This window comes from Aquarana catesbeiana, linkage group LG10 (assembly GCF_042186555.1).
Source record: "Aquarana catesbeiana isolate 2022-GZ linkage group LG10, ASM4218655v1, whole genome shotgun sequence".
NCBI classification, from domain to species: domain Eukaryota; kingdom Metazoa; phylum Chordata; class Amphibia; order Anura; family Ranidae; genus Aquarana; species Aquarana catesbeiana.
Window position 1 is genome coordinate 241,258,233 of NC_133333.1, and position 288,358 is coordinate 241,546,590.

The following is a 288,358-nucleotide window of genomic DNA, read 5'->3' on the forward strand; positions in this document are numbered from 1 at the left end:
ACAAGAAAATAACTATTGGGTCTTCAAGGCTGTCATCTATTTCCTTGTATCATTATTTAGTAATTCTCTGACCTTGAAGGGGCAAGTGTTGAGCCTGTGAACTTGGTCCAAGTCAGTGAGTTTATATGTAGTTCAGCAAGTAGACATGTGCAGTTCGTTTCGCTCCAAATTGAAATTCGGATGAATTTTAGTTTTTCGGAAATTGTATCCGAATTACAATAGTACCAAATTTAAACGAATCCGAAATAACTTTAAAAAAAAAAAATTGGTTGAAATTCAAATTCGAATAGTTTTCCAATATTTTTCGAATACTTTTCAAATTCAAATTCGAAATGTTTTTGAATTCAAATGGTTTTCCAATTTCCAAAGGGAATAAAATAGAACAGTAAATAAAGCAATAGAATACAAAAAATATTAGACTAGAAAAGAATAAAACAGAAAATAAAAGAATAGAATATAATAGAGTAAAACAGAACAAAGGAGAATATAAAATAAAAGAACAGAATAGACTAGAATATAATAGCAATGAATAGAATGGAATAACATAGAAAGAATATAACCATCTTTTGAAATTCGAATTTCAAATAGAATAAATTTGAATTTGAATGCATAAGAAAAAAATAGCATGGAGAAGAATAGAATAGAAAAAAAGAATAGACTATAATAGAATAGAAAAGAATAGAATTTAAAAAATAGAATAGATTAGAATAGAAAGAATATACGGTAACCATTTCCCAAAATTCAAATAGAATCAATTTGAATTTGAATAAAATAGAAAAGAATAGATTAGAATAGGAAGATGGATATATTCATTCTATTCTATTCTGTTGTTTTTTTCTATACTATTGTGTTATTTTCTATTCTATTCTACTCTATTCTTTTTTATTCTATTCAAATTCGAATTGATTCTATTTGAATTTTGGAAAATGGTTATATCCTATTTTGATCTGTTTTACTCTATTATATTATATTCTTTTATTTTCTGTTATATTATTTTCTATTCCATTCTATTTTTTTCTATTCTATTCCTTTATTTTCTATTCTACTTTATTCTCTTTGGAAATTGGAAAACTTTTCAAATTCGAATGAAACAAAACAAATAACTAAACTAATTTATGTAAATAACTAATCAAAATGAAACAAAACAAATTTTTTTCGTTCTGGCAGCAAGAATAAGAATGACAGCTGTAGAATCTGTACCATTTTCACCTTTTTTCACGCCTATACAGTCTGTTGCAATGTTTTGTGTGTTAGCACTGATGCACACCATATTCTTATAGACCTCCTTACAGAAAAAACGCGGTAAAGGCCATGTTTTTGCATGTACGTTTATGCACGTTCACCTGCTTGGCATTAATGCATTCTATAGAATAGAAAAACGCATATCCGAGAGTCTAAAGGTCTGCACACCCCAAATAATTGAAAAAAAATGGAATGGAAGGATTCCCCCAAGGGTTTTTTTTTAGCAGCTAGGTATTCTAATCAAGAAAGTTTATATAGTTTATAATATTGTAAAATCTTCATTGGACAAAATTAGTACAAGAATGGGAATAGGGTTTAAAATATGAGTTCTGGCTACAGGTGTGTACAATCATGTTCCATTGCTGTTGCCAATTATTACACAGTACAACTATCAATTGACAATACATTACAAGAATGATATATCCACATGAACACCCCAATGTGTTTATACATATTTGGTCATAGTCTTCTTCAGGGAGTTTTTTAGCTCTAAAAAGATATATAAAAACATCCATATGTTCAATACCTCATATTCTGTGAGCATTTGTGGATGTGATATATTTGGTAAGTTGATAATTACCGCTCAGGAAACAGAACTCTATAGCCACAAATTGTTTAAAAAGAGATCCCCGCGGTCCAAAAATCTCCACACGGCGTACCCACCTCCTAAGGATGAAGCCCGGGTCCAGAAGGCTTGCAAGGAGCCACACATGTGGACCCTCCTGGGATGGGGAAATGTACAGCACCTGTAATGTTTTACAATAATCTCAATGAATTAACCACTTCAGCCCCGGAAGATTTGGCTGCTCAATGACCAGGCCATTTTTTTTTGCGATACGGCACTGCGTCGCTTTAACTAACAATTGCGCAGTCGTGCGACATTGAACCCAAACAAAATTTACGTCCTTTTTTTCCCCACAAATAGAGCTTTCTTTTGGTGGTATTTGATCATGCGGTTTTTATTTTTTGCGCTATTTAAACAAAAATAGAGCGACAATTTTGAAAAAACATAATATTTTGTACTTTTTGCTATAATAAATATCCCCATTTTTTTTAAAAAAAGCTAATTTTTTCCTCAGTTTAGGCCGATATGTATTCTTCTACATAATTTTGGTAATAAAAATCGCAATAAGCGTATATTGATTGGTTTGCGCAAAAGCTATATCATCTACAAAATAGGGGAAAGATTTATGACATTTTTATTATGATTTTTTTTGGCACATTTTGGGAAAATTGGCATTTATACAGCGATCAGTGTTATAAAAATGCACTGTTTACTGTGTAAATGTCACTGGCAGGGAAGGGGTTAACACTAGGGGGCGATCAAGGGGTTAATTGTGTGTCCTAGGGAGTGATTCTAACTGTGGGGGGATGGGACTGCCTGAGTGAGGAGAATGATCGTTGTTCATACTTAGTATGGACAACAGATCGCTCTCCTTACCCCTGCCAGCACGGAGATCTGTCTGTTACATTGACAGATCTCCTCTCTGTTTCTGTGTGGAGCGATCACGGGTGCCCGGTGGTCATCGCGACAGCCGGGCTCGCGCATCGGCTCAGGCGTCACGCCCCCTAGTGGTCAAAGGGGGAACCGACGTAAGGTAACGTCGTTTCGCCCAGGGGAGCCAACCTGCCACAGTACACCTGCAGCAGCTGGTCGGGAAGGGGTTAATCAATGAAATGGTCAAAGCGTAGTAAAATAAAAATCACTTTGTCCATTTGCAGTACTAGTGGAACATGCTGAGTCTGTTAATGTCCATATATACTGGTTCATTTGGAATTATATATTGTTATTTATTTATAAGATACCATTTGGTTTTTGATTCAATATTAGTTATTTTTAAATAAGAATCAAATTGGATTTTTTTTATTAATTTTGATTAAGTACTATTGGAATTTCAAATATAAAATCCTAAATTAGTGTCTATTGTGATGGGGGTGGGGGGGGTGAAGGGTTAAGTGTATGGATTGGGTGTGGGGTGTCTCCTAGTGTGTGGGAAGTGTGTGTGAATGAAAAATTATGATTATGTAGGAGTGAAAATAAGTGCAATGAGAGGAATGATAAGTTTATATCTAAATGGATGCTAGTGTATAAAAAGTGAGTGAACAAAATATGTGTTCTATTTTGCCAACACCTCATTCAATAAGAACTAGAGTCCATTTATATTAGATACTATGGTAATATTATTTTTCATTACTACTTTTTAGAATTAATAGATGTGGCACTTTTCCCTGCAGGAGATTAAAATTGCAACATTTGTCTATACACATCCCTTAGCAGCCAAGGGAACTTTGAATATTTTTGTGCTTGGTTAGTTTTTATTTACACAGAATGGTTTACACTATTTTTTTCCACATATTTTGTTCACTGACTTTTTACACACTAGCATCCATTTAGTTATACATGGCACTTATGATTTCTTTCATTGCACTTTTTTTCACTCCTTCTACATAATCATCATTTTTCATTCACACACACTCCACACACTAGGTGACAACCCACACCCGATCCATACACTTAACCCTTCACCCCCCCCCCCCCCCAAATCACAATAGACACTAATTTAGGATTTTATATTTGAAATTCCAATAGTACTTAATCAAAAATAATAAAAAAAATTCCAATTTGATTCGTATTTAAAAACAACTAATACTTGAATCAAAAACCAAATAGTATCTTATAAATAAATAACAATATATAATTCCAAATGAACCAGTATATATGGACATTAACAGACTCAGCATGTTCCACTAGTACTGCAAATGGACAAAGTGATTTTTATTTTACTACACTTTTACCATTTCATTGATTAATTCATTGAGCTTATTGTAAAACATTACAGGTGCTGTACATTTCCCCATCCCAGGAGGGTCCACATGTGTGGCTCCCTGCAAGCCTTCTGGACCCGGGCTTCATCTTGAGGAGGTGGGAACGGCGTGTGGAGATTTTTGGACCGCTGGGATCTCTTTTTTAAACAATGTATGGCTATAGGGTAGAGTTTAGAGCTGCGTGATTAATCGTTAATGAGAATCGAAATCGCAATCTTTTTCTCTTCCCGATCTTCAAAACAGCATGTCACAATTCTTTCTAACAAGTGCAGAGAGTTCTCACAGCTGGGAAAAAAACATTAAAAAATCCAGGCAGCCTGCCAAGTTTTATCACAACATGCAAACAAGCAGAAAAAAAGTATCTTTTCATTCTTTCATCAAAGGAAAGAACTCCGGCATGTAAATGAGGGAGGTTTAACCATTTAAAGACCAAACCTTTTCTGACATGTGTTGCTTACAAGTAAAAATCATTATTTTCTGCTAGAAAATTACTTGGAAAACCCAAACATGATACATATATTTTTTTTTAGCAGAGACCCTAGAGAATAAAATGGTGGTTGTTGCAATATTTTATGTCACACCGTATTTGCGCAGCGGTCTTTCAAACGCATTTTTTAAAAAAAATACACTTTAATGAATAAAAAAAAAAACGAAACAGTAAAGTTAGCCCAATTTTTTTTTGTATAATGTGAAAGATTATGTTACACTGCAAGAATCGTGAGAGAATCGTGATCTTTATTCTAAGCAAAAAAAAATCCTGATTCTTATTTTAGCCAAAATCGTGCAGCTCTAGTAGAGTTCCATTTCCTGAGCGGTAATTATCAATTTACAAAATATATCACATGCACAAATGCTCACAGAATATGAGGTATTGAACATATGGATGTTTTGATATATCTTTTTAGAGCCAAAAAACCCCCTGAAGAAGACTATGACCGAATAAGTTGAAACGCGTTGGGGTGTTTGTGTGAATCATTCTTGTAATGTATATTCTTGTAATGTGCTGTCAATTGATAGTTCTAATAAGTGACAGCTATAATGGAACATGATTGTACACACCTGTAGCCAGAACACATATTTTAAACCCTATTCCCATTCATTAACATGCATTTATGCGCGTTTGTGCATTATTATTGCCCAAAAGCGCCTCTTCAGAATTCGCAAGTGATGTTTTTTTTTCTGCCTCTAAACATTCCCACTTCTAAACTCCTGTTAATCCCTATGTGTGTATGGACACATAGGCTAACATGGAGGGGTATTTAGAGGCAGAAAAAAAAACATCAAAGTAGGCATTTTTTTTTTTTTAGCTCAAGTGTGCATGAGGTCTAACGTTTTGTGTTGTGGTAAAATGTATTGTGACAGCGCAGTTATCTGGGATGGCGTATGTTGCCCAGGATTCTCAACAAGGCAGGTTGAGTGGCTCCAGAATGGCTGTGTAATTTGGAGGAAACTGTTTTTTTTTTTCATTTTCTCCGTGGTTGGTAGAACCTGGTTTGGGACCTGGATCCAGGAGATTTCATAGTGATCTGGGTAGGATGAAATCTCCAATCCTTGGACCAGGTTTTAGGACAAGCCAGCACACTGATTATGCAGCTGGGCTATTTGGAGAGACAGGACCAGGGTTCTGGGCTTCACCCTCCCGAGGAGTCTATGTGGGAACAAGGGAGCAACCAAGAGTGTGCATGTCTGTACGTTGCAGTCTAATAGAACAGACGGAGGGCCCAAGCCTAAGGGCCGGAGCAGCAGGGAGCTGGAAAAGGAGTGCTAACCAAGGTATAGTGTTGGTACATGAAAACGGGGACACTATTATATACTCAGGAGGACCGATGAATAAATCCTGAGCAGCGGTGCTGCTAAAGAGAGCCAGGAGGCTGAATCTTTCTTTGTTTTGCATTGATGGTGAATACCCCTGTGTAGGCAACTGTTTGTTTTGCTGGACATTTGTGTTCCCTTTAACCACTTGCCAACCAGCCGCCATACTTGTACTGTGGCAGGTCAGCTCTCCTGCGTGAACTGACGTACCCGTACCAGCAGTGCCAGAGAGCATGGGACATGTAGTGCTGTGCATGTTGGTTGCACAAACAGAAAACCCTTTGCAAGTATAATTTTATACAAGAGCTTTTGATGATTGATTAATTTCATTTAGCAGGCTGTCAATACACAGCAAAGGAAAGAAAACAAATGCTGCGTCTTTCTTTAATCAAACACAAAGTTTTCAAACACTCCGTATTTACTGGGAATAAAGCTGATTTGATTGGGAACTTCACATGAAATCAGCACAGCTGCAATGCATTTCATGCAATACATCCTATTACTAGCAGTGCCAAAGAAAGGTGGAGGCAATTTACATATAAAAGTGACAGCAGAAAAAAGACAGAGAGTAGTTTGAGTCTGCCTGTTTTGTTTTTTTCTTTTTAATACATGTTTTGTTTTTTTTCATTAACTTTTTTGTCTGAGTAAAGCTCTATGTTTGTCTCAAGCATGTTTGAAGCCATTTACTGTTGACCACGTTTTTTTTTTTAGAAGATGGGTGCAGGTACTCCCCACTTTTGAGTCACCCCTTGTCTCCACCCCCCCCACTCACCTCCGAGCACCGTCCTTTGGTTCCACCCCTACCTACCTCCCAGTACAGCTCCTTTTCTTTTAGAGAAAAGAGAACCAAATCTTTTTTGCAAGTAATTTTGTATGGAATCTGTTAATGATAACAGGAAAATCAGTAAAAACATATCCCCTGCAGCTAGCAACAATAGATCCCCTCCCCAGCAACAATAGATCCCCTCCCCAGCAACAATAGGACCCCTGCAACAAAACACCCCCCACCCCAGCAACAACAGATCACCCCCAGGCACAAGAGATCTCCAAGCAGCCACCATTAACAGACCCTCCAGCGGCTAGCAACAATAGACCCCTCCCTCAAAAGTAGATCCCTTCCAGCAACATAAGTCCACCCCCAGAAACAATAGATCCCCCAGTGACAAAAGATCTCCCAGCAGCCAGCATCAATGGACTCTCCAGCACACCCTGACACCCCTTTCCATTACATACATTTAGTGCTGGAGGTGCTGGAACTGCGTTCCCCCACGTTCCTTCTGACAAAAAAACTCTGCTGTTGACTGGTTCACTACTTTGGGGGGGGGAGAAGAATTTAGAGGCAGGTGAGCTGTAAGTTTTGTTCTGTATGGTGTAAATTGTGCGTTGTGGGGCGCAGGTCTGTCAGCACCTACTGTACCTGTGTGTTAGGGTTCCACTTTAAATGAATGGCACCGCAATGAACCAAGCACAGTGTGGTATGTTCATAGGTGTGCACAGGGGGCACACCCTAATCATCATATGCAGTGCCGATTTCCCCTGCTGCCCAGGCTTCCTCCCCTCGCCCCCCCCCCCCCCCCCCACATATGAACACGCAGCGGCTCACAGCAGGAATCCAGTGCATCCTCACTCACCATTGCAGGTCCGATTTCAGCCCGAATTTTTGGCTGAATTCGGTCCTGAAACGGACCAAAAGACGCACAGCGTTCCTGTGTAAATCTCACCGGAGCTGCTGCAGAGATATGTGAACCGGTCATAATCTCCTGCTATTGGGAATTGGATGCGGGGAATCCGCATTCAATTCGCACTTGTGTGAACCCAGACGGAGAGTGGGGGGAAGGGGCTAGTAAATATGTAATTTACCAGCCTCTTCCTTTTCTAAATAAACACAGTGAACACTCCCGTCATAACTGAAGCATAGTAAACTGTTTACTACGCTTTCGATTGTGAATGTACAGGAAGCCACTCATCACAGAGCACTTTCCATTCATTCCCTGTCCCGTACAGCTAAGGCTGCAGAGAAAGGCATGTGTGTTTGAGCTTTGGGGTGCGCACCCTAATGAAATAGGCTGCACACACCGATGGGTGTGTTATTGTTTTGCCACACATTACAGAAAAGCATTCCCTTTCCATTATGAGAAGTTGGATCTAGAAATTTCTCTCTACCAGCCAATCTGCCAAGGGGTCCATTCTCACGTATGCATTTTGACCATAGGAGTGTGCAGGGGGTGTGCCAGGTGTGCCTGGGCACACCCTAATAACTTTGGGCATTTCTGATTACCCCTACTTCCCAGCCCCACACTGCAGTGCTGTTGGCTTCCCTCCTCCCCCCGGCTGCTGCAGTGGATGTTTCAGGATGGAGAGCAGGGGAAGGGGCTAGTAAATAGTTACTTTTCTAAGTGAACACACTCGCTCACTCAGTCCATTCATAACTGAAGCATAGAAACTGTGTTCACTATGCTTCAGTTTGTGAATAAACAGGAAGCCACTCAGCGCTTCCCATTAATTGACTGTCCCATGCAGCTCGGGCTGCAGAGAAAGGAATGTGTGTTTGAGCTTTGGGTGCACACCCTAATGCAGTAGGCTGCGCACACCTATGATGTTGATGCATGTCAACGCAAGTAGCCATTGTTTTAAATAGCTCTAGTTCACTCTGTGCCATGTGTTGATGTGTATTTTTTGATGTACACAGAAAGGTGGAAGCCTCCGACACAATATACACCATAGAATGTGGACAGCTTCTTGAAAGGTCTTTCTTGTGGTCATCCCAACTCCCAGCTTGCAAGTTATTGACCTGATATAAGGGATATGAAATGGCATTGGAGGAATTATGCGGGTAAAAATCTATGCTACATTTCCTTCATCTTACATAAATCACCCCGGGGGAAACCGGAGCTGATCTCGTCAATTACGCAGCAGCTTGTTACTCAAATCTATTGTGCCGCCAATTTGGCCGATATAATAATGGCAGTACATTGTGCAACAGCTGCACCTGTGTTTACCTCCATATATAGCTTTATACATTTACTGGAATCCGTGTGCAGTAACTCTGCATCTCCCAGCAGAACACTATTGTTTTAATTAGGTATTTGACGTTCACCGGCTACAAGGACTGCAGGGGCCTCTTTATGTGATGTTGGTGTGTTTGTGAGGTGATAAATGTATTGACAGCTGCATTAGAGATTATGCAAATCAAATAAATGGAGTAAATGAGTTAATTGCATATTCGTAGGCGTGATGTACACTTCTATTAAATCCTCGGCACACAAACCAATCCCTATACACCAGCTATCACACGCTGAGCGTTATTGTGATTCTGTCATCATTTCAGACCTGTCACTGTGTAAAGTGTTATCACCTGCATGACATAAGGAATACACAATGGTAAATAACACTAACATACTCTTATTTATTCAAAAATTAAAAAAATATAAAAATAAATATTCTTATTTATTTACTGATTCAACTGCTTGACTGTGATAAGCATTGTGTGTATATCAAACATTAAATAAAACTGTTAGGCCTCATGCACACTGGACGTTATAATAACGTTATAAAAACGCCAGTAGCTTTGCAGTGAGTTTTTCAACAATTTTCAGTTTCGTTTTTGCAATAGCGTTTTTACGCTTTTTTTTTTTTTTCAATGGCATCAAGAACGTTAAACGCTGGTGAGACACGTTTTTGCGCATTTATCTGCGTTTTTGACGTTAGAACGTTTTTACAGCTGAAAAACTCCCCTCAGAACCCACTAGTTTTGGGGGTTTTTTTACAGCCAAAAACAGTTGATAACAGTCTATGTGTGCATAGACACATAGGATAACATGCTGGAGAGTTTATCGATTGTAGAAAAAAACATCCAAAGCCAAAAAACAGCAGCTGTAAAAAACATCCAGTGTGCATGAGGCCTAAGGGCTCATTTACACTTGTTTCGGCTTCAACATGCATTACCAGCTAGTTTACACTTGCTTCGAAACAAGGCTTCGGACAGGCTTTGTTAAAGCTCTCTGAACGTTAGTCAAAGCTCCTGTTACTAAATAAAATGGTTAGCTTACAGTCCCGTTTACACCTTGCTTTTGCTTTGCTTTGCTTCGGCTTCACTTGTAGCTTTAGTGGTGCTTCAAAGCATCTTCAAAGACTCCATAGAAGTCTATGGCAAAGCTCGCTTGAAGCCCCACCGAAGTCTCATTGAAGCCCCATAAAGCCTCACCAAAGCCTCATCGAAGCACCAAGCAAAAGCAAGGTGTAAACAGGACTGTAAGCTAACCATTTTATTTAGTGACAGGGGCTTTGACTGGCGTTCAGAGAGCTTTAACAAACCGTGTCCGAAGCCATGGTTTGAAGCAAGTGTTTTTTTTTTTTTTAGTAACTCTATCGACAGAAAGAAACATACCCTGAACAAGAGTAGTACTAATGCTTATCTGTCCTGCTGTGGGTGCCCCAGATATTCAATCTCTTGCAGAACTACAGCCACTGGCTGAAGTGTCAGATACTTCAGCACTGTAAAACAGCACAGATCTGAGGCACTGGTGGCAGGGAAGGTAAGTGTGAACACTGTACTTTTACAGGGTGTTTTTTTTCCCCCTTTAATCATAGGTTCATACATTCAGAGGGTAACTCCAGTCAAACAGCTCAATACACAGTTAAAACACACACTTTATATACAGTGGATATAAAACTAGTAAGAATCTGTGCTAGGACAATAAAACCATAGCTCCCAACTGTCCCTGATTTCAAGGGATTGTCCCTGATTGGAACAAAGTCCCTCTGTCCCTCTTTCCTCCTAATTTGTCCCCAATTTTGGTCTGATCTATATAGTTGTATGTAAAATGCACTTTTTATCTTTCAAAAAGTGTTTTCCAGTGCAAAACCTTTCCTCCAATTTCCAGATGGCTGCATTTGTAAATTTGTAAAGCCAGTATAAAGGAATAGCAATGGTAAAAAAAAAGGCACTTGTGGGTTTAACCGCTTCAGCCCCGGAAGAATTTACCCCCTTCCTGACCAGTGGGCTTTTTGCGATTCGGCACTGCGTTGCTTTAACTGCCAATTGCGCGGTCGTGCGACGTGGCTCCCAAACAAAATTGACATCCTTTTTTCCCACAAATAGAGCTTTCTTTTGGTGATACTTGATCACCTCTGCGGTTTTTATTTTTTGCGCTATAAACAAAAAAATAATGACAATTTTGAAAAAAATGCATTATTTTTTACTTTTTGCTATAATAAATATCCCCAAAAAATAATTTAAAATTTTTTTTCCTCAGTTTAGGCCAATACGTATTCTTCTACATATTTTTGGTAAAAAAATCGCAATAAGTGTGTACTGATTGGTTTGCGCAAAAGTTATAGCGTTTACAAAATAGGGGATAGTTTTATAGCATTTTTATTAATTTTTTTTTTTTTCTAGTAATGGCGGCGATCAGCGATTTTTATTGTGACTGCGACATTAGAATAATTTTTTTTTTTTTTTTATAATTCTCCTTTAAGGCAGAATCATATAGCTTTTTTAACAGACCGCTGGGCCCTAGGGAGACCCCTGGGGCATGGGTGCATCATCTCTATCTCTATCTCTATCTCTATCTCTATCTCTATCTCTATCTCTGAAATGTTCTTCTTGTCATAGCTGGGTTGCCACCACAGAAGGACTGGAAAGCGGTACAATAATGAATGTCTGCAGGAAACAGTGAAGCATTGGGGAGGCTCCTTGCAAGTTTGGAGCTGCATTTCTGCAAATTAAGTTGGAGATTTGTTCAGGATCAATGGTGTCCTCAATGCTGAGAAATATGATCAGATACAAGTGCACCTAGAAGAATTGATGCTGTTTTGAAGGCAAAGGGTGGTCACACCATATATTGATCTGATTGTGATTTTTCTTCTGTTCATTTACTTTCAATTTAGTTAATTGATAAAAATAAACTATTAACACTTCTATTTCTGAAAGCAGTCTTAGTTTACAGCATTTTTTCACAACTGCCTAAAATATTTGAACAGTAGTGTGGGTAACTCCTGCACTATATAGCTACAAAACATATAATGATAACCTTTTTTAGAGATGGCAGTTCAGCAAACACACCTACTCTGCCTGTCTGTTTTTGCACTACTAATAAAGAGCTGGAGCATCCACAAGGCAATCTAGGAGGGAGCCTAAAGCCAGGTGGATATCCAAGGGGCCTGGATACAACCTACATTCTTAGGGTCCTTTCACACGGGACGGATCCGTGATGATTCGCCCCGTGAACATCCGCCCCGCTGAGTCGGCGGATGACAGGGCGGTCCCTGCACAGTGTGCAGGGACCACCCTGTCAGCTCTCCGCTCTCCCCTATGGGGGGATCGGATGAACACGGACCGTCTGTCCTTGTTCATCCGATCCGCTCTGCAGACGGATAGAAAAATAGGATTTTCCTCCGTCTGCAGAATCGGACCATAGCGGGGACGGATGATATTGGGTGTCAGCGGATGTTCATCCGCTGACAACCGCTATCCCATAGGGATGCATGTATATCCGTATTTCATCCGAAAACAGATGGATGAAATACGGACATACTGTCCGGACGTGTGCAAGGGGCCAAATGCAGTAAACTAGGGGATAGCAAATTGGTAAAAGCTGTACATCTGCTCTCACACAAGGGAGGATGTGCTTCTAGGCAGCTGGTATCATGGTATCCATGCCAGTAAAGAAAATGCAAATGATGTGGATCATCTGTGCCTATAGCAGTCCTCAACTAGATCAATCAAAGGCATATGAGAGAGGACAAAGGTGCTACCTTGCCTAGGTCACACAATAGAAATCTCTCCTGCGCTCAGGTGTCTGGTTCCTCAATATGTGGTGTAACCAACTTCATACAGTAGTATCTGCGGTCTTGCAGCCCTCCTCCTCCAATGGGTATTCACAGGCTAAAGAAAAAAGGAGGGCACACCGACTTAGTGCATTACCACTGGTAAAGCTTTATAAAAGCATAAAACAGCAAAGTGTATACTCACAAATGAGCATGGATAACAGGCATTAGCAATGTTACAGGTTCGCAGTTCTGAACATCAACAAATCAGGACCTGACGTCAAATGGATATAGCGATGGCTGACACGTTTCAGGGGAGAACCCCCTTCCTCAGAGCCTGAGTGGCAATGGCTACTCACACGCATGGTCTCCTCTATATATTAGGTGCACAGACACACTCTCCCCTGAAACGCGTCAGCCATCGCTATATCCACTTGACGTCAGGTCCTGACTTGTTTATAAAGCTTTACCAGTGGTAATGCACTAGGTTGGTGCGCCCTCCTTTTTTTTTTTTTTTTTTACCGTGCCTAGGTCATCATTCTGCCTAAATCTCTCTCTGCTAATGAACATCACTGTTATGGTGTTTCCCACCTATAGCTTTCTTCCTCTGGTAAATGCCACCCACACCCAGAAGCTTATACAGCAGGCACTCCTGCTGCAAGACTAATTTAAGCTTTCACATATTATGTTAACTCAACATAAAAAAATATTCAAAATAATTAGGGGCTCATTTACACCAGATGCTGTTGCACAAATGCAGTACAAACACATATATGCAACAAAAAATAGTGTTTCCTGCTATTGCTGACCTCTTGAAAAAGGGGTTGCCTGGCTGTCTCTCGCCTCTATACATTCTGGGGTTATTTACTAAAGGCAAATAGGCTGTAATAGGCTGTGCACTTTTCAAAGTGCAATTGCTCCAGAGCTAAGTAAATGAGGTAAAGCTTTACTTTGAAAAGAATACCCAATCACATATGAGGAAAATAAAGAACAGCTTATTTGCTTGCACATGATTGGATAATAGAAGTCAGCAGAGCTTTTGCTCATTTACTAAGCCCTGGAGCAACTGCACTTTGCAAAGTGCTCAGTCTATTTGCCTTTAGTAAATCAACCCCTCTCAGTCACTGTTCAGAAAAAAAGCATGCAGATTGTGTGGAAGGGTAAAACTCCTGATCTGTGACTCAAAAAAGCATTAAAGCATTTGGGTCAGCATAACAGCCAAGAAAGTAGCATTTTCAAAAGGAGAGTTCAGTGATGGCAACTTCCTTATTTCCTCAGACCAGATTGCCTTCAATCATTTTGCCAGCTTCTAATAATCAAAGTGGATAAGAAAGAAATGACCTTGACCTGGAAGGAATTTTTTAAATAAATGGCTCTTCATCACATCACATCACAATCTATGACTCCATAAAAATTGATTTTGCATGCTGAATGCTGATTAATCTATTGATTATGTGTATGTTCTTGTTCTTCAGGGTTGGCCGAAACCCAGGAGCCAACATGCCTGAAGAATTACTGCTGGCCTCCAATCTTTAGGAATCCCATCTACAGACGCCACTGTGTGTACAGCTTTGCTTCCTAAAATAGCCTGCTGGTTCCCTGGTCTGTTTTATATTGAATCTGTCAGAACAGAAATATTGGAGCTGCCATATCTGACTGGTAATATATGCATGGTCCACAGCCACTGTCCTTATCCTTTTTTTATGACTTAGTGAGTCTGTGAGCTGGAACAAGCATGTGTATTGCAGGTGAGCATAGAAGCTGGTCCCCTGTCAGTGGCTCATTAAAGAAATAAAGAATCTTGATCTAACTATTCAAAAATAAATCTTTAAACAGGAGCTGCCATATTTCTAATCTTCCATCCTTGTAAATGAATCCTCATATGTATTTGTAATCAAGTGGTGTAAGTTTATTAGGATGCTTGATACAACTAAATTAACTGAAAATGCCCAGTTGAATGGATGTCTAATGCCCAGTTTTTAAGTGTATCTAAAGCTAAAACTTTTTTTTTTTTTTTTTAACTTTTTGATGGAGTGATGAAAGGCTAGCACCCCCTTCCTGGTTATTATTGCTACAGTGCCTTGAAAAAAGTATTCATACAAAAATGTATTTTTATTGGGATTTTATGTGATTGACCAACACAAAGTGGCACATAATTAAGAAGTGGAAGGAAAATGATAATGTTTTTCAAAATTCTTTAGAAATATGTGAAAAGTGTGGCGTGCATTTGTATTCAGCCCCCTTTACTCTGATACCCCTAACTAAAATCTAGTGGAACCAATTGCCTTCAGAAGTCACCTAATTAGTAAAAAGAGACCACCTGTGCGTAATTTAATCTCAGTATAAATCGGTGGCGGCCCGTTCATTAGGGGCGCATGGGTGCCGCCCCCTCTATCCCTCCGTCCGGCCCCCTGATCTACATAAAGGCCGCCAAACTATGGATTTAAAAAGGGTGGTGTGTCTTTTTGAAGCACGTGATTAGAGCCAGAGGCTCTAATAGGCTTCAAAAAGGGTGGGCTCAGGGCGCAGAGCACTGCTCCCTGATCCAACCCAGTTGTGTGACGATAGCAAATGAATATTGGCTGTTTAGACACTAAATCTCCTCCCCGCCAATCAGGAAGCAGGTCATGAGACCCGTTTCCCGATTGGCCAAAACATCAGGCAATTCTATTGGACGCCTAGCGCCTGGGAGGAGGAGAGAGGAGCCGCATGGAGGAAACCATCGTGCTGGAGGAGTGGACACTGGAGCCGTTGCCCGCAGCCCACCACCTAGTTGAGGTAAGTGCCAGACCGACTGGCAGACAGCAAGCAAGGGGGTAGTGGCACCGGCTGCCAGCTGCCGGGGGGGGTGGTTGTTTGCCCCCCCCCAAAAAAAACACCAGCCTCCACTGGTTTAAATACAACTGTACTGTGAAGCCCTCAGAGGTTTGTTAGAGAACCTTAGTGAACAAACCGCATCATGAAGGCCAAGAAACACACCAGACAGGTCAGGGATAAATTTGTGGAGATGTTTAAAGCAACGTTAGGTTATAAAAGCCAAGAGGCCCATGGTAACTTTCATGGGTTGCAGAGGACTAGCTCCGGTCTGGTTGTGATCTGCAGCTCCAGCTCGCTGGTGTCAGTCAGTGGCTGCTGCAGTGGAGAGGAGGCAGCACTGACAACAGCTTGGGATTTCAGAAGTAGTGACGTCACCCATAGGCTCCAATGTCCCAACCGTTGTCAATGCTCCCTCCTCTCCCCTGCAGCTGCAACTGACTGACTCAGGGGAACCAGAGCTGCAGATTATTTTACTGGACCAGAGTAGGCTGCAAATAGGTAAATGTATATATTTTTTTAAGTAAGCAAAAGGATAGCAGCAGAGGGGAGGGGGCAATTTTAAACATAGTGTGATAAAAATGATTCTGTTGGCTTGTAATTTGAACATAATTTTATAATTTTCAACATAAAAATAAATGTTAATTAATTTACTTTGATATTTTAAGTACCTTACTTAATTTTGATTAGTCCTTAAAACACACCTTTTACATTTACATATAATGTATAATATTGAGTAATCTAGACAAAACTTCTAAGGTACAGTATGTGCATTTCTATATTCTAAATGAGTTACATTTACTTAAAAAAATTATCTTTTAATTTGACTGAAATTGCGGGACGCATATGTTTGCCAAACGTGCAACCACATGAGTTTTGATGCTGTATATTTTAAAGAGTTTGACGTCTTTTGGAACTTTGAAAGTCTGCACAAGGCAGTTCCCATACGTTTGAGGCCCATCAGGAAAAAAGAGCGCCACCAGTGACAAGAATTTTTCCAAGTCACTACAAAGCCGTGCAATGCCATTGAAAGGTAAGAGTGAACACTGAACAAATTATCGTTCACGCTTTAAATGTTGCTTAACATACCATCCAAAATGTTTATTTTATTTGCAGATTAATATATTTATAATAAATGGACATACGTCCGTTGTATACACCTATTGAGATAACTCACTTGTGCGTACGCAAAGTTTGCGCTTGCTGCATGCGGCAGAACGCAACCAAGATGCAGGGTGAGGGACCGCCAGCTGTTAGGTTTAAAAACTATTTTGTGCCACAAAAATGAATGTTCGATTTTTGAGATATTGGAATTCAAATTCAGATTATGTAACATCAAGCCCTGCCCAATTTGCACCCAATGTTATTAAAATTTAAAAACAAAGCTAGAATTCGTTTGCACTGCATCTGTGGCAGTTTGTGCTGCAAAAACGAATGTATGTGCTGGTTTGGTTTCAGAGATATTGCGCATTATAGTTGATGAAACCTCTCCCACTTTGCACCACGTTATTACATTTTAAAAACAATTATACAATTTGTTTGTGCTGCATTGTGCTAATTTGTACCACGAAAAAAAAAAAATTCTGTTTGTTTGGTTTTTGAGATTTTGGACATTCAACATTAGATTATGTAACCTAAAGCCCCGCCCACTTAGCACTATGTTATTACATTTCAAAAACAAATATACCATTTCTTGTTAAAAAAAAACAAAACAAATATACCATATTTATGCTGCATTGGCAGGAAAAACAAGCATATGGTATAGTGTGTTTTTTTTCATATAGCACTCTCATCTTGTATCAGAAAGAATGATTATGGGACTCATTTATGCTTTTAGCCTGAGCTACCCTAAAAAACCTAAAATATACCTTTCAAGTTTTTCAGAAGATCTTTTTAGAGCTAGATGTGGGGAATCCATCTTCAAAAGTTCACACTTTAACCGCTTGCCAACCAGCCACCATCATTATACTGCGGCAGGTCGGCTCTCCTGCGCAAACTGCCGTAGGTGTACATTGGTCTTTGCACAGGAGATGGCGGGCATGCGCACCAGCTGCGTGCCATGGGAGCGTGCCCGCGGGTCTGGTAGACTCGATGTCCGCTGGCGACCCACGATCGTGGTATACAGAGGCAGAACAGGGATCTGCCTATGTAAACAAGGCGGTTCACCATTCTGCCAGATGACATGTCAAAGATTGTCTGTTCCCAGTGATTGGGAACAGCGATCTCTGTCATGTCCCTGGTAGCCCATCCCCCCTACAGTTAGAACACACCCAGGGAACACACTTAACCCCTTGATTGCCCCCTAGTGTTAACCCATTCCCTGCCAGTGACATTTATACATTGATCAGTGCATTTTTATAACACTGAGCAATGTAATAATGTCACTGGTCCCCAATAAGTGTGATTTGGGGTCAGATTTGTCTGCCGCAATGTCGCAGTCTCGCTTAAAATCACAGATCGCCGCCATTACCAGTAAAAACAATAAAAATAAATAAAAGTCCCTAAATCTATTCCATAGTTTGTAGACGCGATAACTTTTGCGCAAACCAATCAATATACGCCTAATACGATTTGCTTACCAAAAATATGTAGAAGAATATAAATCGGCCTAAACTGATGAATAAATTAGTTTTTTATATATTTGTTTTGGATATGTATTATAGCAGAAAGTAAAAAAAAAGGGTTTTTTTTTCAAAATTGTCAGTCTTTTTTTGTTTATAGTGCAAATAAAAGAAATTGCACTGGGAGTCGCTTTAACTGACAATTGCACGGTTGTGCGACGTTGTACCCAAACAGAATTGATGTCCTTTTTTTTCTCCACAAATAGAGCTTTCTTTTAGTGGTATTTGATCACCTCTGCGTTTTTTTTTTTTTTGTTTTTTTTTTGCGCTATAGACAAAAGGGGAGTGACAATTTTGGGAAAAAACACAATATTTTTTACTTTTTGCTATAATAAATATCCCAAATTCAAAAAAAAAATTCTTCATCAGTTTAGGCCAATATATATTCTTCTACATATATTTGGTAAAAAAAATTTAAATAAGCGTATATTGATTGGTTTGCGTAAAAGTTATAGGGGATAGATTTATGGCATTTTTATTATTTATTTATTTATTTATTTATTTTTTTAACTAGTAATGGCGGTGATCTGCGACCTTGCGGCGGGAAGATTGGACACTTTTGACACTTTTTTGTGACCATTGACATTTATACAGCGATCAGAGCTAAAAAGAGCCACTGATTACTGTATAAATGTCACTGGCAGGGAAGGGGTTAACACTAGGGGCGATCAAGGGGTTAAATGTGTTCCCTCAGTGTGTGTTCTAACTGTGGGGGGGATGGGACTGACTGGGGGAGGAGACCGATCGTTGTACCTAAGCATTAGGAACAACAGATCTGTCTCCTCACCCCTGACAGAATGGGGATTTGTGTGTTTACACACACAAATCCCCATTCTGGCTCTGTCAAGAGTGATCGCGGGTGCCTCCTATATCCCTTAAAGCGCCTGCCATATAGCTACAGCGATTCGCGCAGGGGAGGGGAGCCATTCTGCCGCCGTTTGATGGCGGGCAGTTGGCAAGCAGTTAATGTGGAAATTACTTTCCTAAAAGGCGTAAAAAAAATTTGATTTGTTATCTGAGAAAGAGGCATTTTTTTTCTTTTAAATGTTTACATTTAAAAGATATTACATTTGATATTACATTTGTAACACTTTATAAATAATAAATGTTAATCTGTTTTGAAACCCTGTTTCATGAGACTATTCCTTTAAAAAAAAAAAAAAAACATATTATTGTATTTTTATATAAAAACCTTCAAATACATTTGGAAACTTAGTTTTACCAACTTAAAAAAATTGAGTAAGTTACAAGTTAAAATCACTTGTAACTAAGTAATAGGGCAGCACAGTGGTGTAGTGATTAGCACTTTCGCCTAGCAGCAAAAGGGTCGCTGGTTTGAATCCCGACCACGACACTACCTGCCTTCAGCTCACACGCTCCCACACTTCAAAGACATGCTGGTAGGGAAATTGGCCCTAGTATGTGTAAATGGGAGTTAGGGATCTTAGATTGAAAGCTCCTTGAGGGTAGGGACTGATGTGAATGTACAATGTATGTGTAAAGTGCTCTGTAAATTGACAATGCTATATAAGTACTTGAAATAAGTTCCCAACTTAAACTTTTCCAGAAACTGAAAAAATTGAGTTGGCTTTACTTGAACCTATGGTCTATAAACTGGAAAAATTGAGTTGGCTTTACTTAAACCTATGGTCTATAAACTGGAAAAATTTAGTTGGCTTTACTTAAACCTATGGTCTATAAACTGGAAAAATTTAGTTGGCTTTACTTAAAACAACAAAGTTGAAAACATGAAAAGTCTAATGAGTCAGCCAATATAAGTTTAGTTGACAGTACTTAAAATGCTGATGCAAATAGTTGCCTCAATTTTTTTAAGTAGATCAAGCCCAATATTTTTTTACAGTGTAGGCATTCTAACTTGAATCATTTCCTACTCTGTATAAAATGAAAAAAAAAAAAAAATAGTTTGGGCTTTAGATAAACCTTAAAATCAACCAGGCCCATGTCCATTTGAATATCTGGTTGTACTGACAGTAGAGAGAAGGAAACAAGAGGTGAATATTGGTGTCTTCTCTTGTAGGAATTGTCTAGCTATCTCACACTGACTGCTACACACAGAGGAAGAAACCTGTCATCCTCAAGAGCACACACATGGAATGATTAGTCCTTGATTAGCATTGCGTGTTTTACTGGAAGTACCGTATCTGCCTTTCAGGGAACATCTGGGCTAGATGTTTATGAGAATGACACCTATTAATATGATGTCCTCATATGGTCTTAAATCCTGGCTCCAAATGCTCATAAGCAACGGTTTTGTTAAAGTGGATGCATACTTAATACAGAACTCTATTTAAAAAAAAAAAAAAAGCAGTATTGAAAATAAAGCCTTTGCTGCAATACTCAACTTTGAAAGGTCTGTTGGTATGTTGGCTACACTCAGGGTGGTAGAGGTTTATTTCAAGAACAACTTTCATAAAAATTTAGGCACTCTAAAGTTTTTTCCACTTTTACTGTCAAATTTGAGAAAACCCCACTATAGGCAGTCCCCGGGTTACAAACATGATAGGTTATGTAGGTTTGTTCATAAGTTGAATTTGTATGTAAGTTGGAACAGGTACATTTTTTTTAACCGCTTGCCAACCAGCCGCCATCGGTATACTGCGGCAGGTTGGCACGATCCCGCAAACCGTCGTAGCTGTATAAAGTCACGTGGTGTGACGCAACGCGTCAGGGTAGGAGAAGCCAGGTGCCGACGCTTCCCGGGGACGGCCGAACCCGGAAGCTTTCTCGTTTCTGCTGTTATTTTCGTTTTAAACTGTAAGTTACTACTTATGTGTTATTAAACTTTGATTGAATTACTTCACTATGGGAGCATCTCCTTCTTCCCTATTGTCATTTTTGGGGTCTGTGTGAGCGGTGGTGACTACTTTAGAAAGCCTGACCCACGCACACCCTCTGGAGGAGGTGAACAGCTTCTGGACCTTGCATATAAGCATTAACCATCTGCCTGACTTGGCTCATTGGGGGCCGCCAATTGAGGTGAGAGGCTGGGGGAAACACTTGTGTGTCGCACCAGTTTTGAAGTGAATAAATTCAGCACAAAGTCACCCTACTGGCACGTTACCATTGACTATTTGTATGGATATCAAGAGTCGCACTGCATGAAGCAACATTTATTTGGACTTGAACACAATATATGTCACAGTCTTTTATTTTTTAATTTTTTTTTTTTTTAACTTATATATATTTTTTACAATTTTTCAATTTCATAATAATTAAATTTTTGAGGTGGGAGGGGTGTTGAATTTTGGAACCATTTTTTCAGAATCGCATTCCTATATGCATGTATTTTCACGATTGTCACCTTGCTTTGCACTTGATTACTTATTGTTGTGGATTATTATGCACACTGTATAATTTATTATATGAATTGCTATTTATTTAATGTAATATTTTTTCACCATCAATACCCATTTTAAATTTGTGATCACATTTTCACATAGTGTGTTTTAGGAACATTATGCACATTGGTTTATTTATTCATAATTTTATCAGGAATGACCACTAGCATTCAACACTCTAGTATAGTTTTGCTGCTCCTCCACGAGAGAAGATAGGAGTGTTTACTGCAGTACAGTGTTCATGTGAACATAACATGCACACTGGTTCATATTTACCCTTTGCAAGTGTTTATCGTTTATAGGCAACACGTGTATTTTATATTAAGGTAGTATTGAGCTTTTTGCCACGTTGAATTTTTGTCCATCGTTGTGAGTGGTACACTTAGATTAGCGCCACATACTTTTACCATGATCCCGCAAACCGTCGTAGCTGTACGTCAGCTCCTTTAAGCGGGATGGCAGGCGCGCACACGCTGCACTGCGGGGGGCAATGCGCGTGGCCGGCGGTCGCGATCGCGGACACAAGAGCCAGAACAGGGACGTTTGTGTGTAAACACACAAACCCCTGTTCTGTGAGGAGAGGAGAGGCAGATTGTGAGTTCCTACTAGCTAGGAACAACAATCTGTCATCTCCTATAGTCAGTCCCCTTCCCCCACAGTTAGAACACAAACAGGGAACACAGTTAACCCCTTGATCGCCCCCTAGTATTAACCCCTTCCCTGCCAGTGACATTTACACAGTAATCAGTGCATTTTTATAGTTATATTATATGATATTATATTTTTAAATTGTCCGATCTGTCCGCCATGATGTTGCAGTCCCGATAAAAATCACAGATTGCCGCCATTACTAGTGAAAAAAAAAATACTAATAAAAATGCCATGAATCAATAACCTGTTTTGTAGACGCTATAACTTTAGCGCAAACCAATTAATATACGCCTATTGCGATTTTTATTACCAAAAATATGTAGAAGAATACATATCGGCCTAAACTGAGGAAAAAATTTGCTTTTAAAAAAAAAAAAAATGGGGATATTTATTATAGCAAAAGGTACAAAATATTGTGTTTTTTTTTTTTTTTTTTTTTTTTTTTCAAAATTGTCACCAAATAAATAATTTTCACATTTTTTGGATAGCATAGGGAAGAGTTAACACCCCTGTAACATTTGTTTTGTTGTCTGTGCTCTTATTCAGAAGATTTCACCTCACTTTCTGTCCCTGTGACAACTGGATTTTAAAAATGTTGGGTTGTCGTGGAAACAAGGATTGGTGATAAAGCTTTAGCGGAGAAACCTTTTTCCCCCTGATAACTCTTACAGAAGTGAATTTCCCTCTCTTACAGGAGTGAATTTCCCTTCCTAGGGGGAGATTTCCTCTCACTTCCTGTTGTTGGATGTTTGTAACTCGGGGACTGCCTGTAAATGTTTTTAAAAAAGTTTTTTTCTTACCTTTTAAATCAGAGGTGTCAAACTCAATTCCATTGCGGGGCGCATCACCATTATGGTTGCCCTCAAAGGGCCGGTTCTGCCTGTAAGACGATATAAATGTATTTTTTTATCATATTTATTAATTGCCTCTGCATTTCAATTTTACTGATTTTAGTAAAAACTTAAGACTTTAGCTGTGAAGGGCAGGTGCAGACCGGCACGGAGCCTACTCACACTCCTGTAGCAGATGGTGCAAATCTAAAAAGGAGGATCCTTACTCCGTTGGTATCATCCACAAGAAACTTTATTGGTTCTGCCATGGTATTCTCCAATAAAAGTTTCTTGTGGATGATATCAGCGGTGTGAGACCCCCCCCATTATCAGAAGTCACGTGTCCTCCACCCTCCCTTATACCACTGTGCACTCCTCTAACTTTCTGCTGCTGCTGGAAAGAAGCTGTGGGAAGACCTGGGGAGCAGAAAGTGCAAGGTCTGGAGAAGGACTAGAGGAGGGCTGGAGTCAGCTGCAAGAGTCTGCTGAATGCTGAGACCAGGGGAGGCAGAGGTGAGGGGGTGCTGCAGCTGCACAGAGAGGCGCATGATCCATGCGAGGAGTTTCGTCCTGCTCTTTGCTGCTGACTGCTGAGATGGGGAAGAGGGGCAGATAGAGACGAGACTCTTCGCAGCTGCATGAAGAAGCACAGGATCTGTTGGAGTTCTGTCCTCCTCTCTGCCGCCAACTGCTAAGGTGGGGACAGAGAGACGTGGTGGGTGCTGCAGTGGAGGTGTAAGGGCCACATGAAATGGCCTGGTGGGCTGGATTAGGTCCCTGGGAATTATGTTTGACACATGTGTTTTAGATCATTCTCAGGAGAAGGCTTCATGGCAGACTGCAAGCATTTCTGAACAGTGTATCAATCTGTCTCGAGGACAGACAAAATTACCCCCCATTACAATCCAATGCATGAGACCAGCTACTAAATCTTTAAAGTGGTATTAAACCCAAAACAAAAAAATGTAATATATTGTAGCTTACCAATCCTTAAATGTGCTATCTGCACAATTTTTTTTTGTAGTCTTTTTCCCTGTTTTCACCTTGTGGTTTGGCCAGTAACACACCTTCTGTATTAGAGCGCCCCCACTCTGGATAAAGGAGCACAGAGACATCTTTGGACAGCAGCATCGTCAGTCTGGGGGTAGGGGAGTGTTAGATGTACTAGCAGATTTAGATACACTAACACATAGAAGCCAAACTCCAGCCCACACTGCAGTTAGGCCCCTTTCACACTGGGGCTGGGGCGTTGTCGGCGGTACAGCGCCGCTATTGTAAGCGGCGCTTTACCGTCGGTATGCGGCCGCTAGCGGGGCAGTTTTACCCCCCCTGCTAGCGGCCGAGAAAGGGTTAAAACCACCGCCGGCGGTATAGCTGTGCCGTCCCATTGATTTCAATGGGCAGGAGCGGTAAAGGAGCGGTATATACTCTGCTCCTTCACCGCTCCGAAGATGCTGCTGGCAGGACTTTTTTTACCGTCCTGCCAGCGCATCGCTTCAGTGTGAAAGCCCTCTGGGCTTTCACACTGGAATGAAAGCAGCGGTACTTTCGGGTCGGTTGCAGGCGCTATTATTAGCGCAATAGCGCCTGCAAACCGCCCCAGTGTGGAAGGACCCTTACACAGTCAATTGCAGCAACAGTTTATTTTTCTTTTGAGATAAAGGTTTACATAAACAAATAAAAACTGATAAATGTAAGCACCCCCATGGTAAATAGTTTGTCCCAACACTCTCATTTGTAGGAGAGCTTGTTCTGTTGAAAAACTGGCTTTACTGACTGTAAAGGAAAGAAAGCATAAAAAGGAAAACTAATGCAGAGATCACATCTAATGTCCCGTACACACGGTCGGACTTTGTTCGGACATTCCGACAACAAAATCCTAGGATTTTTTCCGACGGATGTTGGCTCAAACTTGTCTTATATACACACGGTCACACAAAATTGTCGGAAAATCCGATCGTTCTAAACGCGGTGACGTAAAATACGTACGTCGGGACTATAAACGGGGCAGTGGCCAATAGCTTTCATCTCTTTATTTATTCTGAGCATGCGTGGCACTTTGTGCGTCGGATTTGTGTACACACGATCGGAATTTTCCGACAACGGATTTTGTTGTCGGAAAATTTTATATCCTGCCCTCAAACTTTGTGTGTCGGAAAATCCGATGGAAAATGTGTGATGGAGCCTACACACGGTCGGAATTTCCGACAACAAGGTCTTATCACACATTTTCCGTCTGAAAATCCGACCGTGTGTACGGGGCATTAGAATTGGTAAACTGCAATATAACAAATGTTTGCCTTTGGGTTTAATACTGCTTTAACCTTTTGTTAGGACAGTGTTCAAATCTGGTTTACAACTGATGAGATCTGCCAGCATAGTACAGATTAAGTGACTTATTATACCCCCCTCAGAAACAAAGAGAACCAAGTAGGATTTTTTCAATACTGGAGCTATCAGAAACGGGCATCTAAAATTGTAAGCATTTGTTTAAAATATTTTTGAAGCTATGCTATGTGAATAGTAACATGTAACAAATATAAAGTAGGTGTCCCAATCTGGCTGCAAAAGTGAAAATACACTTTAAAGCAGAACTGGAGTTCTTCTATAAAAAACACAAGCAGGCAGACTTTTATTGCAGAAGAGACATGTCTTTTCTGCAACAAAATGCCCTACCTGCCTGCTCGCTGTCTTCTCTGGTACTGTAAACCGACTTCGCATGTGCAGCTCAGCTTCTAGGGCCATGCCATTGGCTACTACTGCTGTTAATCAAATGCCTTGAAGAGGGATCGGGGGTGAGCCGTAAGGCAACCACAACGAATAGCGCTAATCGGGACAGTCTTGTATGGACACATTTTCAGAAAAATTCAATAGGATAAAATCATGTGTAAATTTATTGATACCATGTTGTAAATGAGTAAACTAAAATCTTCAACCGAATCCCCGGTGGTGGGTGGCGAGATGGCAAGGTAGTCGAGGAATGGAGAGGGGTCCAGGAGACAGCCGGAACAACCGTCGATGGAAGCCGAGGAGAACGGGGAGAGAGACTGGCTGTTGTCTTGACAATGCGTTTCAGGGCGTGGCCCTTCTTCAAGTCATCACCACTGCTCTCCTCAGCTTGCTCTCCACCATCCTGTGTTTCAAGCCTCGTTCTGGATCTGTGCTCCCCGAGTGTATGACGTCACGCTTGGGTGTTTCCGTCTGCTGGTTTCTATTGGCGGTTTTTTCCGGCTGTCTCCCGGCCCCCTCTCCGTTACACGGATCTTGCCATCTCGCCACCCACCACCGGGGATTCGGTTGAAGCTTCATACCTTTCATCTGGTCCTACACGAGCTGGGTCCCCCCCTTCTCAGTGGATTTCCCAGGGATGCATGAGGGTTTTTCCACCGGTTTTTACCCCGCAGCATTTCTTCACCAAGCCAGCCTACCTCTGACCACCTCCAAAAGGTATTATCACAGAGGTGAGCAAGTTTTACAGTGTTTCATCTATGCGAGGAGATTTTAATTGTATACTCATTTACAACATGGTATCAACATATTTTTTTATTTTAACCTACTGAATTTTTCCGAAAATTTGTCCATACAAGACTGTCCCGATTAGTGCTTTTCGTTGTGGTTGCCTTTGACTGTTTGCATTTGTACTACAACTTTCGGAGCAGCTTGCATTGACTTCTATACAGAAGTCGTCTTGCAAGCCATGCTGAAGTCACGCTGTAAGGGGCGGCTTCAGAGTCGGATGACTTTGAAGCCACCCCTGTGTGAACCGGCACTTACAGTCCAATCAGTGGATTCATTTTGTGCTGGAGATTGGATTACTGGTAAAGTGCATTCCTGAGAACTGAGTGATAAGAGTGTTGTATTGTATTTGAGCAGAGAAGAAGAGATATTGTCATTATGTGTGTTAATGGATTCAATAAACAAACAACTTTCCAATCTACGAATCGTTATCACGAATTTATATATATATATATATACATACATATAAAATCGAATTGATATTCATACAAAACGAATCAATTCGGTATAACGAATATCGACACTCTACAGAGATAACTAATTATCCAAAAACAAATTAACGTAACATAACGAATATAACAGAACTATATTATGTATTTTACGAATGAAAACAATTTTCCGTTGTGCTTAGATCTATTTTTTACAACTCTTCATAATGTAGAATATACAAATATTTATGGAATCCAGGTGAGGAACATGATTGTTATGGCCTTCTACAAGGAGAAGGAGACACAGCCTACTACAGACAAACCTCTATACTGAAGTTTCCAACAAGCCGGAAAATGATTCCATCTACCGGCGCCAAGCAGAAAAATTGAAGAGTCAGCTCTCAATGAAGTTGACCCTTATTATTCACTGTTATATTAAACTGCAAAGTCTTCAGGCTGACATGTCACCATTTTGTGATTGCCTCTAGGCAATTACAGCGCCTGCTGTAGATAATCTTTTACCTCTTCTAAGTGGCAACATGCCTAACAGCATAATGTGATCATTTCCTATTGGACATAATGGATTCCATTCATAAATAACCCATCCTTCTCATAGCCTTTCATCAAAGAAATAACATAAATCTCTACATATGAAGAAGCTTACAGTCACATAGCTGAATGTTGAAGTCTTGATACAGAAAAATAGTAGTATCTGAGAGGGGAAAAGCCTCCAGTTTTGATGATGGCCTACAGAAGCTGTGAAATGAGCTAATTTGTTGTCTCCACAGGGAGGAATGTGTGAGCCACAATTGGTTACTTTCGCTGTAGAGATAGAGGAACATTAGGCTGATCGAGTAGGGAACGTCACATACAGTCCCCTGTTAGCCAAAGACCTTTTCTTGCACATCCTGACCACTGCTGGGAAGTAATTGGTTTAGCTTCATACAGTAGAGAAGTGAAACAGTGTGGAATTAATGCAAAGAGAACATTTATTTGGAGAAATCTCGTCTTTTGAGCAGAGTATAAATAAATCACAGCTAAGATTGGCCTTCATGGGAGTGCAGGTTCACTCTAGCTTGACAGGAAAATTGTTGCTTCTCTGGTGGGGGGGAAAAGCTGCTAGTCGGGAGTCATGTTCTGCAATTGTGAGCTTTGAGGTGTACTTACAAATCTGAAGATAATGGATCTGCAAGAGAGACACCGATCCCAGGAAACCATGCAGGTGAACAGGAGGGGGGGGGGGTCCTCGTTCTTTTAGCTGACACCCTAATGAGCCAGCGTCTGTAGCAAGTATGTGCAAGATCTGTATGTTCATTATTATTACGAAAGTGGAACAGGGATTTTCAGGCTGTCATTTTTCATTAGGACTGGGCCTTTGCTCCAGGGACAGGAAAATAAAATCAGAACTGGTTGTGCAGTGCAAGGATGCTGCACAGAATTGCCAGAGGCTGGCAAACTTCATCACAGCCCAAGATCAACTTCCAAATAATGATGATGTTACGATAAAGGCCAGTGACATTATCCGAAAAAATTGGAGAGACTGCATATTAAAGTCAGCATGATAAGGGGAGAAGTGGGAGGATAGGATGGGTGAAGGGAATGATTTGAGACAGCAGGACAGAGAAGGAGAGAAGCTGACGATCTCTCGCTTTGGTCGCAGAGTAGCTGTGCCTATTCTGAGTAGTAGACGCCAAGTCCTCTTCTGTCAGAGGCGTAATGCAAAGAGACAAGCTCAATACTAGCTGTGTTCCCTGGGAGAGAGAAATTCTGCAATTCAATGTACTATTTTTCATTGATTTATGTTCTTTCACAGATCCAGTGAACCGTTTAAAGAAAGTGCTCTCAATTTAATCACTGCTGCACAGGCATTCAGAAAACAAAAATACACACCCAGACACATATAAATGAATGCACATTTAAAGAAATGAGGATAGCAATGCTCTCGGTGGTGCTAGCATATCAACCCATAAAAGAACTGCAAGTCAGTTATGTCTTATGAAGCAGGCGTGCCAGACTGCTGCTTTTTGGACTGTATGCTGTTCCTTCAATCTCTGCACCCCTCATTCTTTTTTTTTTTTAGGGACTGGAATTGAATAAGGTCATGGCTGTTCTCCAGTTGATAAAAGCTCCTTACATAATTTTACAGCTAAAAGAGGAACTGCAGTCTGCTCACATAATTTGTAATAAAAACATCTTTGCCATTCTGAAGCTTCCCTCCAACCACGTTGCATATTATTTTATATATACCGTGATTCTGTACATACAAATATGCTGCAGAAGTCTCCATCCACTGAGTCTGGCTGCATCCATTTTAACTGTGGGCAGCTGAAGCTGCTGCCTGTTAATTTCCTGGATTTACACAGAGGCACACCTCCAGCTCTGCAGCTCTCATTGGCTCTCTTATGAGTCATCCCCCCTCCCTTCCTGGCAAACTCTTACGAGAGTGAGAGAGATCTGTGCATGATGTCATAAGCCTAGCTATTTTACCAGACAAGAAACAGGAGTAGGCGGTATAAGGTATTTACTGGCAGAAAAAAAATGTTTTACTATCCAAACAACAAGTGCAGAAGATTTAATAACAGAACCATGAAAAAATTACCGAAGGTCCGCTTGAAGTTTACATCTGAAGTTTTCAGGGAATATTATTTAATTGTGCCTTTATCTGCAATACAATGTTGTAAATTTTAATTGTTGTTACATTATTGTTGAACTCAAAGCTCCACATATGAATCCAGCTAGGTGTTTATTAATTCTTAAGATAAGGCAGCACAAAAATAAGCAAATAAAGTCGAAAATGCAGTCCATAAATAGTAGATGACAGTGACAATTGTGAACAAAAAAATCAAATATCCAAGAGGTGATTCATAGAATTGTGAAAGTCAAATGATCTGAAGATAGAAATGGTCAAATTCACCACGTGATCCACCACCTAATTCAAGATATACTACGAACAGTTTGGGACTTTATATGAGACGCATGCACCCAAAAAAGGGGGAGGGTTTGGGACTTTAAATGAGAGATGTATACCAAAAAGCAGTCATTGCAAAGAACATTTTTACTGTACCTTATGAGGTCATTTACAGCATACTCAATGACAAAAAGTTCATACACAAAATTGCATAAATGCAAGGCATGCTAAAAACCACATATACATATTGACACCATGGTACTTTGGCATATCATGGGGTGAAGACAAGCACCCCACAACATAGGCCACTGGAAGGGCTAAATGGTATTTAAAAGTCTTGAGTGGAACAATGTAAAAAAAATATAAAATCATCTGTTTGGACATCATGCAGATATGTAGGACCAGCACGTTTCATTAGGGTATACCAACTCTTCAGGGGCGAATGCATTGGTGATCTATAAAGAGACATAACCAGATGGTATAGTATTGTAGCTAAATAATACGGGTAAGTAATTAGTATAAGGGACAGAATGGGCATCCCTATAAATGCTCAACTGCATAGATGTGAACAGAGGATCGGACCAGGTAGCGACACGTGGACAGGCCGGGAGCACTGTGGATTCCCCAAAGACAATGTTCAAGTATAGGTGACAGTGAGCTAACACTTCTGTGTAATAAAATCAGTAGTATATATTGAATGTCCTTCTAGATTGTAAGTTCTAACGAGCAGGGCCCTCTGATCCCTCCTGTATTGATTTGTATTGTAAGTGTACTGTCTGCCCTCATGTTGTAAAGTGCTGTGCAAACTGTTGGTGCTATATAAATCCTGTATAATAATACTGTACAATGTTATTGATGAGAAATTCGAAAAACCCTAATCGAAGATGGACTCTTACCAGAGTTATAGGACTCAATGGTAAAGAAGAGGGTGTGCGTCTTGGATATAAATAGAAAAAACATCCGCATAGTGTAAATACATAAAAAAAGGTGTTAATAAAGCTTTAAGGCTAGGTTCACATACATGCAGGTTGCAGTTGACACATTTTTTCAGCGCAGTTTGCGGTGCATTTTGCGTTTTTGAACACACGTTTTTGATGCTTTTGGCTAATAAGAAAGTACATGGAGTGCGACTTTGATGCATCTTTACACTCTCTGGCTTTACACTCAAGTAACATCAAAGTCGATAGGGTTAGGAGTAATCATTAGGGTTAGCGCTAATTGTTATTGGTAGCGTTCTAACCCTAACAATTACTGCTAAGCCGAACCCTAAAAATGACACCTAACCTTAACTCTAACCCTAACCTTAACATTCAACCCCAAACCCTGACATGCGATGTTGGACACATAAAGGTACCTGCACTGCTTTAATGTAACTTTGATGGTACTTGAGTGCCAGAGAGTGTAAAGTCACACCAAAGTCTCACGCTATGATCAAAACTACCATACTTTCCTATTAGCAAAAAAACCCTGCAAAACTCATCAAAAATGCATCAAAAGTGCAACACTTATGTTTTTGGTGTGGGTCCATTGAAATCTTTTACACCCAAAACACAATCTGCTGTGGAAAAAAAAGTCCCTGACCCTTTAAAAAAAATGCACCGGCTCAAAATGCACAGATGTGAACTAGAGCCATAGAAGACCATGTTAAATGGACTGCAGTGTGTTTCTGCAAAACGCAATAGAAAACACATAAGTGTGAACCAAGGGTAAAGCGTTATTAACGCATACTGTTAAGACAGGTTATTTGGTTGTCTGCGGGCTGGTGGTAAGTTAAGCTTGTTTTTTTCCTTGGATTTATCCTTGGGCTTGGGCTTGTTTGTACCTGTTGTTAGCCTTCTAATGTTTCTTACTGCGATAGCCAGCTATAGATGGGAGCGAGTGGCGTCTTTTTTTGTATCAATACGGGGGCAGAATGGCACCTCTGTGCGAAACCCCGTACAGGTACGGGGTTCCCTTTAAGAGCCACCAGAGGGTGCGCTCACACCGCCGGAGGCCCGCGCCCGCTGCACAGCGGGGAACCCGATACACATGGCCGCGATCGCCACTGGCCACGCGCGATCGCGTGCACGAGAGCCAAACACACAAATCCCTGTTCTGTCGGGGGAGACATGTCGTTTGTTACTACTAAGTATGAACAACAATATGTCTCCTCCCCTACTCAATCCTGTCCTCATACAGTTAGAACACACTGAGGGAACACACATTTAACCCCTTGATCGCCCCCTAGTGTTAACCCCTTCCCTGCCAGTGACATTTATACAGTAATCAGTGCATTTTTATAGCCCTGATCGCTGAATAAATGTCAATGGTCCCAAAAATGTGTCAAAAGTGTCTGATGTGTCCATCGCAATGTAGCAGTACTGCTAAAAATCGCAGATCACCGCCATTACTAGTAAAAAAAAAAAATAAAAAAAATGATAAAAAATGCCATAAATTTTCCCCATAGTATGTAGATCTTATAACTTTTGCCCAAACCAATCAATATACGCTTATTGCAATTTTTTTACCAAAAATATGTAGAAGAATACATATCGGCCTAAACTAATGAAGAAATTTGTTTTTTTTTTTAAATTGGGGGATATTTATTATAGCAAAAAGTTAAAAATATTGTTTTTTTTTCAAAATTGTCGCTCTTTTTTCATTTATATCGCAAAAAATAAAAACCGCAGAGGTGATAAAATACCACCAAAAGAAAGCTCTATTTGTGGGGAAAAAAAGGATGCAAATTTCAATTGGGTACAGCCTCGCACGACAGCGTAATTGTCAGTTAAGGCGACGCAGTGCCAAATTGTAAAAAGTGCTCTGGTCAGGAAGGGGATAAAATCTTCCAGGGCTGAAGTCCCAAAACCAAAAATGTAATATACTGCAGCTTACTAACCATTAGATGTGGCAACTGCATTTGTTTTCCTTTTATGAGCTTGACATGCCTGCTGTAGATTTATTCCTCATCCTGATTTATCTTTGAACCCATCAAAGTGCGTTTTAACATCTAGTTTATAGTTCAACTGTCGCTATGGCAACCTTTGTGTATCTGAGCAATCGTGTCCATTATAACAACCCAGGGGGCTCTGGAGGTAGGTTCCCAGTATGCCGAGTCATATGAGCTTAGTGGAGAACTGATTACATGCAAGAATGTTGAGTGCACGGTGTGTATTATTGTATAATGGAAAAGAGAATGGATGTGGGAAAAATGCTCTGGTCCTGAGCTTCAACTTTTACATATTGTGTATAAGTATTGATTTTAAGTTTACAACCACTAACTAGTAAAATATAACAACTGAACAGAGAGAATCCCAGCTGCCAAAATCTAGAACAGTAGAACACGTTTCACTGGAAAAAACATGTAAATATTTAAGAATGGTCTTTCACTTCAAGCTTTATATGCTCAGTAAATCTAAAACATTTTTTTTATTGTAGATTAATTAACTACTTGCTACCCAGGCCAATTCTAACACTTCGCTCCTACATGTAAATATGCAGCTGCAGGCATCATTCAGATATTATCACTCAAAGTCGACGACGTCATATAACGTCATTGGGCAGGAAGTGGTTAAAAAAGTAGTATGGTTAAAATAGCTGTCATGTTTATTTATGTGTTTGAGTCCCATTGGGGAGATTTTCCCTCATTTCCAATACATGGGACATAAAATCCACACACCTGTCTATATATATATATATATATATATATATATATATATATATATATATAGACCTTACAGCTCACAGTGCATGTCAGAGCAAATGAGAATCATGAGGTCAAAGGAACTGCCTGAAGAGCTCAGAGACAGAATTATGGCAAGGCACAGATCTGGCCAAGGTTACAAAAAAATTTCTGCTGCACTTAAGGTTCCTAAGAGCACAGTGGCCTCCATAATCCTTAAATGGAAGACGTTTGGGATGACCAGAACCCTTCCTAGAGCTGGCCGTCCGGCCAAACTGAGCTATCGGGGGAGAAGAGCCTTGGTGAGAGAGGTAAAGAAGAACCCAAAGATCACTGTGGCTGAGCTCCAGAGATGCAGTCGGGAGATGGGAGAAAGCCTCTCCTTAGTACAAGACACATGAAAGCCCGCATGCAGTTTGCTAAAAAAACACCCGAAGGACTCCAAGATGGTGAGAAATAAGATTCTTTGGTCTGATGAGACCAAGATAGAACTTTTTGGCCTTAAATCTAAGCGGTATGTGTGGAGAAAACCAGGCACTGCTCATCACCTGTCCAATACAGTCCCAACAGTGAAGCATGGTGGTGGGTGTTTTTCAGCTGCAAGGACAGGATGACTGGTTGCAATCGAGGGAAAGATGAATGCGGCCAAGTACAGGGATATCCTGGACGAAAACCTTCTTCAGAGTGCTCAGGACCTCAGACTGGGCCGAAGGTTTACCTTCCAACAAGACAATGACCCTAAGCACACAGCTAAAATAACGAAGGAGTGGCTTCACAACAACTCCGTGACTGTTCTTGAATGGCCCAGCCAGAGCCCTGACTTAAACCCAATTGAGCATCTCTGGAGAAAACTAAAAATGGCTGTCCCCAATGGCTTTACCATCCAACCTGACAGAACTGGAGAGGATCTGCAAGGAGGAATGGCAGAGGATCCCCAAATCCAGGTGTGAAAAACTTGTTGCATCTTTCCCAAAAAGACTCATGGCTGTATTAGATCAAAAGGGTGCTTCTACTAAATACTGAGCAAAGGGTCTGAATACTTAGGACCATGTGATATTTCAGTTTTTCTTTTTTAATAAATCTGCAAAAATGTCAACAATTCTGTGTTTTTCTGTCAATATGGGGTGCTGTGTGGAAAAAAATGAGGAAAAATTCATGAGGAAAAAAATGAACTTAAATGATTTTGGCAAATGGCTGCAATATAACAAAGAGTGAAAATTTTAAGGGGGTCTGAATACTTTCTGTCCCCACTATATGTACAAATTCTTTACTACAGTCTTTTTGATATGTGTTGTAAGGGCTCAGGCACACTGCAGCTCAAAGAAGCGGCTCCTACGGGCTTTTGAGCTTCTTTGAGGTCTCATTTTTTGTGCCTGGAAACCCCCCTCCATGTTAGCCAATGTGTCTATGCACACTATGGCTTTTTCAGGAGTTTACAGGCATATGCTCTTACAGGCAGAAAAAAAAAAATGACCAAATTTGTGTTTTTGAGAAGAGCTATTGAGCAGAATGCGCAATAATGTGTGAAAAAACACAAAAGAGCATTAAAAAGCACAAAAGAGGCCGCAAAAAAAATATGCTCATATAATGCAGTGCCATTCTCTGCAGCATTTTGCTTTGAGCCCAGGCCAGAGGATGTACACCCAGGGATCCAATTCTTGATGCCCCGGGCTCAATGGAAAGATGGCTTAATGACACAGGGCATTATTTAAGTCAAAGGTGGAAGAGCGCCACAGCAGTGGGTCCATGGGGAACAGACCGCTCAGAGGAGGTCAGTATCTGCAACTTTCATTAAGGCGTTTGTTATCCCAACACTTTCTATTCCTGATACTGTATGTGGCTGCTATACCATATACTTGTATGAGAAAGTCTCCTGTTCTCTTTGTATTTCTTCCTTTGTGTGAAATTGCTGGTGATCCTGCCAGTCCCTCTGCTTTTCTATTAAAAACTGACCATGCTATGCAGGATAACACATCGTCGTCAGTTCTCTAGCAATGCTGGGAACTCAGTGTACTCTCTTCCAATGATCAGACTTGTCTTGACACGCCCCCCCCCCCCCCGCTGCACAGCCATTCACTGGGAAAATTAGTGTGCTGCTGCTTCTCCTCCCCCTATCTCTTACGCAGCTGAGAACAGAGGGAATGTGATCACTTATAAAAAAGGGGAACAAAAGTATGTTTTTTTTTTTAATAGCTATACAAAAATGTTTTGTCTTTCATTTCTATTTTAAACAGAATGGGTTGTTTTATAAGGTGATCGTGTACAATCATTTTAAAATAACACCTGAATTCTGCCATGAAGGTCGTTGTTTAGGCCCATGTTATCACGTGACAAAGGTCAATCCCTGTCCCCCAATTTTACTCCTGTACTGTCACATGGGCTTCCTTTAAGACCACAAGTGGTCATACTGATGCTTAGTGCGTAGGCATGTTCTGCATTTGCCACCATCAGGACACCTGCCCAGAGGAAAGATGTGCAGCTGCAGTTGTGTAGGGCCATTGTGTATTTTGCACAGTGTATTGGCAAATAAATGCCATTCGGTTTGGGTTTACATCTATTTTAAATTCTGGACCTGTTCAGGAGTTTTTCAGAGCATCACTGCTGTTGAACTTAAAGTGTTACTAAACCCAGGAGCCTGCATTCACTATATCTGGTCTCCCACAGTACACAGAACATGGAAATTCAATAGTTTTAGTAAAAATAAACTGCTAATTACCATTTTTTTCATCAGCAGTTAGAGCAGTCTTATGACTTGTATCAGTGTCTGCATAAAGCTTGTAGGAGGAGTTTTCATTCTCCCCTGATCCTGTCTGGACAGTGCGGATTGGCCCTGTGCTGATCACATGCACGCTCCCAAGAAAAAAAAAAAAACCCACTAGCAATACACACCAAACTGAGCATGTGCAGCCTGACTCCTAATGCTCTGTTCTATTAGGAGATGGGATGGAGAAGAGGATCAGAGAGACATCACAATGCAGAGGATTAACCCCTTAGGTTCCACAGTGAGTATAACAAGCATGCTTTACTGCACATACAGACTGATTTTACTGTTGTGGGTTTAGTATCAATTTAACCACTTGCAGACCAGCCGCCGTCATTATACTGCGGCAAGGTGTCACAATCCCACAAATTGCCGTAGATGTACGTCGGCTCGGGAGCCCGCGATCATTCCCCACAGTGACAGAACAGGGATCTGCCTGTGTAAACAAGGCAGATCTCCGTTCTGACAGGGGAGATCAAACAGATCTTGTCTTTCTTCTAAGCAGGAAGATGGATCTGTGTGTTCCCCAGTCACACAGTCCTCCATACAGTTAGAAAACACACTAAGGGAACACATTTAACCCCTTGATTGCCCCTGATGTTAACCCCTTCCCTGCCAGTGTCATTGGTACAATTACTGTAATAAAGTCACTGGTTCCCAAAAAAAAGTGTAAAAAATGTCAGTTAGGTGTCCTATCTGCCCGTCACAATGTCGCAGTCCCGCTAAAAATCACTGATCGCCACTATTACTAGTGAAAGATAAATAAATAAATAATAAAAATGACATAAATCTATCCCCTATTTTGTAGATGCGATAACTTTTGCGCAAACCAATCAATATACGCTTATTGGGATTTTTTACCCAAAATATGTAGCAGAATACATATCGGCCTAAACTGATGAATACATTTGTTTTCTTACATTTTTTTTTTTTTTTTAAATGTTTTATAGCAGAAAGTAAAAAATATTGTTTTTTTTTTCAAAATTGTCTTTTTTTTTGTTTATAGCGCAAAAAATAAAAACCGCAGCTGTGATCAAATGCCACCAAAAGAAATCTCTATTTGTGGGAAAAAAAGGACATCAATTTTGTTTGGGTGATTCTCCTGGGGAAAACCCCCATCGTTTCCTGTATGACCACAGACAACAATAAAAAAAAATGTCATAAGTTTAAATCCTTTCCTGGTCAAATAAAAAGTGGTGCATTTTCTATGTCTCTATTAAGAGATTCTGCTCACATTCTGTCCTGGAGGCCACAAAGGAACTAAGGGTCCTCTCCTCAATGGAACACAGAGAGCAATGAAAACGTGACGTTCTACCCCTTCTCCATTCTATCTATTTACATTTTTGTTTTAGTAAATTATTGTAGAAATTGTCAGTAAACATGTCAGTAAAAATGATTTCATCACAATATTTGTAATAAAGCCTAAACAAGGTCGAAAGTCCAGAGACCAGCACATTTGTTTATGAATATGCAGGTGCCAGAGGGACAGTTACTGTACGTCTCATGATAGACAATTTGAGCCTTGGAGGGAGGAATAAATATAAAAAGCTCACGGAAGGAGCCGAATTCCCAAAGGATTTACATTCAAGTCAGTGGAATATATATGCATTGCATTATCATAAACCTGACAACTGAGATCTTCAGCTCCTACAGAATCCACTGACATCAGTGTTTCCCAATCACTGAATGTTATCAGAGTCCGGGTCTACCATTCATCCCTTGTAGAAGTTACATGCTGCCAGTAAACTGACAGATAATTCTGCATTATTAGTAATCTTTTCAAATCTAACAATATGCAGTACACCAGTGCATCAATTAACTCACTAAAGTTTTAATGACGCATACTGTAAGTGCAGCATCCAGTCTTTCCAACATGATGTCTCCCCAGCCATGCTTATTGGAGACAGCCATTTCATGGGTTAAAAATACAATAATCCACATAAATGAATAAAGTTTAACTCCACCCAAACAGGATCAGTTTAGGGTAGTTACTGATGGGTGGAATCATTCAATGACGTCTTATGTCCCAGCTGTAGTTTGTGTCTCTACCTTCCCCACAGGGCCATATAAACAAAATTACACTCTCTATTCCAGCTGGAATCCCAAACTGTTTGCTTATTGTACAGTATGAGGACTGCGTGAAGTTAGTGAAAGACTGTTATTTGCCTTTAAAAAGTCAGCTGGGAATTTTAGGGGGCTTCAGGGGAATAGCTAGCACCCAACCTCTCCTTTCTGAGGCCTATAAGAAGTCAGAATGCGATTCAACTGTCCAGCAGCCATGTAACATATCATATTTTGGGTGGAACTGACCTTTAGAAACTAAGACGGAAATTAACTCCTTCTACCAAGCAACTGCTTCCAAACACAACGGTTCAATATAACCTATTCCTATTTCTATCCAATGGCACCTTATAGACAAGCCACCAAACACCGGCGATGGCTCGGGTTTTCTCAGCTTTCTGCTCTGCCCCCCCCCCCCCCGCACTCACTAGAGAGCTGAGATGTGGAGGGGGTGGGGAGCGGCCGTCTCAGGCTCTCAGTGTCTCGCTCAGAGGCTGAGACAGGCATCAGTCCAGGCACCTGGCAGATCCAGACATTATTGTCATGATAACTTGGTGCCTGGACTGATTTGTCAGCAGAGAGCGGACTTCAGTCACAGGAGTGCAGAACGAATTGCACTCCTGTGACCCATAGGACAAGCCCAGCTAAACAAGCTCAGGTTGGACTTCTCCTTTTAATAGTAAGCTAAAAGGAAAAGTAAGTCTCAGGGAAAAAAAAAACACACAAAAAATATTACAGTTAAGACAGGCAGCCAATTCTTTAATTTTGGACAAAGGTTAAACCCACCAAAAAACGATATCACGGTGTTAAAAGTGCAATCTTCTGTTAGGCAGGCCATAAATGATGCGATTTTCCCATGGTTGCAGGAAAGAAAATCATTTGATTCCCCCATCAATGCAGTCTGTGTTGTTGGGGGAATCCCTCCCATGGAGCTATTGTGTTCTGCTTAAAGGGGGGGGGGGGTTGCGGGGAGCCATCCCTGCCAGGAGAACACAGTGATTATCGATAGCGGCTATAGCCGCTGGTAATAATCGCATGTAAAAATATTAGATGATGGTTTTGCCCAAGTCCATCGATGGATCGACTCGGTCCAAACAGCCTGCCCATAGATGGTTCAAATCTTGTCCAGTCCCTGCTGAACTGGCCGAAATTTGAACCATCTATGGCCGGTGTCTTGCTGAATAAGTTTCCTCGGCGGATAAGTTCCCCCCCTGTACTGCGCAGGCGCAGCGCCTGCGCAGTACGAACTCCTGACGGCCGCCGGAGATAGCCGAAGCTCAAGATCGACAATCAGCTGTACACGACGCCTGCGCCCTGGGTCCAGGTTCCTTCCCTACCATCCAAGTGGACCTAGAGGGGGAATCTAAAAGAGCCGAGCGAAGCGAGGCCGTGCCCCGAAGCGTGGCTAGCGAAGCGAGCCCGCGAGGGGCCCTCTTACAGGCGCCGTGTACAGCTGATTTTCAGCTATTCCGCTTCGGCTATTTCCGCCGGATCCTACTGCGCAGGCGCAGCGCCTGCGCAGTAGAGGGGGGAACTTATCAGCCGAGCGGAACTTTCTCGGCAGAACACCGGCTTTATTTAGATGTGACGGCATATTAGGGATTTTTCACACTAAAGTCCTTTTTTTTTACCCCTGCACATAATTTCTAACTGCTAAGTCATTTTAGATGATGTATGTAGACATGAAGACTTTTCACAGATATATCTTTATATTTATTTTATCTATTGGACAGCAGTAGCTGCTGGAAGTGTTTAATATTCATAGCTAAAAGCCGTTGTTTAGAAATATACAGGAAGATAGTAGATCCTCAGGCTCACCGAGACCATCAATTTACATAAGCCTTGGAATGCAAAAATATCTGCTGTAATCCAACAAAGCCTACCAATACAGTGAGACTCGCAAATAGAGTAATGCCGCGTACACACGAGCGGAATTTCCGTTGGAAAAATCTTGGATGGTTTTTCCGACGGAATTCCGCTCAAGCTTGGCTTGCATACACACGGTCACACAAAAGTCCTCTGAACTTTTTCTGTATGTACAGAAAAATATATTTTGATTTTGCCAGAGATGTAGGGTCCTTATAACCTCCTGTTGGCTGCACTATGATCTCAAACAATGTTATCTGCTTTACCAGCTATCTTCTGTAAACTGCACAAGACCTCCCCCATATGTAATGGAAATGAGGAAAGGGCAGGTGTTTGTAGTCCAAATTATTAGAGAAGCCTAGGGTGACAAAACTGCTCTTCCACAGATATCGTGTATTTAATGTCACCCTAGGACAGTAAGCATGTATCTGGCAGGTTAATTAGGTAAAAATAAGGTGCCCCTGATGACGTCAGATGTGACAAAATGCACAGGGCGGAGGCACGTACATACACGTCGTCCATCTTTGTTGTTGGAAAAAGTCCAATCTGTTGGAGTTCATCACGCTGGATTATGCCTAATGTTACCTTATGACATGTGAGTGCATCTTTGTTATTTATTAAAGTAATACTAGTTCTGGCAATGTTTCACTATTGGAGTGTTTTCATTCTATATTCGGTTTGGTACCGCTCTGGAACAGGTGTGTATGCTTTTATTGCCACTGCCCAGGCGCTGGAGTTGTTTGATCGCCACCCTTGAAGGGTGTTTGATCGCCACCCCTGCCTGTGAAATGCTGGATGTTAAAAAGAGTGCATGTTGACCACTCTTATCAGGGGGTCACAATCTTTTCGGTAAGCAGAGCATGAGAGTGAAGGGTGTCACCAGGCTTTCTTGGAGACTCTTACTTCCATCACGGCTGTGGGATCACTGAAATTTATGGGGTTTCCTTTTTGTTTTTCTGGACTCTTTTGGATCACTTATCCTGTTTTCGTCACGTTATGGACTATTGATGTGTCATTGCATGTACTATTTAAGTGTGAACAGTATTTGATTCTCTGTTGTATCGACAACACCAAAATAGTGAAACAAATAGTGGCACTAAAACTTATAAACCCCTACACAAAAATTGAAATTGAGTGAATGTCAAGTAAAAAACAAGGTGTATGTAATCTTAGAAAATATGATAATATAACATCAAGGTTAGTGACACCTAATAAAAAGTGAACCACTACTAGTGAAAAAACTGCTGGATAAATATACAGTAATTGGTGCTCTAGTGAAACTCTTTATAACCCTGCGGCAAGTGAACCAAAAGAAATGATGAAAAATTCCTTTAGAGTAAACAACCAAAATGTATAAATGTATGAAAAAAGTCCATAAAAAAACACAAAAAAGTGTATAGAATATTCTGTGACGTGACCACACCTCCGTGTCAGTGACTCCACTCCCCTTAAGAAACGCACTCACCAGCTCTCTTTGCCTCACACTCTCGTGTTTGGCTAAAATTGCCTTGACCCACACAAAAGGGGTGAATAATAACCTCCGAACTCCAACCGTATGCATCCAGCGTCTCTCCACTTGTATATAATCTCTCCACATGTAAATAATAAAAGGTGCTCCAATAGTGTGATATTGTACTTTAATCTGCTACTAGTGGGTGTGGAGTGTATGGGTGCACAGAATCTGCGCTGCAAACCCATTTTTTCGCTTGCTGCTGACAGTGGTGCATGCATGCACACTATGCTTAGTAATCTTATAGGGGTGTAGGGATATTGAGAGGATGAGGGTTGTGGTGAGATGTGTTATATGGGGTATCTATCTTTGGTCATCCATTGATGGCCCTTGCACCCTTGCACCTCTTTTTGTTTACATGTTTTTTATTTTTATTTTATTTTATTTATGCATTTAGACCAATGCACCCACTTTTCACTATATTGATGCATCTTTATTGGCTTAATGCCTAGTGGAAGCATAATTTTTATCTAGCGTTCCAACCATTAATTTAGGCAGTCAGGAGCATTCAGTTTAAATAGAGTCTACCTTACTTAGCATCAATAAATGCAGGCCGACACTGTGCAATATATGGCATGCTTGGAGAAAAGCTGTCATGTTATTTAGCAGATGACTAACAGTCAGTTAGATGCTAATGTATGGTTTTTAATTAGATCTGGTTTTATATTTTATATACTTTTTTGTGTTCACATGTACGCCACATTAAGATGTAATGTCTATGTATTGCGCGAGTGGGGACACAAGGAGTGCGCACACGCAAGGGAGTCAATTCCGCTCGTAATGAGAGTGGAGTGAATAAAGGGATGGATTGCTTAGCCGTACAGCCAATCCCATGATTAAGTCTGTGTGACGAAACATGTCGGGGCGTGGCTGTATGGCAATCATCTACGTGTGACGCGATACGCTGTGACGCAACATGCTGTGATGTGACACGCTGCACCAGGAAGTGGGGGCTCAATTCTGAGGAGCGGGTGAGGCTGTTACAAACTACCGCACACCTTGGGTCCACCGCGACCACAACACATCGTTTATACACTGCATGGATTGTTCTTGTTGTGACAGTTTTTTCTGCTTGAAGTGAATTTGAATAATGTTAGTGTAATAGTGGAAGAGTTTTTACATTTTATTAAATTGTAAGTACGATATCACACTTTTGGAGCACCTTTTATTATTTACATGTGGAGAGATTATATACATGTGGAGAAATCCTGGATGCATACGGTTGGAGTTCGGAGGTTATTATTCACCCCTTTTGTGTGGGTCAAGGCAATTTTAGCAGAACACGAGAGTGTGAGGCAAAGAGAGCTGGTGAGTGCGTTTCTTAAGGGGAGTGGAGTCACTGACAGGACTGGAGGTGTGGTGGAAGAATAATAAAGCAGGACTCTTTCTGAAATATATCACATCACAGAATATTCTATACACTTTTTTGTGTTTTTTTATGGACTTTTTTCATACATTTATACATTTTGGTTGTTTTTTCACTAGTAGTGGTTCACTATTTATTAGGTGTCACTAACCTTGATATCATATTTTCTAAGATTACATAAACTTTGTTTTTTACTTGAGATTCACTCAATTTCAATTTTTGTGTAGGGATTTATAAGTTTTAGCGCCACTATTTGTTTCACTGTTTTGGGGTTGTCGATACAACAGAGAATCAAATAATGTTCACACATTTGTTCATGCCAAGTGGCTGCTTTAATCCCCATACACACGATAGGACTTTGTACAAACTTTCCCTTGGATTTTTGTACAAAGGGCGTTGCCCAAACGTTTGTCTTGCATACAGACGACAGGACTTTTCCAGCCAACTTTCACCATATCACGTGATTTTTCAGCTCTTTACCACCACCCTTTGGTCAACTTCTGTATTGTTATCTGATATTGTGTGAATCTCGCCACTTTTATTGGCGAGATTGACACCTTGCGAACCGGGTTCACACTGGTGCGGGGATCCTAGTTGGATCCCCGCCAATGCCAGGCACTGTTTGGTATGAATCCTGAGGGGGAACGCCGCGCCAAATTTTAAATAAAAAACCGGCATGGGTTCCCCTCCAGGGGCATACCAGGCCCTTAGGTCTGGTATGGATATTAAGGGGAACCCCCTATGCCGAAAAAAACGGCGTGGGGGTCCCCCCCAAATCCATACCAGACCCTTATCCGAGCACGCAGCCCGGCCGGTCAGGAAAGGGGGTGGGGACGAGCGAGCGCCCCCCCCCCCTCCTGAGCCGTACCAGGCCGCATGCCCTCAACATGGGGGGGGGTGGGTGCTTTGGGGGAATGTCAACATTCCAGAGATGTTGACACGACGCTCTCTCCGGCTGTAATGCTGTCTGTGCGCTCAGCTGGAGAGATCGTCGTGTCAACATCGGAAGAAAAGAAGAGGGAAGAAGATGATCCAGAGGTCCGGGCCACCGCTAGCAAAAGAGCGGGAGAAGATAGCGGTGGAGCCGGCAGAAGATCCGGACAGTGGGAGAAGACGCCGGAGAGACCCCCGGAGTCGGAAGAAGACCCCCGAAGTCGGAAGAAGACCCTGGAGCTGCCTAATAAATTAATTTTAAAACCTGTGTAGTGTGTTTTATTATTGACACTTTATTCCCTAGGTGAATGGGTAGGGGTACGATGTACCCCACATTCATTCACAAAGGGTGGGGGGCCGGGATCTGGGGGCCCCCCTTATTAAAGGGGGCTCCCGGATTCCGATAAGCCCCTCGCTCGTCCCCACCCCCTTTCCTGACCGGCCGGGCTGCGTGCTCGGATAAGAGTCTGGTATGGATTGGGGGGGCCCCCACGCCGTTTTTTCGGCGTAGGGGGTTCCCCTTAAAATCCATACCAGACCGAAGGCCAGCGCGAGATGTACAGTACACTGTCGCCGAGAACCAGCACGATTGGATCGCGCTGGAAACATTCTCGTGGCTGCATACTGTAGTTTGTACAAAAGTCCGATGCTTTTGTGCACACACGATCGGACTTTGCTCCATCGGACTTTTGTTGCGGGAAAGATTGTCCGTTCGCACAGCCAACAAAAGTCCGATGGAAACAGAAAAAGTTTGTCCGATGGAGCGTACACACTGTCGGATGTTGCTCCAAAACAGCTAATTTGCATGTTTGTTGTCAAAAAGTCAGATCGTGTGTACGACCCTTTAGGTATTTAGATCTTGTCTTTCCAAGAGCGCAGTGTTGGTATTATAGGTGCGGGCGGGTTACCTGTTTACCATCAGTTTTGAATGTACTATTTAAGCACTGGAGCGCTGCACTGATGAGCTTCAATATATTACATTTTTGGTTTACATTTTTGGACATTCTGCTTTAAATTATCTCTATAAAAGCTTTAATGATGGAGCATTTAAAATCTATAAATATAATTGAGTTCATTTTTTTATTTTGTTTCCTGGTTTGGGAAGAATGGACAATATAATAATTAGCAGGTCTCTGACACCCTGCCAGGTCTGTGCTGTACTATCTATGTGTCAGGATGACTGACAGCAGCTCAGTGAAGCACAGCAGACATCAGGAGCGCTTGGTGGGTTGTGTGAAATTTCACATGGCCATTATCTCTGTTACAGAATGCATCTGCTAATATCTGAACAACCTTCAGCTGTTGCAGCTATAAAAGTGTCAGTCGGTTATTGCATTAGGTTCAGTGAGTTGGACCTAATTGTCAGTTCTGCAAATATGAATGTGTATCCAGAACATGGTTTCTAAATGATATCCATTCCTGAAATAAGACATTGGTTTGCTGGTTAATAGCTACATTAATGCGACTGTCACTCATGCATGTTACCGGTAAACTGTGGAGGACATATTGTTAGAAAGATACAATGGAAGGGAAAAGGTGTTGATAAATGGTGAAAGATTTCTGTAACCACTGCTGAACCACAATTGATAATGCTCTAACAACTGTTGAACTGGCACTGCTCATATCTAAAAGCAATCTCGGATCTGGGTGTGACAAGATTTTCCTTTGGCGGTAATCTAGCTCTAGCTTCTAGCTATGACAAGATTTTCCTTTGGCGGTATTCTAGCTGATACAATGGCATTTCAAACAATACAACAATGCCATTTTGCAATGTATATGTTATAAGGCAATTAAAATGCAAAATAAGATTTGCACAATCAGATTAAATTTGTAATGTGAGCTGCAGCCTTTAATATGTCTATTGCACCCTTTGGCATAAAATGTTGCAAAGCTATAAAACAGGAATTTTGACTTACCTGTAAACTGTACATTACACAGGGGTTTCAGGTGATTGGACGCTGACAAAAAATTTGCTAGGGCTGCACTGTGCCCTGTACTGTTCTCTAAGATAACAAATTTAAAGGTATGTTAAAATTTCTATAATCTTAATCGTACTATACAGGACCCAGGACTTGCATTCATAGCGAATGGGACTTCCCAAAACTATAAATTGAGGGGAGGGCAACAAGACAGAACACAAAACTGCCAACAGGCTTAACAAAAAACAAGAGTAAAGGAAAACAAAAAAACGTAGTTTGAAGCACCTTGCGGCTGAAGCTTGCATCAGCTGAGACCTGTGAATTCACTTGGTAAAACCTGGAGAATGTGTGAACAGAGGACAGCTATCGTGTACCTGGTAGCAGAACCTGAAATGATAAGGAAGGCCTCTCTTACACCTCCAACTTGGGTCCCTGATAGTTGTAGACAGGAGGCGCAGGAGTACAGAGTGGCTTGAGTGCCTGTAAGTCTTGCTAGCAGCAGGGCAGGTGTACACGTTGGGCAGCTAAAGTAGTTAGAAGGCTCCAGTAAGCAGGAGAGCTGGTAGGCATCAGACTGAGGCAGGCTGACACGGGTGACAGCGGGCAGCTGAGTTGGTTGCTGGTAGCAGATAGTAGGTCAGCTGGAACAGCAGGGTGGTAGGCGGGTACAGATGACAGCAGGCAGAGAGGCCGGGTCATACACAGGCAGGATGGATCGGGTACAGGGCACATGCAGGAGCATGGTCAGGAAACAAGCGGGGTCTGGAACCGTTCGGAGAAGCAGGAGCCAATGGAGCAGACAAAAGCCGAGGTCAGGGAACATGTTTTAGCCTGTGCACAGAAGTCCGTACAGAGGAGACATCTTGTCTATTGGCAAGCCTTTCCTTACAACAGCCTTGCAAATCTGTCTCTACTGTGCTTCAGTTTGTGAATAAAAGTAGCCTCTGTACAGATCGCCTTCTATTTATTCACTGTCTAGTGCAGCTGAGGCTGCAGAGATGGGGATGGAGGAATCTATGCCCTCCGTGTCTTTCTCTGTCTCAAAAGTGAGACCCCTGTGACAAACGTGGGTCAGACCACTGCCCTTTTCACTAACTTGTGACAAAGGACTGGTCGACCTCAAACTGCACTGTCACTGATATGTAACAATGACATCCTCAGCCTCACCATGCACAAAGATTTTCCAGCTTGCGGGATCACAATCTAGGTGCCGACAGACTGAGAGCAATTGTCACTGGGTTTAGTTAACTAAGCAACTTACCCTTTATCCCCAAACTGCCACCAAATAGCTTTGGACCTATCAACACTTCACAAAAATTACAATTATGAATCTAATAAATCTAATCTAATAAAAGTCTGTGCACACACTGTCACAACAGACAAGTAAATCCAGAGATTTACCATGTAGTAGCTCTCTTCAAGAGTTATTATTATTGTTTAATAATGAAAAGGTAAAAATTATGCAAATAAAATATTTACAGAAAAATGGTATTTCAAAGGAAACAAAGAGACCACATTGCAACAGCAAGGCAAAAGGGTGAAAAATGAAAACACTTGCAAGTCCTGGTTTAGCAAAGTCCAATAAATGATATATTGACTCTCAGATGACTTGACAGGCTCTCTGTTGTGAAATTCCTTGACCAATCATCCGGTCTATGGTGTGGCTGCTAGGATGTCACTGTGTTTATGACCATGTACCAGATACAGTTTTCTATAGCTATTAATATCTTTGAAAACCTACAGGTTACAGTCTGCTAACTTGCATATTATTGTCCAGCATTGAATTACCTTTGGAATGAATATAGATGACAGATTTTGGATGCCTAGTTTGCCTAGCAAAGGAATTGGCACAGCTCTGCTCCCGGTACTCCTAGGGTAGCAGTGTTTGGGCTCAAAATGCTCCAAATTAACCGAGGGAGGTAAATATGTCCTTAACCGCTCGGCAACTGTATAACATATATATACGGCGGTGAGCCGGCCCTGCTACACCAAATCACACAATAGTAAGTGATTCGGCACTCCTAGGTAGGAGGCACGCGCAGGCACTGCCAGCGACCCAGCTATGCTGTGATTAAACCAAATCCCAATTGTCCGGAAGACAGACAGGACAGGGCTCTGTCCATGATAACAAGGCAGAGCTCTGTCCTGTCAGTTGAAAAGCAATGGATTTTTTTCCCAGGGAATAAAATCTATTACTTCCCTTAGTAAAAGCAGCACACACTATACACATAAACACTGGCTAGGCACACATTTAACCGCTAGATCGCCCCAGATGTTTAACCCATTCCCAGCCAGTGTCATTAGTACAGTGACAGTGCATATATTTAGCACTAAATCTGTATTAGAGTCACTAGTTCCCACAAAGTGTCAAAAGTGTCAGAATGTCCACTGCAATATCGCAGTCCCACTATAAGTCGCTGATCTCTACCATTACTAGTATACAAAAAAAAATTCCAGTATATATACCTGTCACATACCTTTGAGTAGAGCCTGATGAGCAGAGGAAGGCCTCTCGTACAGCCCCGGTTCAAAGACCACTGAGGTTGCAACAGCAGCCACGAGAGCACAGTGAGGTAGGAGTGTCTGCGATGTTCTCTGTTAGCAGGGAAGCAGGAGAAGCAGATGGCAGCAGTAGTAGAGGCTGCTGGTTGGCTGCGGATGCAGGCACGTTGTGGATGCAGGGGCGCTGCGAATTCAGGCACTTCGCAGGTGCCGGCCCGGTGTACTGTAGACGCAGGTATGCAGCGGCTGGAGGAGGCTGAGAAGACTGGTGCAGACTCAGACAAGCCAGGTCATACACAGAAGATCAGATACATCAGAGACATCAACCAAAGAATGGTCAAAGTTCAGGCAGAGGTTTGGCAACAGAGAATCTAGCAGATGCAGGTAAATCAAGGTCAAGGCAAGCCAGGGTCAGGATAGGAGAGAATCAGGGTAGTCAGGAAGCAGGGTCAAAATTGTATCAAGGACTGGCACAGGAACAGGATACAGGGGAAAGCTGCAGATCAGACAGCAAAGCCCTAGTGCAGCTGCCATCCTTATATATGTCATTTTGGTGCCAGTGCTAATGGTCGCATACTCGAGCATGCGAAGGGTAATTGTGGAATTGTGCCCACGCTTGCATAATGGCCTCTGCCTTTGCACATCTGCTGCACTATGGCCAGCATGTCCCTGACATTGCCCCCTCCTTCCCAGCCTCTGGATTCCCAGTTGGTGCTCTCTCTGTGGGTGGCTACGGAAGAAGGCCTGTATCAACCCTCTTGCATGGATATTCCCTCTCGGGTTCCCAGAAGTTATCCTCTGGACCATAACCCTTCCATTTCATGAGATATTGCAGTTGGTCCCTCCTTTTCCTGCAGTTTTTGAATAGCATGAATACCATTACCAATACTGGTTCAGGTTGGCCAGAGAAAGGGTCCTGTACTTCAGGTTTAAGTAGTGATACATGGAATACTGGATGTATCTTAAATGAATCTGGCAAAGATAGTTCATACAATATCTGATTTAATTTCCTCTCTACTTGAAAAGGACCCACAAACCTGGGAGCAAGTTTCTTTGATGTGGAAGCCAGCCTGAGGTTTGCCATGGATAGCCATACTCAATTTCCTGGTTGGAGGCTCAGCAACCCTCTCCTCCTCTTGTCGAATGCCCTCTTGTTATCCGCTTGTGCCTTCGTCAGTGCTTCCTGTAGTATCCTGTTGTTGTGGCTGAGGAACTCCACGGTGCTCTGTACTGCTGGAACTGAGGACTCAGAAACAAAATCAGGCAAGAAAGACAAATGGAACCCATAATCCGCAAAAAACGTGGATTGTCCAATAGCAGAGTGACTGGCATTGTTATAGGCAAACTCTGCCAAAGGCAATAAAGACACCCAGTCGTTCTGAACGAAGTATGTGAAGCATTGGATGTACTGCTCGAGTGTCTGATTTGTCCTCTCTGTCTGTCCATTAGTGTGGGGGGTGATACGCTGAAGACAAGGACAGCTCAATCGTCAGGACTTCACATAATGCTCTCCAGAAGCTGGAGGTGAACTGCACTCCCCGGTCAGATACAATGTTCACCGGAACCCCATGTAGCCTCAAGATTTCCCTAATAAAGACCCTGGCTGTCTTCATAGCATTAGCAGATGAGGTATTCTTCAGTGGTAGGAAGTGGGGTATTCTTCAATGGCAGGAAGTGGGCCATCTTTGACAGCCTATCTACTACCACAAAGATTGCCGTGCATTCTTCTGATGGTGGGAGTTCTACGATAAAATCCATCAAAATAATTTTCCATGGTCTATCGGGGACAGGTAGTGGCTTCAATAACCCCCATGCTCTGTTTCTTGCGGTCTTGCTTCGATGGCAGATGGGACAAGAGTTCACATAACTCTTGCAGAATCCCTTTAGCTCTGGTCACCAGAAGGTACGCCGTACCACGTCCATAGTTGTAGTAATGCCAAAGTGGCCTGCTAGTGCGTGATCGTGAAGGAGTATAAAACCCCCTTCAGACCCCTTCTGGTATGAAGATCTGACTCTCTTGCCATATTAACCCATCTCTAGCCACCCAGGTAACTCTGGGGGGACTACTGACACCCATGGAAGCTTGCTTAATCTGTGACAGTAGATCAGGTTGCAAAAGCAAAAAGCTACCTGCGGGTAGGATGGTATCTGGTATGGCAAGTTCCTTGGGATCATCATACATCCATGATAGCGCATCTGATTTGACATTCTTGGTAGTGGGAGGACGAAGGTGGGCAGTATAATGCACTCTCCCTCATGTAGACAAAAAACCTTGCACCAGCCCTGGGTACGGTCTCCATAGTGTAACACTGATGGGTGCGGAACCAGTGGCGGCCCGTCTATAGAGGGTGCACGGGTGCCACCTCCCCTATCCATGTGTCCGGCCCCCTGATCTACATATCACTGCCGCCGGACCATGGATTCCAACGCGGCGGGGTGTTTTTTTGAAGCACCTGATTAGAGCTCTAATAGGCTTCAAGAAAAGGGTGAGCTCAGAGCGCAGAGCATTGCGCTCCAAGCCCACCAAGTTGTGTGACCATAGCAAATGAATTTTTACTATTAATACACAAAAGTCAGTCGGGATGGGCGTGACCGGAGGTTGAGGGGAAGGGGAGGGCGTTGCTGACCCGGACCAAGCTGCTCCTCTCTATGTTCACGCTGGAAGCATGAACGCCGGAGCGACACTTCCATGCCTGTGACGGCCTGATCCCGAGGAGATAAGGAGTCTTTTGCGGAGCGGAGCGGCACATCGAAAGATTCGACCGGCGCCTCGGTGTTCGTTATATGTATGCCCTATAGGATCCCTCTTCAGAGCGCCGGCTTAAAACAAACAGGAAGCAGCTGGAGGACGCTGCCGAGCAGAACAGCTGACTGAGTGGTGGGGGTAAGGAAGACTGTACAGGTATGCTTTATGCTATGCTCTATGTGCCCTGGGAATGCTTGTTTGAATAGCCCCCTGGATGAGACTTTCTGGAAAACTTCTCCTGAAGACACCCTTTGGCGAACTCCTAGTGGTGAAGAGTGGGGAGGAGGATATTGGGGGCTGGAAAGGTGGCTGTAAGGAGGGGTGCAAATTTATTGGTTAAACGCTCCACTGCAGGCTACAGTTTTTTTTTTTTTTTGAAAAGCGGTGCTCCTGTGGATCTATTAAACAGAATCTCAAATCACCTGGGGAGGAAACATAGCAGGACTGAAAAATTTTTTTTTTTTTTTCTTGATTCTCTAAATCCCAAGGGGTGAGGGAGGACAGGATGACCAAAAAAAAGGGGTCAGAGGAGACCGCAGCACAAGAAGGAGCTGGGGCACACAATTTACGCGGCCCCAAGGATAAAGCCAGTCAGGGGGCGGCAGCAAAGCTGGAACGCTTTGCGCATACACCAAATTGTACACCTAAAAAAAGTGGCCAGATGGGGGGTGCGCAACATCAAGGTGCGCAGGCCAATCACTCTGTGGGAAGGAAAAGTCAAGGCCCAGCCCAAGTTTGCGCACCTACAGTCACCATACCAGCGTCGCAGATGCACTTAAGTAGGGAGAGCGGTCTGGGCAATGAAACAATAGAAGGCAAGGGGACACCAGAGCAGGAACCATCTCTAAAGGAAATTCTCCTAGCAACCAATGCCTGTAAGACCGCGCTGTCGGATTTAGCGGATCAGCTCAGAGGCATTAGAGACAATTTAGCCACGCTTAAAAGGGATACGCAGGAGGTATGTGCTCGGACCACCGTTCTTGAGGAGAGACTCAGTCAGGTGGAAGATGATGTGAATCCACTGAGACAAGAGATTAAAAAGATGAAGGTACAACTAGACTCATGCCTAAGAAAAATGGAGGAATATGAGAACAGGGCACGCAGGAAGAACGTGAGGGTTCTGGGTCTCCCCGAAAGAAGCGAGGGCAACAATCCGGCAGAATTCATGGAGGGATGGTTTAGGGATATGTTTGGAAAAGACGCTTTTTCCAACCTGTTCGCTGTGGAACGAGCGCATAGAATCGCACCTAGGATGCCATCTTTAGGGGGACAGCCAAGGCCTCTTATAGTCAAAATTCTGTTTTTTAGAGATAAAATTACCATTCTTCAGAAAGCAAGGGAGATGAAGAATATTCTGTATAATGGTGCAAGAATATCCCTGTATCCAGATTTCTCCCCTGAGCTGCAGAGATAGAGGGCAAAATTTGCGGAGTGCAAGCGGAGTCTACAACAGCATAAAATAGGCTATGCGCTGTTATATCCAGCCCGCTTACGGGTAACAACAAATGGGGAGGTACAGTTTTTTAATGCCCCCGCGGAAGTGTTCTCATGGCTGGAGAAGAATGAGGGAAGATCTCGGTCGGGAGAAAGGCCTTAGAAGGAGAGAGAGGGGAAGGTGGAGGACAGAATCTGGGGCATTTTGCCCAGCGAGCGGATGCATATTTGGGGACGTGACTTTTTTTTTTTTTTTTAACTTATTGACATTTTTCTTGGTTCTCTTCCCTCCCCCCTTTTTCCTTTTTTCATGGTTACACTTGTAGAGGGGTGGGAATAGGGAGGTAGTGGCCAAAAATCCTTTACACGTTGGTTATGTTGGGGGTAATCCCCCTCTTATATATATAGGTTCGGGTTGCAATGCAAAAGGGGGAAGAAGGTGTATCCACAGTTTGTGGGTTAATACGGTCACTTTAGAAGCTCGGAGGGATGGGCCCAAGGTTGGGCTGGTGGGGGAGGGGGGAAGGGAGGATGGGGCGGGGGGAGGGAGGGAGGAAGGGGGGGATGGGATGGGGGAGGGAGGGGGGTTGGGGGGGATGGGGGAGGGAGATGGGTATATGGGGGCATGGGGGGAGGGAAGGGAGTAAGAGGGTAGAGTGGTGTGAAGTAGGAAGTATGGTAGAAGCACAAAAAGTGAAAACACTGAGATTTCAATCATTAATTTCGAAAGTTTTGGGAATAGAATATTATGTTGAGTTAAGACACAGAAATAGGTGCGAAGAAACACAAAAAGTAAAAGCACTAAGATCTCAATTATTAATCACAAAAATTTTGAGAATAGAATATTATGTTGAGTCAAGACTCAGGAATAGGTGAATGGTAGGCACTAAAATAGATAAGAGGGTGAATTTAGGTAAATCTAAATATATGAAGATATGTTCTTGGAATGTAAGGGGGGTGAAAGATGTATGTAAGAAACAAGCTATTTTTTCTATGGCCAGAACAAGGGATGTCAGGATACTCTGTCTCCAGGAGACCCACCTAGACAAAGATACAGTGAATACTCTGAGGAACAGGAACTATCAAGAGCAGTATCACTCAACTCATACCTCGTATTCAAGGGGAGTGAGTGTGCTGATAAATACTGGGTTGGTTTTCTCCTGCAGACAGAGTAAACTGGATAAGTACGGTCGATATGTTTTTCTCTACTGTAATATTGAGGGGCGGGATTGTGTTCTTGCAAGTGTGTATATTCCTCCACCATTCAAAAGAGAAATACTTAGCAAATTGATAAGCTTCATAGCGGACAAACCTGGGGTACCGGTTATAGTGACGGGGGACTTTAATACAGTTATGGACAACTGTGTAGACAGATTCCCGACAAAGGGGACCCCTGGAGGGTTATCTAAGGGCCCACTCTCCCAATTCTGTGAGGAAGTGGGATGGGTGGATACCTGGAGGAAGTGGCATCCGAGCGAGAGGCAATATTCATGCCACTCGAAGACGCATGCAACTTTATCCAGGATTGATTTAGTGCTCTGTAATGAGGAAGCCCTGAGGACAATGGGTGGGATAGATTACGAGCCAAGGGGGCTCTCAGACCACTCTCCACTGGTTTTTTCAGTCAGAATGGGGCTGAGCGCTGGAGGGGGGGAGTGGAGACTGAACCCCTTTTGGCTTGAAATAATTGAGGATGATGAGGCGATAGCCGGTTGTTTGGAAGAATTTATAAATATGAACTCAGGATCTACCTCGCTAGGTATAACCTGGGATGCCTTGAAGGCGTTCCTTAGAGGGGTCTTTATTCAGAAAATCTCCTATGCCAAAAAGAAAACACGAGCCAAGGAACATGGAATAAGAGAAAAGGTGAGGGTGGCAGAAGGGAGGTATCTAGAGGAGCCCACTACAGTTAGGTATGAGGCTTGGGTAGAAGGCCAGGAAGAATACAAGAAATTAGTACTAGAGAAAGAAGAAAGGAGTAGAATGTTTCAGAAACAGAAATTCTTTTGTGAAGGGGAATTAGTGGGTAGTACTTTGGCATTGATAGCTAGGGCAAATGGCCCCTCATCCACTATAGCAGAAATATGGGGTAAGGACGGGAACATCATTAGAACTACCCCTGGTATAGTGGAAGTGTTTAAAGATTACTATGAAGGTCTGTATGGGGCCCCACAGTCGGATGTAGAGGGGGAAATGTGGGAGTTCTTTGAGAAATTGAAAATAACCCCGTTATCCAGTGAGGAAAGAGATGCTCTGGAAGCTCCATTGACGCTGGTGGAGTTGCAGGGAGTGGTAAAGGAAATGGCGAATCAAAAATCGCCAGGACCAGACGTTTTGCCCATAGAAACTTATAAGAGATACGGGGATGTCTTGCTGCCAAAATTACTGGAAGTTTTGAACGGAGCCATTGTGGAGGGTGGACTGCCTATGTCTATGACAGAAGCCACTATTGTAATCTTGTTAAAGGAAGGGAAGAACCCGTTAGATGTAGCCTCATATAGACCTATCTCACTTCTATGCACAGACATTAAGATTCTGGCAAAAACCCTAGCAAACAGGTTAAAAAAGATAATTGCGAAAGTAATCCACCCAGACCAAACCGGCTTCATACCGGACAGATCGGTGAATATGAATATTAGAAGATTGTACAGTAATATACAAGTACCTACGGAGAAAGAAGGGAATAGAGCTATACTATCACTAGATGCGGTCAAGGCATTTGATTGCCTTGAGTGGCATTATCTGTGGAAAGTACTGGCAGAGTTCAAATTTGGTCCTAATTTTGTGAAATGGTTGAGTCTTTTATATGACAAACCAAGAGCCAGGGTTAGGGTTAATGGTGAGTGCTCCGGGTGGTTTCAGCTTGGGAGGGGGACGAGACAGGGGTGCCCACTGTCGCCCCTGCTCTTCGCCCTTGCATTGGAACCTCTGGCGGTCTCCCTAAGAATGTCGCAAGAAGTGCAGGGTTTTAAAAGAAAGGGCGCAGAGGAGAAAGTCGCAATGTATGCGGATGACATTCTGCTGTTCCTGGAAGATACACAAGCTTCCCTGCTAGGGGCTATGAAACTGATTAAAGAATTCGGGTGCTTTTCGGGTTTAAGAATTAACTGGGAAAAATCGGCTCTCTTACTGATAGACCCCCTGGTTAACCCGCTCCCAGGACAGGTGAATACCCTAAAAATCGTAAATCAAATGAGATACTTGGGGGTAAACATATCCAAAGACCCAGGGCAGTATATAGCTGGTAATGTGGTACCATTAATGGCAAAGTTAAAACAAAAGAGCCGGGTGTGGGGCAGCCTTCCTCTCTCGGTCGCCGGCAGATGCAATCTTATTAAAATGATATGGATGCCGCAAATTTTGTTTGTGTTACACAATTCTCCTGTCTGGATCCCGAGGCATTGGTTCGGGAGGCTGGATAGTGTGTTTAGGGAATTAATTTGGAAGAATGGAGTGGCAAGAATTGGTTTGAGAGCGCTGCGGCGGTCGAGAGAGGAGGGAGGCCTGGCGCTACTGGACCCCTGGAGCTACTTTCTGGCAGCCCAAATCCAGTTTATGAGAGGCAGCAATCTGGCGGAAGAAAGGGTAGGAAGAAAGAGTGTATGGTTGTACAATAGCAGTCATGATACAGAGGTGAAGGCAGTGGAGGCTGAACTTTTTGGATATAGCTGCCCAACAACTCAGCTAATGATTAAATGCTGGAAGTCGGTAAAGGCGGTACTGGGATATACAGGGTACTCCGAGTTTTCCCCGATATGGAATAATAAAAATCTGAAAGAGTTTAGGGTGATGGGGAGAATAGAAGAATGGGAGAGGAGGGGTATTCATTGTTTGATGCAACTGTACAGGGCAGGAAGGTTAAAAACGTTTCAAGAGATAAAAGAGGAATTTGCAGTGCCCAACAGATTATTTTTTAGTTACTTGCAAGTAAGGCACGCCCTTGAGGTACAATTCAGTGGCAAGATGATAGAGTGGAGCGAAATGCCCTTGCTAAGGAATCTGGTAAATACTAAAAGGTCTAAAGGGCTGATCTCACAAATGTACAAAAGTATAAACAAGGCGGGGCGAGAAGGGGGGGTGGAACCCAGGAAGAGAGCTAAATGGGAGGAAGAGGTTGGCACAATAACGGAGGAACAATGGAAATTTATTTTAGCATTGGGGCCAAGGATATCTCTATCACCGTCACAGGGAGTCTCTTATTTATTTTTGATCTACAGACTCTATTATACACCAGAGAAATTATTTAGGTTTGGTAAGAGGCAGGATGCGAAATGTCAGCGGTGCGGAGAGGAAAAAGGAGACCTCGTGCATATGTTTTGGCGATGTCCCAAGTTATATAGATATTGGGAAAAGCTAGTGGAGGAAATCAACGAAATATTTGGGTCCTCATTAGAAATGGAGGGCAGAATCTGTCTGTTGAGTTTGCTGGAGGAAAATGATATGCCGAGGGACACCCAGACCGCTATTATAAGATGCCTGTTTCAGGCAAGGAAAATTATAGCACGAAAGTGGCAGGCAAAAGAACCCCCAACAGTAGAAGAATGGAGAAAGGAGGTCAAGGACTTGGTTACGAAAGAGGAATATTGGTATAGAAAAAGAGGCACTTTAATGAAATATAAAAACATATGGAAGTTATGGCTCGAGCATGAATGGGTTGGATAGATGGAAGAATATGAGGTGGAATGGGTGGTGTGCGTATGGGATAAGAGGAGGGTGGAGGGGAATGGAGGGATGGGGGGGGGGGGGGGTATGAGGGGAAAATGGAGGTTTAAAAGGCTTGGGGATATTACTAAAAGATTGTATATTTATATATGGTCTTTATATGATCTGCTCGCTTGGAGGAAAATTGTGCTTTACTTTTAACTTTTATCTATGAAGTTTAGGTTTAAATAAAAATTAAACAATATATTAGCCACAATGATGTGAAAAAAATAGAGACGGGAAAAATTTTGATTTTCAAAGTTGATACGACTTCTCTTAAAACAAATTTCGCTGATGTGGCAAAAAAAACAAAAAAAAAAAAAAAAAAAGTTCCTCCCCGTCAATCAGGAGGCAGGTCTGTGAGACCTGTTTCCCGATTGGCCAAAGCGTCAGGCGATCCTATTGGATGCCTAGTGCTTTGGCAGAAGACACATGGTGGAGGAAGCTGGAGGAGCGGACACCGGAGCCGTCGCGGCACTGCCACGCTCCAGGAGAGGACACCACAGCCCCGCCACACGAGCGGGTAAGTGCCATGCCGGACCACCCACGGAAGTGGGGGGTGCTGTGCCAGGCTGCCGGGGGGTGTTGTTTGTTTGCCGCCCCTCCCCCCAAAGAAGAACCCACCAGCCGCCACTGTACAGAACCCGGAAACTGCTAGATAGCCCAGGACTGCTAGATTGCCTAGCAGTCAGATCTAGAAGTGTCAAAAGAAGAAAATAATGGTTAAGAGGGAAAAACTTCTCCTAGGGAGAAGTGGTCAATCATCTAAGGGCAGAGGCGGCTCTAGGCTTTGTGAGGCCTTAGGCGTAACTTAGACATAATGCCCCACTCACGCCCGTAATGGAAAAAATAATTAAAGCGATAAAAATTAACTGCATAAATTGCATATATTAAAGCAGGGTTTCACTGTCCCCAAAGTTTGTTTTTTTTGGCAAAATTACAAAGATTATGATATATAAATATAGAACTCACTTGTTCAGTTTTTAGTGATTAGTGCTGTCCGTTTTCTTATAATAAAAAAAGTTATAAATTTTAATCTTGCCAGTTGTCATCTTGCATGTGAAGCCCACAGGCATCCTCTTCCGGGATACGGTGCTGCTGATTGACCAGGATGCACCGCCCATTCTATCCCCGATCTCGCGCATGCACAGTAAACTCAAATCGGAGCGCCGTCAACAGCTCAGGTTGCCATCACAACGGGCGTCGTCGTATGAAGTCCCGCCCCGTTGTGATGGCAACGGAGATAAGCAAGACGTCACGTCAGTTGAAATCCCGCAAGATTTCACGGTGGCTCTCTGCACTGACTCCTGGGATGAATGACACGAGATCCCAGGAGACAGTGCGGCCAGGACAGGAAATGATGCTTATACCCGCAAAATCCCCGCCCACAGCCGCAGGGACCTAACACAGGAAAGATAGACCGGGCCACATATCTGAAGGTACGAACAAAAGAAAAAAAAAACGGTCCATTGAGCACTCTGTGCTATATTATGAACCCAGTGAGCTTAACTTGAAAAATTGTGTAAAGATACGTTTTAAGAGCCTTAAAGTGCTGGCGTCAGTGCACTCTTTCTCAGCACTGGTGTCAGCGTGTTCTTAGTGCTGGTGTCGGGGCACTTTTTCTCAGTGCACTCTGTCTCAGTGTTGGTGTCGACACTCTCTAGCTCAGTGCTGGTGTCAGCGCTTTTTAGCTCAGTGCTGGTGTCAGCACTCTCTAGCTCAGTGCTGGTGTCAGCGCTCTCTAGCTCAGTGCTGGTGTCAGCGATCTCTACTTCAGTGCTGGTGTCAGCGATCTCTAGCTCAGTGCTGGTGTCAGCGATCTCTAGCTCAGTGCTGGTGTCAGCGTTCTGTAGCTCAGTGCTGGTATCAGCGCTCTCTAGCTCAGTGCTGGTGTCAGCGCTCTCTAGCTCAGTGCTGGTGTCAGCGCTCTCTAGCTCAGTGCTGGTGTCAGCGCTCTCTAGCTCAGTGCTGGTGTCAGCACTCTCTAGCTCAGTGCTGGTATCAGTGTTCTGTCTCTATCAGTGCTGTACTCACATAGAGCTCCTTGAACTCAGCCTCATAGAAGAGAAGGGGCTGTGCGAGTTTCACCACCTCGGAGGTCCCATCATCCCCGTCGGGCAGCAGCAGGTCCTCCAGGACTCCTCGTAAGGGAACAGCTCCTGGTGGGAGACCATGAGCAGTGCCAGTGCAGAATGAAGAGTGCCTTGCCCGCCATGGCCATGGCTGAGGATCACGACTGGACTAAGCTGGGACCTCTCGACCACCGCAGAGGAGCACTGGGTGGCTGGGGATGAGGGTGGGATGGATAGAGGGGTCAGGGGGACCCGAGCTGTCAATCACAGGCGTGCACACTGGGACACTGGAAGAGGACTGAGCAGATCTGACTGTTTAGGATCTCCATATAAGCAGGAGGTGATCACTCTGAGATCTTTATACAGAGAACTGATATACACAGAGCATGGTGATGATTGCGCTGTGCTCTCCATCAGTATGACCTTTGTGAGCCCTGAAGTCCTGCCACTGGTATCAGTAGCTTTTTTATTTATTTTTTACAATTTTTTTGGAGCCCTATTGGCGGGCTTTGGTGAGATATCAGGGGTCTAAACAGACCTTTGATGTTCCACCTTTGAGACAGAGAAGCAGACTGACGACATACCCCTCAATATCCTTCTCTGCAACCTCAGCTACACAGAATGAATGGACAGGAATCGCTCTGTACAGAACTTCTGGTCCATTCCTAAACTCAAGCATAGAAAACACAGCTTATTAATGGACAGAGTCAGTGATCAATACAGATCACTGACTCAATTCAGAAAAAGAAGAGGAGGGTATATGTCACATTTACCGGCACATTTCCCATTCTCTGTCTTGACAGATCCCCCAGGGGGTCCAGGAAAGAGCACACGAGTTGGAGAGCACATGGGGGACAGTGGAAGAAAGCTGGATAGAAAGAGCGGCTGCATATAGAGGAATGGATCTCTCTATTTTCCTTCCTCCTGCAGCCACTGAATCAGCCCTCTCCTCCTTCTCTCCCTCCTGCAGACATGGAAAGGCATGCAGGAGGAAAATGGAGAGATTGATTGCTCTATATACAGCTGCCCCCACTGCTCCTGCAATGCAGGCAGTGCCAATGCAAGGATTTTTGCCTACACAGGCGAAAGTGCATTTTGCCCCTCTATCCTTCAGCCACCCAGTGCTGATACTACTGTACCCCCCCATCCTCCAGCCACCCTGCACTGGTACTGCTAGACCCTCCCTCTTTCCGCCACCCTGCTGTATCCCCTCCCTCCTGGCCTCCAGAAACCTCATGCTGGTACTACTGTACCCACCCCCATCTCCAGTGACCCCGTGCTGGTACTGCTGGACCCCCCATCCTCCCACACTGGTACTGCTAGACCCCTCTCTTTCCTCCAGCCTCCCCACACTGGTACTGCTGTACCCCCCCCGGCATCCAGCAACCCCCACTAGAACACCTACCCAAATCCCCAAGTGGCTGGGGATTTGGATTTTACTACCACTTCCCCCATCCTGGTACCCTAGGGTGGCTGATGCTAGCCCTGTCAATCAGCATGGTCTGGAGATGGGGTTCCTGTCCTTAGGGGAGATGGGGTCCCTAGATAAGATGAGGTCCCTGTCCCCATGGAAGATGATGGGGGTCCCTGTCCCCAGGTGAGATGATGGGGGTCCCTGTCCAAAGGTGAGATGATGGGGTCCCTGTCCCCAGGGGAGATGATGGGGGTCCCTGTCCCCAGGGGAGATGATGGGGGTTCCTGTCCCCAGGTGAGATGATGGGGGTCCCTGTCCCCAGGGGAGATGATGGGGGTCCCTGTCCCCAGGTGAGATGATGTGTGGGGGATATGGGGTCGTCTCACTCACAATGACCAAGTCTGCAGGGCACTCTTCCGTGGCCGCCTGGGCTCCCTTCAGCAGCAGCACAGACAGGGCGATCGGCATATCTCTGAGGCTAGGGAGATCTGTGTATAACAGGGGGAGAAGGGGAGGCTGGCAAACAAGCCTGTGGTGTCCTCCGGCTCTCATACAGCTGCACCTGTGTGCTTAAAGTTTGCACGGGAGACGTGTGCAGTGCTCAGGAATGGATGCAGTCGACTCAGGGGGGCGGAGCTCTGGCTGGGGAGGACTCTGGGCCGAGCGGCGCTGCATGGGGAAGGAGAGAGGAACACGGAGCAGCCGGTGACCGGCCGAACACACAAGTAGGGAATGTGACACAGAACAGCCAGTGCGGTAGAGGCGGGAGCTCTGCTACTCACCCCATCCTCCAGTCACCCAGATGCTGCTATTCCTACCCACCTCCAGCTCTTTAATTTAGCAAATTAGGTGGTTGCGAGGCCCCTGTGAGTGCGAGGCCTTAGGCGACTGCCTAATTTGCCTAATTAGAGAGCCGCCTAAGTCTCATGGAGTGAGTGAAGTTATATTATCATTAGGGACAGTCCTAGCAAGATTTTTGTCAGTGTCCTATCACCTTATGGTAACCTGCATATAACCCATGGTCTATGAATACAAGCTCTGTGTCCTGTATTGTACGATTACAATAAACAGTGTGTACTGAGCCTTAATACTACAACCAGATTGTTAGTTCAATTTTAAAGATTAAACCAACTTCCTTATTCAGAAAAACAGGTCCGTTTTTGCTGCACTTTTCATTGCTCATTTCCCACTTACCCACAGACTTCAACGTCTGAGGATTGGGAAGGCTGTAATTTTCAGTCATAAACAATGTAAACACAATGGTATGATTACAGTGTATTTGTAGCATGGAGACTGAAGGCATATCATTTTTAGTCATATTGTTCCCAACTGAAATGAAATAACACATTCACACACTCCCAAATACCTGTGAAGTATAAACAGTGGTTGGTACCCATCTAAGCTGTGCATATAGGGTTGCCACCTCATCCCTTTAAAACCGAACACATATTAATTACACAGGTTCTGTGGCTAATTAAGGTGGTAATTAAACCCACTTGGTGTCTTATCTGCATTAAATTGGCCTCATAACCTGTGTATTTCATATGTGTTCGGGTTTAAAGGGATGAGGTGGCAACCCTATGTGCATACCATGCAGTTGCTGCCACATGTTTAGGCAGCAATTGAAAGTCAGTAACATGTAACGTAATTGTTTTATAGCAGTGGCATGTGTATAAACTCTCCTCCTCCTAGTCCCGCTCGTACTTTCTATCATTTTGGATAGCAGAGAAAGAAGCTCTATACCTTCAAGCAAACATATACATACAGCGCTGTTTTGATTTTCAAGAGAGTGAGGAATAGATAAACAGTAGCAAACAATGATGACAGGTGATTTGTAGAACAGGGGTCAGAGACCCTTTTCACATTGTCAGTTTGTAAGCATTAGATTACAGGAGTGCTAGTTAGACCTTCACCCAATAAAATAACTTATTTCCATCCAGTTCACCCCATACTCATTCACATAGGGTGGGGGGCCGGGATCTGGGGGCCCCCTTATTAAAGGGGGCTTCTGGATTCTGATAAGCCCCCGCCCGCAGACCCCAACAACCAGGGTTGTTGGGAAGATGCCCCTTGTCCTCATCAACATGGGGACAAGGTGCTTTGGGGTGGGGGGGCCGCAGGGCGCCCTCCTCCCCCAAAGCACCCACCCCCCCATGTTGAGGGCATGCGGCCTGGTACGGCTCAGGAGGGGGGGGGGGGGCTCGCTTGTCCCCACCCCCTTTCCTGACTGGCCGGGCTGCATGCTCGGATAAGGGTCTGGTATTGGAATTTGTGGGGGACCCCCACGCTGTTTTTTCGGCGTAGGGGTTCCCCTTAAGATCCATACCAGACCTAAGGGCCTGGTATGCCCCTGGAGGGGAACCCATGCCGGTTTTTTATTTAAAATTTGGCGTGGAGTTCCCCCTCAAGATTCATACCAAACACTGCCTGGCATTGGCGGGGATCCAAGTCGGATCCCTGCACCAGTGTGAACCCGGCTCGCAAGGTGTCAATCTCGCCGATAGAAGCGGCGAGATTGACACAATATCAGACAACAATACAGAAGTTGACCAAAGGGTGGTGGTAAAGAGCTGAAAAACCACGTGATTTGGTGAAAGTTGGCTGGAAAAGTCCTGCCAGCTGTATGCAATACAAACTTATGGCCAACGCCCTTTGTACAAAAATCCACATGAAAGTTTGTACAAAGTCCTATCGTGTGTATGGGGCTTTAGAGTAAATAGGATTTTGTATCCAGCTTCCAGCCTTTTCATCTTGCTATTTTTGACTAAAGAGATCCTTGACACATGTGATGATGGATAATGATCATGGTAATGCAATTGATTCCAATTATGCTTTTTTATAAATGATGGGAAAGAATACTCAATTGTGATATGTTCCAATCTGAGGAAGGGCGCTAGCAATATAGCCCGAAACTGTAACTATATAATGGAATGTTTTTGATACATTTTTGAATGTTTTTTGTATATCTTGCATTTCAATAATTTTTTGCGCAGCAATCCTCTGAACTTTCCAACTCCTTTTCTCGCTCTCTCTCTCTCTCTCTCTCTATATATATATATAGAGAGAGAGAGATATCTCTATATATATCTCTCTCTCTCTATATATATAAATATAATATATATATAGATATATATCTATATATATCTATATATATAGATATATATCTATATATATATATACACAGCGGTTAAAATAAGTTGATGTCCAATGACGAAACTCGTAGGGCGGGGTCACGAACATCTTACGTCACCTCTGGTTAGACTAATCCAGTTTTCTGACGGCATCCATCCACCCATATTTTCATGCTTATACAATTTACACTAAAATGTGAGTACAACTTTTTTAAATTAATAAATAAAGTTTTAAAAACGGTTTTACTCTATGGGCATCCCTTCTCTTCCACATGATGAACATACAAAACGCTGCTAACAACATTTAAAGTACAGACCAGTACTGCCAGGGATTGCTATAGTGGTAGATATTGTGAGTCCGCAGTACCCCTGTGGGGGTGAGGCTATTTGGTGAGCACATGCACATTAGGAGCACGAATAAGGCGCACCATCACTAGCTGGCACTTGAACAAGAAGTTTTTCTCCCCTTTTTTTTTTCTTCATTTTTGAAAAAACAATACTGTTTCTCAGCAAACACTGGACATTTTTTTTAGAGCACAAGTCACTTTGCTAAATAGCTTACTTGTTAGCACTGGACATTCTTTGAGCACTAAGCACTTTTGAAATATGCACTTTTATTAAGATCTTTCAATGTTAATTATATTAATTGTGTAGAATACATTATCATTTAATTTGACCTTATTTATGATATTTATATCACATCATTGGTGAATAGTATAGGTCTCAGTTTGTACATATTTTTTTACTGATTGAACAGCCACGGGGGGTAACACATTTTGGACACTTTTCTCAATCACATAACCCACTTCGAAAATCAACTATAGGAGTAAGCTGGGCAAGCTGGGTTACCCTTTCTGGTTGCTGAGACCACATTGCCAACCAGCTGCCAGAGGGTGTAACACAATTTAGACAGATTTAATTTTATCTTCTAATTTTATTCATTCATATTACTTTATTTTTAGTATTAATTATTGGACAGTAGCTATTACCCCACACACTGGTTTTTATACAGAGGATTTAGTATTATTACAAGAAAGGCACTACTGGAGTTCTCTTCATGCATACTTACTGTACTCCCCTTTCTGTAATTTCAGACGTGGATATTAGAGGACAATTCACCTGTTTTTTTACAACATACCATTCACGCTCATATTTATATATTAATCCCTCTTTTGAGTTGAGTTTAGCCATTAGAGGATAACATACCTGCACATTGGTTTATGGTACCACACCCTGTTAGGAGTGCATACACACAGGTCGAAGCACCTGCTGAAAATTTAACATCTACATTCTTTGGCATTCTGTGTATTAATCCTCTCACCAATCACATTTTGCTTTGAAGCACTACAGAGGGTGTAACACAATAGTTTTTTCATAAAACACTTCCCTTTTTCAGAACAGCTCCATACCTCCACTCCCCTTTATATTCAAGTAATGAACATGTCACCATTTTTCTAGGTAATTATATTTCTAAAGGTGCTATTGGCATGAAAATATCACCACATGTCGGTAACAACCCATGCAATACATACATACAAAGACACAAATAAGATCAGAAATGAGGTTATGTGTAATAAAATGGAATGACACAGGGAAAAAGTATTGAACACGCTAACTGAAATGTATTTAATACTTCATACAAAATCATTTGTTGGTAATGACAGCCTTAAGACACCTCCTGTATGGAGAAACTAGTCGCAATCATTGCTCAAGGGTGATTTTGGCCCGTTCTTCCACACAGTCTTCAAATCCTGAAGATACCGTGGGCCTCTTCTATGTACTCTGAACTTTAGTTTTTTCTATAGTTTTTCTATTGCATTCAAGTCAGGTGATTGGCTGGGCCATTCTAGCAGCTTTATTTTGTTTCTTTGAAACCAATTGAGAGTTTCCTTGGCTTTGTGTTTGGGATCATTGCCTTGCTGAAATGTCCGCCCTCGTTTCATCTTCATCATCCTGGTAGATGGCAGCAGATTTTTATCAAAAATGTCTTGGTAGATTTTTCCATTCATCCTTCCTTCAATGACATAAAGTTTGCCAGTACCGTATGCTGAAAAACAGACCCACACCATGATGTTCCCACCTCCAAACTTCACTGTTGGTATGGGGGTGTTTTTGGGGTGATGTGCAGTGCCATTAAACCTCCAAACATGGTGTGTATTATGGTATCCAAAGAGTTCAATTTTAGTCTCATCTGATCAGACTACCATCTCCTAGTATTTCACAGGCTTGTCTAAATGTTATGCAGCAAACTTTAAACGAGCTTCAACATGCTTTTTCTTCAGCAATGGAGTCTTGCATGGTGAGCGTGCATACAGGCCATGGCGGTTGAGTGCATTACTTATTATTTTCTTTGAAACAATTGTACCTGCTAATTCCAGGCATTTCTGAAGCTCTCCATAAGTGGTCCTTGGCTCTTGGACAACCCTTCTGATAATTCTTGTCACTTTTCTGTCAGACATCTTGCGAGGAGCAAGGTTTGGAACAGGAAAATCTGGATGCCGCACACCGGATAAAGTTGAAAAATCTTCTTTATTGTAAAACTTGGATCATCAAAAATACAGGACAATCAGGCAGATAGTACAGACACAGCTGACGCGTTTCACACTCTAAATCGAGCGCTTACTCATAACTCATCTTGCGAGGAGCACCTGGTCTTGGCCGGTTTATGGTGAAATTATATTCTTTCCATTATGGCCCCAACAGTGCTCAGTGGAACATTCAGAAGTTTATAAATCCTTCTGTAACCAATGCCATCAGTATGTTTTACAACAATAAGGTTGCAAAAGTCTTCAGAGAGCTCTTTGCTTTTGCCCATTATGAGATGTTTCTTGTGTGACACCTTGGTAATGAGACACCTTTTTATAGGCCATCAGTTGAGACTGAACCAGCTGATATTAATTTGCTCTGACAAGGGGCAGGATTGCTTTCTAATTACTGATAGATTTCAGCTGGTGTCTTGGCTTTACATGCCTTTTTGCACCTCCATTTCTTCAATACTTTTTCTCTGTGTCATTCCATTTTATTACACATAACTTAAAGGGGTTGTAAAGATGTTTTTTTTTTTTTTTTAAAATAACAAACATGTTATACTTACCTTCACTGTGCAGCTCGTTCTGCACAGAGTGGCCCCGAACCTGGTCTTCTGGGGTCCCTCGGCGGCTGTTTCAGCTCCTCCCCGCAAGCATTTACCACCTTCATGCGAGCTCCCTCGCACGGTGGTGAGTGCTTGCGGGCGCGCTCCCGTGATACAGCCGGCGGCTATAGCCGCTCGCTGTATCACTCGGCCCCGCCCCCCGGCGCGCCGCGTCATCGGATGTGATTGACAGCAGCGCGAGCCAATGGCTGCGCTGCTTTCAATCCATCCACTGCAGCCAATCAGCGACCAGGCTGAGCTGCAATGAAGCTGACGAGGACGAGGAGCGAAGATTCGAGGCGTCAGGTAAGTAAAACGGGGGGGGCTGGGGCGGCGGTACTGTCAAAAGTTTTTTCACCTTAATGCATAGAATGCATTAAGGTGAAAAAATTTTTACCTTTACAACCCCTTTAACTTTGTTTTGGTGTCTTTGTATGTTTGGATTGCATGGGTTGTTACCGACATGTGGTGATATTTTCATGCCAATAGCACCTTTAGAAATATAATTACCCAGAAAAATGGTGACGTGTTCAACACCTATTTTACCTGCTGTATATATATATATATATACCCTGTTTCCCTGAAAATAAGACCTAGCGTGATTGTCAGTGATGGCTGCAATATAAGCCCTATCCCCCAAATAAGCCCTACCCTGTTTCCCCGAAAATAAGCCCTACCCTGAAAATAAGACCTACAAAGACTTTAACTATCACGCTAGGTCTTATTTTCGGGGAAACAGGGTATATATATATATATATATATATATATATATATATATATATATATATATATTGTGGCAGTGGGACCCTGTGCTACCTGGAAGAATGCTGATTTATTCCAGATTTTGGAGAGATAGGCACACTGATTGCACAGATGTGTGCTGGGCTATTTAGTTGTTACCTGACTATGGCTCAGGGCCCCACCCAACAGACAGGAGGTCTGTGTATGGGAGTCAGGTGGACTCCCATTCCTCTGCAGGAGTCAGAGGCTGCATGTCTGCGGGAGGCAGATGTAGTTTGTGACAGAGCAGCCAGGGGTTGATCGGAAGTAAGCTAGGAGAGAGCTTGACTCTAAGAAACTCTTTTGGTCTGAGGAGCAGACCTAAGGCTTAGGCTGGAGGCCTGAAGCAGCCGTGTGGCAAGAGAGTAAGACAGGAGGCTGAAGTATTTTGATTGTGCAAGATACAGTAATGGTGGAACACCCTGCGTGGGATATTGTTGTCTTTTGTGAACTTTTGCAAACTTTTCCAATCTTTTAAATAAAAGTGGGCTACCAGGCCCTTAAAAATACAGTTTTTGACTGGCGCACTCATTGAAAACGTACCTACCACTTGAGTCTGATCACCCCAATCTTACATATGGTGGAGGATGTGGGCAGAGTTGGAAGAGTTCCATATCCCTGCATACCAAAAACAGTGAGTAGCAAGAAACTGTGTGTTTTGCAGCAATGCTGTGAGGAGCAGCTAATGTGAACCCAGTGGAGTCTGCATGTGAAAGTGTGCTGCTTGCAAGTCTTAAAGAGACAGTACGCCAAATTTTCCTGTGTTAAAAGAAACTGTGTTAAAAAAAGTGTTGTGTGCCTGACTGCAGAGATGGGGTGGTTAAAACGCAAAAAGGAAGCAATTTTTGCTGAGATGAGAGACATAGCTCTATGGCTGGAAAGGTTGTTAGCGCCTGATCGAGCCCCATACATGCTTGAACAGAGTTTGCCAAGGAGAAAAGAGGGCTGCGGTTGTCCCTAGCAACACTGATGCAATGAGTGCACAGATGGTGGCTCTTGCCTATGCATTGCCCTAGCAATGCTGGTGCAAGGAGACCAGTTATGGAGATACAGAATTCCAAGCTTGCAAGAGGATGCAGTGTGGGAAGCCTGGACAAGACACTCAGGGAAGAGCGCTGTTTGCGGTGCAGTGGGGGCATGTGGTCTCCAAGTGCCCTTTGTCCCAGACTGCAGTGCAATGTTACCTAGCAAAGTAAAGGTCTGCATCTGTGTTTGGGAAGCCTGCTATGAGTGCCAGGAGTGAGCAACGGGCTTACCAGAAGTTTGAGAGGAGTGTGATTGCCTATAACAACGCCTGTGATGTCAGGTCTGTGGACTGTAAGACAAAGCTATTGCCTACAGAGGATTGTGACAAGTATAAAGCAACACTGCTCTCCCAAAGTCTACGTGTTGGGGAGAGCCAGCAAAGTGCAGCTGGGAGAGCACCGTTTCCGTTAGCAACAGGATAAAATGTGCCAATGTTAAGGAGGAGCTACAGCAGAGAATTGGCTCCGCTTTCCCTTAGAGATGGGAGTGAAGTTGTTCCATGCCTGGAATGTGGTCAAGTAGGGCATGGTATTTTTACTTGCCAGAGATTCTGGAATACAGCTGAGCATAATGATTTTGAGAAAAAGCCAGTACCTGCAATCCCAGGTTCCTGTTCCAAGGTGCTAGCTGTTGCTGCTGGCAACAGAGAAGCTGTTTTTCCTGCAGGGGATGTTGGAGTGTCCAAGAAGGCTGCAATGTTGCCCTGTGTCCATGTGGGGCATCAGCCTGTGAAAGCACAGCCAAGAAGGGACTATGCCCTCAATTGAAGTGTTCATCACCTGCCAAATGGAATGGTAAGGCTGTTCCGATTTCATGTGTGAAAGAGACTGAGTTTGTGTTTAATGCTGCTGAAGTAGTGGCAAGTACGGTGACAAGGAACACGCTATCAAAAAAAACTTGCTGCTTTGCAGGGGGGAAGCACAGATCAATGCTGAACCCACAGCAAGACTGAGAGCTGATAAGAACTTGTCTTTAGGCAGAGTATTGGGTAGCAGGAAGACAAGTGGTAAAAATTAATATAATGTGTTGCTCACTAATGAGATTAAAAATGCTGATGGTGAAAATGTGGTATTGCATCCAGATATGTCAGGGGTGACCACTGAGAAATGTGTGTCATTGCCCCTAGCAACTGTGACAGGTGCAACAGAGGTATCCCTGGAGACCATACAGGAGCTCATGGTGTCTGAGCTTGGGGTTTCCCAGGAAATTGTGTCGCCGCCCTGATTGGCGAGTGTGTTTCACATGAGGTGAAAAGTGATGTACTACATATCCTACAATCTCAAATTGCTAATGTGCTAACGCAGCCTATACAGGGCAGAAATGTGGATAATGGTGATGATATTGAAAAGTGTCATTCTGACAATGTTGATGGTTTGATGGTAACCACAGGCAGTGCTGCAGAGCTGTCCCTGAAAATCTCACGAGGACTCCCTTTGTTGGAGCTAGCGGGGGTCCAGGACAGCTCTGATACTGCTCAGGTGGAACACAATGGGAAAATAGCTCAAATGAGGGAGCATGAATTATCACAACCTGATGTGGTTGACGGTGACTGGTGCAGGATGCCTGCTGCTAAACCACTCTGTCCACCTGTGTCTCCTTGTGCAGAGGGAGCAGTGCTACGAAGTGCTGGTGATTGGAGCACAGACAGGATAGACTGCCATAGTCTGGCCATAAAGGTATTAGCGTGGTGGAAAGAAATTTCTGAAGGTAATAGTGAGGTGGACAATTTTGCTGCTGTGGCCAATGGAGAGACTGCAGAGTCAGTAGTGACAGGTGCATTGGCTGTTGCAGAAGTTAACCCCCTACAGTCAGAAGGATCAGATAAGGGCATGTACATAGCAGAGGTTTTGTCCACAGCAAAACAAATGAGTAATGTTGAGTGTCAGAATGATAGTGTAAGGGATAATGACTTGGAAAGACTCAATGTTGCTGAAAATGAGAGGATGATTATGACGCATGCGTTTGGCAGTGCTCAAGGGGAGCCGCAAGTTTTGTCAGTTACCTCCTGAGGTTTTTTTGTTCTGTTTTTTTTTTAGTAATTGAATTATCAAAAACTGTGAGTGTGTTTTTGTTTCTTTTTGACACTTTTTTTGGTGAATGAGTAGGGGTACAATGTACCCCATACTTACTTACATGGGGGGCCTCCTTGTTAAAGGGGTCTTCCTGATTCAGATAAGCCCCCTGCCAGACTCCCACAACCACCAGCCAGGGTTGTAGGGAAGAGTGTGGAGGCTGTCGGGGCCTTTGAGGAAGCTCCCCAGTCTGGGGGGGGGTGACCTTGGGCCTGGGCTCGGGTGCAGTCGGGACCACTTTCAAGAACCCATGGAGAGGTTCTGGACTGGAGGCAAAAGAGAGAGCAAGGTGAGGACAGCGGGAGAGAGCACTGCTAAAAGACTCCAGGGAGGACAACTGGTCGCAGTTGGGAGGAGTGGGGAGGCACGCAAGAGAGGACTGGGAGATAGCAGTCTGAGATGGGTGCAGAACCAGAAGTGTGGACTGTGGTGGAAGGTGCAGTGGAAAGAGGCAGCTGCAGCCAGAACAGTTGGCAGGGCCTGAAGAGGGCTTACTGGAATCAGTAGCCAATGTAGGGTACCTAGCACAAGGACCTTTTTTCTCTATTACACCATTAGGTAGGGTGACCAGACATCCCCGGTTTCTGGGGACAGTCCCTGGATTGAGGACACTGTCCCCGGACCAAGTCTGTCCCCAGTTTTGTCCCCGGATTGGACTTGAACAGGGGCTAGGGCAATTTCAAAGACAGCCCGTGCAGAATAAAAAGAAAAAATCTGAATTGCACCCCCCCCCTCCTCTGCCGCTCTTACTAGCTTATTTTTTCCCATTATCTGTGCCCCTTTCTGATGATCATGTGCTGGTCGGACGGAGGGACTATTTCTTCATTTTCGGCCTCATGCCCATTCAGCTCCACTCACATGTTCTTCTGCCTTGGCTCAAGTCCCGGCCAGCCGCCCGCCTGATTATCTCCTTGCCTTCCCTGGTGGAGTGATCTTCCTCTGCTCCCCACCCAGTAGTAGACGGGGCCCGAAGAGTAAAGCCCCATACACTGCTGTTTTTTGTCTTCAGATTTATCAAAACTATGTAGTGCAAGGGCCTGTCTGATTGCATACAAATTGAAAATCCTAAGGTTTGACCCCATATTATATGGTTTTGGTAAATCTGAAGGAAAAAAATCAGCAGAAAATCTGATAGTGTGTATGGGGCTTTAGACTTGACAGGCTGTGAGGTGGCCGGCGGCGGCGGAGACGGGCAAAGAGTCGTTGATTGCTGCCATTATTAGTAAAAAAAAATATTTTTATGTCCCTGGATTTCATTTTAAAAATCTGGTCACCTTACCATTAGGGCCTGTGGTCCCAGCCTGCAAAAGGCGTTTGCTGAGGCCTGACTGAGTCAGTGTCAGGCCAAATCAACAAATTGTGCTAGCTGTTCCTGTGGAACCAAGTGATGTGCTGAAGGTGACTAGGAGTAACAGTCTGCAGAAAGTGATGTGTTGGTGGGTGAGTAGTGAGGAGCTTCAAGCAAGTTTGTGCAGGACAAAGCTGAAGGAGTATGTAAAGGGAGTGTACATAGTTGTCCCAAGAACCGATTGCTGTTCTATCTATCTGTGTTGAGCATCCCATAGCTCCCATCCCCATCCAAGTTATACCCCTAAATAAAACCAAAAAAACAACACTAACTGCTTTATGTCTCAGAGTGCCTGAGAGTGAATGCAGGGCTGGACAGGGTGACAGACAGACTACAGTTCTTAGCAGCCCCTACAGGGGTACCACTAGACACCCTTAATATATTTTTAAATGCAAGCAGTATCAGTACGTGTAATTTGATGTGGTATCAGCCTCATCATGAAGTCCCTGTATAGCAGAGCTTAGACTGAGGGAGGTGGAAGCAGCACATGTTGCCATTTAGCTATGTTGCAGTACAAGCAGCATGCTGATAGGAGGTGAAAGCAGAATGACAGAAAGATTACTATCTATTTACAGGCTGGCGGAGCATCAAGATTTCTGAGTATTACTGAACAGCAGCAAAAGAAAATCAGGTCTCCTGTTCTGCCAGTTAGGGCTATGCTGGTGGGCAGAGCTGTGTAATTCTCAGGACTTGATAAGCAGAAACGCAGGTCCTTTGGCATGTAGCTGTTTGATTGGAGTTCAGCTTTAGGAAGATAGAAGTAAAGGGATCTGGGTAGAAAGTATGGCAGTGGGAACATAAGCCATGTGGAGATAATTTTTATAAAGGGAACTGAATTCTGCTGACCATTTTCTGTATCCACACATTGCAGTAAATGTCATTATGTGTGAAAAGGCTATGCATGAAAGTGACAATGTCGTATACATTGTGTGACAGGCCTCTTACCCTCCACAACATTCGATTTTACAATGTGATTTAGTCCTGGGGCTTTATTTTTACAGCAGAAGCTTTATTTTATTTAGTGTCACTTATTAAAGATACAGTGAATTATGCATTTACTGTCGCTGAAAACGAATACAACATAAGATGATCCCTGTTTGTATCCAGACAAAACAACACAAAATAAACAAACCTTTCTATGAAGATAAACACGCCGAACACTTACTGTAGACACATCTAGCAAAAATGCAGAAACTGGTACCTGTGTGTAGCCACTGTTCATTATGGCAGGACTGAACCAGGAAAAAAAAAGATACGTCCACATGATACCACTCAGCAGGCAGTATTAGAGGTCAGCCAACTGAAAAAAAAAAAAATTTCAGCCATTAGGGAAAGAACGAATGGAGGAAGGTAAAGTAAAAGTAACTTTATGCACAGGTACTATTTAGATGGGATAACAAGGATAGTTTGTATCAGCCGAGCTCTACAAGAAATATCATGATACTATATACTCAGGGCTTTTTTTTTCTCAGAGAATAGGTGCAGGAACTCCCCCCTTCTGAGTCATCCTTTACCTCTGCCCCCTACCCACCTCTGAGCACTGTCTCTTGGCTTCACCCCCTACCCACCCCCCAGCACCGCCCCTTTTAGAGAATACAGAACCAAGTATAATTTTGTGCTACTAAGTCATTTGTATGGAGTCTGATAGACCCCACCCCAGCAACAAAAGACCCCCACCACAGCAACAATGGACCCCCCCTCCCCGCAACAAAATACCACCCCATCAACAATAGACCCCCAGCAGCATTAACAGATCTCCCAGGAGCCAGCATCAATAGACCCTCCAGCAGCCAGCTACAATAGACCTCTCCCTCAACAGTAGATCCCTCCCAGCAACAATTGACTTTCCAGCAACATACTGTAAGTCCCCCCAGCCAACAACAATAGACCTACCCAGCAACATTAGACCCCTCCAAAAAAAAACAGATCCCCACCAGCGATAATGGATCCCCCAGCAGCCGGCATCAATAGACCCTCTAGCACAACTTGCCATAAGAATCATTCAGTGTTGGAGGTGCCAAAACTGTGTTCCCCTGCATTCCCGATGAAAAAAAAGCCCTGTGTATACTCTTCCCTACATTACTAGACACATTACACACTGCATATGACACTAAACAACTTCCTGCTACTTTGTATGACAGTACTATGATTGTAATTCCAATGCCAAACACAGATGTTACTAAACCAGACACCTACAGACAACCATCTTTACTAGATGCAGATACAAAACTGGTGGGGAAGGTCTTGGCCAACTGTCTTGCCAAGTTTACACATAAATAAACACACTGACATATCCAGATTTATCCCAGACCAATTTCAATTAATGTTAGAAGTGTCTTTCTTAATATGCAAATTCCCCTGACAAGGTAGGCAATAGAGCTTCGCTGCCATTAGAGATTGCTAAGGCATTCAACAGTGTTAAATGGCTCTATATTTGAAAGATCCTTCTCTGCTTTAGCATAAGCCACAATTTTGTATTCAACTCAAATCTCCCAAGACCTATTTTATGCCATCTGCCCAAGTGAGCATTAATGGCGAATGTTTTGCTCTGACAGGGGTTGGACAAAAAAATGGAAACACTACACGATTTGCAGGTGTGAAAGTGATGCTAGGTTTCATGTTGAAAGTGGAAGTATTGTAACATTTTATTGCTTCCGCTGTGTAATGAGACACGTAGCTAAGGTGGGAAGCCTCACTCTTACCATTCACTGCGTGCATTGCTACTAATATGGAGTCATATCAGAGCTTACAGAGTTTCAAAAAGGGCAAAGGCAGCTTAGTTGATGCCTCTAAGTAAAGTCCCCAATTTATTTGTGATGTCAGGAGGAACAGTATCCAAGGTTATGATGGCATGTACAGCTTCTGGGAAAACGTTGTCTGATAAGCATAAGCACGGTCGACATGGTCAACTGACTGAGACAAAAGGACATTGCGCAGGATTGTGAAATGGATTTTTGCATGAAGAGTGGTATCAGATTCCATTATCCACCATCCAAGACTTTTATATTTGTCAATTCCCAGGAGAATTCAGGCCGTCTTGGATGCCAAAGGCGGTCCAACACCAGATTAGGTGACAATTTCGTTATTTTACCATACTTGTTTCCATAATTTTGTCCAACCCCTTTATATGATAAAAATGTTTTTAAAATATTTTTTACATAGCTTTATTTGAAGTATTATACAAGCTCTTAAAAAGGGGGTTCCTTCTTTTAAAAACAAGATAACAAACTGGTTTGTCCAGGGTGCTGCTATCCTGGGCTTGAGATCTGCTTTTTTAGCCCAAACCATCCAACCACATGGATGTGTTTATATAAAGAATTTAGGACATCCAAGTCAATTGCACTAGATTTACACACCCGCTCACTGATAGAGGCACGCAACACCAGCTTTTACCTTTTTTAATAATTTGTTAATCATGGTGAGAAAATGTACTTTATATAGTCTTTGTGATGTGTTGAGATATTCATACCAAGGTAACAGAAAGTGGGTACTATCTGTGGTGTTTCAGCACAGATAGGGAGAGTTTCCAGGAAAGGATTTAAGAGATACAGTATTTCTGGTGAACAATGGAATCCCATTCTACAAAATATTCCCCTCTCCAACTCTAGAAGGCTTACTCAACTATTTATCCTACACAGGGTATATACAGTAGGACCCCGCAATGGCTTCATTGATTTTGTTATCAGGGATTTCCCCTCTTAGATGTCATAGTGAGATGGTCAATTTGGTACATATGCTTTGGCGTTCTGGTATTGGTAACCCACCATTGATTTCATCAATAAAATATTTGATATCTAGCTTAAAAATTCCCCAATAACTGATTTTCTGGGCCAGTTTGAACTCCCAGCTGGCAATCAACTCACGTTGTCTGTTATTGTGGATGTGGATTAAGAAAGTTAACTTCTACTTTAAGTTGGAAAAACGTATATATTACCAACACAACTGCCCCGGAGAGGGTCAGGCTGATATTATCCTGTCTAGACTGAAATGCATGTAGCCTCTTTTAATTACCTTTAATTCTATTTTAACAACTTAATAACTTATAACAACTTATAACTTTTATATTTATTCCTCAAACTTAACCCGAGGATCAAATTAATCTAATGATAATGAAAGGAGGACACAGTAGAGAAGAGAGTGGTATATCATTACTTTATTTTATTTTCAACACATAATCTTGGGAAACATTTTTCTTTTACCATGTTTTTATTCAAGATTTTCAAATAAAAATACAAAAATCTAGATAGGACATCATCCATTGTCTGTCAATATAAGGGTAAGAACATTGGTGCCTGACTTAACATAGTCAATGCAAACACTACAGGAAAAGTAAAACAGAGTGATAAGAACAATAAGTATGAGGAATTCTGTCATATACTGTTGATGTTGGTCGTGCCCCCAGGACATCCGGGCACCCCTTTTGGGAGCAAGCTGTGTCCAGGTGGGGGCAGGACTAGCCATCTCTCTCAAGTATTGATGAGTTTTCTTTCATTTAAATGTTATTATTTTTAAAAATTACAAGAACAATAGACAGTTGCATAGCCAAGAATACTATGCAAAAATATGAACAAGTGCAGGAAGAGTTTCTCTCCACCGATACGTAACATTAAACAATGATATAGAAATGAAGGACCATTGGTCCTGAACAATATAATTCTGTTAGATAATCAATTGTCAGAGCCCTGCCTGGAGATGCGATGTGCCTTGTTTTGATAAAAAGGCCTTTTGGCTAGGGGCTCTTGAACTAACAAGAGCAGTACAGTCGTCCATAGGACTAAACAAGGGAATTAATGCTTAGGCGGAGAGGGTCCGGAGAGAGGAATAAAAAAAGTAAGAGCTAAAGGGAGGAGAAGAGAAAGAACAAGGTGGGGGGGGGGGCATCTCTGTCCCGGAGGTTCATTATGGATATATTGACCCGTAGTTTTGGATTAGAGTTCTAGAAAGCACGTAGGTGGGAAATAATCTAACCAGGGCTGCCAAGTGCGTAAAACTTTATTGTGTGTATCAGATAGTATTGCCGTCAGTTTCTCAAACACCAGGGTACCCTGCACCCGACTTTTTACCTCGTCGAAGTTGAGAGTTGGCTTCTTCCTTGCTTTTGCAATCGTCTGCTTCATGGCCAAATATATATGGTTCACTATGGATATATTGACTGGATTACAGTTCTAGAAAGCGCGTAGGTGGTTGCGCTAGTGGGAAATAATCTAACCAGGGCTGCCAAGTGCGTAGAAATTTATCTTGTGTATCAGTTAGTATTGCCATCAGTTTCTCATTCACCAGGGTACCATTCACCCGACTTTTTACCTCGTCGAAGTTGAGAATCAGCTTCTTCCACGCTTTTGCAATCGTCTGTTTTGTGGCCGAAAATATACGGGTCACTAACATTTTTCAAAATGGTATTATACCAGAACAGATATTAGGATTATTAGCTTAGATTTATGCATGGTTGTTCAGGTTTTATTGGAATACATAACAAATAACTTCACTATCATGTGGAATATTTAAAAGGTGGTTACGTAGCAATTGTAGTTATATTGCATTATTGTTTAGATCCCTGTTTCCCCCTCCTCTAATGTAATACTAATTTTATGACTCCTGTATTCGCCATGCCTTTCACTCATTGTCACCTGTAAGAGTGTTTGCATGTGAAAAAGACACAAATTAAAAGGTATTAATTAAAAAAAACTTTTGTCAAGTAAAAACACATCTATGGAACATACAAACAGCTGCCCCTTCCATTTGACTGTAAAGAGATGGGGCAGCAAATTATTATTATTATACAGGATTTATATAGCGCCAACAGTTTGCGCAGTGCTTTACAACATGAGGGCAGACAGTACACTTACAATACAAATCAATACAGGAGGGATCAGAGGGCCCTGCTCGTTAGAGCTTACAATCTAGAAGTGAGGGTCAAGTGGAAACAAAAGGTAATAACTGTGGGGAATGAGCTGATGGAGAAAATGAAAATACAGTTGTTAGGTATGGGTAGGGTAGGCTTCTCTGAAGAGAAGGGTTTTCAGGGATCATCTAAAAGCTAATAAAGTAGGAGATAAGCGGACAGATTGGGGTAAGGCATTCCATAGGATTGGAGAGGCTTTGGAAAAGTCCTGGAGGCGAGCATGGGAGGAGGTGATGAGGGAGCTAGAGAGCAGGAGGTCTTGAGAGGAATGAAGAGAACGAGTAGGTTGGTATTTAGAGACTAAGCTAGTGATGTAGCTGGGGGCGAAATTGTGGATGGCTTTGTACGTAGTTGTTAGTATTTTGAATTCAATTCTTTGGCCGAGCGGAAGCCAGTGGAGGGATTGACAGAGAGGAGTGGCAGACACAGAGCGATTGGTAAGGTGGATGAGTCTGGCAGCAGCATTCATGATGGATTGAAGAGGTGATAGACTATGTAGAGGTAAGCCAATGAGAAGGCAAAAGTATAAAAGTATATAGATGAAATTTAGCAAAAGTTTGAACCCAAAATCTTGGATTGTGATAAAGAAATGTATATCAGTTGAAAAAAGGTGGAAAAATTTGGTGATGCCTCTTTTCCATGGAGACAAAAAATTATTTAAATACCTTTGAAGCAGCCTAAGCTTCTCATGCTGAGAGTACGTCCTTCTCTAAAAAGGATTAAATTGGGGTCCTTATGATATTATTTAATTCACAAAGATGTTTATTTATCCAATCATGTGCTAGCTTGTAATGCTGAAGCATTACAAGCAGCCTCATTAGCCAATAAGAAGAAAGAGTCGTGTGAAGTAATGTGCCTGAGATCCACCAGGAAGCTGAAGTAGCCAGTTGCACAACAGAGCACCCAGGTTTTATACACCCGAAAGCATTCTGAATGCAATATTAAGATGCGGGCAGGCACCTGGAGGTGTCTGTTTTTTAAATCAGGGGCCGTTTTTCAGGTGAAATCTCCCACAGGTGCACTGATGTGTAATGCAATATGCAAGTGCAGTGAAATAATATGCAGTAACGTATAGTGATTAAAGAATATGTAAACCCAACATTTCATATTCCTGATATGTGACTGCTGTACCATGTACTTGTATCAGAAAGTGTCCTGTTCTCTTCGTATTGCTTCCTTTGTGTGGAATCCATAGTTACATAGTAGGTGAGGTTGAAAAAAGACACAAGTCCATCAAGTCCAACCTATGTGTGTGATTATATGTCAGTATTACATTGTATATCCCTGTATGTTGCGGTCGTTCAGGTGCTTATCTAATAGTTTTTTGAAACTATTGATGCTCCCCACTGAGACCACAGCCTGTGGAAGGGAATTCCACATCCTTGCCGCTCTTATGCCGCGTACACACGCCCGGACTTTTCAGCATCAAAGGTCCGACGGAACGAATCTGTCAGACAATTCGATCGTGTGTGGGCTTCATCGGACCTTTTCAGTCTAAAAATCTGATGGACCTTAGAAATAGAACAAGTTTCAAATCTTTCCGACGGACTTGATTCCTATCGAAAAATCAGTTCGTCTGTATGCTAGTCCGACGGACCAAAAAGGACGCAAGGGCAGCTATTGGCTACTGGCTATGAACTTCCTTATTCTAGTCCGGTCGTACGTCATCACGTTCGAAAGGATTGGACTTTGTTGTGATCGTGTGTAGGCAAGTTCGTTTTGTCGGAACTCCCTCGAAAAGTCCTTCGGAGTTCAATCCGATGAAAAGTCCGCTCGTGTGTACACGGCATGACAGTAAAGAACCCTCTACACAGTTTAACCAGTTGCCGACCGCCTCACGACGATATACGTCGGCAGAATGGCACGGGCAGGCAAAATCACGTACCCGGTGCTCGAGGCAGTCGGCTTCTGCCCGGGAGCGATCAGAGATGAGGGGGAGGCCATCCATTCGTGCCCCCCCCTCGCGATCGCTCCCAGCCAATTAAATCCTTCCTCTGCTGCTGTATAGTAAACAGCGGCAGAGGAAGTGATGTCATCTCTCCTCGGCTCTGTATTTTCCGTTCCGGCGCCGAGGAGAGAAGACATCGTTGTGAGTGCACAAAACACTACACACACAGTAGAACACGCCAGGCACACATTACACCCCCCATCACCCCCTGATCACCCCCCAATCACCACCCCCCCCCCCCCCCGTCACAGTGACACCAAGCAGTTTTTTTTTTCTGATTACTGCATTGGTGTCAGTTAGTGTGGGGCAGTTAGGGTTAGCCCCCTTTGGGTCTAGGCTACCCCCCTAACCCCCCCTAATAAAGTTTTAACCCCTTGATCACCCCCCGTCGCCAGTGTCACTAAGCGATCATTTTTCTGATCGCTGTATTAGTGTCACTGGTGACGCTAGTTAGGGAGGTAAATATATAGGTTCGCCGTCAGTGTTTTATAGCGTCAGGGACCCTCATATGCTACCTAATAAATGTTTTAACCCCTTGATTGCCCCCTAGTTAACCCTTTCACCAGTGATCACCGTATAACTGTTACGGGTGACGCTGGTTAGTTAGTTTATTTTTTATAGTGTCAGGGCACCCGCCGTTTATTACCTAATAAAGGTTTAGCCCTCTGATCGCCCGGCGGTGATATAAGTTAGGTTTTAGGGTCAGATAGGGTCTGCGTCGCCCCAGGCAGCGTCAGGTTAGCGCCAGTACCGCTAACACCCACGCACGCACCATACACCTCCCTTAGTGGTATAGTATCTGAACGGATCGATATCTGATCCGATCAGATCTATACTAGCGTCCCCAGCAGTTTAGGGTTCCCAAAAACGCAGTGTTAGCGGGATCAGCCCAGATACCTGCTAGCACCTGCGTTTTGCCCCTCCGCCCGGCCCAATCCGGCCCAGCCCAGCCCACCCAAGTGCAGTATCGATCGATCACTGTCACTTACAAAACACTAAACGCATAACGGCAGTGTTCGCAAAGTCAGGCCTGATCCCTGCGATCGCTAACAGTTTTTTTGGTAGCGTTTTGGTGAACTGGCAAGCACCAGCCCCAGGTAGCGGCAGGTTAGCGCCAGTACCGCTAACACCCACGCACGCACCATACACCTCCCTTAGTGGTATAGTATCTGAACGGATCAATATCTGATCTGATCAGATCTATACTAGTGTCCCCAGCAGTTTAGGGTTCCCAAAAACGCAGTGTAAGTGGGATCAGCCCAGATACCTGCTAGCACCTGCGTTTTGCCCCTCCGCCCAGCCCACCCAAGTGCAGTATCGATCGATCACTGTCACTTACAAAACACTAAACGCATAACTGCAGCGTTCGCAGAGTCAGGCCTGATCCCTGCGATCGCTAACAGTTTTTTTGGTAGCGTTTTGGTGAACTGGCAAGCACCAGCGGCCTAGTACACCCCGGTCGTAGTCCAACCAGCACTGCAGTAACACTTGGTGACGTGGCGAGTCCCATAAGTGCAGTTCAAGCTGGTGAGGTGGCAAGCACAAGTAGCGTCCCGCTGCCACCAAGAAGAAGACAAACACAGGCCCGTCGTGCCCATAATGCCCTTCCTGCTGCATTCGCCAATCCTAATTGGGAACCCACAACTTCTACAGCACCCGTACTTCCCCCATTCACATCCCCAACCAAATGCAGTCGGCTGCATGAGAGGCATTTTCTTTATGTCCTCCCGAGTACCCCCACCCAACGAACCCCCCCAAAAAAGATGCCATGTCTGCAGCAAGCGCGGATATAGGCGTGACACCCACTATTATTGTCCCTCCTGTCCTGACAATCCTGGTCTTTGCATTGGTGAATGTTTTGAACGCTACCATACACTAGTTGAGTATTAGCGTACAGCACTGCACAGACTAGGCACACTTTCACAGGGTCTCCCAAGATGCCATCGCATTTTGAGAGACCCGAACCTGGAACCGGTTACAGTTACAAAAGTTACAGTTACAAAAAAAAGTGTAAAAAAAAAAAAAAAAAAAATATATAAAATTAAAAAAATAGTTGTCGTTTTATTGTTCTCGCTCTTCTCTCTCTATTGTTCTGCTCTTTTTTACTGTATTCTATTCTGCAATGTTTTATTGTTATTATGTTTTATCATGTTTGCTTTTCAGGTATGCAATTTTTTATATTTTACCATTTATGTGATTTATTGTTAACCATTTTTTTGTCTTCAGGTATGCCATTCAGCTGCAGCGTGGATTTATTTATCTTGACAGCAACAGCGTTTGCTCCCACGATATATAAAGCCGTGACTCCAGCGGAGGTGATATATGCCGAAGCATGGGGGCAGCAGGGGCGGAGGAGCGATTTGCTCCTACCTTTTGCTGGAGGATGCCCCCATGCTTCGGCATATATAAATGGTGCATGTATGCCCATCATTAGAAGTGGGTGGATGAAGGGAGGTATTCTAATGGTGGGCATACCCACCGATCAATCTCTTTTTTCCGTTCAGCCCACAGGCTGCATGAAAAAAAAAGATTACAATATATGCCCAACAAGGACCAGCAACGTACTGGTATGTTGCTGGACTTTGAGTGGTTATACCAGAATGATGCCTGCAGGTTTAGGTATCATCTTGGTATCATTCTTTTCAGCCAGCGGTCGGCTTTCATGTAAAAGCGGCTAATTAGCCTCTAGACTGTTTTACAAGCAATGGGAGGGAATGCCCCCCCCCACCGTTTTTTTCTCCGGCTCTCCTGTCCCAACAGGGAACCTGAGAATGCAGCCGGTGATTCAGCCAGCTGACCATAGAGCTGATCAGAGACCAGAGTGGCTCCAAACATCTCTATGGCCTAAGAAACCGGAAGCTACGAGCATTTCATGACTTAGATTTCGCCGGATGTAAACAGCGCCATTGGGAAATTGGGAAGGCATTTTATCACACCAATCTTGGTGTGGTCAGATGCTTTGAGGGCAGAGGAGATAAAAAAGCAAAAAAATAATAAAGAAAAAAAAAAAGCACCCCTGTCCCCCCCTGCTCTCGCGCAAAGGCGAACGCAATCGTCGGTCTGGCGTCAAATGTAAACAGCAATTGCACCATGCATGTGAGGTATCACCGCAAAGGTCAGATCGAGGACAGTAATTTTAGCAGTAGACCTCCTCTGTAAATCTAAAGTGGTAACCTGTAAAGGCTTTTAAAGGCTTTTAAAAATGTATTTAGTTTGTCGCCACTGCACGTTTGTGCGCAATTTTAAAGCATGTCATGCTTGGTATCCATGTACTCGGCCTAAGATCATCTTTTTAATTTCATCAAACATTTGGGCAATATAGTGTGTTTTAGTAGAGTAAAATTAAAAATGTGTTTGAAAAATCAATGCGCAAATACTGTGTGAAAAAAAAAGAAACACCCACCATTTTAATCTGTAGGGCATTTGCTTTAAAAAAATATATAATGTTTGGGGGTTCAAAGTAATTTTCTTGCAAAAAAAAATAATTTTTTTTCATGTAAACAAAAAGTGTCAGAAAGGGCTTTGTCTTCAAGTGGTTAGAAGAGTGGGTGATGTGTGACATAAGCTTCTAAATGTTGTGCATAAAATGCCAGAACAGTTCAACCCCCCCCCCCAAATGACCCCATTTTGGAAAGTAGACACCCCAAGCTATTTGCTGAGAGGCATGTCGAGTCCATGGAATATTTTATATTGTGACACAAGTTGCGGGAAAAAGACAAATTTGTCACTAAATGATATATTGCTCAAACATGCCATGGGAATATGTGAAATTACACCCCAAAATACATTCTGTTGCTTCTCCTGAGTACGGGGATACCACATGTGTTAGACTTTTTGGGAGCCTAGCCGCATACGGGACCCCGAAAACCAAGCACCGCCTTCAGGCTTTCTAAGGGCGTAAATTTTTGATTTAACTCTTCACTGCCTATCACAGTTTCGGAGGCCATGGAAAGCCCAGGTGGCACAAACCCCCCCAAATGACCCTATTTTGGAAAGTAGACACCCCAAGCTATTTAAGACATGTGGATGTGAGCGCTATATTCAATATGGTCAGACAGCAGTGGTGAGTCTACTTGTAAACAGTAGATGGGGTGATTAGGTGCTGTATAACTTTTATCATGAAATGACAATCTGAAATGGTAAAATTATACGGTGATTAAAACATCAGCAACTGTAAGCTGTTGCAGTCCAATAAAAAACTGAATTAAAGTCCAATAAAAGCAGTTGTAGAAGGCGGCCCTGTTGTTAAAGAAGAAGCAATCCTCTGGAAACTGTAGAAGTAGAAGAACAACAATGGCGCCACTCTAAGTGCAGTATTAAAACAAATTTAATAAATCATAAAAACAGGTACTCACAAAAGTACATGTATTCAGGCATATAAGTACTGGGCAGGAAATGCCAGGTGTCCCAGGGGTATGATCCGGTCACGTCCTCAGATGTTGTTCCGCTCGGAGACGGGCTGTGCTGCTGTGTGGGCGGCAGATCCGGCTGCTGGAACGCACTGTGTGTGACGTGATGATCTGGGGGAACGAAGGCACTTCCGGGTCTAGGCAGGGGTGACGAATAGGCAACGCGTTTGCGGAGCTGCGCTCCTTCCTCAGGCCTAACGTGACCTGTGCGGTCTTCTACCAAACCACACCCCAACTCCCCCCCACAAACCCAGCAGCTCTGAGTGTCACGGCCCCTGTTCACCCTTGCTATATGCTCTGGTCTTCTTCCGCCCTTCATATGCTCCAATTACGGAAATTATGCTTGGCACCTATGCTCTTCACATTGTCTATATGGAAAAGATGTTCTGAGCGTCACTCCCTGTCCTCTCCGTGCCCACCACTCTTGAATAGGGATGAGCCGAACACCCCCAGAACCTCCTCAGGAGATTTACAGCCTATACGCCTTTTAAAGCTTATTTTTATTTATTTATTTATTTTTATTCATTTTTTTTCTCCATCCATCCATTCATCCTGTCGGGTTCAGCCTCTCCCGATTCAGAAGACCCCCCCCCATATAGGCTGTAAATCTCCTGAGGAGGTTCTGGGGGTGTTCGGCTCATCCCTATTCAAGAGTGGTGGGCACGGAGAGGACAGGGAGTGACGCTCAGAACATCTTTTCCATATAGACAATGTGAAGAGCATAGGTGCCAAGCATAATTTCCGTAATTGGAGCATATGAAGGGCGGAAGAAGACCAGAGCATATAGCAAGGGTGAACAGGGGCCGTGACACTCAGAGCTGCTGGGTTTGTGGGGGGGAGTTGGGGTGTGGTTTGGTAGAAGACCGCACAGGTCACGTTAGGCCTGAGGAAGGAGCGCAGCTCCGCAAACGCGTTGCCTATTCGTCACCCCTGCCTAGACCCGGAAGTGCCTTCGTTCCCCCAGATCATCACGTCACACACAGTGCGTTCCAGCAGCCGGATCTGCCGCCCACACAGCAGCACAGCCCGTCTCCGAGCGGAACAACATCTGAGGACGTGACCGGATCATACCCCTGGGACACCTGGCATTTCCTGCCCAGTACTTATATGCCTGAATACATGTACTTTTGTGAGTACCTGTTTTTATGATTTATTAAATTTGTTTTAATACTGCACTTAGAGTGGCGCCATTGTTGTTCTTCTACTTCTACCCCAAGCTATTTGCTGAGAGGTATAGTGAGTATTTTGCAGACCTCACTTTTTGTCACAAAGTTTTGAAAATTGAAAAAAGAAAAAAAAAATTTTTTTTCTTGTCTTTCTTCATTTTCAAACCGCGTTCAGACCGATCGGATTTTCCGACAATTTTGTCTGGCCGTGTGTATGAAAGACAAGTTTGAGCCAACATCCGTCGGAAAAAATCCATGGATTTTGTTGTCGGAATGTCCGATCAATGTCTGATCGTGTGTACAGGGCATTAGACTGGGATGCCATTAAAGTTAAATGTGCATGTAAAGGCAGGCGCCCCAATACTTTTGACAATATTGTGTATTTTTACTTAATGTGTTCACAAAAAGCTCCCATGAATAAGACAGAAAAGAGCAAGTAAAGTTAACATTTTCAGTTATGTTTAATATAAGAAACCCATAGCAAACAAAGCTGGTTTGATATTGGCAGAGTAAATTCTGACTGGTTGCCATTGGTAACTGAACTTAGCGCTATTTAGGCTAAATGTGGCCAATCTTCTGTAGATTTTCTGCAAGTCAAATTGAAGCCTGAAATTTAAAGTCAAAGTCCAAAATAGATGGATGCCTCTAGGTGAGCGCAAATCTGGGCACAGCCCTGTAGTATTTTTCCAAAATGCTAATTCTGCCATAGCTCCATTTTTAGAAGATATCCCTTGTTGTGAATTGAATATATAGTGACAAAGAAATTTCTTTCACAAATTGCAAGGATGCTAATGTAGAAAGCATTAACAATTTCTCCCACCCGCTGGAAAAATGATTTTCAAAAGTGAAAGGGTGGGGGGGGGGGCTGATTTTTCTGTTCTGGATAAAAATCAATTACAAATGGTTTCTGCTCAGCCTGGGGAGACAGAAGATCAGCATGACAAATAAGGGAAATTTCTAAACCCCCTTCCAAGGCTTTCCGCTGAGAAGAAGAAAATGTTATTAAGTCTCATATATTTGTAGCTAAGATTCAAAGTGCTTCCATGAGAAAGGCAGTTGATTGAGAGAGTGTGTGAGGCTTGGACATACAGTGCACCTCCATCCCTCCTACTCTGCAGGAGTTCAGCATAGCTAGCTCTCCTTGGCTAATCCCAGCAGATAGCTGGGAGGAGCAGGTCTGGGACGCTGCCATGTGGTGAATGTTCAGTGCTCAGTATAATTTCTTGCACTCCTTCCATTCTGTACACGGATAAGTCGCTGCTATTACAATTTTTTTTTTTTTCCCCCTGCGTTCGCCAGTTCAGGACTTTCTTGGCTTGTAGAAAGCAAAAAAAGGCAGGGACCCCTGCACTGCACTATTATTTCCAGACAGGGACCAGGAGAGTGACAAGTACTGGCACAAAAGGCAGAGAAAACTTGGTTCCTGGGCTGACACATGGAGGTGATTATGCTGCTTGCATTCCACAGTCTGTGATGCTTCCCCCCATGCAGGGCTATCTGCCATTCCTGTAAGGAGCCAATGCACAGCACTTCACCTCCAACTCTGCCCCAACTCACCAGCCCACAAATTCCTCTGGACTTATGAACAAAGATGCAAAAGCTTCTCGCCTTCTTTCTGGGTGAGTTACTTTTTTTTTTCTTCTTTATTTGCTGGCTGTCAGTGTTCTGTTTAAAGGTGTGACAGACAATGACTGATTCTGTGCTGCTAAGCTGAGAGCAAGTTACCTGTTGGATTTGAAAGAAAATCCTTTCCTGTCTCTTACAGATTTTTTTTTTTCTTTTGTGAACATTATTTCATTACTGTGTGTATTTAATTCTGTATTTCTATATCTATTTTTCAATCTGGCTTTAGCAGTCAAAATGTTACTCAAACCCACGAGTCTTGAGGTTTTCCCCTACAGATGTAAATGGTTGCTTTTGTAAAGGTCAATGGCTGCATCTGGAATAGGCAGATCATGCATAAATGGTGGTGTGGAATTAAAGTTGAGAGAAAAGGATATTTGTGTGTCTCGGATTGAGGAGGTGCTGCTGCTGTTGCTGCTGGTCTAGGCACACACAAGTATTTTTCAGGTTAATAGAGAAGGCTATTGTTTGCCTGGAACAGGCGCCTGCAACGGCACATATTGGAAACAGATGTGCTGGAGGGGAGGCTGGAGAAGGAAGGAGGGAGGGAGAGATGGAGAGAATAAAAGTGTTCAGAAGGAAGGACAATGAAACTGAGCTGACCAGAGAATCTGGGGAAAAAAAGGGAACACAATGCGTGAGGACAATGGGGGTTCACCCTGACATTTTACAGTCTGCTGTGATTTGTATGGTGGCAGCAAGACAAGCAGAACATCTAATATTCAAGCTGTGGGGTCACCGGTTTGCTTTTCCCCATTTTGATATCTCCTGGAAAAACATGACATTGAGTACACAAGCTTTGGGGTCACCGTGTTTGCTTTACCCCAATTTGATATCTTCTGGAAAAACATGACATTGAGTACACAGTGCATTCAGACAGAAGCCCCAGGTCACAATCACATCGGAGGAGCTAATGTCTGAGATGTCTATTGGAACAAAGCCTGATACCTAAAGATATGACACATGGTCTACACGATATTGGCTTTTACATTCACACACAATAAAAAAATAAAAAAATAAAACAAAAGCCTATGTATATCTCTAAAGGAAATAAACCTAAAAATGACCAACAAATAAACATGATTGCTACCTCCTTCACCTCGTGAAAGGGAGATAAAGGTGTAAAGAACAGATCATGGTCTCCTGTCACCAGGAAACAGATCAGTTTCTATACATTGATGGGATTCGTTGTGTACCCACATCTCCGTACATGTGCCAGTCAGAACAAGCGGAGGGGGATGGTTCAAACATCATTCACAATATTTATGAGATGTGCTGGTGGAGAGAAGCCTCTGAGCTCAGTTTAATGGGTAGGGTTCTAATGAAAATTTTAAATCTGCCATTACTTTTTTTTTTTTTATGAAGTTTATGGTCTGAAAGCAAAATGGATAAAAATGGAATAAAACAGCTCAAGTCTGATTAGTTTAGAAGAAACGAATTGCATTAAGGAATGAGACCTTTATGCAGAAACATAATTGCCTTAGATTGTAAGCTCCTTGAGGGTAGGGACTGATGTGAATGTACAATGTATATGTAAAGCGCTGCGTAAATTGACGGCGCTATATAAGTACCTGAAATAAATAAATAAATAAATAAAATAAATAATTGTTGATGTTCTCCTAAACTTTGTCTTCTTTGCCTACTTGCCGCAAAGGCTTTTATTTATCAAACAGGATGTCAAGATGTCATGATTTACTACGCCTGCCACCCTGTATCTGTGTGGTGTAAAAATGCAGCCAATTACTGATAATCACTGTTCTAGGGGATGACAGACAGCTATGGGCTTCTTGAACCCTGACAACGTCAAATGAAACCCCAGGTTCTTCTCATTGCTCCACAGCTATTAATAGTGTGTTTGTAGCGCTCTGAAGTATTTGTTCACGCTGTAATAAAATGCAATATATTACAATGTAACTATGCATAATTTATATGTTTATGATTTATGTATTTATTTTATTTATTTACTGCCAACTTTGTACTCTCCATGCAAATTTTGTGCGAATTTGTAAGGGGAGTGGTCACATCAGCGATTTTCTTTCCTATCAAATCTAGAAAAAAAATTATAATAATTTGCAGTGATGTGAACCCTGGACTGCGATTTCAATCCGGTCTCATAGAAGGTTATGGAGCTGAAATATGTACTGCACCGCACAGAACCCTTTTTTGAACCAAATCAAATTCACACCCCATATATATGAACAGCTTTCACTGGAAATACTGCTTTTTTTTACATGACATGTAAATCTTTGCTTTTCTGATAGCATCTGACTTGCGCAGAATTCTTTGGAGCGAGGCTCCGGCTGGGTTCACACATATGCGATGCAGGAATCAGTGCGATTCCTGTGCGGTTTCCCACATTGCATGACACTCACAGGCAGTTCATACCGCCCTCTGCGAACCCCTGCTGGTGTCAATAGAAGGTTAATGACACCCCCAGATCGGTTCGCAAATCGCAGTGCAAACTGTCAAATGGTACAGGAATCGGATCGCATGGGTGTGAACACCCATGTTATCCAGTTCCAGTGCGGACCAAAAAAAGGGTCCAGCACCATTTTGGTGTGCGAATGTGATGCGATTTCAGCCATACAGTTTGTATGGCTGAATTTGTTTCGCACAGACATCGCATGTGATCTGCACAACAATGCGGTGCAAATTAAAATGCGATGTCTGTGTACGCATCAGTGTGAACATAGCCGGAAACTGCACATGCTAAGGAGAATTCACGTTGAGAATAAAAAACTGGAATGGCAATTTCCACCGTATACTGCTTTAAATTCACACCCAATTCGCATTGCATCAATGAGAACCAGGGCTAAAGTTACACAATGCAGTAGGTAGGAATACAATGCAAACATGCTTTGGAGTTAATCATGTATTAAATGCAAGTGAAATCTTTCTTCCTCTGACCCATCCAGCTTTTAAGTTAAGTATCTTCAATATGGTACATCCAAATTAGGAAAGACATGTTGTTTTTTTCAAAAGCTACCATAAACTCCACTGAGAAGGTCTCAATGCCTTCAGTACATTAAAGTCTCCACCAATACATTTGGAACATATGTGCTATAATGGCCTGTAATGCACCTGTCATAATATTCTAAAACATACATATTACATGCTCCATTACCATTAATGTAATAGAGGTATTGGTTCTATATAAAGAAATATTGCAACATAAGCCAATAAAAGTAACAGCAGGGATATAGAAAAAAGCATCATAAATCCTGCCACCTTTACAGTTCTGCTCCTAAGTAATTTCTGCAGTGTAATTGATGTAAAGTTCAGTGGGGATCAATGGAACCCAGGCAGTGCTGGCTTTTTCAATGTGCAACTGGGACTGTTACACAAGGCCCTATCCTATGAAGGAGGGGGGGGGATCACTGCTGGATTTTCTTCACCAATTAAAATATCTGAAATTAATAATAGAACATAATAATAAAACCATTTCTAGTTAAAAAAAAAATAATTAAAATAATAGAACATAATAATCTCCACTTTTCAGTTTAGCGACCTCTTCCATGCCTCTCCTTATCCTACTCATTTTGTAAGTACCACTTTATGTCCCCTGAGATCTTGTTACAGTAAATCAGAAGTCGGCAGTGTGCAGTCATTATGTTTTTCAGGTACTGATTTCAGTGATATGGTAAAATTACTGTTACAAAGTTGGATTAGGGAGGTGTTCTATCCAAAAGGAGCAACCACTTCTTCTCTTCTGGACCATGGCACCAATCTGGCAATGAAGATTCAATGATTCTAGTAGTAGCAAATTTCCATGGCAACACTGCATCGTGCTGGTCACAGGTGTAGAAATGTAATCAAGAAATGAGAGGTCAGGACCGGCATTCAATGCACAAGGCCACTTTTCTAGACTTCACTGCTAATGGTAAAGGAGAGATAGTGAGATTTCTTTTTACTGGGAGAGGATGGCACCAAACATTTTACACAGGGTCCTACATAACCTGGCCCGAGGGACAAACATACCAAACCGGTCAACAGCTGCTCTTGCCCCTCTTCACAAAAATGTATTCTCTCATCTATGTTATTAAAGGAGTCAAGGAGTTATTAAAGAAACAATTTGAGAATTCTATAGGCAATGAGAAATGTTCCTCTAGATCCAATTTCTAGTCCTTTTTACTACCAATCTATAAATATAATATAAGTATAACCCTCTTTTTTTCCTTTTGGGTAAAAAAAGGGAGATTTTAACATCACAAACAGTTGCAATTTGTTGGACAATTGCAACAAAAGTACAATGGTGACTGAGTATTTAATGTGATATTAAAATCTCTTTTTTTACCCAAAAAGAAAAAAAAGAGGTTTATACTTTATCTGCTCTGTGCAAGGGGTCATTTCACAAAATGACCCTCTACCTTCTATTCTAGAGGTCCCTCGCAGGCACTATCTGCTCCTAATCTCCTGAGTGTTCCCCCATAGCAAGATGTTTTGGCCACTTCCCCCCCTCTCCTTACTGGAGGAGCCAATGGTTCCCACTGCTTTTAATCTGTCCTGTGAGAGCAGGGAGAGGCCAGCACTACTGCCAACGGGCAAGGGCGGAAGGGGGGCGACAAATACATAGCAGGTAATGCCTTAAGTTAAAAAAAAACTTTTAACTTTAATTAGTGCCAACCTCTGAAAAATTGTGCAAAGAAAAAAATTCCCATTAATTACAAAACTATTTTTGCTTATCGTTACCAGTGCAGATATGGGCATGGATGATGAGCCTAGCCTGGTTATTATTGGAAGCAGCTTGATTTCTTTCCTTCAGCTTTCATAAATCAACCCGAATGTATTTTTAACATCATATATCTATAATATTTATGGCTGAGATGTAAAATTGGCCTGGTGTGAGTGAGTGTTTTTTTTATGTATTAATAAATGAATAAGAAACATAATGCGCTATGAAGGTGCTGTATTTGCTTTATTGAGATCTGTGACTTGGATGATCGGGGATAGAGTGCAGAAAACTCCTCTGCACGATTATTTGGAGACAGGAAGGAATATACCTGAAGAACTAACTGAGAGGGGGGACCATGGTTGGAGTCATTTTTTTAGATCACCAATGTGTGTTTGACCCTCTGTGATGGGGCGGTCTATTGTTTCTGGTAAGAGGCTGTGAATGTTCCTGGTGGTGGTGGCGGTTCAAACTCAGGATCTCTATTCCCATTTCACTCTGCTGAGGACCAAGTGTTTACCTTAAAGAAAAAGGAACATTTTTTTGTTTTGGTTTAGATTTGGGACTTTCACTCTCATTCATTCCACTAAAGCCTGAGTGTCTTTTTTTGGATCTAAAAAAAGCACATTTATTGTGTATTCTTGTTTAGGAGGAAATCGCTGCATTTTTACAGTCTTTATGCTTTGTTTGTGGCCAACAAATTGTGCTAGCAGCTTCCAAACATTTAGCTTGTCTAAGCGCAGATTTTCTCTTGTTATTTTTTCCTGAGACGTAAAATTACATGGAGGAATTCGGGAATGTACACCTCTGCTGTAGGTTGGATAAGGCATTCAAATCTTCATGGCTATCTACTTTCAAGGGAATTCCTTTAATATGCGTGAACCGGAATATTCGGTCAACCTGTTTTTGACAGCCCTGCTTTATCTTAATACATGAAAGTCAGGTGCTGCATGGAAGCCAGACCATCCTCAGAGGGCCACAGGGACCTTAGTGAGACACCACTTTAAGAAATTCTTGGGCTATATGTCTAAATCATTATGTACAAAACTTTAATTCAGAAAGAACAGCCAGAAGAAGTCCTCTTATGTACACACGACTGGTTTTGCCGTCGGAATAAAATCTGAAGGTTTCTCCGACTGAACTCCGACGGAATTCCATTCAAGCGGTCTTGCCCACACACGGTTAAACCAAAGTCCGACCATCAAGAACGCGGTGACATAAAACACGTACGACGGGACTAGAAAAAGGAAGTTCAATAGCCAGTAGCCAATAGCTTCCGTCTCGTACTTGCTTCAGAGCATGTGTCGTTTTTGGTCCATCGGAACAGCATACAGACGAGCGGTTTTCCCGATAGGAATTGGTTCCGTCAGAAATATTTAGAATATGTTCTATTTCTAGGTCCGTCAGAATTTTCTAAAAAAAAAGTCAGATGAGGCATACACACGATCGAAATATACGATGAAAAGCTTCTGTCAGACTTTTTCTGTCGGACATTCCGCTCGTATGTACGCGGCATTAGCGACTAAACTGGTCCTGGTGAAAGAGCTGTTTCCTGCACCCGCGTTCCCTTTTACAGTATCTGGATGTTTTTATGGCGGCTGCCTATGTTGTATACAATGCTGGTTTTTATGTGAACAAATGTAAGTGCAATACCTTTTATTAAATGAGCCTTTTGGGATTTTACACTATCTGGCGTCTCCTTCATTTGCATGGTTAAATCTGGTCATGGGGTGAATGGACCCTGGTCTGATTATCCAGTGAAAGTTCTTAATTTGTTCTGAGGACACATCTCCAGCTGATGTCCCCTGCAAAGATTATTACATCAAGCCAGTTTGACCCTCTGTAATAAAGGATCCAGGCTCTCTGGTAAGAGTTTATATTGCTTGAGGTGGCGGTATATGCACAAGGTGGAGGGTCTTCTGGATTCATCTGCAATTTCACGGATTTGTGTTTTTTTGAGTTTTTCTACAGTTGGACTATTTTCTATCAATGCTTTATGAGCAATTTTATGTTTAGCGCAACACTGTTTTTGTATATATTAAATGAATAGAAGTCTGATGATGATATGAGAAAAATGCCACTACTTGTATTTATGGTCCATTAAATGCTTGCAAATAAGAAAACCATGGTCTTTTTCATAAATAAGGGGAAAAACTCTGAACAAAAAGTCCATTTAATCCATAGGATTTTCAAAACCTTACATAGGAAGGGCAGTGTTACAATGCTAAATCTGGAATCATAGGTTAGAAAAGGGCAGTGTTACTGTACAATGCTCAATTGCCATCTTGAGTTGATTTAATTCCTCCAGTCCTGTGGTATTCTGTTTTCCCCAGCGCTGCCGAGAAAGCTTTGGTTTCTATGATTTTCTACTTTTCTACTAGCAGGACAGTCAGGGGTTACGGCAGAATGTTGTTGTTTCATTACGGAACACTGTAAATCCTCAAGATGCTTTTAGTTTGGTCTGGTTTGATTCAGGGGAAAGGTATGTCTCCTTGTACTTTGCAGAGAGTTACGTTTTTCCTTCTGACCTCATTAGAAGTTTCAGATGTTATTTTCAGCTGTGAAATGTGTATTGGGCTGTGGTTTTGGCCCATGTACTTTTGTTCCAAAGGTTCTTTGTGCAGTTAGGCAACAGCCGACATCGGTCAGATGGATGAGAATTTCGGGTAAATATAAACAGCTGTGTCAGCAACCTGTCAAGTTCATGCAGAGGACCCAACCCTGTACCAAATAAAATCTACATACCTTGCAATTCTATATGAACTAACATTCTGGTAGATGGATGTAAACATGTGCTTGAGTTTACACCCGGTCCATTTGGGTTCATCAAACAGAATGCAATCAATTTGCACCCAGATCTGATTTTTGCAGAACTAAACGGAAAGGAACACATGTAAGTGGATATAAACGGACACACATCTGTTTACATCTGGCTGGTAATAGGGATTACATGAGTCTGTTTTTCCATCAGAAGATGGAGGAAAAAAGGAAAAGATTCAAAACCAACACGGATTTCACATATGTGCCATTCATTTCTGCTCCGATCTAACTATGGGATGGAACGGGGATCCATCAACGCAATGGAATGGTAGCACCCATGTAAAAGGGGCCTTAGAACAGTACCTTGAAATCTACTGCTTTTAGTAGATAAACAAAACTCGTATATGAATGACAAAAAAATAAACCCAATCAAAACAGTATTGCTTAAATATATATAGATATATATCTATAGATATATATCTATATATAAATATTTGTCATCTTTGCTTTGTTATCAATCCAAACAAAATGTCTAGGATTGTAGGGACTGGTAGATGTTGTAGTGCTTATTCTGAAATCAGAATAAGCATCAGAAACAGCAGTACACATAGAGCCCAGCACAGTGATAAATCGATCAATATGACCATACAGACTTTACCAAACCCAGTATTGGCTGTCGAAATGCTGTAGCTTCATTTAAGTATCAAGTGTCAAGGTACCTGATGCTGGAATTGTCTGTGTTGCCTATAAAATAGATAGCTCCACCTGTAAGTATTAAAAAAATGTTTGGTAAATCTCACTGGTTGGTTACAGCAACAGAGGGGTGGTCTTTCACACAGTTTTGTGGCTTGTGTACAGAATTGTTTGAGATCTGCATTTCAAGTACATTTGGATATTTTTTAAAAGGTTATGAGTTTGCTTGCTGAAATATGAATAGGATCTTAAAGAATAGAGTAGACTTATGATTGTCTGAAAAGTGTCTTAAAGTGATTGTAAAGTCTCGTTATTTTTTTCTTTAAAAATAACAAAGGTTATACTTACCTGCTCTTTGCAACGGTTTTGCACAGAGCAGCCTGGATCCTCCTCTTCTCAGGTCCCTCTCTTGCACTCCTGGCCCCTTCCTCCTGTCGAGTGCCCCCACAGCAAGCAACTTGCTATGGGGCCACCCGAGCTGAGCCGCAGCTCCCTGTGTCCATTCAGGCACAGAGCTGTGGTTCTGCCCTGCCTCCTCCCTCTTGATTGGCTAACTGACTTTGACAGTAGGGGGAGCCGATGGCACCGCTGCTGTGTCTCAGCCAATCAGGAGGGAGAGTCCCAGATAGCCGAGGCACCCGTGCACATCGCTGGAGGATCGGGCTCGGGTACGTATGAGGGGGGCTTCTGCAAACAGAAGGTTTTTTATCTTAATGCATAGAATGCATTAAGATAAAAAACGTTCTGCCTTTACAACCACGTTAAGCTGGCCATAGATGGAGCAATTTTCTTTCCTGCAACCGCTTTTCTTTCCTTAAATCAAGCAAATTGCTTGATTCCCCCATTAACATAGTCAGTGTTGATAGGGGAATGCCTCCTGCAAAGCTATTGTGTTCTCCCTGTGGGGGGGGAGCCGCCCCCGCCAGGAGAACACAGTGATTACTGCTAGCGGCTAAAATAGCCATTAGCAATAATCACATGTAAAATCCAACAGGCTGGTTGTACATTCAGCCTGCCCATACATGGTTCGAATTTCGGCCAGCCCCTGCTGAACTGGTCGAGATTCAAACGTCTATGGCCGGCTTTAGGAACTTCTACCACAATTGCATTTTGTGATTAATCATTTTATATAAGTAACTGCAGATCCCATGGGCCAAACTCAAGCACATCACAAACATGCTGTAAAGACATATCATGTGTATCACAGATTATTCTCAAATAGGACATGAATGATGGAAGCTGTGGCAGAAACCAGAGGGCAGGGTCGCCAATATTGCATGTAGGCTCCTTGCAGCTGATCTTTTCACCATTATAGCCTTTCCTTGATTTGATTTGGTCTGCACTGTGTCTCATTGTGAAGGTACAGATAGATTTGTGTTAGTGCTGGAACGGTAAGGATGAACCCCCACCTCCTTCAATTTGAGCAATAATGTGTAATGGTATCAGGAAGTAAAGTGCTTTGCAGCCTTGATTAGGGCTGGAGTAGGCCTAAGTGTCTGTGGAACTTGATTGCAGTGAGGGCAGCCGACTTGATCTCCAGATCAAGTGGCATGACCTTATTGATATTAGGTCACACTGACACCCAGCCCTAATCAGGGCTAAAAATATCTTTACTTACCAGTACTATTACACATTATTGCTCAAGCCGTAAACAAGTGGGAGTCCTGTTCCCCCAAAACATGTTATCTGTATCTGAAATTCCCGTTCTAATAAACAATTCAAACAAACTTCCAAGTGAGATGACTGTTTTCCAATAGGCACTCCAAACCACATACCCATGTTACCCTCATTGTGTAGGTTGCCAGCTTGGAGGAGGAGGTAAGCTTTGCTAGCTTATATCAGAACTGACACCTGATGACTGGTGAACTAATGGTTAAGAAGTAGCAAGAGAGGTTGAGGAGGAATAGATTAACAGAACAAAAAAGCAAAAGAAGGAAAATTCCTGCACTGCAGGTCATCAGGTACAGCTTCCTCTCCAGCAACAGTGAGCAGCATGGTAATGACATCACCAAATGTAACCTCAAATCTAGTGGGCCTTGCAGTCAGAGAAACAAAGAGAAGCCTTGCAGTGCTTGTGCCAGTGCCTTAGATCAGCGGTCTCCAAACTGTGACCCTGGGGCCAGATGTGGACCTTTCCTTGCCTCTATCCGGCCCTCAAGGCATTATTCCTGCCACTGACACCAACAAAAGAACATACTTTTTGCCACTGACACCAACAATGGGGCACTATTCCTTCCACTGACAGTAACAATTGGGCACTATTCCTCCCAGTGACACCAACTATTTCTCCCCCTAATACCAAAGATTGGGCATTGTTTACTCCCATTGGGCACAGTCCCCCCCCCCCCCCGAAGTCTGAAGGACAGTAAACTGTCCCTTTCCTTAGAAAGTTTGGAGACCCCTGCCTTAGATGATCTCACACTGCATAAATACCATTCATTTTCAGGAGAATTCAAGACAAAAGGTCGATTTTTCATAGTATTGTGTTGTCATGAATACAATTTCCAGATGTTCCCTATAAAATAAGATAGTAAATCTTCACTTTTTGACCTTAAGTGATCCTGAATGCGCTAGAACTTGTGTTCTTGTAGATGTATTTTGCATGCTTATATTCTGATGCCTGTGTACAGTAAGTCCTTAGTCATAAAGCCCATTACATTCTGGATATGATGTTTGGGAAATGAGTAGTTAGTAATAGAAACTTCACTTAAATTCACACTAATCTATTCAATATTACAGGATGCCCTTTTATCCTTTGTTGTAGCAATGCATTAGAGTTGATGGAACAAATTAAATAAATGCACAAAATATTTTGGACTACTACACTAAAACTGAAGCATGCAATTTATTTCCGCAAGTACAAACTGGAGACCAATATCTCTAGAATAAGAGCCCATAAATTCCAGGGGACATCTCTCCTTATACAGTTTCATATGGTTTGTGAAGATCCTTATCAGGTTCTATTTGAAGTAACAGGCAGTGGATCACAACAGGCCCCAGTAGCTGGAATTGATAATTTGCTTCCCTCATGTTGAAGACTTTTTCTTGTCTTCAAGCAGATCTTTCCACTAAGAAGAAAGCTGTTTTATCATGATTAAATCTCAGCAAGCTGGCATTCATCCAGTGAATGAGCTCAGCCTATCACTGATTGTGAACCGATAATGGTATATGCTCATAATCAAGTGTTGGCTGGGATGTTCTCTGCAGTGCTGTTTGTATGCAAGCAACCAGCTTGTGAATTTTAAGTACTATCGCCCATTAATGTCTACCATTATATTTTGTCAACCAATTATAAACATAATTGAACCATCTTAAAGCAAAACAAAACCCTCCTAACCTTTACAGCCAAGGAAGCTGCCCTTTTAGCCTTTGTTTGATCAGCAGTTAGCAATTAGCTATTTGATGGCTTGATAGTTCAGTTGAGGGCACAAGCAACTGTGACATTTATCATTACCAGTATGCCTTGAATATAACTGTTTTTTGAAACGGTTAAATTGATGGGTTTACTTCTTCTTTAATGTGTACGCCCAGCCAAAACTTTTTGGGTAGAGTGGGAAAAGTTTAGAACCCTTTTTGGATGTTTACTGGTTTCTAGGGTTCCATTAGAAAGATTTACTCTTACTTATTGTTACTATACTATGCTTTAATCAGATAGGTAGTGAGGAAAAAATTTCAACGGGGTCACAGATAGCAATAACCATCTGTCAGAGGTTCTAACCCTCCCCTATTGTAGTAAAAAATGTTTTTGTTTCCGTTTATGTTGCTGTTGGAGATTTACCATCACTTCCTTTGTGGTGAAATTGTTGTCATCAAGACAGGAAGTGAGGGGAGATCTTTCTAATGAGCCCCTCGACAACAGTAAAAATCCAACATGGGTTCTAGTTCTTCCCCACTGTAGCACCCTCTACTTAGGTAGATGCTAGAGTTAGGATTTTTGTGAGAGCAGGTAAATTTAGGCAGGACAAGCTGGAAGCTAGGCCTATTTGTTTTGATCTGTGTAGGTTTGGGAGTGGCTCCGAGTAGGCTGGTGACTCACAGATAGCATCACTTCTCGGTTACCTCCCTCTGCCATCTGGCTTCTAGAATATTCTAGAAGAGAGGAGGGGAAGAGAAGTGGAACTGCCTAGGGTGTTCCAAGGAGCCCTGAGCAATCCCCAACTTGGATTGGCAGGGGGCAGGCCTTCTTAAAGAGGGCGTCCACCTAAAAAAAAAGATATTAAAAAGCCAGCAGCTACAAATACTGCAGCTGCTGACTTTTAATAAATGGACACTTACCTGTCCTGGAGTCCAGCGATGTCGGCAGCCGAAGCCGATCAACCGATCGGCTCTCGGCTGCTGCTGCCTCCATTCTCTGTGAGGGAATCAGGAAGTGAAGCGTTGCGGCTTCACTTCCCGGTTCCCTACTGCACATGTGCGAGTCGCGCTGCGCGTCCTAAGTGGTCCCCGCTATCTCCTGGGACCTGTGTGTTTCCCAGGAGACAGCAGGGGGGTGCGGGAAGGGGCGTGACTCCCACGGGAGTCTATTCCAGGAAGTGGGTGCAAATACCTGTAGTAGACAGGTATCTGCACCCCCCTCCCCCCCAAAAGGTGCCAAATGTGGCACTGGGGGGGGGAATAAGATGAGCGGAAGTTCCACTTTTGGGTGGAACTCCACTTTAAATACCTAGTGTCAGACCAGCTGGGGAGGAGTTGTCGGGTTACATAGTTACATAGTTACATAGTTAGTAAGGTTTAATAAAGACACCAGTCCATCCAGTTCCACCTGAGTGAGTGTGGGTGCATGTGTACAATTGTCCCTATCCCTGTACATTGTGTCTCATTAAGATGCTCATCTATTATATTATTATTTATTTACGGTACCCATTTAGAGCTGTCAATTTTTACACAGCGCTCCACACATACATCGCAAACTCACATCGGTCCCTACCCTCAAGGAGCCCACAATCTAAGGTCCCCAACTCACATTCATATATTAGGGCCAATTTTTTTTTTGGACAGAAGCTACCATAATTAACCTACCAGCATGTCTTTGGAGTGTGGGAGGAAACCAGAGTACCCGGAGTAAACCCACGCAGGCACAGGGAGAACATGCAAACTCCAGGCAGGTAGTGTCAAGGTTGGGATTCGAACCAGCGACCCTTCTTACTGCTAGGCGAGAGTGCTACCCACTACACCACTGAGGATAAAGTGCTAGGTTGTCGGATCTGGTAAGGAGGCAGAGAGAGGAATCAAAGAGGACAGCAGGAGCTAATGCTGCCAGGAAAGTCTTCAGGAGGGCTGGTGAGTGACATGTGCTATCGGGAGTACTGGAGAGGCATGCCAGAGAGGACTGAGAGGCAACAGTCAGAGCTGGGTGTGGAGCCAGTGAGGATTGCAAGGGCAGTGGAGTTGGGCAGCTGCAGCCAGGTGGGCTGGAAGGGCCTGAAGAGAGATTGCTGGGAATAGTAGCCCCCCATAGGACAGCTAGCACTAAGACTTTCTATTTTTGCTACACAAAGAGGGACCCGCGGTCCCTGCCTGCAAATGTCAACTTCTAGGGCCTGACTGAGTCAGTGTTGGGCCAAACCATGTGCTAGCTGTGCCTGGAGTCAAGTGTTGTGCAGGAAGAGTTTGAGGAAAAGTAGGTACATAGTTCTGTCCCAAATTGACTGTTCTATGATTCTTCTGGGCATCCCAAATATGCCATATATTCCCATCCCTATCCCAAGTTCAAATCCCTCAATAAAATACAAAAACAAACATATAGACTGTTCATTGACTCAAGGTGATTGGGAAGTGAATGCCAGGCTGGGCAGGGTGACGGGTGGACCACAACTTTCAGCAGCCCTTTCGGGGGTATTGCTACACCACTTTATATGAAATAAAAAAAAAAAAGTTTTGTTAGACAGACAAATGCTTACTTCAAACAAATGTTCATCAGAGTGATCTTACCTAGGAAACTGCAGACTGCTACAGCAGGTTCTAAGTAATATTTCATAATGTGACAAAATGAAGTCTTTGCTTTCTTCTAGTTATACACGTCATTGATGGGAGAACACCTGTTAAGCACAATATATTAAAAGTCTCATTATAATGTCATTCAAACATTATGGAGAACAGCACACACACAACTCTTACCAGGTACATTTATAAAACCAGCACCTGTAAACTGGAATCCAAGGATACAGGGGTCAGATGTATAGGGCTTGAGATCTTTCTGTATCCATTCCCTCCCCTGAGCTCTAGCATTTATAGCACATCAGTATATTATTATGTGGTCCAGTGACAGGAGTGTTTTGTAATGCACAATGTACCAGAAAGGCAGCAGGCATCAGTGATCTCTATGGGTACAACCAATTAAGCCTTGTTTGTGTTACGCTGGCATGTACTGGAGCAGAAAACAGTTCATATAAGCATGAAGTGTACTCTTGAATGAGCTGTAATGCATACATATTATTCCAGAGAAACATCAATTTATGAAGAAATGCCAACAGGGAGACTTGAGGGATAAGTATGACCTTTTCATTGTGTGAAGCGGCCTTTGTAATGTTGTCCTTCCTGACCCTTTACACAATCTAACTTTAACTTCAGTATTATTGTTCTGTGGTATATAAAATCCTTGAAATTATATGTTAATTCTTTTGTCTAACTACAATTCAGAAGCTATTGATTTCTACATTTTACTTTTTAATCCTGCTACACCTTAAAACCTGTAGCCTGCTATTTTCCTCCTATCCTAGTAGAAGCCATACTTAAGCCAGCCATAGATGATTAGAATCTTGGCCGGTTCAGCAGGGAGCAGCCAAGAATCAAACCATCTATGGTCAGGCAGATGGATCAACTTGGGTACAACCAGCATGCCAGATTTCTACATGCGATTATTGCCAGTGGCTATAGCCGCTATCAATGATCACTCTGTTCTCCCAGCAGGGACGGCTCCCCATGCCCCCCCTCTCCCCCTTTTTGCCGGGAGAACATAATAGCTCCACGGGAAGGATTACCCCATCAACAATTACTTTGTTGATGGGTCAATAGAGCTATTTTCTTTCCTGCCCCTGTGGTTGTAGGAAATAAAATTGCATCATCTATGGCCAGGTTTGCGTCAAGGTGCAAAAAATCAACTTGATTTTGCAAAAATGCTTTGTATAGTGATTACTAAGTAGTAATACTTGGGTTTGAAAAGTACAGACAGGAAGTCAAACTAAACATTGTTTTTAATGTCTAGTAGTACAAGGAGTGAGTATGCAGGCAGGTGGAGGCTGCAGTATGTCCTCCAACCTAAAGGTGGCACTGTGCCATTTCTTTAGGGTAGCAGGAGCACATTGAAGACTAATTGTTTTCTGTTATGGGATCCAGGCAGCCATCTTGGGGAGGATAGCAACCCGATTAAATACTGAAATCCCATGAGATTTGGGCAGCCATTTTGACTGAGGATTCCATAAATAGTTGAATTCTGTGTCATTCTGTGTGCCTGCAGTGTGGGAGTAAGATAGGCACAGAGCACCCACTGGATAGGCAGTGAGTAGAAGAAACATTACGGAGAGGTGCCTGTCATGGAGGGAAAGAATAGGTTTACTATTACAGGGTGTCACCCCTGTGAGCTTCCTGAAACAGTCTCCCACTGGAAGCCGGGTATCTGCAACACCATTTGGGAACTGTAGTGTGAACAAGCTATATCATAGTCCCTGCTAGGGAAGTGCCCCTCTTGCATTGTATGTATGTAAGTGCCTGATACATTACTATTGGAAAGTGCCTTGTGGATAAATAATGACCTGCAACATATGTGGTGCTATTGCTGTAAAATGCCTTATGTCTGTGATCAGTTTCTACAAAAGATTAAGTATCCATGTGCGTTTACTCAATTCTCAGGTACAATGATTTGGCCCTACCTACAAGCATGTTAAACAACTTTCTACTAACCATCTGCACAAGCTATGAGCCAACTCAATTAATACATCCACAGAACCCCACATTATTGTATAGACCAAGATGATTGAGAAGGGAGCCAGCGAAAGGGGTTAAACTCCATTACTTTGATAAATTCATCCATTAGTAAAGCTTCTTACAATAAAATCTGGAACAAATCTGTTGTGTGTGCTATGTATTCCCTTTGGAATTATGAACTACGGCTCTCACACAAATAAAAACCTGATTGTACATTACTTCTCAATGTATCAGAAGCACGTTGTGGCCCCTGAGGTGTTGCAAATCATATACTTGTTTTTTTTTTTTTTTTTTTGCAAATATAATTTTCAAATCATATACTTTTAAGTACAAGATCAGGACAAAGTCTTGAGCATGTGTTTTAATTGTTAAAACCGGAAGATCTTTTGTATAGCCTACAACAAAAACTAAATAAATATCAAAGAGAAAGCCAGGCAAATGTGTGGTAACCTAATAAAATTTTGCTATAACACATATGGAAATAATGCTAATATTCTATAGAAAACATTGAACACATTTCTAGTGTTACACTCTCTCTGGAAACTTGATATCCTAGGGAACATTGTATTCATATTTACAGTACAAATATGTTAGTGGAAACTAAAGGAACGCGTACCACAATCCCTACGGAGAACACAAAAAAATTCTGATATAACAGGTTGTTTTCTGGTTTACATATACAGATGCATATACATTATAACAACATTTCAAATTGTGTGTGTCCCTCCAATTTTATTCTTAACATACGCAGCTGGGAATTTCAGAAGACAGTAGAATGACCCTGCTAATGAAGGTCTTGTGGTTAATGGTCCCCAATAAAAGGATTATAACAGCTGAAGTGAGGATTAAAATGTTGTGATCACAGCTTTTTCTACTTGGCCCTCAGGGACATGAAGCAAGGTGTCTGGAAGCATGATGGGAGAGATGACAGGACTGAAAGTGTTTTCTGGGTATTAAGTAGTGAATAGAGAAGCTTAAAGCATAGAATGAATAAAAAAAAAAACATACATTTATATATATATATATATATATATATATATATATATATATATATATATATCAGCTTCCAGTTTTTTGTTAAAGCTTAATTGAACAAGCTGAAGTTAGAATCCGATTGGCTACCATAAACAGCTGCACCAGATTTTGCACTCTCAAGTTTTAGTAAATCAACCCCAAAGAGCTACAGAGTCATCTCATCCAGTGTCCAGCTTTCTCCTCCAACTAACATACCAGGTCCAACACAACACTCGATACTTTACTCTTTTCACCCTGTTACCACTGAAGAAGTTGCCAAACTCCTTTCTAAAGCCCACCTTACCACCTGTCCCCTGGACCCTGTCCCCTTACAATTTCTGCGACCCCCCTTCCTGCTCTATCCTAAACTCTCTAACCCACATCTTCGACCTCTCCCTCGCCACTGGCACCTTTCCCTCCCCACTCAAACATGACTGGTTACCCCCATACGTAAAAAAACCCTCAGTGGACCCCACCTGTTTGAATACCTTATGAGCCATCTCTCTGCTCCCCATTTGCCTCCAAGCTTCTTGAACGTCTTGTCCACAACCGCATCGGTTGCTACCTCACTGACAACTTACTCCATCCTCTACAGTCTGGCTTCCGCCATCAACATTCCACCAAAACTGACTGTCTAAAACTCACTAATGACCTACTAAATGCTAAAACCAATGACTATTCTCATACTCTTAGACCTTTCCACTGCCTTCAATACAGTTGACCACACACTCCTTCTCAATAAACTCCATTCCCTTAGCTTCCCCGACTCTGCTCTTTCCTGGTCCTCCTCTTACCTATCTTAGAGCACTTTCAGAGTCATATACAGCACCACCTCCTCCACTCCTCTTCCTCTTCTGTTCTGTTGTAGGTTACGTCCTTAGGTCCATCATATTCTCTCTCTACACCTCTTCCTGGATCAGTTGATAATCTCCCATGGCTTCCTAAACCACTTCTACACTGACAACACCTAGATCTATCTCCCTATTCCCCAGCTCACCCCCTCGGTCTCCTCATGTATCACAAATTTACTGAGCAACATATCAGTATGGATGTCACACCACTTCCGCAAACTCAATCTTTCTAAAACCAAGCTTGTAATATTTCCTCCTCACTGATTTCACCCCCCCCCCCATGACTTTACCTTTGAGATCAACAGCACAACCATTGGTCCCTCCAAACATGCCAGGGTGCTAGGTGTAATCCTAAACTCTGACCTCTCCTCCGGGCCCCACATCCAATCACTGGCTAAATCTTATAGAATTCACCCCTTCCTGACTAATGACACTACAAACAACTTAATATCTCCTTATTATATATCCTGCCGTCACTACTGCAACTCCCTCCTCAATGGCTTACCTTTACACAGGCTACCCCCCTCAGTCAATTATGAATACTGCTGCTAGACTTATATGCCTTACTAACTGAAATGTGACTGCCAATCTCTCTGCCAATCTCTCACTGGCTTCCACTAGCCCAACGGACAAAATACTAACCACAATGTACAAAGCCATCCACAGCACTGCACCCAGCTACATCACCAACCTCATCTGCAGGTATCGCCCAAATTGCCCTCTCCACTCCTCCCAAGCTCCCTAGTTACCTCCTCCAGGACTTTTCTAGAACCTCTTCCATCCTCTGGAACTCCCAATCCCAGTATGTCCGGTCAGCTCCTACCCTGTCCACCTTTAGGCAGTCCTTGAAGATTTGTTTATTCAGGGAAGCCTACCCCACCTTGACCGACAAAACTGTACAGTAGTCGAGTCACCTCCATCAGATCATCCCCTGCAGTTATCGCCTTTTGTACCACCCCCCCCCCATTCCTTCTGTATTGAACTGTGTTGTCATTGTACTGTCTCCCATTATATTGTAAAGCACTGCACTGTACAATAATAATAATCTGAACATTGCTGATTTTATAGAACAACAAAAGTGATTTTTTTCTTCAAAATACAAGGAAATTTATACTGTACCAAGCGGATATATTGAAAAATTGTATATTTAGATAACTAACAACACAGATTTTGCAAACACTATTTACTTCATAAAGTTAAGAATTTGTAAGAAAGAAGAAGCTGGCAGAAAATTTGGCCATGACCTTACACATCACAAGGATCAGCTAAGGAAACAGCATAGTTTCAGTTTAAACTAAATTAGGTAACGTAACAAAAATTGCTTATTTCTGCACACAAAGTTGAAATATGCAGAAAATTGCAACGTTAGTAAAACAAGAGAATGATGAAAGCCCTGACCGATAAATGCTGAGCTCACTTTCCAAAATTAAATATAATAGCAAAGCTTTGTGTGGCTGCTTGGATGACTTGGAGCCCTGGCTCACACCGGTGCGATTTGTCATGCAATTTGACAGTTCAAAATCGAATGACAGGTTTCACGCCATTGCCGGCAATGGAACCGTTCAAATTGTTGCGACTCAAGTTGCAACGACTTTGAAAAAGGTTCCTGCACTACTTTTTTTAGGATTTCATTGCGACTTGCATAGACTTCTGTTAAGCTATGTTGCAAGCCACAATGAAATCAGAGGTCCAAATTGCATTGATCTGCGGCTTTAAAATCGCGCTGAAGTAGCACAATTTCCAAGCTGTATTGTTGTGAACCAGGGCTGATATGTAACATTACCTGTAAAAACAGAGAAAAAGTGCAATGTCATATGATGGTACACAACAGTAAAATTGTTATTAGTCCATGACTTTAATCTCACTAAAGAGACATGTCATTCTAAAATAGAAGTTAGTAACTTATACTGCAACATACTTTCATCACACACTATATGTAAAGAAAACCATATGTACAGTAATGAGAATGTTTTTACACAAAACAGATTTCTAATGTTTTGTCTAGTTTTTACCCTTCTAATTATCTGCAATCAAAAGCTATTTGTAGATACAAGAACAGTACCATCGACAAAACAACTTTGGCATTAGCCTAGGCCCTAGGGCCAACTGAATGTACAGGGGACTAAGTTACAACCTCCATGCAATTGGTCAAAGCTGTGTACTTAGCTGTCACTTTACAAATGTGTCACTTTACAGCATGTACTTGTAGACATTTGGAGGTTGATTTACAAAAACTGGAGAGTACAAAATCTGGTGCAGCGCTGCATAGAAATCAATCAGCTTCTAGTTTCTTTTTTTTTTTGTCAAAGCTTAATTAACTACTTCCCACCCGGCCACTGCACATGAATGGCCGGGTGGTCCTTTCCTCGTTCTGAGTGGACGTTGAGGAACGTCCCTCAGCATGAGTGCTTGCAGCGTGGCCACGAGGCACGCTGTGGCTCGATCCTATGTTAATTCTGATCACAGGATCCAGCTGAGCAGAGATCGGGATATGGGCACTGTGATTGGCCCTCCCGATCACCTGACGGCTGTGTCCAATCACAGCCGTCACAATGTAAACAGAGAGGCGTGTCTCTGTGACAGGTCTCCCCGCCGAGCTCAGTGTGGGGGGGGGGGGAAGAGGGGGAATCTGCAGATCTGTGACAGCTCTCTGTGTGAGGATGATTTTACACAGAGAGCTGTTAAAGATCACCCCACAAAGTACACCAAGCACCACTGATATACTCCTGTCCCTATACACATTTCAGTGTCCCAATAAAAAAATCCGTCTGTCCCCCATCACTGCCAACACCAAATAAACACGGATTTGGGGTTTTTTACCAAAGAAATGTAGCAGCATCATTTTTGGTCAAAATGTATTAAGAGAAATTACTTATTTGCATAACAGAAACTAAGAAAAATGCATTTTTTTGGAAAATTTTCAGTCTTTTTTATTTGTAGCGTAAAAAATAAAAACCCCAGCAGTGATTAAATACCACCAAAAAAAAGCAAAAAATGATAAAAATTTAATTTGGGTACAGCGTTACATGAACGCGCAATTGTCATTCAAAGTGTGACAGCGCTGAAAGCTGAAAATTGGTCTGGGAAGGAAGGGGGTGAAAGTGCCCGGTATTGAAGTGCTTAAACAAGCTAAAGTTAGAAGCTGATTGGCTACCATGCACAGCTGCACCAGATTTTGTACTCTCCAGTGTTAGTACGTCAACCCCAAGGTATCGGATTTGGATGAGGCATGCAAGAAAAGGCAATGCAAATGGGGCAGCTCCTCTATGCTTATTGCAATAAGCTGCTCTCTTACTTACTGCCCCATTTTGCCTTATTCTACCTTACATTATCTCTGGTTTTACCTTAAATATATAAAACTCACAAAAACACGAAGCACATCCCCAAAATAAGCCTTTGATAAACAGTCATCATGCCATGTGCTAAACTAATTATTATGGATACTTTAATGTGTCTCATTAATGGGAAAACGCCACTTAAAACAAATTAAGATCACATTTGTAAATGTAAATTAAAAAAGGGGATGCCCTGGACCCAGGGGTTCATGTGATTAAGCACATCATTCTCTAGTCATTCCTCTCATGAGTATTTTAGTGTTAATGATTTAAGTAGGAGCATAAGCAATTTACACATTTTAAAGGCAACTGCCTTGAAAGGAATAGGACTGGCCACTCCATGACACCTCTTATGCCGCGTACACAAAGTCAGACTGGCCAACAGGACAAGCTCCATCGGCATTTCCGACAGAAAAATTTAGAGCATGTTCGCTATCTAAGTCTGTGGGAAATGCCGACAGAAAAAGTCTGATGGGGCATACACATGGTCGGATTATCCGACCAAAAAGCTCCCATCGGACTTTTTCTGTCGGAAATTCCGACCGTGTGTACGCGCCATTATTCTCCTGTAAGCTATGTGCCCATTCTTCTCTATTTCTTGCCTGTCTTCCTTAGCCTTGGACTTCCAGATGTTTCAAATCTTCCTTAACAACAACTGCAGTTTTTATTTTTTGCGCTATAAACAAAAAAAGAGCGACAATTTTGAAAAAAAAACAATATTTTTTACTTTTTGCTATAATACATATCCCAAAATATATATATGTATATAAAAAGCAAATTTATTCATCAGTTTAGACCAATATGTATTCTTCTACATATTTTTGGTCAAAAAAAAATTGCAATAAGCGTATATTGATTGGTTTGCGTAAAAGTTATAGTGTCTACAAAATAGGGGATAGATTTATGGACTTTTTTAAAATGTTTTTACTAGTAATGGCGGCAATCTGCGATTTTTAGTGGGACTGCGACATTGCGGCGGACAAATCTGACCCTATGTGACACTTTTTGGGGACCAGTGACATTATTACATTGATCAGTGCTATAAAAATGCACTGATCAATGTATAAATGACACTAGCAGGGAATGGGTTAACACTAGGGGGCAATCAAGGGGTTAACTGTGTTCCCTGAGTGTTTTTCAACTGTAGGGGGGATGGGCTGCCAAGGACATGACAGAGATTGCTGTTCCCGATCACTGGGAACAGCAGATCTCTGAGATGTCCCCCCCAGATAGTATGCAATTGTGCTGCAAGTTTGAAAAAAACTTGCTAAGCTATTGCTAGACTTGCCCGGCTTTGCAAGTTTGTTACACAATTGCAGCAAACATTCTGCAAGTCTGCTGCAAGTTCTGATACAGTTATGTTGTGCAATAGTCTTCCCACCACAGGGGTCACTGTGACTTAATTTTCATGACATAGACTTGCAGAGTTCTTCTTTTGACTCCCCACTGCAACTTTGCTCTTGCTAGAGACTTGCCACGCAAATTTGCTACAAACTGGAAAAGTGTCAACTAGAACTTGTGCTTCAAGTGCTCTGCAAGTGTACAACTTGTCAGTGAAAATGTGCAGCAAGTTAACAAGAGTTACAATTCAACACTGCCACAAATTTGTGGCAAGTTATCCTTGCTATCTGGGCCTGTCAGAACGGGGATCCGCCTTGTTTATATAGGCAGATCCCCTTTCTGCCTCTGTGTTCCACAATCGTGGGTCACCGGTGGACATCGAGTCTGTGGAACCCGTTGGCGCGCTCCCGCCCACAGTTTCACATGCACGGACCGCCGTACATGTATGGCGGTTCACGCAGCAGAGCTGACCTGCCGCAGTATAACTGCGGTGGCTGGTCAGCAAGTGGTTAAAGCGGAATTACACCCAAAAGTGGAACTTCCGTTCATTTGTTTCCTCCCCCTCCGGTGCCACAATTGGCACCTTTTGGGGGGGGGAGGGGGGACAGGATACCTGTCTTTGACAGGTATCCTGTTCCCACTTCCGGGAGCCACAGCCGCGGATATTGATGTCACCACTCGGCTGACCGCTCCGCTCCCTCCTCCTCCCCTGTTGCCGGGCCAGTAGGAGAAAGGAGCAGAGCCTCGCGCATGTGCAGTAGGGTTCCCGGCGTAACGCCGTAAGGCTACACTGCTGGGTTCCCTTACCTGCAATGGAGGCGGCATGCACCTGACAGCTGATGGAAACACCAGCTGCGGTGCAGACATCGGTGGACTCCAGGACAGGTAAGTGTCCTATTATTAAAAGCCAGCAGCTGCAGTATGTGTAGCTGCTGGCTTCTAATTTGTGCAGTGGTGGGCGAACCTCCGCTTTAAGTGAACTTTCTCTATTAATGCATCTCCTCAAAGTTATTACCTTGTCCCTCCGTTTTAGATTGTAAGCTCCCATTAGAGGGGACCTCCTGAATCTTTCCATAGATGGATAAAATTTCAACTGAGAATTCTTAGGAAAGGTTATTAGAAACATTTGTACGAAAATTCGCAGAACATTAGGATGTCATTTGACAAAAAAACAAAATTTTTGATTTTGGAATAAATGGACTATACTGAACGAAAATACAATTACACACACAATGGTAGAAATTTGTTAATTAGAGAACAATTTTCCATCCTGCTCCTTCAAATTTTCTTGTCACTGCGGTTGAAAATGAACATTAATTTGACCCCACTAATGATTAGAAAAACAAATGAATTTTCTTAGAACATTATTTTCCTAAGAATTTTCATTCACAATTCTACCCATCCACAGCCAGCTTCACTCTTTTGTCTTGAATTCTATTGTAACTGTACTGTCTTCCTTTAAATCGTAAAACACTGCGCACTATATAAATCCTATATAATAATAATACATGCCATCTATACAGTGTACAGTATATATTTTTCTTAGCCTACAAATACCTCTTCTGGATTGTGGTTTTCCTTTATACCTTTCTGATCACATCTCTCCTCACATCTCTCACTCCCCACTCTCTGTACAATGCCCCATCCATCTTAATCTATTAGTTTTAACGTATGTCTGCTTCTCCAATAAAGTCTTCTACGTTCTCATTCATTCTTTGTCTCCATAGTCAATTCTCACAAACTACTTCATACATTTTTCTTAACACCTTCTGTTCTCATACTTGAGGCATCTTCTCATTTATATGTGCTAAAAACCAAAGTTTCAGATCAGTATGTTACAGTTGGTCTAAATATAGCATTATAAGGTTTTATTTTGAGTGATTTCGATAACAGGTTCTATGTAAATCAGTATGTATATTTGGCATTTATTCTAGTTTTAATGGCACTGCTTATGTTTGTTTTTTTTTTCTCTGTAATAACAGATACCAAATTTTTGCATTCAGTAAAGTGTAAATCCCCTTACTTTCTGTCACAATGACCAGTTTCTCTAGCCAGGAAGTGATGGAAAATCTGCAACAGGGACATAGACAGACAAAGTCCAATAGGGGTTCTAACTTTCCACTAGTAAAAAGTAATTTCTATTTCCATATGTGCTGCTACTGTGGATTGGCAGAATGACAGTAAACAAGGGTTAATATCTTTAACAGCTTCTCATCCAGCGCACGTATATTAATGTCTTGGACGAGAAGCTGTTATACCAGGATCATATAGTCATAATCCTGGTGTCATTTTTTTAGAGACGGCAACTGGCTTTCATATAAAAGTTCCCAGATAGCAAGCATAACTTGCCACAGATTTGTGGCAGCATTGAATTGTAAGTCTTGTTAAATTGCTGCCATTTTCACTGGCAAGATTTATACTTGCCGAGCACTTGAAGCACAAGTTCTAGTTGACACTTTTCCAATTTGTAGAAAATTTGGGTGGCAAGTCACTAGCAAGAGCAAAGTTGCAGTGGGGAGTCTACAGCATCGGTGCTCCACCTGTGGCCCTCCAGCTGTTGCAGGACTACAAGTCCAATGATGTATTGCAAGCTGCTGACAGTTACAAGCTTGAATCCCAAAGTCAGAGGCATGATGGGAGTTGTAGTTCCATGGAGGGCCACAGGTTGAGCACCCATGGTCTACAGCAAGAGCTCTGCAAGTCACAGTGACCCCTGTAGTGAGATGACTATAACACATAACTGAACCAGAACTTGCAGCAGACTTGTTTGCAGAGAAAGTTGATCTGGAGTCATGCAATGCGGACTTGCTGCAATTGTGCAACAAACTTGTGAAGCCTGGCAAGTCTAGCAATAGCTTAGCAAGTCATTTTCAAACTTGCAGCACAATTGCTTGCTATCAGGTTATCCAAGTGGCTCTACAGCCAAACAATCGCTTTTACAGGACTCCTGGGGGCCCCCCCTTCCACCACCACCTACCATCGCCATTTCGGGGCGCTTCCCATTCTACTGAGGAGCCCAGGACCGCTGCAAGTGGCTGAGATGGCTGTCCACAGAGAGGATGGAGGAACATGCATTCCCTGATCTTCTCTGTGACAAATGAAGCCAAAAGCGACAACTATTTAACCACATGCCGACCGGGCCATAGCCGAAAGACGGCTACAGCGCAGTTGGCTTATTCTGGGTGGACATCCATGGGATGTCCTCACAGAATCGCGCTCCCGCGCACCCCCTGGGGCGCGCACCCGGGAACATCCGTGACCGCTGGGTCCAGGGGACCCGGCGCATCACGGTAAACAGCCGCTGATAGCAGCCGTTTACCACGTGATTGCTCTGTCAAACGACGGAGCATCACTTGTAAACAAACCGGCGTCATGTCATGACGCCGGTTCCTCCTCTCCTCTCTGTACCGATCGGTACAGTGTGAGAGGAGAGAGTGAGAGAGGGGGGATCATTTGCAGTGATGTGGGTACTACAGATCCAGCCCACAGCGCTGCTCAGTGCCCATATTCTGCCAATACTCTGGCAATACTCTGGCAATACTCTGGCAATACTTCTGGCAATACTCTCCAATACTCTGGCAATACTCTCCAATACTCTGGCAATACTTCTGGCAATACTCTGGCAATACTCTCCAATACTCTGGCAATACTCTCTAATACTCTGGCAATACTCTCTAATACTCTGGCAATACTCTGACAATACTCTCCAATACTCTGCCAATACTCGCCAATACTCAGCCAATACTCTGCAATAAATTTTAACAGAAACAAAGAATTTTTTTTACCGAATTTTCAGTCTTTTTTGATTTATAGCACATAAAATAAATAACCCAACGGTGATTAAATACCACCAATACCACCTTTTTTGTGTGAAAAAAAGGACAAACATTTCATATGGCTACAGTGCTGCATGATTGAGTAATTTTCATTCAAAGTGTGAGAGCACCGAAAGCTGAAAATTGGTCTGGTTAGGAAGGGGGTTTAAGTGCCCAGTGGTCAAGTGGTTAATCACTTCTGGTTTCAGCGCTGTGTTTCCCTGTCCGGTACTGACCAGGGATGCAGCCTATTAAATACATCTCTGTTTAATCGCCTGTCTTGGTGGACAGAGAAAGGATCAGGAATCTTATGTCAGAAAGCACACGAATTTGACAGGAGGTGACTGGGCTCTGCTCAGGGTTTTTCTTTTTTCCGTACCTATTAATTTAATAGCGTTTTGCTGACTAGAGGAGATCTAAGCATATTTTTAAAGCACATTGCTTTATATTATTTTTTAAAGCTGTGGTATAGCTGTGGATCATTCAGCAAGTCTGCAATAGCAATGTCTATAATCCTCTGCTGACAGATTCCCCTTTAATATACACCAGGCATCAATGGCCAATACATCCCTACAAAACAGTATGGAAGAGGCCGGATATCCAGAATCCCCTCATTGACCACACCTGATGAAAATAAATATGAATAAGTATTCACCTACTTTATTACTATTTATTTTCTGAAATAAACTTTCTGTATGTACCAGGTTCATAGCTTTGCAATTGTGGCATCAGCTATGTGTGCATGTGAGTGGTATAATACATTTGCCCCTATACAGATGAGTATATATTTCTCACACACATTACTAGGTGGATTATTGTGATCATATCACTGGTACCCTAATGCAGCAGGAGCAACCAGTGGCAGTATGATGGACTACGGGTACTTTGATTTAATAGTGTAAATCTAAAGGGGGTTTCTTTCTGTTGGATGTTCATTATTTTTCACTCTGCTCTTCACACTAGGCAAAATGATAAACACAGTTTAGCCATGCAGATCCCAGTATTATTTACTGCACAGTGCAAGTAATGCTAAACAGCCAATTAAACAGTAGGAACCATAGAATAAAGAATGAACAGTAATAACATTATATATAAATAAGATGTACACATGCTTATTTAAATGCACGTAGCAATAAATACATTATTACATGTTACATTGATTCAGAGCAGTATAAAAATAAATAGGTAATAGGTATGGTCTACATTTACAGTAATCCTTCCTTTTATTCTTCTAGGAATTAGATTGAAAAGAGGCTTGATGGCTTCTTGAGCAATGTTATTCCAGACTTGTATAACCTAGGCTAGTCAGTTCTTCAATATTTCAAGCCAGCATGTCCACATGCAATAATGACTCTGTCAATCACATTCCACATGTGTGTGAATGAGGAAAAAACAAATGGCCTAGAAATCTACTCCACTGTGTCCAGGCTCAGAATGATCGAAGAATCCTCCGGTGAGCCCCCCACCTGCTGCCTTCACTGAAAAAGCCAGAATACTACTAGCACATTTTATGAATAAAAGTACCCTGGCAGAAATCACTCTGTGGGCAGATTGATTTGCACCCGATGGATCTATTTCCGGCACAGATATGCCTGCGCACTATAAGACGATATTAAAAGAGGCACTGACAGGCAGTGTGCAGGATCATCACTCTTCATCTTCAGGTGGCGCTGGCTTTGGTCCTAGGATAAATAGTGTGACGGGAGTTATTTAGGGGGGGGGGCTTGTGGAACCCAGTTTACCTTGGAGAGCTCCCCCACCCTCTCCTATGTGTAAGTTACCCTGTGTCTATTAGGGGCACAGGGTGACCGAGAGCCCCAGTCTGATCTGCACTAATCAGATTCACCGTACAACCACACCGGACTCGGCATTTCCTTTTACCGCTGTTATCCAGGGTTCTATATGTGTGGTTTGTGTTGAAGGAAATGCTTGAGTCCGGTGTGGTTGTACGGTGAGTCTGATTAGTGCAGATCAGACTGGGGCTCTCGGTCACCCTGTGCCCCTAATGGACACAGGGTGAGTTACACATAGGAGGGGGTGGGGGAGCTGGACAAGAAGTTTTCAGAGCTCTCCAAGGTAAGCTGGGTTCCACAAGCCCCCACCCCAAAAGTGACTCCCATCACAAATACCACCACTGACACCAACGATTCAGGGAGCATTCTTCTCTATGGACCACTGTCCTGCTGACACCAACGATTTAAAGGACTATTCCCCCCAGGGGTCACTATCTCACTGACAATGATTTTGGGGTATATTCTCCCCTATGGGGCATTATTCTTAACTCAGGTTGCTGAATCCTGGAGAAATCTTCACTTCAGGGGCACCGGTCCTCTTCCTGCCTCTGAATGTCTGCCACTGCCATGGTTAAAGGCTTTGGGTTTCTGGGTTGAATTCAAAAGAAAAAAAACTCCTGACAGGAACCCGCCCCTCCACCATCCTCCATTGAGAAAAAGTTTTCATTCTTTTCACTGCATGTAACATGATCTCTGAATAGGGATGAGTTCAATGAATGACAGAATCCTCTACTAACATAGAGGTTATGTTACATTGTTTTCTCAACAGGGGAGGAGGGAAGAGGTGGCAGATCCCCCTCGGGAACTTTTTCTATTGAATTCAGCCCTGTGACCTGAAGCTATTATTCATTGCAGTGCAAGTTCAGAGCCAGGAAGAGGACTGTCATCCCTGCAGTGAAGATTTCCCCAGGTTTCAGCTGCCTGCACAATGTGGACATACAAAATTACGGTTCAGTTAGGTCACTAAAGCTGTAGGACTAAAAATTATTTTTAGCTAAAGTTCAGCTTTAAAGCAGAGTTCCAGCTTGTAAAAAAAAAATAAAAAATAAAAGTCAGCAGCTACAAATACTTTTAATATAAGGACACATCCCTGTCCTGGAATCCCACGGTGTCGGCACCCCTAGCTGATTTGTCAATCGGCGTCTGGTGCAGGCATGGCATCTTCACTAAGTAAAACAGGAAGTGAAGCCTTGTAGCTTCACAGCCTGTTTCCTTTTGTGCATGCGCGAGTCGCGCTGTGCTTTCTGATTGGTCCCGCTGTCTTTTGGGACCTGTGTGTCTCCCAGAAGGCAGCAAGGGGGAAGGAGGAGGGACAGAAAGTTTTGTAGGTCGCCACGATCGCCGTGCGACGATCTTACCCGGAAGTGGGAGCGGGTACCTGGTTTTGACGGATGTCCCACAACCCCCCCCCCCCCGAAATGTGGCAGTGGAGGGAGGGAGGGTGCGAAAAAAGCAAGCGGGGATTCCCCTTTTGGGTGCAGCTTCGTTTTAAGCTCTTACTGGCTGATATTATTTTAGTTGTGGTATGACATGCTTTTGGTTGGTGATATAACTGTTACTGGGACTTGATATCATTTGCTATGATCGCCTTGCCTAGTGTACTATAGTGTATAATGTGCTGTTGTGGCTTGATATAATGGCATTGTATTATGTAGGACTGTCACCATTAAACTATGTCCATGAATGGCAATAGCTCCATGACCCGGTCACAGTAATTTACACTCACTATTTGGAGCACTGCATGTACTGCTGTAAGGTGGGCACTCTCTTTCAACTCCCCAGTCCATTCCTGATTGGTTCAATGCTTATCTTGTAATTAGAGATGAGTAAACTGGGATTCCTCCTGGGTTGTGTTGATTCACTCACTTTGGCTTTCCGTGAGCTGCCTATGGCTCATGTCAAAATGTTTTCATTTCCTAAAAAAAAAAAATATATATATATATATATATATATATATATATATATATATATATATATATATATATATGCATGAAGGTAAAAAAAACCCTGCAGCCCCCCCCCCCCCTAAGTTTTGCTTGAGCCCCCTCTCGATCCAGCAATGTCCACAACAGTCTTGCCTCTCTGGGGACTCACACTCCTGATTGGCTTTTGGCTCCCGCTGCTGTCAATCACAGCCAGTGAGCCAATCAGGAGACGAAGGGGGCAGGACTGTGTGTGAATGGACACACAGAGCCGCAGCTCGGGAGCGCGCCTCAATGGGAGCCCCCAGAGCAAGCTGCTTGCTATGGGGGTGCCCAGCAGGAGGGAGGAGCCAGGAGGGCTGGCGTGGAACACGAGAAGTGGAGGATCAGGGCTGCTCTGTGCAAAACCACTGCACTGAGCAGGTAAGTGTAACATGTTTTGCTATTTTAGATAAAACATATAAAAGGCTTTAATATCGCTTTAAGTGAGCAAGTTCATATAAACAGCTAAATTTTCTAGTGTTGGTATTGGCTAACATATACTGACATTGTTTTTATCTGCCCAAGGTTCTTTGGTAATAGTAATGTATGCTATTCGATTAATATAAAGACACACAGTTCACCAGTTCATGCGCTGGTCACATTAACTCCCAAGTCCTGCTGGTAATCATGATCAAAGGAAACTCATCTTCTATTACTATAGACGTTGCAGCTCTCTTTAAGTCCACTGGGTGGTGGACCTGGATCTATACAAACAAAGAAAGGAAAAGAGCGCACGGCCGCCCTAGTATAATACTGTTTAATAAACAATTAAGAAAAGGTTTTCCATAAATTGCACTCACATTTTGAAAGTACAAATGAGGCATGTAGGGCTCATGATCTCATCTCCTGGATGGCCCCCGTAAGATGTACTGATGACCGAGGAACATCCAACCTCCCACACCCCAGATGGCAGCTCACAAGCTGCCTGACATCACCTCTGGTGTGCTCTGTGGACTGCGCATGCGCCCGGACCAGCCGCCGTTGCGCTACGATGTACCCACTGCGGGGGGAAGAGAGCCAATGGAGACCGAGAATCAGGGAGCAGAACGTCAGCCTGCAGGGTTGCTATGACGCGTTTCGGAGGCGTGGCCTCCCTTATCAAGTCACCTTATCAGGTGACACCAGGGGACTTGATAAAGGAGGCCATGTCTCCGCAGCACATCATCATGGCAACCCTGCAGGCTGACGTTCTGCTCCCTGATTCTCGGTCTCCATTGGCTCTCTTCCCCCCGCAGCGGGTGCTTCGTAGCACGACGCCGGCTGGTCTGGGCCCATGCACGCCATAGGTGATGTCGGGCAGCTTGTGAGCTGCCATCCGGCGTGTGGGAAGTTGGATGTTCCTCGGTACATCTTACAGGAGCCATCCAGGAGATGAGATCATGAGCCCTACATGCCTCATTTGTACTTTCAAAATGTGAGTGCAATTTATGGAAAACCTTTTCTTAATTGTATATTAAACAGTATTATACTAGGGCGGCCGTGCGCTCTTTTCCTTTCTTTGTTTGTATTCGATTAATATATTTGGAGATGGTCACTGGTAGCTCAAATGGCATTTAGGAATGTGGCAGTGACATGATGTCTGCAGAATTACTTGGCCTGAAAAAATATTCTCACATCTTAAGCTGTGTAGCCATACTGTTGGTCACAAAGGTAGGCCATAGGAGTAAATGTTGCTTTCAAAACTTTTGGTTGGCATATCAATATGTGATTTGAGGCAAAGTTTGTGAACCCGTAGGAATTTTCAATGCATAAATGGCAATATGTCTAAACTAAATAAACATGCATAGCCATGCATGTCAAGTTTCTATTATTTAATGCAGAAGTGCTCATTGCTATGTAGCAGAAAACTGCTGTAATACCCATTTCAAAGATGAATTCATGCTGAAGTTGTGTATACACAGCAGAGAGTCTGGGGAAGAATGTGCCTAAGACTCCACGTCATTATTTACAGAATAAGCTGGACGGTGTCTCTCACTTCTTGTTTATATCTCTCTTAATTACCATTTATAGGAACGCTTCGTAGTGCTGTCCTCTTCAGCACTGCCTACAAAATCTAAACTGTTTGCTCTGCACGTTTGACATAAGGAATTCTGCAAGTGATGCATTTAAAGTTATCAGTGAAGTAGACTGTAAAATTCACAAAAGTGTCTACTCTTCAAGAAAGCCACTTTATCCGGCGATCTCCATCACATATTTATGCAGATTGTTGTCATTACACACCACTATGAATTCTTGATACACACTCAATTAGTTAAGCACTTCTTTACCCAGAACATAGAATTTTATATGGTTGGATTAGCCCATTATCCTGCATTGAGTGATACATTTATTAATTCATGTAACACTTTATAAGCTTGCTAAAATACAAATTTACATAGTGACATATAACACCGATTTTTAAGAGTGGAAGATATGATATGTGTGTGTGTATATATACATATATATATATATTTATTACAGATATTTATAGAGAGCTGTCAATTTACGCAGCGCTTTACACATATATATTGTACATTTACATCAGTCCCTGCCCTCAAGGAGCTTATAATCTAAGGTCCCTAACTCACATTCTACAGTAGGGCCAATTTAGACAGGAGCCAAATAACCTACCAGCATGTCTTTGGAGTGAGGGAGGAATCCGGAGTACCTGGAGGAAAACCCACGCAGGCACAGGGAGAACATGCAAACTCAGGCAGGTAGTATTGTATTTGAGATTCAAACTGATGACCCTAGTGCTGCTAGGCAGAAGTGCTAAACATTTATCCACTGTGCTGCCTATATACAGTATATATAGTAGGGGTGTAGTGGGTACTTTTATAACAAATACAGTGGTGGCCCATCCATAGAGGGCGCACGGGCACCACCTCCACTATTCATGCGTCCGGCTCCCTGATCTACATATCAGTTGCGCTGGACCATGGACTCCAATGCGGTGCGGTGTTTTTTTTAAGCACCTGGTTAGAGCCGGAGGCTCTAATAGGCTTCAAAAAAGGGTGGGCTCAGAGCGCAGAGCATTGCGCTCCGAGCCCACCCAGTTGTGTGGCGATAAGCAAATGAATTTTCACTATTAACACTCTAAAGATCCTCCCCACCATTTAGGAGACAGGTCTGTGAGACCTGTTTCCCGATTGGCCAAAGCATCAGGCAATCCTATTGGATGCCTAGCGCTTTGGCGGAAGAGGAGACACACGGCAGAGGAGGCTAGAGGAGCGGACATCGGAGCCACCGTGGCCGCTGCCTGCACTCCAGGAGAGGAGGAGAGGACACCACAGCCCTGCCACACGAGCAGGTAAGTGCTATGCCGGACCGCTCGCAGGGGGTTCTGTTTCAATTCTGCACCGCCGGAGGGGAGGGGGGTTGTTTGTCCCCCCCCCCCAAAAGAAGAACCTGCAACTGAACAAATAGCACCTAGAAGAAGCTAGCTGTACCCGCAACAGCCTTCTAGTCCCTGTTATGATGCTGAGCCACAGACAATGCTTTGTCACTTTTTGTATTGTATATGATTGACCAGAGCTTCCTGTACATTAACATTGGCCAGTGCGGCAGCCCATCATAGTAATAGATCAATAGAAAGTTGTGGGGGGTGACGAGAGGTTGCAGTTGACCTTGACACTAACTCAAAGAGCAGCCTTGCATTCGTTAAGAAGCAGCTATCCACAGGTGCCCCTAGCTTTCAGAATTGTTTTTGTTGTTGTTTTTAATAGTGTGTGTAATGGTTGGAACTTTTGTTATTTGACTCCATAGGGTAGGTTTATGATTACTTGACTTGGCCTTCAACAGCAATAAAAAGTTTCCCATTCCTTATTTAAAAAAAAAAAAAAAGGTTCTTGCTACTTTTTCTGTCTATATTTTTGATCACATCTCTGTATCCCCTTGCCACTAGAAAAGAAAATGCAGGGAAAACTCCCCAATGGAAATACATACATTGAAAAAAAAGCAGTAGATTTAACCTTTCTCCAATCTATACAAACCACAAATGTTTTGGTTGGATATTAATTTTTTTGAGGAACATGGTCCTTTCACAAATAACATCTTCTATCCCAAAATCTTAGCTTTCTTAAAGTAGAACTATAAGAATATTAAAAAAAAATGACACATATAATGCAGTCTGTCACTAGCATTAACACAGCAGTTCTGATAATATATGGTTTGTCCCATCCCTCCCAACTGCCATTTATGTTGGACAGCTTGGTCTACATGAAAACTGGAGTAAATATAAAAAAAGGCCTATAAATTTAAAAACAAATGAACGTGTATACTGAATTCTATCATTTCAAGTATTAACCTTAAAGCGGGGTTCCACACAAATTTTGAACATTATCTCTATGCATTCTCTTCCTTGCCTAGATGCTGACATGCTGTGTAAAAAAATTTAAATCGCCGTAATTACCTTTTTTTTTTCTAATCTTCTTAGCACTTCCTGGTTTTCCTCCCATGGGAGTAGGCGTGTTTCTAGCCTCTCCCAGACCTCCCACAGTTCCCTGGGAGCTAGTCTCAGGCTTCCCAGCATGCATTGTGCAACAGCGTCATCACAACATCTCGGTGAATGCTGGGAGCACAGCATTCATCGCATCCAGGAAATACATGCTTGTGGGTTTCAAATGCCCACAATGAAGATGGAAACCGCCTTCAGTGAATTTTATAAGTTATTCTTTACAACGAAATCGGACACAGGCGTACTTATTACACAGAACATGTGAGTAGATAATCATGAGAAGAAAAGTTTGTGAATGAACTCCAAAAAAAAAAAAAAATGATAGATAGGTGGACCCCCGCTTTAAACAGCTATCAAAATACAATGTTTTCCACTAAGGTAGGCCTCTACAGAAATGTTTTTATATGTACTACAGGCGCTCCCGATAAGATATCTTTGTGATGGCCTTCTTCCATTCATTATCGCATTATGTGTCTATATCATATAGCTAGTCAACAGATGTTTGACCTCCCTAGTTGTCTGACTTTATAAAGGACACCCTGGGCTTATCCTATTTTCTATGACCCCTTTTAAGTTCCCCCCCTTTCTTTTTCTCCTTAAAGCGGAACTCCAACTGTGAAAAGTTTTTTTTCTTTTGGATGAATATCTTCATTTTAAAATACTTATTACTAGTACTCACGTTTCTCTTTTAATTGCTGCTCGATTGCCGATTTAATTGAGCAGGATATGTTTTATTCCTTGTTCTTGGATGTTTCCATCTTGCTTGTGGGCATGTGAAGCCCACAAGCACTATCTTCAGGGCTCTGGTGCAGCTGAGCGACCAGCATGCACTGCCCGTTCTCGCACATGCGCAGTATGTACGGCGCAGGGCCGTACACTTCTGATGTTGCCATCACAACGGGCGGTGGCTGGCTCCTGGGAAATGATGACACACATCTCCCAGTAGCAGGAGCATTAGCGAGCGGAGGCGCAGAGGGAAGTGACGTAAGGAGCCGAGGTGAGGAAGGGGAAGATTTGAAGGGACCGCATAACAGGCATGAAAAGGTAAGTTAAAAAAAAAAATTCTCCAAATGTCATTTATTATATTATTTGCTGCACAGTAATGACAATTTTTTTTAGGGGTGGAACTTCACTTTAATATTTTGATGCATTTATGATGTTGAATGTATGTATGAAGCTTGGCAAGGATTGTTCGCCACTTCGCCTTGTAATGTTCCTTCCTTATTCTTCTTAAAATATTGAATAAGAACAATTTAAACAGAAGTGTGAACAAATCCAAACAATACACCTTATTTCATAAAACATACCCTAAAGTATAAACGTTCTGGATCAGACTCAATTGCTTTATACGTTTGGGAACCCAAGCCTGATTATTTTATAGTTCTTGTGGAGCATTACAGAATAAAACTAGTTTACCAAAGGCAAAAATTGATTACATTTTTCTTGCAGCTAAACTAGTTTGCGTTTGAAAAAATGTCTGGAAAATATTTGAGCTCCTAAATATAAAAGGAATGTGTAGAATTTTAAATTATTAAATTATTCTTTTTTTTAGATATACATGTAAGAGAGATCAACTTGTGTAACTAAATGTGTCACTAAAGGCAAAACTTTTTTTAGTTTTGGATAGAGAGATTAGAAAATCGGTCAGGTATTTATTACTATCTGTGCCCCTCTTAGGGAGACTCACCCTCTCTATTTGTCCTGTTTACCATCATCATTGAAAGTGACGGTAAAAGTAAATCCCAAATTTTGGGTTGACACCAGAACAGGTATAGAAGGGAAATCTTCCAATGGGGACACTAGCTCTGGTGACACCCCAGGGATTCCCTCGCTTTAGAGGGGTTTCCTCTCACTTCCTGTTTGGCCATGCAACAGGAAGTAAAGGCAAATCCCCCCAATGGGGCACAAACAAACTGGAGTTACCCAGATAGCAAGCAATTGACCTGCAAGTTTGAAAGGTGACCTGCTAAACTATTGCTAGACAATTGCAGCAAGTCTGAATTGCATGACTCCAGATCAACTTTCTTTGCAAACATTATGAAAGTCTGCTGCAAGTTCTGGTTCAGTTATGTTGTGCAATAGTCATCCCACTACAGGGGTCACTGTGACTTGCAGAGTCCTTGCTGTAGACCAGGGGTCTCAAACTGGCGGCCCTCCAGCTGTTGCGAAACTATACGTCTCATGAGGCATTGCAGGGCTAACAGTTAAAAGCATGACTCCCACAGGCAAAGGCATGATGGGACTTGTAGTTTCGCAACAGCTGGAGGGCCGCCAGTTTGAGACCCCTGCTGTAGACTCACCACTGCAACATTGCTCTTGGTAGAGACTTGTAACCCAAATTTGCTAAAAATTGAAAAAGTGTTAAATAGAACCTGTGCTTCAAGTGCTTTGCAAGTGTACAACTTGCCAGTGAAAATGTGCAGTAAGTTAACAAGACCTACAATGCAACACTGCCACAAATTTGTGGCAAGTTATCCTTGCTGTCTGCCTTACGCTATCCAAAATGAACAAAAGATGTTTTGCCTTTAGTGACACTGTCCTAAGAGTCTGTAGACTGTAATTATATATGTGTACATAAGTCATCATTGTTTGTTACATATGTAGTCCCTAGGTCTTACTTTGCAGTGCCACAAAATACTGGCGCTTTGCTGCTCCTTCACACAATAAAGTGTCTTCAAAAAAATATGAGGCTAGCATTGAATAAAAGACATCACCAGCTGCCACATCATACCTACATGCCATCTAGCCTATCTTCCTTCCCGAGAGTGACACCAAAGCAAATGTAAGTTGCTAAGGCACTGAAGAGTGAACTAGAGGGAGAATGCACTCATGTTCCCCCCATAGCATATTATTAGTTACATACTAAGGCAGGCTGTGACCCCTTGAAAATAAAACACTATGCATGGCAGTTACATATTAAAATCATCACTGTGAAAACCCTTGCCTTTCTTTCTCCTTTAATAATAATTTTAATAATTAGAGCTGCATTTTAAATAGCAAGCACCCAACACAGGAGCCTTTGCTCCACTTTCTCATTAAAAAAGTAAAAAATATACTGAATGTGTCACACATCTTGAAGAAGCATCTGCCCTTCGTAACATGCTTTCAGCTCTCAGGTTGCTCCTTTTTCATTTAAATGGAGCAATATTCTGTTTTTACATACCAGGTGACACATTATCAGCTGCTTTGCTTGATGGAAACACATCTATAATAAGTAATGTTAGTTTTCAGATTCTTGATATATTTGTTAAAACATATAAATAGAACCTATTTGTCAAAATAACAGCTAAAAAAACACTGTGGTATATAAATTGGTTTAGCCCAGGCCCAACCAAAGGTTAAGAAGCAACATCATCAATTATCTACAGTCTTGTCTGACTCAGTACTCAAGGGACTTGATGGTCCTATACTCTTTATTCACTAGTAATGCAGATTGTGATTGAACTGTCTTCAAGACAGGAAATGAAGGAAAACTCCCCAGTGGGACACACAAGAAAAAAGAACCTGACAGTGGTTTTGATTACCCAACTTCTAGCCCCCTGTCCAACGAGAATGCCCTTACTGGCCACTGAGACCTTCTCACTGGACAGTGAAATGGCGGCTGGTAGGGCTTAGCACAGGCAAAATCAAGCTATCGTAGGGCATCTGATCTGAGGAAGGCTTTTTGAGAAATAAAGGCAGCAATGGCAACCTACAGTATATATTACAGTCTGAGAACAGGATTTCTTTAAAACCACACAGGTTTGTAGACAGAAAGAACTAGAGAAATCACAATCAATTAATTAACACACTGTGTCCATATCAAACTTTTCGGAGTATGACCCCAGGAGTTTCCAGTTGGCGCGAAGCTGGAACAGTTTCTGTACATCAGCAGAGAGTAAAATGATAAAAAAACTCCATATGAAAAATAATTGCGTATTTCAACAAGAACCGCAAAACACAGCTTTATCCCGAAGGAAAGTCTGATATTCTAGAGAGAAATCCCATACTTTTTGCATCAAATATCTTTTTAAAGTCCCTAAAATGTCCTTTGGGAAACGTTGAGGATCTGCGCACTAAAAGTGAATCAGAGGCACTGACATTAGCAAAGCAGTGACATTAAAATGTTGTGACATTAAAATGACTTTGTATGTGATGGATTATGCAGCTAGGAACCAGAAGGCCGACTCCAGGCTGCAAATCTCAGCAAACCTTGACATTTGTTTCTGCTAGTTTTCATTCTTATGTAACATTTCTTCTTGCAGAAGAAAAAGGAGACAAAGAATAACGAGGTGAAACGTATGGGGAAATGAAGGAAGCAATAGAAAAGCCTGTGAATATTAGACATGAGTGTAGATCAGTAGTTCTCTCTGCTCCTCCAGGAGCCCTAGCAGAGAGGGTTTTAAAGATTTCCTCAAATGACAGGTGGCCTTGTTAGGGGTCACTAGGGACTACAGTTCGTGGACCTGGAAATTTAATGAGATGATGCATTGAGGGGGTCATAAAACCAGCAGAGGCTGGAATGGAAAGCTTGTCCTCAATGTGAAAAAAGTAGATTTATTTGCTAAATAGTTATAGAATGTTAGAAAGCAAAAGAACAGCCCAGCTCTAATTTATTATATTTATTGTAAAATGATGGACAACATATGGAGAATAAAATAAGATGTTTGCACCTACCATAAAATTTGTTTCTGAAGTCTAGGATTGTGTTAAGACATAGTTAAATGGGTTTGAATACTGGCAAAACTTACGATGTAAAGCCAGAGCTTGAATAACCCCTTCTCTAACATTCATGCCTCAGTTTTGTGAGCAAGAGGTGCATAGGCAAATATATAGAGGGGTGAGACCTGTGTCCCTCATTGAACTTCAAAAACAGATTAAATTGGTAAATACAAAAATCTTATTTTCTTTATTATCAATTGAGGGTCAGAGCATTGTACTAAGTTGTGGGCATGTGCGACATTCAAAAACAGTCCAACTGTCCAAAGGGAAAACTTACAGATGTGGAACCTTACTAGAATCAAAAATCGATTGAAGGCCTGATCAAGAAGAATGTACCAAAACAGAAAGGACATTACAAGGGAAATGTGGCCAACCTGGTATTCCAGATTAGGGAAGAGAAATCCACAAGGTGAGAGTAGTAGTAGTAGACAAAGGAGGTGAAGCAACGGTAAATCAACAGATAGATATCATAAATGAAGAGTTACATTGATCAGCAAAAGAAGTTATCAGTGTAAACACCTGTCAATCAAACTCTTAACTTCAGGCATGGGAAGTCAGAACAGACAAGGTATAAGTATTAGAAATAAACCAACTAATTATAGCCAAAGACTACGTGGAGCATTCATAACTCTTGACATCAGGGAGAACGAGTTCCCTAAATAAAGGAATGCGCTCATAGAATGCAATCTCCAAAAAAGAGAGCTATGGCTATGAGAACTTTGTGAGCAGGAACAAAAAAAAAAGGATTTGAGGAATCAGGAAATTTTGGCTTGTAAGGGGCAGAAAACCACCCCAATGGAATGAGGGTAAGGAATCATCCTATGGGTACCATAAATGAAAAGAAATGTGAAGAGAGACATTAGAGTGACTATCTTTCCAAAAGCAGTTCCCACAAAAAGCTTGTAGACAAGCAAAATTCCACAAGAGCACTGGTTTATAATAGAGAGCTGACTACTAATGCCCCAATGAGGTGCTTATGTGCAAGGAGAAGGGAAAAACATAATAGATAAAGGACCCTTGTGATGTAATTGAGGAACAACCAAGTAACGATCAGAAAATTGTCTACTTTGCGGGAGTCCATGAGTGTGGCTGCTTAGATCTGTAGCTCTGGCTCTACACAGACATCATGCAGGCATCCTGTGTCCGATCCTTTCCCAAAAGGCACAGAATCCTTCCTAAAGACGGCAGGATCCCGAGGCAGGGATGATGGTGAATAAATATGGGCCACCCGCGCCCCAGTCAGTGGAAGAACAACTGGCAAAGTATCGCAGGCAAGATGGTGCTGATCCCTCAGCCAAGCCTGAAGCCATGCTGCAGCCCTCTCCCATCTCAGCACAGCTCTCCACATCGGGGGTGAGTGACTCTCTGCCTGCTGTGTTCCACACTCAGGCTGACCTCCTAACTTCATTAGACTCCCCTACATGCTCAGGAGACTGTAATTCTCCAGGCCCTTCCTCAGAGGAGCCTACTCTGGCTGAAATCATGCTAGCTATAAAAGACTGCAAGGCCTCCCTTACAGTTCAGATGGAAGGCATCCATATTGATTTTTCCCTATTGAAGCAAGATGTGCAAGACTTGGGAGCAAACGGGGGGGGGGGGGACGTATCAGCTGCCACTGTGGGTACGGCTACTGATGAGCTGGTGTCCCTCAGAGCCAAAATGGAGGATTTCGAGAACCGCTCTTGCAGGAACAATCTCCGATTTGTGGGGTTCCCTGAGCGTTCAGAGGGGGCCCACCCTGAAACATTCCTTCACTCCTGGCTGCGAGATGTTTTTGGGATGGAGGTGTTGTCCCCTGCCTTCGTGATTAAGCATGCACACCGCACCCCCCCAGTCCTCCTCCCTCGGGGCCCCCCCCCAAGATCCCTGATTGCAAAAGTCCTCAATTTTCAAGACAAAGTCACCATCCTGCACCTTGCTAGAGAAAAGGGCTCACTTAAGTTTAATGGTAATAATATCTCCATATATCCGGATTTCTCGGCTGAAGTTCAACGCCAGCGCATATCCTTTGCTGCGGTGAAAGACCACCTCCGCGCTAACGGACTGCCATATGCTCACTTCTGCACTTGTCCAAAGGATGCTTTGGCCTTGATAGACGCTCGTTTTGGGAAACAACCTAGACAATGCCGCAACTGATGCTGTACTCAGTAGTTTTTCTTCCTCTCTGCCTTACTACTCATTTCTCCTGAAGCAATCTTGAACACCTGTGGGTCACCCTATCTTTCCTTTTGCCTCCTACACTCCATTGTTACAGATGACCTGAGGACACCAAACACCCCTTCTTTCCTTCTTTGCTGCTAAATGTTACCCCTGTGATGGAACTATCAGATGCCATTCTGGGCTATAACCACCTGTCCTAAACGGCGCGTAACCCCTGCCTTGCCGTATATTACTACCACTGTTTGTGCCTTCTTTTACAGGTTACTTTTATATGCTGCCGGATGGAACCTTCGCCCCTTACAGAGAGCCTCTCGTAGGTGGCGAGGCCACAGGTTTTTGTTTTCTTGTTTAGGGAACCAAAGCTCACTATGTTTGAGATGGTTGAGCAGGGTAGGGGGGAAAGGGATTTCAGGTTTTTTTTCTTTTTCTTTTTTGGCCCCTCTCATGTTTTAGTTGTTGGGACTGGCTGGACTTCTAGGTTTTTTTCTGCTGCTGTTTTTTATGCTCCTATTGCAGATTCATTTCTGTTGCTACAGTGCATTTATTCCGGTGTCTCTCTCATGCAATGTTTTATATGCTGTATTGCATCTCCCCATGATCATCCCTATGTTGTTATGCTGTATATGACTGAATATGACTAATGTGCTAAAACTGATCTCTTGGAATGTCTGGGGTTTGAACTCACCTCTTAAGCGTTCCTCGGTATTCTCCTTCCTTAAAAAATATAAGCCACATATTGTCTGCCTTCAAGAGACTCACCTCACCAATGCTAAACTGCGGCCCCTAAACGCCCTTGGCTGGCTACATATGCCAACTACTCCCGTGGTGTTTCTATCCACTAGCAAAATCCCTCCCAGCTGAAATCAGCTGGATTAAGACGAACCCAGAGGGGAGATTCACTTACTATCCAAATTATCGCCATAGTATTTACACTAGTGAACATATATGTTCCTCCCCCATGTTCCTCAGGGTGACTTTCTACAAGGAGAAAAACAAAATATTAGCAGTTCCCTTTTAAATTGCATTTGGGAGCAGCAACTATGATAGGCAATAAAATAAGCCTCTCATACTTGCTGGCACCCTTAATACTGTATTTATCGGCGTATAACACGCACTTTTTTCCCCTTAACATCAGGGGAAAATCGTGGGTGCGTGTTATACACCGATCCCTGCTGTCTCTGAGGGAAGAGGAGTGAGCGACGCTGAATTTGATAGAGCCGCGATCACTCACAGCCACGCCTGCTGGCCCCGCATTGGGCCACTGTTCTGTCTATCATATGAGCAGGGCCAGGAGGTGTGACTGTGAGTGACGGAGCACTGGGTACACAGGAGATCGCGGCTCTGTGTAATTCAGCATTGCTCGCTCCTCCTCTTCCCTCGGAGACAGCAGGGATAATCCAACACTGGCAAGGCTGCAATGAGGGGAAAGGTGAGGCTGCAGATGGGCACTGAACAGGCTGCATTGTTGGTCAATTTATAGGCTGTGATTGGGCACTGAGCAGGGTGCATTGATGGGCAATTTAGAGGCAGCAGATGGGCACTGAGCAGGGTGCATTGATGAGCTGTGACCCTAATTTTGCTTCAAAGTCCTTTATTTAAAATGTAAGTTTTTTTCCTTAAACTTCCCTCCTAAAATTGGGGTGCGTGTTATACGCCTGTGCATGTTATATACCGATAAATATGGTAATTTCTGTAAACTCTTAGATTGTAAGCTCTAAGGAGCAGGGCCCTCTGATTCCTACTGTATCAAAGTGTATTGTATTTGTACTGTCTACCCTCAAGTTGTAAAGCGCTACGTAAACTGTTGGCGCTATATAAATACTGTATAATTATAATAATAATAATAATAAACTGGGCTAATGAAATGGATATATTAATGTCCCAGCATGACACCCTTTAATTGTTTTGTATTTAAAGAGAACTAATTTTCTAAATGGATATCATCCGACTAGAAATACACATGCATTTATTTCTGAAAATTCAAATGTTTTTTTCAAGGAAATATAAGAATAAATTATTACAGTTAATAGTAAGCACTGGAGATTTCAGCTGACAGCTTATGAGCCATCCAACCTCTAAAAATGCTTTCACAGTCCTATTCTCCAAGTAAGTACTTTGCATTAAAGACCCATGTAGAATACTTTTAATTTACTACCACCAGAATATCTTCATTAAACTGGTTTCCCCAAAGAAATATGGAATTTATATGGGATAATGGGAATTGAGAGCAATTTAGGAGGGATGTAAATCCACCTATGCAAATGATCACCTTGCCCACCTTTGGTTACCTTAAACTTTCCAACATGAAAATCACCAATGCTAGACACAGACACACATACATACAGCATTATTGCCCCTGCATCTGAACTATTGACCTGACTATGAAAACCATTTCGTGCACTAAAGTGTAACTAAAGGTAAAACGCTATTTGTCCTGTTTACTTTTATCACTGAGCGTGAACGTGAAAGAAAGTCTTACATTTCGGGTTCTCGCCAGAACAGGAATAGAGGGGAAATCTTTCAATGGGGACACTAGCTCTGGTGACAACCAGGGACTCCCTAAGTTTGTAGGGATTTCTTCTCACTTCCTGTTTTCTCTGTGGGACAGCAAGTGAGGGGCATTGTCTCCAATGGACAATGATGGCACAAAAACAAAAAACAAAACTGGCAGTGGTTATAGCCCTCCCTTACTCTATCCAAATGAAAACAAAAAATGCCTTTAGTTTTACTTTAACTGTTTTCACATAAATGGGGATTGCTTTCTTTTTTTATTGATGTATGGGGGAATGTACAGTATATACAATGGCAGCTCATACAGTACATAAACAGTGATAACCATTTCCATATTTTGACAGTGTTCATGTATTTATTTTGAAATAAACAGTAATGTGAGCAGAACTAATTGGCAGCTTCATTAACAAGGAACTTCATTCCTCCCATGTCAATCTGTTTTTAGGTTTATTCTTAGCTTTTATCCTGTATTCACATACTCACCCTCCAGTAGATTCAGTGTTGTCCTACTGTGATCTACCACTTGGCTACCAAACACTGGGTCCAGCATGGCCATCTTCTTCTCTGATGTCATTGGGAGCTGTCTCTCTTTTCTGGGTTCAGGCAGCTGGCCCCCTGATGACCTGCGTCAAGTCTCGTTCAGCCAAAGTGTGTGGAAGCTGATGCCTCCTGAGATCTGTGAAAATATGAACAGGAACGTGTTTTCATTCAGGAAAGTCTAATCATTCCGAAATCGAATGTTAAAAGCAAACAAAATTTGAAAGCACTTCCAAACGACATTTGTCAAGTCAATTAACCCTTCGCTGCAAGGCCCTGTGCTCCATTTTGTACACTCAGGTGGCCAGACCATTTTTGCAATTTTTCCTTTGTTTTTTGTTTTTCACTTATAGCTTTCAGAATTTGTGAAAGATCCCCCAAACCATATATTTTTTGAAAGCACATGATAAGTAGAATAAAAAGAAGGTGCTACTGATTTTTTAGACCCCGCGGTATTTGCGCAAATGTTTATCAAAGCAATATATTTGCAAAAAATACACTAAAACCATTATTAGCAGATAAAAACAAAGAAAATTTTCCAAAATTCCTACTAAATATAAAAGCTTAACCTGTATTGAGTGAATAAATAACAAATATTTGTAACTTTTAAATTGCGCCTTTTTGCAAAATGGTGAAAATTGAACAGATGCAAAAGTGTAGCCAAATTTCTCAAAAAATCTGAAGGTTTTAATTTTTCCCTTACAGCTTTCAGAATTTGTGAAAGACCCCAAACCATATATTCTCTGAAAGCATATGACCTCTAGAATAAAAAGAAGGTGCTACTGATTTTTTAGACCCTGCGATATTTGCACAATTGTTTATCGAGCCAATATATTGGCAAAAAATATACTAAAACCATTATTAGCAGATAAAAACACAGCTAATTTTACAAAATTCCTGCTAAATCCCTACTAAATATAAAAGCTTAACCTGTATGGAGTTAATAAATAACAAAAAGTTTTAATTTTTACATTGCGCCCTTTTGCAAAATGGTGAAAATCGAACGTACGCAAAAATGTAAATATCCAAATTTCTCAAAAAATCTGAAGGTTTTCATTTTTCCTTTACAGCTTTCAGAATTTGTGAAAGACCCCCAAAACCATATATTTTCTGAAAGCATATGATCTCTAGAATAAAAAAAAGGTGCTACTGATTTTTTAGACCCCGTGATATTTGCGCAAATGTTTTTTGAACCAATATATTCGCAAAAAAAATACACTAAAACCATTATTAGCAGATAAAAATACAGCAGATTTTACAAAATCCCTGCTAAATCCCTACTAAATATAAAAGCTTAACCTGTATGGAGTTAATAAATAACAAATATTTGTAAATTTTAAATTGTGCCTTTTTGCAAAATGGTGAAAGTCGAATGTACCCAAAAATTTCTCTAAAAATCTGGAGGTTTTCATTTTTCGCTTACAGCTTTCAGAATTTGAAAAGACCCCTCAAACTGGACATTTTCTAAAAGCACATGACCAGTAGAATAAAAAAAAAGTGCTACTGATTTTTTTGGCCCTGCAATAATTGCGCAAATGTTCATCATATCGCTATTTTCACTAAAAATACACTAAAATCATTAATATTGCACATAAACACAACGTAACTTACAAAATTCCTGCTAAATTAGTACTAAAGCCTCGTTCTCATGTGGCATACTAAAGTGTACCCCCATGGGGGGGGCCATGTTTACCTGCACAGGGTTGCACAGATGTTCCGTGCATCCCCGTACAAGTGGTCCCATTAATGTCAATTGGGATGCAACGGCTGCACAGGCATAGCTGCTGTTCCCAATCTGACATCTGTGCGGGTGTGGGTAGATGACCCAAACGCAGACAGTGTGAGCTCAGGAACATGCATGCGGACATACATAAAATTGGGAGCAATGGCTCTGTTGGTGCTACATCCCAAATGACATCAATGGGACTGTCTGCACAGAGATGCTGTGTGGGATGCACGGGTGCTTGGAACACCCGTGCATCCCTGTAAAGCTACGCTGTGTAGGCCCTGTGTGAACAAGGCCTTAGGCCCTTTTCACACAAGCACACTGATTGGGTCTGCCTGTCCATTTTTCAGGCGGGCCCAATCGGACCACCCTTTGATCTCTATGGAGAGACTGATGTAAATGGACCTTTTACACCCGCCTGCATCTCAACCAGCCCTCTAAAAACAGACGGATGGGGATTTAATTCCCCATCCATCTAGCAGATCGGATCGGATGGCATCCGATGGAAATGGACAGGCAGTCTGTTTTTATCCGACCGTCCCATAGAGAATCGCGAGCTGTGTCTATGTCCACTCTGCATCAGTGGAGCGGACACGGACCTGTCATCCGCCTGCTCAGCGGGGATCAGCAGACAGATCCCCCGCTGAGCAGGCGGATCTGCTTTTTCAGAATCCGCTCCATGTGAATGGGGTCTTACCAGGAGCGGCCGGTCCATTAGGGGCGCTGAGGCGCCGCTCCCCTGCAGAGTGCTGGACTGATACATTTGTATGAGTTTTTTTTTTTTAAAGCCACATGATTAGAGCCTGAGGCTCTAATCGTGTGGCGGAGTGGAAGAGGAGTGGAAGAGGAGGGATGCCAGCTAATGACGGTGGCTGTGGGGAGCGGGTTTGCACGGGGGGGTTGGATCGGGTGGAGGGGGGTAATCAGTGCTGGGGAGAAGAAGAGCGGTGAAGGGGATAGGAGAGTAGGGGGCAGTTTTAGATGGAAGGGTGCAGCGGGGGTGGAGAGGCAGGGGATAGGGAGGCGGTGGCGTGGATGGGGTGAGATGGGACGGTCACATTAGGGGTTAATAACTCTGATCAGCGGGTTGTAATCCGCTGATCAGAGTTATAGAATTGTTCAGCAGAGTCTGCTGAACAATTCTGATATAAGCTTATGGTCATTGAAGTGACCATAAGCTTATTGGAGAGGGAGAAATGAGGTCCATACGCCATACTGACCTGGCCGCCTGCAGGCACTTCTGTACGTCCGTACGGCGTACAGACCTGGCAGTGAAAGGCTTAATGTACTGGTCAGAATTTTTGTTAAAAAAGTTTGTACAAATTTTTGTTCCTAAATCTACAAGTCTATAGCCAGCTTTACTTTATCATAGGGAGGTGCCTGCAGCCAACCGTGACCCCTGTATGGATCTGACTACTCTCTCGCCTCCCACGTACCTTGATCTCTGCCTGGACCTGACTCGTTTCACCTGCCTCAATGACTCCTGGACCTGAGTACTTTTTTGCCTGCCTCGACCCTTCCTGGATCTAACTACTCACTTGCCTACCTCAATCCCTGTCTGCCTATGCCTCTGCCTGACCAGACCACTTTCTTGTCTGCAGCCCTTTGAATAATCTCTGCACTGTAGCCTTTCTGTTCCAGTCACTCACCTTTGTCAGGCAATCCCGAGGGCCATGACCTGGTGCTAGTTTGCAGCAAAGAAAACCAGGACCATTAGGGTTCCCGGACCATCTCTACCATCAGGAGCTCAGGGGAAGACCAACTGGCACAGAGACTCCATGGCTCTGGGGAGCCTGTGTAACCTGTCAGGGGGGAACATAAAAGGGTGCTTGAGTGTGAATTGAACAGTAGCATTATATAATGTTTTATTGAAGATATCAAAATATTTCTTGGTGAAACAAGGAATATTTCTCTTGTAAGGTGGAATGATGCCAGAACCGCTTTGCAGTCTATAAAGATGGCCCAGACCCCGATTTGACCATTGAATGAAAGTCTAGGCAGACACATATCTGGTGGTGAAGATATAATTGTCTACAACACCTTGCAAGGGTAGATGGGATTTAACAAGGTGGCCTCAGAATTTTATACTGTCTCATATTTTAAGTAAATGTGTTGTGACAGGGTTTGGTAAGCTAAGTCGAGCTTAAGGTTGCATCCACAATAGATTGTCAATTCTAGAGGGGCTTGATGTCCAGGGATTCCAAACAGACCCAAAGTGAGGTTTCAGATGTTCTATGGTATTTGGTAAGTTGTGCCATTTTGAATGCCTGGTAATATTTTGTTGTTTTGCACCCTCAAAGAGCTTTGCAAGGAACATAGTTAGCAAGGGAAGTCTGATTTTTCTGTTGCCCCAGATAAAGTACTTCATTTTCTTTACTATGATTCCTAGGGTGTGAAGAGGAAAGCAAACCAGGAGGACCCTGAAAAAATATGTGTTTTGGTCATTTTTACCGCTGTAATGCAACCAAACCAGTTTAGGTGGAAGGTGCTCCAGGTTATTAAGACAGATTTAAATTTCTAAAGAGGGGTGGGACAATTATCAGCAAACATGGTGTCATAATAGCTCATGAGGTGTACCCCTACATAGGGGGATTTGAGGATTCTTATCAAAAATTGAAGTCTTTTTTTTCCAGGGTGATGGAAGATTAAGTGGCTTTAATTTAGAACTGTTTAATGTAAGTTTGGAGAAGAGTATATAGCTGAAACCCATTTACAAAAAGTGGGTCAAAAGTCCCATTTTCTAGAACATAGCGCACATATGATCGGAGTAATAAACCTTAGATACAGCATATCCAATGAGAGGAGACATTGAAGGTATTCACCGGATTCAGCAGCTCTGATCAAGATGGTCCAAACATTTTCAGTAAACTATCTTGGAGGTACATAGGTTGATTCAGGCAGCAATAAGAAACCGATTTTTTACCACATTTAAATCTGCAGTGTGATCAGGAACAATAAGAAGAACACTATAAACATTGGAATTGTCAATGGCTCATTGAGAGAAAAAATTCGAAGGGCGTTCAGGGACAATTCTAGATTGTTACAATAAAGAACAGGCATAAAAGGGGGATATGAACAAAACCAAGGAAAGGAATACAGTGGCAAGGAGAAAGAAGTGGGAATGTAATTTTGAGAGTACCGAAAACGCTCAGAGAAAGGAAATTTTAGAGAGGCAAGGGAGTTATTCTAACACTAAGACCCCATACACACTATTAGATTTTCTGCAGGTTTTTGCCTTCAGAATCACCAAAACCATGTAGTGCAAGGGCCTGCCTGATTGTATTCAAATTGAAATTCTTAAGGTTTGACCTCATATTATATGGTTTGGGTAAATCTGAAGACAAAAATCTGCAGAAAATCTAATAGTGTGTATGGGGTCTCTGTAAGTCACAACCAGATATGTAAACAGTGTTCAAACCACACGTGTGAGGTATCACCACAATCATTAGAGTGAGACCAGTAGTAGTGCAAGACATTCTTTGTAATTCTAAACAGGTAACCTGTAAACATTTTTAAAGCGTCGCCTATGGAGATTTTTAAGTACTGTAGTCTGTTGCCATTGCACAAGCGTGTGCAATTTTAAAGCATGACATAAGTATACATATTGCTTAGTAATAAACAAAACTTGTAGTCTGTAAGTTAGAGTGTGTATCGATGAGCCAGGTAATAGCCAGGCTGCGAAAAAATAAGCAGGTCCAGACATCAAATCTGAATCAACAACAAAATTTGCAACAAGGAAATAAGAAAGAAGGAAAGAGAAAGGAAGGATGTCCACAGTAGGAGGATGGGAGAGAGAGGTAGGATAAGGGGAATGGGAGTGAGCATTGGGGATGCCCAAAGCCAGCACCCCAATTCTGGACTACTATAATGAGTTATAGCTCTCCATGGATAATGATGGATGAGCATATTGTATCCACGGGGTCCATATCCAGGAGAATTTATTTTGCGTGTCCAGTAGGATGCTGGTCAATTTCTCATTAACCTGACAATCCGCTGATGAACTTCCTCAAAAGAAACAGTTTCCTCCAGGCTTTGGCAATAGTCTGTTTTGCCGATAACAAAATGTAGGTCGCCCAATTTGAATTGGGCTAAATCGGAGGGTTTAAGGTGTAATAATATATACCAAGGATCTCTGGGGAGAGGACGATCAAACAAAGAATGAATGAGCTTCAGAACCTTGGTCCAAAACCGTGCGAGCATGGAACATGTCCACCAGGTATGTTTTACACCTCACCTGGCATTGGGCAGCCAGGAAAGCACAGTCCATTATGGCGAGGCTGACAGTGGCGGCCCGTCCATAGGGGGCGCCCGAGCGCCGACACCCCCCCCCCCCGCCCCCCCCCCCCCCCCCCCGTTAAGGCAGTCAAAAAAAATTTTTTTAATGGCCCTTTAAAAAAAAAAAAATTTGTGCACTGTGTTCAGGCGCCGTGCACAGTGCACGACTATGGGAAGCGCCACGTCTGTGCAATCACAAGATTGCAGGTGAGGCGCTTCATTTCCGGGGTTTAACCCGCCTTGTGGCGCAAACCAAAGCGCCGTTCGGCATTCGCCCGCTGCCCAAAGTGTATTACTATGGCCATGTGCTTTGAGTGACAGACTAGTTAGTGTGTCACTTCCGGTTTTCCCTGTGTCAGACCAGTGCGGCCGAGCGGAGGAACAGACTCCTCCGCTGCCTTCAACTTCAAAGAGAAACAAGCAAGTAGTTGGAAATCCACAGGAGGGGGGCAAAGCTGAATGATTCCACTGCCAAACCGAGACACAGCAACACCAGTGGAGATAATAGAAGCATTGACGATCACACAAGGCTGGTCTCCTTATTTATACAGGATGGATGGATGGGGAGGCTTTACATGGGCTGTGTGTTTAACAAGTGCCGATCGTCAATGCTTCTATTATCTCCACTGGTGTTAATGTGTCTCGGTTGTGAAGCCTCCCCATCCATCCATCCTGTAGAAATAAGGTGACCAGTCTTGTGTGACTGAATACACACCAAGATAAGAACGAGATAAGACATCCTTCCCAGCCAGCGTATGGAAGGAAGGAGGCAGAGAAGGTGTCAGGACAGCTGCCTGTCACTAGCCATGGATTGCAGCCTGCAAGACAGAGCCTCATTAACAGATATGTAAGTCCTCATCACTGATCTGTGTGTGTGTGTCCATCCCACCCAATATCTCTCTCTCTCTCCCACCCACCCAGTGTCTATCTCTCCCACCCACCCAGTGTCTATCTATCCCTCCCACCCAGTGTCTATCTATCCCTCCCTCCCACCCAATGTCTATCTATCCATCCATCCCACCCAGTGTCTATCCATCCACCCCACCCAGTGTCTATCTATCCATCCATCCCACCCAGTGTCAATCTATCCCTCCCTCCCACCCAGTGTCTATCTATCCCTCCCTCCCACCCAGTGTCTATCTATCCCTCCCACCCAGTGTCTATCTATCCATCCCTCCCACCCAGTGTCTATCTATACATCCCTCCCACCCAGTGTCTATCTATCCATCCATCCCACCCAGTGTCTATCTATCCATCCCTCCCACCCAGTGTCTATACATCCATCCCACCCAGTGTCTATCTATGTGTCCATTTATCTGTCTGTCTATCTATTTATCTAACTATCTGTAGGCCCTATTGCAGGCAAGTGACTGGCGGGGGGGTTGGTTAGGGCTTTGCGTCCCCCCCAAAAAATTGAGCACCAGCCGCCACTGGAGGCTGAAGGTGTGCTACATGTGATGGGACCAGGTACCATCTGATAACTGTTTTGAATGCAGACTCGATAGTATTAACATTAATAGAGCAATAGGCTATTGTGGCCCAGATTTGCAACCAATTTGCTCTATCTCTGGTGCACCAGAGGTCTGTCTTCCACTTGGAAATATAAGCATGATCAGTGTGGTGGTTGGAAGAATTCAGTTGAGAGTAGAGAATAGAAATCAGTTTAGGAGAGAGAGGTGCATGGTGGCATATATGTTCAAATAATGATAGCTGACTCGTAAGGTCTTTATTGGTGAATATGGCGGAGAGCCAATGTTTTATTTGTAAGAATCAAAATATTTCAGATGATGAAGCCTGATATTTTTCCCTGATTTCTGCCCGAGTATTAATGTTACGGTCATTGAGAAAAGAATGAGCGCAATGAAGCTTATGGAGGTGCCACCAATGGAAGGCTCCTGGGGACTCCAGTCCTGGAGTAAACATTGGGTTACCAGGGGGGGTGATAAGAGGTAAAAGTGGGGAAAGCAATTTGCTAAAGTATTTGGTGGAGTCCCAAGGCCGCTGCGCAAATACTGTGTGCCATAAAATATTGCAACGATCGCCATTTTATTCTCTAGAGTCTCTGCTAAAAAAATATATATATATATATATATATATATATATATATATATATATATATATATATATATATATATATATATATATATATATATATATAATGTTTGGGGGTTCTAAGTAATTTACTAGCAAAAAATACTAATTTAGAGGGGCGCATGCGCGGAATCGAGGAAGATGGACTTGTAAACAAAAAGTTCCAGAAAAGGTTTGGTCTTAGCTGAAAGCCTGCAATCCCGAACCTAATGGCTGAATACCAATGCCCTCAAACAAGGTAACTGAAGTTGAAAACAAAATCCTGTGCAGGCTGATGAGGTAAAATGATGGATCCTGTTGTCATAACAATTATAATTTCCTTATTTCAAATACAACATTTCTCGCTGCTATTAAAGGATTTTTATGGCCCCACATACAACAGTACCGACCTCAGTTGCCCTAAAAATAGGTAAAGGGCAATTAAGGAAGTGTATGTATGTAAGGGTATCATCTCTTTGTGCAGTAACACAACTGGGTACTACAGAGCATGGCTTTGATTTTATCTCATATCCCTGGGGAGAAATCACTTAAAACCCATTTAGGATGCTCAGGAAAAGCAATTTACCACCAAGTTACGGTGCTGAAAATAAAATAATCTGAAAACAAATAGTACTGTTCTATAGAAGGAAAATACACAAATACAAAACAAGTGGTGAATAGCTGAACAAATGATGCGAGAAAATACCAAAGTCAATACAATGTATTCATGGTTCATCGGTACAGTATAGTAAACTGACTAACAAAAATTGTAAAATGGTACTCTCAATTTAATACCACCTGCTGAAATAATTCTCCAAAATGGCACTAGAGAGTGCTGGCGTTGTAAATGTGTACTGAGAATAGGGTCTTGTTCACACAGGGTTTACTACTGCATACACTGTGCATTTGGGGACATGCACCTGCACCCACACAGATGGCAAATTTAGAGCAGTGGTTGTGTCTGCGCGGCTGCTGCATACCAATTGACATAAATGGGTGGCGGGACTGCCTACACGGGGATGCACAGGAGTTTCTTTGCATGCCCCTGCGGGTAAACATGGCCCTCGCACGTCCATACACTGTAGTACACCCTAAATCTAGTGATAAGTAAGGCAATAAAATTTATGGAATGATCTGAAATGTGTACCTCTCTACACATGTTACAATCTAATCATACAATCTCATTTAGATATACCAACAAGTATGGAGTGCATATATCAGATTGATTGGATAGTTTAGATAGGGGCTCATATTACATAGAGTTTGTAGATCTAGAGTTGATTGTATAGTCAGATTGTGCCATATAAGGTGACCTGTAAGCCTCGTACGCATGGGGCGATTGTTGGCCAACCGAGCGTCTGATTTTTGTCTTAAGGGCGTGTGCCGGGATCTTGTTTTGCATACTAACGGTACATGATTGTCGTGCTACAAACACAAACGTAGTGACGTACTTTGAGGAATTTCAGCTCTTGAGCGCCACCCTTTTGGCCCCTTCTGCTAATTTCATGTTTGGTGAGCATTGATTCTGAGCATGCATGTTTGTACTTTCGACTTTTGTGTGACGGATTTGTGTACTGACTATACCAAAATCTGACAACAGACTGTTGTCTGGCGAAAATTTACTAGCCTGCTATCCAACATTTGTTGGCCGAAAGTTGGACAACAATTGTCAAAAGGAGCGTACTAATGGTCAGATTTTAGGACAACAGTCTGTCAACAGACATTCCCCTGCCAACAATCGCATTGTGTGTACGAAGCTTTAGTTTAAGAGCCCTTGCACACTGGGGCGGGGGGCGGCGTCGGCGGCAAAACGCCGCTATTATTAGCGGCGTTTTACCGTCGGTATGCGGCCGCTAGCGGGGCGGTTTTACCCCCCGCTAGCGGCCGAGAAAGGGTTAAATACCACCGCAAAGCGCCTCTGCAGAGGCGCTTTGCCGGCGGTATAGCCGCGCCATCCCATTGATTTTAATGGGCAGGAGCGGTAAAGGAGCGGTATACACACCGCTCCTTCACCGCTCCGAAGATGCTGCTGGCAGGACTTTTTTTACCGTCCTGCCAGCGCATCGCTCCAGTGTGCAAGCCCTCGGGGCTTGCACACTGGAATGAAAGCAGCGGCACTTTCGGGGCGGTTTGCAGGCGCTATTATTAGCGCAATAGCGCCTGCAAACCGCCCCAGTGTGCAAGGGCTCTTATGCAGAAACATTCTGAGCAACTTCCTTCCCTCTCTCCTTTCAAGCTTAAATAATGTATTTTTAGTGGGACTGCTTCAGCAGTCCCACTATTGTTATTCGTTTTTTATTATTCCGTACATTTTTTGGCTCTGCGTAACTTCTGCATACTTTCAGCTATTAAAACCATTCAACTTTTAAAATGTTCAGCTCTTTCAGCTAATGATGGGACTTCAACTTTTTTTCTACTATTTATACTTTTTAAAATATTACGCTTTTTAACATTTTTTCTAACATTGAAGTGAATGAGAGCATGCTTCAAATCCTTAAAATCTTCTTCAGCTCCCAAAAGTTTCAGCTCCTCCATACTTTTACTTACACACGCCAAACAAACTTTAAAATGTTCACAAAATATTCAGCTATCTGGCTATTAGGGGTGTGCATCTTCACTGGTCTCACGATTCGATTACGATTATCTGGTCAACGATTCGATTCGATGCCGCGATGCATCACGATTACCGACGAGCTCCCACTTCCGCTTGGGCCGCCTAGGCGGCCCTTCCACCCTGCAATCTTCTGGGACACATCACAGTTCCCAAAAGATTGCCCGGCTATGCAGGACAGCACAGTGAGACATGCGCACCCGGCTATGAAGCTGCAATCTGTCATAGCCGGATGCCCACAGTAGTATTGCCAGCACCGTGGACAGGCGGGGGAGAGAAGGGAGGGTTTGGGTGGCCAGGTCGCTGGATTGTGGGACAGGTGAGTATCTTTTTATTAAAAGTCAGAAGATGCACTTTTTTTGTAGCTGCTGACTTTTAATAAACAAAAAATTGACTGGAACTCTGCTTTGAATTAAAAATAACCTCACTCCCTTAAAAAGTGCACTAATCAGGTGCACTACAGGGTACAGAGATTCACACACACACACGGCTGCTTGGAGGTCAGAAGGGATAGAATCCACAGATGACAAATAGCCCTGTGAAGTTCCCTGTACTGTCTCTGTGCTGACCAGTGGCAGCTGGTGCTCAAAATATTTTTGGGGGGTGCAAACAAACTAAAAAATACTGAACCTCCCCCATCAAATGCAGCCTCACTGTGCCCATCAAACGCAGCCACTGTGCCCATCAAACGCAGCCACTTGTGCCCATCAAACGCAGCCACTGTGCCCATCAAACGCAGCCACTTGTGCCCATCAAACGCAGCCACTGTGCCCATCAAATGCAGCCATCTGTGGCCGTCAACGCAGCCACTTGTGCCCATCAAACGCAGCCACCTGTGCCCATCAAACGCAGCCACTTGTGCCCATCAAACGTAGCCACTGTGCGCATCAAACGCAGCCAGCTGTGCCCATCAAATGCAGCCATCTGTGCCCGTCAAACGCAGCCACTGTGCCCATCAAATGCAGCCACTGTGCCCATCAAATGCAGCCACTTGTGCCCATCAAACGCAGCCACTTGTGCCCATCAAACGCAGCCATCTGTGCCTGTGAAATGCAGCCACCTGTGCCCGTCACACGCAGCCACTGTGCCCGTCAAACGCAGCCAGACGGTGCCCATTAAATGCAGCCACTGTGCCCATTAAATGCAGCCATCACTAACCACCCCCTCCCACACCACAATTCACGGGCCACCACTGGTGCTGACATTTCCTTGGCATTCCTGTTTGCACCTTCCAGCACACTAGGAGTTAACAGTGGAATGTGCACAGAATAGCCAGAGACCTGTCAGCATGGAGAGGTGTAAGGTTACTGTTTTTAAAGTTACTTTCTTTTAATAAATGTTGTGTTACTATGGATGATGTGCCCCGCTGTATGTGCTTTTTAAAAAACGATGTCACTTCATACCGAATTTCCCCGTAGTACGATACGATCCCGCTCATGTGACTCCCGGCCCATCCCGCCCCTCTCCGCTTTCCTCTCCGCTCTCCTCTCACGTGTGTCCTGAGTCCTGATGTCAGCGGGGAATTCTCAGTCCCGCCCGCTGACTATAGTTTTCGTATCAGAAGAGAGGCGGGCGGGACTGAGAATTCCCCGCTGACGTCAGGACTCAGGAGACGGAAGAGGAGAGCGGAGAGAGGCGGGATGGGACGGGAGTCACATGAGCGGGATTGTATTGTACTATGGGGAAATTCAGTATGAAGTGACATAGTTTTTTAAAAAGCAAATACAGTGGGGACACATCATCCATAGTAACACAACATTTATTAAAAGAAAGTCATTTAAAAAATATGCTCCGAGCACTTTCCCGGGAAGGGCGGGGCTAGTCTAATGACGTCACTCGATCACCCGTCACGTCGATTTTCTGGTCCTTATGCATCTATTCCGCATCAGGGACACCCGAATCGCGATGCGTTGATTAATTTCAGCACCCCTACTGGCTATATCTTTTCAGTTTGATATCTTTTACAGTTTTTGTGAAAAAGTTGTTTAAGTTTAGTGATCATTTCAGGAAATTTTATCAATTAAACAGAGTGTGTATTGGGCTGCTTAGAGTGGATGATGTCATAGCTGGATCACAGAGCCTTAAAAAAATTATCTTAGTTCCGTTTCTATAAATTGCTCTCACGCCCACAAGATCTACTTCTCATACACAATTCACACATCAAAACGTAGGTATTTTTGTCTAGATTCAGGCAATGTGATTTTGTGATACGCCTTTTACTTTTGGCTGGTTGAGCTTCCAAATGACAAGAGTTCTACACTTTCTTCCATTGACTGTCCTGTATAAAATTCTTCTCATTTCCCAACAAAATGCACACCCAGCTTCTTTTTTAAATCGCTGACATGCCCACATTTTTTAGTTTATCAACATAAATTTTATACCGATACGTTCACAAAGGCCGTGTGTCTCTAACGGTGAAGTCGTTGTTTCCATAACATGTACAGTTGTGGATTTATTAAGGCTTGTTTGAAGGGTTCTCTCACACTGTCTCTCACTCATTAGGTGTGGGGATTAATGATCAAAAAGCTTTTAAAAAAACCTTTAAATATTCCACATCTTTCATACATTAGTGGTGTTGTTAAACTTTTTAAATGAAATTCATGTTTATTTTAAAACCATTCCTACTTTTCCAACTATTCTCACTTCTTCAACTTTTTCTTACAGATTTAAGCTATTCATCCAGTTAACTTTAGCAATTCAGCTATTCAGCATTCCCACTCATTTTCTCCAGGAAATGCAGTTTCTAGTTGCACTTGAAAGTTCACACATTTATCATTAGAGACCCCATATAATACCAATGACATCATGCAAAATAACATGACAACAAAGCTGTGTTATATCAGCACAAATACTTCAATGGCAAACTTTCAGAAGAAAGCATTGACCACTCAGCACACCCAATCAAATGCAAACCTACACAAGGAAATAACAATTGGAGAAAGAAAGTTTTAATCTGATTGGCAGCAACATTTCCCTATGGCCTACAGTGTAATGCATTTTTTTCTACTGACCAAGGTGACATAGCACACAATGGGATCTGGGCCAAAAGAAATAGAGCTTTAACCTATCCAAAGAAGAAAAACAACAATCAGCCTAAGCTGTAAAGGGGAACCCCACCAAACAGCCAAATACAAAGCTGAAATGCTCAACTGCTTTATCGTTGAGTCGCATGACATGTCAATTTAAATGTTTCCCTATGAGAGCCGTCTTAACTGATCTGACACAAGTCGCTCCAACTTTAGAAAAGGTTCCTGCACTACTTTGGTCCAACTTTGATACAACTTCAATGCCACAGAGTGTAAAGTCAGATCAAAGTCGAAACAGAAGTCACATGACTTTCATGTCGGAGCAGTGTGAACCTAGGCTTAGGCCCCTTTTCGAGCGAGGCAGATTCTGTTCCAATCAGCAGGGAATCTGTGAGCTATTCCACAGCTAACTGGAGCAGATCAGGACGAATGACACATCTGTGTCTGTTCAGTTTCTGCAGAGCGGACATGGACAGAGCCCACTCTGCTCTGTGGGCAGCCAGGAGTAAACTCTGATGTTGGATTACACCCAACTACCTCCCATCCACTCCGCCTAAACAGAACAGGGCAGAGACCTTTTCCGTTTTTTTTTTTTTTTGCAGGCCTGATCAGACCTGGAGGTTGGTGGGTATAAACGGACACAAGTCTGCTTACACCTGCCTGTCCATAGAGATGAATGGACCTTCCGATCAGGTCCCCCTGAAAAGTTGACAGGCGGAACTGATTGGAACACCCGTCTGAAAGGGGCCTAAGTGTACCACGATATCTATAGTTTTGCCCAGGTACCCCTGTGATTTATAGACCCCTTTTACACTGCATAGCAGGGATCATTATACCACTATTGACTAGCCATTGCAGTTTCCTGTATCATCTGACAGCTTGTTGGACTATAAAGTCCAATCTGCTTCATCACAAAGCTAAGATCCTAACTGCGCTCTCCTCCTACTGTAAGTTACCTGAACATATCTCCCTCCTGCCTAAAAAAAGGCAGGAGCTCAAAATGGGAAGCCACGAAGAGCTTATAGTATAACTAAAGGCAAAACTTTTTTTTTTTCATTTTGCATAGAGTGCAGAGGGATTAGAATGCTTGCCAGTTTTTATTGCTGTCTGTGCTCTCATTAAGCTCTAGTTCACACTTCCGTGGCTTCAAAGTCAAACGACTTTGAATCTGACATCCCTGTGCGACTTGATCACGGCTTGTATATGCCTTAACGGAAGTCAATGCAAGTCGTGTTGAAGTCGCACAAAAGTAGAGCAGGAACCTTTTTCTAAGTCGGATTAGAACAGTTCCATTGCCAGTAATTGGGCACAAATTGTCATGTGACGGTGAACTCTCAAGTTGCATGACAAGTCGCGGCAGTGTGAACTGGGGCCTCTCTATTTGTCCTGTTTACTATTACTATTATCATTGAAAGTGAAAGTAAAAGAAAATCACAAATTTTGTGTTGTCCCCAGAAAAGTAATAGAGGGGAAACCTTACAATGGGGACACTAGTTTTGGTGACTTGGGGGTCCCCAAGGACGTCCCTTAATTTGCAGGGATTTCCTCTTACTTCCTGTTTGGCTATGGGACAGGAAGTGAAGGGAAATCTCCACAATGGGACACAGATGGCAAAAAAAAAAATATGACAGGAGCTATAACCCTGCCTTGCTCTATCTGAAATGCCTATAGTTCTACTTTAACCACTTAAGGACCAGCCGCCGCAGTTGCACTGCAGCAGGTTGGCTCCCCTGTGCGAATCGCCATCATTGTACGTCGGCTTGCACAGGCGCAGTTGCGGGCAGGCGCGCGTCGCTGCGGGAGTGTGCCCACTGGTCAGGCGGACTCTATGTCCACCGGCGACCCCGCGATCACCTAGTACAGAGGCAGAATGGGTATCTGCGTTTGTAAACAAGGTGGATCCCCATTCTGACAGATGACATGACAGAGATCTACTGTTCCAAGTCATTGGGAACAGTGATCTCTGTCATGTCCCAGGCAGCCCACCCCCCCAGTTAGAACACACCTAGGGAACACAGTTAACCCCTTAATTGCCCCCTAGTGTTAACCCCTTTCCCTGCCAGTGTCATTTATTACATTTATCGGTGCATTATTATAGCACTGATCAATGTAATAATGTCACTGGTCCCCAAAAAAGTGTCATTTGGGGTCAGATTTATCCGCTGCAATGTCGCAGTCCCTCTAAAAATCACAGACTGCCGCCATTACCAGTAAAAACAATTAAAAAAAAATAAAAGTCCCTAAATCTATCCCATAGTTTGAAGACGTGATAACTTTTGCGCAAACCAATCAAAATACGCCTATTGCGATTATTTTTATCAAAAATATGTAGAAGAATATATATCGGCCTAAACTGATGAATAAATTATTATTATTTTTTTTTTTTTTGGATATGTATTATAGCAAAACGTAAAAAAAAAAAAAGTTTTTTTCAAAATTGTCGCTCTTGGTTTGTTTATAGAAAAAAAAATAAAAAACGCAGAGGTGATCAAGAACCACCAAAAGAAAGCTCTATTTGTGGGAAAAAAAGGACGTTAGATTTGTTTGGTTACAGCGTTGCATGACCGCGCAATTATCAGTTAAAGCAACGCAGTGCCGTATCGCAAAAATGGCCTGGTCATTAAGGGGGAAAATTCTTCCGGTTCTTAAGTGGTTAATGTAATAATAATAATAATAATAGCTTTGTTAATGGACAACATACAAACTCATAAGCCAACACAAAGATCATTAGTAGGTTTCACAATGATTTTTATTTTTTTGCATTTAGAAAATGTATTTGCTGATGGGCAAGTGCTTGTGTCAGGACAATCAAAGGCATTAAATACCGATCAAGCTAATAATAAATTTACGTGCAGCAAATTTTTGAAATTGAGATGTCATCTTTAGGGCATTTGAGGGGAGCAGACACAAACGTTGAGCTTTTTTTTAAATGTATTTTTCCCCCAAAATCTTATTAGTGTTTAAGTCGCAAACAAGGAAGAGAACTGTTTTGTCATCCAGTAAAATATCTAATCATGTCACCACACATACTATTTTAAGGCCCATGCTAATTTAACTAACTTAATCTCTGTCTGTTGGAAAGAGATTACTTTGAGCAGAGAAAACTGGGGCATCAAATTCATATAGTATGCATTATTTTGTAGACAGTGTGCCTAACATGTAGTAAGCAGCACTCACTCTCTAGAACATGCTCCTCAGGACTGCAAAGCACGTTCCTTTTGACAAATCACCTCTCTCAAGTCCATTAATTTCCTCTCTACCTATCCAGGTTTTCTTCCAAGATATTAAATGCATAAAAGCTGTTTTCTTGGCTTCACTTCATTGAAATGTACAAAGGGCTGTCTACATTTATTTGTTTATTGCTGTAGTTTTATTCCATTTGGGATTTTGCCAATTAAAACAGATTTTTATGGAGAGCAGCTGTTTTGTTTGCCGCTGAATTATGAGTTAAAGGGGATGGATAAACACTTGGCTTAATAAGAAATGAATACCATTATTATACCACACCACAAAACACCCTAAAGAGGCACATAAAGGAAGAGAGGTGAAATATGGAAACCTGGATCCTCAGATGTGTTTAGCTGTATTCTAAAACCAAAATAACTAACGTACAATCAGGGTCGTCTTTAACCACTTGCAATCCGGACCAAGTCTGATATTTCTTTCATATATGTAAAAATCTGTGTTTTTTGTTAGAAAAAGACTTAGAACCTCCAAACATTATATACCGTATTTATCAGCATAAATCACGCACAGGCCTATAAATGTGCACCTTAATTTTAAGAGGGAAGTTTCAGGAAAAAAAATGTAACTAAAAAAAAAGAACTTTGAAGCAAAAAAGGGTCAGTGCCCATCAATGTAGCCTTATCAGTGCCCATCTGCAGCCTCACCATCGCCCATTAATGAAGCCTGATCAGTGCCCATCTGCAACCTAGCCATTGCCCATCTGCAGCCTCGCCATTGCCCCATCATTGCAGCCTAATCAGTACCCATCTGCAGCCTAGCCATTGCCCATCTGCAGCCTTGCCATTGCCCATCATTGCAGCCTAATCAGTGCCCATCTGCACTCTTGCCATTGCCCATCTGCAGCCTCGCCATTGCCCATCATTGCAGCCTGCTCAGTGCCCATCTGCAGCCTCACCATTGCCAGATTAGACAGAGCCCTATCTCCTGTGTACTCAGCTCTGCTCGCAGTCACGTCCAGTCCCACCTCCTGGCCCGGCTCCTATGATGGACATAATACCGGTCCAATGCCGGGATGCCAATGCTAGGAGCCGTCCAGGAGGTGGGACTGGGCGTGACTGCGAGCAGAGCTGAGTACACAGGAGATCTGGCTCTGTGTAATCTGGTGGCATTTGCCCCCTCCTTCCCCTCCGAGGCAGCCCTATATCGATTTATAACACACTCCCACGATTTGCCCCCTATCTTCAGGGGGAAAAAGTGCTTGTTATACGCTGATAAATACCGTATATATATATATATATATATATATATATATATATATATATATCTCTATCTATATATATAGATAGATATATATATACACTGTATATATAGATATATATCTATATATATATATAGATATATAATCTATATATATATAGATATATATCTATAGATATATCTATAGATAGATATATCTATATCTATATATATCTATATATATAGATATATATATATCTATAGATATATATATATTTTTTTTTTTTAGCAGAGACCCTAGGGGAAAAAAAAATGGCGATTCACTCCAATTCACTACAGCAGATGAAGAAAATTCTGTCCTGATCCCCCAGCAGACAATTGGATATTCCCTGGATCAACTATCCCTGGTGTTATTACCTATAAATGTTATTATGCAGGGTGTGTTTTTAGGAATGCATACAGCTCTTTTTTTTTTAAACAATCCACTGAGCTGGCCAGAACTAATTCTTGAGTTCTCTTTAAGTACCCAGTAGTGCTAAAGGCCATATGGATTAGGGGAGCACATTTTGAACATTCTGTCCGAACCCAATGCCAGCACAAAAGATCTGTATCATTTTATAATTGTTGTCTAGTACAAGTTTGAACCCAATGCCAGCACAGTGATTAATGGGGAGTTTTGAGCCCCTGAAATGCACAGACTTTTTTGTTTACCGTTTGGTGAGAAATTAAATTGTTGATAGACTAAGGCCCCTTTCACACTTGTGCGACTTCAAAGTCACGCGATTTCGCGGCCGCGATCTTGACAAAACAGTCGTACGACTGTGGATCTGACTTTGTCCTCTGCGAGTTTAAAGTCCGACTTCAATGAACAGGGATCCGACTTTGATCCCCGACAATACCAGTCACTGTCTGGTATGAATCTTTAGGGGAAGTCCATGCACAATGTAAATAAGGAAAGTGGGCGGGGACAAGCGAGCGCCCCCCCCCCCTCCAGAACTGTACCAGGCCGCATGCCCTCAACATGGGGGGGTGGGTGCTTTCACTATGACTTGAAGTGATTGTAAATGATCACCTTGTAAAACAACCCATTCAGTTTAAAATTGAAAAGAAAGGCAAACATTTGTGTATAGATATGACAAAAACATGATTAATAGCTTTTTTCCCCTTTTTTTATAAGTGATCACATTCCCTCCTGCTGCTGCATAAGAACTAGGGGGAGGCGCGCAACAGCACACTGAGCTTCACAGTGAAAAGCTGTGCGGGGGGGGGGCCTCAGGACAGGTCTGATCAATGGTTTCCCAGCACAACTAGAGAACTGACCATGATGGGCTCTCCTACCTAGTGTGGTCAGTTTTTAACAGGAAAGCAGAGGGGCTGGCAGGAACATTAGGGATTTCACACAAAGGAAGCAAAAAACAGGAGACTTTTTCATACAAGTACATGGCACAGCAGGCACATATCATGAATTTGAAATTTGTGCCCATTTTCTGTTTCTATTATTTTTATTGAGTGCAATAAAAAAGTTTTACAAACATTTGTCAGGTTTGTAATTTTCGTAATTCACATCAGCAATAAGAAAATGATAAAAACGTACATTATTAGCAATGCACAATGTGGGTATAGTATTATTATTATAATTATAACACAGGAATTATAAAGCGCCAAAAGTTTGCGCAGAGCTTTACAATGTGGAGGCAGACAGAACAGTTACAATACAATTCAATACAAGAGGGCCCTGCTCATTAGAGCTTATGTTAAACTTCAATGTGAGGAGCAGGTTCTGGAGCCATGTGACGCCATCTGCAATGTGAGTAACAGAGACAAAATAATAATAGGCTTTTTCCAAATACAATATCTTGGTTCTAGTACCCTGTCCCAAACAGTCAACTTTTCAGCACCATCTAGGTAGCAATCCTGAGTAAACCTGAACAGTAAAGTGGAGCAAATGGCTCCTAAGGAGAAGGGTATTTATAAGAAAGATTTAAGAAAAAGAGAAACCTTGAGAAAGGAAAGGGCTCCTTTCAACTTTTAATCTCAACTCATCCTCACTGTCATCCGTTCTTTGGATCTTAAAGCGGGGGTCCACCTATCTATCGTTTTTTTTTTTGGAGTTCATTCACAAACTTTTCTTCTCATGATTATCTACTCACATGTTCTGTGTAATAAGTCCGCCTGTGTCCGATTTCGTTGTAAAGAATAACTTATAAAATTCACTGAAGGCGGTTTCCATCTTCATTGTGGGCATTTGAAGCCCACAAGCATGTATTTCCTGGATGCGGTGAATGCTGTGCTCCCAGCATTCACCGAGATGTTGTGATGACGCTGTTGCACAATGCATGCTGGGAAGCCTGAGACTAGCTCCCAGGGGACTGTGGGAGGTCTGGGAGAGGCTAGAAACACGCCTACTCCCATGGGAGGAAAACCAGGAAGTGCTAAGAAGATTAGAAAAAAAAAGGTAATTACGGCGATTTAAATTTTTTTACACAGCATGTCAGCATCTAGGCAAGGAAGAGAATGCATAGAGATAATGTTCAAAATTTGGGTGGAACCCCGCTTTAAATAGGAGATTGTCTAACTTCCTTTTTCATTATGCAAACACAATGGACAGATCGAACACCAATAAAAAAAAGTGTTTCTAAGAGCTTTCCAATGCTGCGTACACACGACCGGTTTTGCCGTTGGAATAAACTCCGAAGGTTTCTCCGATGGAACTCCGATGGAATTCCATTCCACTAAGCGGTCTTGCCGTCACACGGTCAAACCAAAGTCTGACCAAAGGACCAAAGTCCGACCGTCCAGAACGCGGTGACGTACAGCATATACGACGGGACTAGAAAAAGGAAGTTCAATAGCCAGTTGCCAATAGCTTCCGTCTCGTACTTGCTTCAGAGCATGCGTCGTTTTTGGTCCGTCGGAACAGCATACAGATGAGCGGTTTTCCCGATAGGAATTGGTTCCGTCGGAAATATTTAGAACATGTTCTATTTCTAGGTCCGTCAGAATTTTCGAGAAAAAAAAAAAGTCCAATGAGGCATACACACGATCGAAATAGACGATGAAAAGCTTCCGTCTGACTTTTTCTGTCAGACATTCCGCTCGTGTGTACGCGGCTTAGGAGCCATGCTAGAAGGGCTGATTTATGAAAATTGTAGGAAACACAGAGCTGCTGCTAATCAAGTTTTAAATTCAAAAAGCAATTTGATTGGCTTCTGTGGGCAGTTGCTCAACTATTATTATTATATTTGTATATTATTATATATTTAGCATTCCAGTTGTCATTAAAACCCTCATGACTAACCCTGAACTTGGAAAAGATTGAAATATAGCCAAAAAGAAAAAAACTACAAGCTACAATGATGCAAATAGATTATGTGAGGATATGTAAATTATGCTAATCCTTCAAAGGAAAAGTTAAATTTGAAACTCACACGATAAATCTAATCATATTCTCTTAGCATGGAAAATTATAAGATACATTTTAATGTCAATTCCACTTTTATTTTTAGGGAGTAATAAACAAAAGGGAAATGTGCGAAATATAGCATCTCTTCTTTTTTTTTTTTTTTTGTATTTACTTAAAAATGTCAAATGAAAACAGAAACTTTCAACATTAAGCTAGTTGACAATTGTACACATTGACATTAGATGGCAGCAAGATGTGCAAACTGACAGATCTTCACAAAAACATATACCATCAGTAGGCCACACTTGCACCATTTGCGTCTAGGTTTATCGCTCAGCAGACATCCCCGACACTGGTCTATTATGGAGGAAAAAAATGACTGGGAGAAACCAACCATCCAATTAATTTTCCCCTGGAAAGATCCAACCACGTGATGCCTGGGATGGTTAAGCGGATCATACAAACAAAAGATCATTTTGATTTTCTGATCAAAATCAGACCCATCAAGCAAAACTGATCCTTTTTCTGTAGGTACCTTAAATTTACCTAGGAAAGGCGGAAATATGGAAGCTGCCACTGTTGACTTGTTTTTAAAGAGTATAGCCTTAAGTTCTAGTACAAAAAGTCAGGAAAAAACTTTGCATATTTGCACAGGGTCAATGATTCACTAGGTAGAGAAACTAGGAGAAGAATGACAGCCCTAGGGTCTGCACTTTTAAAATGCAAGTTAGTAATGCTAGCTCCCACATGTTCACAGGTTACTTTAATTCTATTTCAGCTTACATTAAGTCTTGGTGAAAATGGACAAATATTTATATGTCTAAGGCTAGGTTCCTAATTGTGCAGGTCCTGCACGCTGCATTTGCACAGCGAATATGGGAAAAAAGTCCAGATCTCTTTTTCTCAAAATGTGGCTTTCCACAGTGCATGGGGGTGTTATTAAGAATGAATGGCACCCCTGTGCATCTGCTAAAGAACAGCTTGTTTTGCCTGCAGGTTAGGGAACACATGTGATTAGCAGTAGCACCCATTTCCCAAACCGTATATGTGTGAATCTAGCCTAACCGACAAAAGTAAGGCCCAGGACACTTTACAATCCAAGCTTCATCTTAACTGTGTCGTCAGAGGGCTTGAAATTAAATTGTGATTACATCTAATAGGGTTCAACAACATGAGCACGATATGATTAGATCATTCTGTGTATTGCCATAGCTATACTGTGCTGAGATTTTTGTTATGTGGTGGTGATTTATATAGTATATGAAAGCTGAAAAATGTCTTAAGCCCCGTACACTCGAGCAGAATATCGAGCGGTTTTGGCCGCATCAATAGAAACTGGCCAAACGTCTGGTTTCTGTCGAAGGGGCATGACCGAAAAAGATCTGCCAATCGGCATCCAATCAGCGCTCTCAGCCAATGACTGAGAGCGATGACCGGTGTGTTCTGGCGGGGGGACTGTCCCCCTGTCAGAACACAATAGCTCAGCGAGGAGATCACTGTGTTAGTACAAGATCTCCTCCCAAGCTCTTCAGTTCTTGGATTGAAAGAAAAAAACTTCTAGTGTGTGCTAGACTTAAAGCGGTTGTTAAGCCACTACACTATAAACATACCATCCTCTCTGTAAAAAAAACATTACGTGCCCCTGTGTCTGTGTTATATTTAAAAAAATGGCAATTATACCTTATCTCAGAGCGTCTCCCAGCACTCATATGACTCCTCAGCTCTCTCCTATCCCCAGCTGACAGCTATAGCGGGCAGGGCCGAGCACACCCGCTGACATCAGCCGGGGAGGAGAGAGAGCCGTGGAGTCACATGAGCGCCAGGAGACACTGTGATATAAGGTATAATCTGCATTTTTTTATATAACAGACACTGGGGCACATAATGTTATTTTGCAGAAGGGATGGTATGTTCAGGGCCGCATTTCCCACAAGGCCACCGAGGCCAGGCCTCGGGGCGGCAGTGGTACAGGGGCGGCGCCGCCCCCCACACTAACATCAGCATGCAGTGCACCCGGGCGCCAGAGAGGTGGGGGCGCTGAAGCGCTAGAGTGCTCCTCTCCCTCCTCCTCCTCTCTGTGTCCAGACTGAGGCGGCTCCCTCCGCAGGTCACCGCCACCACCGCTGTCTTTTTCGCTGCTCAAGCCCGTCCCCCCTCCCTCCTCCTGTCAGAGAAGGAGAGCAGCCGCGGAAGATCGGAGCGGCTGGTCTCTGTGCGGCGGGGGGGGGCGTGTTCTCCTCTGTCTCTCACTCCCGAGTCCCGCCCAAGCCTGTGCCTGTCTCTATCTGTTCTATCTATTGTACACACTTGGAGGGGAGGTTATCCTGAGGGGTTGTACTAATGGAGGGGGGGGGGTTGTCCTGGGATGTCTGTACTAGTGAAGGGGGGGTTTGTCCTGGGGGGGTTGGTTGTACTAATGGAGGAGGGTGTTGTCCTGGGATGTCTGTACTAGTGAAGGGGGGGTTTGTCCTGGGGGGGTTGTACTAATGGAGGGGGGGTTGTCCTGGGATGTCTGTACTAGTGAAGGGGGGGTTTGTCCTGGGGGTTGTACTAATGGAGGGGGGGTTGTCCTGGGATGTCTGTACTAGTGAAGGGGGGGTTTGTCCTGGGGGAGTTGTACTAATGGAGGGGGGGTTGTCCTGGGATGTCTGTACTAGTGAAGGGGGGGTTTGTCCTGGGGGGGTTGTACTAATGGAGGGGGGGGGTTGTCCTGGGATGTCTGTACTAGTGAAGGGGGGGGTTTGTCCTGGGGGGGTTGTACTAATGGAGGGGGGGTTGTCCTGGGATGTCTGTACTAGTGAAGGGGGGGTTTGTCCTGGGGGTGTTGTACTAATGGAGGGGGGTTGTCCTGGGATGTCTGTACTAGTGAAGGGGGGGTTTGTCCTGGGGGAGTTGTACTAATGGAGGGGGGGTTGTCCTGGGATGTCTGTACTAGTGAAGGGGGGGTTTGTCCTGGAGGGGTTGTACTAATGGAGGGGGGGTTGTCCTGGGATGTCTGTACTAGTGAAGGGGGGGTTTGAGCTGGGGGGGTTGTACTAATGGAGGGGGGCGTTGTCCTGGGATGTCTGTACTAGTGAAGGGGGGGTTTGTCCTGGGGGGGTTGTACTAATGGAGGGGGGGTTGTCCTGGGATGTCTGTACTAGTGAAGGGGGGGGGTTGTACTAATGGAGAGGGGGTTTTCCTGGGGGGGGTTTGTACTAATGGAGGGGGGTAGACCTGGGGGGGTTTGTGCTAATGGAGGGGGGTTGTCCTGGGGGGGTTGTACTAATAGAGGGGCGTTTGTCCTGGGGGGTCTGTACTAATGAAGGGAGGTGGGTTTGTCCTGGGGGGTCTGTAGTAATGAAGGGAGGTGGGTTTGTCCTGGGGGGGTCTGTACTAAGGGAGGGGGGTGGGTTTGTCCTGGGGGGTCTGTACTAAGGGAGGGGGGTTTGTCCTGGGGGGGTCTGTACTAATGAAGGGAGGGGGGGTTTGTCTTGGGGGGGTCTGTACTAATGGTGGGGGGTTTGTCCTGGGGGGGTCTGTACTAATGGAAGGGGGTAGTTTGTCCTGGGGGGGTCTACACCCAGGAAAGTACACCCAGGACTCCAGAGGGAGAGGGCAGTGCTGAGGGAACACCATCAGAGAGAGAACCCCGCTGCCCTGTGCCACCAGAGGGAAAGCCACACAGCCTGGCGCCATCCCTGGTGGAGAAAGGAATGGAGTCATTGCAGGAATATAGATCTGGGTGCTACCCAACGGAGTCGCCACGGGCAATTTAGAGTGAGCTGATTCCTGATCAGGGGAAGCATTGCTGTATCGCTGGGTCAGGTGAGAGGGCCGATCGGCCATTATCTACTAATGTCCATAGGAACTGCAGTCTCTGACCATCTCCTGTATCATGTCTGCAGTCTCTGACCATCTCCTGTACTATGATTGCAGTCTCTGACCATCTCTTGTATCATGTCTGCAGTCTTTGACCGTATTATGTCTGGGGGCTCTTTCTGGTGGTGTGGGGGGGGCGGCATTGAAGGGCCCGGCCTTGGGGCGGCAAAGGTAGTAAATCCGGGCCTGGGTATGTTTATAGTGTAGTTATGATAGCAGCAGGGGGTTGGGGGCTGGGGAGTGGATGGAGCTGACAGGCAGGGAGGAAGGGGGAAGAGGAGGACAGAGGAGGGACAGGAGAGCTGTGGATGACAGAGGCACGTAAACTGACCACGGTGTCAGGGCTCAGGCAGGATCAGCCAGGTTTTTTATGTGATAGAAGGGGCCAAATCACACACCACAAGCACTGTGCTGTTATTCATGCTTTAAAGGAAAAGGGACCTTTTTTTTTTGACGCAGGGTTCCATAATATCTTCTCATTGAAAATACCTAAAAAAATACCTGCTCCACTAATATAAATGTCACTAGGAGCTTGAATGCAGAGCTAACCCCCAAGAACTGTCTTCTAATGCCGCGTACACACGGTCGGATTTTCCAACAGAAAATGTTCGATGGGAGCTTGTTGTCAGAAATTCCGACCGTGTGTAGGCTCCATCGGACATTTTTCATCGGAATTTCCGTCACACAAAATTTGAGATCTGGATCTCAAATTTTCCGACAACAAAATCTGTTGTCGTAAATTCTGATCGTGTGTACACAATTCCGACGCACAAAGTTGCACGCATGCTCGGAAACAAGCAGAAGAGCCGCACTGGCTATTGAACTTCTCAGCTCATCCTACGTGTTGTATGTCACCGCGTTCTTGGCGTTCGGAATTTCCGACAAGATTTGTGTGACCGTGTGTATGCAAGACAAGTTTGAGCCAACATCCGTCGGAAAAAATCCATGGATTTTGTTGTCGGAATGTCCGACCATGTGTACGGGGCATAACTGTCTAATGAGAGTGACTCTGTGGCTTGGCCAATAAGTGAGCTGTCCTTAGTTTTAAGAAACTAAGTACTAATTTCGGGAAAGTCAAGCTAATTCAAAGTCAAATTACTCTCAAATAGGTGTAGAAAGTGTTTCCTGTCTAATAAACTTAATAGTAGAGACTCTGTGGTCATTGTTCTAAAGCATGCCTTTTGTTTAAACAGTATATTTGCATTTTAAAAGCCACTGTTTAATAAATATTATCAAAGAGATATAAAAAAAGGAATTAATAGGTAGGAATTTAGTCAAATTAGCTGAAACAAAAGGGAAGTTCATGATGCAGCTGTCCATTGCTAGGGACAAAACTTCAATACCTGGACTGCCCCCTGACAGCAGCTATAAAGATATCTTGATGTTGTGTTCATTGGTGCAATGAGGTGGCAAAAGAAAGCTTTATTTAACTGGGATCGGCTATTACCTCTGCTGTGTTTGTTGCAATGCCACTGGCTATGGGATCAGACCACTGGTTAATACTATCATTGCAATGCTGCAACATAGTGCAAAATCTGGTGCAGCTGTCCATGGTAGCCAATCAGCTTCTAACTTCACCTTGTTCAATTAGGCTTTGACGATAAAACCTGGAAGGTGATTGGTTTCTATGTAGAGCTGCCCCAGATTCTGCACTCTCCAGTTTTAGTAAATCAATCTTGCTGTAACTAGAAGTACAAAATGTAGAACATATATCCCATTTGCAGGTCTTAGGCCCCTTTCACACTGGGGCGTCGGCGGTACAACAGCGCTATTTTTAGCGCTGCTGTACCGTCGTTCTTGCAGTGGTATTCAGCCGCTAGCGGTGCGGTTTTAACCCCCGCTGGCGGCCGAAAAAGGGTTAAAATCCCTCGTACAGCGCGGCTATAGCCGCGGTATTGCCGCGGTATAGCCGTGCTGTCCCATTGATTTCAATGGGCAGGAGCGGTGAAGGGGCGGTGAATACACCGCTCCTTCACCGCTCCAAAAAAGCGGTTTGCAGGACTTTTTTCACCGTCCTGCCTGCGCACCGCTTCAGTGTGAAAGCCCTCGGGCTTTCACACTGAACAAACAGCGGAGGCTGTTTAGGGGCGGTTTGCAGGCGGTATTTTTAGCGCAATACCGCCTGCAAACCGCCCCAGTGTGAAAGGGGTCTTACAGTGTAGCCGTTGTCACACAATCTTCTGCCAACCTACAGTGGAGGGACCAGATGCCCATAATTTTCAGGGTCAATCATTGTTTTAGAATGGCCATCCTAGTCCCTGACAAAGAACATCTGTTTATATTGCAGTGGAATGCCCATGACTTACCATGCCCAGATGCAGGGGTGGGATATTCTAATGCCGCGTACACACGATCGGAATTTTAGCTTGGATGGTTTTTCCGACAGAATTCCGCTCAAGCTTGGCTTGCATACACACCGTCACACAAAAGTTCTCGGAACTTTCGACCGCCAAGAACGCGGTGACATACAACAGGTACGACGGCACTAGAAAAGGGAAGTTTCATACGAAGCGCGCCACCATTTGGGCTCCTTCTGCTAATCTCGTGTTTATCTCGTTTTACCAGACCGAGCGCTTCCGTCTCGTACTTGATTGTGAGCATGCGTGTTTTTTTGCGCGTCGGAATTGCATACAGACGGACGGAATTTCCGATAGGAAATTTTTCCAACTGAAAAACCTGCTCTCAATCTTTTGCTGGCGGAAATTCCGCCAGCAAAAGTCCGATGGAGCATACACACGGTCGGAAATTCCTACCAAAAGCTCACATCGAACTTTTGCTGGTGGAATTTCCGATCGTGTGTATGCAGCATAACTCTTTTTCCAACAATCCCTTGGGTTCACACAGTTCCCTAGGTTGCTACAAACCCCTGGCTCCTAGACACGCCCAGGGAATATAAGGTTTCTTATGTCCTGCATTCTGCAGCTCAGAGAGGCTGTGTCTGATGAGACAGAAATGGTTGGGCATGTGATCTGTAGCCAGTTGCATGGTTCTTTACTGTTGGCTCTAGCAGGAGCGCAGCCAACAGCATGCAGATTCTCGGAAGACCCATTGACAGACTAAACCATGGAGTGCCTATAGGTGTACTCCGTGGTTTAGTTTGTCAGTTGTTCTCATTTGGTCCCCGAGCTTGTGAGCTGCCTGTTTGTGGCTTGAATGCGTACTGGTGATCCTTCTCCATTGCACTCACTTTTTTGTTATTTTGCTTTTTTTCTATGGAAGACTCAGCCACTGTGGGGAGCACTGCTTCAATTATACTGCAATACTGCACTTTAGGTACAATAGGGTGGCCCTGTATCTCCAGCTGCCCATCTGTGGTATCTGCCCTGGGACACCAACAGCCTCTCACCGATGGTGCCATCCCAGAGATCCCCCCCACACTTCGCCTGTGTTCCCAGACCTATCCTGGACTTCACTGCAAACAAAACTGTTTTAGAGGCACAAGTAGCTGTTTTTGTACTGTACTGTTTACTGAAGTAGTGGTCGTTCTTTAGTATCTGTGTCTACAAAGCCATATAGAGACCATGCTGTACTGTCGCCTAGTGTTCTTACAGAGTCACAGAGACATTGCTCCTGTTTGCACCACTTCATAATCAATTTAACATTGTTCTGTGCTGAACACATACCCTTTTGCCATTTTGTCCCTTATTACATTGTAAACCCTACTTTCTACCTGCTTAGTAAAGTTCAAGTTAAAGTTATCCCCTGTCTGATCAATCATTCAGCCAATCCCCCTACTTGTTACAATATCACATTCCTTGTTGACGAAAGTAAGGTGATGAGGAAAGTATTATACAGTACTGTGAAAAAGTATTTGCCTCCTTTGTAATCCCTTCCAGACTGATACATGTCAATTACTTTGTTTCTTATCTGTTCTTTTATGATATGTTGCTTTTTGAGATCTTCTAGCATGCTTCACTTTGTCAGACAGCATTTATTTAAATAATTTCTTGATTCAACAGGTCTGGCAGTAATCAGGCTTCGGTGTGGCAAATTAAATTTAATTCTGCTTTGCAAAAAATGTGGTTAAAGCGGCGTTCCACCCAAAAATGGAACTTCCGCTTATCCGCCCCCCTCCGGTATCACATTTGGTACCTTTCAGAGGGGAGGGGGGAGCAGATACCTGTCTAATACAGGTATTTGCTCCCACTTCCAGAGATAGATTCTGCAATGATCTACGCCATTTCCAACCCCTCCTCTGCAGAAGACAGCAGGGACCAGTCAGGATGCGCAGCATGACTCGCGCATGCGCAGTAGGGAACCAGGCTGTGAAGCCGCAAGGCTTCACTTCATGATTCCTTTACTGAAGATGCCGATGCCTGTACCCAGGAGCCGAGGGACAGGACAGGTCGGCTTTGGGTGAGGACATAGCAGGCGCCCTGGACAGGTAAGTGTCCTTCTTTTAAAAGAAAGCAGCTGCAGTATTTGTAGCTGCTGACTTTAATTTTTTTTTTTTCCAGCGGAACTCCGCTTTAATCACAGTTCATTCATGATTAAGCAAGGGGGGGGGGGGGGGGCAATTACGTTTTTACACAGGGCCAAGCAGGTCTACACAGCTTCTTTCCCTTGATAAAAAGCCCTCGTTGAATGAAGCCCGTGTTTGCCAGTCTTTCTTCCGGGCCTGCAAACTCCGGCTGTGTGACTGGCATGTGAGCGGGAGCCGGCAGTCACGGCACAGACTTCTGAAGAAACGGCACGGACGGCCGTTCCTTCAGAGCGCATGCCCCCCGTTGACATCAGGGCAGTATACAGTAAATATCTTCTAAACGGTGCAAGTTTAGGAGATATTTAGGAAGAGTTTACTTCCTCTTTAATTTGAGTGTGACAAATATGCAAACAAAAAAGAAACAGGAAGGGGCAAATACTTTTTCACAGCACTGTATGTAAAAACTTCTTATTTCCAGCTTTACTAATTTTGTCACATGAAATTACTGTATTGTCTAGGATTATTTTCACGCCATGTCCTTGATGTACATGAGAAATGAAAGCTGTTCACTTTGCAAAGCAAAGGGTCATTAAGCTTACTAAAGATGAAGCTGTGTTTACTTCAATCAACCAATCATGTACTAGCAAACATCTGTTTTTTTTTTTTTATTTCCCTTGCACGTAGCTGAGTATTCAAAATAAACACAATATAAAAATGAACAGCTTTTCTAAAATGTAAATTTTTTTTAAATTTAGGAATGAACATACCTTATTTACAGTTACTTTAGCCTCTACTCTAGTAAATTAAACTCCCTACCTTGAATTCATAAAGACTGGCGTATACAAATTTTACGAAAATGTCATGTACCCGTCTACCTGCGCAACTTTTAGAAAACATGCGAGACACTTTTACAAAAGCTGTCTCTGTATGCCAAAACAAAGTTGGTCTTAATTAACTCCACCTTCATAAGATACAAACTCTCAGCATTTTATTTTGAATTTGGCGTAGGTGTTGTGCTACAATGTAGAATTGAAGCGCATTACAACTACCTGAATTTGGTGTACCGGTCGCTGTCAGAACCAAAACTGACGCAGATGGTTTTTGAATCAGGCACGACACATTAACAAGAGCAATTAACACCAGAAAAGTGGCACAGCAGCTTTATTGAATTCTCCATATGTCTTTTTAACTGAATATAGATACCAAAAGTTTGCGAACAGAAGACCTGCTGGATTTAAATAAATGTAAATGTAAATTCTTCAGATTCCTAGTGGTTCTAATGACTTGGAATTACATTTAATATTTTAAAGGATTATTAACTACTTATAATGTAATTTATTAGTCAAAATGATTAGACACAAGCTTTTTTCTGTAATTTAAAAAAAAAAAACATGGTTATAATGTTTGTTTCTATATTTTTGATGTGATTATTATTTTTTTTTTAGTTTGGCTATTTAATTTATTATGGAAACTACTGTACTATTTTTACAATTAATATTTATATGTAAAAGGGTCAAGAATTGAGGCTATGGTTTTATAAAGGATTTTTTAAATCATTGTTTCAATTTTGCACAAGTACGTGATATAAAAGGTTGTTTAATACTCATAAATTAGTGATCATTGGAAGGGAAAATCAAGGGATGTGGTCTGTTTTGAGTCTTGCTGTCAATCTGTATCACCAACTCGGGAATCCAACCTGAAACAAGGAAGCGAGGTGGGTGACAACAGGTGAGGATGGGAGTTTGAAGTATTGGCAAATGCATAGCGCAGGTACAATTAGCACATTAGGGTTGCTTGTCACAACTGACTGTTAACATTAAAATTTACTGAAATAGATTTCTATGATACCTGATCTTCACTGTTTGTGAGTGCATACATTGTTTCTTTAAATCAAATACACATGTTTAAGAAAGTATTCTTTATGCCAGCGCACTCTTTATATCGCAGTTTTTAAAGCGTCATAAAGATACACTCAAAGAGACTGTCCTTGCCCATTCAGGATAAAGTCTCCAAGTTTCTTGCTTGTCCACCTCTGACCCATTTAAACTATGCAGAGCTCCCCCACTGCTTCAATGGAGAGGGAACGACTGCGTAAGCTTCGGGTTGAATGGTGTTGAATTTTTTTATAGGGTTGATGACAACACTCCCTTTGCCCCTCTGCATCAAGGGGGGAGGTCACATGCCCTCTATCTTTCAATACCCAGAAGAACCAGGTTTATGCTAGGATGGCAGGGGAGTAAGGCAAAGGTATGTATACGTTTTTTTAGGAGATGGGCTAGTAAAAGATGCTGTCACTTTGCCCATTTGTACTATTTAAATTTGTTTTATTTTTTTATATGTTCTTCTATGGTTTGTGTAGTCACCTTTCATACCAACCTGACTGTGTGAATAAACTTACTAGAGGAACAGGTGGCATAAGTCATTACATTCACAACACAATTAGCAGAAATGTGCTCACAGATCATTTTGCTGGGAACATCAGGAACAACAAAGGATAATCGACTTTGCGGAAAATAGATACTGATACATTATCCATACCAACAGGCGCCTACATTAATTTAATATCAATTTAAATTATAATGGATTTCATGCTGATAGAGCAATATTAAATAAAAATACAGTAAAAACACTTTGTTGCTCAGACCAAGGACTCTTTATAAGGTAGGCTACGCATGAGGGGTTATTTAGTAAAGGCAAATCCACTTTGCACTACAAGTGCAAACTACAAGTGCAAAGTGCACTTGAAATTGCACTGAAAGTGCGCTTGGAAGTTCAGTCGCTGTAGATCCGAGGGGGACATGCAAGGAAAATAAAAAACGGCATTTTAGCTTGCAGATGATTGGATGATAAGATCAGCAGAGCTTCCCCTCGTTTCAGATCTACCCCTTAGATTTACAGCGACTGCACTTCCAAGTGCACTTTCAGTGCAATTTCAACTGCACTTTGCATTTGTAGTTTGCACTTGTAGTGCAATGTGGATTTGCCTTTCGTAAATAACCCCCATTGTATTTTCATGTATACTCTTCTTTGTTGTTGAAAAAATGTGGTCCCCATGATTGCATGTACAGTGGGTATAGAAAAGAATCACTCACCTTTAAAATAATTACATTTTAGTCTCATCTGACCAGAACACCTTTTTTCCATGTGGCCTCAGAATCTTCAAGGTGCGTTTAAGGTGGTCAGATGAGACTAAAACTGAATTATTTGACCTCAACACCAAATGATATGTCTGGCAGAAATCCAATATAGCTCACCATCTAAATAACACCATTCCTACAGTAAAGCATGGAGGTGGTAATATCCTGTTATTGGGGGGGGGGGGTGGTAATATCCTGTTATGGGGGAGGTGGTAATATCCTGTTATGGGGGGGTGGTAATATCCTGTTATGGGGGTGTTTCTCTGCAGCAGGGACTGAAGAACATATCAGGATAGAAGGAAAAGTGGATGGGGCAAAATACCATCAAATTAATGAGGAAAAACTGCTGCCCTCTGCCAGAAAGTTGTCAATTGGAAGAAGGTTTATCTTCTAACATGACAATGACCGAAGCAAACAGCAAAAATGACCACACAGTGGTTGAAGGAGAAAAAGGTGAAACTGTTGGCGCTATATAACTCCTGTATAATAACAATAATAAGAATAATATCCTTGCATGGCCTAGCAAGAGCCCCAGACCCCATTGAAAATCTGTGGAATGACTTGAGGACTGCAGTCCACAAACAGTCACCATCAAATTTAACTTAACTTGAGCAGTTCTGCAAAGAAAAGTGGACACATTTTGCAAAGTCTAGATGTGCAAAGTTAGTAGAGACAAATCCCAACAGACTAAAGGCTGTAATTAAAGGAAAAAGGTGGTTCAACCCAATACTGATATAAAGGGGGTGAACATTTTTCCAACTCAGTGACTCTGTTTTTGATTTTTTTTTTTTTCTGACATCTTGGTGTTATATATTTCACTTGGATAAAACAAAAACTGTGTCTGTCTTTATCTCAGGCTGCAGAGCAACAAAATGTGATTATTTTAAAGGGGGTGATTCTTTTCTTTACCCACTGTGTACCAGCAAATGTTAGTTCTTGCTACCTTCTCCTTTCATCTATCAGTACAACGAAGGAGAACAAAGGGAGGCATATGACTGGTTACTAGAACATAGAACCACTCCGTTTATGGCTAGAGAAACATAAAAAGAAGCATGTGCCGACCATTTTTTTTTCTTCTTCCTGTGTGCAATTTTGCATCATTTATGCAGGAACAATACACAATTCAGATGAAAAAAATGTGAGTGAGCCCAGAAGCATTTGTGTTCAGATGCCAGGAATATTAATATCTTAATTACATTTTTCAGTATTGAAATGGTTATATGCTGTGCCTGATATAAAAAATTATTACAAATATAGTGCATGCATACAGTAAATTTCAAGGTGTAATGCCACATAAAGAATTAAGCACTCTATATAACATCATAACATAATAACATAATAATATATAACATGTTACAATTTGAAATGATCTAAAAGTGTAACCCAAATTCCTCCCATGTGACTATCTTCAATTTGCTCTTTGCTATGAGTGTATTCCTCCTGGGAGGTGTAGGCAGGCGTCTAGAAAATATTGGAAGGAGACAAACATTCCTGACTAGTGGTGGTTGGAAAGGACCGGGCTTGTTTACACAATTCTCTTCTCAGAGGCACATATGAGGAAACTGTTTGTCTCCCTGGATGTGTGCAGTTTGACTGAACATTGTTTTTAATATAAGGACTGGCTTCCCTTGGGAGATGAAGTAGTGAGCCGGGCTGCAGGCTGGCTGCACGCACTGGGGATCTCTCCCGGCTCGTGGGAGCAGGTGACCTTTCATCTCTTGACCCTGAGTTTCAAAGAAGACTGATGAGAAGCAGCTGTTTGAAGAATGTAGTTTTGTATAAATTGCAGAAAGCGGACACTCCTCAGGGAGACAAACTAATTATCTACAACAACATTACGCTGTCATCTCAATTTACTAGAGGAGTTCTAATTAATATTCATTTGTTGCAAGCTTAAATACATTGCAAGGGCGATCTTTAACTAAGCACCTAGGCAGCAGCCATTGCGGCTTTAAAAGGGTTGTAAAGGCTCGTGTTTTTTCACCTTAATGCATCCTATGCATTAAGGTGAAAAAAGACCTTGCAGTCACCGGCCCCCTAGCCCCCCCCCCCGTTTTACTTACCTTTCCATTGGCGCGTCCCCGCCGCCCCTCTCTCCACGGGTTCCCGGCTCTTGATTGGATAGATTGATAGCAGCGCAGCCATTGGCTCCCGCTGCTGTCAGTCAAATCCAATGACGCAGGCGCCGGGGGGCGGGGCCGAGTCCTGCTTGCGACCGCTATGGACGCCGAATGCTGGACTCGGGAGCGCGTATGTAGCAGAATACCTTTTGGCCTAAATTTATGAAGATTTTTTTTTTTTAATTTTTGTATTGGATGTGTTATAGCAGAAAGTAAAAATTATTGTTATTTTTTTTTTTTTTTAATTTTCGTTTTTGGTTATTTAATAGAAAATAAAAAACGCAGTGGTGATCAAATACTACCAAAAGAAAATTCTATTTGTTTAAAAAAAAAATGGTAAAAATGTAATTTGTGTACAATCTTGCATGACCAGTTAAAGTAGCGCAGTGCCAAATGGCAAAAAATGCCCTGGTCATGAAAGGAGTGCCGCCCCCTCTATCCTCGGCCGCCACCCCAATGCTCTATCCACGGCCGCTATTTTGACAGGACACTGCCACCCCCTATTCATGCGTCCGGCCCCTTTCAGGACGCCAAATGCGTGAATTACAGCGGCAGAGGCTCTAACAGGCTTCAAAATAGGCTGGGCTCGTGGTGCAGAGCATTGCGCCAGGAGCACACCCAGGTGTTACAACAGCGAATAAATATTCGTTATTAAAACACTGATCCTCAATCCGGCCAATCAGGAGTGGGTCTGAGACCCATTTTCTGATTGACCGAAAAGAGAAGAGTCAGAATTGGCTGCTGAGGAGGGAGGAAACAGAAGCTGCCATGATGCCTGTGGAGAGCAGGAGAAGATCAAGCCGCTGCCGTTTCAAAGCAAGGGAAGCTGCTGGTGAAGCCTGGGAGAAGCGCTTCTCACCATAGATGGGGTAAGAGCACCAGACCCCCCTGACCAACTGGGGGTGGAACTGTTTGCCGCCCCCCCCCCCCCCAAAAAAAAAAAAAATTATTACCGGCCGCCACTGCCAGGAACAGAAAAAATAAAAAAGCAGTTTGCTATAATACTAACCTTTAATCTGGACCTGTGATCTGTATAATTCCCTTCCACCACTAGATGTCACCAGTCTTCAAGGTCAAACAACAGCCAGCATTCTACACTCCAGGCAGTCACGAACCCAATTCCCAGGTGACAGCATCACGTAGCCTGGGCTCAGGGTACTCCTGGACTGAGTGGTACCCACTGTCAGGGCTGGGCTCAGCCCTTCTATCTAAAAGCAGGTCGCTCAGCTGTCGGCTAATTGCCAGCTCCTATCTCTCCACAGTGACTCACCTGTTGATGATATCCTGCTCATCAGTTCTGCCTACTTAAGCCGTCCAGTCCAGCTGATCTCTGCCTTCGCCTTGGTCACATCTCTAGAGACTATCTCCTGTGTTCCTGTTAAAGACTTGCTTGGCTGACATTCCTTCTGGCTCCAGATCCTGCTTGATGTTCTACTATGATCATCTCTGGCTCCCTGACGTTTTGGCTTATCTGACTATCCGTTCCGGTTCCTGAACTCTGGCTATGTTTTGACTAGGTTTACTCTGTTTACCTTTATTATTATTATTAAACAAGTGGGATTTAACTGTACTTCTGTCTCAGTCTGATTCATGGTTTCTGACACCCACATATTGCTCAGTCTTGGAGGAATGACCATGCCACTAAGGAAAAAAGGAAGAACTTAAAGACTGCAGCAAAAATGGTGGTGGTGGGAGCTTCAGGAGGGAGGGGGCTCAGCCAAAGTTCAACTTTCTGTCCCTGACCAGCATAGGAATGCAGTAAGTGACACAACAGCTAATTTTAATAGTTGTTTCGGGTTAGTGACTCACATCAATTTTCTGAACCTAATGGTAAAACATTTTCAGAAGGAGAGGTCAGCAATGGCAGCTTACAGATTTCTCTCTGTGTTTATCATATGAGGAGAGTCGTGCGATGCCACAGCCATGTGAAATTACTGCCCACTCTGGACATTTCCTCAGCTTATCACAGTTTCCCAAATGATTCTTTAGTGATCAGGTTAGTTAACAGCTTCCGCATGTAGCTGATTTATCCACAATACTGCTCACTTGGGTCTCATTAAGGTATTAATTAGAAATGAAGAGGGCACAGAGGGAGTCTTTATATTTGCTGCTATGCGGGCACAGTTTCAAAAAACTGAAAGGATAATTATACCGGCCGATGAAAATGCTACCCCTCGGCCCCTAAACACTCAATTTTAGAAGAGAATTTAGGAATACAGACTGCCTACTGCATTCTGCATGGATGAAAGTTGGGGAAAGGAAGTGAGATTTCTTCTCAATGAATTTAGACAAAGGAAATCTCAGGTGGGAAAAACGAACCGTTACCAATAAATTGTTAAAATTCACAATTCTCTGCACTTTCAGAGGCAAATGTTATAAACTGTCCATAACACGTAACGTGATAATATGTAAGGATCATACTGGAAACTATTGATTCCAGTCCTCACACATCAAATGGAACCTATTTATCTCTTAAAATAACGGCATTGGAACTTTACCCCCTTAAGGGAAAGCACATTGACACTGATTGCATTTTCATATGCAGCCAGCAGTTGGAACTCACAGATCCTTTTCATTTTTCTAGTATCTCCATTGCTCTTCTTTGTGTGAAGACCTATTGTTACAGAGCTCAACAGCTCAAGCCGATACTTACACAAACATGAGTAAGGGTCAGTAGTGACTCATCCCCTTTCTTTCACATGGCTCCAGCTAAGGTTTCAGTTGGAGACATAAGGGGAATTAACTAGGCTTCCTGCGCCATAATGGTACAGGAAATTGGCATGAGTGGTATATGCTACATTAACAAAGCAGTTATTTCAGGTCTATCTGTGCCACTTGCATCAGTTTCTATTTCAGTGAAATGGATGCAGGGTCTGTACCTTATTAACAAAGGGATTGCGGTGGTTGTCAAAATAGAAAATTGCTAAAGATTGCCTCTAGACCGGACCTGGAGTACAGAATATGAACTGTCAGCAGATGTCTCACATGCCTCTCTGCCCCTGCAGTGATTACACTGAGCGAGTAGAGCCTGCACTCCTTTTCTTAATTAGGAGCAAGGTCTGCTTCCTTTTCTCTGCTTTGGATGAGTTGTACAGGCATAAAGCCTGCGCCATCCTTTAATTCCTCCAAAGTATCTGAAAGAGATCAGCTGCTGCTCTGATTTTTCTTTTGAAGATCAATAATACTCTGTGAAATTTTTGTTAAACAAAGATTATACTGTATTTGTATAGGGAAAAAAAAAATATATATATATATATATATTAAAAAAAGAAAAAAAAAAAAAAACAGATCCGAAACCATTATAATGTGCTTTTAATTTAACCTCCCTGGCGGTATGAGTATTTCAGATTTTTGATGCTGAGAGCGGTACAATTATTTTGCATGAAAATTTGGCGTTTTATATTGTAGGCCTGTAATTCTTAGGAATAACTCATTTAAATCTGTCCAAACAAGAGTCTAGTAGATATCCCGGGTATGATAAAGTTTGAAACACGAAATCATAAATTATAATATAATAAATAACTATAAATAATTATAACAAATAATAATATAATAATAATAAAAAATATTCAATAATGTGATCAAATCAAAAACACTAAAATTTGCTCAGCTGCAGAATTGTCACTGTCATTACCTTCAGTGTTTGATGATGGATTTCCCCACAAATCACTATCGCTCAAGTGATTCTAATTTATTATCGCTGTTTTCTACCTGGTCTAAAACCACTTTTTGATGTAAAGGGACGATTTTGGTTGCTATGTACAATCTGCAGTTTCCAGGCAGAAAGAACAATATTTATAATATAAAACTGCATGCAGGGCACTAGGGACAAAAGGGATGTGAAATAAATTGATACAGTAATGGAATCTGTAAGATTACAGTGTACTGTATGTGTATTGCGTTTTTTACTTTTTGAATTTGGCGCCATTCTCTGTCCCCGTGCGTCGCAACGCTCGCACGGAACGGAGCTCGACGCTGTGATGAATCGAGCGGAAGACGGCTCGCACACAATGCGGGGAGGACATCGCAGGATCCTGGGTCTGCGATCCTGCGATGCGATCACGAGTGTGGCTCGGGGTTATCGCTTTTGGTGCTGAAAATCCACCCCGAGCCAGACTCGGGAATACCGCCAGGGAGGTTAAATGGGATTCACAGCACAGAGTGTTCTTCTTCAGCAAAAAGGGTAACAAGTACCTGCTGCAAATTAACAAATTAACCACTTAAGGTCCGCCCAATAGCAGTTTTACTGCTGCAGGGCGGCACTGCTGCGCCGGATCACGTGTGTGTATATATATATATATATATATATATATATATATATATATATATTTTTCTTTTTTTATTTCCGGGAACGGGGTGCGCACGCAGGAGCCTAACGGTGGGTACCGCAAACTCGATGTTCGCCGGTGCACATCGATCATCCCGCAGAGAGGCAGAACGGCGGTCTGCCTATGTAAACAAGGCAGATCACCGTTCTGACAGGAGGGAAGGCATGGGTCCTGTGTCTCTGCAAAGCAGGGACACAGATCCATGTCTTCCCCTAGTAAAAGCACCTCCCCCACTGTAATAAAACACTGATTAGGCACAGCATTAACCCTTTGATCACCCCCTCCTAGATGTTAAAGTATAACTAAAGGCAACACTTTTTTTTTTTAGTTTTGTTTAGAGTGGCGAGGGATTAGAACCCCTGTCAGTTTTTATTGCTGTCTGTGCCCCTTAGGAGATTCATCCTCTCTATTTGTCCTGTTTGCCATTATCATTGAAAGTGAAAGTAAAAGAAAATCCCAAATTTTGAATTGTCCCCAGAACAGGAGTAAAGGGGAAATCTAGCTCTGGCGCCCTGGGGGTCCCCAAGGAATTCCCTAAATTTGCAGGGATTTTCCTGTTTTGCTATGGGGCAGGAAGTGAAGGGAAATCTCCACAAGGGGACACAAATGGTGAAAATAAATCTCACCGGGGTTATAACCCTCCCTTGCTCTATCCAAAATGAAAAAAAAAGTAATGAAAAAAAAAAAAGTTTTGCCTATAGTTCTACTTTAACCCCTTTTCAGCCAGGGTCATTAGTACAGTTACAGTGCATATTGCATATTGTATTAGTGTCACTGGTCCCCAAAAAGTGTCAGTTGGTGTCCGAATGTCTGCAACAATATCACAGTCCCGCTATAAGTCACTGATTGTTGCCATTACTAATAAAAAAATAAATAAAAATGTCCCATAATTTGTAGAGGTTATAACATTCACGTAAAACAATCAATGTATGATTATTGGAACTTTTTTTAACCAAAAATATGTAGCAGAATACATATTGGCCTAAATTTATAAAGAAATTTGATTTCTGGATATGTTTTAAAGAAGGAAAGAAACAAAATGTTTTTTTTGGTTTTTTTTCAAAACTGTTGGTCTTTTGTTTATAGTGCAAACAATAAAAAATGCAGAGGTGATCAAATACCACCAAAAGAAAGCTCTATTTGAGGGGAAAAAAAGGACATACATTTTATTTGGGTACAGTGTCGCAAGACAGAGCAATTGTCAGTTAAAGTAACGCCGTACCGCAAACATGGCCTGGTCATGAAGTGGGGGGGGGGGGGGTAAATCTTCCGGAGGTCACAGGGCAGCAACCATCCAAACAACTATCACAGCTACAATAAAAAAATAATAATTCAACCTGCAATGCATTTTTTATGATCTTTAGTAGAATTCTTCGATTTCAGATGTGTACATGACAGCTTTTATGCAATTTTCTATTGTCGGTTCATATCTACTATTGTCTTATGGCAAGCTAAGTATCACAGTGGATATCAAAGGGATTTATAAGAGTAATATCTTGGCTGTTACAGAAACAAATTACACTAGAAGTGCCTGACAGCCGGTCCTATTTTTCTTTCATGATACTGTGCTGCCCAAACACATTTCAAGGCTAACAAGAAACACATTAGTGGTCTAGAGATTGGAGGTCATGTAGCCTTTGAAACATGGCTGTATTATATGCAATAGTGATTTTATTTACAAAGAAACCAGTGACAACTCATTAGATATAAAATTAACATTAAAGTTTAAACTCCTTATATTTTGACTTTTCTGGTTCCTCCTTTTCCCCTTCATCAACCTGCTAATAACATTTTTTAAATAAAACCTTACGGTTTTCATTACATACTTTATTTTAGACCCAGTGATTTCTTCACTGGGTCTCTGAGCTTCTGTTTACAATGAAAGAATATGTAAACCCAACATTTTATTCTCCTGATATGTGCCTGCTGTACCATGTACTTATATGAAAAAGTCTCCTGTTCGCTTTGTATTGCTTCCTTTGTGTGAAATCCCTGGTTCCTGACAGTCCCCCTGCTCTCCTTTGAAAAACTGACCACACTAGGCATGAAAGCACAGCACAGTCAGTGATCTGGTTGTGCTGAGAACTCAGCTTGATCTCCTCCAATCATCAGACGTGTGCTGACACAACCTCCCTCTCTGCACAGCCTGGGAAACCCAGTGTTCTGCTGTTTCTCCTCCCCCTGCTCTTTGAGCTCATTATGCGACTGAGAACAGGAGGTATTGTGATCACTTTAAAAAAGGGGACAAATGTATTTATAATGTTTTTTATATGTATACAGACAAGTGTTTTGCTTTTCATTTTTTTTTTAACTGAATAGGTTGTTCTACAAGGTGAGGGTTTACATATACTTGAAGGTAGATTATTGCTGGTGGTTGGGGCTGATAGAGTGCTGTACATAGCTCCTCTCAGGAGTCCTGAGCCCTGAGGCAGGCAGTGAATTGACAGTGGGGGTTAAACATTTCATTGTTCATTCCATTGTAGTGCGAGTAGAGGAGTTCTGCCCCTTTCCTCCAAAATCTAAAAGTCAGCAGCTACACATACTGTAGCTGCTGACTTTTAAAACTAGGACACTTACCTGTCCTGGAATCTAGCCATGTCGTGACCCCAGCTGATGCTTCCATCGGCTGTCGGGTGCTGCCGCCACCATTGCCAGCAAAGGAACCCAGCAGTGAAGCCTTGCGGCTTCACAGCCGGGTCCCTACTGCGCAAGGTGCACTGCTCTCTCTTACTGGCCCGGCAGGAAGGAGGAGGAGGGGGGCCGACCCTCTGACGTACCTCGTTGCGACGAGGTCCGACAGAGGAGGGGACAGGGTACCGGTCAAAAACAGGTACCCGTTCCCCCCTCCCCCGCCCCCTAAAGGTGCCAAATGTGGCACTGGGGGGGGGACAGATAAGCGAAAGTTCCACTTTTGGGAAGAGAGGCAGCTCTGCTCTGAGGCCGGGTTCACACTTATGCGAATTGGATGCGGATTTCCCTGCATCCAATTCGCATGACAGGAGAGTGTGCCCGCCTCTCAATGGAGCCTTTTCACACATCTCCGGGGCGGCCGCAGAGCGCACAGCATAAGGGTCCTGTGCGTCTTTGGCTCAGTTTCAGGTCCGAATTCAGGCTAAAATTTGGACGTAATTCGGGACCTGAAACGGTGGATGGGGATGCACCGGACCCCCGTTCACATAGTGTGAACCCGGCCTGAATTCAGGAGCACATCCTCACAGGAAGCTGAATTAGGTGAACACTACCGGCAGCATCAACAGAAATTTGGGGGACGTTGCAGGTCTACTAAGAGAACACTGTAAGCACAGATGCACTTATAAATGATGCAGTAAATAATATTAAATTAAAGGCCGTAACTCAGTAAATGCATTTCTAGCTGCAAATAACCATATACAGTATTTACCAACATTACAATGAAATGGCCAATTAAATAGGCGGGTAGACATACCTGTATGTTTTTTCAGTTTACCTTTGTGTGCATGCTCGCTGTAGTGAGTTTTTAAAATGCCACTGACCTCCGATGATTGTGGGATTGTTTGGGGGGGGGGGGGTTGAAGTGTTTTAGGCTTAGCCATGACAGCTAGCCACTGCACACAATGCAACTTTACTGCGATGCAAGTTCAACCTTTCATCCCCTTAACTTTCTTCCACTAATAACAGGAGACAGGTATGTGGCTTCAGTGGGCAACTTTTAAAGGCTAAAGCCAGTCATAAACGGTTCGAATCTCAGCGGGTTCAGCAGGAACCGGCCAACATTAGAACCATGTATGGGCAGGCTAAATGTACCCAAGTTGATTGATCGATCAACTTGGGTACAATCAGCCTGATGGATTTTACATGCATTTATTGCTAGCGGCTGTTATAGTTGCATCAATAATCACTATGTTCTCCAGCCGGGACAACACAATGGCTCCACTGGAAGGATTCGTCTGTAAGCACTGTCTGTGTTGATGGGAGAATCAAGCATTTTTCACGCGCCCACTGCACTGCGGGGGGTGCCGATACTCGTGGCCGACGGTCGCGATGATAGCTAGCCTAATAGCTAGGAACCACGATCTGTCATCCCCTCTAGTCAGTCCCCTCCCCCGACAGTTAGAAACACACACAGGGAACACAGTTAACCCCTTGATCACTCCTTAGTGTTAACCCCTTCACTGCCAGTGACATTTTTACAGTAATCAGTGTATTTTTATAGCACTGATCGCTGTATAAATGACAATGGTCCCAAAAATGTGTCAAAAGTGTCCGATGTGTCCGCCATAATGTCACAAACCCGATAAAAATCACAGATCGCGATCGCCGCCATTCCTAGTAAAAATAATAATAATAAAAATGCTATAAATCTATCCCCTATTTTGTAGACGCTATCATTTTTGCGCAAACCAATCAATAAACGCTTATTGCGATTTTTTTTACCAAAAATATGTAGAAGAATACATATCGGCCTAAACTGAGAAAAAAATTTGTCTTTTTTTAAAAAGAAAATGTGGATATTTATTATAGCAAAATGTACAAAATATTGTGTTTTTTTCAAAGTTGTCGCTCCTTTTTTGTTTATAGCGCAAAAAATAAAAACCTCAGAGGCGATCAAATACCGCCAAAAGAAAGCTCTATTTGTGGGAAAAAAAGGACATCAATTTTGTGTGGGTGCAACTTCGCACTTGTCAGTTAAAGCAACGCAGCGCCGAATCGCAAAAAATGGCCCGGTCATTCAGCAGCCAAATCTTCCAGGGCTGAAGTGGTTAAGTATCTTTCCATCATGACAGCAGAAAAAAAAAAAACTGATGTATACAGACAGACAAAATAGATAAACAACCTAAGTCAGAACAAAGTAGGATATGAGAGAAACAGTAGGACCTAAAGAGCTACTTTACTGAGAGGAAGACCATGTTATATGTGCAGAATCAGACCCGTTTAACAGTGTAGAACTCCCTCAGAACCAGAGCACGCTCAGTCTCTGGATAAATGCTCAGTGAATCCTCACCATCCCTTTTCCAGCCTGGAAAAAGAACATTACTGTAACATGCAATTATAGAGGTGCAATAAAGGCTGAGGGCCACCAGGGAGCAAAGGGTTTAAAACAGTTGGATATGAAAAGCAAAGCAGAGATTTATAGAGTTCAGTAGGCTGTGAACCCATTCCGGTTATTTATTCATGCTATTTTCCTTCATTCATACGAGGTGCAGAATACAAAAGGAATTTACTAACGCGATGTAAAAAAAAAAAATCAAATTTTAATATTTTAAGATCTTTATGCCAATGCATAGAGTGAGCATGTCGTAGATTAGAAGTAAACAGGTGTATTCCAGTAACAGCTATTAAAGCAGTTGTAAACATTCAGGATAAAAAAAAAGTCTCCCTGCAAGGTAAAGCCATAATGTGCTAGCTTGCATTGCATACTAGCACATTATGAAAGAAACAAAGCCCTCCAGGGGCACGCTGTCACATATGCAGAGGCTTCCTTCTTCACCCAGTTTTCCCTCCTGGTTCGCGGGCTGGTTGGGCACAGCGGGAGCCAATCAGTGGTTCCTGCGGACTCGAGGTCTACCGTGAGCCTCTGATCGTTCGGGACAGAAGCAGAACAGCGATCTATGTAAACAAGGCAGACTGCCGTTCTGTTAGTAGGGAAGGTAGTGATCCTGTGTTTCTGCAAAGCAGGAACGTGGATCTCTGCCTTCCCCTAGTACAAGCACCTCCCACACAGTAACCAAGCACGTTTTAGCCACACATTTAACCCTTTGATCGCCCCTGATGTTAACCCCTTTCCAGCCAGTGTCATTTATACAGTGACAGTGCATATTTTTAGCACTGAGATCACTGTATTGGTTTCACTGGTCCCCAAAAAAGTGTCACTTAGTGTCCAATTTGTGCGCCGCAATATCACAGTCCCGCTATAAGTCGCTGATCGCCGCCATTACTAGTAAAAAATAAATAAATAAAAATGCCATAAAAATAACCCATAGTTTGTAGCTGCTATAACTTTTGCGCAAACCAATCAATATAAACGTATTCAGATTTTTTTTAACCAAAAATATGTAGCAGAATACATATTGGCCTAAATTGATGAAGAAATTCATTTTTTTTTTTTTTTTTCATTTATTGGATATGTTTTATAGCAGAAAGTAAAAAATGTTTTATTTTGAGGTGATCAAATACCACCAAAAGAAAGCTCAATTTGTGGGGGAAAAAAAAGGAGATCAATTTTATTTGCGTACAGTGTCGCACGACCGCGCAATTGTCAGTAAAAGTATCGCAGTGCCATATCGCAAACAATGGCCTGGTCACGAAAGGGGGTAAACCTTCCAGAGCTGAAGTGGTTAACTATGTGTTACTATGAATGAAATTTGAAATTCTGTATAAAACCGTACTCTATTGTGCATGCTTTGCTTATGTATAGCACACTGCACTCATATTCTGAACACGACACTAATGATGTTCTGCATGTATTCGCATTATTTAGGAAGACACTAGCCCGCCTATGTACTGCCTAAAATCGTAATAATGTGATACCTACATAAGCATTGTTATAAAAAAAAAAAAACTTCAAATATACTGAATAAAGAGAAAAGTTATTTGGAAAGATGCTGACTGTACCTTTTTGTGTCTGTTCCTTACTGCAGTAGTGATTTTTAACCACTGATCAATATTAGGATAGAAGTTGCCTATTTAAAAAAAAAATTCCAAGACATATAATAAAGGCCAAGGGCACCTATGGAACATGTTCAACCCATATTTAGGGTGGAACATGTAACACATTTCAGGTACTGCTCCCCCCCCCCCCCGTGACAGGGGGCGGGGATTCTTCTCCCTGCACCAGCTGTCATTTTTAAAAACAGCTCAGCTCTGTGGGGCTCCGCCCACAGAGCCACGTCATTCATTCACAGGAATAATCTACAAGTACCAGCTGTCACTGCAGCAAACAGACCTGTAGTTTCAATGGACTGCGGGGGTGCTGACGTGCGTTCTCATATTCCACTGACATGTCCTCTGGCTTTCAAGCAAAAATCCCGTACAGAGGTACAGGCTAAAAGCGGAGGCAGTGGTGGAACTATCAGGGTCACAAAGGTCACACTTGCCACTTGGCCCTAGCGCTATGTCACCGCCGGGGGGGGGGGCTTGCTGCAGGACCGTAAGGTTCAGTTCACACTGCTGCGACCCCAAAGTCATGCGATTTGCTTGCGGTTTCCTTGCAACTTTCTTGCAATTTTTGTGATTTAACATTGTAGGACCGTAAGGTTCAGTTCACACTGCTGTGACCCCAAAGTGATGCGATTTGCTTGCGGTTTCCTTGCAACTTGCTTGCAATTTTTGTGATTTAACATTGTAGTCTGTGGAACTGATTGATTAAGACGGCACCAATTGAAATTAATGTGTTGAGACTTGTCATGCAACTTTATGTGTCATATGTGAGCTGGAGCTTGTAAAGGGCCCTACGACTAGAGTAAAGGGCCCCAGGATCAGTTGGAAGGGCCCCGGGACCAGAGGAAAGGGTACCCGGGACCGAAGGAAAGGGCCCCCTGCAGTCAGGGGGGCCCTTCATGGTTTCTTGAAGGCTCTAGTTCGCCTCTGGCTGAAGGACATATCCGCGGGAGCCCACGTTGCACCCATAACCTACTGATCATGGATGCAAAGGCTCCTGCGGGAAAAAATAATAATAATAATTTCTGCAAAAATATGTCCATTTTTTTTTCTATAAAGTAGAACTTACCCCTAATGATTTGATATATGTGCATTGCTGTGCCATTTATTCTAAAAGGCATCCTAATGCACATACAATGTATATAGTACTCCCAGGATAAATGGTGCTTTCTAGGTCCATTGTGTGTGTGTGGACAGCTCATTAAAAATTATGTTGATGCTCTGCAACAATAAGAATGGGTTTTCCTGTACTTCTATAATGTTACTCTTCGGTCTATTCAATGGTTCACACATCAAACAGTACAAAAAACGACTGTTTTGATTGCTAAATGCAGCGAAGTTCTCACTTTCATCCTTTGCAAAACGGAAATAAGATTCTGATTGGCCGCCCTGGGTACAGATCAACGTTACACTTGTAGACACTTTGATAAATAGGTCCAATTATCTACTAATAATGGAAAAAAAATCAATAAGCTCCAATAAAGACACCAGAAATGAGTGCAAATAAAAAAAAAAAAAAAATCAATGTGGACACAGATAAGCGGTAGATGTTAACAGTTTGTTTACACAGTGAGAATGGTATGGCGCAGCACATATGTTCAGATCCCATCATTTGCAGAACATACATATTAAACACTGACATGTCGAGTATTTCCCCCACGGCTGGCTGCCTTCTCCAGGAGAACCTCCAAAGAAAACAAACATTCCATGCCTTTAATAGAGAGACTGCAGCCAAAGAAGATGTTTGTCCGGTGAAAAGGATGTTCAACCCTTTAAAAATACTGAATTGCACTCGGTTACAATACATTTTTTAAAAAATGGCCAAGAAGAAACAGACTGTGTGTAGCAGGAGAAATCTATCCACTCTCATAGGTAAACTAACAAAAAAAAAAAAATGCAGCTCATTGCCACCTCCTGGAAGGATGTGGTTTTCCATTTATAAACTTGGCAGTGATATCTTACACAAGTGACGGGTCTGGCAGATGTACAGTAAAAACACAGATGACATATTGCAGCAAGAGTAAATAGATTAACCATTTCTGTACTCAGAAGGAACAATGTAACGGTGATAAACCTGCTCCGGTTAGTGTCTCAAGAGTACAGCCTGCATGACGGGCTGAATGACACCAATATCCCTAGCAACCAAGCAGGGAACAAAATTATATTTCGCACTGCTATGTACAAAAAGAGAGAGTAGGGGATGACTGAGCAAATCCATTCGATTCTGGATTTCAGCGTGCTTTGAAAAACCTACAGTACATCAGTACTAAACTTCACCTTTCTCAAAGTAAAAAAAAAAAAAAAAAAAAAAAAAATGAAAATTAGATCTCACTGTAAGACCCCTTTCACACTGAGGCACTTTACAGGCGTTTTTGCGCTAAAAATAGCTCCTGTAAAGCGCCACTCAAGCCACCCCAGTGTGAAAGTCCAAGTGCTTTGAAGATGCAGTAGATCACATGCACCCTCCCAAGGAAAAAAAACAAAAAACAACTCTCTAGCAATACACACCAAACTGAGCATGTGCCGCTTGTCCCCTGGGCTATGTACTATCGGGAGATGAAATGGGGACTCTGGAAGAAGGGGAGGATCATAGAAGACTGGATCAAACAGCCTTTTTTACAAAATGCAGGGGATTAACCCCTTAGGTTCCACAGTGAGTGTACACGGTGTAGAAGCATGCTTTACTGCATATACAGGCTGATTTTACTGTTGTGGGATTAGTAACACTTGAATTGAACAAGCTGCATTTAGAAGCTGATTGGCTACCATGCACAGCTGCACCAGATTTTGCACTCCAGTTTTAGTAAATCAAACCCAATATCTTAATATTCCTTGTTTGATTTTAGAGATGTGTCCAGCTAATCACTGATAGTAGAGACACCTTGAGGGGAAGCACCAACATCAGACCTGCACATTTTGTTATATGTATTAAAAATTGCTTGGCAGAATGTAGTGATTGGATGACATCCCTACCACACATGTATGCAGGAGCCATCTGTTTCCTTGTACCTCCAGCAAACCCTTTGGGGATGAAGGAAATATATGGCTCAGGTCCAGTGGAGTCCTGTACCAGAGAGAGACAAGCGTATAGCTTATTTTCCTGGAACAATGAAGACAGTTAATTTATGTGGTAAGATAAACCATTTTCTCCATTCTTCAGCTGAGAAAGATTCCTTCAGGTATTGTTCCCATTTAGAGAGAAAGTTGGGTCTCTCTGGATGTCCCCACTGACACCACCAATTGTGGAAGAGAGTTCCACATCCTTATTGCCCTGACAGTGAAAAACCCCCTGTGCAGCTTAAGGTTAAACCGTTTCTCCTCCAATCTCACTGTGTGGCCCCGTGTCTTCTAATGCCGCGTACACACGAGCGGACTTTTCGACCGGACTGGTCCGACGGACCGAGGCGGACAATTCGACAGTGTGTGGGCTTCATCGGACCTGCAGCGGACTTTTTTGGTCGAAAATCTGACGGACTTTAGATTTGGAACATGTTTCAAATCTTTACGTCGGAACTCCGCCAGACCCAGTTCCTATCGAAAAGTCCGCTCGTCTGTATGCTAGTCCGACGGACGAAAACCGAAGCTAGGCCAGTTATTGGCTACTGGCTATCAACGTCCTTATTTTAGTCCGGTCGTACGTCATCACGTACGAATCCATCGGACTTTGGTGTGATCGCGTGTAGGCAAGTCCGTTTGTTCGGAAAGTCCGTCGGAAGTCTGCCCAAACTCCGTCGGATAGACCGTCGGACCGGTCCGGTCGAAAAGTCCACTCGTGTGTACGCGGCATTGCACTCTCTAGGACTGAATCATTTTTTTTCCTAAGCTCACCACTGAGGTATTTGTAAATCGCTACCATGTCCTCTCTCAAGCGTCTCTTTACCAGCGAGAATAAACTGAGTGCTTGGGCACACCGACCAGATGCTTCCTTACGCCAACCAGCGCCTTCTGCCCTCCAAACCGTTCCAAGCAGATCGAGAGCTAATACCATCCCTTTTTACCCCTTTTTACCCATGAGGTAAAAACCAAAGGAATGACTTTTATTGAAACTCAGATGCATACTTTATACCCTACAGGAGGACATCCCCCCTCCTAATCATATTACCCTAACAATACAAACTGTACACAGGAATATAATTACCATAGCTAAACAACAACCAACATATACTATAAACATTAAGTTAATTAAACAACTAGCCCCCTGGACAATGTTGTGATTAATCAGAGATCTCATTCCAGGTCAGACTGGCCAGCACCGGGCTCACAAAGTACACTACACATTATCATAAGTAGTTTTCTAGCAGTAGTTTGCTAGCAGATAATAGGTGAGTTAATTAGCACAATTAACAATGGGTGAAAGACAGGTGGCTTTAGCTGATGAGATTAAGATCTGCTATGAGATCCCACAGTGTGGAGCAGTCATTGCTGGAAATGTGGCATCTAGGCCCTTAACATAGATCCTGGGCCTAGACTCCCAGAGTCTGTGTGTTCTGGGGCAACACGAACCCGAATCAGAAACAAGACCACTCCAGGCACACATTTCCCAAAGAGCAGTGTTCCCCCAAATGCCAGGGCCCATAGTCAGTGGGTAAGAGGCTTTCCCCTAGTCCTCTCGAAAAAAACCCTGTCCTGGTTAGGTCTGTCACAAGGCTCCTATGTGACTGAAGGCTGAAGTTATTCTGTGCCACTGCTGCTGCCTAGTGGATTATTTATTATAATTTATTTCAGTAACTCAGGGCTGGGGGGGGGGGGGTTAAACATCAACAACATGGCGGTGCAGATATTTGGTGTCAGGAAATCCTGTCAGAAGTGATTCATGCTATAACAGAGGAACGAAGCAACAGAGAGAAATCACACTTAGGGCCCTTTCACACCGAGGCGCTTCTAAACTGCCAGTAAAACATTTGAGCGCTTTTGAAGAGCTTTTCATGTGCTTTTGAAGAGCTTTCCATTCATTTCAATGGAGAGGGGCGTTTTTTCACGGCCTCGTCAGCGCATTGCCCCAGTGTGAAAGCATTAATTGATTTTAATGGAAATAAGTTTTCGTGAGCTTTTCAGGCACTTTTTTAAACATGAAAGCGCCTGAAAAGCGCCTCAGTGTGTACGCGGCATTAGTGTTTTGGATAATGGCAAGTACACAGTATAGAATGATGTGCTTTGTTCATATTTCATGTCTGAGGTTTACAGCCACTGTAAAAGTAAGCTTTTATTTTTGGTAAATTAGAATTTCTTTATTTGTTTTTTTGTTTTATGGAACGTGGTATTGCGCTTTCTTTCTCTAAACAAACCCAGTATTAATGTATACGTTACTATTGGTGATGGGTTGTTATGGAACCCTGTAATGTATTTTAAATACGTGGAGCTCTTAATCAAATCCAATTAGTGTCATTATAACTCCTCTCTGTCATAAGACTAGAAAAATGTAGAAAGGTGGGTGAGGGGTTTCATGCGCTTTCAGATAATGGTTATGTAAATCTTTCCCTATCCTGGATCCTCTGAACATCTCACATATGCCGTGGCTTTGACATTGACCCAAGTGATTTATTTTTTTCTTTTCTGTTGTAATTATTACTATACAGGAATCGTATAGTGCTGACAGTTTGTGCAGCGCTTTACAAAATACTTCCTTCTCACTTCTGTCCTACTGCTCTTTATATCTCCAGCTAATGCTCAAAATATTTTACATTGATGCCATTTTTGACATTTATAGGGTCGTACCATATTACCTTTTACGTGAAAGGCAATAAAGATGATTGAGGAAAAAATGAAGACTTATTGCAGATGTGATACAGTTGAATAGCAGGGGGCGGAATCACTTATCTAGCAATAACAATAGCTAAGGATTGCCACACTAGAACGATTGTCGTGACAAGTTGAATAAATAATACATGGCTATTGTTTCCCACTGCAAATTGTTATTTGGATTATGAGTGATTTCTCCAGCATACCGCACAGCTGCTGTTTTGACACATACAGTACATGGATTGCTAATCATATTATTCTACAAAAGTAGAGGCATTGGATTGTGAATTTGTTGTCCATGTCCATAGCAGCAAAGTTCCAAGTGTTGCTGGAGAGTATATTAAAGCACTGACTGGTCCAGGTGCTTTGGGCAACATGGCAATGGCATAAATAAATTGGTTCTAAGGCCCCTTTCACACTTGGGCGGTGGGTGCGTTGGCGGTAAAGCGCCGCTATTTTTAGTGGCGCTTTACCGTCCATTTTGCGGCGCTATTCGGTCGCTAGCGGGGCGCTTTTACCCCCCAGCTATTGGCCAAGAAAGGGTTAAAAAAACAGCCGTGAAAGGGTTAAAACCACCGCAAAGCGCTGCTCAGCAGCGCTATGCCGGCGGTATAGCCGCGCTGCCCCATTGATTTTCATATTGTGTATACACCACTCCTTCACCGCTCCAAAGATGCTGCTAGCAGGACTCTTTTTAGCGTCCTGCCAGCGCACCGCTCCAGTGTGAAATCCCTCGGGGCTTTAACATTGGAGAGACACAAGCAGCTCTTTCAGGGCGCTTTGCAGGCGCTATTTTTAGCGCTGTAACGCCTGCAAAGCGCCCCAGTGTGAAAGGGGTCTAAAGGCTCAAGGTTTTTTACCTTAACGCTGCATTCACGCCTGAGCGTTTCAAAGTTGCGTGTTTTTACCGCGCGATTTTGTTCAGGTCACCAATGTAAAAGGCAGAAAAACGCCTGTAATCTGCCCTAAAGAAGCTCATGTTCTTTTTTGAGCTCAGGGCATTTTTCAGGCGTTTTGCTTCAGGTGACAAAACATGCAGATGTGAACAGGTGCCATTGAAATGAATGGGATTTTGCTTTTTGGGCGTTTTTCAGGCATTTTACAAGCGCTTCATGAGCTGAGAACGCTCAGGTTTGAATGCAGACTAAAGCCTGGTACACACTAGTAGTTTTTTTTTTTCAACCCAGCAGGGCTGAACGAAAAAAAACTGACAGCCCAGGAGGAGCCGCTGTACTAACTATTTGATGTTAGTACAGCAACCTCTCCTGCTCTGCTATTGTGTTCAATAGCGCCCCCCCCCCCCCCCCTCCAGAACACCCCAGTCAGCGCTCTCAGCCTTTACAATACACAGTGGTGATATACGGCGAGTTGAATAGTGTGATGTCAGTATAGTTGCCGGGCTGTTTTGTTGAATTTTTTTTTTTTTTTTGCATTTTAAAAATGAAGCATTTTGGAACAGCACCTGCTTATTTAATGAGTTCCTGTACAGATTTACAAATAACCTAGAGGCACATTTGGAATATTCCAGCTCTATAGTGTAAATTATTTATGTAAGGTGTGCATAATTCACTATTGTAATTGCATGGTTTCTGTAAATGATGGTCTGAAATGTGCAAAATTACATTTTTCAACAATACGCTTTTGCTGTGTGAGATTTCTCCATTAACTCCCACATTAAAAATGATCGCCTGTTATGGGCAGTAGCTTTTCTTTTCATGTGAGCCCATGTGTGGCTTTGATTAGAGTCAATAAGCCCGTGTCATTTAATGGTCAAAGAGAAAGTCAAAAGCTGTAGGTGATGGTGCTATAATAATAATAATAATAATGTAGAACATTTATACCAATGATATTATACTTGTATAAGTACACTAAAACAAGTGGCATATGCCCATTGATTTTCTGACAGCCTTTAACAGGGCTGAAGACAAAACACATAGCTGACCATTTTTTTGGCCAACAGAGCACAAAGCATGTGAATTTACACCTATGTAATGAAGGGTGAAGAGTCAGGTGCACCGTTTACTGCATTGACATGTGTTGTGGGCAAATTAGAAATAAATAGAATGAGTGCAAAACACATGTACAATGCAAGTTAGCAACACCCATTCACACGCATGTCAATGTCCTTGGTAACAAGCATGCATAGGTGTTAGGCTAGGTTCACACTGGTGCAATGTGGGAACGACTGCGATTCCTGTGCCGGCTCCCGCATCGCATCAGAATCGCAGGCAGTTCAAACTGTTCTCTGCGAATCACTGCGGGTGTCAATATAAAGTTAATGACACCCGCAAATCGATTCGCATTGAATTGGATGGCATGGGTCTGAATGCCATCCAATTCCAGTGCGGACAAAAAAAAGGGTCCTGCATCATTTTTGGTGCGAATACGATGCAATTTCAGCCATACAGACTGTATGACTGAATTTGCACAACACAGACATCGCATGTGATGTGCGCAGGAATGCGGTGCGAATCACACATGATGTCTGCAATCGCATTAGAGTGAACCCAGCCTCAATCCAGCTCTACTCTGGAAGGTACTAAACACTCAAATCTTGGTTATGCGCGTCAGCATATTTATTCATCTTATTTATTACGTATATTTACATAGCGCAGATTTTTTTTATTTTTTTATGCAGAACTTTACATATACAGTACATTGAATTGTACATTCACATCAGTCCTTGGCTTTAGGGAGTTTACAATCTAAAGCTGGCCATACACAAGTCCATTTTTTTTTTGTTCAACTAGCGGATTGAAGGAAAAAACTGACCGCATTCCACCATCCACACACTCGATGTCGATGGGGGAATACTCTCTGCTGTGCATCAATGTATTTTGACAGCGGGGAGACTCCCCCACTGTCAGAATACACAGATCAGTGCTGCAGTCTATAGCCCTCTATACAGACAGAGTATATGAACAGAAGCTGATCGGCAAATCGATTTCTGTTTAATCACAGTGGACACACATGGATCGAAATTAGTCCAGTCCCTGCTGAAGGGGCTGAATTTCGATCCATGTATGGCCAGCTTACAGTGGTAGTAAAGGTAAAAGGTTTCTATGCATTAGGGTAAAAAACCTTTTAAGTGCAGCTCCCCCCCCCCCACAGCCCCCCTAAATACTCACCTGAACCCACTCTTGGTCCAGCGCTGTGCCCGTCTGCAGCAGTCTTCTGCCCTCTCCTTGCTCTTACAGGCTTGGCAGAGAGCAGCGGGATCCATTGGCACCTGCTTCTGCCAGTGAAAACCTGTGAGCAGAGAGTGAGGGACAGGGCTAAGCCGGGCTGTGTGTCTGAATAGACACAAACAGGCCGGCTCGGGAGTGAACCCGCACGACTGACCCCATAGGAAGCAGCTTTGGGGGGGGAGCCAGAAGTCCTGTCAGGGGACACAAGAAGAGGAAGATCAGGCCTGTTCTGTGCAAAACCACTGCACAGAGCAGGTAAATATAACATATTTATTCATTTAAAGAACAAATTCCAGGTTGCTTACAATCACTTTAACCTCTTCACGGCGGCAGTATGCATATATGCCCCGGCATCAAAAACCTCTAAAGGGCCAGGAGGAGCCTCCATTAAGGGGTTAAGGTCCCTAACTCACATATACATACTAGGCCCCATTTAGAGAGGAGCCAATTAACCAGCTAACATTTCTTTGTAGAGTAGAAGGAAACCAAAGTCCCCGGAGGAAACCCATGCAGAGAACATGTAAACTCCATGCAGGTTGTGCCATGGTTGGGGTTCGATCTGACTACCACTTAGCAACTATGCTTCCCCATATATAGGTTGGAGAAGGGCTGGCTCACAGTCTTCGCTCTAATTCATCCCAAAGGTATTCTATTGGGTTCCTCCACCCCAAACTTGCTCATCCATGAGTTTGCTTTGTGCTCTGGTCCAAATCATTTAGTGTGTGGGGGGGGGGGGTTATGGTGTGGGGTTGTTTTTCAGGGGTTGGGCCCCTTAGTTCCAGTGAAGGGAACTCTTAAGGCGTCAGCATACCAAGACATTTTGAACAATTTTATGCTCCCAACCTTGTGGGAACAGTTTGGTGATGGCCCCTTCCTGTTCTAACATGACTGAGCACCAGTGCACAAAGCAAGGTCCATAAAGACATAAATGAGTGAGTTTGGAGTGGAGGAACTTGACTGGCCTGCACAGAGTCCTGACCTCAACCCGATAGAACACCTTTGGGATGAATTTGAGTGGAGACTGTAAGCCAGGCCTTCTCTCCAACAAACGTACCTGACCTCACAAATGTGCTTTTGGAAGAATGGTCAAACATTCCCATAGACACACTCCTAAACCTTGTGGACAGCCTTCCCAGAAGAGTTGAAGCTGTTATAGCTGCAAAGGGTGGGCCAACTCAATATTGAACCCTACGGACTAAGACTGGGATGCCATGAAAGTTCATGTGCGTGTAAAGGCAGGTGTCCCAATACTTTTGATAATATAGTGTATATATTGAAGATGTACTGTATATCACAGCATTTGTTTCTGCTTTTGGGTGTGTGTCTCTAAACGCCAGCACAGCTTGCCTTCTTGGCATTAAATCATTGACCACTCCGAGAATGCTCTTGTAATCCAAGTGCATTTTATACATCTTTAGGATGAAATTCCCCATGTGACCTTCCCCTGACAGAACAAGTCTTCCAGAACATTGGCTCGGATATCAATCAGCACTGGGAAAAAAATATATATATTGACGATATAGCAATGCACCTTGCTTTACCGGCTTGACAAACCTTTGCTGTCATTACTATACCAAACTCTACTTCAGAGGCGTGAGGCATGTCTTTATAATCACTCACTGTTGTTTATGTCAAAACAAACAAACAAACAAACCAATATAACAGCAAAAAGTGACCAGAAGCAGACCTAAACCCATCAATTTAACATTTAAAAAAAAACAAACAGTTACAGTCCTGGCATGCCAGGATTGCTAACTGACACATTTGCGTGTGCTTTTTAGCAAATTTGAACCAAAAAGAGAAAACCACTAAGTCGGACTTACAGACCACTTTTTGCTACAGGTAAGCCTATAATAAGGCTTACCTGTAGCTACCCAGGATATCTCCTAAACCGTGTAGATATCCCCTGTATTTGCATGTGCCGACGTCATCGGCACATGCGCACTGAAGCAATGGCACGTATGTGCCGTTTGCTTCAGTGAGCGTGCCGTTACCGACATGGGAATGACGTCATCGCGGCTCTGGCCAATCACAGCCCTGGAGCCACGATACCCGGAAGTAACCCCCGGGAGTGATGTCGCCGGCCGGTGCTGTGTACGGGCACCGCAGCGAGCACTTCAATCTCAGGTGAGTATTACATAATGAGCTAGTATGCTATGCATACTAGTTTATTATGCCTTTGTCTTGCAAAGTGGGTTTACAACCATTTTAAGGCGGAACTTTACCCATAACAACTTGATAAAAAAATAATATTCATTAGCAAGGAACATGCATTCCACATTAATAATTCTGCTGGCAAAAGGAGTGTTTTTTAAATTGCTTCCAGCATTGTTCCTGTTGCCCAGAGCCTCTGAGCAGCAGAAAAGCAGAAAAGCAGAACTAAACCCATCGATTTAACAGTTTAAGAATATATATAATTTCCAAATAGCTGGTGTCATAAAAGTTGCAGATCAAACAGAAGCAGCTTCCTTGGCTGTAAATGATAGGAGGGTTTAATTCTGCTTTAAGGCTGTCAGCAGATCGGCCTCTACAAAATCAGCAGTGCCTAAAAATTGAGATCAACTGAGCATGTGCAGAGCAGGGTGAGACAGTGTATTACTTAGGATTTTAAACGGTATAGACACTTATTTGTAATGTTTTACATAGCTATACCTGCAAAAGGGGCTAGCCTGATGGGATCTAGCAGGACTTAATTTTCTAACTAAAGTTCCACTTTAATGTCAGCTGAGCTCATTTCACCTTATTCCTCAAGATCTATCTTTTACTGTACTGTCAATATATGGAGGTGTGCACAGGTCTAAAATGCAGTATGTCCAAAATACACTAAAACCTTCATCAAAATGACTATACGTTGACCCACTACCTTTACAGCATTTGTCTAAAATGTATGTACAGGTTCAGAATTTAATGCCCAACTCTGGGAATTACAAACAAACTACCATTCAGTGGGGGCCCCCACTGCCAATCAGTGCTGCCTACCAGTGCCACCTATCAGTGCCCTTCAGTGCCACCTATAAGAGCCCATCAGTGCCACCTATCAGTGCCCATCAGTGCCACCTATCAGTGCAGCCTCATCAGTGCCCATCAGTAAAGGTGAAAAATTACCTGTTTGCAAATTATTCTAACAAACTATGAAAAAAGTCTTCTTTTTCAACATTTTCGGGTTTTTTTTTGTTTGTTTAGCAAAAAATAAAAATCCCAGTGGTGAATAAATACCACCAAAAGAAAGCTCTATTTGTGTTAAAACAGGGTACAGGGTAGCATGACCGCGCAATTGTCATTCACAGTGTGACTGCGCTAAAAAGCTGAAAATTGGCCTGGGCAGGAAGGGGGTGAAAGGGCCCGGAAGGCAAGTGGGTTGTTTTACAAGGTGAGGATTTATATTCACTTTAACCACTGAAGTGGGGGGCACTGCAATGGTAGCTTTTATTGTAATTCTCAAAGTTAGACTTTAAGCAAATCGCGGATGTGCAGAAATCAGCAACTAACAAGCAATCGCCTTTCGCTTTAGCCCAGTGCTTTTTTTTCACTCCCTGTTGTTGTGACAACGTTGTCATTGAGAAAGGAAATCTCCCCACAATAATACAAGAAGCAAGAAAAAACTGTTAGGGGTTTCTATGTTTCTCCACTCTCGAACATTAACCTCCCTGGCGGTTTTTCCAGAGTGTGGCTCGGGGTTAAATTTCAGTACCATTAGCGGTAACCCCGAGCCACACTTGGGACTGCATTGCAGGATCCTGGTGCGGTATACTTACCTTGTCCCCAGGATCCTGCGATGTCCCCCCGCTGTGTCCACGGGCTCTGTCCTCCACCCGATGCCTCTGTGTGCGGGGCTCCGTTCCCTGCGAGCGTCACGACACTCGGGGAAGGAGCCCCGTGGCAAATTAAAAAAATGTAAAAATCATAATACATACAGTACAGTGTAATCTTACAGATTACATTACTGTATGAAATTATTTCACATCCCTTTTGTCCCCAGTGCTTTGTCCAATGCCCTGCATGCAGTTTTTTTTATTATATATACTGTTCTTTCTGCCTGAAAACTGGAGATTGTCCATAGCAACGAAAAAGTGTCCCTTTACATCAAAAGTGGTTTTAGACCAGCTAGAAAACAGCGATAATAAATTAGAACACTTGCAGAATTGAGCGATAGTGAATCGTAGGGAAATTCATTTTATTATTATTATTTTTTATAGTTATTTATATTTATTTATTATTTATATAATTTATGATTTTGTGTTTCAAATTTTATCATAAGCGGGATATCTACTAGACTCTTGTTTGGACAGATTTAAGTGTGTTATTGCTAAGAATTACAGGCCTAAATATAAAACGCCAAATTTCTATGCAAAATAATTGTACCGCTTTGAGACGCAAAAACCTGACATAATCATACCGCCAGGGAGGTTACAGAAAACAAAAAAAAACTCCCAAAATGTTAGCTATAGTTAAACTTTAAATTTACAGCTGAACAATTGATTTCACTGTCCTAAAATTGTTCTCCATATATTCTTATGTTGAATTACTCAATCTTGGGAAGGTGACAATGGATTTTGAGCCCTGCTTCTCCATAGGAATAAATAGAGAATTAATTTAAACCAACGAAAAAGCAGCTCAGCTGAAAAGCCAAGCCTGGTGTTCCTTTATATATATTTATATATCATTTATACTTCTATATAAAATCAGGAGGATGTTTGAAAATCAGGAAACCATAGAAATAAATAAATACAATTATTTAACACTGTTACTTCTTTGCCTTGTAACTAGGGATGCACCGATGCCGGATTTTTATCTACAAGTACGAGTACCATTATTGTCGGTCAAGTACTCACCGATACCAAGTACCGATACTTGGCAGTGCAATTTGTGTCCATTCAAAATGAATGGGCGCAAATCACACTGCAAAGAGATGCATGTGATTTGAACAGGAATGCGGTGCGATTCCTGTTCGAATCAAATTCAGTTTCCCCCACCACTCCTGTGTGAACCTAGGCTTGTCATAGTGATTTCAGCCCGGGTTCACACAGCAGCAGTGCGGGAAACAGCATGAGATTCGAACAGGAATAGTACCGCATGTATTTCTTTGCCGTGCGATTTGAGTAAATTCATTTTGTATGGATGCAAATCGCACTACAAAGTATCGGTTTCGGTATCGACAGCATTTATACGAGTACTCGTAATAATACTCGGTATTGGCACCGATACCGATATTGGTATCGGTGCATCCCTACTTGTAACAGGTAAGCAAGCCGGTAGGCTGCCCAGGTCTTGGCATGTACGCAGTGTCCTTGCTGTTCTTCTAAAACATGCTCACCAACAGCATAGCTTTCATAGCGCTCCGATTGCAGAAAGCAAGCAGTTCTTTTTTTTTTTCTTACCTGGCACCTATCTGTCCAGTTATTACCCGCTAAGAAAGCAGAGAACCCACCAACAGCGCCAACCTTTCAAAATCCTACATTTTTTAATGACAAATAAGACTCATTATGACATCATAAAGGTTTGTTTTCAATGAAAGGGTTTTAGTGTGGCTATAATTATAATAGAATTATGTCATGAGACAAATTTACATACCAATAGAGTTTAGCGGAGACACAGAAAGGCATAGATGAAACACTTATACGCTGGCTCAAATAAATGAGCAGCCCTTGCAGAATGGCAGCAGCGATGTCATTAGCGTTCCGTAACTTAGCAACCCCTTCTACTATTGATGTTTATAGTTTTAGCATGAAGTCATTTTTCAGGATGTCTGAGGAAAGGGAGGTCTTTAGTGTATCACAGCTGCCTACAGAAGCATGGCTGATTGTATCCAGTAAACTATATACACATTCTTTCGCAACCTTTCTTTAGTCACGGCAACCTTTAAAAGAATGTGAAATCTCGAGGCACCCAGGTTAATTATACCTTGTTTTTTTAGGACAAATTGGACATTCATTTGGTGGTAAATGTTAATTGATTTCCCCTGATATTTATTTTTAATGATCAAAGGAAATCTGTTCCAATATAGTAACAAAAATGTAGTTTTGTTTAATTTTAGACATATATTTTTATGCCATTACCATGACCTACCACCAAAAAAAATGAAATAAATATTACTACTGATGTGAATCAGGATACCATATATTTGTTAATTCTTTGTTGCTTTTACCCATAGTATGGCCAAGAAGCGATAGTGAACATTTTGCTCTTTTTTCTTTTTTCTACCCAAAGTTACGCTAAAGCCTCGTACACGCGATCAGATTTTCCAACGGGAAATGTGTGATGACAGGCTGTTGGCGGAAAATCCGACTGTGTGTACGCTCCATCAGACAATTGTTGTTGGATTTTCCGCGGACAAATGTTGGATGGCAGGTTTTAAAAATTTCCGCGGACAAATGTCTGTTGTTGGATTTTCCAAGCGTGTGTACACAAGTCTGTCAGACAAAAGTCCAAAGTACAAACACGCATGCTCGGAAGCAAGGACGAGCCGGAAGCGGTTGGTCTTGTAAACTAGCGTTCGTAATGGAGAATTAATATTCGTGACGCGGCAAATTATGAAATCTCCAAATGCAGCGCACAATTCTCTTCTTCTTTAATGGGATAATAATGAAGCTGCTTCGCTGGTGATACTGATGGAGTTATTGCAAACTAATTTTCAAAGGCTTTTTTTTTTTCTAGTGATATCAAGAATAACATTGTTTTTTTTTTTTTATTTGGGCAAGTTACCACAACACCATTATCCTGTAGTTTTTAAGAACAAAGATACAACTATGTTGGTGTCCCTTGTTAATTTCACATTGTATTTTTTTAAATGTAACTGCCGACTCCCAAACTGTCAATTGAAGTAAAACACACAGCCAAGTATTATTCTCCACAATTTTTTTTTATTGTACATTAAAAAAAAAAAAACAAATAAAATTAGACATGTTATCTGCCAATAGAACTGCATTCTATGCATCCAAAAATATAGAAAATATACCAAATCAAATCATTATTATTCAACCAAAAAAATAATAATGTCAAAGCAATAACTCCAAGGCCAATAATAAATAACACGTTATCTCCTCGGATTCCGCACCATGGCTGGTTGACGAACAGCCGTTCAGAAATGAACGGAAAAATGCAAAATAAAAAGTGCAAAATGAAAAGTGCAAAATGAAAAGCGCAAATCAACACTCACCAAACTTCTACTAACACGAAATTAGCAGAAGGAGCCCAAAGGGTGGCGCTAAAGAGCTGAAAAACAATGTAGTACGTTCTACCTTCCTATTTGTTGGCCAACAATTGTGTGGCCATGTGTATGCAAGACAAGTTTGGGCCAACGCCCTTTGGACAAAATTCCATGGTTTTGTTGGCCAACAATCCGATCGTGTGTACGAGGCTTAACACTTGTACTGACAGTAAATATATAAAACCTTTTTTTTTACCTAAAACATGACTTTAAAGCTTCCCATTCACTAGTGGATTTCTTATGTTCAGCCTGTGGGTTGAACCAAAGAAATCTAATCTCATAAATAGCATAGATGGATGAATCACCTCCTGACCAAATCTCCAACTCTATTTGCAGAGATGCAGGATATATTTTCATACAAGTACATGGTATAGTAGGCACATAGGAGAAATATGACATTTTGGGCTAACATATTGTATAAAGTGTTTCTAAAGGCAGAGGTTTTTTTTCTAAGATAAAAAAACCTTCTGTGTGCAGCAGCCCCCTAATACTTACCTGAGCCCCATCTCAATCCACTGGCTCCTGCTGCTGTTAATCAAAGTCATTGAGCCAATGAGGAGAGAGAGTGGACAGGGCCAAGCCACGGCTCTGTGTTTGAATGGACACACAGAGCAGTAACTCGGCTTGGGTGGCCCCATAGCAAGCTGCTTGCTGTGGGAGCAGTCGGCAGGACGGAGGGGCCAGGAGCGCCAAAGAGGGACCTGAGAAGAGGGGGATTGGGGCTGCTCTGTGCAAATGCACTACACAGAGCAGGTAATTATAACATAACAAAAAAAAACAAGACTTTAATATTATTTTAAAGCAACCTTGCAAGTTGAACAATAAACTAATTAGTGGTAATTAACTCATTCTTCCCCTTCTCTTCTTAGCTAATATTTTGCTGCTGAGCTGCTTTTTTATTTCTATTTTGAACCATTAAGTGGCGGTTCACACCAGCGTGATGTCAGACATCGCATGTGATTCGCACTGCGCATAGGACAGTGTGAACCGCCGGAGGATGACATGCGATGCGGGAACCCGTACTGGATTTTCACGGGTTCTCGCATCGCAGCAGTGTGAACCGGCATTAATACTTGAACTGTTTTCATTTTCATTTGTTTGTTAAAGCGGAGGTCCGCCCTCCTCTGCAGAAATTAAAAGCCAGCAGCTACACATACTGTAGCTGCTGGCTTTTAGTAATAGGACACTTACCTGTCCTGGAATCCAGCGATGTCCGCACCTCAGCTGATGTTTCCACTGATGTTTCCATCAGCTGTTGGGTGATGCCGCCGCCATTGCGGGTGAGGTAACCCCGGCAGTGTAGCCTTATGGCTTCACGCCAGGAACCCTGCTGCGCATGCGCAAAGCCCCACTTCTCTCTCCTACTGGCCCAGAGGTATCCCCCCCCCCCGAAAGGTGCCAAATGTGGCACCGGAGGGGGGAGCAGGAAAATGAGCGGAAGTTCCACTTTTGGGTGGAACTCCGCTTTAAAGTATAACTAAAGGCAAAACTTTTTTTCGTTTTGGATAGAGTGGGGATGGATTAGAACACCTGTCAGTTTTTATTGCTGTCTGTGCCCCCAGTTAGTAAGATTCACTCTCTCTATTTGTCCTGTTTACCATCATCATTGAAAGTGAGAGTAAAAGAAAATCCCCAATTTTGGGTTGTCCCCAGAAAAGTAATAGAGGGTAAAATCTTCCAATGGGGACACTAGTTCTGGTGACCTGGGGGTCCCCAAGGAATTCCCTTAATTTGCAGGGATTTTCTCTCATGTCCTGTTTGGCTATGGGACAGGAAGTGAAGGGAAATCTTTGTAATGGGACACAAATGGTGGAAATGTGTGATAGGACCTTGTTGTCGGAAATTCCGACCGTGTGTAGGCTCCATCACACATTTTCCATCGGATTTTCCAACACACAAAGTTTGAGAGCAGGCTATAAAATTTTCCGACAACAAAATCCGTTGTCGGAATTTCCGATCGTGTGTACACAAATCCGATGCACAAAGTGCCACACATGCTCAGAATAATAGAGATGAAAGCTATTGGCTACTGCCCCGTTTATAGTCCCGACATACGTGTTTTACGTCACCTCGTTCAGAACGATCGGATTTTCTGACAACTTTGTGTGACCGTGTGTATGCAAGACAAGTTTGAGCCAACATCCGTCGCAAAAAATCCTAGGATTTTGTTGCCGGAATGTCCGATCGATGTCCAACCATGTGTACAGGGCATAACACTGCTCAAACCAGAAAAAACTATATATTTTTTTATTTGTTACAGCTTTTGGCTACACATTGCATAGAAAATAAATCAGTTTTCAAAATAACATTGCCACAAGAAAGCTTTGTTAGTACTGAAAAAACAATATATGTATTACTTTGTTATCCTAGCTAATAACAAAGTTATTGTCAAATAGGCCGAAAGCTGAAATTAATATTGCAATTGTTAATGTTAAGTTTTATGGACATTTCACACAGAACTGTTTTATGGGAGGTGCATTTTAGATGTTTTAGGCGCCCTACCATTTATTCCTGTGTAGAGTGTGTTTTGCTGAAAACTGTATTACAGATTCAGCAAGCAGGACCTTTTCCTAACACATCACACCAAAATGCAGGTGGCAGAAATTACCTTTAGGTTTAAGACAAAGGAAGGGCTATGCATGACGGGAGGGCCCTAATGGTCCAATGGTTAAGCAAATTTTTTTGCACTTGTTTTTGGCACCAAAAACCCCATGCCAAATCTACCAGGTGTCAGAGTATTCAAGCTTCAGGTTAAACATCTTGTTGCCATGTTCTGCATTTATTAGTTAAAATGCCAAGTTAAAATGCCCAAATCTAAAGTCAGCACACTGTGGCTAAAGGAAAGCCAGACCTGCAGATCTACGCCAGTAACATGAGCAAGAGAAAGCAAAGCCAGTAGGATTGCATGTGGGGGCAACTCCAGAATCAATGATCATGTAGTCTTCAGGGCTATTAATACAAGGCTATTGATTTTAGGATTTTGACCATCAAGTCAGATGGGAGGCAATGCAATATTACTTCAGGTTTTTGTGCTGTGTAAGTGAGCCGCAGGAGAACTGAATGATGCAAATGAAATCATTCTAAACTATACAGGTTCCACTTTCGGTCGGTCTACATTTGCCCAAGGAAGGCGGGTGCACATAAAGCTTGTAACTCATGATACATGGATGCAGAAAAATGGATTTCTGGACACCCACAGGAATTAGTAGCTACAGTTGTGCTCAAAAGTTTGCATCCCCTTGGAGAATTGGTAGTATACAGTATACCATTTTTAAAGAAAACATGAGTGAGCAGGCAAAACACTTTTCTTTGATTTCTTATGGGATTAATATTCTGTAACTGTAGGTTATAATAGAATGGCACAATCATAGAACAAAACATGGCAACAAGTAAACCAATGAAATGAGCCCTATCTGCATACCCTTAGTTCTTAACACCGTGTATTGCCCCCTTCAGCATCAATGACAGCGTGCTGTTTTTTGTAATAGTTGTCTATGAGGCCCCCGAATCCTTGCAGGTGGTAGAGGTGCACATTAATGGCAAAATGCCTCCAGGCCATGCAAAGTGTTTGGTTGTCTTGCATGAACCACACGTTGGAGATCTCCCCAGAGTGGCTCGATGATAGGTGGTATTAAAGCTTTGTGGTTTTTTTTTTAACCACTTCAGCCCCGGAAGAATTTACCGCCTTCCGGACCAGTGTGTTTTTTTTGCGATTCGGCACTGCGTCGCTTTAACTGACAATTGCGCGGTCATGCGACGTGGCTCCCTAACAAAATTGACGTCCTTTTTTTCCCACAAATAGAGCTTTCTTTTGATGGTATTTGATCACCTCTGCGGTTTTTATTTTTTGCACTATAAAGAAAAAAATAGCGACAATTTTGAAATAATAAATATCCCCAAAAAATATTTTAAAAAACATTTTTTTCCCTCAGTTTAGGCCGATACGTATTCGTCTACATATTTTTGGTAAAAAAAAATCTCAATAAGCGTTTATTGATTGGTTTGCGCAAAAGTTATAGCGTTTACAAAACAGGGGATAGTTTTATGGAATTGTTATTATTAATTTTTTTTTTACTAGTAATGGCGGCGATCAACGATTTTTATCATGACTGCGACATTATGGCAGACACATCGGACATTTCTGACACATTTTTGGGACCATTGTCATTTATACAGCAATCAGTGCTATACAAATGCACTGATTCCTGTGTAAATGACACTGGCAGTGAAGGGGTTAACCACTAGGGGGCTAGGGAGGGGTTAAGTATGACCTGGGTAATGTTACTAACTGTGGGGGGGCGTGGCTACATGTGACACGTCACTGATCTCTGCTCCCGATCACAGGGAGCAGATATCAGTGACACTGTCACTAGGCAGAACAGGGAGATGCTTGTTTACATTAGTAGCATCTCCCCGTTCATCCTCTGCGTGAGGCGATTGGGGGTATCCCCGCGGCGATCGAGTCCGCGGGACCCGCGACCGGACGCACGGAGCTCTCACGCAATGGCACGGGTACGCCCATTTGCCCAGCCGTGCCATTCTGCCGATGTACATTGGCGTATGACGGTCGGGAACCGGTTAAATAACAAACAAGTTATAATTACCTGCTCTGTGCAGTGGTTTTTTCACAGAGCAGCTCCGATCCTCTTCTTTTCGGGTCTCCAGCCGGAGCTCCTCCCCCTCGAGCAGTGCCCCCAAAGAAAGCCGATTTCCCTGGGGGAACCGCTGTGTGCTCACTCTTTAGCCGCTGCTCTATGCGTCCATAAGACACATAGAGCTCAGGTCCACCACGCTCCCACCTCATTGGCTCACTGGCATTGCAGTAGTCAAGGCGGGAGAACACAAATGTATGGCTCAGCTTTTTCAACTACAGTGTATGATAGTAGAGGACGCAGCCCAGCAATGTTTCTCAAGTGGAAAAAAGATGTTCTGACAACATTTCGTACATGTGGATCAAAGGTTACATTAGCATCCAATATTACCCGTAGATTTTTTAGTTTAGACTGAAGCTCAAGTACAGTGCTATCTATAGATAAGCTATTAGGACTGGCCTTACATAATTGATGGGGGGTGCCGATAAGCATGACTTCAGTCTTGTCACAGTTTAATTGAAGGAAATTATAGACCATCCAAGCCAAAGTATAATCCGGTTTGGTGTGGATGTATATCTGAAGGTCGTCACCTTAGAAATGGTAATTGAGCCCATGAGATCTAAGCCAAGTGGAAACATGTAACTACTAAAAAGTATGGGACCCAAGATTGAACCTTGAGGGACACTGAACTTGACCGGACTGACTCCAGCCTGGAATCCACAAAGAGAAACAATCAGTGATCAGTGAGATATGACTTAATCAATTTCAGAGCTAAATCTGAGACTCCAAATATGGCTTCAAGGGGAGAGAGTAAAAGGATTGTGGTCTACAGTATCAAAGGCAAAGCTAAGATCCGGTAGAATAAGAATAGTTAGTGAGCCGGAATCAGAAGCTAATAGAAGATTGTTGGTTGACTTTAACCAAGGCAGTTTCTGTGCTGTGCAGTTGCCAAAAACCAGACTGAAGGGGTTCAAATAGGTTATTTAGGGTCAGGTAGGTATGTAGCTGAGATATCACAGCCCATTCCACGATCTTGGCAAGGAAGGTTAAGTTAGATATGAGCCATGTTGTTGTTTTTTTGGTACCAGGTGATAGAGGCAGCTTTGAGGAGTGTTGGTACAAAACCGGTGCTAAGGGAGTCATTTATGAGATTGAGAATAATGGGGATTCTAAAGCAGGATTTAAATAAATGGGTGGGAATATGATCAAGTATGCAGGTGGAGGATTTCATATTAGAGACCAATTTAATCAGAGATGCAGAGTCAAGTAGAGAGAGGGGAAAGCGAGAAGAACCAGTAAAAGATCAGGAAGTGATGTGGAAGAAGCGTGTGCTGTGGTGAGAATGTGATGCCTTATTTTGTTACAGAACTGTGCCAATGCCAAAGCCAAACACCATATTTTCATCCTTGGAGGCTTCCTATAATACACTGTAAATGTTGCATAAGTCTTTAAAAGAGAACAGTTTGTACTTTGCACAGTTTCAAAACCAAAGGCCAGTGCGTCAATAGGTCAATAAAGTGAAGTTGTACATTTGTGTACAAAAACAAACAACTGAAGAAACATGCTAGTTCAAATTCAGTTTTGAAAAGAGTTGACCTTATGCTGCAAGCGTGTTAATGCACACAATATCAGTATACAAGTCTGTAACATTTCCACAAGCTCACTCACAGAAAACGAAAGCATTTTAGGAATTCAGCTGGATGTGATGGCGGCCAGGAAACACATTTAGATCTTTAGCACACTCCTGTGGTCAAAACCTTAACTGCAAGCTTAATTGCATGTTATAGTCTATAAAACCATGTACGAAGCATGTCCATTGCTAAAATAACCCCAAACATTTTTTTTTTATCATTCACAGGTCTCTGCTGTTTCATTGGAGTGCAAGCACAGACAGAGATTCGAAGTGTATCTGAGGAAAACGTGACCTTGCCGTGTCAGCACAGATTGGGATTGGTGGGAACCAACTTGGACATTGAGTGGCTGTCAAATGTTTCTGACCATGGTCAAAAAGTGGTAATTTATACAATTCCTTATTGGTTGGTTGTTCCATGAAATCCTACACATCTAGAAACTTAAACAAGGTTCAGAAACGTAGCTGAGAGGCAACCGGTTATCAAGCAGTTGATAACATTTAGACCCCTTTCACACTGGAGCGGTTTTCAGGCGGTATTGCGCTAAAAATACCGCCTGAAAACCGCCCCTAAACAGCCTCCGCTGTTTGTTCAGTGTGAAAGCCCGAGGGCTTTCACACTGAAGCGGTGCGCAGGCAGGGCGGTGAAAAAAGTCCTGCAAACCGCTTTTTTGGAGCGGGGAAGGAGCGGTGTATTCACCGCTCCTTCCCCGCTCCTGCCCATTGAAATCAATGGGACAGCGCGGCTATAGCGCGGCTATAGCCGCGCTGTACGAGGGATTTTAACCCTTTTTCGGCCGCCAGCGGGGGGTAAAACCGCACCGCTAGCGGCCGAATACCGCTGCAAGAACGACGGTACAGCAGCGCTAAAAATAGCGCTGTTGTACCGCCGACGCCCCCACCACCCCAGTGTGAAAGGGGCCTAAAGGTTTTAAACTGATTTCTGGGGTGTCAGCAAATCATCTCTGAACCCCCTCCCCTCTAACTAATTGCTCGTAACTGTGGTGCCTCCAAGAATAAGATGGAAAAAAGAGAAAAAGACAGAGGCCGCGGGGGAGTTTCTTATAGTATAGTGGTTTAACAGATGGTTGGATGAAATGTAAGAAGAGAAGGTATAGTGTAATGTTGTACTCATATCTGTGAGGTTGCTGAGTTCCCAAATGGGGAATCAGACAGTCTGAAGTGAAAGCCTGCAGAGAATAAACCCTATATTGTCAAAAGTATTGGAACACCTGCCTTTACACATACATGAACTTTAATGGCACCCCAGTCTTATGCCCCGTACACACGGTCGGACTTTGTTCAGACATTCCGACAACAAAATCCTAGGATTTTTTCCGACAGATGTTGGCTCAAACTTGTCTTGCATACACACGGTCACACAAAGTTGTCGGAAAATCCGATCATTCTGAACGCGGTGACGTAAAACACGTACGTCGGGACTATAAACGGGGCAGTGGCCAATAGCTTTCATCTCTTTATTTATTCTGAGCATGCGTGGCACTTTGTTTGCCGGATTTGTGTACACACGATCGGAATTTCCGACAACGGATTTTGTTGTCGGAAAATTTTATATCCTGCTCTCAAACTTCGTGTGTCGGAAAATCCGATGGAAAATGTGTGATGGAGCCTACACACGGTCAGAATTTCTGACAACAAGGTCCTATCACACATTTTCCGTCGGAAAATCCGACCGTGTGTACGGGGCATTTGTCCGTAGGGTTCAATATTGAGTTGGCTGAACCTATGCAACTATAACAACTTCTACTCTTCTGGGAAGGCTGTCCACAAGGTTTATGAGTATGTCCATGGGAATGTTGGGAATGTTTGACCATTCTTCCAGAAGCGTATTTGTGAGGTCAGGCATTGATGTTGGACGAGAAGGCCTGGCTCGCAGTCTCCGCTCTAATTCATCCCAAAGGTGTTCTATCGGGTTGAGGTCAAGACTCTGTACAGGCCAGTCAAGTTCCTCCACTCCAAACTCGCTCATCCATGTCTTTATGGACCTTGCTTTGTGTATTCCTCCAAATCATTTGGTGGAGGGGGGATTACGGTGTGGGGTGTATTTCAGGGGTTGGGCTTGGTCCCTTAGTTCCAGTGAAGGGAACTCTTAAGGCTTCAGCATACCAAGACATTTTGGACAATTTTATGCTCCCAACTTTGTGGGAACAGTTTGGGGATGGCCCATTCGTGTTCCAACATGACTGCGCACCAGTGTACAAAGCACCTGGAAGAATGGTCAAACATTCCCATAGACACACTCTTAAACCTTGTGGACAGCCTTCCCAGAAGAGTTGAAGCTGTTATAGCTGCAAAGGGCAGGCCAACTCAATATTGAACTCTACGGACTAAGACTGGGATGACATTAAAATTCATGTGCGTGTAAAGGCAGGTGTCCCAATACTTTTGACAATATAGTGTATCTGTCCCTGTACAGATATACACAATGCTCGGTGGAGAGATCCAGATGATCATACACACTGCGCTGTTTGGATTCTGGTGTATTCACAGTAAGAGGTCTTTGAGCCACAAGAATAGGAAAGTGGTGTCAGCAGTAGGGCTGGGGAAAAAAATCGACTTAAATCTTGAATCGAGTTGAGAGGTCAAATCTATTCAAAATTTAAGCAAATCGATTTTTTTAGATTTTTTTTCACCGCGCCGGTCCTGAGGCGCTGCAGGCATGAGTTTTTAGGCGAGGCCCCGGCTACGGCCTAGTCTGCGGCTACGGCCAGACGCCACGGACTAGGCCGAAGCTGCGGCCTCGCCTAAAAACTCATGCCCACAGCGCCTCCGGACCTGACACCGTGCCGGGCCTGAAGAGCTGCGGACAAGGAGTTTTTAGGTGAGGCCGCGGCTTCGACCTAGTCCGCGAGGCCGGACGACGCTGACTAGGCCGAAGTCGCGGCCTCGCCTAAAAGCTCATGCCGGCAGTGCCTCAGGACCGGCGCTGTTTCCAAAGAAAAAAAAAAAATTGATTCGAATCGTGAATCGAGTTTTTTTTAAGAGAATCGAAGATTTTTTTTTTTTAGAAAATCTCCCAGCCCTAGTCTGCAAGGGTGTCTGAATGTGAAGGACAAGCCGAGAAGTAGATTCTGCATAAATTCAATATATCAAATGCACTTCTCAGCTTCTCCTTCGCATCCGGGTGCCTCTGCTGACACCACTTTCCTATTTTTGGGGTTTAAAGACTGCTTACAACAAATTGCTCATATTAGGGGAAAAACAAACTTAAAGAAAAAAAAAATATCCTTTTTATTTACCTGAAGTGATTTGACACAGCCAGCCCGATATTTCTCTTGCATAATGTGGACACTTCCTATTGGCTGACCACTGGCGGGGTCCTCTCAGAATCCAGAAGAAAACTGGAGCTATCTGAAGGGGATGGCAGGGAACCAGTATGGTCTCAGGTGGGATTGCAGCCCTGAATGCAGTGGTCCTCAGCACTTTGAAATAGCAGCAGTGAGGGACATTGACAGAGAATTTAAGTGAGTATAACTTACTCCACTAGGTAATAAATATAAAAAAGCCTAGCAGGATATGTTAGATTAGCCATTTTCACCTACCTAGGGGTTCCTTGAGCAATGAGTAGAGATGGGAAGGCCTGGGCAAAAAACTGAAAAAACTGTGAAAAACTTTTTTTCACTATTTTTTCAAACCTGGTTTTTGTTTTTTTTCGGGGGGAAAAAAAGAAGTGTGGAATAAATATATTCTTTTACAATGATAAATAATATATCTATTACATGGTATTCAAACTATGTAGCCTGAAGACCTTAATTAAAGATTTCTGAGACTTTATGTAAAGTCTTAAATTATTTCAGGTTCTACCAGCTGAAGACAACAAATCCTGGAATACAATTCAAGTAACACTGTACTTCTCAATGCAGTTCTCAGACAAGAGAAACATGCATTTCTGCCACTAAGGGGCGCTGCAGGGGAAAGGCTCCAGTTAATTTTTCTGGTGGGCTCCATTTCTGCCACTAAGGGGCATTGCAGGGGAAAGGCTCCAGTTTATTTTTCTTGTGGGCTCCATCTTGTACCTCCTACAGTTAGGTAATTGTTGGGATATAGTGGATAATAGTTTCTGTCCTCCGAGGCCTTAATTGACAGGTAAGAGGGTAAATTTGTTTGACAATTTAGTTTATCTTTATAACCTTTAAATGATTCCTATAAATGTTCTCCACCATCACAGCATAATGTTTACCTATAGTCTGCTCAGTATTTTTTTTTTTCTTTTCCTCTACTCAGTAAAATGGTGAGACCAACATCTAGAGTTTGGAAACATTTCCACAGTGCAGTTTCTGCTGAGAGCAAAGCTGCATTTTGCAAATTGTGAGCAGAAATATTGTTTTCCAAATGCTACAAGGATGACAAAACACATCCTGGCATGCCAGAGGTGCCCTAAAAATAAATAAAAATAAAAAATAAATTTAAAAAAATTTCTTTATGAAATGATGAGGACCAGAATGCAAGAAAGAGTAGCTTTTCCCTCAAGAGTTCACATTTCAGTTCCACATTCTGCTGCTTCTGGATCATCACAAAGTGTTTCTTCACCAGCGGCATCTTCAAGTAAGGAAGTGTTGCAAACCACTGCCTCAAAAAAATACACAATCCCTTCATTATAGATAGAATGAAACATGAAAATCAGGAGAAAACTGATCAAGCTCTGGCAAAGGCAATACAGTATATGCTTCTGGATCAGCATTGTCAGTTACCTGTTCTCATGTATAGTTGAAATGTTCATAAAGTGGTTGTAAAGGCACAAGGTTTTTTACCTTTGTGCATTCTATGCATGAAGGTAAAAAACCTTCTGTGTCCAGCAGCCCCCCAGGCCCCCCTAATACTTACCCGAGCCCCTTCTCGATCCAGCGATGTCCACGAGAGCCTTGCCTCTCCGGGGTCCAGCACTGATTGGCTTTTGGCTGCAGTGGCAGCCACTGGCTCCCCCTGCTGTCAAACACATCCAGTGAGCCCATCAGGAGACAGAGGGGACGGGCTGAGTCGCAACTCCGCATGTGAATGGACACACAGAGCCACGGGTCGATAGTCTGCCTGCTTAGGTGCCCCCAGAGCAAGCTGCTTGCTGTGAAGGCACACGACAGGAGGGAGGGGCCAGGAGCGCTGGCGTGGGACCCTAAAATAGGAGGATCTGGGCTTCTCTGTGCAAAACCACTGCACAGTTTGTTCGGGTCAGTCAGTCAATTGGTCAGTCAAGGCCATAATGTTTTTTAAAGGGTTCCTCCGTGTTCAAAAGGTTGTGAAAGGCTGGGTTAGAGGGTACTTTTGCTTGGCAGTCAATTTCAATTGAACCAGTACACATTTGAAATACCTATACTATTACTGATTATGCTGCCAAAAAAAAACCCATGCAGCCAGGTCAGATATTTTTTTAGAGAATACATAGCTGCATTAATTGGTGTTTTTAAATATTTTTGTTCAGCTGAAATTCTTAACTAATCATAAATTACAAGCAAAATAATCTTGAGTACGTTTCTGAAAGATCGTTCCCAAAATGTTGAAACAGTGGGAAGGGTCAAGCTAAAAATGTGCACAATATTCAGAACCTTAGGAAAGACTGGCTTTTTAAGGGGGGTGTACTGCAGTTACTGTAGAAGAAACATTTTCCTAAGCTTTATTGATAACTGATAACTACGGTAAATTCCCTTTCAAAAACCCACAATTAAGCAACAAAAATAAAAGCAGCTAACAGGGCTAGGAACCCTCCCGCAGTTCTAAAAACCAGGGGGAGAAAACAAAGACTCAGCCCTTGGAGCTCCGCCAGCTAACTGTGAACACATCAACTCCAGCTCCTCTACCTACAGAAGAGCCCAAATATAGTTTCCTACACTGTACACAGAGAGTGCTACATACAGTACATATAAATGACCTGTTAAATGACCTGTTAGAGACATGGGGACATCGTAAATATGTTATCTTCTCAAAAAAAGTCTATGACTTATGATAATAGAAGTACCTGCTTCCTATAATTAGAACACATAAGCCGCAAAAGTACAGGGCTAGAGACTTGAACTTGGTGGTTCACACACTTGGGTTATAAAAGATATCAATAAGTGTCTGCAGAAAATGACAAATGCAGAGAAGAGAATATAACCAGTGTTATGTACTTCACAGATCCTCAGTTACAGTGCAGGACAAGTCTATGAAAATGAAGACCTGAAGGGCCGTTATAGTTTTAGCTCCAACTTCTTAGCTGGAGATGCTGCCATATTCATCAGATCTCTGGAGCCTAGTGATGCTGGCCTGTACACCTGCAAAGTGAAAAACGCTGGCCAATATGAATGGAGCTATATCAGACTGAGGATTCTAGGTGAGCATTTGTGATATGGAATTGATAGCTCAAATGTGTCCATTAATTACAACACCTGTTCATCTGTTCCATCAATTTTCATTTACCACTAGCTCTTTTCCACTGGTTTATTACTAGGGGTTTCCACCTTTTCTTCGAGCCAAACCCAAACACTTTAGCAATACAGGGCCATTTATTTCCATAGCAGGGGTCTTCAAGCTATGGCAGGGGTCTTCAAGCTATGGCCCTCCAGTTGTTCAGGAACTACAATTCCCATCATGCTTAGTCGTGTCTGTGAATGTCAGAGTTTTACAATGTCTCATGGGATGTGTAGTTCCGCAACAGTTTGAAGATCCCTGCACTATAGTGCAGGGCTGCTCTGTCTTCTGTCTGCGGCTGAGTGACAGGCCCAGCTGGGAGATTGCCCAGCGCTCGCGGGTGTCCGGGACTCCGCAGCCAAATGCGGGAGACTCTCGCAACTCGCGGGAGACTTGGGATGTCTGGGAATATACTGGGACTTTTCAGGTTCTACATAGAAGTATTCCACATTATCAAAAAGAATAATATTTAATAAGATATAGTGTCTGGAGTACTTCCATGTGGAGCCTGAAAAATCACAGTATATTCCTGGCATAGTCAAGATTTTTAGTTTTGCTTTCAGTAAACCTGCACTGCAAGGTGCAGAACAGGTTTACAGCACAGAATTATACAGTTTGGAAGGCAGAACAGGTTGGGACTCACGGGAGGAGAATATGCAGTCTGGCATCCATCCTCTGTTATCTTCAGTCTGCCCCAGGGTGAGCCTTGATGTCAGCTGGAGGCAGTGATCGGGCTGCAGTGTAGGGTTGTCTCATATGCTCCTCCCCCTGTAGAGGAGCTCTGTTACATCCCTGATCCAGCCGCCCAGCATGAGAGGAGCCTGTGCCCAGGAGAAAGGGAGTTTATTCTGTATGGAAAGGGGGTGTGTTGCTGCCATAGAAAGGAAGCTGGCAATAGATATGGGCACATCCTCATCCCTGCTTTTGGATTCTTCAGCTGCCTCCCCCTTTTCCGAGCCCGCCCACGGCTCCCTCCTGCATGCAATCAGCGGCAGGCAGTGTGGGCTCACTGAATCCCCGGCCGCAGATTGGATCTCCCTGCACTCAGCATTAGTGAGGGGTGGACTGACACTAAGCAGCTAGTGAGACGGCGGGGGAGGGGAGACACATCATCCACTGAGCAGACTTGTCACTCTCGGTGCAGTCCGGTCTGAATGATGTGTCCGGGTCTGGAGCAGATGAAAACCCGTACACATCATTCAAAAAACGGACTGTCCGGGAGAAACCCGTACAGGTGGCAACCCTAGGTACATGCTACAGCATTTCAGTTGGGTTAAGATCTAGACTCATTCCAGAAAAGCAATTTTCTTTTTTTTAAGCCAGTTTAACACATAAATATATATGGAAACCAGAGCAAGGTAAACAAATTCCAAATAAGTTTAACTACAGCAGACTAGATCTGCACGATTCTGGGGAAAAATGAGAATCACGATTCTTTTGCTTAGAATAAAGATCACAATTCTCTCACGATTCTTTAAAATGGTTAATTAAAACAGAAAAATCAGCTGTAGTTGGCGCATGCACAATCAACACGCCGCTCGCTCCCGATGCTCGCGGCTGGTTATTCATTTAATACAGCAAGGGGCGGGTGCTTTTCTCAAAGGGGCGGATGTATGGTTATAAAGACAGCAAGGGGGGGAATGCTTTTCCCAAAGGGGCGGATGTATGGTTATACATTGAACACAATCAACACGATGCTTGGGGCTGGTTATTATAATGGGCGGATGCTTTTCTCAAAGGGGCGGATGTAACTATGCTCTCTGTTGACTGACGTTAGTTCCGGTTGCTGACGTCAGTTCCAATATCGGCACCATTTGCGTTCCACGCTGGTTCCGTGGTTTCCGATGGGGAGATCCGGAAAATTTAGCTAATCCAGCCTGGAGATCGCGGGGGGGGGGGTGAATCGAAATTGCGATCTTTATACGATTAATCGTGCAGCTCTACAGCAGACTATGTGAATGGCCTCCAGCAACCAAGGGTTAGACTGGCTACTAGACATGTGCAATTAGTTTTGTTCCAAATTAGTTTTTTAACGGATATCGAATAATTAGTTAATTTGGAATTATCCAAATTAAAGAAAACCTGTTTAACAAATTTTTCTGAATATTCGTAAATTAAAAAATTTGTAAATTCGTAAATTTGAAAATCCGAAATAACTAACTAATAGTAACTTAACTGTTACTATTAACCACTTAAGGACAGAGTCTCCTTTTGAGATTTGGTGTTTACTGGTTTAAAACAGTTTTTTTTGCTAGAAAATTACTTTGAACCCCCAAACATTATATATTTTTTTTCTAACACCCTAAAGAATAAAATGGTGGTCATTGCAATACTTTCTGTCACACCGTATTTGCGCAGCGGGCTTACAAGCGCACTTTTTTAGGAAAAAATACACTTTTTTGAATTAAAAAATAAGACAACAGTAAAGTTGGCCCAGTTTTTTTTTTATATTGTGAAATATGATGTTACACAGAGTAAATTGATACCCAACATGTCACGCTTCAAAATTGCGCCCGCTGGTGGACTGGCGACAAACTTTTACCCTTAAAAAAATCTCCATAGGCGATGTTTAAAAAATTCTACAGGTTGCATGTTTTGAGTTATATTGGAGGGCTAGAATTATTGCTCTCGCTTTAATGATCACGGCGATACCTCACATGTGTGGTTTGAACACCGTTTACATATGCGGGCGCTACTCACGTATGCGTTCGCTTCTGTGCACAAGCTCATCGAGATGGGGCGCGTTAAAAAAAAAAAAATTATTTATTTTACTTTTTATTTTTTATTTTTACACTGTTCTTTAAAAAAAAAAAAAAAAATTGTGTCACTGTTATTCCTATTACAAGAAATGTAAACATCCCTTATAATAGAAAAAAAGCATGACAGGACCTCTTAAATATGAGATCTAGGGTCAAAAAGACCTCAGATCTCATATTTACATTAAAATGCAATAAAATTTTTTTAAAAAATGTAATCTGAAAAAGAAAAATTAAAAAAAAGTCCCTTTTTTTTATAATAACAAACATATCATACTTACCTCCGCTGTGCAGCTCGTTTTGCACAGTGTGGCCTCGAACCTCGTCTTTTGAGGTCCTCCGGTGGCTCTCGCGGCTCCTCCCCACATCAGATAACCCCCTAGGAGAAGCGCTCTCCCGAGAGGGTTACCTTGCGGGCGCGTTCCCGAGTCCAGCATTTGCATCCATACCACAGAGGAGAGCAGACCCGAGCCCTCTCCCGCCACCGATAAAAGTGATCTTGCGGCGAATCTGCTGCAGAGACCACCTTTATCTGAAAGCCTTCACCACGCGATAATCTAATTCCAAGTTATTTCCTCACATAAGTTTCCGCTGGTTATTGGTTATCCTTGGTTACAGAGGCACAACCCTTCTTTTGATTGATTCCATGCTAAAGTTCTCTCCTGGTCACCACAATGCAGTAAGACATGCTTCCTGAAGGTAGCCAAGGTCCTGTGCACCACTTCACTCTCCTCCCTGCTGGAGGAGTACCGTGATTTTAGAGATGTCTTTGACAAAGGACAAGTAGTTTGCCTCCACACCAGTCTTATGATTGCGCAATTGACCTTCAACCTGTGCCATTCCCCCTCGTGGCCGGGTTTACCCTTTGTCGGTCTTGGAGGTGCACTTTCTCGAGGTTTCATCTGCAAATCCTCATCTCCTGCTGGTGCTGGTTTCTTCTTTGTGAAGAAGAATGGTGAACTGAGACCTTGTATTGATTATAGGGGTCTCAATCGGAAGCAACGGTTTTCACGAAGCTTGATTTGAGAGGGGCATACAATCTTGTGAGGATTAAGGAGGGCGATGAGTGGAAAACTGTATTTAATACGAGTACCTTGTAATGTTTTGGCCTTTGTAGCGCCCTGGCAGTTTTATTAACGATGTCCTCTGAGATTTGTTGCAGTTATGTGTGGTGGTTTATCTCGATGATATCCTCATATTTTTCAAGTCCCTGGAGAGCCACCACACAGATGTCTGTCGTGTGCTTCAGAAACTAAGAGAGAACAATCTCTATTGTAAAGTGGAGAAGTGCGAATTCCATTGTGAACAGGTTAAATTCCTGGCTTATGTCGTTTCCACTGCTGGTTTTTCGATGGACCCAGAGAAACTTTCAGGAGTCATACAGTGGCCCCGACCCATGGGTTTACGTCCTCTGCAGCGTTTTCTTGGCTTTGCCAACTATTATCAGAAGTTTATTCATAACTTCTCGTCTCTGTACAAGCCCCTGACTGATATGACCAAAAAGGACGGTAACCCACAGAGTTGGTCTCCGGAGTCCTTTAAGGCCTTTGAGAGTCTCAAGGTTGGCTTTGTTTCTGCTCCTGTGTTGGCACATCCTGATCCTAAGTTACCTTTTATCCTTGAGGTTGATGCTTCTGAGACTGGTGTTGGCACCCTTCTGTCTCAACGTTCCTACCTCTGAGAGCGCTATGCACCCTCGTGGCTACTTTTCCAAGAAATTACAATTACAATTACGAGATTGGTGAAAGAGAGCTGTTAGCGATCATTTTAGCCCTGAAAGAATGGAGACATCTCCTCGAAGGTAACACTGTGCCGGTTCTCATTCTTACTGACCATAAGAATCTCACATTCTTGTCTGAGGCAAAACGCCTCTCTCCCAGAAGGCCGCGATTGGCTCTTTTTTGTTTCAATTACATCGTCTCATTCTTACCCGGTACTAAGAATGTAAGGGCTGACGCTCTGTCACGACAATTTTCCTCCACTTCCAAGATGAAGCCGGTTCCGGTTCCTGTGATTCCTCCTGATTGTATCCTGGCTACGGTTTGCACCAGTCTCACTTCACCTTTGGGTGACAAAATTCTTGCTGCTCAGGTCCATGCTCTTCCTGAGAAACCTTGTGACCGCTGCTTTGTCCCAGGGAGTCTCCGTACTGCCGTGCTCCAGACTTACTATTCTCACAAGGCTGCTGTGAAGAATCAACTCTTTTGGGCCATTTCCCAACAATTCTGATGGCCTAGTCTACGTGCTGATGTAACCACCTTTGTAGCTGCCTGTTCCGTGTGTGTTCAGAGTAAGACTCCACGACACCTTCCAGTGGGCCTCCTACATCCCATACCCAATGGAAAGAGGCCCTGGACCCACCTGTCTATGGATTTCATTGTGGAGTTACCCAACTTCCAGTCCCAGGGCAACACAGTTATCCTTATGGTGGTTGACCGTTTCTCAAAAATGTCTCATTGTATTCCAGAAGTTGCCCACTTATAAGGAACTGGCTTCCATTTTTGCTCGGGAGATCTTTCGCTTACATGGGCTACCCAAGGTAATTGTCTCGGACAGGGGTAGTCAGTTTGTGTCCCAGTTCTGGCGAGCCTTTTGTGCACAGTTGGCAATTCAACTTGCTTTTTCTTCTGCGTACCACCCGCAGTCTAATGGCATTGCTATATTTCTGACCATCATAACAACTGTTCAGACCTATTACCTTGGGCAGAATTTGCTCACAATAGTGCCTTGAATTCTGCTTCCCGACTGTCCCCATTTAAGGTGAACTATGGTTTCCAACCTTCCATGTTGCCTGATTCATTTGTTCCGCAGAGTATTCCTGCGTTAGAGGAGCATCTCCGTGGTCTTCGTTCCACTTGGGCACAAGTCCAGGATTCTTTGTCACATGATAATGATAGGTACAGACTCCATGCTGACCGCAGACGCCTGCCTGCACCTTCCTACCAGGTTGGGGACAGGGTTTGGCTGTCATCTCGCAAACCTCCGACTTCATGTTTCCTCTCTGAAGTTTGCACCTCGGTTTATTGGGCCTTTCCGTATTCTTCGCAGGATTAACCCAGTGGCTTACACATTAGACCTTCCTTCTAATATGCGTATCTCAAATGTATTTCATGTCTCCTTAATAAACCTTTGGTTTGCAACCGCTTTACCACCTTGGTGCCACGTCCTCACCCTGTACAGGTTGAGAACCATGAGGAGTATAAAGTACAGTCCATTGTTGACTCCCGTAGGTTCCGTGGGCGCATACAATACCTAGTGCATTGGAAGGGGTACTGTCCGGAGGAACGCTCTTGGCTCTCATCCTCGGACGTACATGCCCCTGTCCTCCTCCGTGATTTCCATAGGTGTTTTCCCCTCAAGCCTGGTGGTTCTCCAAGGGGGAGGGGCCGTTGGGGAGGGGGTACTGTCAGGGCTAGGCTCAGCCCTTTCTTCTCTGAGCTGGCCGCTCAGCTGTCAGCTAATTGCCAGCTCCTATCTCTCCACAGCTACTTACCTGTTGATGATATCCTGCTCGTCAGACCTGCCTACTTAAGCCGTCCAGCCCAGAGGATCTCTGTCTTCGCCTTGGTCAACATCACAGAGATCTCCTGCGTTCCTGTTTAAAGACTTGCTTGGCTGACATTCCTTCTGGCTTCAGATCCTGCTTGCTGTTACACTTCACTGATCCCTGACTCTCTGGCTTGGCTGACTATTTTTTTTTCCAGTTACCGAACTTTGGCTATGTTTTGACTATGTTTGTTCTTTTTACTTTTATTATTAAACAAGTGTGATTTAACTGTAATTCTGTTTCGGTCTGATTTCATGGTTTCTGACAGTCGGCGGGCGGTTAGCAAGCGGTTAAACTATAAGTATTGGAATTTCCTTTCAAATTTGGCTGTTAGTGAACGTAAGGAATACGAATTTATCCGAAGTTACAAATTATCCGAAATAATAAATAAATAACAATAATAATAATAACTTTGTATTATTATTATTATTTATTATTAATTAGTTCCGTTCTATTTATTTAGATGTGGCATTCGTTATTTCGGATAATTCGTAACTTCGGATAAATTCGTATTCGTTACACTCACAAAGAGCCAAATTTGAAAGGAAATTACAATACCTATGATTTAATAGTTAGTTAGTTAGTTAGTTATGCTTTTGAATTTTCTGAATTTTTTTTTGTTTTCGGATTTTCGAATTTACGAATTTTCGAATTTACAAATTTACGAATTCACAAATTGCAATCATAACGAATGACCCAAAAAAAAACAAAATACAAATGAAACGAAAATTAACAAATTTTTCAGCAGTGCACATGTCTACTGGCTACAAAATAATGTATACAGACAGCAGAAATATTAGTTTAGTCATGTTGGTGAAATTGAATGTACGTGTAGTTAAGCCAATTCATTTGTATTGCTGGGAAGAAAGTAACACTGTACAGTTATAATTAATGATGTACAGTGAGGGAAAAAAGTATTTGATCCCCTGCTGATTTTGTACATTTGCCCACAAAGAAATGATCAGTCTATAATTTTAATGGTAGGTTTATTTTAATAGTGAGAGACAGAATAACAACAAAAATATCCAGAAAAACGCATTTTAAAAAAGTTATAAATTGATTTGCATTTTAATGAGTGAAATAAGTATTTGACCCCTTCGAAAAACATGACTTAGTACTTGGTGGCAAAACCCTTGTTGGCAATCACAGAGGTCAGACATTTCTTGTAGTTGGCCACCAGGTTTGCACACACCTCAGGAGGGATTTTGTACCACTCCTCTTTGCAGATCCTCTCCAAGTCATTAAGGTTTCGAGGCTGATGTTTCGTAACTCGAACCTTCAGCTCCCTCCACATATTTTCTATGGGATTAAGGTCTGGAGACTGGCTAGGCCATTCCAGGACCTTAATATGCTTCTTCTTGAGCCACTCCTTTGTTGCCTTGGCCATGTGCTTTGGGTCACTGTCATGCTGGAATACCTATCCACGGCCCATTTTCAGTGCCCTGGCTGAGGGAAAGAGGGATCTCACCCAAGATTTGACGGTACATGGCCCCGTCCATCATCCCTTTGATGTGATGAAGTTGTCCTGCCCCCATAGCAGAAAAACACCTACAAAGCATAATGTTTCCACTTCCACGTTTGATGGTGGGGATGGTGTTCTTGGGGTACATAGGCAGCATTCCTCCTCCTCCAAACACGGCAAGTTGAGTTGATGCCAAAGAGCTTGATTTTGGCCTCATCTGACCACAACACTTTCACCCAGTTCTGCTCTGAATCATTCAGATATTCATTAGCAAACTTAAGACGGACCTGTACATGTGCTTTCTTGAGCAGGGGGACCTTGCGGGTGCTGCAGGATTTTAGTCCTTCACGGTGTAATGTGTTACCAATTGTTTTCTTGGTGACTATGGTCCCAGCTGCCTTGAGATCATTGACAAGATTCTCCAGTGTAGTTCTGGGCTGATTCCTCATCGTTCTCATGATCATTGAAACTCCACGAGGTAAGATCTTGCATGGAGCCCCAGACCGAGGGAGATTGACAGTTATTTTGTGTCTCTTCCATTTGCGAATAATCACACCAATTGTTGTCACCCTCTCACTAAGCTGCTTGGCGATGGTCTTGTAGCCCATTCCAGCCTTGTGTAGATCTGCAATCTTGTCCCTGACATCCTTGGACAGCTCTTTGGACTTGGCCATGATGGAGAGATTGGAATCTGATTGCTTCTGTGGACAGGTGCCTTTTATACAGGTAACAAACTGAGATTAGGAGCACTCCCTTTAAGAGAGTGCTCCTAATCTCAGCTTGTTACATGTATAGAAGACACCTGGGAGCCAGAAATCTTGCTGATTGATAGGGGATCAAATACTAATTTCACTCATTAAAATGCAAATCAATTTATAAGTTTTTTAAATGCGTTTTTCTGGATATTTTTGTTGTTGTTCTGTCTCTCACTGTTGAAATAAATCTACCATTAAAACTATAGACTGATCATTTCTTTGTCAGTGGGCAAACGTACAAAATCAGCAGAGGATCAAATACTTTTTCCCTCACTGTAGACTGGCACAGGTCTCACCAACTGGTATGTTTTCAAAATGGATGTTGAAAAACCAGGAGGCTGTATAATTATTTTTCTTAAATGGGATGGTATACATTTAATTAGGGATGAGCCGAACACCCCCCGGTTCGGTTCGCACCAGAACCCGCGAACGGACCGAAAGTTCGCACGAACGTTAGAACCCCATTGACGTCTATGGGACTCGAACGTTCGAAATCAAAAGTGCTCATTTTAAAGGCTAATTTGCATGGTATTGTCCTAAAAAGGGTTTGGGGACCCGGGTCCTACCCCAGGGGACATGTATCAATGCAAAAAAAACTTTTAAAAACGGCCGTTTTTTCGGGAGCAGTGATTTTAATGATGCTTAAAGTAAAAAAAAAAAAGTGAAATATTCCTTTAAATATCGTACCTGGGGGGTGTCTATAGTATGCCTGTAAAGTGACGCGTGTTTCCCATGTTTAGAACAGTCCCTGCACCAAATGTCATTTTTAAAGGAAAAAATCTCATTTAAAACTGCTTGCGGGTTTAATGTCATGTCGGGTCATGGCAATATGGATGAAAATCAGTGAGACAAACGGCATGGGTACCCCCCAGTCCATTACCAGTCCCTTTGGGTCTTGTATGGATATTAAGGGGAACCCCGCACCCAAATTAAAATAAGGAAAGGTGTGGGGCCACCAGGCCCTATATACTCTGAACAGCAGTATACAGGCGGTGCAAACAAGACAGGGACTGTAGGTTTGTTGTTAAGTAGAATCTGTTTGTAATTTTGAACATTTTTAACGTGTTTAGCTCCAGCCAAAAAATCTTTTCTAAGCTTTTTGGAAAACATAGGGAAGGGTTATCACCCCTGTGACATTTGTTTTGCTGTCTTTCCTCCTCTTCAGAAGATTTCACCTCACTTTTTTGTCCCAATGAAAAATGTTTTTTGAAAATTTGGGTTTTTTTGTGGAACAAGGATTGGAAAGCATCAGTGGAAAGGAGAACTTGTTTTCCCATATTAACTCTTACAGGAGAGAATTTCCCTTCCTAGGGGTAGATTTCATCTCACTTCCTGTTGTCTCCTTCCGTTTGCAAGTAGGAGTCGTTTGTAAGTTAGATGTTTGAAAGTAGGGTCCTGCCCTATATACTCAGCAGAAATTTGGGCCTTAGGTGTTGCTGTGGCCACAACACTGTAAGCCCTCACAGGGCCCTGCTGTGAAATATTAGATCAAGAATTGTAATTACATGCCCCTGTTGAACAGCAGCTGAAAAATTAGGCCTTAGGCACTGGTGCTGGTGCCACAACACTGCAACCCCTCACAGACACTCTAGTTGGAACGCAGGAACGAGCCCTGCTGCAAATTATTGCTTCAAAAATTGTAATTACACGCCCCTGTTAGACAGGGGCAGAAAAATTGGGCCTTAGGCACTGGTGCCACAACACTGCAACCCCTCACAGACACTCTAGTTGGAACGCAGGAACGAGCCCTGCTGCAAATGATTGCTTCAAAAATTGTAATTACACGCCCCTGTTAGACAGGGGCAGAAAAATTGGGCCTTAGGCACTGGTGCTGGTGCCACAACACTGCAACCCCTCACAGACACTCTAGTTGGAACGCAGGAACGAGCCCTACTGCAAAGTATTGCATCAAAAATTGTAATTACACGCCCCTGTTAGACAGGGGCAGAAAAATTGGGCCTTAGGCACTGGTGCTGGTGCCACAACACTGCAACCCCTCACAGACACTCTAGTTGGAACGCAGGAACGAGCCCTGCTGCAAAGTATTGCATCAAAAATTGTAATTACACGCCCCTGTTAGACAGGGGCAGAAAAATTGGGCCCTAGGCACTGGTGCTGGTGCCACAACACTGCAACCCCTCACAGACACTCTAGTTGGAATGCAGGAACGAGCCCTGCTGCAAAGTATTACATCAAAAATTGTAATTACACGCCCCTGTTAAACAGGGGCTGAAAAATTGTGCCTTAGGCACTGGTGGTGGCGCCCAGAACCAAAAATGTTCTTACAAGCTATCAGCGTGATGATTGAGGAGGAAGAGGATAATTACTCAGGGATAGTCACTCAGCATCAGCATAGGCAGTCTTTGAAGGGATCTGAGATTTCAAAAAAAATTATTCGGTTACATCAGCATCAGGTGCTTGGTAGCTGGTGGTGATCCAAGACTCATTCATTTTTATGAAGGTCAGCCGATCGACCGAGTCGGTGGACAGACGCACCCTGTGATCGGTTACCACGCCTCCAGCAGCACTGAATGTGCGTTCCGAAAGAACGCTGGATGCAGGACAGGCCAGTAGCTCAATTGCATACTGTGCAAGCTCTGGCCAGTGATCCATCCTCAAGACCCAGTAACCCAGAGGATTTTCGGTGGGAAAGGTGTCCAAGTCTGATCTTGCCCCTAGGTATTCCTGCACCATGTAAAACAGACGCTGGCGATGGTTGCTGGAACCGATCATACCTTGGGGCTGCGGACCAAAAAATTGTCTGAACGCATCGGTCAGACGGCCACCTTCTCCACCGCTCCTTCTTTGACTGACCGAAGCCTCAGCAACACGTTGTCCAGAAACAGGAGTTTGTAACCTCCCAGTCTCTGGGAACGCGTTGCACAGACCTTTCTGCAAGGCCTCCCGAAGATGTTTCATCCTCTGCTCCCTCTGCGATGGCAAGATAAGGTCCGCAACCTTACCCTTGTAACGTGGATCAAGGAGGGTTGCCAGCCAGTATTGGTCCTTCTCCTTGATACCACGAATACGAGGATCCTTACGCAGGCTTTGCAGGATCAGGGAGGCCATGCAGCGTAGGTTTGCTGAGGCATTCGGTCCGGAGTCCTCTGGGTCACTAAGAACGACATGGTCCGCAGCCACCTCCTCCCAGCCACGTACAAGTCCATGTGTTTCTTGGGACTGATCCCTTAAAGACTGCTGCTGATGCTGAGTGCCAGGCTCCACCTCCATACTGACACAATCTTCCTCCTCCTCCTCTTCCTCCTCGTCCTCTTCCTGTGTGATCGGCGGGCACGCAGGAACACTGTCTGGATAAAGGGGGCCTTGAGAGCTAAGGAAGTCCTCCTCTTCCTGCCTCTGTTCTGCCTCAAGTGCCCTGTCCATTATTCCACGCAGCGTGTGCTCCAACAGGTGGACAAGGGGGACAGTGTCACTGATGCATGCACTGTCACTGCTCACCATCCTCGTGGCCTCCTCGAATGGTGACAGGACAGTGCATGCATCCCTGATCATGGCCCACTGGCGTGGGGAAAAAAAACCAAGCTCCCCTGACCCTGTCCTGGTGCCATAGTCGCACAGGTACTCATTGATGGCCCTCTGCTGCGTGTGCAGCCGCTGCAGCATGGCCAACGTTGAGTTCCACCTGGTGGGCATGTCACAGATTAGGCGGTTCTTGGGCAGGTTAAACTCCTTTTGGAGGTCCGTCAGCCGAGCACTGGCATTATATGACCGGCGGAAATGCACACAGACTTTCCTGGCCTGCCTCAGGACATCCTGTAAGCCCGGGTACCTGCCCAAGAACCGCTGCACCACCAAGTTAAGGACGTGAGCCAAACAGGGCACATGGGTCATTTGTCCCTGTCGGAGGGCAGAGAGGAGGTTGGTGCCATTGTCGCAAACCACCATTCCTGCCTTAAGTTGGCGTGGCGTCAACCACCTCTGAACCTGCCCCTGCAGAGCTGACAGAACCTCTGCCCCAGTGTGGCTCCTGTCCCCCAAGCACACCAGCTCAAGCACCGCATGGCATCTTTTGGCCTGCGTACTTGCGTAGCCCCTTGAACGCCTACGGAGCACCGCTGGTTCCGAGGAAGAGGCCATGGAGGAAGAAGAAGAGGAGGGGGTGGAGGAGAGAGGTGTGTCACAATCAGCATTTTGGAGGCGTGGTGGCGGAACAACCTCCAACACTACTGCACCTTGTCCTGCATCCTTCCCAGCTGCCAGCAGAGTCACCCAATGCGCCGTGAAACTTAGGTAACGTCCCTGTCCATGCCTGCTGGACCATGAGTCAGCGGTAATATGCACCTTACCGCTGACCGCCCTGTCCAGCGAGGCATGGACATTGCCTTCCACATGCCGGTAGAGAGCCGGAATCGCCTTCCGTGAGAAAAAGTGGCGTTTGGGTACCTGCCACTGAGGAACCGCACATTCCACAAACTCACGGAAGGGGGCAGAGTCTACCAACTGAAAAGGCAGCAGTTGAAGTGCTAGCAATTTTGCCAAGCTAGCATTCAACCGCTGGGCATGTGGATGGCTGGGAGCAAACTTCTTTCGGCGGTGCAGCAGCTGGGGCAGGGAAATTTGCCTGGTACAATCTGACGTCGGTGTACCAAAAGCAGATTGCCCACAAGTACTTGGCTGTGACACACCTAATTCTACACCTTCATTCCTCTCACTGTAGGTCTCAGAGAGGACTGAAGGTCTAGTGGGGTTGGAAATCTCAGCTGATGAGGAGCAAGGAGAGATCCTCTTTGTTCTTTGGTGTGGGTCTTTTAGATACGCTTGCCAACGAACTGCATGGCAGGTCAACATATGTCTGGTCAAGCATGTGGTACCCAAGCGGGAGATATTTTGGCCACGCGAGATACGCTTGAGACATATGTTGCAAATAGCAGCGGTGCGATCTGATGCACTCGTCTCAAAAAAGGCCCACACCAAAGAACTTTTTGAATAACGCGCAGAGACTGCAGCGCCCTGCACATGTGGAGCTTTGGGGTGTGATGCAGTCAATGTGCTGCCCTTAGGCTGGCCCCTGGAGGGCATCCTGCCTCGTTGGTGATGTGCTGCCGCCTCCTCCTCCTCCTCCTCCTCCTCCTCCTCCTCCTCCTCCTCTCTCCTATCAGGCACCCACGTTGAGTCAGTGACCTCATCATCCCCTCCCTCCTCATCACTGGAGCAAACCTGGCAGTATGCTGCAGCAGGGGGAGCATGACTGCCAGATTGCTGTCCTTCTTGGGCACCCCCTCTGTCCGCGCTCATGTTACTGCCTTCATCGAGCTCAGTATCGTCATCAGAGCCTTCCAAACGCTGGGCATCCTCCTGGAGCATGTACCCAACACTGTGGTCAAACAGTTCGAGGGAATCCTCATGAGGACATGGTGGAGCTAGGGAAGGAGTCACTGATGACATTGAGCTGAGGGAAGAGGCCGCTGCTTTGCCAGACAAAGCACCCTGGGCATGGGTGAGAGAGGATGAGGAGGATGAGGACGGCTTGGTCATCCACTCGACCAAGTCTTCCGCATGTTGCGGCTCAACATGGCCAGCTGCCGAAAAAAAGGCCAAGCGTGTCCCATGGCCACGTGCTGATGAGGATGCACCGTCTCCACGACCAGCACTAGACACAGAGCCTGCTTGCCCTCTCTTATTGGCTTGTGACTGTCTGCCTCTCCTTCTTGGCCTTCCAGACATACTAATGGCCTGTAGCTGCACTAAGCTGGGATAGAACACCTGTAATTTTCTTCAAGTAGCTTTATATACTGTAACCAGACAAGCCTGCCTGTCAGTAGGAAGATAACAGGAACGGATCTAGCTGAACACTGTGAGCAGGACGCACTGTACTAAATGTAAATAGTCTAGCTGCCTGACCGTGGTACTAATAGGATCAAATAGAACACCTGTAATTTTCTTCAGGTAGCTTTATATACTGTAACCAGACAAGCCTGCCTGTCAGTAGGAAGATAACAGGAACGGATCTAGCTGTACACTGTGAGCAGGACGCACTGTACTAAATGTAAATAGTCTAGCTGCCTGACCGTGGTACTAATAGGATCAAATAGAACACCTGTAATTTTCTTCAGGTAGCTTTATATACTGTAACCAGACAAGCCTGCCTGTCAGTAGGAAGATAACAGGAACGGATCTAGCTGAACACTGTGAGCAGGACACACTGTACTAAATGTAAATAGTCTAGCTGCCTGACCGTGGTACTAATAGGATCAAATAGAACACCTGTAATTTTCTTCAGGTAGCTTTATATACTGTAACCAGACAAGCCTGCCGGTCAGTAGGAATTTAACAGGAACGGATCTAGCTGAACACTGTGAGCAGGACACACTGTACTAAATGTAAATAGTCTAGCTGCCTGACCGTGGTACTAATAGGATCAAATAGAACACCTGTAATTTTCTTCAGGTAGCTTTATATACTGTAACCAGACAAGCCTGCCGGTCAGTAGGAATTTAACAGGAACGGATCTAGCTGAACACTGTGAGCAGGACGCACTGCACTAAATGTAAATAGCAGGAACGGATCTAGCTGAACACTGTGAGCAGGACGCACTGCACTAAATGTAAATAGTCTAGAAGATAACAGGAACGGATCTAGCTGAACACTGTGAGCAGGACGCACTGCATTAAATGTAAATAGTCTAGATAGAAGATAACAGGAACGGATCTAGCTAAACTGAATACAGTGTATATATATATATGCAACACCTGGGATGCATATATATACACAATACACTGTAAGTGCAGCTAACTGACTGACTGTTCTGCCTAATCTATCTAACTCAAATCAAATGACACTGTCTCTCTCTCTCTCTATCTCTCAGCACACCGGAACACACACTACACAGGGCCGCCGTGCAGGCGGCCTTATATAGTGTGGGGTGTGTACTAAATGCCCTGAGCCGTAATTGGCCAAAGCCACCCTGGCTTTGGCCAATTACAGCTCTCTCTACTGACAGCGCTGTGATTGGCCAAGCATGCGGGTCATAGTGCATGCTTGGCCAATCATCAGCCAGCAATGCACTGCGATGCCGCAGTGAATTATGGGCCGTGACGCGCCACACGAATTTAGCGCGAACGGCCCATAACGTTCGCAATTCGGCGAACGATCGAACAGCCGATGTTCGAGTCGAACATGGGTTCGACTCGAACACGAAGCTCATCCCTACATTTAATCTACATCTTCTTATGTCAATCCTAGCCGTAATAAACCTCTATACAACAGTGCATACTTTTCTATAGACAAGACTGCAGAAAACAGAATAGCTGAAGTTTCTCTGACTTGTAGGTATTTCTATTCCTTTTACAGTGAAGCCTTCTGAACCTGACTGTTGGGTTGAAGGAGAACAGACAGTAGGAAGAAATATCACTTTGCGTTGCAATTCATTAGCTGGGTCACAACCCATGTCCTATCGGTGGGAGCGGATAAAGCAAATGGGTGATATCGCAGTGGCCTTACCAAATACTGCCCACTTGGGTAAGACACCCCACTTATATATTCTTATCACGATTAATGCACAAACTAAATGTCATGCACTCTGCAAAGTTGTGTGCTTTTCTAAAGGCATTCCCAATTTACAATATTTTTCTATATTTTCTTTTAGACACAGCCCAGCGACTAGTGCTGAAAAATGTGAGTGCAGCAGACAATGGCTCTTACCGTTGTGTTGTGAGCAATGAAGTCGGAAAAAGGACATGTAATATAAATTTGACAGTGAAATGTAAGTCACAATAATAACAGGTATTGAAAGGGTTATGTTCCACATGGGGGATGCATCATTTTTAACCAATTCCCACCTAGCCTATTGCAAAATGACAACTGGGAAGGACTCAATCCGTCAATCCGGGTGGACATCGTCCCCGCCGCACTTTGCCACGATGTGTCACCGGCTGTGTCCACCAGACACAGCCGACGACTGATCACTGTACCGGCCTGCTGCTGTTACTATGTGACCGCTGTAACCAATCACAGCAGGTCACATGACAGTTGTAAACGATAGATGGCTTCCTTTCAAGCCATCCATTGTGTACAAGTGTGTTGCTAGCTGTGATTGGTCACAGTGATCACATGGTACAGACTGGGCCAATCACAGCCCATCTGTGCCATGTGGTCAGCTGTGGCCAATCACAGCTAATCACAACCAAACAAACGGAATATATATATACAGTATCTCACAAAAGTGAGTACACCCCTCACATTTTTGTAAATATTTTATTATATCTTTTCATGTTATAACACTGAAGAAATTACACTTTGCTACAATGTAAAGTAGTGAGTGTACAGCTTGTATAACAGTGTAAATTTGTTATTCCCTCAAAATAACTCAACACACAGCCATTAATGTCTAAACTGCTGGCAACAAAAGTGAGTACACCCCTAAGTGAAAATTTCCAAATTGGACCCAAAGTGTCAATATTTGTGTAGCCACCATTAGTTTCCAACACTGCCTTAACCCTCTTGGGCATGGAGTCCACCAGAGCTTCACAGGTTGCCACTGGAGTCCTCTTCCACTCCTCCATGATGACATCACGGGGCTGGTGGATGTTAGAGACCTTGCGCTCCTCCACCTTCCATTTGAGAACACCCCACAGATGCTCAATAGGGTTTAGGTCTGGAGACATGCTTGGCCAGTCCATCACCTTTACCCTCAGCTTCTTTAGCAAGGCAGTGATCGTCTTGGAGGTGTGTTTGGGGTCGTTATTATGTTGGAATACTGCCCTGCGGCCCAGTCTCCGAAGGGAAGGAATCATGCTCTGATTCCGTATGTCACAGTACATGTTGGCATTCATGGTTCCTCAATGAACTGTAGCTCCCCAGTGCTGGCAGCACTCATGCAGCTCCAGACCATGACACCACCACGCTTGACTGTAGTCAAAACACACTTGTCTTTGTACTCCTCACCTGGTTGCAGCCACACATGCTTGACACCATCTGAACCAAATAAGTTTATCTTGGTCTCATCAGACCACAGGACATGGTTCCAGTAATCCATGTCTTTAGTCTGCTTGTCTTCAGCAAACTGTTTGCAGGCTTTTTTGTGCATCATCTTTAGAAAAGGCTTCCGTCTGGGACAACAGCCATGCAGACCAATTTGATGCAGTGTGCGGTGTATGGTTTGAGCACTGACAGGCTCACTTCCCACCCCTTCAACCTCTGCTGCAATGCTGGCAGCACTCATATTTGCCAAAGACAACCTCTGGATATGACACTGAGCACGTGCACTCAACTTTTTTGGTCGACCATGGTGAGGCCTGTTCTGAGTGGAACCTGTCCTGTTAAACCCCTGTATGGTCTTGACCACCGCGCTGCAGCTCAGTTTTAGGGTCTTGCCAATCTTCTTATAGCTTAGGCCATCTTTATGTAGAGAAATAATTCTTTTTTCAGATCCTCAGTGAGTTCTTTGCTATGAGGTGCTATGTTGAACTTCCAGTGACCAGTATGAAAGAGAGAAAACGATAACACCAAATTTAACACACCTGCTCCCCATTCACACCTGTGACCTTGTAACACTAATGAGTCACATGACACGGGGGAGGGAAATTGGCTAATTGGGCCCAATTTGGACATTTTCACTTAGGTACTGAAGGGGAGGTACTTTCCCTTCAGACCTGCTTATTGTCAGCAAGGCTGAAAGTGTCAGAGGAAGAGCAGTTTGAGTAAGAGAGAGAGAGACACAGCAGCACGCTGTGTGAAAAGATCCACTGCTGGATTGTGTACTTACTGGGTGAGCTTAACCACATAAAAGACTGTAGCTCTGATTAGAGCCATGAACTATTGCTTGTAAGCCTGTATGCTGCGGAACTGTAAACTTTACCTGTGTGCACAACTGTGTGACAAGACAGCCTGTCGTGTTTTCTGTTTGTTTTTGCCAGTTTGCTGAATAAAGCCATTTTTTATTTTTACTGGACTGTCTTTGAGCCGGCTGTTCACTCCTCTGATCCCCCACAATATATATAGATATATATATATATATATATATATATATATATATATATATATATATATATATATATCTATATATATATAGATATAGATAGATAGATAGATAGATAGATAGATAGATAGATAGATAGATAGATAGATAGATAGATAGATAGATAGATAGATAGATAGATAGATAGATAGATAGATAGATAGATAGATCTATATAGATATCAATCTATCTATCTATCTATCTATCTATCTATCTATCTATCTATCTATCTATCTATCTATCTATCTATCTATCTATATAGATATATATTAAAAAATGTAACTTTTTTTTATTTATTTATTTTTTTCATACCGTTACCAGTCAGTGTCCCTAATCACTGCTACACCAGTCATATGATGACGCTGTACTGCACTGGTTACAGATTTAAAAAAAAGAAATGAATTTCTTTATTCTCAGTTTCTAAAAAAATCTGACAAAAAAATGACAGCTTTAAAAAACTTTCCGTTCTTCTTACTAAATAAGTTGGACTATCTACGTTCCAAAGAGGGGTCATTTTGGGGGGTATTTGTACTGTCCTGACATTTTTGGGCCTCAGGAAACTGAGATAGCCGTCAGTACATCATGATTGATCAATTTTCAGATATATACCATATTTTGTGGACTCTATAACTTTCCTATAGACTAAATAACATATATTGATTTGGGTTATTGTCACCAAAGAATTGCAATTGTCAGTCAAAGTGTCACAGTGCTAAAAATTTAAAATTGGCCTGGACAGGAGGGGGGGTAAAAGTGCCCAGTATTGAAGTGGTTAATGTGCAGGCAATTTCATACATTGGGAGGTAAAGCACAACCACATGAAGCAGAACTGACTGCTCCCTTCTACATATACTGCTCAATTACAAACTATGTACAAAAACAAAGTCCTAAATATAACAAACACTATTATTTATATACATCACAAACTGATCTATTTGCATCCATATCTAAAAAATCCCAAATGCTAGTTTAGTATAAGATTATGTTATTCAAATCAACAAAATGCATGTTTTAACTGTTATTTATTTGGAGCATCTAGCACAGTTAGGCAGCAAACAATGCTTACTTGCTGTGCATGGGTTTTACATGGCCTGTACTAGTCAAGAAATTACACTTGTCCAGTAAGGGTGGTTCTTCTGTCTAAGGGCTCTTTCAGATGGGTGGAGGTGGGGGGTGGTTGACAAAAACAAGCGGCTGAGCCACAGTATTATGACCTCCACCCGGAATGCTAACAGTACAGCTGGACAGAGCTGGACAGAGCTGTACACATGCCCTGTGAGCATGTCTTTTTTTAAGTAAATTCTTTATTTATATTTTTACAAGGCATATAGGAGTAATCAGTTTTATCAGAAAATGTATGCAGAACACCATATAGCCATTTGTTTGTGTGCTCCAATGCAGAATGTACAACGGCCATTCACAAAAAAAATGCATAACTTAACATTCATTTACAGTAGCAGTTGCATATACCAAACACTGACTCAAAATATCTAGAAGGAATAATCCTTCCCACTGTGGACCATAATGACGTTAGTGTTCCAGAATGACTGATTGAGATACTTCCTGCATGGAAATTAAAACAGAGAATAGAGAAGAAAGAGAAAAAAAGAAAGAGAGGAGCACCATAGAAGGAAGGGGAGAGGGAGTAGGGAGGAAGCAAGGGAAGGAAGGAGCGGAGAGGGAGTGATGTGTGTGTAACCTGGGTTTTCTTCAAGTCTCTATTGACCTGGGTCAGGAAGTGGGGGGATTACCAGGGAAAATTTCCAAAACCATAGGCATGAGGAAGCTCCCTAAATATCAGAGATGCTGCAAGGTTCATTTGAACAGGAAATGTACCCGTATAGAGAGTCCAGGACCAACGAACGTAGATTGACATTCAAAGCTTCCCATTTTTGAAGGTTTATCCTCAAATTAGAAATTGCACTGTGCATCTGGAATGCACTCAGTACATTTGGAAGGGAAGTTAAGGGTTAGTTGATATAAAATAATAAATCATCTGCATAACCTGCTACCTTGTGTTCCCCTAATTGCGTACAGATTCCCATAATGTTGAGGTTGTCCCTGATCTGACCTAGGATCAGTTCCAGGGTCAATATAAAAATAAGTGGGGATAGTGGACAACTGTGCTTCGTGCAATTTCGAAGCTCAAAAGGTTCGGACTGCGTGTCCCGTTTATGCTAACCATTGCTGTTGGCCAGGAATAAATTGCTGCTACCCACATAAGAAAGTTCTCTCCCCCAGCTGAAAAATTTGAGAGTCGATTTCATAAATTTCCACTCGGTCGAATGTCTTTTTGGTGTCAGTCAAGAGTAACATAGTTGGTAGAGCCTTTGTATGTGCTTATTGTATGGTGTTAATGGCCCTGGTGGTGTTATCCTTAGCCTTCCTTTGCTGTACAAAACCGACCTGGTCTTGGTGAATGATTTTTGGGACCAAGGGCAGCTGCCTGTTCACCAAGATTTTCATGAACAATTTTAAATCGTTGTTCAGTAGAGAGATTGGGCGGTAATTACACTGAGTTGGGTCTTTGCCTTCTTTTGGTAACATGGTAATGTTGGCTCTGAGAGTATTAGTCAGAAAAACTTCCCTATCTAAGATATAATAAAATCTGTTGGTAAATGGTTGTGCTAAGAGCTGAATAAACATTTTGTAATATGCAAGGGAAAAGCCATCTGGGCCATGGGATTTTTTTGGAGGTAATTTTTTTAAGGGGGCATTGCCAATTTCTCTACCGTAATTGGTTCTCCTAAGGGGAGACTGCCAGTGGTGGGAGGCTGGACAGATTCCATCTAGCTTGTCCTGCAAAGGCTTATAAGATGTTGGAGGGGGGGGAGTTATAAAGGTCTCTGTAGAAGTCTTGAAACCGCCTTGCAATGTTGGAGGAAGTGTACACTTTTTGGGGGAGGGGAGGCGGCAAACAAACCCCCCCCAAGTCTGCACTCACCCCTCCAGGGTCATAAGAGTCCCTGTGCGGCCTGGATTTAACAGGGCTCTGGATGGATTGGGAGGATTCCCCAGAGTTGCTAGTGTCAGTGTGAGGGGGGCACCTCTGCACGCTCTGTTGGCTGGGATAGCGGAGGATGTCACCCACCACCATTTTGTTGAAGATGTTAACGGTGGGGAAGTAATGGGAGGGTTTAAGTCGGGGAGCAGTGTGGCGGTGCTAGCAGGTCGTCAGGAGGCTCTGTGGATCTGGTTTTCTGAGTGAAGAGCGGAGGTATGCGACCATCTACTTCAGATGTCGCCCCGTCCCCCCCCCCCCCCCCCCACTAATAGCGAATATTGATTCACTAGTTATCACTCTGTGCCCAGAGCCCAACCCTTTTCAAGCCTCAGGCTCTAATCATGTGCTTGAGAAAAAAACAAAACAAATAGAAAGCTATGAGTCCGGCACCCTGCATGCATCCCTGCACTGCGCCCCTTATGGACCAGCCGCCACTCAATGCGTGAAATGTATGAGTGCAATTGCTAATAACCTTCCTGGCTCATTTTCCCATCCATAAAACCTCTGACATATTTTAGTGATATTCACCTTAATTTTATGGAGAATGCGATCATTTAACCAGATGAGCTCTAGAGCAAATTTTTTCATTTTTGCACACATGTAAAAATCTTAATTTTTGGCAAAAAAATCACTTAAACCCCCAGAAGATTAGATTTTATTCTGAAAGCAGAGGCCCTGTAGAATAAAAAAGATGATGGTGTGAAGGGCACTGTCAGTGTGAGGCGAGGAGAAGCAATTACCGGCATCTCCTTGTTTACATGTGACCGGCTCTGATTGGTCACAGCCGATCACATGGTTAAAGAGCCGCGGACGTGGCTCTTTACAGAGATCGGGGTCGCACCGTGTCCTAGCAACACGGCACGGCCACGATCGCCGTGCTGCGCGGCCCCGCAAGAGCGGCCGTTCTGGGATGCTGTCATATGACGGCGTCCCAGAACGAGAGTTGCACCGCCCTGCCGTCATTTAATGGTGGGCGGGCAGCAAGCAGTTAAAAACGTCTTGTCATGTTATTCTATGTGTTCATGCACACATAGGCTTTTTGGAGCTTTAAGTGGCATAGGCGTTTTCAAGCTGCAAAAAAATCCCAGGGCCAGTGGGTTCTGGAGCAGCAGCGTTACAGCTGTAAAAACCCTAGATGCGGCTAAACGCATGTTAACGCTGTATACAGAGTTAAGCCACGCCAAGGGTTTTTAAGCTGTAGTAATTGGATTTGGTAGTGGAAAATAGAAGAGGGCAGAGAAACGCTGCTTAACACTAACGCGGCTAAATGTGGATTAACGCTGATGCAAAACGCTTAAAAAAGTGTGTTTTTACAGCCACTTTTTCCTGCCATCGGTACTGGTTTTACAGCTCGTTTTTTAAAATGCCCTGTGTGCATGAGGCAATATGGTTGCCCTCAAAGGGCCAGTTGTATCTGTAATACTATATAAATTTATCCAGGGCCTTTTTTTCTCAGAGAATAGGTGCAGGAACTCAACCATACTCCCCTCCCCTGCTGAACCACATTGAACAGTGGGTGTGGTCAACTTAGAAACATAGAAACATAGAAAAGTGACAGCAGAAAAACACAGAGTAGTCCATTGAGTCTGTTTTTTTGTTTTTTGATTGTTTTTTGGGGGGGTTTTTTCTTTAACTTTGTTGTCTGACTATAAATCTATGTTTATCCCAAGGATGTTTAAAGCCATTTACTGTTGACTGTCTCATTACCTCTGCTGGTAGTTTATTCCAAGCATCAACTACCCTTTCAGTAAAATAATACTTTCTAATATTAGTTTTGAACTTCCCTCCAGCTAGTTGCACAGTAGGAAGATCTTAATGGGGCAATAAATACCAAGAGTGCGTTATGAGTTCAGAGGTACACTTTGCACAGAATTCAAAGTTTAGGGGTGCGCTATGCACAGCCTGCAGTTTCAGAGAGGCGGAGGTGGCAGAGCGGGTGAAAAAAACCCTGGGTGCAAGGGACACAGGAAATGGCCTGGTGGGCCAGATTTGGCTCACAGGCCTTGTGTTTGACACATGTAGACAAGATAATGCACCTGGAGTAACTTAGTAGAGCCAGCATATCTGCACAATGCACTTCCTGTTCAGGGTTTTTGCAGACCCGCTGGCATCTACTGTTTGCCTCCTTGTTGGTAACTAACTCTACAGCGCACCTGTGCAGGTAAAGTCCTTATAGGAGTAGTCCATAGTTGGAGAATCTCAGATGGAGATGTCGATTAGTACGGTAGTACTCCTGAGGCAGACCAGAGGTCCCAGCAAGCTTCTGCAATAGTTCCTGTTATCTGTGGACTCAGCCTCTTCCCTTTCATATGACACAGGAAGGGAGGCCGGACCCCAGAAAGCCTGTGAACCTCACCATGGAAGGTTGCAAATTCATTAACCCCTTCTCCCTATCCTGGGCAGCCGAACTTGCTAACCAAACGCATTCTGCAACCTACCTACAAGTTAAAAAAAATTAGTTAGCTACATTGCTAATCTGATGACATTATCATGCAGTTAGGAAAACATGAGAAGATGAGCAGTACAAAAAAAAGAATTAAAATATGCATGTTTTTCTTTTTATTTGCTTTACAGCTCCTACTAATGTGGCTTTTCTTGCCGGAACAGTCTGTGGAACTGTGGGTGGTGTGCTTGTCTTGTTTTTTATCTGCTGGTTGGTTTTACGAAAAAAAGAGCTCAAGAAAAGGGAAGAAGATGAATTCCTCAACGAAATTAGGTAAACTGACTCAATGCTAAACACCCTCCAAAAAAAAAATAACTTGGTAAACACAGCACCCGTTAAAGTAGAACTAAAGGCATTTTTAAGATTTTCCCTCTATTACTTTTTTGGGGACAATAAAAACTCCCAGGGTTTCTAATCCCTCTCCACTCTATCCAAAACTAAAAAAAAAAAAAAAAAAGTTTGACTTTAGTTATGCTTTCAGTACAATTAAGATTTCTAGTTATTCTGTATAAGAGAGCGAATTTTCACTTTCTGAGTACAGGTCCACAAACGTTTTGTGAATTTATTTTTCAGGGAGGATGCTGAAGCTCCTAAAGCTCGGCTGATGAAACCTGGGTCAAGCTCCTCAGGCTCCAGAAGTTCGCGCTCAGGTTCTTCATCCACCCGCTCCACAACCAACAGTGCCTCTCGTAGCCAGCGAACTCTTTCAACACAGGAAACTCCTCGTGGAGACTTAAGACACCACTGCCTGGAGCAGATATAGCGGGAAAAGTCCGGCAAAGATAACATGAGACATGGAGTCTTAAAAAGAATGTATGTGTCTGATGACACAGGAATAAGAACAGTGGGCCATCTGTAAGGATAAAGACTATAAAAGGATGCCTGGGTTACTTGTACATCTTTTAAGCCACATCTTTGTTTTATTTGATTTACTGCATCACCAGTAGAGAATTTGCACCTTTTTTCAGAAAACAGATATGGAGTTACAAAAGCATTAAAAGGAAACAGACCTGGGGAAGAGCAAAACAATTTATTCTTGTCAAACAGGTACAAAAAAAATGAAACCTTTCATGAAAGCTGCAAGGGAATGTGAACAAAAGCGGTACAACTTATTATGATTTGTGTTGTAAACAACACAAGGAAGGTAAAGTAACTAACTTCAATGAACTATGTAGCAATGTGAATTGTTTTTGTAAGGGAAACTTCTTTACAACAAAGGTACAAAACATTTTTTTGATGATCAGCAATTGTTCTATGAGAAGGAATTTTTTTTTTTAAACTGTTTTGATTTTGTGCATTTCAATGTCTTGTGAGGCCAAACCCTCTAGCAGCAGATTAGTCTGCAAAAAAGGACTTCAAGAAATTTGCTTGAAAAAAGGGAACCGGCAACTTGCCAAAAATTTCAATTTTTTTGTTGTCTAGTGGCCACTAATGACATCGAGTAATGTGCATCTGCCACCTACACACAATGGAGAGGTCTATACTTGTAAGAATAAAGCCCACAGTGTTATATTTGGTTCCTAGTAATGAACAGGTTGCATTCTTATGCACAGACACACTGTCACAGATGTTACCAGTTCCTTAGAAAAGCTCATTCCGAATAGCGGCACAAAATGGCCAGTTCTGCTGTGTGTGAGGTAACATATGCACTTTATGAGTGCTGAAAAAAGTGACCAATCTCCTGCACTCGAAAGGGAGTGAGTTGGCAAGCAGGCAAAATACAGTTTTCGGCTGGTCAGATCTTTGCGCTGGCTTTGCTGCCCCCCAACACCAGGCTGGGGAAACCCAAAAGAGTAACTGCAAAAACAAAAAACACGGCGCACAAGCCTAGCACATTATCTTTGTGATTGCTTTATTACTATAAACAGTATATAGATGTATGATCACAAACGCCAACATCAAATAGACACATAACAGTCCACAACGTACTCCAAACAGTCTCATCCACTGGGAAAGTCCCAAAATCGCAAGATTTCCAAATGGCTGACGCATTTTGAGGGGAGATCCCCTCTCCCTCAAAGCCCTGGGCACATTTTGGGACTTGCCCAGTGGACGAGACAGTTCGGAGTACATTGTGGACTGTTATGCGTCTATTTGATGTTGCTGTTTGTGAATATACATCTTTATATTTTTATATATATTAACCCCTTAAAGCCGGCGCCTGCCAGTGTTCTGTCAAATTAGCCAACTGGTCAAAACAACCACCTCACTTCCGGTTTCTTTAAACCATCAGAAATTGAAGACACAACAAATTGCTGTATGGACACAACACCGGCAACCAAATACAGTCCGGTACAGGAAGATTTTGCTGTTTTGACACCACAGCGGCTAACGAGGGCAAAGTTGTCGCTAACCATTTTGTTGGTTAGTATCGGAGCAAGTAACAATCTCCTCTTATAATATCATGCAGCGGACTGTAAACAGTTTCTGGTGTTGTGTCCAAACAGAAATTCCTCAAAATCTCCAATTACTGATCTTTTAAAGAAACCGGAAGTGAGGTGGTTGGAGTTTCTGACGAGCTGGCTAATTTGACAGTACACCGACCCTTTAGGGACTTAAGAACACCAGGAGGTGGGGTGGGGCTTATGGTCATGGCAGTCACTTAATCAGAAAGCTCCCTATCGCAAGCAGCAAACAGGAGCTTTCAGTTAGCCACCGGTAACTGTGCAGGGCACGCACTCTCGGCGTAGCGCTATTGGCGCTATTGCATGCAAATATGCCGCTTGTCCGGGCCAAGGCCAGGCTGCCGAGAGACTGCATATTTGCATGCGCTTAGGGCCTAGGGGTTACTAAAGCAATTACAAAGGTAATGCGCTAGGCTTATGCGCCCTCTGTTTCTTGTTTTTGCACATTGAGTGATGCCCTAATATTTATCAGATTTGTCAGTAAGGGAACACCTCAAGCTGAAATCACTCCTACGGTGACATCATTGATAACGTATAAGCTCAATTTAAAGTGTACAGAATTCATAATCAGGTCCCTTAAAACGAACAGCCTTAAAAGAAAAAAAAAAAACATAACATGCCAAGCCAAGGTGTTAATGAATAAAAACCTCAGACAATACCTATTAATTTTGCAATAATGAAAAAGGTAAAATATTTTGTATACAAGTAAGGGCTCACGTTGGTCAAAAGGGTAAATACTCCTCAGTATTCCCTCATGAAATCACTGTCAGCGTTTTTTTCCCCCAAATGCTCTTGGAGGAAAAATAACAACCAAGACAGTTGCCAACAGGGATGTTTACATACGAAGTGTAGTTCTGGCTATTACCTGCTCTTACACATAGGAGCAGCCCACATATAAGCCATAGCTTGCAAAAAAAAAATAAAAATAAATAGAAACCTATGCGAATTGCTACATCATAGGAGCAAGTCCTATGTCTTAACTTTTCTATTTGGAAACTAGTGTGATTACCTTTTTATATGGAGTCATCTATGAAGCCTTTATATATTCGTGCTGATAAACACCAAGTTACTGCTCTAGTACGATATTGGTTTTGTGACTTGAGTGGCCATTGTGAATTACAGTATTTAGTATGAATTATGTATAGCGATGAATGCATTGCAAAAAAAAAAAAATCTAGTTTGGATCAGATTGCTTTCTGTCGGTTACAGAAAAAATGTAACAGCTTTTATAAACGTCTTTCATTTGAATTTACAAATTCTCTTACAAGTATATCAGTTTACATGACCTGCATTTTCTTATTTCAGCAGCTTTTGTCTTGCTCTGAAATTATTTAAAGCAGAACTCCAGCAAAAAATATTACAAAACAAATAGCCCAGTAAAGGATACAATAACGAAACCAGCTTTTTCTGCTTCAATCTAGAGATCTTCCTCTGAGTACTTTTTTCTACCCCTAGATGCCCTCAACCTGATGGCCAGCATTATTCAACCCACCCCCTCTCCAGCCTGTGACTGGACAGTGAAAGGAGAAGCAGTGCAATGATGAGCTCATCCCTCTGTTGCTCCCATTCCTCTTCCAAACCGATTGGCCTCTTGTGCTCCTTCTTCCTCTCACACTCCAGCCTTGCTGTACAGGGACTGCAAGAAGTTAAATTCAGGTACCTAAAAACTACATTTATTGATTATTATTTATCACAATGTTGCAAATATATGTGTTTTATATCTGCCTAGAATTTAGCTTAAAAAAAGAAAAGAGAATACTTTTCGGCTACTGATGCCGCTTTCATTCGCTATCCTAAAGACAAGAGAGATAACAGTTGTCAGCAAACTAGGTGACAACTAGGTAAGAGATCTCCCAATGGGGACCCCTGTTCCTGTGACAGCTGTGAACAGTGGGATTTCCCTTACCTTTGAAGGGCTTTCAGCTCACTTGCTGTTGTATTTCTCGGACAGGAAGTATGAGAAGTCTACCCACTGAAGACAGCATTACACTCTCTATCCAACAGCTAAGATATGTTATGAGCTCTCTGCAAAATTATGATGGCTGTATCTGAAACCTCTTTCAACGGTAGCCCCAGTGAGTATATAGCAAGGGTCTCAAAACTTTCTAAACAAAGGGTCGGTCCTTCAGAGTTTAGGGGCCAGTGGGCGAACAAAATGTCGGTGTCAGTGGGAGTAAACAATGCCCAATCATTGGTATTGGGGAGAATAATAGTGTCCCATCAATATGAGGAATAGTGCCCTATCGTTGGTATCAATAGGAATAGTGGCCCATCATCTATGTCAGTGGGAGGAATAGTGTCCCATCATTGGTGTCAGTATGAAGAATAGTGCCCCATCATTGGTATCAATGGGAGGAATAGTGCCCCAATCACTGCTGTCAGTGAGAGGACTAGTACCCCATCATTGGTGTCAGTGATAGGAATAGTGCTCCATTGTTAGCGTCAGTCAGGAACTATGCCCCACTGTTGCTGACAATGGGGAAAATAATGCCCCAAGGGCCGGACAAAAACGGGCAAAGGGCCATATCTGGCCCTTGGGCCGCAGTTTGGAGACCACTGGTATATAGTTTTCTAAGAATAGCATTTATGGGAAAAGAGATATTTTACAACTATTGCACAAATATATATACTTCCTCGCCTCGTCTACTTTATTAAATAGGAAGCCCAGCAATAATTGATATTTCACATTTTCACATACTGCCGCAAGCCGGCAGAATAAATCACCTAACCACTTCTTAAATAACTCAGGGACTCCAGCACAGAGATCTCCTTACCAGAGCTTCCAAGTCTTAAAGGAAATCAGTCAATACTGAGCCTGTGCAAACATCTAAATATTCAGTCTGAAAAGATTGTTTATAACATATTTATATCTGCTATTTTATGTAGCTTTACTTGCTCAGAGTTTGACAATACAGCTTTTATTAGGGGTCAAAGGTCGCCCAAAGTCTGACAGTTATTAGGCCCCTTTCACACTGAGGCGCTTCTAAACTGCCAGTAAAACATTTGAGCACTTTTGAAGAGCTTTTCCGGCGCTTTTGAAGAGCTTTCCATTCATTTCAATGGAGAGGGTGTTTTTTCACTGCCCGGGCCAGCGCTCTGCCCCAGTGTGAAAGCATTCATTGATTTTAATGGAAATAGGTTTTCGTGAGCTTTTCAGGTGCTTTTTTTAGCGTGAAAGCGCTTGAAAAGTGCCTCAGCGTGAAAGGGGTCTTATGTCCCTGTCAGCTGTTTTTCCACACATTAGTCCCCAGGTTCTGAGTATGCAATGGTTGGTATGACCTCATGTGAACTTTGATTCACTGATACAAAACTAAAGTATGTAAACCAAAACATAAGGGCAAACACATCATAAAGAAGCCTGCGCTATTATATTCTTATATAGGTCCAATTTCACTGCTTCTCTTTAATAACTAATTCATGTACTGATGGGATAATGCATGAAACATCATAGGTATTTTCAAAGGGAAATTATAATGAATTTACAGTAAATACACATTTTCAGTTATTATTAAACTGAAAACAGTTTTGACAAGATTTTCAGAATTTTGTACTTGCTTACTGTTTCATATATTGATTACTGCATTTAATTTACAGATCTGTATAAGATCCCTCTTGTGGTCATTTGTGAAGCAAGGAATACTTAAAGCCCAACTCTAGGCTAAATTTTTATTTTCTAAAAGTGTCCCTCAGCCAGTATTAAAAAAAAAAAATAGCTTAGGCTGCAAAACTTACCTTCAGTAAGTTGTTCTCCGCAGTACCTCTTTTTCATCACAAGATGTCCCACTCTACCAGGTTGAACAACATCCAGCCTTGCTCAACCTGGAAGGCTGAGGACATACTGTGAATGGAAGGTGTCACCACAGTGTCCTTCATTCAGTGTACTGGTGTAGAGCGCAGCACTAACGTCATCAATAGTATAAGATATACTCAGAGGAACCCGGAGCTGGGTTTAAAGATTGAAAATGATCCGCACAGTAAGCCTGTAAGAGAGCCAGCAGTAAAGTACACTTACTGTGCAATACTACTAATGCCCCGTACACACGGTCGGATTTTCCGATGGAAAATGTCCGATCAGAGCGTGTTGTCGGAAATTCCGTCCGTGTGTGGGCTCCATCGGACATTTTCCATCGGATTTTCCGACACACAAAGTTGGAGAGCAGGAGATAAAATTTTCCGACAACAAAATCCGTTGTCGGAAATTCCGATCGTGTGTACACAAATCCGACGGACAAAGTGCCACGCATGCTCAGAATAAATAAAGAGATGAAAGCTATTGGCCACTGCCCCGTTTATAGTCCCGACGTACATGTTTTACGTCACCGCGTTTAAAACGATCGTATTTTCCGACAACTTTGTGTGACCGTGTGTATGCAAGACAAGTTTGAGCCAACATCCGTCGGAAAAAATCCTAGGATTTTGTTGTCGGAATGTCCGAACAAAGTCCGACCGTGTGTACGGGGGAAATTGAGGAAAGCAGAGCCTGCATTTGTGGATATATGCAGAAAAAAATGAAAACAAACAATAGTACAATTATGTCAATTAGACTGACCACATTCACACATATGGTTGGCCAAAACCGGCTTGAAAAAATGCAAGTGCACTTCCTGAGTAACTTTGAAGACAGGCAAACATTCCAAATCCATTTAAAAGTATACAGGGGACCACTGTGGTCCTTCGGTTTATTATAACAACTGGCTTTTTTGGCCTTTGATGCATATGTTAAGAATATCGTTCTTATCGTTCTTATCATAATACGTTTTTCAGATAACTGACTGTTTTCAAACAACACAGCAACACCCAAAAAATAGCTGGCACATCCTGTCTAATGCACTAAAAAGACTGATTTCCTGAGAGAGGAGATTAAAGAATAGTCAAAAATAAAGAGAAGTGAGTCAGGATGTTTATCTTCTTTCCACGGGTCTTTGGCAACATTTACTTTTGAAGCAGAATTTATATTACCAAGTACTTTTTGCGTCTTTGATGGCAAAAGGCAGAAGTAGGTGCAGGGAACAGGATGAACCCAGAAAGGACTACCCCATCTTTCTATCCATTTAAACAATTTTCTGATTCTTTCTGTTCTTTCACAGTATAAATAAAAGCAACTGTAAATGTACTTTATATACACCACTATATTTACTGGGAGTTTACACTGTGGGGATCATTTAAATAAATTGGAGAGTGCAAAATCTGACGCCGCTGTGCATGGTAGCCAATCTGGTTCTAACTTCAGCTTGTGAATTAACCACTTCCGGACCGCCCACTGCACATTTACTGAGGCAGGGCGGCCCGGCTGCACAAAACAACGTACCTGTAGGTTGTTTTCTTCTAGGCCTGGGGCGCACGCACCGCCGGCGACCTGCTCCCGATGTGATTGGACACAGCGGGAGACAATCAGCGTGTCTGGCGGATGCGATGCCTGCCGGACCCGCCAATCGTGGACAGGAGAGGCAGAACCAGCGGTAAACAAGGCAGAACGTCATTCTGTCAGAGAGGAAGATTGAGATCTTGTGTTTCTGCTAAGCAAGAACACAGATCTCTCTCTTCCTCCTGTTAAGCAATCCCCCACATGGTTAGAAATCACTCCCTAGGGACACACTTAGCACTTTGATCATCGCCCCTGGTGTTAACCCCTTCCCTGCCAGTGTCATTAGTACAGTGAGAGTTCATTTTTTTAGACCTGATCACTGTATTAGTGTCATTGATCCCCAAAAAGTGTCACTTAGTGTCAGATTTGTTCGCCGTAATGTCGCAGTCCCGCTAAAAATCGCTGATCGTCACTATTACTAGTAAAAATAAAAATAAAAATGCCAGAAAAATATCCCACAGTTTTTAGACGCAATAACTTTTGCTCAAACCAATCAATATAAGCTTATTAGGATTTTTTTTTACCAAAAATATGTAGCAGAATACATATTGGGCTAAACTGATGAAGAAATTAGATTTTTAACATTTTTTATTGGATATATTTTATAGCAGAAAGTAAAAAATATATATATTTTTTTTTTTTTTTAATTGTCGGTTTTTGTTTATATAAAAACCACAGAGGTGATCAAATGCAACCAAAAGAAAACTCTATTTGTGGGGAAAAAAGGAAAAATTTTGTTTGGGTACAGCGTCGCACAACCGCTCAATTGTCAGTTATGCCCCGTACACACGGTCAGATTTTCCGACGGAAAATGTGCGATCGGAACGTGTTGTTGGAAATTCCGACCGTGTGTGGGCTCCATCGGACTTTTTCCATCGGATTTTCCAACACACAAAGTTTGAGAGCAGGCTATAAAATTTTCCGACAACAAAATCCGTTGTCGGAATTTCCGATCATGTGTACACAAATCCGACGCACAAAGTGCCACGCATGCTCAGAATAAATAAATAGATGAAAGCTATTGGCTACTGCCCCGTTTATAGTCCCGATGTACGTGTTTCAGAACGATCGGATTTTCTGACAACTTTGTGTGACCGTGTGTATGCAAGACAAGTTTGAGCCAACATCCGTCGGAAAAAATCCTAGGATTTTGTTGTTGGAATGTCCGATCAATGTCCGACCGTGTGTACGGGGCATTAAAGTAACGCAGTGCTGTATTGCAAAAAATGACCTGGTCATGAAGGGGGTGAAACCTTCCAGGGCCGAAGTGGTTAAAATGTAACTCCACTTTCGTAGGGGGAAAAAAAAATAGCAAATAAAGAAGAAATAATATAGCATATACAATTGCGACACAATTCATATTCTAATTTAATGTTATTAAAAATTACCTTTCCTTTTCAATCTGCAGCCGCTGTAATTTTCTGAGAATGCAATGCAGTATGGATACCTGGAGGTGTTCTGTACACAGAATGTGTACTGTACGCCCCCCAGAAACATAATTTCCTGCTTGTGTGATTGGCTCACCAATTTTTCCAGAAGTCTACACTAAGATACAAGTCAGATTTCAGACATCCCCTGCATCAAAAATTTTATTTTTGGTGAGATACTCGCAAAAGGAAATCACGTCTAAAGGGATGCAGGCCCAGCAAGTGCACAGCTGATTGATAATTATTGAAACCACTCCCATTAGCCTCACTTTCACCATGAGCACAGACAAACACACAGGGACTTCTTCAGAATAACAAAAGGCAGGCATCTGCAACAAAGTTTGTTATAATCCTTGCAATGTACATAGATCAGCCAGAGGGGAATATTTTATTCTCAACAAAAGTGGAGTTACGCTTTAAAGAAGTTGTAAACCTCCATGGGGAAGTTGTACCTATAGGTAAGCCTAGAATAAGGCTTACCTATAGGTACTGTAAATATCTCCTAAATGTGCGCCATTCAGGAGATAATTACTGTTTACTACGCTGATGACGTCATCAGCGCATGCGCTTCTTCAGGCGAGAGTGCCGTGACCGGCGGCTCCCACGCGCATGTGCAGAAGTGACATCACAGAGCCGGAGCCCACGGCCCCAGAAGGAAGGTGGGTGAAGATGGATGCGGCCTGTAACAGGGACGAACCTGGCTTCCTTTGCAGTTAAGTGTCACATAATCTACTAGAATGCTATGCATACCAGCACATTATGCTTTTACTTTGCAGGGAAGAAGAAAGGAAGAAAAACCCACCAGGGTTTACTTCCTCTTTAAGCTTTGACAATAAAACCTGGAAGCTGATTGGTTTCTATGCAGAGCTGCACCAGATTTTGCACTCTCCAGTTTTAGTAAATCAACCCCTGTGTGTGTAAACTGCCATTTGTTTACCAGAAGCAAAGCGCTCAGGGACTTGGGATTACTGATTCCTGTTATCATCTGTGGTCATCCTATCCTTTCTACGTACTGTATATTAAAAGCTGATCTGCTGCTAGTGTTTCCTGTGAGCTCTCAGTGCAAAGTGTAAAGTCCAGATATTAGTGATCTGCCCTGACCAGCTTCTCAAAGGGCAAGACAGTTTTGATCATTCACTGCTGGATAATTATGCCATCAGGAAAGCACATGTGCCTCCTTTTAGATCCAACATCCACATTCCTTTACTGCACATAAGGCCCTCTGTCATATTTTCTTACTCTTCTCTTGCACATACTGCCCACAGTCATACCCTCCAAAATCCTCTCAGACCCTCTGGCACTCCTCCCCTACACATAATGCCCATGCAGATACTACCTGCTGTCATACCATCTGCACTGCAATCCTGCACATACTGCTCGCTTTCAAACTCTTGAACACTCATCTTCAGCAGATACTGCCCACTGTCATGCCCTACACAGCTCTCTATAGCAGATACTGCCTGCTGTTATATCCTCCATAATCAATCTACTCTTCTCTTGCACATACTGCCTGCTGTCATACCCTCCAAAATCCCCTCCACTCTCAGACCCTCTGGCACTCCTCTCCTGCACATACTGCTAATTGCCATACTCTTCAAAATCTTCTCCCATAGATAACAACCTTCTGTCATACCCTCTGCACTCTTCTTCTGCACATACTGCCTGCTGCCAAACTCTTCCAGCAGATACTTCCCACTGTCAAACCCTACACACTTCTCTCCAATAGAAACTACCTACTGTCGTACCCGGTGCACTCCTCTCCAGCAGATACTGCCTGCTATTATGCCCTAGACACTTCTCTCCAGCAGATACTGCCTGCTATTATGCCCTAGACACTTCTCTCCTACACATAATGCCCACTGTCAAACTCTCTAACACGCCACTGCACCAGAAACTGCCTGCTGTCATACCCTCTGCACTGCTCTCTTACACATACTGATCACTGTAAATCTTTTCAACACTCCTCTCCAGTAGATACTACCCCTATGTTCTACCCTCTGCACTTCTTTCCAGCAGATACTGCACCCCCCTCCTCCCATGCTGTCATACCCTCTGCACTTATTTCCAGCAGATACTGCCCCTCTGTCATACCCTTCACACTCCTCTCCTGCACATACTGCCCACTGTCATACCCTCCACACTCCTCTCCTGCACATACTGCCCACTGTCATACCCTTCACACTCCTCTCCTGCACATACTGCCCACTGTCATACCCTTCACACTCCTCTCCTGCACATACTGCCCACTGTCATACCCTTTGCACTCCTCTCCTGCACCTAGAAAACTTTAATTTTCTGCTTTACTATAAAAATGTAGATATTGTTTATATTTCTTGACACTTCTATATAGAAAACACTCTTGAACATTGTAATATCTCCAACCTTGCCTGTTTCAGAATGGGCAAAATTTTGCTTTTTTTTACTTTAAAATATATCTTTAAATCCAACCTAATGCACTAGTTTGGAAAAAATCATGACATTCTTTAGACTGAGACAACATATAAGAACTATAATGGCGATAATAGCCAGATAAAAATATTTAGTTCAGCTCGATAGGACAAGGCTCATTTTGCATATAGATGTCAGCAGACCCTTGACCAATCAGATTTTCTCTAACAAACATCTGTTGATACCATTTGACATTCATTTCTAGGTATTTACTTTAGACTTAATATAGACAAATGAAAGCTGAATGCTGATGGTTATCTCGACGAGCCACTCCACTTTGCTGTTTATGCATTAATGTATTTCACCTACAGGAAGCTTTGAAAAACTAATTTCATGGTCGCTGTTTTACTATATATGCTTAAGGTGAGAAATTACACATTTTGTACTATTTGAAGTAAATCTGTCATGAGAGAAATGTGAGGTCTGCCAATGCTGAAAATGCTAGGAAGTCTTTGGCTTCAGTGATCGGAAAGCTCCCAATCGCAAGAAGCGGTCAAGAGCTTTCCAGTTGTCACCGGTAACCATGGTGGGAGCAAGCAGGGCATGCGCTCTCGGCACAGCTGTGTCTGCTAATTGTTACGCAAATATGTGGCCGCTTGGCGCCAAGGCCCATCCGTCAAGAGGCCGCATATTTGCGTACTGTCTGCGCCCAAGGGTTAGCAAGAAGTATTTCATTCTCTGTACACAGCAAGTGCAAATGGAGAAAGACTTCTCTATCAGTGACAGCTGCTAAGAAACATACCATGTGATCAACATCATTATCATATCATGGTGATACCATGATCAGGGGATATGCTGATTAGACCCCAATCACTGGTCTACTCTTATAACAGTCCATGCATGGGAACGTTAATCAACAGATTAGAGGTGCAAATGGATTAAAGCCCAATTGAAGCTTCTTCCCAATCAACATCAATAGAATCTGTTTGCAGCAGTGGTCCAACACGCCCCCTGCTGTGTCATTCAAACAGCTCTCCAATCAGCAACACCTACTTAGAAGTGCAAGCGTTGCTGATTGGAGAGCTGTAGGTTTGACATGGCAGGAGGCGTGTGTTGGACTGCTGCAGAAAGTATATACTGCTCTTGCATGGGGCATGTTTTTTGCAAGGGTGAGTGGCAAGTTATAAAAAGTAAAAAAAAAAAAAAAGTAAAAGGTTGTAAATAAACATGTTACTTTTTTGTTGCATACAGATTCCAGGAACTGACAGAGGCTTGGGAGCCGCTGTCAATCACTGCTGTGGAGGAGGAGAGGTGTGGCTCTGTGTCCCTCTTGCACTACCTATATAAGTGGCACTGTAAACGGCTGTGGATAACACTGTAGTTCCCAATGGCAGCATGCATGTAGAGGAGACTTCTGTGGGACACCGTAGGTCCTGGCAGGCACAGGGGGCACCAACGTAACAAGAGTCTGGCAGCGTGGCTGGAGGGGAGTTTGAGAAATAAACTTGTGGGCAGTGTGGAGCGGGCGCATCCTTGCCAACTCCTCCAAGCTGTAAGCCCACTGGGGTTCTTGGGCTACGCCAGGCAGTGTGGGTGGAGTCACTCGCCCTGTACGGGGGGGGGTACCTCTCATCAATGCCCTGGACAAGGCGGAGACTGCGGTCATGTGAAAAATTTAACATTAACCGCTTCCAGACCAGCCGCCACAGTTCTACTGCGGCAGGTTAGCTCCCCTGCGTGAAACCACGTAACTATAAGTTGGCTCGCGGGGGCCGGATAGCAGGCGTGCACGTGCCGCTGAAGGCGAAGGCGATCGGGGCCGGCCACGGGCAATCATGAGCTGGAGACACAGAACAGGGACGAGTGTGTGTAAACACACACTTTTCTGTTCTGACAGGAGTGACAGATCGTGTGTTCCTATTAGCTAGGAACCACGATCCGTCACTTCCTCTAGTTAGTCCCCTCCCCCTTCAGTTAGAATATCCTTCCAGGGAACACAGTTAACCCCTTCACCTCCCCCCTAGTGTTAACTCCTTCACTGCCAGTGACATTTTTACAGTAATCAATGCATTTTTAATCGCACTGATCGCTGTATTAATGCCAGTGGTTCCAAAAATGTGCCAAAATTGTCCGATGTGTCCGCCATAATGTCGCAGTCACGCTAAAAATCGCAGATCGCCACCATACTAGTAAAAAAATAAATAATAAATAATAATAAAAATGCTATAAATCTATCCCCTATTTTGTAGACACTATAACTTTTGCGCAAACCAATCAATATACGCTTATTGCGATTTTTTTACCAAAAATATGTAGAAGAATGTATATCGGCCTAAACTGAGGGAAAAAAAATGTTTTTTTTTAATATATTTTTGGGGGATATTTATTATAGCAAAAAGTAAAAAAATAATGCATTTTCAAAATTGTCACTCTTTTTTTGTTTATAGCACAAAAAATAAAAACTGCAGAGGTGATCAAATACCACCAAAAGAAAGCTCTATTTGTGGGGAAAAAAAGACGTCAATTTTGTTTAGGTATAACGTCGCACGGCCGCACAATTGTCAGTTAAAGCGACACAGTGCCGAATCACATAAAGTGCTCTGGTCAGGAAGAGGGTAGATTCTTCCGGAGCCGAAGTGGTTAAGGCAGTTCCCCAACTTAGAGATGAGCCTTCACTGTGTGCAGCATTTAAAGTACAGAGTTCCTCTGAAAAGCTACTTGTCCCATATCACTACACACTGTAACTTGTATGTTTGCAGTGGGAGGGACATGCTGAGCCTCCATAGCCCACTCCACCAGTCTAGCATACCTCTGTTACCTCAATCCCACTACCAGCATGGGGTCCCGCCGTGCGCTTAGCGTAGACTTCATGCATGCCCTTTTTAACTCTTCCACTTCACATACCTCGTGACCAGGCCACCGATCTCTGTAACGCAGGTTCAGATCCGATTGCTATGAGATACAAACCATTAGGGAGGGAGCAGAACATCGACCCCCTCGCTACCTGAGGACCTGTCACCTTACCAGGTACCGCACCTAACGACTGGTTGCTTTGTGTCTTGAACCTGCGCTTGGTTACCCTTAGTAATGTCTTTACTCTTCTTAGCCTTGCTGAGTTAACCCCTTGTAGCGGTGTTATTTCATACACTTTTGTGCTTTACTGACCCAAAGTAGTGTAGTGTGTCTACCATAGGACATGCATGCACACTTTTAGTGACTTCAGACCAGGAAACAGTTAACAAAGTTTAGGCTGCATTCACACCTGAGCGTTTTCCGCTTGTAAAATGCCCTAAAAAAATGCCTGAATAAATGCCCAACAAGCAAAATCCTATTCATTTCAATGGCACCAGTTCTACATCTGTGTGTTTTGCCACCTGAAGCAAAATGCCTGAAAAACGCCTTAAGCTTAAAAAAGAACATGAGCTTCTTTGGGGCAGATTACAGGCGTTTTTCTGCTTTTTACATTGGTGACCTGTACAAAACGCGACTTTGAAACGCTCAGGTCTTAATGCAGCCTAACTGAAAGTTCTGCAGCATAACAGGTTAAGTGCAAACAGGGTTCAATGCATCCATCCCTAACTAGCTACTCTAGTCTGCCTGCCCAGGCATACCTTGCAAAGGTGAGAGTCTATTACTTGGTACAGGTCCATGCTGTGGCAGGAGAGCCACATGGAGCTTGGTACAGGTCCATGCTGTGGCAGGAGAGCCACAGTTCCCATGTGGTTGGAGCTGGAACAAAGCCCTTTCTGTAAAGCATCTGAAGATTACATCTTTATTGCTTGTCTCTGTCTTCTTCCCATGCAGACTCCCTCTTTGAGCAGAGCCCGCTCCCCTTTTATAACAGCACAGAGAGAGGCCAAGTCCACAAAGAGCAGGAACAGCAGAACTAGCATTACCCTTCCCTAACCTGGGCAGACTAGCTAGTTTACTAACATGGTACGGTGAGGGGAAAAAAGTATTTGATCCCCTGCTGATTTTGTATGTTTGCCCACTGACAAAGAAATGATCAGTCTATAATTTTAATGGTAGGTTTATTTTAACAGTGAGAGACAGAACAACAAAAATATCCAGAAAACCGCATTTCAAAAAAAGTTATAAATTGATTTGCTTTTTAATGAGTGAAATAATTATTTGCCCTTCGCAAAACATTTCTTGGTACTTGGTGGCAAAACCCTTGTTGGCAATCACAGAGGCCAGACATTTCTTTTAGTTGGCCACCAGGTTTGCACACATCTCAGGAGGGATTATGTACCACTGCAGCTTGCAGATCCTCTCCAAGTCATTAAGGTTTCCAGGCTGATGTTTGGTAACTCAAACCTTCAGCTCCCTCCACATATTTCCTTTGGATTAAGGTCTGGAGGCTGGCTAGGCCACTCCCGGACCTTAATGTGCTTCTTCTTGAACCACTCCTTTGTTGCCTTGGTCGTGTGTTTTGGGTCATTGTCATGCTAGAAGACCCATCCACGACCCATTTTCAATGCCCTGGCTGAGGGACGGAGGTTCTCACCCAAGATTTGACGGTACATGGCCCTGTCTATCGTCCCTTTGATGCGGTGAAGTTGTCATGTCCCCTTAGCAGAAAAACACCCCCAAAGCATAATGTTTCCACCTCCATGTTTGACGGTGGGGATGGTGTTCTTGGGGTCATAGGCAGCATTCCTCCTCTTTGAGTTGATGTTAAAGAGCTCGATTTTGGTCTCATCTGACCACAACACTTTCACCCAGTTCTCCTCTGAATCATTCAGATGTTTATTAGCAAGCTTCAGACAGGCCTGTACATGTGCTTTCTTGAGCAGGGGGACCTTGCGGGCACTGCAGGATTTCAGTCCTTCACGGCGTAGTGTGTTACCAATTGTTTTCTTGGTGACTATGGTCTCAGCGGACTTCAGATCATTGATAAGATTCTCCCATGTAGTTCTGGGTGATTCCTCATCGTTCTCATAATCATTGAAACTCCACGAGGTGAGATCTTGCATGGAGCCCCAGACCGAGGGAGATTGACAGTTATTTTGTGCTTTTTCTATTTGCGAATAATCGCACCAACTGTTGTCACCCTCTCACCAAGCTGCTTGGCAATGATCTTGTAGCCCAGGGGTCTCAAACTGGCGGCCCTCCAGCTGTTGCAAAACTACAAGCCCCATGAGGCATTGCAAGGCTGACAGTTACAAGAATGACTCCCTCAGGCTGAAGCATGATGGGACTTGTAGTTCCACAACAGCTGGAGGGCCACTAGTTTGAGACCCCTGTTGTAGCCCATTCCAGCCTCGTGTAGGTCTACAATCCTGTCCCTAACATCCTTGGACAGCTCTTTGGTCTTGGCCATGGTGGAGAGATTGGAATCTGATTGATTGATTGCTTGCTTCTGTGGACAGGTTTTTTTTAATACAGGTAACAAGCTGAGATTAGGAGCACTCCCTTTAGGGGAGTGCTCCTAATCTCAGCTCGTTACTCGTATAGAAGACACCTGGGAGCCAGAAATCTTGCTGATTGATAGGGGTTCAAATACTTATTTCATTTATTAAAATGCAAAATCAATTTATAACCTTTTTCAAATGCGTTTTTCTGGATATATTTGTTGTTATTCTGTCTCTCACTGTTAAAATAAACCGATCATTAAAATTATAGACCGATCATTTCTTTGTCAGTGGGCAAATGTACAAAATCAGTAGGGGATCAAATACTTTTTTCCCTCACTGTACATTCCCTTCAACGGCAGCTGCCTACAGCCTGTCTAAAAGCTCAAAGGAGAAAAATAAAATATAAAAACAGTGAGTGCATGTATGTTCTGTTATTAGCATCTCATTTATCAAAAATAAATTGACTGTAATATCACTTTAAGGTTAGTGACTCAACGTTTCAAAGTGAGAGTGGTTACAATGACTACCAGGCAACAAATCAGCAATGGCAACTACCATATTTCTCTGATAGGTTGCAAGGGCATAACTGAAGTTTTCTACCATACAAGTAAAAGGGAACCTATTTTAAAGGGAAACAAAAAAAAATGTCATGGGAATATCTCATTGTTACACTAAAGTTAGGTGCTGCAAACTGACTTTCACAAGTGGATATTTTTCTGTTTTCAAATAATCGTGACATGGAGTTACAGTCAATCCAGCCTTTTTATGCTGGGGTTCAACTGTACTGTCCTCCATTATCCTGCAGTGAAATTCACAGTTTTTTTAAAATAGATGTGTAGTTGAGGTGTTATCATCATGGGTTTCCTGTTGTATTTTTGTACCATTTCAAAATAAAAGTGTTATTTTTCTGTTTTCGCCAAAGTTTATTTCTTGTTTTTATGTTATTGCACTTTAGTTTTAACTACAGAAGATTTTGCTTTGGTGTAGGCCTCATTCTTCTCTCATAGAATGAATTGGTTATTCAGAGTTTGATGAAATGCCTATAAAGTATGAAATAATTTCTAAGTATAATTTAATAAAAAACAAATAAAATACAATGTTGAGCTTTGTTGTGTTTCCATTTAATTGTCTAAAGGTTGCACAGGATTTGACACTTGAGACGAGCACTAGATAAGGTAAACACTGATGTATGCACTGCACTAAACTTATTTATGTAATCTTCACTTAACACAGAACTTCAGTTAAAAAATAATAAATAAATAACTCAGCTAAAAGAAAAAAAAAATGTTGCTGCAATACTCCCCTTCCATCTGGAGTTATTTCTGTACTACTTCTCCACCACTAGATGCCACCCAGTCCTAAGGGTTGAATGATGGCCAATGTCATTCAACTCACTTCCTCTGAGCCTAGACTTTCATGGACCCACCACCTAGCATACATAGTCATGTAACCTGGGCTCACATTACTTTAGGATTGTGCAGCGCTCTCACACCTTACAACTCAGTCCAAGTAGAAAGACCGTAAAGAGGAATGAACAGTTACATTACTGGACATGCCTGAAGACGTTTGGAAAAAAAAGAATGCAGATCCACCCACAACAATAAATAGGACCATGGAGCTCATGAGCAGCAAACGAAGGTTCTTATCCTGACTGTTTTAAAAGAGTAAGCACTGGGCAGGATCAGGCCGTGAAGATCACAGGATTTACCAAAGGAAATTCCTCTAAAAAAGAAGTTGTCCTTTAACCTCCCTGGCGGTATGATTATGTCAGAGTTTTGACAATGTTTTGCATGAAAATTTGGCGTTTTATATTGTAGGCCTGTAATTCTTAGAAATAACACACTTAAATCTGTCCAAACAAGAGTCTAGTAGACATCCCGGGTATGATAAAGTTTGAAACAGGAAATCATAAATTATAATATAATAACTATAAATAATTATAACAAATAATAATAATAAAAATTATTCAATAATGTAATCAAATCAAAAACGCTGAAATTTGCTCAGTTGCAGAATTGTCGCTGTCATTACTTTCAGTATTTGATGACGAATTTCCCCACAAATCACTATCGCACAATTCTGCAAGTGATTCTAATTTATTATCGCTGATTTCTAGTTGGTCTCAAACCGATATAAAGGGACACTTTTTGGTTGCTATGGACAATCTCCAGTTTCCAGGCAGAAAGAACAGTATTTATAATATAAAACTGCATGCAGGGCACTGGACAAACCACTAGGGACAAAAGGGATGTGAAATAATGTGATACAGTAATGTAATCTATAAGATTACAGTGTACTGTATGTATATTGTGTTTTTAACTTTTTGAATATGGCGCAGTGAACGGAGCCCGACACAGTGATAGATCCGGTGGAGGACATGGCTCGCACACACAGCGGGGAGACATCGCAGGATCCTGGGGACAAGGTAAGTAACTTTGCCTGGATCCTGCGATGCGATCCTGAATGTGGCTCGAGGTTACCGCTTTTTCGTACTGAAAATTCACCCCGAGCCACACTCGGGAATACGGGGGACTTTTTGATAGGAACTGGGTTCGGCGGAGTTCAGACGTAAAGATTTGAAACATGTTCCAAATCTAAAGTCCGTCAGATTTTCGACCGAAAAAGTCAGCTGAAGGTCCGATGAAGCCCACACGCGATCGGATTGTCCGCCAGACTCGGTCCGTTGGACCAGTCCGATAGTAAAGTCCGCTCGTGTGTACACTGCATAACAGTGTAGAAAATGATCAATGCATCTATCCCTAGTCGGCCAAACATGTGACTATTCTGAAAATTCTTCACCAGCTTTCAATTTAAAAAAATAATTACAACGAACTAAACAATTCACTTTTTTGCCATTCGGGATTTCAACTATTTCTTAAGCTTAGTACACATGATGAGATTATCGGACGAATAACCATTCGTTTTTTTTGCATTCTAGTTTCATATCGAAAATGAAGAGGTTACTCAACTTACGAAAATTCTCGTATGACAGAATACAACTTCAGAAGTGATGTATAATGTGTTGAATTGTTTTGCAATGTATTCTTTAGTTTACGAGCGTGCGTAGTCTTGCTCTTATGATTTTTTTTCGGACGAAAACTGTACTAATTAAACGAAAATCTGAGAATTGTGTTCACTTATGAAAACATTTTCTATCCTGCACCCTCAGGTTTTGTTGTCCGAAAAGTCAGAATAGGTTGTCGAAAGCACTAACGATCAGATAATCGGCCGATCGTTCTCATACTAAATTTTTCTTCCAATCTTCTTATCGTGTGTACGGACCTTTACTATAGAGGCACCAAAAGATACCAATTGAAAACTGACAGAAACCAGACTAAATTGATTTTCAATCAAGTTCTCCCCAATTTTGATTGCTAGTAACTGGGAATTAATTGAAAACTATATTGCTGCTCTATTTTACGCAATTCCTTTTTATTGTCAAACAAAAGCTCACGAAAAGCTTTCAAAACTGCCACTGGTATGATCAACATAGACTGCAGAACAAATGTCAAATAAGCAATTATGTTCATTTAGTTTTTAGCATTTTCTTTTTACGATTATCCAATTGGAAAGAGATTTTACTGATGTATCCTTACAAACTGTTAAATGTTAATGGAAAAATCTATATCAAGGCAGGTTTTATTGCTTCTTTATCTTGCGGTAAGTGCACAACCTATTAATACTGCAATTCTGATGACAATTACAATTGACAATTGAATCCACAGCTGTATGTAAAAAATTGCCAAAGATCTACACTAACAACTTCAGCAGACTAAAATGTATGCAAAGATGCCATACCAGAGATCCATGCCTTCTCCTGGAATGCACTATAATAAATAATTTATGCTGTCCATAGATAATTTCCGAGCAATTGCAGGCACTATTTCACAATCTTCCACTATTGTCTAAAGCCTCATACACACGATCAGATTTTTGGAACGACCGTTCGTCCATTTTTTGTTGCATGCTAGTCTCATGTTGAAAGTAAAGAGGTTACTCACTATGCGAAAATTCTCGTACGACAGAATTCAACTTCAGAAGTGATGTAATGTGTTGAATAGTTTTCATTGTGTTCTTTGTTTCTGAGCATGCATAGTCTTGCTCTTACGATTTTTTTCGGATGAAAACCGTACTAATTAAACGAAAAAGGTACAGAGTTTTTTTTTTCTTTTTAATAAAAACCGTGAATATTATATTTAAAAAAAATATATATAAACTTGCGCAGTTTAGGAGATATTCAGTATATGCACTGCTGCTGACGTGATCGGCGCATGCGCACTGAAGAAACGGCCCGCTGGTGCTGTTTCGTCAGGACTCGTGCCGTGACCGGTGGCTGCCGCGCACATTCGCGGCAGTGACGTCATCATGACACAGGTCGATCACAGCGCCGGAGCCGCGAACCCGGAGGTAACTCCGGTGTAAGATGTCTGCGGTGTACTCGGAGTGCCAACGCCGATTCAGGGCATCGTTCCGAGATAAGTATTTCATAATGAGCTAGTATGCGATGCATTACTAGCTCATTATGCCTTTGTCTTGCAGGGTTTGTTTGTTTGTTTTTTGTTTGTTTTCTGAAGTTTACAACCTCTTTAACTGAGCTGCTCTCATCGAAACGTACTCCCAGGTAAGTCAGAGTCTGATCAGTAAATTTACAATGCAGCCACAACTGGTGTGTTTAGATAAGACTTAGCTCTGATGAAGCTCTCTGCTGTGTGCTAGGAGAAGAACATTGATGAGGTAGCAATGGATTCTGATACGTTGCCCCCTTAACAATGCTACGACTAGAAGAAGGACTTTAACCGGTTCCCAGCAGGCTCACGTCTATTTACTGGGGCAGAATGGCACCCCTGCGCGAAACCCCGTACCCGTACAGGGTTTCCTTTAAGAGGCACCAGAGGGCGCGCGCTCACTGCACGGCGGGGGACCTGATGCACGTGACCGGCGGTCGCGATTGCCGCTGGCCACGCGCGATTACGTGCAGCAAGAGTTCGCCATCTGTCTGGGCGGATCGGATAAGATGTGATGAAAACGGACATCAGTTCTTGGGGCAAGCCCTACATTGCTATATTTCTGACCATGAAAACAACTGGTCAAACCTCTTACCATGGGCAGAGTTTGCTCACAACAGTGCCTGAATTCTGCTTCCAGATTGTCCCCGTTTATGGCAAACTATGGTTTCCAACCTTCCATGTTGCCTGACTCATTTGTTCCGCAGAGTATTTCTGCGTTAGAGGAGCATCTCCATGGTCTTCGTTCCACATGGGCACAAGTCCAGGAGGCTTTGCGACATGCTAATGATAGGTACAGACTCCATGTTGACCACATATGCCTGCCTGCACCTTCCTACCAGGTTGGGGACAGGGTCTGGCTTAAATGTATTTCATGTCTCCTTATTAAAACCTTTGGTTTGCAACCGCTTTACCACCTCGGTGCCTCGTCCTCACCCTGTACAGGTTGAGAACCATGAGGAGTATGAAGTACAGTCCATTGTTGACTCCAGTAGGTTCCGTGGGCACATACAGTACCTGGTGCATTGGAAAGGGCACGGTCCGGAGGAACGCTCTTGGGTCTCAATCTCAGACATACATGCCCCTGTCCGCCTTCGTGATTTCCATAGATGTTTTCCCCTCAAGCCTGGTGGTCCTCCAAGGGGGAGGGGTCATTAAGGAGGGGGTACTGTCAGGGCTGGGCTCAGCCCTTCCTTCTCTGAGCTGGTCACCCAGCTGTCGGTTAAATGCCAGCTCCTATCTCTCCACAGTGACTCACCTGTTGATGATATCCTGCTCATCAGTCCTGCCTACTTAAGCTGTCCAGCCCAGATGATCTCTGCCTTCGCCTTGGTCACATCTCTAGAGACGCTCTCCTGTGTTCCTGTTAAAGACTTGCTTGGCTGACAGTCCTTCTGGCTCCAGATCCTGCTTGCTGTTCTACTACGCTCATCACTGGCTCCCTGACTCTTAGCTTGCCTGACTATCCGTTCCGGTTCCTGAACTCTGGCTATGTTTTGACTACCTTTACTCTGTTTACCTTTTTTTTTTATTATTGTTAAACAAGTGAGATTTAACTGTACTTCTGTCTCAGTCTGATTCATGGTTTCGGACAAAGAGCTCTGCAAGTCTATAGCAAAAGCCCTGCAAGTTTACAGCAAGAGCCCTGCAAGTCTACAGCAAGAGCCCTGCAAGTCTACAGCAAGAGCCCTGCAAGTCTACAGCAAGAGCCATGCAATACTACAGCAAGAGCCCTGCAAGTCTACAGCAAGAGCCCTGCAAGTCTCAGTTTTTTGGCAAGAAAAAAGAAGCAAGCAGCGCAAATCTATAATCCCACAATCTGGTGATAGTGAACCCACTGCTATTACCTAATCCCTTACTGTACACGTGTGAAATACATTCAATCCAACAATCATATATAATGATAAACCCTGTGTCATTGCATAAAAAAATTCATCTATCATACAAAAATTATTTGTTTCTATGAAACAACCCAGATAGCACGTAATTGTGCTGCAAGTTTGAAAATTACTTGCTAAGCTATTGCTAGACTTCATAAGTTTGTTGCACAATTGCAGCAAGTCCACATTGCATGACTCCAGATCAACTTTCTTTGCAAACACTGCAAGTCTGCTGCAAGTTCTGGTTCAGTCATGTTGTATAAGGCCCCTTTCACACGACAAGCCCTCTCGGATCCGCCTGTCCGTTTTTCAGGCGGATCCGAGTGGGCCATCCATTGATTCCTATGGGGAGATGGATGTCAGCTGAGATGTGGCGATACGTTCACCATCCATCTGGGAGGATCGGATGAGATCTGATGAAAACGGATATGATGTCTGTTTTTGTCCGATCCCTCCATAGGACTCAGCGGCGCTCTGAGAGGCCCCTCCTGGCTCAGTGAGCAGAGACAGACCTGTCATCTGCCGGCTCAGCGCAGATCAACGGAGAGTTCTGCTGTGCTGGCGGACTCCGCTGAGCGGATCCGCTGAACCTGAATGAGGCCTAATAGTTATCCCACCACATTACTTTGGGAGTGGTGTGCAGAGAGGAGAGCGGTAACCATGAAATCTGATATGGAGTTCAGGGAGGTAGAAATAAAGGTGTGACTAACCCTAATATCCCATTGGTGTAGCAAAATTTGGAATGTTTTTCCTTGTTTATATGCTAAGATTTAGCAGAAAATGTGTGTATTTAACGAGCAGTGGAAATAGAAACCTCAAAGACCTGGTGTAAGAAACCTGGTAGTTCCACCACTGCATAGAGGACTACAAATCCCAGCAATACAGTTACAATGCAGAATACCACCAGCTATAGGGGGTGTATGTAGAGAGCCATGTGTTGTATATAGAGAGATGACTGTACTGTACTGTGTTGTAAAGAGATCCACGTACTGTACTGTATACAGAGAGATCCATGCATTGTGCTGTATATAGAGAAATCCGCTTCATGGGAAATAGGAAAAGGTGGATACTTTTCTCACCATCTAAATCGGGCTCACCTCACTCTACAGAGGTCTCAGGTCACATGACCTTTCTAGTCTAGGCATGCCTTATATCCCTGACAGTAAAGCAGAGAGATGAGCTGAGGGTTCCCCCACTACTGGTTTCTCTATTGTGCTGTATTGGGCTTGGTCTATAAATGGCTAGATTTGTCTCCTACATTGTGTGCAACCTCTACCATTTCCCTTACATTCTGTTGATGTCTTCTGTAGCTTTATTCCTGGCTGGCTATTCTCTGCAATCTCTATTTATGCATCTGTTGCCCCTCGATCTGAAAACACATTCCCATCATGGGATGCCCTGTGTATTTGTGTATATGTAATAATAATAATAAAAAATGGTGCGCTAATTCAAGAAGCTCTGCAGCAAAAATAGACAAATATGCATAAATTACTATCCCTAATTTAAAAAAACAAAAAATACGATAATATGCGATAATAGGTAAAACCTTGATAAAAGTGCTTGAATCAAAAGCAGATATTCATCTGATTTTACATAAAAAGATAATAAAATATCTGCTTTTGATTCAAGCACTTTTATCATGGTTTCACATATTCATTGTCATTCCGGCATATTTGTCTATTTTTTCTGTATAGCATCTTGAATTAGTGCACCACTTTTTATTATTATTATTACATATATACACAAATACACAGGGCATCCCATAATGGGAATCATTGTGTTTTCATATCGAGGGGCAACAGATGCATAAATACAGAGATTGCAGAGAATAGCCAGCCAGGAATAAAGCTAGAGAAAACGTCAACAGAATGTAAGGGAAATGGTAGATGTTGCACACAATGTTGGAGGCAAATCTAGCCATTTATAGACCAAGCCCAATATAGCACAATAGAGAAACCAGTAGTAGGGGAACCCTCCGCTCATCTCTCTGTTTTACTGTCAGGGATATAAGGCATGCCTAAACCAGAAAGGTCATGTGACCTAAGACCTCTCTAGAGTGAGGTTATACGAGCCCAGTATAGATGGTGACAAAAGTATCCACCTTTTCCTATTTCCCATGAAGGAGATCCAGGGCCGGATTAAGAACATCATGGGCCTGGTGCTGAGGGTTTTGGTGGGGCTTTTATTAAAAAAATAAAAAATAAAAAAATTCAAACAATTTTTTGTTATAACAAGTTAAATTAAATAGAGAGAGGGAGGATGAGAGAGAGAGAAAGGGGATGAGAGAGAGGTGAGGGGTAAGGGAGAGAGGATGAGAGAGAGGGACGGTGAGAGAGAGGGAGAGAGAGAGAGAGAGAGAGAGAGAGAGAGAGAGAGAGAGAGAGAGAGAGGATGCGCACGAGCATGCGTGTGAGTGACAGCAACGCAGCCCGGCCCAGGCAAGTGACCGAAGGCACAGAGCCCGGAAGGAAGACCGGTGAAGATGGAAGCGCTCGGGACCAGCCGGATTGATCACAATGCAGCGCTGGAGGGCTCAGTCTGACAGGTAAGTATACTCTAATGTGCTAATATGCTGTGCATACTTGTACATTATGGCATAACCTACCTCAGGGCCTCTAAAAAGTAATAATGTTAGCAAAGTTTACTACCACTTTAATATCACAGAAGCCTCTCATGGGGCCCTTTACTGACCTGGTGACCCTTGGGCAGTGCCCAAGTGCATAGTTGCCAACATTTCAAAAATATTTTCAGGGATACTTTTTTTACCAGTGGCATATTTAGAGTAGCTGAGATCCCCTATGTTCCTCTATACATCACAGTAGTAATCACAAAATGAAATGAGTACTAATAATGGGCAGAACAAATATGAGGACTGAGAAGATTTCCTTTGTTGAACTAACAAAAGTGTGCCCATTCTAGAGCTGGTAACATTGAGGATATCAATATAATTTTAAAGAACTGTTTTTGTGGGTGAGAGGCATAGGTGAGGAGTATGGATGGTATACAAGTGGGAAGTATGTGCAGGTGAGGGAGAGGAATGTGGAGGGTATAACAGTGGGCACTATGTACAGGGGAGGAGTGGGGTGGGTATGGCAGTGGGCACTATGTACAGGAGAGGAGTGTGGATAGTATGATAGTGATCAGTATGCATAGGAGAAGAGTGTGGAGGATATGATGGGGCAGTATGTACAGGAGAGGAGTGTGGGGGGTATGACAGTGGGCAGTATGGACAGGAGAGGAGTGTGGAGGATATGATGGGGGCAGTATGTACAGGAGAGGAGTGTGGAGGGTATGATAGGGGCAGTATTTACAGGAGAGGAGTGTGGAAGGTATTATGGGGGCAGTATGTACAGGAGATGAGTGTGGAGGGTATGATAGTTGGCAGTATGTACAGGAGAGGAGTGAGGAGGGTATAATGGGGCAGTATGTACAGGAGAGGAGTGTGGAGGTTATCACAGTGGGTGGTATGTACAGGAGAGGAGTGTGGACGGTATGATAGTGGGCAGTATGCACAGGAGAGGAGTGTGGAGGGTATGACAGCCGGCACTATGTACAGTAGAGGAGTTTATGAAAGTGGGCAGTATGTATAGGAGAGGAGTGTTAAGGGTATGACAGTGGGCAGTATGTATAGGAGAGGAGTGTGAAGGGTATGACAGTGGGCAGTATGTACAAGAAAGGAGTGTAAAGGGTATGACAGTGGATAGTATGTACAGGAGAGGAGTGTGGACGGTATGATACTGAGCAGTATGTATTGGAGACGAGTGTGGAGGGTAAGACAGTGAGCAGTATATACAGGAGACGAGTGTGGAGGGTAAGACAGTGGGCATTATGTACAAGAGAAGAGTGTGGTGGATATGACAGTGGGCATTATGTACAGGAGAGCAGTGTGAAGGGTATGACAGTGGACAGCATGTACAGGAGAGGAGTGTGGACGGTATGATACTGAGTAGTATGTACAGGAGACGAGTGTGGAGAGTATGACAGAGGGCACTATGTATAGGAGAGGAGTGTGGAGTGTAGGACAGTGAGCAATATGTACAGGAGATTAATGTGGATGGTATGACAGTGGGTAGTATGCACAGGAGGGGAGTGTGGAGGGTATGACAGTGAGTAGTAAGTACAGGAGATTAATGTGGAGGGTATGACAGTGAACAGTATGTACAGGAGAGGAGTGTGGAGGGTATGACAGCGGGCACTATGTACAGGTGAGGAAGATGAAGGAATCTGGGAAGGAAAAAATTTAAAGGTTTGTGGAAGGATGTTTAGGGACTGCGTAGTGGTTAAGCGGGCCATGCATGAATTAAAATTAAGCCAATTAAGCAGAGACCAGCCATAGTCGATCTATGTATGGGCTAGCTAGTTGTACACAAGTCAATCTAATAATCGACTTAACCAGCCTGTCAGGTTTTTCCCAAAACAATCAGTGCTGCCAGCTATAGTTAGCAACACTGATCATTGTAATGTGTGGGTAGGGAAGGCTCCCCACTGGCAGAACACAATAACACTGCGGGAGTGATTCCCCCTTTCACAGGTCAGCAGGTGAGAGGGTGTGTGGCGAGTTTGAAATCAATAGGCGAGTTTGACAGGCGGTGCTGCCTGTCAAACTCTGCAGGATCCAAGCTGTCCACTGAGCTCAGTGCCTCTGGTAAGAAGTGAGGAGAGGCACTTTGAGCTCATCCTCTCAGTCTGCTGCAAACAGAGTGTGCCAGCTTGTATTTAGAAGAGAAGTACCGGTATGTTTTTTTTTTTAGATTCATACTTACCTAGGTGGATACAGCATCAGCCCGATGCTGCAGCTGTCCCCCGCCATCTCTGCACTGAGAACTGAGCCACCGAACATCGCTGATGGCTCGGTTCTCACAGATCCCTAAGAGGATCTCTGCTCCTCCACGCTCATTGGAGCGCTGAGCTGTGGAGGGTCGGGAAACGGCAGTCTCAGCGGCTCGCTGGGACTGCCATCAGTCCAGGCACCTGGTGGATCCAGACTTTGGAAGTCGGGATTACACGCTGCCTCGACTGATAGCAGTGACGTCAGCAGAGAGCGGGCTTCAGACCGCTCTCCACTGAAAACGGGTCACAGGAGTGAAAAACGAATTACACTCCTGTGATCCATAGAAGAAGCCCAGCCAAACGAGCTTTGGCTATACTTCTCCTTTAAACTGGCCGCTCTGTATGTAGCTTTTGACAGGCTGCGCAAGGAGCCCCATATCTCCGGAACCATAGACGATAGGAGCCCCAAATTTTGACCAGTGGTGGGGTCTCTGTGACCCCTAGTCGCCGAGCCACGGCCCTCGAAGTAGATCGTTTTTTTGGGGGGGATTTTTTTGGGGGCAAATGGGCCTAAGGTAGGGGGCCTGGAGCTGCAGCTTCAATAGCCCCTATGTTAATCCGGCCCTGAGGAGATCTCTCTATATACAGCACAATGCATGGGTCTCTCTGTATACAGTACAGTACATGGATCTCTTTACAACACAGTACAGTGCAGTCATCTCTCTATATACAATGCATGGCTCTCTATATACACCCCCTATAGCTGGTGGTATTCTGCATTGTTACTATTTTGCTGGGATTTGTAGTCCTCTATAGAGTGGTGGAACTACCAGGTTTCTTGTACTGGGTCTTTGAGGTTTCTATTTTCACCTCTCGTTAACCACTTGCCAACCAGCCGTCGTCATTATACAGCGTCAGGTCGGCACAATCCCGCGAACCGCCATAGCTATACGTCGGTTCCTTTAAGCGGGATAGCAGGCGCGCGCCTGCTGTACAGCGAGGTGCCGATGCACATGACTAAAGGTTGCAAAAACAGCCGGCCACAAGCGATCGCGGGCATGAGAGGCAAAACAGGGACGTGTGTGTGTAAGTCATTCCCATCCCCCACAATTAGAACACACACTCAGGGAACACAGTTAACCCCTTCCCCGCCAGTGACATTTATACAGTAATCGGTGCATTTTTATAGCACTGATCGCTGTATAATAGTCAATCGACCCAAAAATGTGTCAAAAGTGTCCGATGTGCCCGCCATAATGTTGCAGTCTCGATAAAAATTGCAGATCGCCGCCATTACTAGTAAAAAAAAAAAATAATAATAAAAATGCCATAAATTATATCCCCTGTTTTGTAGGTGCTATAACTTTTGCGCAAAACCAATCAATATATGCTTTTTATGATTTTTATTACCAAAAATATGTAGAAGAATAAATATCGGCCTAAACTGAGGAATAAATTAGCTTTTTTTAAAAAAAAAAATTGGGGTTATTTATTACAGTAAAAAGTACAAAATATTGTGTTTTTTTTTTTTTCAAAATTGTCGCTCTTTTTTTGTTTATAGCGCAAAAAATAAAAACCGCAGAGATTATCAAATACCACTAAAAGAAAGCTCTATTTGTGGGAAAAAAGGACGTCAATTTTGTTTGGGTACAGCCTCACACGATCACGCAGTTGTCAGTTAAAGCAACGTAGTGCCGTATCGCAAAAAATGGCCTGGTCATTGAGCAGCCAATTCTTCTGGGGCTGAAGTGGTTAAATATACACATTTTCTGCTAAATCTCAGCATATAAACAAGGAAAAATAAAACATTTCAAATTGTGCTACACCAATGGGATATTAGGGTTAGTCACTCCTTGATTTATACCTCCCTGAACTCCATATCAGATCCCATGGTTACCACTCACCTCTCTGCACACCACTCCCAAAGTGATTCTATGGCTGCCCCAGCACCAATTAAAGAAAAACCTTACACACAGCAGGAAGCAATGATGAAAATTCAGCCACAGTGACCCTTGTGGTGGGATATCTATTATGCGTGTACACACGGCCAGATTTTTCGACCGAACTGGTCCGTCGGAACGAATCCGGCGGACAATTCGACTGTGTGTGGGCTTCAGCGGACCTTTTCTGTCGAAAATCTGACGGACTATAGAAATAGAACATGTTTCAAATCTTTCTGACGGACTCGAGTCTGGTAGAAAAATCCGTTCGTCTGTATGCTAGTCCGACGGACGAAAAACGACGCTAGGGCAGCTTTTGGCTACTGGCTATGAACTTCCTTATTCTAGTCCGGTCGTACTTCATCACGGTCGAATCCATCGGACTTTGTTGTGATCGTGTGTAGACAAGTCCGATTCAACAAAACTCTGTCGAAACTCCGTCGAAAGTCCGTCGAAAAGTCAGCTGGAATTCAGTCCGTCGAAAGTCCGCTCGTTTGTACACGGCATTACACAACGTAACTGAACCAGAACTTGCAGCAGACTTGCAGAGTGTTTGCAAAGAAAGTTAATCTGAAGTCATGCAATGCAGACTTGCTGCAATTGTGCAACAAACTTGTGAAGCCTGGCAAGTCTACCAATAGCTTAGCAAGTCAATTTCAAACTTGCAGCACAATTACTTGCTATCTGGGTTAAACAACAGGCTGAAATAACAGCTGGTAACTACGTATATCAGCCTTTTGTTTCTATCTCAAAACTGAAAGATGACTGTAGGTTTACATTACAAAGAGCTGATGTAAGTTGCCTCGCCCTGCCTAGAAGCTTCTGTCACAGTGTGAAAGGTAGGTTACATAAAGATCTCTTCCGAATGACTCAGCCGAAGGTGATCATCTGACAGTTCCTCAACCTTGCTAAAAACATGATGTTTTATGGTTTTATGCCTGTAGGGACATACATACAGTAGCACAGGCGTGTCTGCTGGCCAACTGATCACATTGTGCACATTGGTCAAGGTAGAAAAACCTGTCCCAATACCTGTTTTCCGACTCTACTCATCCCATCTAAAATGCCTTCAATACCAACTGTTAATGCCCGCCAAGCTAAACAGTTATGTTAATAGCAACACAGACTGTCAGAAGTACCATGGCCTTTTTAATCATATCTGCAACATACCCCTCTATATGTGGGCCTTAGCAAGGAAAAGTATTTATACACACAGTGGTGTAGCGTAGGTTGCCAGGGGCAAGGCAAGGCAAGTAATTTGCGCCCCCTAACCTGTGGACTTTTAGATACCCCCACCATGATCACACCCCCCAGATACCCAGCACCCCTTCAAGCCCCTGGTGGTAGTTTATGGTGGCCTTGGCTCGGTCCTGCTGCTGTTATGGAGATCAGCCAGGAACTTGCCGTTGAAGGTGGCCTGGTCAATGTAGGCGCTGATGTCTATGGGGTTCTCATTCTCACTCAGGTTGATCATGTCCCTGGAGGAGGGGGGCTCCTTGTAGCTATAGGCAGGGTACTAGTTAGACTGGGCACTCATGGATGGCCAGGATTCAACCTCATAGAAATTGCCTAACTCCATGGAGCTCCTATAGCCAGCTGAACGTGGGCTAACCCTGTGCAATCAACCGCTGGACTCTCTAATCAGGTGACACCGCTAGCTGCTGACTACTGACAGCCGGAGCGCCACTGTCACTCTATATATAGGCAGGAGACGAGGGGAGTGCAGCGGCACTGAATGACCCTGTAGGGGAACTGCAGCCAGGCTGCGTTAAATGGAGTAAGCCTCTGACTTCTGGAACTTCTTCAGCCGCCTTCAGCGCTTCTCTGCTATTCCCTATGAGCATCACTGTCCTTGTGAGTGCTGTACGATGGAAAAAAGAAAAAATACCTGTGGCGCTTTCGCCCTATCCACAGGATAATTGTAAGATATCAATGAGCCTTACGAGGCAGGTGTACAGGCTAAATGGCAAGTGAGCCATGTACCTCCCCAGGCTTCCCCGCCTGGATGCACCACTGTGAGGCTTGATAAAACTAGGAGAACCTTTTGGAACTGTAATCTACTTCATCAGCCTGTGGCGGTTTCCAGTCTTCACTTATGAGCGGCTCTGCAGCATCAGTGGTCACAGTATCCAATCGGCTCTGCATCCTGAGTTCAACACCGGCCTTGTCTGTGCCCATCTGAATGTTGCACCTGGGGCAACCACACCGGCTCTACCCCCCCCCCCCACACACACACACACGCTACGCCAATGCATACACATATGCATATGATATTTGTAATGCTGGTCATATACAATGTGATTTTTCAATGCGATACTTGCTTTGTGAATGGCTCTTTTGGGAAATTTGCATGCTGAGGATTGAACATAAAATCACACCAATAATCTGGTTCAATGCCGCATTTTTATTTCCAAGGTAAATAATGTGATACACAATTGGATGAATACTACATTAAACTTAAACTACTTATTACAAAATACCTTTTATTTTAGTAAACAGTAAATAAGTTCTTATAGCTAAACTCTAGGCAAACAGTTTTAATACACAGATGAAATGCACATATGGTTGCAGTTTTACTTTTCAAACAATTTGCTTTCCTGTCCAACCAGTCTGGAGACTGACATAGCTCTGCCAAAATGTACAACCCTCACCACCAAGACAGGATGTCTGATTTTTCTGATAAAGTTCTCTAACACTTACAGGTTTTGTCCCTCCCCCCCTGCCTGTCACTGGACAATTATGTAATGTAATACTGACATATAATCACACACACAGGTTGGACTTGATGGACTTGTGTCTTTTTTCGACCTCACCTACTATGTAACTATGTAATAAAAGAATAAGCAGCCTACTGATATGCTTATTTCTGCTCTCTCCTCTTATCAGCATGTTTCTTGTTAGCACATGGGTACTGCAGCACAACTAATTGGCTCCGTGTGTTGTTTCTCCAGTTGGAGTCTCCAATCTGCTCTGTATATTGCCAAAGGCTGTTACCAGGTACTTACACTTGTTGCTTTAACCACTTGACCTCTGGAAGGTTTTACCCCCTTCATGACCAGGCCATTTTTTTGCTATTCTGCACTGCGCTACTTTGAAGTGGTTGTAAACTTTGCATTTGAACTTGTACCTACAGGTAAGCCTATAATAATAATAATACCCGTGCTATCCCTAAAGAGCTCTGTGCCATAAAATGTGACTCCTGTGTGCATGCGCAAGGGTCATATGATCGCGGCTCAGCCATTCACAGGATCGGAGCCCGCGAACCTGGAAGGAAGACTGGATCAAGATGGAAGCCCTGTCAGTGGTGACAGCGCACCGCTGGAAGGCTTTGTTCTAAGGTAAGCATAATAAGCATAATAAGGTAAGCATAAGGTTTCATAATAATAATGTGCTAGTAGGCGATGCCTACTAGCACATTTATGCCGCGTACACACGAGCGGATTTTACGGCAGACTTTGCCCGGTGGACTTTTCAACGGACTTTACGACGGACTTTCTGAATGAACGGACTTGCCTACACACAATCAACCAAAGTCCGATGAATTCATACGTGATGACGTACACCGGACTAAAATAAGGAAGTTGATAGCCAGCAGCCAATAGCTGCCCTAGCGTGGCTTTTTGTCCGTCGAACTAGCATACAGACGAGCGGACCTTTCGACCGGACTCGAGTCCGTCGGATAGATTTGAAACACGTTTTAAATCTAAGTCCGTCCAACTTTTGAGAAAACAAAATCCGCTGGAGCCCACACACGAATGAATTGTCCGACGAAATCCGGTACGCCGGACCAAGTCTGCCGTAAAGTCCGCTCGTGTGTACGCGGCATAAGTCTTAGCCTTGCAGGGGATTTTTTTCCACGGTCTGCTACCACTTGAACTGAGAATTGCACGGTCATGCAACACTTTCTGCAAAAATAAAATTAAACCAACATTTAAATCCAAGTTAAAAAAAAAGTAAAAATGCGCAATCTACAAAAGAAGAGGATTTATACTCACCTGTCCCACTGCCATTACTCTGTTCAAGAGCTTTGGCTGCCTGAAAAATCTTCCCACTCAACACTTCTGGCAGCATTAGGTGCCTGAGCCCCCCTCCCCACTGTGTGCTGTGGTTCTTTCAACTGACCCCCTATGTCCTGTGATGGACATAGAACCCCCTATTGTGTCTTGTAATAACTTAGGCTACTTTCACACTGAGGTGCTTTACAGGCGCTATAGCGCTAAAAATAGTGCCTGTAAAGCACCTTACCGCCAATGCTCCTGCACGTCAGTATGAAAGTGCCCTTACAGATGTTAGGAGGAACCACGGAGCTCAGAGGAGGATCAGGAATCATACACACAGTTTTGAATATAAGGCCCCTTTAACACTGTCGGACCGTTCAGGTCCGCCGGTCAGTTTTGTCGGGGGACCTGAATGGGCGCTCCATGCTAGTCTATGAAGCAACGGATTTCAGCGGTGACATGTCCGCTGACATCCGACCTGGTCCGATACGCTAAAATCAGACGGATGTCCCTACGTTCACATCTGTCATTGGCGGATTGGATCGGGTGAGATCTGATGAAAACGGACATGTTGTCAGTCAGTTTTTGTCCGTTCTCTCCATAGTAACCAACGGCGCTGGACAAGCCCCTCCCCGCTCAGTGAGCAGAGAGGGACCTGTCATCCGCCGGCTCAGCGGAGATCAACGGAGAGATCTCCCGCTGAGCTGGCGGACCGAGGCGGACTCCGAGGCAGCGGATCCGCCTTGTGAGAATGAAGCCTTAAGAGGCTTTTGCGCTACAAGAGAGTGAATGAGAAGCAGGACACATGAGTAACCCTCTTAGTTTAACCACTTAAGGACCAGAAGTATTTACCCCCTTAATGACCAGGCCATTTTTTGCGATACGGCACTGCGTCACTTTGACTGACAATTGCACGGTCTTGCGACGTTGTACCCAAACAAAATTGATGTCCTTTTTTTCCCACAAATAGAGCTTTATTTTGGTGGTATTTGATCACCTCTGCAGTTTTTCTGTTTTGAGCTATAAACAAAAAAAAGAGCGTAAATTTTGAAAAAAAAAAGCAATATTTTTTACTTTTGCTATAATAAATATCCCCAAAAAATATATATAAAAAAAACACATTTCTTCCTCAGTTTAGGCCATTATGTATTCTTCTACATATTTTTGGTTAAAAAAAATAGCAATACGCGTATATTGATTGGTTTGCGCAAAAGTTATAACGTCTACAAAATAGTGGATAGATTTTATTTATTTTTTTACTAGTAATAGCGGCGATCAGCGATTTTTAGCGGGACTGCGACATTGCGCCGGACAGATCGGACACAGCTGACACTTTTTTGGGACCAGTGACATTTATACAGCGATCAGTGCTAAAAAAATGCACTGATTACTGTACAAATGACACTAGCAGGGAAGGGGTTAACACTAGTGGTGATCAAGGGGTTAAATGTGTTCCCTGGGAGGTATTTCTAACTGTGAGGGGAGAGGACTGATTGGAGGAGGAGAGAGATCACTGTTCCTGATCACTAGGAACAGCAGATCTCTCTCTACTCCCCTGTCAGAAAGGGGATCTGTTTGTTTACATTGACAGATCCCCGTTCTGGCCCTCTGTGAAGCGATCGCAGGGGGGCGGCGGACATCACAGCTGCCGGGCACGCCCATCAGCTCTCCCGCCATGCAGCGGGCGCGCCTCCTATAGCTCTTAAAGGAGCCGACTTACACCTACGGCGATTTGCGGGAACAAGCCGACCTGCCGCTGTATAATGATGGCAGCTGGTCGGCAAGTGGTTAAAGGTACATTTTTAAACTCAGCAGCAGAGTTGTTTTCATGATGTATTAATAAATATGAGTTTTATTTATCTGAACCCCTTTACTGTATATGCCTAATGGTAGAGTTCGCTAGTTGAAATATTCGATTTAAGTGGTCTGATTGCTTTAAAATGTATTTGATCCATTTTATTTCTTCATCCTGGAAGCGTCACATTCATTCAAAAATTTACCACAAAATTGCCATAGTTACCAGAAGGGGGTGCAAAGTAAACAGCAGAGCAAACCAAGAGAGAATGTAGTCAGGAAATTGCATGTTAAGAACATGACTCACAATTCAGAGACATTAAGAAACCCCACCCTGCATGTACTTCCTGAGCATTATATGCTGAAACAGCCGGCACGCCACAGTGAGAGATCCAGGATTCAATGACCCAAGTGAACATCACCTAAATAACCCGGCCTTTTTGGGAGCATATAACTGGCACACAGTATATTATTTATTTTTTCTATATTCCCTAATTTCTATTGGTTTACATGCGATGACAAAGACATGCTAAACCTCTGCAGAAATCACCTATTTCATTTAGATATTCTGGGGTGAATTTACTAAAGGCAAATAGACTGTGCATTCTGCAAGTCCACAGCTTAGTAAAGGAGGGGAAGCTCTGCCAACTTCCATCATCCAATCATGAGCAAGCAAAAATGTTGTTTGTTTGTTGTTTTCTTGTTGCCCTTGCATGTGATTGGGTACTCTTTGCAAAGTGAAGCTTCACCTCATTTATTAAGCTCTGGAGCAACTTCACTTGCAAAGGGCACAGTCTATTTGCTTTTAGTAAAGCAACCCCTATGACTATGCTCAAACAAACTGTCTGATTACTGTCAGGGGTGTGATAACGATATCGCTGTCTTTTTTTTGCATTTGTTTGCTCTTAAAGCTGAGTGTCTGGCAATGCAGCCGAACAGTATATCAACGCTTTGGGGGTGCTTAAAATCTGAACCCAACTAAGAAAGGAATGACCTTTTGGGGTTAATATATTGTTAGGTTAAGATTAGAGTTTAAGTTAGGTGGTAGGTTACAGTTAACGCAGAACCCCAGCCCTTTGCTGCATAACTTACCTTCAATCTACAGTTTCCCCCGTAGTACTTCTTTTCTGCCACTAGATGTCATTTGTCTTCTGGGTTGAATGAGAGGTAGGTTCAATCAACCTGCTTTTCTCTTAGCCCAGGCTGTTATGGATCAGCCCCCAGCTTGTGTTGTGACAGACAGTGAAGAAGAAGCAATACAACGATTTGTTTATCTCTCTGTCACTCTGCTTTCTCCTCCTATCAACATGCTCCTTGCCAGCGCATGAATTGACCTGTACATTAGCAGGTAGGATTTTCTTTTCTTGCATGTGTGCTTTTCTTTCGCAGGTCTTAAAAAAAGATAACCTTATGGCAAAGCAAAATAAAAACAGGGTAAGCATGACTGGGTCTGGCTCCTACGATTGTCACCTGGTAAACCAAAAAAATTTGCAGAATAACAAAAACAAAATTAAATCACTATTCATAAACATAGAGGGATACTAATTGCATCATGAGCAATGTTACCCAATGAGATTCTAGATTATAAGGAACAAAGTATCTCTGAAAGTGGTTGTAAACCCTGTTACACCACTTGTACCTACAGGTAAGCCTATAAAAAGGCTTACCTGTAGGTACTGTACAGTTTAGGAGATATTTACCATACATCATCGGTGCATGCCCTCCGTGCCGTTTCTTTACTAGCAAGTGCCGTGACTGACAGCTCCCGTGCGCATGCGTGGAAGTGACTGCACGCGACTCCGGCCAGTCACAGAGCCAGAGTCCGTGGCCTCGGAAGGAAGAGGTGGCGAAGATGGATGCGGCCACCAGCGGGGACATCACGGGCTTCGTTTGCAGGTAAGTGCCACATAATGGGCTAGTATGCGATGCATACTAGCCCATTATGATTTTACTTTGCAGGGGGGAAAAAAAGAGGAAATAAAACCCATGCAGTTGTATGGCTGAACTCATATTGGATTTGCATAAAAAGGGTAGAGGGACTTTTTTTTTCCCGCACTGGAATCAGATTGCATGCGATCTGATTCCTGTCCGAATCCACAGTTCGCACTGCGATCTGTAAACCGATCTTGGGGTGTCATTACCATTGTAGTGACACCTGCAGCGGTTTGCAGAGGGCAGAGTGAACTGCCTGCGGGAGAGATGCATCGCTATAGTGTGAACTCAGGCTTAATAAACAAAAAGCATCATGAAGGCCAAGGAACATACCAGACAGGACAGGAATAAAGTTAAGAAGTTTAGGGTTAGGTTATAAAAAAATATCCCAAGCTTTGAACATCTCACACAGCATAGCAAGGGAGCCAGGGCAGCACATCCAGAGACAGAAAGGAGTCAGAATCTGAGGTCATCATACCGAGACCAAGTTACATGTAGAAGAGCTCTGCCCAGAGTCCTAGATGCAATTTGGATTCCATATCGTTTGGTTGGGAGACCCCACTTCATTGCCTATTGGCAATACAAGCTTTACTGACTCATGAGACATATGTTTGTATGAGTCCAACTGTTCTGGTAAGCCTGCATTGCTTCTACGCGGGGGACCCATTATACCTGTGTCACTTCTTTACCAGCTATCCACGTGGTGAACAACACTATCATGTCTATGGGACTTTTACCCTTTTTCAAAATCTTGTTTTTATAGATGCCTATTAGAGTATCTCACATCAATATTTGTGATATATGCAGTCATTTGTGTTTTTTGTGTATGCATTTTTTTGTGTATGCATTTTTTTCAATTTAAAAATCTTTGTAATTTAAGTTAGCGCTACACTATATATGCACCTGTACCTTTTACAAATCTCCTTATTTGTCGTGTGAGCTGCTATTTAATTGAGTAAGCGCAGTGTTTTGATTATTTTGTATAGATGCTAATGTAAACAAGCATCTCCCCGTTCTGCCTAGTGACAGTGTCACTGATCTCTGCTCCCTGTGATCGGGAGCAGAGATCAGTGACGTGTCACAGCCAGCCCATCCCCCCTACAGTTAGAAAACACTCCCTAGTACTGGCTTAACCCCTCCCCGCCCCCTAGTGGTTAACCCCTTCACTGCCAGTGTCATTTACACAGGAATCAGTGCATTTTTATAGCACTGATCGCTGTATAAATGACAATGGTCCTAAATATGTGTTAAAAATGTCCGATGTGTCCGCCATAATGTCGCAGTCACAATAAAAATCTCTGATCGCCGCCATTACTAGTAAAAAAAAAGTTATTAATAAAAATGCCATAAAACTTTCCCCTATTTTGTAAACGCTATAACTTTTGCGCAAACCAATCAATATACACTTATTGCGATTTTTTTTTTACTAAAAATATGTAGAAGAATACGTATCGGCCTAAACTGAGGAAAAAAAATGTTTTTTTAATTATTTTTTGGGGATATTTATTATAGCAAAAAGTAAAAAATAATGCGTTTTTTTCAAAATTGTCGCTATTTTTTTTTATAGCGCAAAAAATAAAAACCGCAGAGGTGATCAAATACCACCAAAAGAAATCTCTATTTGTGGGAAAAAAAGGACGTCAATTTTGTTTGGGAGCCACATCGCGCGACCGCGCAATTGTCAGTTAAAGCGACGCAGTGCCGAATCGCAAAAAGTGCTCTGGTCAGGAAGGGGGTGAATTCTTCCGGGGCTGAAGTGGTTAAAAGCAAAATGCTATGTGTGGCATAAAACTAACACTGCACATCAGAGAAAAAAGAAATGCAGCTCACAAACACTCCTTGATCCAGGATGACACCGCCCCAATGAGAACTTGTTCCAGGTGCTGGCTTTGCATGAGTTGCAGTGAGAATGTGATATAAGTAAAAAATTATTATGTCTCGGCCTTAAGTGGATGCTTTCTTGCCCCATTTTACAGGTGTATGTTTTATTATGGAAACGTTAACAACTTTTTAATTGCACTGAAAGGGTTGAGTTTTTTGTGTAGCGCGTTGATTGGTTGTTTCACCAGCGCACACACTCCACCCCCCCTTTTTATTTTCCTATTTATATCACATTCTAATGCCCCGTACACACGGTCGGACTTTGTTCGGACATTCCAACAACAAAATCCTAGGATTTTTTCCGACGGATGTTGGCTCAAACTTGTCTTGCATACACACGGTCACACAAAGTTGTCGGAAAATCTGATCGTTCTGAACGCGGTGACGTAAAACACGTACGTCGGGACTATAAACGGGGCAGTGGCCAATAGCTTTCATCTCTTTATTTATTCTGAGCATGCGTGGGACTTTGTCCGTCGGATTTGTGTACACACGATCGGAATTTCCGACAACGGATTTTGTTGTCGGAAAATTTTATCTCCTGCTGTCCAACTTTGTGTGTCGGAAAATCCGATGGAAAATGTCCGATGGAGCCCACACACGGTCGGAATTTCCGACAACACGCTCCGATCGGACATTTTCCATCGGAAAATCCGACCGTGTGTACGGGGCATTACTGTTTCTCTTCAGCTACGAATAAGCACCCGATTATGTGAAACGCGTTAGCTTATCTATCACCCTGTACTTCCCTGTAATTTGACTGCATTGTGGATTTTTATTTCAATAAAGACGTCTTCATCCCAGAGTGCGGCTATCCAGGATTTCCCTTATTCCACTGTAACACTGCACATCACCCTGAACACACCATCCCCACCGTGAAACACGGTGGTGGTAGCATCATGTTGTGGGGATGTTTTTCTTCAGCAGGGACAGGGAAGCTGGTCAGAGTTGATGGGAAGATGGATGGAGCCAAATGCAGGGTAATCTTAGAAAAAACCTGTTAGAGTCTGCAAAAGACTTGAGACTGGGGCGGAGGTTCACCTTCCAGCAGGACAGCAACCCTAAACATACAGCCAGAGCTACAATGGACTGGTTTAGATCAAAGCATATTCATGTGTTAGAATGGCCCAGTCAAAGTCCAGATCTAAATCCAATTGAAAATCTGTGGCAAGACTTGAAAATTGCTGTTCACAGACGCTCTCCATCCAATCTGACAGAGCTTGAGCTATTTTGCAAAGAAGAATGGGCAAAAATGTCACTCTCTAGATGTGCAAAGCTGGTAGAGACATCCCCAAAAAGTCTTGCAGCTGTAATTGCAGTGAAAGGCGGTTCTACAAAGTATTGACTCCGGGGGGCGCCATACAAATGCACGTCACACTTTTTCACATATACTGTATGTTTGTACAAAATGTTGAAAACCATTATTTTCCTTCCACTTCACAATTATGTGCCACTTTGTGTTGGTCTATCACATAAAATCCCAATAAAATACATTTACGTTTTTGGTTGTAACATGACAAAATGTAGAAAATATCACGCGGTATGAATACTTTTTCAAGGCACTGTATACTATACATCCGTGCAGATTATTTATTGATCCAAAATTGTACTAAAGTGTTGAAAAGGAACAAAGCAAAATGCAGTTAGAATATTTTTGGCCAAAGTATAGGCTGACTTTAAAGCTGAAGATATATGAAAGTGGTTGTAAACCCTTATACATATACCCAGTGATGTGACTGGCCTCAGGTGATACACAGAGATGAAACAAATCCTCCTATATAAGTTGTACCTGTTTATCTGCAGTCTTCATTCTCTACATCTGTTCAAAGTCCAGAATTTATACAGCTTGTCTGAGCTTTCAGAAAACAGAGGGTGGAAAGCTGAAGTTACACTCTGCAGAGCTCAGTGCTTTCTCTTGGGTCAGGAAAACTTGTCAGAAATGACTCATGCTGATAGCAGAGGAAGGAAGCAGCAGACAGAAAAATCTTAATTTAGACAAGTACATACTATAGAGGGATATGCTTTGTTCACATTTCATTTCTGAGGTTTACAAACACAAATAAAAATACATACTGTCCAGCAGAAGGCTTATGTAGCAATAATAGTGTCTCTGATGCAACAGGCAGTGTGTTAGATCAACCAGGTTTATACTTGTCTGTTGGAGCATTACTGGAGCATTAGGTGGATGCTTATCTGACATACAGTATGCACAGAAAATGTCCTAGACTTTGTTATTACGAAGCACATGAGTACATGGATTGAAAACTGGCTACAAGGGTGAGTTCAGGGGGTGGTGATAAATGGGGAGTACTCTGGAATGGTCCGGTGTGAAAAGTGGGGACCACCAGGGTTCTGTGCTGGGACCAGTTCTGTTTAAATTGTTCATAAATGACCTGGAGGATGGGGTAAACAGTTCAATCTCTGTATTTGTGGATGATACTAAGCTAAGCAGGGCAATAACTTCTCCGCAGGATGTGGAAACCTTACAAAAAGATCTGAACAAATTCATGGGGTGGGCAACTACATGGCAAATGAGGTTTAATGTAGAAAAATGTAACATAATGCATTTGGGTGGCAAAAATATGAATACAATCTATACACTGGGGGGGGGGACACCTCTGGGGGAATTTAGAATAGAAAAGGACCTGGGGGTCCTAGTGGATGATCGGCTCAGCAATGGCATGCAATGCCAAGCTGCTGCAAGCAAAGCCAACAGAATATTGGCATGCATTAAAAAGAGGATTAAATCCAGAGATAAAACAATAATTCTCCAGCTCTACAAGACTCTGGTCCGGCCGCACCTGGATTATGCTGTCCAGTTCTGGGCACCAGTCCTCAGGAAGGATGTACTGGAACTGGAGAGAGTCCAAAGAAGGGCAACAAAGCTAATAAAGGGACCGGAGGACCTTAGTTATTAAGGAAAGATTATAAGCATTGAACTTATTCTCTCTGAAGAAGAGGCGCTTGAGAGGGGATATGATTTCAATGTAGAAATACCGTACTGGTGACCCCACAATAGGGATAAAACTTTTCAGTGAAAGGCAAATTAAAAAGCCACGTGGCCATTCACTAAAATTAGAAGAGAAGTGGTTTAACCTTAAACTGCGTAGAGGTTTCTTTACTGTAAGAGCGGTAAGGATGTGGAATTCTCTTCCACAAGCGGTGGTTTCAGCAGGAAGCATCCATAATTTCAAAAAACTATTAGATAGGCACGTAAACGTCCTTAGGGATATACAATATAATACTGACATAAAAGCACACACACAGGTTGGACTTGATGGACTTGTGTCTTTTTTTCAACCTCACCTACTATGTAACTACGTACTGTAACTATATATTTACCAGGTTACATAAGGATTGTTTGTCATTCATTATGTACACTCTCCTCCTTGCATCTACCTTTAAATAAAGAATTTATAACCCCCACGGGGATCAATGCTACACATACGGTGGGCATGTCCTCGCCTTACTTTCTTCTGGTCTACTTTTTTTGACACTTATGACCATATGATGGATACAAAAATGTTTCGCTCTGCCCTAATTGCCTATTTATTCCTGGTTCTATGACTATTGCCAAGAAGGGTCTACTGTGATGTTTTTTTTCTTATGGCCTGCAAGCTCCATCATCCCCAGACATTGGTAATTCCCCCATTCCTCCCTCTGGGAATGGGCAGATGAAATGCTTGACTATGGCATTAACTATGGCTTGTGGCCTGCTATCCCATTAACCCCCACACCTCCCTAATAACCACTCAAAACTGGAATGGGGTAAATTGGCCATAGCAGCCATTTTATTAACCAAAATATAAATAATTAACATAATTAACATAATAACAAAATAAACCTTTTTAATTATATCTCCAGTTTTATAACAAAATGTAGCACAAGGTCCCCCATAGGCATAACCCATAACTGTACCTGCTAGTCATATTTAGGCCTCCAGTCGTGGAAACCCCAACTCGGAGACGACTAGCAGGTACCCTTATACCAACTGGGAGCCGTAACTCATACGGGTCCCTACACCATGCCTTTTTTGCTGAAACAGGACCTTGTACCCCGCCAATTGCCGCAAACCACCACCTAGGTTGCTGCATATCTCCACCAAACCAACTAAATTGTAGGGCGGGCGGGTGGGAAATTCCTTACCCTCTATCCTCGTGTCTATTGACTCCTCCCCTTCCTTTCCACTAACTTTTCCACCGCTCTTCCCCTTCCTGTCTGCCTTCCCACTAACAGTTACCACCCCTTTCCTATCCCCATACAAGCCCCATTAACCCCTGTCATGCCGGCCTTGTGCTAAATTACCTTTCAGGTAATGCTCCAGGCCTTTCTGTACCTAAGGAGAATGGAAGAATAGATATGCTGAACTCTTGGAAATCTGGGGCCCCTGGATACAATTTTGTACAACTCCACCATGTAAAGAAATGTTATTTAGTGTTGTTAACTAAAATAACAAAACTTACTTGGGAATTACATACTTCAGCTGGGATTGAATGCCCCCCCCCCCCACTCCACTCCACGTCACCTTTCCTCCTCTCCCTTCTCTCCCTTCCTTCTTCTCATGTTTTCTTTTTTATTTCCCCTCTAGATACTTTACCAATCTTATCGCCTTGCTAGGCGACACACAGACTAGAAAGTTGCTTGTGACATACTTTTTTAATACATGCATAATCTGATCCGATTTCCATCTAGCTATTATCTTGCTAAAATGACTCAGTCAGCATCCAAATGTATGTCATAATTATACTGCACCTTTTTTTTAAACATTCTATAATTGTCACATCTATCATATCTATTGCACAGAAAAACACTTGTATACTCTTTGTCTGTGCCAAAAGACTGCACTTTGTATTTTAAAAACTTCCCAATAAAAATATAATCATAAAAAAAGTATATAAAAAAAAGAAAAGAAAAGCTGAACTCCAGGTACCTATCACCCCCCCATCCAACTTTCAATATTTCACTCCTACCCTCTCTTCTTACACAATCGCACACTTATTCACACACTTATATTTTATTTATTTTAACATCCTTTTTGGGGGGGATCTCTTCCTGCACTTCCGCAAGCAATGTCTCCAGTTGCCAGCAACTTCCTGGAATACCACGACACACACACCCCAGGAGGCCTGGGGGTACTTTAAAGGGCATGTGCAGCGGTGTGTCACCAGGGGGCAGCTTCAAGAAGCAGGGACAGCAGGCTCTCAGATGAGAGGGAGATGTTGGGTTATTGCAGAGCAATTCTGGATTTGTTGGGTGTGTAAAGCTGGCCATACATGGATCAAAATTCAGCTGGTTCAGCAGGGACCGAGTTTCGATCCATGTATGGGCAGGCTGATTGTACCCAAGTCAATCCATGAATTGACTTGGGTACAACAGGCCTGTTGAATTTTGTTACATTTGATTATTGCCAGCAGCTATGGCCGCTAGCTGTAATCATTGAGTTCTGCAGGCCAGGAAGGCTCCCCGCGTACGCCCCCTCCCCCTCCAGCAGGAGGCATTTCCCCATCAATGCCAACTGTGTTGATGGGGAAGTCGAACGATTTTCTGTCCTTCCAACCGTGTTGGAAGGACAGAAAATCAAGTCATCTATGGGCTGCTTAAAGCAAAGTTCCAGTCATTTTTGTGTTTAATAAAAGTCAGCAGCTACAAAAAGTGTAGCTGCTGACTTTTAATAAACACACACTCACCTGTCCCAGGATCCAGCGATGTGGCCGCCCAAACTATCGCTTCTCTCCCTCTCCTTGGTGCCGGCATTACAACTGTGGGCACCCAGCTGTGACAGCTTGCAAGTCCCACTGTGCTTCCTCAAAGGTCGGACAATCTTCTGGGACCTCCTGCTCGGATCACCTAGGCAATCTGAGTGGAAGTGGGAGCGGGTAACTGTCAAAACGAGGTACCTGCCCCCCCAAATCCCCCCCACCCAAAAAAATGACATGCCAAATGTGGCATAGGAGGGAGGAAGAGTGCTTAAAGCGGAACTTCCCCTTTTAGGTGGAGCCCTGCTTTAAGTGTGTTTATGAAGGACAACCCAGCAAAAAAGGTAATAGAGGATTTAGAAGAACAAGGAAAAAAAAAAAAAAAAGAAAAGAGGGTGAAGTTCCACTTTAAATACACATAAAAGAGCTGTTTACCCGCCAAAAGATTTGTAATTATATCCATCCAGTTTTGAGATTTAGACCGCCCCATCACATAGCAGGCAGACCAGACTCAGCTGCTCCAGGCACAGATCTGGATCAAGTTTTTTTTTACCTTAAAGCAAAGAATGTATTAGGAGGGCACAATTATTTGGGTGCACCTGCATGGGGCTGCCTCTGCCTTCCCCCCAGGTGTTAGCTGATTAGGATGATCAGATTATTCAGGTAATCAGGGGACGTTTGGCCCTTCCTGCTAACCTGGGGCAGGTAGGAATGGGCCAATGAGAGTGGATGGAACTCTCTGGAAGCAGTGGGGCTCATTATATAAATGGCTCACTGTCCCTCCCGTTGTGTGCACATTATGTGGTATGTCACCTTACATATAAGGGGGACTGGTTATTATGAAGTTGAGGAAATATAATTTGCTTGACTCATCAAGGCTAAGCAATTTTGAGAATGATAATTTGATTCGAGTTAGAATTGAGATATGGTTATGAAAAGTGATGAATTTATTTGTAGACCAATAAAGGTGCTGCGGCCAATTTATGCCAATATTTGAGTGTCGTGTCCATTATTTGGTAAGTGTGTTTGGAGACGGGGGGGGGAAGGGTGCAGAGTGCAATCCCAGGCATTAAGGTAAAAAACCTTTTGCCTTTACAACCAACATACACTTTAAACAATTTGCTGCTTATGACCATTAATATATGCAAACGTTGCTGGGTGGAAACTTTTACTAATATTTAATACGGGATAGAGTATTCGTACCTGTTGTCATATCTTTCTTACTCCAGAAAACTGTATATTTCACGTCTTCGGGAAGCCTAGTGAATTGCTGTAATTCTGTAGAAAAGGAAAAAAATGTATACACTGACCTTCATTCTGCAGTTGTACTATTCTGCAATCTATGAGCCATCCTTTCCATTTAGCTTCTATTGTGTAAAATGCAAACTTAAATGTTGTAGGACTTTAGAAAGTTACCCAGATTGCAATAAAAAACAAACCTTTTTTAGTATAGTAGGGTAAGGCTAGAACCCCTGATAGTTTTTTGTTGTTGTTGTTATCTGTGCCTCCGGCTGTTCTTCATTTCCAGTTGACATTGTTAAATTTACCTCAGCAAGGCTTCAGTAAGAAATAAAACATGGCAGACTATCAAGAAGGTGTTTACAAGCACTACATTCCCTATCCAAGTCTGATGACTCCTATTCTGGGTTTGTACGAATTCCAACCGTGCAGATGTGAACTACGTTTTTTGGCATTGCAACAGAGGGGGTCTTTTAGGCTTCATTTTTCCATCTCCCATGACGGGTCAAGAATTGGAACTTACTTTCTCCCTGGATTTTTTCCGTCGCTACCTGTTGAGTTCTACTCCTTGCAGGAACCTTGCTCGTTTAAGCAAGCTTGTTTAACTGATGAACCTATCTGGCACTCACTGTCACATATTTATGCTTCTTTCATTGCCCTTAGTGCCCACACAAGAGCTCCCTTTCCTACAGCAATGGAAAAGAGACCTGAACACAACTTTTTCTCCAAAACAGAACTCTTCACCCACAAGACCTCTCTTGCCAGTAGATACTAGGAAGGGGGATACACACTTCCCACACATTGGTACCAGATGCCAGTGGTGCACCACCGTATGTTCCCCCAGGTTTCAAGCTCCTGTTGGAGGAATCTGAGGGGGCCCTGCTTCTTATTTTCTGAGAGTGTCCCAAATTGAAAGAGTTCTGGACTATGGTGGAGCAGATTATCAAAACCATCACAGGGGTGTCTCTCAGAGGACATCCAGCAGCTTTTCTGCTGCATGACACACCGCTCTCTAACAAGCGATACAAAAATTCATTACTCAAGCACCTCCTCAATTCAGTAAAAAGCATGCATTCCTGCACTGTGTAAGAACCTTAACCCACCTGACAAGGTGCAGTGGCTTGCCTAAAGTTCATAGATCCAGCAAACAGAGAATCTAACCGTGATACTAAAAGAGCAGAATGAGAAATAGTGGAGAATCTGGACTCCATATTTTTTTCTATAAAGAACAAACACCTCTTGCTTCTCAACAGTAATAGGTAGGTCCTCTGGGTCCTGGTGGAAACCACAGTATGGGAATATGGGCTGGGGGGGGGGGGGGGTTACAAGGGTTTTTCTAACATCTCTCTTCCGTACCCTTCTCCCCCTCCCCATTTTTTTTCCTCTAACCCCCTCTTTCCTTTTTCTTCTTCCATTGACTTGAGGTTCAATGCTTACCCCCTGTAAAATAAGTAAATAAAAAGGGAGGATCAATATGGCCTTGTTAGTAGGTGGGACACATTGCATAGTCACCTAGCTTATGTTTGTATTCATTGGGTCCATGGATATTTGCCATATTTATGATAATATGTAGTGTCATACAGCGTTTCTTCAAAATAATTAATTAAAAATAAATAAATAACACACAGGAGGGGTTCTTATCCTTCCCAAATCTAGCCAAAACGAAAAAAACACAGACACAGTCCTCCGCCGCCACTGCGCCTCTGACACTATGTGCGAACAGAGCGGTGGCTGCCTGCTGATGCTGACTTAGTTGCTTGTTGCAGAGAGAAGAGAGTAGGAACGCCAGTGGCCGGGGGCCCCTAGGCAGCAGTGCTCCTCAGGTGGCTGCCTAGTTTGCCTAGTGGTAGCACAGGCCCTGCCGCTGTGATTATACACAGTGGAAGCTGATTGCCAGGTGCATGGTTCCCGATGTCCGCCGGCACCCGCCGATCGTTAGGCAGAGAGACAGAACTTCGATTTGCCTATGCAAACAAGGCAGATTGTCATTCTGACAGGAGGGAAGGGATAGAGTTTGTGTCCCCGCAAAGCAGGGAATAAATCCCATCGCTTCCCTTAGTAAAAGCACCTCCCAAACAGTGTAGTAAAACACTGGTTAGGCACACAGTTAACCATTTAATCGCCTCTGATGTTAACCCCTTCCCAGCCAGTGTCAGTACAGCGACAGTGCGTATTTTTAGCACTTCTAACTGTATTAGTGTCATTGGTCCCCAAAAAGTGTCAGTTAGTGTCACAATGTCCCACGTAATATCGCAGTCCCGCTATGAGTCGCTGATCACCACCATTACTATTAAAAATAAATACATTTAAAAAAAATACATACCACAGTTTGTAGACGTGATAACTTTTGTGCACACCAATTAATATACACTAATTGGGATATTTTTTTTTTAACAAAAATATGTAGCAGAATACATACTGGTCTAAATTTATGAAGAAATTAGATTAATTTTTATTTTTTATTGGATATGTTTTATAGCAGGAAGTAAAAATACATATATATATATATATATATATATATATATATATATTCAAAATTGTTGATCTTTTTTTGTTTATAAAAATAAAAACCACAGAGGTGATCAAATACCACCAAAACAGAGCTCTATTTGTGGGAAAAAAAACATAAATTGTAATTCAGTACAGTGTTGCATAACCACGCAATTGTCAGTTAAAGTAATGAAGTGCTGTATCGCAAAAAATGGCCTGGTTGGTGGCTACATTCGTTTTTGGGGTTTTTTTAGGCTTTTTTCCCCTCTCTTTTCACCTAGTGATCTGGCCAGTGACACACCTCTTGTATTAGAGCGCCCCCACTCTGGATAAAGGCGCAACCGAGATACCTTAGGACAGCAAACATTTTTGTGATTGGGTTTAATACCGCATTGAATTTTGATAAGAACGAATTTCCCAAACAAAAATGACATACATTGTTAGAAATTAATTTAACATTTCCAGCCCGCTGTTTCTAATTTTCTTGTCACTACAGTCTAAATTGCACATCAATATGACCCCTCTAGCCATTAGAAAATTTAATGAACATCCTGAGAACAAAATGTTCAGGTAAACTTCTCCTAATCCTTTGCACACTAGATAGTGGGAAGCTGTGAGTCATTCAGGCTGTATAGTATTTCACAATGCTGTCAAAGTGATGCCAAGTTTTTATGCTTACCGAAGGGGAGAGCACAGTGGGGGTCCTCACAAACATGCTGATTCTCATTCAAAGCCCAGTGGCCAGGCTGGAGGCAGTACAAGTCTAAAGCAGGTCATAGATTATGCAATTTTCTTGTTGCAGGGAAGTTTTGTGGTTGCAAAGAAGAAAACTTTTCAATTCCCCCATCAACACAATCAGTGTTGATGGGGAAATCTCTCCAGCTGAGCTATTGTGTTCTCCTGGTGGGGGGTACAGGGAGCCAGGAGCATGGATTGACTTGGGTACAATCAACCTGCCCGTAGATGGCTGGCCTAAGAGTCATATTCAACCTATGCAGAAATGCACCTACCCCAGTGTACTGCACTGTCATTAATTTTGAATGGCCCCCCAAAACACTAAACCAGTGGTCTCCAAACTGTGACTCTTTGCATACCTTTTGTTTTGATTTTTTTATTTAAAGGTGCACAAGAGATGACAATATAGAATAAACAGCAAAACAGCTTGTGTTACGAATGACAGTACAGCTAACAAACTAAAAACTATCAATGTAAATGGGCATATTCAGAGTTTGCAGTACAGACAAACAAGGTCATGAAAAGCTGGCATACAAATCTCTTAAGGACTGGTCGCACACTCGATAAACAATGATCGTCGTAGACCCTCGAGTAAGATATCTGAAAGAGCTAGGATGGTACAATAACCAGTGAGAAAAATAGGCATCGAGCAACAAGCTGAGGCAGTACACACCTTTGTATACCTTTATCTGGCCCTTAGGGCACTATTCCTCCCACTGACACCAACATTGGGGCAATAATTCCTCCACTGACACCATCACTGGGACACTATTCCTCCCTCTGACTTCAACAATGGGGAATTATTTTTCCCACTGACACCAACGATGAGGCACTATTCCTCTCAGTGACACCAACAATGGGGAATTACTTTGCCCACTGACACCAATGGTGGGGAACTATTCCTCCCACTGACACCAATGACGGGGCACTAATATTTCCCCTAATACTAAAGATAGGACATTGTTTACTCCCACTGACACCAATAAATTTTCTACTGCCACTGGCCATGGTCCAGCCTCCTAAAGCACAGTAAACTGGCCCTTTAGAAAGTTTGGAGAACGAGAGAGAAGAAAAGAAGGGGCGCACCAGCCTTGTGCATTATCTTTTGTAAAAGTGTTTATTAAATAAAATGATTAAAGGAAATTACTCACAAGCAATTGTAGAAAAAGGCACAACGTGAACATGCGCCAACTGACAGCATGCGGTCTAGGGTGAGCGATACCTTCCAAGGGTCGTGGAGGAACGCACAAGCCTTACTACCAACTGACGCATTTCGAAGGGAGCATCCCTTCTTCATCAGAGCTCAGCAGTCACTGCTGAGCTCTGATGAAGAAGGGATGTTCCCTTCGAAACGCGTCAGTTGGTAGTGATGCTTGTGCGTTCCTCCACGACCCTTGGAAGGTATCGCTCATCCTAGACCGCACGCTGTCAGTTGGTGCATTTTCACGTTGTGCCTTTTTCATTGTTGTTTGAATTTATTTTGGCGCTGCAAAAACTGACCTTCATTAGACCCTGTAATATTATTTACTAGCAGCCTAATCACACGATAGAGCAGAATTATTTATTTCTTTTTATCCTATGTGGCTACATAAGCTAACACAGAGGGACATTTAGAGGCTGGGAAAAAAAATCCTCAAATGCCCTTAAAGAGGAACTGCAGTCTGCTCACATAATTTGTAATAAAAACATCTTTGCCATTCTGAGGCTTCCCTCCAACCACTTTGCATATTATTTTATATATACTGTGATTCTGTACTTGCCAAAAGAGCTGCATCTCCCTCCACTGAGTCTGGCTGCAACCATTTTAACTGTGGGCAGCTGAAGCTGCTGCCTGTTCACTTTCTGGATTTACACAGACACACAGAGGCACACCTCCAGCTCTGGAGCTCTCATTGGCCCTCTTATGACTCATCCCCCCCTCCCTTCCTGGCAAAGTTTCACGAGAGTGTGAGTGAGAGCTGTGCATGATGTCATAAGCCTAAGCTAATGACCAGACAAGAAACAGGAAGTGGGCTGTATAAGGTATTTACAGGCAATGTTAAAACATCAAGCGCAGAAGATTTAATAGATGGAAAGATGAAAAAATGACTGAAGTTCCACTTTAAAAGCTGTGTTTTTCACACCCAGTGTGCATGAGGTCATGAGCTTCCCCTCCCCCTTTGTCCTCTTTAGGAAACTATTGTTGCAGTCAAACCTGTCACTCAATAAATCAAAAAGACTTAAAATACCAGTATAGAAATAGACTACGTTCTTCAGTTCTCATTCACATCTAAGCATTCAGTACAACACATCCACGGCAGGGAAAATGTAGAAAGCACGTGCTACAATAAACAAGCTACTTTACAGAAAATGCTACTTGCATTCACTGCCTTGATCTGCAATTTTAGGGCTTAAGAGTACTTTTTTCCTTGCAAGAAATTTTTTTTCCCTTTAAATCCTATGGGACTTTTCACACCACTCCGTTACAGGTGCAGTGCGTGTAGAAAATTCCTGCATGCTGCATCTTCGGTGCGGTTTTGAAAAAACGCACCAAAAACACAGCTTCCCATTGAAATTAATTGAAATCATCACGATTTTTCCTTTTTGGTGCGTTTATGAGTCACATATCCATTTTTCACAGACACAGGCACCAAAAATGGACAAGAAGCGCACAGCAAGCGCATCTGAAACACAGCTAAATCAATTTTGCTACAGAGCAGTGTGAAAGTTCCCTAAAGAAATTAATAACAAGGTAATAAACGCACAATATTTTTTTTTTTATAAACGAACAAAACATATACAGGGATGCAAATGTTTAAAATATTGTGTGTTTAGTAATATTGTTATTGATTTATTTTTTTGTATTACCTTTAAGTCTAGTACACACGGGCCGAATGTTGGGCGACATTGGCGACATTCTATTGAACCGGCCAATGTCGCCCGACATTCGGCCCCTGTGTACTAGGCTTAAAGGTAATACAAAAAAATAAATCAATAACAATATTAATAAACACACAATACTTCAAACGCTTGCATCCCTGTATATGTTTTGTTTGTTTATGAAAAAAAAAACAAAAAAAAAAAAAAAAAACATTCGGCCTGTGTGTACTGGGGTCGGTCCGACAGATGCTGACCGATTATAAGGGTCATGACCAAAAAGGATCTGCCGATCGACTCCCAATTGGCGCTCTCAGCCGCTGACCGGAGTCTTCTGGGGGGGCTTCCCCCTGTCAGAACACAATATCTCAGCAAAGGAGATTGCTGTACTAACATCGGATCGTCGATCTGAGCTGTCAGTTTTTTTTTCGTTGAATGAAAAATAAACTAGTGGTGTGTACCAGGCTTTAGTTTGGGCTGGGTGTGTATGTGCAATGTATGTATGCATACAGGGGGTCCCCAGGTTACAAACAAGATAGGGACTTTAGGTTTGTTCTTAAGTTGAATCTGTTTGTAAGTCGGAACAGGTAATTTTTTTAAGTGTAGCTCCAGCCAAAAAATCTATTTTTAGTTTTTTAGATAGCATAGGGAAGGGTTATCACCCCTGTAACATGTGTTTTGCTGTCTGTGCCCCTGTTCAGAAGATTTCACATCACTTTCTGTCCCAATGACAATTGGATTTTGAAAATTTGGGGTTATTAGGGAAACAAGGATTAGTGATAAAGCATCAGTGGAGACACCTTTTTGCCATATTAACTCTTACAGGAGTTGATTTCCCTTCCTAGGGGTAGATTTCCTCTCACTTCCTGTTGCCTCCCTCCGTTTGTAAGTAGGAGTCGTTTGTAAGTCGGATGTTTGTAAGTAGGGGACCCCCTGTATATGTGTGTGACTGTGTAATTAGATTATTGGTAATTTGTATATTGTATTTGAATTATTAATTATTGTATAACTTTATAGCGATGGGATTATGGAGAAGGGGTGGGATTAAATACGTTTGTACTTCTTCCCATGCCTTTTTGGATATGTAAACTAATTTTTATTTTATTTTTGTGTATTCCCTTGCAACTAGTTGTTTTGTGATTTTGTACTACTGAATGATTACTTCTTTTATTTTTTTATGTTTTTATTTTATTTTATTTTTTTTTACTTGTTTGAAATGAATTAAAACAAACTACCTAACAAGTCAGTGTGGAAGAATACAATAAACTGTGAGACCTAATGTGAATTAATAACAGGCTATATCATATTTATCTTTACAGTGCATAGAAACAAAATACAGCCTGATGAATAAAAAAAGACGAAATAAGTCCTTCTAGTGAATTTTGATCTGCAATCTCTTTAATTACTTAATTTTCTTTATAGATATAATATATGCAGCAATTTGACACTGCTTTGATCTGTATAGAGTATTAAATAATGATCGTATGCCTGTCTGCAGCTGTAAGATAAAGGAAGAGAAGCCGCATGGCGAGGGGGCAGGGAATGCACAAAGGAAGCAAGGCAGTCCGGTGGGGGGGGGGGATGTTCTACACTGTTCTAGATATTTTAGACTGAAATGCACATTAAACCAGACCATTATACCCAATCACTGTACCCTTTATATTCATCAATCAGTGCTAGGGCCCACCACAGTTCTCCTCTCCTTGGAAAAGCATTATTACATAGAAGAGCTCCCTGATTCCGGTAATTATATAGAATGCAGCCCGTTACGTAAATGTAGGTTTAAATCTGGCTGTGGGTGCAGCAATGTGGGCTTACAATAGAAATGTAACCAAAGACTTCTCTGTTCACACTTACGTGTGCGTTTATTTGCGTTTTTGTGGCACGTCGCCCTGAGTTGTCCATTCATTTTCAGTGGGTCCTCAACACATACCCACAGGCAAACCCCCAAGGCCATTTTTTTGCGATACGGCACTGCATAGTGCGATCATACAACGCTGTACATATATTACATTTATTTCCTTTTCACAAATAGAGCTTTCTTTTGGTGGTATTTGATCACCTCTGTGAAAAAAGGCTGACAATTTGGGGGGGTGACAATATTTTTTACTTTCTGCTATAAAACATATCCAATAAACTTTTTAAAAAAATATAATTTCTTCATAAATTTAGGCCAATATGTATTCTGCTACACGTTTTTGATAAATAAAATCCCAATAAGTGTAAATTGATTTGTTTGTGCAAAAATTTGCAGCGTCTACAAACTATGGGATATATACTGGAATTTTTATTTGTTTTTTTTTTTTTTTATTACTAAAAATACGCAATATTGCGGCGAACAATCGGACATTAACTGACACTTTTTGGGGACCAGTGACACTAATACAGTGATCAGTGCTAAAAATATGCACTGTCACTGCACTAAAGACACTGGCTTAAATGTGTCCCTAACCAGTGTTTTGGTGTAATGTGTGAGGTGCTTTTACTAAGGGAAGTAATGGGTTTTATTACCTTGTTTGCAGGGAAAGAAAATCCATGACGTCCCCGCTGGCAGAACAGAGCTCTGCCTTATTTACATAGACAATTCTGTGTGTCTTCCCGACGATCGGCGGGTGCTGGCGGGCAGACATTGGACAGCACCCGCTAATCGGCATCTGCTGTGTATAATCACAGCACAGCCGGGTCGCCGGCGGTGTGCGCGCACTCCCCCTACCCGGAAGTGCCGAATCGCAGCGAAGCTTCCATATATCTAAGTGCCGGTTCACACAGGGGCGACTTGTCAGGCGACCTAGCCGCCTGACAAGTCGCCTCCCGTTCTGTACAACGGAACCGTTCTTATAGGAGCGACGCAAGTCGCTCCGACTTAGAAAAAGGTTCCTGTAGTATTTTTGGGGCGACTTCAGGCGACTTGCATTAACTTCTATACAGAAGTCGTTTTGCAAGTCGCCGCTGAAGTTGTGTGCAGGTCGCCTGGGTGAGGCGATCTGCAAGTCGTGCCACCCCTGTGTGAACCGGCACTGAGTGATACGGTTGACAATCGGTTAACTGGCAACGTCACGATCATGCAACACTGTACCCAAATTAAATTTATATTCTTTTTTTCCACACAGAGTTTTTTCTTTGTGATATTTAATCACCACTGTGGTTTTTATTTTTTATTAAATAAAAAAAGAGCGAAAATTTTGAAAAAAAATTTTTTTTTGCAATTCTGCTATAAAATATATCTATAAAATATATCCAATAATTTTTTGTAAAAAAAATCTAATTTCTTCATGAATGGTAGGCTAACATGTATCTGCTTCATGTCTTTGGTAAAAAAAAAAAAAAAATCCCAATACGTGTATATTAATTGGTTTGGGTGAAAGTTATAGCATCTACAATCTACAGATATATACTGGAATTTTTTTATATACTAGTAATAGCGGTGATCAGTGATTTATGGTGGGACTTTGATAGTGCGGCTGGAAATCTGACACTAACTGACACTTTGTGGGAGCTGGCTAACTGCCACTGACATCTCCAGTGACACCAATGCAGTGATTAGTGATAATACTATACTTCAGGGGTCACCAAACTGCGGCCCGAGGGTCAGATGTGGCCCTTTACTAGCCTTTATCTGGCCCTTGGAGCACTATTCACCCCACTGACACCAACGAGGGGGCACCATTTCTTCCACTGATACCAATTATTATTATTATTTATTATTATTATTTAAGGTACTTATATAGCGCCGTCAATTTACGCAGCACTTTACATATACATTGCACATTCACATCAGTCCCTACCCTCAAGGAGCTTACAATCTAAGGTCCCCCTAACTCACATTCATATACTAGAGCCAATTTAGACTGAAGCCTGTTAACCTACCAGCATGTCTTTGGAGTACCAATGATGGGATCCTATTCCTCCTACAAATAGGAGCACTACTCTTCCTTCTACTGACCACCAACCTTGAGGCCATATTTATTCTCACTGATGCTGGGCCCGGGACATTTGCTGCCCCCGTTGGCCACAATCCGGCCGGCCTAAAGTCTTAAGGACAATAAAATGGTCCTTTGTTTGAAAAGTTTAGAGACCCCTGCTATACACTGTGACTGTACTAATGACATTGGCTGGGAAGAGGTTAACATCTATGGTTAACTGCAATCAAAGGGGTCAACTGTGTGTCTAATGTGTAATGTGTGCTGCTTTTACGCAGCCATGAGACTGTTTTATCTCCCTGCTATGCAGGGAGGAAAAAAATGGCACATCGCTGCACTCTATAGAGAGCTCTGTGTTGTTTACCAACACAGGGCTCACTTCTGTAATTCGTTCAGCCGATCAGCTGGTCCTGGCCATAAATCACTTGTGCTGTAGTGAATGACAGCACAGCCGGGGGACGGCAGGTGGGCGGGCGCATGCAACCCTACCTGGAAATACAGAGTCACGTACCTATACATGATTTGGCACAACTGGGCCGCAGTATAAGTATGGTGGGTGGTCCTGAACTGGATAGGGGTGTTTAGCAAGCGGCACCACCACGGTTAATTTGCCACATCGAGAAGCATCGCGGCTATGACAATGCGTACAGAGCTGAGAATCCATAATGGTAATTTGTAGGCAGGAGGTGGGGGGGTGTTAAATATGCAGATCAACCACCTGTTTTTATGTCCCTTACTGCCTGTGTGAAAAAGGCCCAAGAGAGGACTTCCTTCACGTTTTATATATTGTCTCTCACTTCCTGTTGTGTCTACAGCACAGGAAGTGAGGGGGAATCTCCTCACTGGAACACAGACAAAAAAAAAAAACGGAAAAAAAAACCTCTAACCTTTCTCTACTCTAAACTAAAAAAAAAGTTTGGGATTTAAATATACCTTTAGGGCTCATTTACATCTCTCCAGTGCTGTGCAGGAACACACACACATGTGTGCTTCAGTGCTTTTCATTTTGAATGGCGCCGCAATGCACTAAGGTAATGCTCCAGTGTATGCTTTTCATTGCACCGTGCCCTGCCTTGCCAGTCTATTCCTATAAAAAGTCTGCATTAATGCAATGCACCAGAATGCCAAGGTGCAACAGGCCCTGCACTTCAGCCTGCATTCACACCTAGTAAGCACTTATACATCTGTTGCTTTTGTTTGTTTTGATATGCATCATTTTTTTAAGCATTTTGCAAATGTTTGTGCTCATGTATGCAAGTTCCTGGAGAGGAAGAAAGGAG

At 42.9% G+C, this 288,358-nt stretch overlaps 1 protein-coding gene across 1 annotated transcript; it reads left to right on the forward strand.

The window, feature by feature from the left end:
- The first annotated feature begins 86,761 nt into the window (after nt 1–86,761).
- CLMP (CXADR like cell adhesion molecule) lies at nt 86,762–232,343 on the forward strand. The gene is made up of 7 exons (XM_073603518.1): nt 86,762–87,255; nt 200,384–200,538; nt 206,285–206,480; nt 222,389–222,556; nt 222,684–222,800; nt 230,632–230,773; nt 231,074–232,343. The coding sequence occupies exons 1-7, from the start codon at nt 87,228–87,230 to the stop codon at nt 231,261–231,263; spliced, it is 996 nt and encodes a 331-aa protein (XP_073459619.1). The 5' UTR covers nt 86,762–87,227; the 3' UTR covers nt 231,264–232,343.
- The last annotated feature ends 56,015 nt before the right edge of the window (nt 232,344–288,358 follow it).

What these genes read in the sequence shown, in the direction of transcription:
- CLMP (XM_073603518.1), top strand. Translation starts at nt 87,228, where the DNA reads ATGCAAAAGCTTCTCGCCTTCTTTCTGG. An exon ending in TATCAGACTGAGGATTCTAG is followed by an intron (nt 206,481 to 222,388) that starts GTGAGCATTTGT and finishes TTCCTTTTACAG; the next exon opens with TGAAGCCTTCTGAACCTGAC. An exon ending in TATAAATTTGACAGTGAAAT is followed by an intron (nt 222,801 to 230,631) that starts GTAAGTCACAAT and finishes TTTGCTTTACAG; the next exon opens with CTCCTACTAATGTGGCTTTT.